Source organism: Phalacrocorax aristotelis, chromosome 22 (genome assembly GCF_949628215.1).
Source record: "Phalacrocorax aristotelis chromosome 22, bGulAri2.1, whole genome shotgun sequence".
In the NCBI taxonomy this organism is placed as follows: Eukaryota; Metazoa; Chordata; class Aves; order Suliformes; family Phalacrocoracidae; genus Phalacrocorax; species Phalacrocorax aristotelis.
Genome location: NC_134297.1, coordinates 721,265 through 971,590, shown reverse-complemented (window position 1 = coordinate 971,590; position 250,326 = coordinate 721,265). Strand labels below are relative to the sequence as shown.

At 55.9% G+C, this 250,326-nt stretch overlaps 1 protein-coding gene and 2 long non-coding RNA genes across 12 annotated transcripts; 1 reads left to right on the top strand and 2 right to left on the bottom strand.

The window, feature by feature from the left end:
* The first annotated feature begins 34,073 nt into the window (after positions 1-34,073).
* On the top strand, positions 34,074-195,496 carry LOC142067471 (uncharacterized). 10 transcript variants are annotated; one of them, XM_075116100.1, is made up of 7 exons: positions 105,347-105,493; positions 107,447-107,512; positions 108,328-108,439; positions 150,992-151,183; positions 187,444-187,568; positions 187,795-190,664; positions 194,163-195,495. In XM_075116100.1, the coding sequence occupies exons 1-6, from the start codon at positions 105,469-105,471 to the stop codon at positions 187,986-187,988; spliced, it is 714 nt and encodes a 237-aa protein (XP_074972201.1). In that variant the 5' UTR covers positions 105,347-105,468; the 3' UTR covers positions 187,989-190,664; positions 194,163-195,495. The 10 variants fall into 10 exon arrangements, 2 of the variants coding, with proteins under 2 accessions (XP_074972201.1, XP_074972202.1); XM_075116101.1 differs by lacking the exon at positions 150,992-151,183 and having other exon boundaries at positions 105,349-105,493; positions 194,163-195,218; XR_012664060.1 differs by lacking the exons at positions 105,347-105,493; positions 150,992-151,183 and adding an exon at positions 106,306-107,120 and having other exon boundaries at positions 187,444-190,664; positions 194,163-195,218.
* On the bottom strand, positions 104,128-106,177 carry LOC142067472 (uncharacterized). Its single transcript, XR_012664065.1, has 3 exons — positions 105,539-106,177; positions 105,093-105,229; positions 104,128-104,342 (listed from the first exon to the last, which is right to left on the bottom strand). It is a non-coding gene; the product is annotated as an uncharacterized LOC142067472 (long non-coding RNA).
* A 34,340-nt stretch (positions 195,497-229,836) lies between the features above and the next one.
* On the bottom strand, positions 229,837-234,507 carry LOC142067486 (uncharacterized). The gene is made up of 3 exons (XR_012664069.1): positions 234,154-234,507; positions 233,158-233,321; positions 229,837-233,036 (listed from the first exon to the last, which is right to left on the bottom strand). It is a non-coding gene; the product is annotated as an uncharacterized LOC142067486 (long non-coding RNA).
* Between the last annotated feature and the right edge of the window lie 15,819 nt (positions 234,508-250,326).

The window sequence follows — 250,326 nt, the reverse complement described above, 5'->3', positions numbered from 1 at the left end:
CGACAGCCGCCCGCGGCAGGGTGCGGAGGCCTTGGTGGGTGCTCCAGCCCCCCTCTCCCTGCAGTGAGGATGCTGGAAGCATTGAATGCCTGTGCAGGGTTGTCTGCACGGCCCGCCGCTTGTTGGTCCCCTGGGAGCTGCAGGAGAAAGAGACGTCCCTGCAAAATCTTTTTATCCCTTTAGAAATACGGGCTCTTTCTGCGCCCTCCCAGGTGCCCGAGCCAGCCACGCAGCGGGACGCGGCAGGTCACCGCCGTCCCGAGCACGGCCCAAGTGCCTTTGGGGTCGCAGCATCCAGCCCACGACAGCCCCACTGGCAAGAGCCTGGTCCGGCTCCGTGCCCGGAGGTAACGCCGGCTCCGTCCCCCCGGTGCGGTGGCAGAGGAGAAGGGCTGGCCCTCAGGGGCCGTGCTCACAAAGGAAAGGGCTTCCAACAGGAGAGATTTCTCTTTCGAGGCTTTTCTTTTTCTAAAAGCTCTTCTGAAGGGGGCAGTTTGGAGTACAGGAGAGTTTAGACAGATCTGATTCCCCTATCTCAGACAAACACACTCGCCTTTCCCTGACTGCAAATCAACAGGACATGTTCCAGGGAAAGATCATCTCGAAAGAAATGGATTTTCCCCCTACTGCTTTGCCATTTTTGCTTGTATTTCTGAAAGCCGGAGTGACGGGTTGTGAACTTTAAGGAGCGATTTCTATTCTTCTCTCTCATCTGACATGTGGGCAGAGAGATTGTGAGCCTGAATAACGAGACAGGACCGAAGCACCTTGGGGGAAGGATGCTGAGACCGAGGCGGCCTCCTCCCACCTCAAAAGCATCTTGTCCTCCGAGCCTGCGGTAGGAAACTTTGTTCAGGGTGAGGGGCGGCCGCTGGGAAGGGCTCGATGCCCTGCGCGGGGAGGCAGTGCAGCTGCAGAGTGGGTCTCGTCTGCTAATTGCAGAGAGCAATAAACACAAAGCTATCCCAGTAATATAATGGTGGTGTTTTAATTAATACCGAATGACTCTGGAGCTCGTATGGATTTCTACGTTAGATCCACATTAAGATGAGATAGTCTGATCACGAGTGACATTAAGGCAACAAATGCTTAAGGATTAGCGCGGGCGGGTGGCTCAGCGTCCCGCGTCAGCCCTCCCCATCGCCAGGGATGGGGATGTCCCCGTAAGTGTGTTGGAACGGCTCCCGCCGTGTCCTTCCCCGGCATGGGTGACTCCCGGGGAGGCTTCTGGCTCTTCCCCCCGTCGGCCATCCCAGCGCGGTTCATGGGCAGGGGGCTCCTCTGCCAAGGCCTGCCCGCTGGGCTGGCCGCCTCCACAAACACAAAGCCGGAGAGATGGAGACGAAGTTTCCGAGCTCCACCCAAACTTGGCATCCTCCACCTACGTAAAGCCCCCCCCCGCCCCAGCCCCACAGTCTTTTGAGTTTTGTATTAAACACTCATTATACCTTGGGTATGACAAATGATTGAAAAGTGTAATTTGAAAGCTAAGCTCCCCATCACACTCTTCCCTATTGTTTATTTGCCAGCTCCGAACGGGTTGGCTGCCAAGGACAGTAATCAGAAGGTAATAGCCTGATATCGGATGAATCCCCAGAGCTGCCAGCAAGCTGGAAAACTACAATGTTGGTGCCGCCTGCAGTATTCATGCGCTGAAAATAATTGTGTAAAACAGCGTAGCTGGGATCAAGCTTGGGCTGACATTTTGCTTTGTAAGGCTCGCGTTCGGCGCCGTCTGATGTGGTTATTAGTAACTTGCTCAGGGGCAAGGCAGCCAAAAGTGTCTCGGGGAGGGATGCTGCGGTTCATTTGCCCGTGTAGATGAGACAGCATCTTCCCAAAGCAAAGTGCGTATCTTTATTGCCGGCCCCTCCCTCCCCGCGTTGCCTCTCGCTTCCCCCTCTTGCTGCGATCCTTGCGAAGTGCTGATTTTATTGAGTGTGGCAAGTGGCAGTTCATTAAAAAGTGGGAGCAGATGGGGAAGGGATTGTAGAAGAAGATTAATGATGCGCACCGACAACTAAATCGGCCCAGGTTTTGGAGTAAACACAATCACGCCGGCTTCCTGGGAGCGGGTAATCCTCCCCTGTCAGCTCCGGTCTAGTTAGCCGGCCGCGCGGGGCCGGGGAGAGCTAACGAGAAGGGATGCCACGGCTGCTACCTTCGCTCCGGAGCCTGGCGGCAGGCGTGACGTGGCTGCTCTTGGCAGGGGAGCTCGGCTGCGGTGACGATGCCGGCTGGCAGCGGGTGCGCGAGGCCATCCTGGCCGCTGCCCTGCTCGGCGACCGGCCGCGCAGACGGAGCAGCCGTCTCGCAGGGGGCTTGCAGGCGCAGCCGCCTCCTCGCCAGGGCAGGATTTCTCCATCCCTTCCTGCCAGCTCGGCTCAGCCTCGCCCGCTGCTTCCAGCGGCAAGCTGAGCTTTGCACATCATCGCTGGCAGCGCCGGCGCCTGGCTCTGGGAGCCAGCTGGCAGTCACGCGGCTGATGGATGCCCGGGGCGAGATGGAGCCTGGCTGCCCCTCCACGGGCCGCCCGGGCACCGCCTGCCCGCCCGGCTCCCGCGGGGTGCGCAGCGGCGCCGGCCGGCGGCACGGGGGGCCGGGAGGCTCAGCGACACCGCTTGCGTGGGAAAACAGAGATGTCAGGCCTGACGTGGAGGAGCGGGGCTGCTCATTAAGCACGCTAAATTTCTGTCAGCAGCCGATTTTCCCCGCCGTGACAAAGTTCACCTTTCCCTACCTGCTTTGCTTGTCCCGGCCTTGCGTCTCCTTTCATTTTCTGACAGCGCTGACCTATCCGCCAGGCTTTGCTGCGCGCTAATAGAAAGGCCATACACCAGCGAGCATCTCTGCCGCTGGATTTAAATACAGGGTACATTTGTCTTTCAGCAGGACGGCTGGTTCCTGCCAGCCTCCCCTCAGGGGGACAAGCCTTTCATTATTGATGTGACTGTAATTTTGCTGCAATTTAAAGAAAAGTGCCCGACACCTTGTTTAAGCGCCAGCTGGGAGGGGAGCAGGATGGGGCTCGTCTGCACAGCGAGCTCGGAGGTGGCGGGGGAGCTCCTGGGGGATGCCGCCCCTCGGGGGGCTGCGGGGGCGGGAGCCGGGCGGGACGATGCGGACCCCGCAGATCCATCCGGGCTGCTGTCCCCACTGATGGGAGGCGATGGCTCAGCCGAGGCTGTCACCACTGCTGCCCCCGCCTCATCCACTGCCACGGCCACCCGGCACGGGGGGATGCTACCGGGGAGGGCCGCTGGCCAGCCGAGCCACTGCCGAGGGCATAAATAATTTAATAAAGGAGCATTTGAAGTTATATTGTCCTAAATAATATAATAAACCCTAATTTACTCACATTTATCTCCCGGAGTTTTTTCTGAAAGCAGTAATCTTGCATCTTCTACAGTGATGGATTAGCAGGAAGGAAACTCCGCTGGGGAATAAAAACCCACATCGTGTAGTTTTTGACATGTTATTATTCAGTTTTATCTCGGGTTGCTCATTCCTGGGCCATTACTCATGTTCACGGGGATTTTTCTCCCCCCTTATTTATTTATTTTTACCATGACCAGGAGCAAAGATGCTAACAAATCATCCCTCCTTTCCTTCCTCCATTTGGAGGGGTGGTGGGTGCAGGGCCAGTGCGGCGTGCCCATGGGGGTCTCCGCTGGCACCCCAGGCACTGGGGAGGATGCGACCCAGGCTGGCTACCGGGCACTGCTCACCCACGGCCAGCTCAGCGCCCTCCCCAGCAGCGCTTTGGCTGTGGCTGAGCCCCGCTCCTTGTCCGTGGGCAGGGAGGGATGCGGCTTAATTAGTCCGTGAGTTTCCAACAGGTCCGATCAATGGAACAGATTGCGACAGCGAGGGCTTGTTGTTTTCAAGGTGCTTAATAACATAAAATAAAAGGGGAGCCGCTGCCCGCGGTGAGCGGGGGGGCTTCAGCAGGGCAGGCTGCTGGGGGGGGAGATGGTAGGTGACAGTGATGATGAAGGCAGCATCGTGACGATCACGAAGCGTCGTGCTCAGCATCGTGAAGGCAGCAGCGGGCACGCTGGCACGGCGTGCCGGGAGCCGGGAGGGGCGGCGCGGCAGCGCTCCTCTCCTTTGCTGTGCAGGGCGGCTGCAAGCTTTAACGCTGAGGACGTGGGAGTCCGCCGTTGGTAGCTTTAATTATTGCTAAAACTCCGTCTTTATTGCTGATTAGCAGTTATGCATGGCGGTACTCGGGATGCCGTGCCCCGTAGTTTTCCCCTTGGAGGGAAGAATTTTTGGCTGCCTTGCTTAAAGTCACAAAGAGGTTATTAAATAACTGCAAATTACACGAGTAACGCCTGGGATGGTGGTTCTCTTATTTATTACCACTGCTTTGTTTACTCCCGAGCTTCAAAGAAACTGTGGAAATCCAGGCAGCAGCCAGGGCCCGGCGCTGGCCCGGCAGAGCTGCCGCGGCTCCGACTCGCCCCGAACCTCAGCGGCGGGTGTGGAGCGTGTCAGACCAGCCCTTGCCGGCAGCATCTCCCAGTTAAACCAGTCCCCGCCGGCGGTGGCCGGCAGCCCTCGGCTGCCCCCAGCTCCGCGCTCGCGCTCTCGGCCCCGCTAGCGCTCCTGCCCCATCTGGCAAAGCGCAGACAGGCAGAAAGCGCTTCCTCTGTGTACAAAATATAGAGCAGCTTTGTGTTTATTTATGTTTACTATAAAGTATGCCTGTTGCATGTATATCTATATACACACACACACTGCACGGGGGGCGGGCTGGGAAGTGCGCAGCTCTCGGTGGGGAGGGGCTGGCAGAGCACGAAACCCTGGAAGGCATCCAAAATCCACGAGTGACAGTAAAAACAAGCCCCGGGCTGGTGGTAGGAGGCAGGACCGCTTTCATTTCTCCTCCAGCGACGCCAGCCCAGCAGCCGCTGCAGCCCCACCGCTGCAGGCACCCACCCGGGGGCTCTGCTGGCTCCTCCTGCCTCCCCGCCGAAAGCCTCCGCTCCTTTGCATCGGCTTGGTGGGAAAACAAAGCACCCTGTAATGCTGAGTTAGCTGGGCTCAGAGCGGGGCTTTGCTTAGGTGAGGACGCGTTGAGGGGGCAGCCTGCCGAGCCCCGAGCCCGGCGCCTGCGCAGCCTGGGTCCGGCCGGAGCCGGCATGTGCTGGGGCGCCGGGTTTGCCGCGTCTGCGCTTGCCGCTGTGAACGCATCTAGCCAGGCAACCGGCTCCCTGTTTGACTATCCCTCTCCAAATTTGCTTAGCTGGAATCTGCAGTAAGCAAACGATTTTCTGTTTATACTTGGTGCTAATGAAGAGGCAGCGAACACTGCCCATTAATAACTTCGAAGACGGCGGTGTTTGCAGAGGGCCTGTGTACAGCGTGTTGCGCTTACCGGGCAGCGCCCGGCCAGCCGCTCATTCCCCATGGAGCACGGGCTCTTCGGTTGCACCGGCATCTGGTCTCCTCCAGCGGGAACTCGTCCGTGCCAGGCAGGCGAGGACGGGAGGCCACCACGCACACCGCGGCGTCTGTCCCAGGAGACTGGACAGCTCGGGGGAATCCCACTTGTCCCAGCACCGGGGAGGGCTTCCTCTGCGCCTGGTGGCACCCACCGCTGCCTCCTGCCCTGCCCTGCTGCTGTCAGAAACCTCCGGCCGGGCTGATTTCCCCAAAGACGGTGCTGCCCCCCAAGCCGGCAGCAGCTCCCGGCCGCCTGTCCTTGCAGGGAGCGCAAGGAAATCATGTTTATTTGCAAATAGGGATGTTATTGAGCCAAATGAGCGAGATTATTAGGGGCTCCTGGAATTGTCAGCGCAGGCTGTTTAATTAGAGCTCAGCCGTAACACTCATCATTACCCTGTCGCTCCGCTCTGATCTCGGGCTCCGTACCCCCAGGCTTCCCTGCCACAAGGAGCGTGGCAAAGCCGGCTCTCTCCCCAGCTCCCTCATCAAATACCTGCTCAAGACTCTCAAGGTTAGCGCGATGGGGGTCAGCCGCATTCAAACGTTGATTACAGAGTCGGCAGGAGCTGCTAAGATTTCTAATTAAGATTAAAGAATGCACACAGCTTATAAATGCTTCTTAGGAATGTATAATTTGATTAGCTTGTTTTCTCGCATCGCTTTCGCTCCCGAGTTGGCTCAGATGGCCCCTTGCTGAGGGCTCCCGGCCGCAGCCGCCCCCAGCCCCGCCACGAGCCCTGGGTATGCAGACCAGAGGGTCCTGGCGCCGCTGCCTCCCCCGCAGCATCCCTGGCAGAAGCGGCCCCGCAAAGCCTCCCGATGAAGGTTTTGCACAGCAGGCAGGACGGGCAGGGTCCCACGTGCCGCTTTGGAGAAGTGGGCAGCGCAACGAGCGCGCAGCTCCTGCCCGGCACTCGGAAGGGAGCTCGGACTCAATTCCTGCACCAGGAGGGCCACCAGTGGGTGCTAGTGTCCCCCACCGCTGCTGGGGGCCACGGTCCCAGCCCGTCCACCGGCACAAGGCAAGCCTGGAGGTGGGAAAGAGCTCTCCACCGTACGTACCTGAGCGGGGGGGACAGCTGTGCATCAATATTTATTCAAAACTCCCAGGAAACCTGGATGAAGTGTAATTATCTCAGCTCAATCAACCTGGATTAGCATAACATCAAGTCACCCATCAGATGGGGGGTTTGATTTCTGGGATCAAAGCCGCGCACTGTAGCCACTGATTAAGCGGGCGCAGGGGAGGCAGGAGAATAAAGCCGCGTCCTCGGCTGCTTTCGAATTCCCATTGTTGCCAACTTAACTTTTTCCTCCCAGACTTCCCAGGATCATGGTGGGGAGCGGCGCCCCCAACCCACTGGGCTGCACTGGATCGCTCCCCGCGCAGCATCTAACCCCCCGCTCCACTCCCCTTAATTAAGAACTAAATATAGATCTTAATTAAGGCACTGATGAATTTAATTTAGAGTGGCGTTACTGCCTTCACTTCCAGAGCTCGACGCCTTGTTTGTATAATGTATAATATAAGCTAAATGAGTGCTTACTTGTTACCACCATAAATAATTCCCTTGCAAATCCCTTCAGATACGTCTCAGACACTAATCCATCTCCTCCCACAGAATATTCATGGGCACCAAGCCTCTCTCTTCCTACCTCACAGATCTGAACGTAAAACAGCTTGCAGACTTCCCCCCTCGGAAAGCAGCGCTGGCGGGGAGGGAAAGGTGAGAGGCGGCAGCATGGCGGGGAGGATCTGTAGCTTGGGTTAAATGCCGAGGTTATCGTCTCAGCCCTGATGTCCCCTGTGGGGAGCAGAGGCTGAGGGTGCCTGGCAGCTCCGGGGTGCTTCTGGGGCACCATGTCCCAGCGGCGGGGCCGGGGCGAGCCCTCGTCCGGCCGCCTCAGCCTCGCGTGGCTGGGAGATGTGGCCTGAGAGCATCCAAGGTGACGAATGTCCTCCCTCCCAGTAAGGAAAAAGGAGGAGCAAAAAGCCATTTAAGAGAGCAAAGTGGGAAATGCTCGGCCGGCGTGCTCCGACCCACCGGAGCAGCTGGCCTCTCTCCCTGGGGCAGCGTTAAGCTGGCTGCAGACCCCTTCGCCCACCCACCCTCTTCTTCCTCATCCCTGTGTAGGTTCCCATGTGCAGCCGGGTCCCGCGAGCTCCCGCTGCTGCCCTGCAGCTCCTGCCCTTCCCAGCTGCCGCAGGTCCCTCCATCGCCCCGAGCAGGGGCCCCTTTTTAGAAAAAAGCCATTTTGTCGGAGCTGACAGAGCCAGGCCTCGCTGTTCCCGGCACTGCCGAGCTGGCAGCCGGTGCCGCGGCACTGAGACCCCGGCGGGCGACGGGTCCCGGGTGGGAGCCGGCCCTGCAGCCCCCAGCCGGGGGGACACAGCCCTCGGCACGGCGCCGGCGGAGGAGCGGGCCCGGGGGGTGCGGGTGCTCCGGGGAGTGCGGGAGCCAGAGCAGGGAGGGTCTGGCGGGGCGGTGGGGGCAGCACACAGATACCTGGATTAGAGCCGGTGGGAGGTTGGCTATCAGACGCAGAGGGAGGTCGGATAGTCAGGAATCGGCTCCTGCATTTGATTAAGTAATATCCAACAATCAGTTTCCTCTGCGGAGCAAGTAAAGGAGAACAGCGTTGGGAAAAACAATAAAAAAGCCTACATTTGCCCTGCGCTCAGCCACGAGCCACAGTTGCATCTTGCTTGCTCAGAGGATCTCTGTTAAAGCTCCACCACTTTTATTCGTTAAACTTATAGCAAAATAATCAATGGATTTTTTGATATAGCCTAAGCCGTGTGAACCTTTTCGAGGGATGCCGTGGCGAATGGATAGAACGGGCATTAAGGCCTAAAAAGAAACACGCGCAGAAGAATCCACGGCTACAATTCCTAGTGATCAGGGGCTGAAGGGGTGGCTCGGCGCCCTTCCGAGGGAAATGCCTCGTGCCCAGTCGCTGCCACAGAGAGGTACGGGGCCGCGGCGCCCTGCCGCGCTGCTTGTCGCTTGGCGGCTACAGCCCAAACCGCCATGGGGGAGTTAAAACTCTGCGTCTCCATCCAGCAACGAGTCCTTAAAGATGAAAGCAAGGAGATGCCGCTGCCTGTCCTGGGATGGTGCAGGTGGGAGCCACCGTCCCCTTGAGGCTCCCAGCCCCGAGCAGGCTCTGTCGGAGCCAGCAGACGGATACCTTTGCTTTCCCAGCTCCCATGCCCATCGTTTTCTCATGCCTCCAACACCATGGGTCACAACGCTTCACAACAAATTTAGCCGCCGCTCTGCCTTTTATTGGTATAAGGGCCTTAAAACCAGATCAGAGATTCCACTAATTTGCTCATTACTAAAAGGAAATTAGCCATTTGAGATCCTGCCTAATGAAATTAGCCTGGTGACAAACGCTTTGTTGCCATGTTGATGAGGCGGCCATGCTGCCGGCACCCGAATGCAGCCCCCTCCCCGGGGGGCGACCTCAGAAATGCGAGCGCGGCCCCTTGGGCGGCCGGACGAGGCAATGCTCGGGCCTGTGGCATGGACTCGCCGTCGCCGGGCTCTCTTGAGGGCTCCAGCAACGTGCCGGCAGCCAGGCAGAGCTGGAGGTGAGACAGAAGCCGGAGCCATGCCATCGCCCCGCTCATCACCGCGCCTGCACCCGCCAGGCTCTCAGCCTTGCCCTATTCGCCCTGGCAAGGGTGTGACCTGCAGCGGCGGCGATAAGAGGCATTTAACCCCATGCTCAGGGCACAGCGATGCCCTCCCCTGCCCTCAGCGGCACAGCCGAGATGCTCTGCCTGCCCCGGGCAGGAGCGTGGGTGCAGGCAGGTGCCGGGCAGGTGCAGCAGGCTCTGCTCTGCTCTGCTCCCGCCCGGCTCTGCCTGCTCTGTTTTCCTGCTCCCAACTGTCCCGGTGCAAATAATTTGCTCAGATAACAGATGACGTGTTTATCCCAAGGGATAGAAGCCTGAATATTAGGATGTCAAAACTGGCTGCATTTGCAATACGTTACTGTCAAATGGAAAATAAAAAGGGAGTTGCAGTTATTTAATTTGGTGCCAGTGCAGGAGAGTGTGAGCGGGGGGAGGCTGTGGCTGCTCGCTGGGCAGCGGCGGGGCTGGGGTCCAGACTCCTGGCCCCGGCAAAAGCTGTCTGGGGCTGGGGAGGGCACGGGGCCGGCAGGGATGCCGCATCGCGGTTCGGCTTCTCCTCCCCCCTCAAACTAGCGCTTGAAACCGTGAGAAGCAGCCTTGTCTGCGGGCAGGTCGCGTGGGGCACATGGCAGCTCATTCATCCGTGCCAGGAAAATTTGTACTTTAAAAAATTTGTTGGGAAAAAAAAGGGGTTTTTGAAGACAAACATCCTAGCTCCTTAGGGAAGGCTCTGAGTTTGTGGAATACCAATTAAAAATATAAAAGTGCTTTTTTTAAAAAAAAAAAAATCTATAAAACCAGTTTCTGAGATCAGGAGAGGGAGCTGAGGCGGGTGGTGGCACTTCACGTCCTTTGGCAATAACAAGTCGAGGGGAGGGAGGAGGAGGGCTGAAGCAATGTAGCGCGGGTACCACAGCAGTGCCTGCTGGAAATCAAAGGCACGCTATTTATACAGATGACTCGGCCCTATGGCCTGCAAGAGGCAGGCGTGTTTCTCCCAGACTGAAAAGCTGCTCCGCTCCCAGAAATAGGTACTTTGGGTGGGAGGGGAAAGAGCGACTTGCAATTACAGCCCAGCGCGGCGGTTACCAAACAAAACGTGGTGCACCCTCGCTGGAAGCACGACGGCTGGAGCACCGCAGCCCCGGCAGAGAGGGGCTCCTGCCTAAGGAACGAGGAGAAGGCACCAAGAAGGGCAGGATTCCTCCTTCCCCGCTGACGGAGATGGGGGCAGCCCCTGCGAGCAGCGCCCACCCAGCGTGGGGCACGCAGCACCTCCCGTCCCAGGCACGGGGCGGCGGGGACCGGGGGGGCAGCGGCAGTCATACCCGCCGAGGAGCCACGTCTGCCCCCTGTGCCGGCTCCTCGGCTCTGACGACGCCATCTTCGTACTTCTGCAGGCATTTTGTGGCGTAAAAAGCCATTTCTGCAAACGCTCGTTGGAGTTACACCTTACACGGCACCGGCGCTGCGGTGGGACTGGGGGTTTGGTGGTCAGGGAAGGGGGGTGATGGATCTTAGCAAGCGCACATAGGGTGTATAATCAATAAATCATTCCGTGGCCATGAATCTGCCTTCTAATTGTCTGATTTTCCCGCTGCAGGTGAAGCAAAGGGAGAGCTGCAGCACGTGAGCCCCCGGCCGAAGGAGCGTCCCCAGCCAGTGCCTTTCCCGCTGAGCGGCCGCGTACCCCGAGGGGTCGTTCCGATGGCCCTTCTTGCCCAGCAGAACCATCCTCCTGTGCCTGAGGGGGCTGCTGCTGCCCGACGGAGCCACGGGAGCTCCGGCACGGCTGGGCGCCGGGACAGCAGCCACCTCCTGCCCGCGTCTCGCCTCGGGAGGGCAGTTCCGCGTGTGCCTAATGGCACTGCGTGGGTTTTGCCCCCGCCGCGCACCCTCCGCCGCCACGGGCAAGCGCTGCCTGCCTCGGGTGACCTTCACGCCGGGTGGCAGTTGGGTGGGGGGCCGCTCATCTTCCCTTGGCTCGGGGCACCGTGAGTGAGAGCCTGCCGGTGGCAGCGACCGGAGCCTCCCTGCTGATGCTGAGATAATGCGCTGGGTAATAGTTTTCGACATATTTCATTGAAATATAACAAAATATTTGCATAGCATTATTAGATAAATGGGAGCTGACGGGAGGCAGAGCTCATTTGGAAATACGATGTGAAAATTCATTTAAAATGAAAGAATATGGAAGCTTAAGTTTATGGTAATAGATTGATCACAGAGAGTAGCTAATGACTCCCAACAAATATCTCTCAGCCACCGTATCCTTTTTCCCTGCTTGGCTGCTGCCCTGTGCACGCTCGTGCGTGTGCGGCTGCCATATGAAGGATGGGATGCCTCCCTGCCTGATGCTGTAGGTGTTAGCAAAGCCCCGATTTATGGGGGCGGACCAGAGCCGCGGCTGCCAGCTCCAACCCAGCCCGGGAACACCGGGAGCCTGCGGCACACGGGGACTGGGAGCAGTGGAGCAGGAGGAGGAGGAGGGAAAGGGCTGCGTGACTCTGGGATAAACGCTTGGGTTTAATTTCCATCTCCCGATGCTAAAGCAGATTGAAATGAAGCGACTGAAAAGCCGCAGATGAGAGGTGGGGAAATTAATAATGTCATAGTAATAATAGTAATGAGTGGCTGTGCATGTGCTAATTAGTTTGGAGCCCTCTCTCCAACTTCGGTGTGCCTGTGCGTGCCAGTTTAATCAGCTCGCCCACGAGCGGTGCGGCAGGGAGAAGCTCTCAGGTGAGAGTGAGCTCTGCTGCCCACCTGAGCTGGGTTCTGCTCATTAGCACCCAGGGCTGCTGCAGGGGTAATTGGGCAAATCAAGAGCCTTCAAATAGAGGTGGCCCCCACCCTCCCAGCTTGGGGCTGTAGGATCCAGGATGGGCTTGTGCTGCTGCTGGGAGTGGGAGGAGAAGCTCTCTGGCCATGGAAACCCCAGGCAAGTTGCGTCCCAGCACACGGGGGTTTTGTAGAAAAAAGAAATGTGTGTTTTGGCAGCAGGGAGAGCAGAGCTCTGAGTTCTCCCTGCTGTTCTCCTTGCTGCAAAGTGTCTCTGTGAGTTTCAAGTTGAGCAATACCCTGTGCTGTATCTGTGTGTTTAAACAGCCTTGGCTGCGAAGAGGCTGTGCTGGCTATTGCCTGCCTCGGTATGTCAGGGGCTGGAGCAGTGGGAAGCTGCGTGTGGGTCTCTGCTGCCCTGTGGGCATGTGCTGCTGTCCTGCCGCAGAGACTGTGTTGGTGTGCTGGTGGGTAGCGTGGTGCTGAGAAACTTCTTCAAACCCAGGCAAAGTTGGTGGATGGATGCTGCGAGAGGCTTCCAGGGAGGAAAGAGAAGGGCTGTGTTGTGTGGGACCAAGGACAATGCAGAAAAGCTCTCTCGGGCCACCTGTGGCACGGTTAAAGGCATGTACGGAATTTCTGGCTTTCAACACTTTAGCTGAGCTTCTCCTTTGAAGCTGTGGGTAGGTGTGGGAAGTGAAGCAGTGCGGGAGGGCAGATGGAGGGAAAAGCAGATGAAAGAGATGAAAAAATATGCTAAGGCAACAGGCAACTGCTCCCTCTTTGTGTCTTTCCAGTCATTTGCCTGTCATTTCTCGCAAGGCTTTGGAGAGCAAAAGCCTTGTCTTTGCGGTGCTGGGAGATGCTGGGTCACAGGCGGCTTTTGGGAAGACAGTGGCCAACCCGATGCTGAAATGGGTTGTTGTAGGGCTCGATTGCTAAAGGAAAAGCAGCTGGTTAGAGATGCAGTGCTGGGTCCCAGCTGGTTCTAGTTGGCTCCTGCTTGGCAACCTGGTGGGCCTTTGGAGGGTGAAGGGTGCCTGGCAGGATGGGGCGATCCTGGGGTTGCTGCAGGGCTTCAGCACCTTCCCCAGCTGTGTGCCGGGGCTTTGGGCACCCTGGGACAGGCTGGAGGAGGTCAAGGTAACTTGATTTATTTTGGTGTTGTTTAAAACAAAGGCAATCTATCTCTAAATTGCTTTGTCTATGGGCAGGCTTTTCTTAAAGCTGTCTTCAGAAACCGACTGCCTGTGGGCTTCTACAGGCAGTCGATGCTTTCATCTTGATATTTCCCTAACAGAAATGGTGCTCAAAGGGCTAAAGAAAGAAAACCGCTTCTCAAAAGGTAGAGGTTTTTCTGCGCAGATTTGCACATGAGGCTAGGAACCTTGCTGGCCTGCTGCGTGACGGCAGGCTCCATCCCTCGCTCGCCCTGGTGCCGGTGCCGTTCCCATTAGTATTCGGGGCTGGTTGGAGAAGCCACTTAGGCCTGGAGACAGCTTTGCGCAGACACAATTGAAATGATTTTATAAATGACCAGCCGGGTTTGAGTGACGTGCCCTTCGTAAGCTAAATAAAATTAAAGATAAACCTTCTAAAAAATACATGAGCTAAACATCCTGTCTGTGCTTCATTATGCAAATGCCTCTGCCCATGGCCATGGCAATTAGCTGCCTCCCTCAAGGTGCTCGGGATGGCAGGGCAGCTGTGCAGGCTGGGATGGAGGCGAGGAAACCAGCCTCTTCTCCTCCTCTTCCTCGCTGGGAACTAAAGATCGGCCAAGCCCAGGCTGCCGGGTGGACAGACTGTGCTGGGTGTGAGGACAGACGTGGGGACATGCAGCCGCAGTGCGTGCTAGAGCCATGTGCCTCCGGCGCTGCTGGGGTGGGAGGAGGTGCCTCCTCGCTGTCCCCGGGTCCTGTGGTGCAGCAGGGGAGGAAGCCTTGGTGTTTAAGCATAGTTTTGAAATGTTCTGGTGTAGATGTTCATCTTCAGTTACAAAAAGCACCATGGTGTGCTCTGGAGCACTGCCTGGCCAGGCTTCGGGTAGCGAGTGTCCACGGGAGGCAGCAGTTCACAGCAGGGAAGTGGGGGAACCTTCTTCCCTTTGCCTTTTACGAAGAAAAATCTCCTGGTGGCTTCAGGGACTCTGACTGCAGATCCTGCAAGGGCTTTCTTGGCTTTTCTTGGAGGCTGATGCTTGTGCTCGGGGCCAGCTCGGCTCCAGCCTGGCTGGCTGGGAGATCCTGAGCCTGTGCTGCCTCTCCGCTCGTGAGGCGACGGGCCGCCAGCGTTTCCGCTGCGCCTTCTTCTCTAATTGCCTCTGTCCTTGTTAACGTGTTCTCCCCTTCTTCCCTGAGTCACTCCTACTTGATGTACAAGATGTAAGTATACAAGTTATTAATCTTCCACCGAAGCGATCGCGTCAGTGCGCAATCCCTCCCTGACGGTGAGCTTGTGCTGCCGTTGGCCCCTTATCAGGTTAGCAATTTTGGATCTGCATTAAGTGTTCAGAAATCAATTTTCAGCTTATTTTGTGCTACAAAATTTGCCATGCCTGGATCTGTGATACTAATTGAACAAGAGCAATTGATGTTTTAGTAGTAATTAAAGATGGTAATTATTACCAAATCTCCCCGTGGCCCTGTGTGTTTGCTTTGGACTTGTCAAAACTGGAGGCAGGAGGAATCAATCTTAATAAAGTTGGTACTTCAAAGCATCTTCGTGGTAATGGTTTCCCACAAGGTTGGTGGTGGAGTGAGAGGGGAAGATGGGGAGAAATTATCAAGCTTTGTAGCGGGCAGGGACATTAATGGATGCTTCTTGATTTTAAAAAAAAAAAAGTAAACATTATCCAGAAGGAAAGCCTCTCATTGCTTTTGAGTCACAGAATTGCCGTAAGGGCATTTGGAACTCACGGGGATGGGATGGCTGTGGGAATGCCTGTCCCAGCCCTCGCTGCTGGCCTGTCCTCTGGCCAGCAGGACACATGCATTTGGCCCTGTCTTTTCACTTAATTTGTAGCGCTGCCTGACAGCCCTGCCAAGCCTCAGCAAGCCCTGCTGACGAAGAATTGCTGACCTATTTATCAGCACCTGCTTTACGGGCATTTTTGCCCACTGATGCCAGAGCCGAGTCCTGCATCAGGACACGCTGGAGGAGATTTAGAAGATGTCCCGTGAGGATGGGCAGCAGGAAGAAGTAGGGAGGAGAAGCCTCTGTGCAGAAGGCTCGTGGTGGCCCAGCTGCCTTTAGGGGTCTGTGCCCCGGGGCGGGTGAGCCCGTGGGTGCAGAGATGCTCCTGCTGCCAGCCCAAAGGGGACGGTGGCAGGGCAGGAGTCCCACGGCTGCGGCAGGGCTCCCAGCAGGCTCCTTCCCACGGTCTCCCGTTTCCGTCGCACTGCGAGGCAAATCCACTGCCTCTGCCAAAATGGCTCCTGGCTGGCATTTATACAAACGAAAGCAGGATCGGGCCTACTGAATCGCTGCCTCCCTGTCCCCATGGAAACAGATGCGGGATGCTGCCGAACGCTGCTCCTCGCAGCTCGAACTCCGGAAGCCGGTCCTCATTCCCGGTCCCCTGGCAGAAGAGCCCTTGAGCAGGAGGCGGGGGGGGCCAAACCTGATCTCCATTTTTGTCTTAGGAGAGCGAGACCCTTCTCTTCAGGGGAAAAATGGAAATGTAATCAGATGAGCTTGTATAGTGCAAATAGAAAATCAGTTTTAATAAAGCCAGAAGAAATGCAAAGCAGCCGCTTGTGATGGAAATTGTGTTAAATAGACTCCTCTTTAAGGAAAAGCTGCTCTGGGGATGTGTATCGGGGAGGTGCGCAGCCCCGGGCTCCCTCCTGCTCTTCGCCGAGGCCTCGGGCGGCGGCAGGAGCAGCTTTTGCAGGCGGGAAAGGCTTCACGGGATGGCATTTGTGCAGCAGAGTTCTCTGCGGTGAGGCAGGGCAGGGCCCGAGAGGCGCCAGACCCCTGCAGCTTCCCTGCACCCCCTCCCCAGAGACTCCCCACTCTGCAGCCCCTTAGGCAGGGGAGCGGCTCCTGCTGGCGCTGCGGAGCTTAATTATAGCTCAGAGGAGGCACTTTGGCTTTATTGCTTTCATTTATTACAAAAAGACCGGTGCCTGTTTTCTGAACCAGCTATCTGGTCAAATCGTGGCTGATAAGCAATGCTGGTCTGTCTTTTTAAGACAGACAAAATTTATCACTTTTTATTTATTTATTTTGTGAGGCTCTGGTGGTGGCATGTATTTTTCTTCAAGTGACGTTTTACAAAAGGTTTTATTTTCCCATTCCGCCCTAGAAAATAAAAAAAAAAGGAAGGCAGCTCTGTAATAAACACCACTGGAAGGTACAGGAGATAACTTTGTGCTCAGTTCCAGCGGTGCGTTCACCGCCAGGCTCCTCAAAGGCTGCTCGCGCTGCACCAGTTGTCAACCACTATTTGTTTATTTTTATTTTCAAAATTAGCTGTGAAGTTGCGCCAGGCTCTTTTGTGGTGCGGGATGGCGGGGAGCGTTTTGCATCCAGCGAGGGGACAGAGTTGGTCTGCGGGATGGCTCTGCCCGGCTTGACCTGCGGCCGTGCGGATGCTGCTCTGTGCTGGGGGGTGGCGAAGCCAGCCTGGAGGGGTGCGGGGGCTCCCCCACCGCTCGCTGTGGGCCACCCAGCAGCGCAGCCGCAGCAAGGCGGTGCCGGAGGAGGAGAGGTAAACTCCTAAGTGGACCAGACAGCGTGGGAGAGACTTGTGAGCCTGTGTGTAGCATTGCAAACGTCTTTAAATCTCTCCCCTTCCTAGCAGGCGAAGCTCCACTTATAGTAAAATCCTCGCAGCAAATGAAACAAAACAAGGAGGAATTTAATGCATGAAACCTTTATTGGAGCCCTGAGGAACAGGCTCCCTTAAAGTTTCCCTTAATAAGATTACAGGAATGATGTACCTTACATCTGTTGGGTTGTGTCAAATGGCTTTCGAGCCCGCTTGGAGGAGTCGGAAGCGCTGGAGAGGCTGGTGGCGGGTGAGCCGCGTGAGGATGCCCAGACCCTGACGTCTCGGCCCTCAGGGGGGCTGTGGCCCTGGGGTCTGGGTGCGTGGTGCTCTGGTGTTGTGGCTCTTGGATGGTGGCCTTGATTCTCCAAATCATGATCTGTGACAGACCCTTGAAAGGCTGTTTGCACGGTTCCTGCCAGACTGGACCCAGGTCTGCCAATCCTGCCCTAGGGATGCAGATCCTGGAGATGCCAGTCCCGCGCTCCTGCGACGCGGAGGTTGGAGCCATCGCTGGGCATCCTTGGGCTGCTCCTTGCTCGGGGTGGCGGCAGGGGGAACCCCAGCACAGCCACCCTGCGGGGAGAGGCTGCTGCAGGGGGCCACAGCCCCCAGTTACTGCTGGCAACCAAGAGATTAAGCTCCCCAGGCCTCCTTTTTTCCCCTCTGCTGCCTTTCCCCAATGGGCGGAAGATGTTCCAGGCATAATAAAGGGAAGCGTTTCCCCTTTTCTATCAATCCTTCACTCAAAGGCAAGAGCTGGGTGTTTGGAGGGGAGGGAGGAATTGAAAGGCACACAAAGCAAAGGCACAATCTATAATTGGCCAGCCGTAATTTCATAATTCATCTCCGTGAAACACAATGAAATTAAAAGAGTTTAGATTCCAAAGTGTAATGATCATCAGTTAAATTCTGCTGGGGCTGAGCCTCCCTCTCATTTGAATTTTATTTTATTATTATTATTTCTCTGTGATTGCGAGAGGATGAAAACAAAAGCTGCTGCTGGAGGTTGGGGTGGGGGGGTGGCTGGGAAGAATTAGAGATGGCAATTACTGCTCGGTGACAGAGAAAACTGAGGGAAAGGAGGTTTTTCCTCTGCCTCGCACCAGTCGCAGGCAGGGGAATCCATCATCCTGAGTCTAATCAGTTAATGCTGATAAACTGCCAGCAATAACAGACAATTGAGCTGGGGGTTTTGGGCTCGGAGTTCATTCATTTTGGAAGTGCCATAACTAACCCATTAAAAACAGAAAAGCACGAAAGCAAAGCCCTGGCCCCTGCCTGGGTGCCCTAATGAAGGCTGCTGTTGATTCTTTTAAGTGTGGATGATGATGTGTTTAGCGACTATTGATGCCGGAGGTTTAGCCCAGGCTGGAAAAGCAGCTGGATGCTTTGAAGAAAGGAGTTTGTGTTTATCCCTGGCAGCTTTTGCCCTGGGTGCCGGCTCCTGCGGTAATCCCGGGGGAGACAGGCTGGCGGCGGGGCCTCACAGGTTGTGGGCTGGGTCTGCCGGTGGGACTGGGTTTGCTGGCCTATGTGCTGGGTGCCTAGAGGAGCTGGCTCTTAGAATATGGTGCGTAACACTGCTGCTGTGACGGTTCCCTCTGGGGAATTGCCCCCCGTGGGTTGGATCGCTTATCGTCTCTGTTAAATTACTGATGCAAATGGAGTCAGGCTACGCTTGCTCTTCTTGCAAGCTGCCTCTTGAAAGGCAAAGCCTCGCTTAGGAGCGCAGCTACATTCGCATGTTTGCGCTTACCGCTTGCAATGGTTAAACGTACGCCAACAAACGCAAAGCCACAGTCGCTCCGGAGGGACGCGGGCTTGGTGAGATGCTGCTGGAGCCAGGCAGCAGCGGTGGCTTCCCACCTCGGACCGCTCTTCTGCCTCGCTTAACTTCTGGCATTGCCCGCAGAGTATGCGGTGAACGGTTTGACCCCCCACGATGACAAATCACAGGAACTGATCTCTGCAGGAAGCTCTGTGCAGAGGCTGGAGAACTGAGGGACATGTGGGCGCTGCCGGGGCTGACCCATTGCCACAGGACCTGGGCTCACTTCCAGCCACGCGGCCCCTCGGTCTGGCCTGGCTAGCTCGGCTTTGAGCGTGGCTTCCGTCAGCGTTCCATGCTATGTGGACAGAGGTGTCCAGATTTATTTACCTCTGGGACCTAGACAGCCAGCTTCCCTTACTTCAGAAGGAATAGCTTTTCCCACAAATTATACAGCCAGAGAGCAACTGCTCTTGTTGTCCGTCCCGTGTAACAGGGGCCGGAGCAGTTCCCTGCCCTGCTTTTCCTTTAGGGGAGATTTTTTTACCCAAACACCCCAGTGGGGTTACAGCTTTCTGGGTGCCAGCTCTCCTCCTTGCGAAGCTCCTCTGTGTTTAATTACCCTCGCTGTAAAGCCTGCACCGATGTCTGGTCTGCGTTTGCCTGGCTCTCACTTCCAGCCACTGTGTTTTTTTTTTTTTTCCCACCTTTGTTGTTAGAGTGAAGAGCACTCTCTTATCAATTTTTTTAGCTCTCTGTGTAGGTATTTAAAGACTTTGATCAAGTCACCTCATCACCTTCCCTTTGTTAATCTGGAGAGACTGAACTCCTTGAGACTTTCGCGATGAGGCAGGAATTGTGCCTCCGTGTCCCTCGGCTGCTTTGAAACTCCCAGCCAGAGAGTCAAAGGTTGGGCACCTTGAAAACGAGAGGGTATCTGGAGAACTTGCCCCGTTACGTCTCTGTGCTTCTCCCCCCGCTTTTGCAGCGGGCTTTGACATTGCAGAGGAATTGTGCTAGTGACTCTGCTGGAAAGTTTCTGTTCATGTTTTTTCCTTTTCTCCTGCAATGGGTATTAACTCCTTCTCAGCAGCTTATTTCCCAGGGAAATGCTGGCTCTCCTCCGAGCCCTCCCCTCAACTGCACATTCTGCCCCGTGCTGGCATCCCCACGCCTGGGAGCTGTGGGTTGTGTGTCCGGGTGAGATGGGGAATTGCTGCTTGCTTCTCCCGCTCCCTTGCCTCTGCAGGAGGAGAGCGTGCTGCCCTTGCAAGCATCGTGCTCTGCTGCTATCCTTTTCCTCTCCATGGTGGCAGAAACCCCGTTGTCTGTATTTGGGGGTGTGGGAAGAGCGGCATCTGTGAGTTATTTTGCTGGCGAGCTGAAAAATCGCAGTGCATTTGGCTTTGAATGCTTCTGTGGATCAGTCAAGGAGGACTAACTTTAATCTAGACCCAGCAGACCCTTCTGCACAACATATTTGGGAGGTTGCACGAGCTAGCTCCAGGAAAGCCTCCTGGGAGCCAACTAAAGCCTATCATCAAAGGTATTTAGTCTTTGCAGGAAACAGGATTGTACAAAGACTAAATGATCCAGAAAGGATGTTTCACCTCAGAGGGGTCTGTTTTCCAGCCTGGCTCTGAATTTCAAACTCCTCGCTGTGCTATGGGCCCAGCTTGGTCTCCGAAGGACCGAAGTGCAAGCGTTTGATGGCTTTCAGGACCGGGATTACCTGGGTGTGCAGCTCGGATATCCCCAGCACGGCTGGGCGTGAGGAGCAGCAGCGTGGCCGTGGTGGGCTGTGCCAGCTCTTTCCATTGCCAATTCCCCTCGCCCCCCCGGTCCCCTCACTTCTTGAAGCTACTGCAGGGACAAACCTCCTCAGGGTGGCTGGCTGATGCTCTGCCCCACAAGGGGCTGCCAGAGCTGCCCACCCTGGCAAGGGGTGAGCACCAATTCCCCTCACGGAGCCAGGCTCGCCCTCCTTCGCAGCCCCCCGGTTCCAGCGCGTGGGGAGGAAGGCTTCCTCCCCTCGAGCTTCTCTCCCCCCAGCTGCCCCACTGTAATGAGTTGTCAGGACCATGAGGATGGACGGGGCGCACCGGGTCCTGATGAGATGATACAGCAACGATTCCATTTCATCTCGAATTTGACATTAAACTTTAATAGTCTCAAGGACAAGAAGCCAAGAGATATCAGATGTAATGAGATAAAGCAAAGTTTCTCTGACAGCAAATTTGATCACAAATGGGCTCCAAGATTGCTTCTTTGATATAAATGAAACATAATTCATCTTCCAGTGCCTTGAATGGGCTTTGAGGCCATGTATAATAACAGTGTCGCCATTGCCTAGCTCTGACAAGTGCCTGCGTGGCACGAGGAGAAAGGGCCCCGGGACCCTGTTCGCTCCCCTCGGTGCCCTGGACAGGGCATCAAAGGAGGCAGCCTCCTGCCAGGAGCTGCTGAGCGGAGCCACAGGCAGCACTGCTCTGCTCCCATGGCATGGCCAGGGAGATGCTTGCAGCCCCAGAAAGTCAGGGGCTGCTTGTGCACGGCCGGGCTGTGCTCCTCGCACCCCGACGGGCTCCCTGCGGTCCTGTCCTGGAGGGTTTGCGCAGCAGGGAGCCGCTGGAGCCCCAGCGCTGCCCGCCAAGGGAGTCAGCAGTGGTGGTGCCTTCTGCAGGGGAAAGGGAGATGCGGGGGGGCCATGAGGGATCAGAGGGATGCTGGGGACAGAGCAGCACCAGCGAGAAAGTCTTGTTACCCGTTGTGGCGCTCAGGCTGCTGCGGCCGGACCGGGAGGCCACGAAGCTGTGGTGCTGCTGGGCTCTGCCGAAGGGTTTGCTGCTCGCGTGGCTGCGCCGCTCTCACCTTGCAGAGGTGGGGGTGCACACCCTCCTGTTTCGGGTGCTGCCCCCCTCTGTGGCCAGACTGTGCTTCTCTCTGGTCGATGGCTTTGCCCCCCTTCACAGGGAGGTCTGCATTTGCAGACAGACAAAGAGGCAAGCCACGTTTCTCTTCAGTAGTAGCAGTGACTACTGATTTTTGTGCTCTAGGGGTTTGTGCAGCTTTATTCCTGCCCATAAGAATTCAACAGGCAAAGGCTTGGCTCATGTGTGTTGCACGGCAGGGGTTCCAGCCACCTTCCCACCTGGAGGCTGCTGTACTTCACCCCTCCAAGCAGGAAGGCAAGTGCAGCCGCTTGTCTGGAGGACTGAAGCACAGGGCTGTTAGCGTGGCATAGAAAAGGGCGAGAGAAACGAAGCAAACGCTTCTGAACAGCCCGGAAACCACAGTAAGCTCACATAGAGGTTCACTGAGCAATTGTGAATAACAAAGCAATTCACTAAAATCTATCTGATTGCAGTTACTGAGCTAAGTGAAGGGCCAAGCGCATAGGGTAAATCATTTGTGACAAAGAGTTGGCCAGGCTCTGGTTGGGAAGATTAATTAGTCAGTGTTTGAAGAGATTGAAGAGAGGTGAAAGATTGCCCAATGCTATCACTCGGTCATTTGGAAAGTAGCACCGGTGAGGCAGGCATGCGCGCTACGCCCGGCTCTGCCGATTACCGCAGGCACGTGCTCCGGCGCCGCTGACCTTGCGGGGAGCTGGAGCCGGAAAACCCAACGGTGACGCCGAAACTCTGCGCTGCATTTGTTTGGACTGGGCTGTACCCCAGATTCGGCAGGGTCTGGGCACAGGATGGGTCTCGGTAGCTGTTGGGGGAGGGTTTGGGGGACAGGGTCTGGCTTGTAAATGCAATGGCAAAGCAGATGATGTGCTATGGGTTTGCTGCATGCTTTAAAGCCCCCTTTATTCGTAAGAATCACCATGTCCCTGGCTGTTAGAAGAGGGGTCTTCTATGGGCTGAGAATGTTTTGCTCAGCAGAGCTGATCGGCCTGTGTGCCCAGCACCCACCGCGTGAGCACTGGGCTCGCTCAGCTTCCCACAGCCCTGGAGGAAGACCTTGGGGCCGACAGTGCTACCACTGTAATTATAATGGATTCATTTTGCACTGTTTCCTGATCTTGTTATTATCTTTGTCATCAGGATTAATTTAGCTCTGTGTTTTTCCTTCCCCTTTCTTGTTACAAGTGCCTGGGAGAGGATGTGACAGCTCCCTAATGGCTGGCATGTTAGGTGAGATGTGGCAATGCTCCCCAGAGGCGTGACCTTCCCTGGTGCTCCTCGCCACGGCCTCGGTGGGGACAGCAAGTGATGGGGCCACGCTCCCGGCCCCTGATCCGGCTGCCCGCAAGCCCTGGCTTCATCCCTTCCCTTGCGGTGCTTGTGGCATTTCCCTATGACACCCTGCCAGGGCTGTGCTGGGTGGGTTTCGGGGGTCTGCAGGGCTCTCCCGGTGTTTTGCCTACAGATGTCTCTCTCGAGCAGCTCTGGGGTGCCTGGAGCTGGGCTGTACGCGGCAGAGGGGATGGCGGCTGCTGCTGGAGCCCTTCCCCCTGCGCACGCTCGCACATCTGGTAGCAAACACCATCAGTCCGCTGGAGCGGGGAAAGGCATCCTGCAAGGAGCCTAACACTTGCTACCTTTTCTTAATTGGCAAGACAGGCTTGATTTATTTGTTAATTAACAGACACGAGTGTGATTATGTGTTGTGTTGCAGGTATGCTTTAAAGTGGTTGTTCCCCTTTGGGTACCTGGGGGAAAGCAGAGGGGTGGGGGGCAGCTGGATGTCTGTGTGGGGACTGGTGGCATCAGGAACTGGACGGAGAGTGAGAAGTTTGGCTGTGAGCATCCCCTTGATGTTTCCTGAGGTCCGGGGTCCATCCTGAGCAGTGTGATGGAGGGAAAAGCTGCTCCTCCTCTTGCTACCCAGCCCCAGATGCAGGAAACCAGGAGGCAGGGATAGATGTGCCCCTTCCCAGGGCACTTTTATGAACATCAGTGGCCTTAGCTGAGCGATTCAGTCTTCTGTGTGCCTTGGAAAGGGGTCGGTTTGCCCATGGCCTTCCGCTTGGAGCAGGGGAGGGGTTAAAGTGGCAGAGAAACTGCAGCTGCCCACTTGAATCGTCTTGGGAAGCGGCTGCGAGGCCAGCTTGGGTGGGGGACTGCAGGCATTCACCTGCACAGGCACCGACCGAGCCTGCAGCGCTGGTAAGGAGGTCAGCAGCAGCATCGGGGCGCGGGGCAGGCAGGGAGCTCTGATTCGGACTGCGGAGAGGTGCAAGCAATGGCACTGCCTTGCGGGCTCGGCTTGCCCACCTGGGCAGAGCAGGGGCCCTGCCGGGCGCTGCGGTGCCCTGGGACCACTGCCTCGGCACTGCTGGGGCTGGCTCCTGCTCCCTCCAGCTCAGCGCCCGTCCTGTCCCCACACCAGCAAGCGTGGGGTGCAGGGGAGGATGAGGAGGGCTTTTTGTTGCAGTTGCAGATAGGTTAATTGTCTGTGGGGAAATGAACAGGAGGCTTTTGCATGATAAAGAAGCCTGAAAATCAAGGATGGCAGCTGCTTCATTTCCTGTTTTTTTAAAAATTTTTATTATCATTAAATTGCTTCCAGTGACCTGTAATATTTTTGTACAGTGGCAATTACAGCTCTTGGAGGATTAAACCGCATGCACACGCACAACCCGTTAACTTCATCTAAAGGGCAGAGCGGAACTCCGCATTGTGAAGGGAGCCGGCACCCCTCTCCCCTCGCCCCCTTTAGCCTAATGAGGCCCTGCACGCTGTAAAACCAGAGCGCGCGTTCGCCGGCTTTGATCGCCGGGAAGAGACGCTGGTGTGCAGGGAGGCAAAGCCGGGCTCCCTCGCAACGTTTGGGTGCTGCGCCGCTGCCGTCTCGGTTGCTGGCCCACCAGTTGTGCTTGCTGGAGAAGGAATTTAGGACACTTAGGTGATTTTTATTTTTTAAATGTTCAGTTCTATGTTTTCACTGACCAACATGCTGTTTGCTGCTCTGGGACACGTAGCCTAACAGTGCTCCACAAAACCAGCCCATCTTCTGGCTGTGATTCCCCAGAGCCCGCTGGAGCTGCCCCAGCAGAGCCGGGGTGAAGGGGAGGATGGGGCGAGCGTGTTCAGCGTGCTCCCCTCCTTGTTCCCCTTGTGGCCTTGGAGAACGTCGGTGTTTTCCAGTGATGCTGTGCAGGGAGAGATTTTTCTCATTCCCTTCTCCCCACTTGCTGTGCGTTGCATCGAGCTGAAGCACAAGGGGTTGAGTGCAGGCTGCTGATGGGGTCCTTCCTGCCTGAAACTCCTGGTGAATATGAAAAGTCGAATTGATTCCCTCTAATAAATGAAGCAGTTGGATGTCTCATTTGTAAGTTGACATCCACGCCAGCGCTTCAGCTGCTGCTTCTCACCCCTGGCTGGGAGATGCACTTATTAAGATGGCATTCGGCAAAGCTATTGCCATTTACTGGGAGCCAATCTATCTGCAATTCGCTTCAGGTCGGGAAGGCGCTGCTGGCGGGGGCAGAGCGGGCTGGGGGCGGGAGAGGGGTCTGGGGTGGCTTTGAATGTCTGCTTGCTGCCAATAGATCGCTGTCTTGTTCATTGTCAGTCGCCGAAGGAGATGGCTTGCGAACCTGGCAGGGACTCGGTGCGGTTCGCGCCGCCAGCGCGGCGCCGTCTGCGTGCGTTGGGGCCGGCTTGTGCTTGGCAAGGGGCGCCTGGCTGCGAGCATGGGGGGCTCGCGAGGATGGGGGGCTCGCGAGGCTGTGCACTGTCGTACGTGCCGCAGTGGCAATTTGTCGGGCGTTCCCTTGGTGTAAGTCTCCGACTGTTTCTTTGCTCCCTGCAAAGCCAATGATGGAGGTCATGAATTCTGCCCTTTGGAGGGGAGCAGGAGACTGGGCTGGGATAGTGCTCTGGTCCAGCACCCTTCTCCTGCCAGGGCCTCGTGATGGAAGTGGTTTTGCCGGCTTCCCCTCCCCTCCGCTTTCTGTTGTGGTTCCTCTGCAGGACTGCAAGCAATCATGATAAATCAAAAACCCTCCCTTGGTCTCGGTGAGGTGCTGTGAACTCGGGATAAGAGTTTATCCATCCTAAATAATAATGCACTGGAGCTGCCAGCTCCCCGCAGACTCGATTTGCATGATGCTAAAAATCAATGACCCGAGCAGCTCTTTGATGCACAGAGAAGAGAGTCCAAAGGACTCTGTGCTGGACTATCCAGGGACACGCGGGATGCTGGAAGCTATTAACAGTGAGGATGTTGTCACGGGCTAGCCATGCCCTGGATTTCACACCAATCTAACAAAGGGAGCTAGTTGCTGCGAGCGCAGAGCCTGGGCTGATTAAATCTTTGTTTAAGAGCTCCAGAGCTCCATTACCTACATCAGGAGGGAGTTAATTAAACAAGGAAGGTGGGAGGTGGCAGTCGATGTGGCTGAGGGCATCTCCACAGAGGCAGGGCTCCTGCACGGCGCCAGCCGCCGCTCGCACGTTGCTCCTCCGGACAGCGTGCCAGACGAGAGCGAGCCTTCAGCAAAGCCCGTCTGCTCACGTCGGTGCCGGCGCTTTCCACGGTGGGGGGGCAGCCGGAAAATTCCAGTGCCTTACTACCTCCTCTCCAGCCGCTGCTTTCCTTCCCCTCTCTCGGGGAATCTCCAGAAAACAGCATTTCTCGCAGGGCTTTGGGTGCTCCTCGCCCTGCCGCTGTCGAAGCCGTCCCGCTGCGAGCAGCGCTTGGCTGGGGCAGAGCCCTGTGGCTCCGGCCGCTCCCCCCTGCCCGCCCGCGCAGTTACTCCCGGGACGGCCCCGGCGCAATTGTGGCAGGAATCGGGTGCGGGGCTGATGTCCCCCTCGGGCACGCCCGTGCATTGGGCACGCGCTGGCGCAGGCGCCCGACGCGAGCGGGATTTTAACCAGCACCTTGTTCAGTCAGCGCGGTGGGGGAAGAGCGGGTGGGTAAATCAGTGGAGTTCCCCTCCAAAGCCAACGCAACAACCATCTCTCCAGGCCCCCTATTTGTTATTTGGATATCAGGCTGCCCGTAATCGGTTTCCACTTCCATTAGGCGCGTCCCTGTCAGGAGCTGGAGGCTCGGTGGCAGCCACCCCGCTGTTTCCATTTGGCTGTACGAGGCAATAGATTAGATTCCTGTTTGCTTCATGGAAGATCCCTAGTGATATCAATTAGATATGTCAGAGGGACCCAGGGGAATATTTCTTCCTTTATTTATTTATTGGAGTTGAAGACATCACAGGCTATCACAGTGAGACACATAATGTCTCTCCTTTCTTCACTCATACTCACTCTCTTTCTTTTTATGGCTTGTAATAAAGCACAGCAAAGGTTATTTCCAGGAGGAGAGAGGCTGCTGCTGGGCCGGCACCCAGTGCGCAGGATGGAGCATCCCCGCTTGCAGACCCGGGACGTGCTCGCCCTCTCGGAGCTGGAGCACAGATGAACTAGCACGTCACCCTTGCTCACCCCTGATGTTTCTGAGAGCCTTGTATGTCGTTGTCTGTGTGCAGCTGCCCTGCCCCGTGCTGGCTCCTGCCCCGGCTGCCTGCTGAGCACGTCCCGGCTGGCCCCGGCGTGGGGCAGAGCTGAAGGCACCACTCGGCAGCCGCATCGCCTCGGTCCAGCCCTGGCAGGTCCCGAGTGCTGCTGGCTCCTGCCGCAGGTGCCACCGAGAGGCACCAGAGCAAATCTAATGAGATATGCAAGAAAGTGGTGCAAATAATTTAAATCTGTCAGTGCTGGAGACAGAGGTGAGGATAATGAAAGAAGCCCCGATGATGCCTGACATCCTAGGTATCAGCCTGAGCAGGGGCCTCATTACAGTGCTGGGGGCCCCGGCCAGGCGCAGGGGAGGGGAAACGTCACCTAATGATCCTGGATTCCTCATGGCACGCCAGACATCCTGGCCAAACTCCTCTGCTTCTGGAGGGAGCCAGAGGATTAGCTAAATGAGGATTGGCATAAGAGGAGAAAGTTTAGCCGGCCTGAAACCTGCTGTTTGTCCTTGCCTGCCCCCAGGGATGGCAGCACAGAGCTGTGGCAGGCAGCGTGGGGACAAGGGCTGTGCGGAGCATCACTCCGTGCCCAGCTGGGATGGTGCACCCACCGGGGCTGTCCGCAGGGCAGCTGCCCATGTGCTAAGATCCCGTGAAATTCAGTAAAAGATGCGCTCCTCCCTGTTCTGATGAAGCTGCTAAATTTTGCTTCGCATTAGCTGTACGCTCCTCTGAGTGAAGACGGCCTCCGTCCGTCCTGCGGGCAGCCTGGTTGCTTTACAGGGCCTGTTAATCTGGTTCGTATAAAATACTGTTGGCTCCTGTCATCAACTGTCTCCTGTTCCCACCGAGGTCAAGTGCAGACCTCCCATCCATTTCAATGAGAAGGACAGGCCATAAACCACGCTTTATGAGCATTAGCTAATGAATCCCTCCCGTGAGGCATGCGCTGTGCAGCGGGGTGGCTGGGAACAGTTCCTTTCCATCCCTCCCGAGAGGATTTCCCTGCTGTTTTGGGGGGGTTCATTGCAAAGCAATGAGGTTTTGAGAAGGTGGACCAAGACGGTGTGCGGACCACTGCTTTAATTACCATCCACCTCTTGCTGGGGCCCCTCGCGTGGGAGCCTCGGGATGACCCTGTGTGTTGCCCACCAGGACGTGGTGCTCGTGCCCCTTGTCACCCCTTGTAGCCTGGCTCCAGGCCGGTGGGTAACTGACAGCGTAGCTACCTGGGGAGCAGAGAGCTGCCCGGCTCGGCTCGGAGGCGCCCGTTATTAATGCGCCGGCTCCCTCCCCCCCCCCACCCCAGTCGTGGGTTTACTCTGGCTCTGGGAGTGAGTCCCATTTGAATGTTAATGCCTCTAAGATGAAACCTGGCTGATTAAATTTTAGACTTGCAAATGGATTTGGTAAATAGATGTTAGGAAAGGCGGGACGGAGACTGCCTGCCTTGATAGCAGATACAGTAAATAGCAGCACTTTGTGATTAGGTGAGAGATTCACTCTCGGAAAATGGGAGTCTCGAGGGGCTGTTTTCTGGTGAGAAATCCTTTAAGTAAATAAATTTATGGCAGTTTTTCTTTTCCCAAACAGAAAAAAGTCCCTCGGCTGCTTCTCCCATGCAGCTGAATGGGGAATATAGAAATAAGCAGTCAGGCTGGACGGGAGCCCTGCTCGGGCACTGGGGCGAGGCAGCAGGCACTTGCATCCCGGCCCAGCAGCATCCCGGAGGGCAGCAGGATGCCGAGGCACACTGTTCACAACCTCTGCCGCTGCCTTTACGTGGCGTGCCAGCCAGAGGAGGCAGGTGCCGCGCGTGGTAGGACAGATCGCCGAAGGCCCATGCAGCCCCTGCGGGGTCTGAGCCAGGCAGGGCGGCAGCACCCTGCGATGCTGCTGCGTTAAGTGCAGGAATAACGGGCAGGTGGGGAGGGATGGAGCCTCCCTGCGCCTGGGGAAGCGACTGGGCATCGACCGCTCCTGTTGACGAGTGGGAAAGCAAAGGTGGGGAGCAGAGATGCAGCCTGGAAGAGACACCCTTCCCTCCTGCCCGGCCCTGGCAGCAGCCTCTGCCTCAGCTGCCGAGGACGGGTTACTCCTGCTTGGTGTGCAGGTCTAGTTTATTTTCCCTGTAAAAAAGAAAGCCTCTGTCTGAAATACCTTTAAAAATGCAGATAGCAGGGCAAACTGCATGGACCTCTGCATATAATATAGAGGAAGATTTTCATAACAGCATTGCATTCATTCTTATCTGGAGCGGTATGAAATATTGAGAAGAAAGAAGAAAAAAGTAAGGGTTGAAGCCGGAGCCTGGGTTTAGTGCATATTAAACCATTTGTCTTTTGCTCCCCTGCTGAGCTCGAGCCTATAGGGCTGCTCCAGCCCTAAAATCTGGGGAGAAACCCAGCGCAGGCAGCAGGCAATGCCCAAGGGGAAAGGGCCGCTGAGCTCCCTAGCAGCGGACAGATGTTTTCCTCTGAGGCAGAGTCTTCCCGACCTGGTGTGATTTCCAGAACGAATTGGGTTCCCCAACCGCGGCTGGGCGGGATGCTGCTCTCGGCAGTCCTTTGCTTGGCGTCTCCGCCCTGCAGCCTGTCTGGCTATCGGCTCTGGAGGGAGAGCACAGCCGTGTGCCCTGCCCCATCGCTCTGCCAAGCATCTCCCGGCCGGCCCGCCCCAGGGTGAGGGCTCGTGCACGGAGGGGTCTCCCACTTCGGCTGACGAGATCGGGTGCTGAGACTTCATGTCGCAGTGGCCTGCCCTTCTGCAGGAGGAGCTGGGGCTGGAGAACATCCCTCAAGAGTTATGCTTTCTATTTACCTATGTGAAATCTCCATTGCTTTTCTTGTTCTGTATATTGAAACATACATCATCTGTTCATTAAAGCATAATCTCCAAATTATACCGGCTCTGAGCAAATAAGGTTACGCTGGCTGCTCACATTAGCAGGGATCAATAGCACACGGTCCCTGCTGCAGCTACTGGGGAGGAGCTGGTGCTAAAGCCTCGTTTCTTCAAGGCAGGCCGCAGGAGGCAGCGGAGGGATGCCCCGCCTGTGGCGGGGGGCAGCACCGGGAGCGCCAGGTTTTCATTCAGGGGCACCCTGAGGTGGGGCTGGTTCGGCTGGTGCTGGGCACGTGTAGAGCACCTGCGCGCCACTTGCCGTGGGAGGGTGATTGTGCAGAGATGAACAGAGGTTCAGAATGCCTGGCAAAACTCCCTGGAGAAAGGAATAGAATCATGGGAAACAATCTTTCAGGTGGTTAAAAAAATTGTTTTTTAAATTGCCCCAGACAAACAAACCAGTCGAGGCTTCTCAGGCAAGAGTGTCCCATGGCTCAGGAGCAGAGTTCCACGAGACCACGGAGGCTTCCTTCCCCCTGGGAACCGGAGAGGAGCCCGTGCTGTAGTGGACGCATTAATGCGCGCCGTGTTTGCCAGCAGCGGAGCTCGGTGTTTTGTATAGCCTGGAGGCTTTCCAGGTGCTGGAGTGTGTTGCTGCCTGTCTTCTCCAATGTGTGACTCGGGGCTCGGTTGAGTCCTGGGAATCCTCCTGTTAACAGCAGTGGACACGGCTGGGCTCGCACCCAAGTACGTCCCTAAGCCTCCGTCAAAAGGTACGGGCTTCAGAAACGAATGGGAAGCAGAGGGACCTCCTTCAGGCCCTTACCTAGCAGGACGTTGATTTTAGGGGCTTTGGGGAAGTTTGGTTTACGTGTATTTAAAAAAAACAACACTGCGTTTCATTGCTGGTGCTGTTGGGCACTCAGTTGCACAGCCCAGCATCGCAGGCGCCTCTCTGGGGATGACTCCACGTCGTGTACTTGCTGTCCTCTATAAAACGCCTCGCACTTGTCGGACACGGGGCGCACGGTGCGTTCCTGGCTGCCGGCCCTCCTGGCCGAGGGGGGCAGAGGGGCTTGGCGCTGCGGGCAGCGTGCCGGCGGCAGCACAGCAGGCGTTGTCATTGCGAGACGTTACTGCAGTACCCCGACCACAATTCTCATGGGTGCAGTAGCAGGTTTTGATTTGACAGGATCGTTGGGAAAATATTTTAAATAATACATGAAGTTTCCGTGCAGTTCAAGGCTTGCGTGCTCGTTTAACAGCAGCTGCGATGTGTTATTGTCTGATAAACATGCTTGTTATATATTATGTATATCGCATCCTGATGCCTGATTCATAGGGAGGTTTCTCCGGTCATACAGCTGGGCTGTTTGCTGTGCATGTGGATGAGGTTGGGTTTGCATCCCCGATGTAAACGCTGCCTGTAAGCTCCGCTCAAAGCAGCCCTGTGATGTAGCGGAAAGCAGAGTCTAATCGCTACGTCTAATTACTGAGAAGGGGAAATCGATAGGGAAGATTTTTAAGTGTCTTAAAGTATCCTAAATTCCCTCCTTTTTCGTGGTGCTGCTTGCTAGCTTCAGTGGAGCTCTGCAGTGTGAGGGAGACCCGGCTTCGGGCGCCGGGGCTCAAGCCGGCGGCGTGGGCGAGGGGGCTGTGCAGGAGGGACGGATGGCTGTTTGGCTGCCTCCGAGGCGTGGCAGTGCTGATGGCAGGGGAGGGATGGAGCTGGCACCTGAAGGCACCTGGGCCTCTGCTTTGTGGTGACAAAGCTTTCAGCCCAGTGCCCTGGCTCCTTCGGCGGGGGGTCTGGAGGCTCTTGGCCGGAGAGGGCAGGGGCCTGGGGACCCCGCACGCACAGCGGAGCCTGCCAGTGCTTGCTAACCAGGGAGGTGCAGCACGGGTGTGCGGGAGCAGCTACAGGAGCCCTGGAAATAGTCCTTGTGCTGTGAAGGTGTTTCAAAGGCACTGAGAAACTTAGATTTCAGGCAGATGGAAGAAAGGAGCTAATTAAAAATAAACAAACATGTACGTTTGTCCATTCTTTAAAGGTTATATGTATTCTGCAAATTACACCTGCCAGCTTCAGGCAGGGGACTCGGGGGTTTTCCATGGAAAATAGCAGGGCTGGCTTGCTGTGCGGAGCGCAAGCTGTGCTCAGACCTGGCGCCCCGCTGCCGCAGGTGCGGGAGCGCCTGCACAGCAGCGTCCCGGGAGGATGGGCATTGGAGAGTCTCCCTGACCTTTAGAGGGGATCAGCTCGCAGCCTGGAGCATGAAATCTGCTCATCGCGGGGCGCTGGCTGGCTCCGCACCCAGCCGCATGGCTGGTTAGCGCTGCCTGAACCCCCACGCCGGGGACCAAAGGGCACCGATCCAGCAAGGAAGATGAAACTGTTTCATGTTTGTTTTCCTCTCAGGCTTTTCAGAACACGGGAGCAAACATTTCCTACATCCTGTGGTGAATATTCAGGGCTCAGATTTAATCTCCCTTTTGTTCACATGCTGATGAGGTCCTCGGCATTCCTTCCCAGCAACTGTTGTTTGAGCTTCCCCAACCCCTTCCTCGGCTGAGAAAAGCCTTGTGAAGGCTGAGTGGCCTTGGCTGCCTCCCTGCCCAACCACCAAATGCGTGGGACGGAGCGCAGGGGCTCAGCGCTGCCTGTCTGCTGATCCCCATCGCTTCAGACTTCATTGCCTTCCATGAGCAGCACGTTTCGGTGCTTTGGGGAAGCAAGCCAGCTCCATAATGAGACAACCACGGGCTCTTACCTTGCTAGGCAGCTAATTGAGGTGTGCTAGCTGCTCTCCTGTTAGGCAATCACCGCGAGTTTGTCTAAAGCAATTGCTGAGCACCCGCCGGATCAAAGGGCCTGGGCTCTTCAGCCTGCCAGTGCCCTCGCTGCTGACAGCGCCTTCCTCCCGCTTCCCTGAGTGACTGGTTGACAAAATAAATCTGTGGGAGAAGGAGGCATTTCTGATCTGCTGTCATCTTCCCCAAATGCTCCTGATGCATTTTCTTTCCTCATTACACGTGAGATGTCAAGTCCTCACCTGCGAGAGTGCAGCTCGACATCTCTCCTGCACACCAGCCTCCCCCGAAAGGCTTCAATCTCCCGCAGCAGCCGGCTGACAGGGTCCTCGCAGAGGCGGCTGCCTCGGGGGAGCTGCTGCCCACCTTCCCCGTGGCTCTGCCCCCCCACCTCGCACCCTTCGGGGCAGTTTCCATCCCGCGCCGTGCCCCCTGCCCTCTGCCCCATGGCAAGAGATGTTATTTACTGTAATGGGGAGGTCCCTGCAGCCAGAAACCAGGCTGTCAGCTTGCTCATCCTCCTCTGAGGCTGGGTTTTCCTGGGGTCTGCACTACTTTGGTTGCCCCTGCTGGTGATGAGCAGGTCTGAGCGTGTACTGGCATGTGTGGGTGCAGCCCCGTCCCTGTGAGCGCTTTCCCAGCTGCCAGGAGCTGCGGGGCTGTGAGCCCAGACCTCCTATGGGGAAGGAGCCGGGGCTCGGGGAAGGGCGGCTGAGCGGCTTCACCTCCAGCATGCCTTTGTGGAGAAGGAGCAATTAGCAGTCTGATAGCAAGATTAATAGCAGATGCTCATAATTAACTCACTATGCATGTAAGCAGCTATTGTCTCCATTTTGTTCTGTGTAGATTGATACTCAGGAGCGACTCATTATATAGACAGAACCTATTTTGCCTGCAGAGCGCAGCCACCAGAATGGAAATTGCAATTAGAGTTGGCTGTGCCCCTGCCAAAAGATGTGAGGGGCGAAGGCACTGGGGTGGGACAGGCACCCGCTGCCTGCTGCGAGCGCTGCTGGCCGGCACTGGCGCCGGTCCCCCCTCGCAGCCCTGAGCAGCGTCCCGGGCTGGGCGCTCCCCCCGCGCTCGGTGCAAGGTTTATTACTGCAGAGCTGCTGCCGGGCTGTCCCCAGCCTGCTTTTGTAAAGGAGAGTTGAAAAATGGCCGGAGAAACTGGAGGGTAGCCAAAAACTGCAGAGAGTTGCAAAGAGAAGCAGAACAAAGCGAGGTCAAACGCTGCAGCGCTCTCCAGCCTGAGCAGTGCTCTTTCGTGCCTACGGGCGCCATCCGGGCCAGCCTTCCCTTGCTGGTGTGACTGGTGCCTTTTGCTGGTGTGGTCTAGGCACCTCATCTGATTTGTGCCCCTCCTGAGGGGGGCTTTGGGTGTCCATTAAAGGATGCAGGGGCTGTGCCCGCCACCCTGGCAGATGCAAATACAGCCTCCCCACGCTTGGCACCGGTTTCGGAGGGAGGAGCCAGCGGGGTGCGTGGGGTACATCATCTGTCACTGCCCGGGGCGTGGGAGGGGTTCCTGCCGCCGCTGGGTGTCCCACGCGTCGATCCCACCAGGGCCCTTAAGCACACCTCTCGCGGTTCGAGGGAGACCGAGCGACGCAGCGTGACTGCCAGCGAGCACGCTGGCGCTCGTCTCGAGGCGCGCATCGATCCGAGGAAAGACATCGAGCGCTGTCAAGGGCTGGGGGGAACTGGCCTGTCGTGTCGGGGGGCGCCAGGGCTGTGAGCTTTCGGGCAGCAAAACGTGGTCCGTGTGAGTATGTGCCTGTGTTTTAGTGATGCTTGCTCGCGGCTACTGAGCTGCAGGGACTTGTTGGACCCGATTTCTTTGGACATCCTGGTAATTGGCTGTGTCAATTTGCTTTCCTGGAACAGCTTCTGTAAGGATGACCCTTCCTGGGGAGAGGTGCAAAGCTGCTGCTGCAGTCTCTTTTGGTTTCTTTGGGTTTTTTTTGTTTTCGTCTTTCTCCCTGCTCACCATCACCTCTTAAAAGGCCTTCACTCAAGATTGAGTCAGGAAAGGTTTATTTGTGGAACCTGATAAAGCGCTTCCACACTGCAGAGGCGAGCCGCTGAGCCTGCTGGCAGCACTGTCCCTCTGGCCTGGCCGTGCGGCGCTGGAGGGCGCCTGGGGTGGGGTGCGGGTCCTGCACGCGGGGATTCGGTGGCGGACCTAAGGGCACGTCGTTATAATGCAGCCCCTCAATGGGCTTTCAGAGAAATACTGGGCTTTTTTAGAGACCCATTGCTTGTATCTGAGAAACTGAGCATTGCTGGAGAGGTGCGATGGAGCCGGGGGGTTGGATCCGGACCGCCGGCTGGTGGGGAAAGCAGCGCTGCCCCGTGCGGCAGAGCAGTGCTTGTTACCCCAGCCGCAGGGCTGCGGGGTGCTGGGGGAGCCCCCGCACCACCAAACTGTCCCATGCTTTGGACTTCAGGTACGTGTGGCTTCGGAGGCCAGTGGGCTGCCCTCGCAACTCCCCTTCCCCCAGCCCGATTTCGGGATGGCGGGCTCTCCCAGACCCCATCCCGGCTTTCGTGAGCATCCTCGCGGAGAAAAGGCTGGACGCGGGGAGCTCCTCATCGAGCCTTTGCCAGCGCGGTCGGGTGAACAGAGGCTCTGCGAAGGGCTGGGCACCGGCAGCGCTGCCGCGGGGAGGGCAGGGAAGGGGAACCCCTGTTCCTGGCTGTGCTGCCCTGCTGCTGTCAAGTCGGGTGATTTTGTTGTGGCTCTCTTGGTACTTGCTGTGTTGTTAATGCTTCAGATGTAATATTAAATAAACTGGAAGGGAGCCTTTGTGGCGGAAAAGCTGAGAATGTGTCTCTGGAGATTCCTAGACTAGAAGCCAGCGGGAAAACCTCCTGAAATGCGGCAGTTTTGCAAGCCCTGTAATGCCATGCTGGGCCAATAGTTTCCCTTTTTTCCCCTCTTTGCTGAATTACTTTGCTCTCGCTTGTTGAGCAGCAGGATTAAAAAGAATCAGCCTGGAAAAGGAGTTCTAAAGAAAACACATGAATAATGACAGAAGTGCAGCGCGGGTACCTCCGTTACAGCCTCAGCTGGCGCGAGGGAGTGCGATGGGGCTGCGCTCCCACGAGGCTGCGAGGCTGTACCGAGACACCCAGTAAAACACCCAGTAAAGCACCCGTTAAATCTGATGACAGCACACTGGTAGCCAAATAAAGGTAAATGACCGCTCGTTATTGCCTGGCTGACGGGCACCAAATGGAGGCCCAAGCTCGCTCCGTGGGAGCGGTGCCCGCGGAGCCCCCGGTGCGGCTGCCTCTGGCCAGGGTTTGCCGTCACCGAGGGGCGCAGCTTGGCAGGGCTGCACCCCTCCTGCCAGGCGAACGCCGCCCGGCTGTGCGCCGTGGCTCAGCAAAGTATTTAAGTACATGTTTAAGTTTTATAAACCCATGTTTAATATATTTCCAATTAACCAAAGCACTTGAAAATGCGCTGGAATTTAAGCAAGCGGATAATTGCGTTCTGGGACTGGAGGCGCTGTCGGGTCCAGGTCCCTACCTAATGATGCTGGGTGGATGTGGGAGAGCGGCCGCCCTTCCCCGCGCCGTGAATCGTGTGGGCTTCATTAGCTGCCCACGCAACCTGAATGGAGAGGGCCGCTTCTGCCGCGGGAGCGTCCGCGGGGAGAGAGGTTTATCACCGCTCAGACGGCTGCGATGCGGCGTGAGGTGTGGATGTCGGTAGCCTTTCTGAGGGCAAGGAGCAGGCGCGTGGTTTTGCAGGCGTGGGGCAGCGGGCAAAGGTGGGTTTGGGGTTTAAAGGGTTCAGTTTGGGTACTTTTCTCCCTTTTCACTCTGGCCTTTGAAAGGGATGGGCCCTGCTGTTTGAAAAGCCCTGTCAGGCTGGGAGATGACTGTGAGGAAGGTGTGAAATGCAGAGCTGGCTGCTTTTGCAGGGAGAGGATGAAATCCTGCCCAGACTCTTCTTCCTCTCCTCTGGGAGCAAAGCGATTCCTGATTCTCCCTTCTGAGCGCTGCCTCCCGCTGAACCCGGCACAAAGCGGAGTCAAGCTGTGCCCGGGCGGGCTGGATGCAGATGCAAAGCGCTGCGACCTGTAAGCAGCAGGGGCAAGGTGTGGGGATGAGACAGGGGCAGCGGGATCCAGGGCAAAGCAAAAGCTGGAATTAAGCAGCGCCGCCTGCTAGCAAATTATCCCATTTGTGTAATCCCTGCACCCTGAGCTGGCTTCCTGTCTGATCTCCTCTGAAACTCCAGTGAGAATCAAACATTTTGGGCTAATATCATCTACATGCATAATTAGACAGCCACAGTTGCCATCTGGGCTCTGCGCTCATGCAGACCTGTGCCCAGGCAGGGGTGTTGCTGTCAGAGCCAGGGGAGGCTGTGTGGGGGGTGTCCCTGCATGTTGGTGGTGGGGAAACAGCTTCATCCCCTTCCTGCTGGAAGGGGCTCCCCTGCCAGGGACACAGCAGGCCCACTGCCGGGGCTAACAGAGCCCGTGGCTTCGGGTGGATGCAGCAGCGCTGCTGCCCCTCTCCTCCGCTTCGCCCCCGGGGAGAGGTTTCTGTCCCGGCCCTGGGCTGCAGCCCCGGCAGGGCGGTGGGCAGGCACTGGGCCCCCCTCGCTGTGTGGGGAGCGGGGGCAGATCCCCTGCCGCTCACTCCCATGAGCGATGGCTCCGGCGCAGGCTGGGGGTGCCAGGCTGGCAGGGAAGAAGCTGCTCCTCTGAGCATCCAGCTCTTCGCTCCTGCATCTTCCCCCTGGCTCGTGTTGCCTCCTAACAGACCGCAAAGGCGCAGGCATATGGTAATGCATATTTAACTGGTATTTACATTCAACATTGTCTCTCTGTAGCTCTGTTTTCCTTCCCAAATGCTCTAATTCCTCCAGGCTCCCGGCTGGTGCAGCTGGGGAGGCACGGGGGGACGGCGGGTGCCCTTGGCAAGGGCCGGGGGGGCTGTGCTGGGGTGCTGCTGCCCCCGTGCTCCTGCTCAGCACCCCCTTTGCGAGCACAAAGGGAATGCGTGGGGGAAAATTCCTCATCTGGGAACCAAAATGCAGAGACCTGCCTGCTCTGGGCAACTTCTCCTAGGCGGGGGGCTCCAACTGCTCTCTGAAGATAAAGGAAACCAGCTGCAAAGCCACTTTGCAGAGTTAAACACCAGGTGTTTTCTGGAAAGGTGCGTGAGGAGGCTGTGTGGGGCTCTGCGAGGGGCCGAGGCGGGATGCACCCGGGTCTGCCCCAGGCAGGCTTCCCGCTGGGCTCCTGCCCCATGGGGGAGCACCCTCCTGCTCCTCGAAAGCGCTCCCCTTCCTCTCCTGGCAGGGGCCCTCTGCTCGGCAGAGCAGGTCGCACGGGGAAGGGCCTCTGCCAGGGCTGGACGTGGCGCGGTGTCTCTTGCCCGCTCTTACCGGTGGCTGAGAAATGTGAAAACCAATTAACAACGGAGGGGAATTGTTAAGGCAAAAAAAAATAAATAGCTCCTGTTCCGATTGATTCTGCTCCTTAATCTCGGTGCTCGGGAGCTATCGTTATTCCAAACATACCGGCATAATAATTAAACGTAATTACTTGTAGGTTCTGGGCCGGTGACTATCTATACCTAATGCTCCTAATGAAATTTCTATTACGAAACACACCAGCTGTTTAATAAATAATAACAATACCTCACTGTCTAGTCATCGGAGGGGCCTGGGCGTGCTTAGGGCACCTGGTGGGGGGGAGCTGGGTGCGGGGGCTGCATGGATCAGCATGCGTGAGAGCATCCCCAGTCCCGTCCTCGTGCCGATCCGTGTCCTTTCGAGCCGGGGGTGTGTAAAAGCCTCTGAACATCCTCGCGGAGCCTGGCTCCTGAGCTCTTGCCAGCTCCGGGGGGGGACAGGGGTTCCCCTGCGGCCCCTGGCCTCCATCCTGTCCCTAAACGCAGCCTGGGGCGACCTGTGAAAGGTGCCTCAGGGTCTTCAATCACTCAGTATAAATGCTAAAAAGCAAATGATTATTTTAGTAATGAGGATGTCACTGGAGCTGTAGAGAGAAATCACCAGTTTAGCTCAGAACATTTTCCTTGAGAATTAATCCTAATTCAGGATCCAGTTATAAACATCAGGGGTTGATGTAATGGCCTGAAACGTTAGTCAAGGCAAATTCCATAACTGACGGCTGCTAATATGAAGCAGTTTAAAATGAGGACTCATTTTATTTTTCAATCCGACCTCCCCCTCCTCTGAGAAATCTGCTGGCTTCGGGGGGGAGAGCACTTCAAGAGAACAAAGACCCTCTGAAAACTTTTTTCCCCCCTTTCAATGATTATCTGAAAGGATCTTTTTCCCCTTAGTTGCTGTAATCATAAAAGCACAGGTGACAAACTGCCTCATACCAGGCATCATCAATTCTAAGTTGGCTTTTTTATAAATATATGTGTGTGTATATATAGAAAAGGCAGCAGCAACAGCATCCAGGCTCTGTGCCAGCAGATGATTCCTATCGGCTCACTGGGGAAAAAGCAAGCCCGCAAAGTTGAAGGGACGGCTTTAACGGCGGTCTCCCCGCGGCGCGGCGATGCCGGGTGCCGTGCGGTGTTCCCGGCTCAGCGGCTGGGCTGGCGGGGGGCTTCGAGCCTGGTAAGGGCATCGGGCTGGCCCGGCTCCAGGGCAGGCTCTTTCATGCGGGGACCGCTGTGATCCTCTTAGCGGTGTCAGGGCTGCCGGGTTTAAGGGACATGTTATTACCTCCTCGGCTGCCAGCAATGCTTTGCAAATGCACCACAGGCGAGTTTTTTCTGGGCTTGTAAATACTTTCATCTCTGTGTTGTGCTTTCTGTTACTGCGGGAAAGAAAGATAACTTTTAATGTTACGGCTCAAAGTTGCACCAGCATAATGTCACTGGGCAGCTGAGGGAAATCGCTCTGAGCTTTCACTGGCGATACGCTGATTTTCCCACCCGGTCCGGTTCACTCTGATGTAGCTAGCAGGCTGCAGCGCCGTTGTGCTTGGCGCTTGCGTGGCTCGGGGTGGGGGGTGGGGTTGCTGCCCCCCGGCCTACGATTGCAGGTACGCCAGGGCTGCAGAACCCTGTTTGCAACGTAGCGTGTGCCTGTTGTGGACGTGTAGGTCCGTAGCACTGGAGCAAAACACCAGTAACAGGCGTTTTGCCTGGGGAATGGGTGATGCATCCGCAGAGTGGGAAAAGGAGGGGGGCAGTGGGAAGGCACCCATCCAGCTGCATGGATGCCTTCCCTCCCCGCAGCTGCGAATAAGTGACTTCAGAAAGACCAAAGTAGGCTCGGAAGGTGGCTGCTTCTGCTGGAGCAGCCGTCCCGGGGAGACACCCCTTCTCCCTTCCCGCGGTTCGGGTGGGGTGCTGGGGTGCCACCCCGCTGGGCGAGTGGGAGGCATCCTCCTGGGACGGCGCAGCCCGCAGCGCGGGGGGCGGCGGGCTCTGGCCGGGTCTCTGGGGATGTCACCGCCATGGCTTTGGTTTCCAAGGTGACTATCTCCTTCCCCAGCCTTTGAACTGCAAGGTGATTTCTCGTCTCTGAACACCACGGCGGGTCTGCCAGGTTTCTCCGCGCCGTGCCGAGGTGGCTCTGCCGCCTGGGATGCATTTCTCAGTCTGATCAACAAAGTGTTTTGGTCAGATAAGGCTGACTCGGATTGCCACGCACTTAAATGAATAAATATCTGTCTTTCTGTAACAAACGTGCTCAGCAGCGTTGAGAAAGCTGCTGGGTTTTTTCTCTGCCTGGTGCTTTCCTCCTGCTCAGCCCCAGGTGGGCAGAGGTACGAGCTGCATCAAATAAAGCCCCTTTGCAAGTCGGGGGCTTGGGAAACTGCTAGGGGTGCTCTGGGCAGCGATGGATGATCAGAAAGGCAACGGCCTTCCCTGGATTATCGAGTTCAACACCCTGAAGCCTCCAAGGGGCAACAGGGTGCGGGGGACCCAGTGCAGGAGCAGGGAGTGCGGAGTCAGAGCTCTGCTCCCCCTTGCTGCGGTGCTCGCAGTCATCTTCCCTCAGGTTTTGATCTGCGATCTTTTGTGAATGATAGAAAGCAAAGGGAAAGGAAAAGAAAAATATTCCAAGGGGGTTGAAAGTTGCCCTTTGAAGATAACTTTATTGTTGCAGGCTTTATAGCCTGAGTGGCTGAGCCTACTCACAATTCGGTGCTGAGCAAATGCCCAAACTGCACGAGCTGTCACCGCTTTGATCCCCAAATGTAGGCATGCCACTCGGCCTGCGGAACCACCTGGGCTCGGCCCGCGGTGTGTTGTCCCCAGGGCTGCCTCCGCAGCCCTTGGGTATTTTGTGCTACCATTTCAGGTGCTGCTGCACCTCCTCCCGGCCGTGCAGCTGGGCGCCCTGGGGGGTGGGTGCTGCGGCGCTGCTCGGTCCCCCCAGCCACAGCACGGGCAACAGCAGCCTGTGCGGCATTTTCATGGTCTCTTCCATCTCGCTGCTTCATGTGGTTCTCTCTCGCCGGGTTGATAAATATGTATCGCTCCTAACTCGTCTGAATCTGCCTGGAGTGGGGGGGTGTTATCGCACCTAATTCAGCAGTCTCTGACCAAGGGGGTTGACTGTCTTTGTTCAGGGACAGTCCTTGAGTTCTTACGGTTTGCCTGCCTCTTGCGTCTGTCTAGATTTTTGTAACTCACTCGCTCCCGGGGTATGCAAATGCTCGCAGTGAGTATCTGCCTGCGTCGCCGCTCTCTGTCCTCTCTCGGGCCGGGGGACGTGACGCATCTCCCCAGAACGGTCCTGCGGGAGAAGCTCCGTCCGCCTCGCGGGACCCACGCGAGTCCTGCCCGGTGAGAAGGGGATGGGGGAACTCTCCTGCATGGCACCCTCTGCCTCTGCCACGAAACCCCCTTCCTAGAGGTTAATTCAGCCTTAATCTTGGGCTCAGCGAGTCAGGGGTCAGCGCTCCCCTGTGAGGCAGGACAAGATAATCTGCTTATCTTTCAGTCCATCGCACTGTTGCAGCCCTTTCTGCCGGCAGAGAAATAATGCGATGCTATTAGGGATTACGTCCCCCCACCCCCCAACCCTGACCTCCCATCAATCTCCCCAGCTTCGGTGCCCGAGTGATGTGCTGCAGGGGAAGTCATGCCAAATGCTAATAGCGCCAGATCATAAATCTCTCCTTCTGCACTTAAAAGCCTGTGATTTCTGTTCCCCCTCGGCCTGCAGCGTGTTATGTCATGGGGATGTTTGTCAACAGCGACGGTGCAGGCGGAGGCGAGGTGCAGCCTGGCCCGCGGATGGACCTACCCACGTCCCTTTCTAGCTGGAGCACCCTGTGGGTGGGTGAAACTGCTGCTCAGTGCTGCTCCTCCCTCTCTGCATTCGCTGGAAGGGGAAAAGGATGCCCGCCATGGCATGGGCGCCTTCCAAAGCACCCGTCTCCGGCCGGATCCTGCCTGCTGCCAGCAGGCACGGCTGCATTGCAGGGGCTTACGGAGCCTGCCCACGCCTGACTGGCATCAAACCGGAGGGATGCCCAAACCTGCTCCCCTCCAGTTTGCAGCCCTTCCCTGCGTGGAGCGAGGTTCAGCCCCCTCTGCGCTTACCTGGCAGCGCATGCCGCCCGAGCAGTCCCGGCGGAGCCCGGTGCGCAGCACCGCACGGCGCCAGAGCACGCTGCGCGCAGAGAGGAGCTTTTGGCTCAGGCTCTGCAGCGTCAAGAGCTTCAGCTAATCCAGCAAAGCATCCAAACACATTGCCTGAGGTGCCAGCCAGCACCGCGCTGCAGATCTGCAATTTAATCGTCGTGCTTCTGATATTTCCAGCCTCAGTAAAGCGCGGGCTGAAAGAACAGCTTTTTGTAAGGATGCTCAGAAAAACCCACTTTGCAGCTGTGTGGAGCCTGGGGCTGGGAAACGGCCAAAGGAAGGGGGGGCACTGTCTGGAGCAGCGGTGGGTGGCGGGGCAGGGTGCAGGCAGCGCTGCTGGAGCTGGGCACCAGGCAGCCAGGGCATGCTGCTGCTCCTGCAGCAGCAGGTGAAGCGTCCCACGCCGTGGGGAAGCCTGGGAGCGCAGCGGTGCTTGCTGCATGCATCAGTGTTTCTCCTTCTGCCTCTGACATCCCTTTGTAAGTAGGTCTCAAAGACGGCTTCCCCCCCTTGCCCTTCTTTAGGAAGGCTTATATGAAACTTTAATTACAGTAGCGCTGTTTAAAAAGAATCATTACACCTCCCGAACAAACAGCAGTCACAAGTGCTACACAGGCGCACTGTGAAATATCAGGGTGACAAAATACTCCCGGCGCTATCTGCAGTGTCGGCTCACCCAGTGCTGTGTAACACCTCAATTTGTAAGGAAGATCGTGTGCCGTGCCCTATAATAAACGTTTAAATGAGGTGATCAGATCTGTCAGATGTCGAGAAAGGGTCTGATTTATCCTCTGGTAACAAAATATCCCGGTGAACCTGCTAATAATCCTGCAGATGATAAGCCCCGGTGTCCGAGCGAGCATCGCCCTGCTCCAGCAGTGCAGGGTGCTGCGGGGATGGAGGAGTGGATGCCCCGGTGCCGGACTTCAATTCCTGTTTCAGGGCAAGAAGCAAACACTTTCAGGGACTGTTTTTTGGTGGGTTCTCAGAGGCAGATTCCCCCTCCCCTGGTTTTCCCCCTGTGGCGTCAGACCCTGGGGTCCAGGCTGGGACCTGCGGGCAGGGGAGGGACGTGGCTCTTCTCCCTGCAGAGCTGCCATTGCTTTGCAGAGGAGCGTATTACACGCGAGGCGATGGAGGGACGAGGCGGGGAGCGGCTGTCCCAAGGAGGCTGGGGAAGTCGGCGGCAGCAGCAGCCGTTCCTGCCTCTCCCGGAGGCTCTCGCGCGGTCGGTGCCCGGGCAGCGGCACGGCAAGCCCTGGCACAGCTGGCGCGGCTGGCAGCGGGCACGGCGGTGCGAGGCAGCAAGCGGCGTTCGAGGAGAATATGGCAAGTAATTGCTGAGCAGAGGAGAATAAATCTCCAGCATTAGGGTGGATGTACAGTGCTGTAAAGCAAAGAACCAATATAACAGTCTACATAACACCATTAGTCTGGGACCGAGGCATTTGATAAAGAACGAGAGATGGCATGAGCCAACAGGTCTCTACTTTATTTTTTTGCCTTGCGTTTAATACAGTGTTCTGGATGCCGCTTTCTATGCTCAATGTGTTTTATTGTTTTGCTCACCCTGAAAGAGGAACTGCTGGAGCTTTGATAAATGGATGGGAACGTTGGGCTGGCTGTCGCTGCGGTTTTCCTGTGCGGTGTGACCCAGCACAGCCAGGCCCTGTGTGGAAGGGATGTGGGATGGGGTCCCTGGGACCTTGAGGAGCAGGGTGGGGGGTGGCAGAGCAGGAAAGGGCACATCAATTATGGGACGAGCGGCAGGGATACCCCAGATAAAGGTGGGGGCATTAGCTCATCCCCAAAGGGAGCCCCAAAATGGAGCCAAGAGGTGGCCAGCCAGGTCTGGAGGCAGGCTGGCAGAGTTTTGAGCAGAAACCCGTGACTCAGGGGTTCATGAACTAAAATAAATACCTCTAGTTGCTGAAAAGGCAAGCAAAGAAAGCGTCTTTGAATGGGAATCGGCCTGTCTGTGTCCCCGTCCCTGCTGCAGCAGCTTGCTTGGGCTCTGAGAGAGGACTGGGTGTCTTTGGGGTTGGAGGGGACAGTAGATCTGCTGCCAAATGACCCCGCCAGTGTGCTATGCCCTGCAGAAAGGGAAGTGGTAAGGGATCGATATTTCATTGCTAAATTCTCTGGGGAGGCGTTGCAGTGCCCTGTGAGGCTGGATGTGGCTGCTGCGCTGGCTTTTCCCCACCTCACTGCCTGACAGCTGAGCATCGCTTTCCCTCCTGGCCTCTTCCTCCTCCGCCCTCCTCATCCCGAGCTCCGGCCACTGTGGCGTGGCACCCAGCAGGCGAGGTTTGCACAAGTGGCTAAACAAACCCCATAAGAACGAGCTGGGGCAGGAGCTACCAACCGAGGAAGCAGTTCTGGAAGACAAATGTAATCTGTGGATCTGAATAGCCATGAGTGAAATAGGAGGGAAGACAAAAGGAGCAAAAAGTCAGGGAATCCAAGCAGCGCCGGTTGCACTTCAAAGGGGAAGAGAGCTGGCTTATAGATTTACTGCCAGTTGTGGCTGTGCCGGCACAGAGCAGAGAGCCAGCATGGGAGAGAGCTGGGGGTACAGAGGAAAGGGAATTTTAAAAGCAGAATTTCAGATGCCTGTTTCCCCCGGGTGAAATTACACAGAGAAATATTCTGGCAAAATACGAAAGGGACCGAGATGAAAGCACAGCCCAGAATGTACATTGCAAAAGACATCTGTCCAAGAGGGACAGCGGAGCTTGCTCTGAGACGGGGACGTATGCCATCTGGGGGGCCAAAGCCCAGACTTCCAGTGCTGGTTTATTGGCTGGAGGTGCAGGGGGACAGGCTGGGTGTCGCCCAGGTGCAGGTACTACAGGAGAGCCAATAACTGCCCCTTAGATCCCCCGGCTTCTCTCGGTGCTCTGATGGAGACGTATCGATTAGAGCTGGGCAAACAGTGCAAAAATGACCTGGGGGATGCTCATGTCAATCCGCAGGTGCAGGAAGATTTGCCGGTGCTGGGAGCTAGAGCTGCCTAGGAAATGACACGACGGCTGTGAAATGAGCTCTCCGGGGAGCGGGTGCCTGGCACCCCGCGGCGAGGGGTGCAGGCGACGCTCCCGGCTGAGGATGGACAGGAGAGCAGGGCGGCGCTGCCTGTGCATTCTTCCCCCACGCCACAGGGCTGGGGACCACCGCTGGCTCCTCTGCAGCGTGACCTGCCGCGGGGTGCGTGCCCAGGCGAGCGAGGGCTTTGTGCGGGAAAGCCAGGCGCGGGTGGAGAGCGGAAACAAAGGCACTCCAGTGGCTTGGGAAAGGTTGCCTTTGCTTGCGGCTGAAAGCGCTGGGCAATAATAATCAAGATTTATCGCTCGGCAATCGCCATAGCAACATCAAAACGCAAGTGGGAGAGAGATGCTTTCCTGTGGAGCTGGGAGGGCAACCACCCACCTGGGGGGCTTCCTGCGCCTCCTCCCTGTGGTCGCTCAACCCAGACCAGGAGAAGGCAGAGGCTGAGCAGAGCCTGGCAGGAAGGAAAACTGGGTTTAAATGGCAAAGGAAGGAGCTCTTCCAGCCGCCATTGAGCCCTGTCTTGCTGCAGAAATACTGGAGATGAGGGTGACTCTGCATGCCCAGGTCTGCGAGGCTCGGTCCCGTCCCCATCGGTGCTGGTGGCTCAGCTCGGCTGCCCCTCGGCCCCTGTCCTGCTTCTTGGGGTGCCGCTGTCCCTCACCACACCCTTTCTGGATGATGGCTGGGTGCAAACAGTGTGTGGAAAGGAGAAAACGCTGGATTTCCTGCACTGGCTGAAGCCGCAGGTCGCTGGCGTTGGTGGCTCTGTGTGCTGCTCCCGAGGGGCACGGGCTCCTCCCGGACGCTGGCACCGGTACCTACCTCCCCACTGCTGCTGTGTAGTTCTGCAACAAGGAGCGCTCGCCTTGCTGGCACTAGCTCCAGCCACGTCTCTCCTACCAGAGCTGCTAAGCCTCGATAAATATGCTTTTAATAATCAAGCAGTGTTTGTTTAGCATAAACCAACTCCCCTACTAAATCGATGCTGAAGCAGAGAGCAGTGTGTGGTTCAGAGACATAACTCAGGGGCTGTCTGGCATGTCTCTGGGGGCTGGGGGGGACATCCATCTCTGCTCCTCACCGCTGTCCTCCCCTGGAGCCCCAGGGCAGGGCTGGCCGTGGTCCCAGCTGTCCCAGGGGATGTGCTGGGAGGTGAATTCATGCCACGATCCAGCGGGGAGGCAATGACCAGCCCCCCCCCAAAACCAGCAGGGACTGGGGGGATGCTGACCTGGGTGCAGATGGAAATCTCACGCCTCGTGCAGGGCACAGAGCATCAGCTGGGCCAGCGGAGCATCCCCTGGCAAATAGTCGGGGCTGTTCCTGTGTGCTTACCTTGCTGGGAAGTGTTTCGCTGCGCAGCCCCCGGCCCCAGTGGGGGTGAACTGGGGGGGTCTCGGCCTCCCACGGGGCTGCCAGGCAAGAGCATCTCTGCTCCGCAGAGCCTGATGGTTTCTGACAGTGCATTAATAGTGGCTATTAAGGCCCAAGTTTCCTCGCTTTTGTGTATTGATGTCATCACACTGGTTCCTGATCTATGCTGGCGTGGGGCAGAAAGCCAGCCCAACCCTTCACACATCTATATTCCGGTTTGGCCGGGGGGGATGCACTCAGATGCTCTTGCTGGATGGAGTATGTCTGCTGTGGTGGGAGGAATTACAGCCTCGTATTCTGTCAGCGTGTGCGGGAGAGTCGCGGAAGCCAGGCAGAGCTCTCCATCCATCTATCAAAGTGCTCGTGGTTCAAGGTAGAGAGCGAGCATGAAAAGAACAGGGAGGCGAGCAGTTGCCTGAGCTCTTGAAAGAAGTAAGGAGATGGGGAAGTGGGTAGAAAGACAGAGGGAGAATCATTCTTGTGATTTATGGGGCTGGAGGGTGAGGGATGAAAGGAGATGTCATCTGTGGGGCATGGCACACGCCTGGGGCACCGGCTGCTGTGGGGCTGCTGGCGCTGGGGCCCTGCTTTCCAGCGGAAAAGTTTAAAACCAATGTCCCTGCAGGCTGTGCCCGTTGAGAGGAATTGCAGCCTCACAAAGATGAAGGGGTTTGCTGCCGTCATGGTAGGCCAGGATGGCATTTCAAGGGTGCGTCTGCCAGGAGACCCTTGGGAGCTCGGTGGGCCTGGGCACCCTCTCCTGTCTCCGAAGGCGCTGGCTCTCAGCTGGCCGGGACGGGCCCTGAGCCCCGGCAGAGATCGCAGCGGCGAGCAGAGCCCCTCTGCAGGAGCTGTTTCCCTTGCCCCCTCTGGGGGCTTGTGGAGTGATGGGAATAGGGAGGTGCTTTTCATGAGCCAAAGGTGAAAAAGCAGCTCCTGCCTTTGAAGGGGCAGACAAGGCTTTATCTCTGGGAGGGGAGCCGTGGACTGCCAGCTTCTCTGCTTGCTGGTCCGGTGCCAGGTTGCAGGGGCTGAAGCAGCCTGTGGAGTTAGCAAAATCCTTTATTTTACATTTGATATCTTGTTCAGATCAATATGGATTCCTTGAGCAATTCGGGAGCTTGTAGTCTCCTGATTAGCTGTCCCTTTATCCAGTTAGATTTTTCTTATCTAGAGTAATTGTTGTCCCAGAGTACATCTATGGCTGCAACGTGACCTTACCGGCAAGGGTACGCTACCACGGTGCTGGGAGCTGCTCCCCGAGAAATACAGCTCCCCGCGTCTGCCCCCCTCCCTGCCAGCCCCTCCGCATTAACTCCCTATAAATTGTTTCTGAAAGCTTTTGTTGCCTTCCCAAGGTGAGACGGGGCAATCCAGGAGGCAAACATATAAATTTAATCCGCTCGAAGGTCCCAGCGGTGGCCATGGGGAGGAGGAGGAGGGAGGTTTACTGCAGCCGCTTGCGTATCTTGGTGGCCCGCGTGCTCCCTCCAGGATCTCTCTTGCCTGCCGTACTTTGGGAGTTTATATTAACCGGTGCGGCTCGTCAGCCTAGTCGCAGCCCCAGCATCTTCGGGGAGCTGGTGCGAGATGCTACAGCTTGAGATTAGTCAAATTGGAAATAAATTGGTGGTTAAATAAAAACCCTCTCCAGATGCAACAGTGATGAATGAGGGAGGCAAAGGGGATACGGGGAGGTTGCTCCTTTCCTGAGATGGCAGCAAACGCCCCGGCTTCCCCCTCGGCGGCGCTGCCTCGGGTGCTTGCTGCCCGCTCGGCACCGCCGTTTGCCAAAGCAGGAGCGCGGCGTCTCGGGTCGCCGGTGGCTGCGCTCTGCTGGGGCTTGGTCCCTCCCTGCTCCTGCCCTTCTGGCAGCACTGCTCGTTTCCCCTAATTAGTTCATGGAAACAAATACGGGGCTGACAATAAAGGAGAGATTTGCTGGGTCAGGCTCAACACCAGTCCCTCAAATGCTGCCTGACACTGGCACAGGCTGTACTTGGGAAACAAACGGGTCTATTAAATTCAATGCATGCGTGGACTGCTCTGGAGAGGCTGTCTCCATGGAGCACCTGCCTGCTCCTCCTCTTTGTCTTTACTGGAAAAATCAGAGCCACAGGTTTTTTTCTGTGGGATGCCCAGCTCCAACTTTACTGTCCTTCTGCAAATATTGGACATGCAGCTGGGCAGCTTTTCCCAGAATAAATTACAAGAAACCGGGGACAGGGACAAGGTGTGCTCCTGAAAACAGAGGGTGACTAAGGGTAGGAGACTGGGTGTTTTTCCTAACACCTGGCAAATTGGCTCCCCAGTGACACTGAGAAGGGCCAGTGCAGCTACGTGTTTGAGACTGGACTTGGCAAATAGCTTTGGGCGAGATGACGTGGAGGAAAAAATTATCAAACCGCCGAACGCGTCAGTGTTTCCAAAATAAGCCTTTTGTTTCTGATGCCGCCCCGGTGGGATCCTGCGGTCCCAGCGCCTGGGGAGCGAGGGAGGGATGGACAAGGATGCTCAGGGGGTGGGATGGCCTGGGACTGCCAGGCGGTCACAGGGAGACCGGCCGCGAGGTGGAGAGAGGCAGCGGTTTTGCCCTGGCTTGCCACGGCTGGGCCGTGCTGCCGAGCCCCTGCCGAGCCCGCGGGCGCATCTCTGCCGCGCTGCCCTGGCTCGGAGCTGCCGGGCTCCAGCTCCCGCATCCTTGGAAGCACCCAGAAAAGTCAGTCTCACTTGTAGTTTCGTACTCGCCTCTTGCTCCTCGTTGTGTGCAAACTTCCTGGAGGAGCTAAAGGCTATCGATTTTATTCCTGGGCTGCTCGAGGCCTTTTTCTGCTTGGCCAAGGGCGATGGCCCAGGGTGGGCTGTGCACAGCTCCCTGCCGCTGAGGGCTGCGGGGCCGGGCGGCCTTGGGTGTCCCGTGCAGGGAGTCTGAAACTTCTCCCTTGTTGCTCCAGCCACTCTGGCTCGTGGCAGAAAGAATGGAAAGGGCAGAAATGCATGTGCTTTTCTGTAGTACAATTTTCTGGGGAAAAAAAAAAGAGACAAATTCCGTCCTGTGCCTGCAATTATTTTATTATGCAGCACTAATGAAAAATACACTTGAACATCTAAAAAAGGCCTATGGTAAAGAGTTATTTAATGGAATAAATCACTTTAAATTAAGCAATTATTCCCTTGATTTTTTTCTTTAAAACACCAATTGGCTGAAGGTGCTTCAGTTGCACGTTGAATAACTGCTGTGTGGGTGTAGTGAGGGGCGCAGCTCCCCGAGCCAGCCGTGGTGCAGGCAGGGCAGCGGCCCTGCTGACAGCGGAGGTGCTGCTCCAAATCAGGGCTGGGTTTGCCAGGAGCCGCGTGTGCCTCTGAGGCTGAGGATGAGTGGAAAATGCCTCCTTCTCTCCTTCAGGTGATTTAAGTCTTGTGATTGTTAGGAGAGCTTCCATAGGGTATGGGGGTGACTGGGATTCCCCTTACTCAGGGGAACTGGGCAGGACAGACAGGCGAATGCCCAGCGAGCAAACAATGTGCTTTAGCATCTTTAGCAAAGGTGCCTAGATGAAAGGAGGGGGATGCTGTCGCTCTGCTGCCGTCCCCCGGAGAAAGGTGAAGCCATGAGAACGATGGCTCAAGCGACCAGGAGAGAAACACGTCAAACTGTTTCCTAAGTCATCCCCTAACTGAAGGGAGAGCAGGATTTGCACAGGGAAGGCTCTGGAGCTCGTTCAGCTGGTTTCCTAAGAGACAGCAAGGCGCTCTTGCCTCTGCCACGGCACTTGCAAGGGACTTGCTGACAGCAGCAGCTGGGCTGCAGGGTGCAGGGCACGGTGTCCGTCCCAGCTCTGCCCCCCCGTGCAGGGTGCGGGGCATGGTGTCCATCCCAGGCCCCCTCTGCACGGCCGTGGTCCTTGCTGACAGCTCGTGTGAGAGCCGGTGGAGCCTCTTTCCACAGCGAAGCAGGCAGCTGATGCAAGCGTGGAAGGAAGGGACAGAGGCGGTAAATAAATCAGCTAAATAAATAGCTGGGCTCTTTGAGGGGGAAATCAGGGCTGTAAATTAGGCAAAGATTACTTTGTGATTCTGGGAGCTGAGTTTCATAAATATTAACTGGCTGATGTGTCCTGGGGCAAGGGAGAGGCTCTGCAGAGGATGCTGATGGGCCAGGCACGGGATGTGTCCTGGAATTGGTGTTTCCACCCAAGCTTGGTATAACTCCCAGGGGGAGGCGGTCCCCATGTGAGAAGCCGTCCCTCTGCGGGGTCTCAGCCAGCCCCAGGAATAGCAAACAGCAAGTGCTGGGTCTCACCCGTACCACCTCCTCCTCCTCCCGTGCGGGTCCGAGTCCCAGCAGCCTGGCGGTGCTGGCCCTGCGGGGAGCGGGTGGGGGTGCTGAGCCTCGGGTTGGTGTCTGCACCAGATACGGTGCGAGGAAGGCGAGATAAAGAGCGCCTAATACGTATGTATTGGCTTTCTGGTCTGCTGAGTATTCCCAGTCCTTTCATGCTCTCTGCTCCGGGCTTTCCTCTCCTGTAACAGATCTGTTTTCACACAGGAAAACCAAACGTTTTTCTGCAGCTTTCCAGACGGCTGCTGCAGGGTCTCATTTTCCTCCTCCCCTCGCTCCTGCTCAGCACACCTGTGTGCCTTGGCCGGCCGAGCCGTGGGGCAGGCCCGGAGCTGAGTTTGCTTCCCATCGTCCCTGCCTACCCCAGGGCGCAGCGGCAAGACGGCTGCGCCACGCTCGTTTGCAGGACAGCTGATAGAGGCACTGGGATATATCGCCCTCGTCCCTCTCCTGCACCTCAGGCCGTGCCTATCACACGGTCTCCCTCGGGCGGTTATGCCCGGCCCCAGCCCTGCTGCAGGGCTGGGGGTTCCCGTGTCACGGGCGTCCCCTCCCCGTCCCAGCTCGCCCACTACCACAAACATCAGCAAGGCAGCTCCCAGCCCCGTCCCCTTGCCGATTCCACCCTTCTCTGGCTTATTTGTTAAATATCCTGTAATTATATAGAAATAAAAGGCTCCTACAGATTAGTGGGTAATTATACTTAATAGGAACAAAATGAATATTCCTGGTTAACCATTTGGGTTTGGGAGACAGATGGCACGCAACCCGTGTTTGCCTCCTAACATCGCAGCAGCGACAGCGCAGTAATTAACCGGTTGCTCTCTGGCTCGTAACCAAAGGCATTAATTGGTTAACCGTCCCTGCGCGCACGTGGGCGGCTTTGCGGGTGATTTCCAGCGCCGCCTCCTTGAGGCGGGCTGCCTGGATGCTTTCGGGGCGGCACTTCGGGTGCCCTGCGTGGCCCGGCCCTTCCCCGGGGCCGCGGCCGCCTCGCGCTGGCCGCTGGGAACGCGCGCGCCCGGTCGATGGAACGAGGCGGCTGCGATGGCAGTGTGGCAAGCAGCACCCGTAACTTCTCGTAATCTTCCGCAGACTTCCAATTGCTCCCATCTATCTCGATTGAAGATGAAAAGGTTCCTGTTATCCTGAGATCCTTCTGCCACCTTGGTCTCCCGCCCGAGGCAAGGACTGGCACAGAGTTGCCCCCCAGCCTTTGGGCCAGGGGTGGAAGCCTTCGGGGCTTCAGCAGCCTCTTCTTGGAGGCACCAGGCTTATCGCTGCTCTTGGAAGGGCCTTTGAATGCAGGCGCTATGACGTGTTCAAATACTATTAATAAACACAACAGCAGCCACAGGGAGAATTTGGTATTTACTGTAAATTCAGCATCTAAACAGAGACATCGTTTTGTCTTCTACAGTTTAACACCATCCATAATTTTGTGTTTTAACAGATTCCCCCCGGAGCCCCAAGATGCCTTTTTTTATTTGAGGCTATTCCCAATTACCTGCCGTGCCTCTCGAGCTGGCTCCTGGTTAAACATACTCAGGACCGACTTATCTGAGGCAGGGGAAGCTGCCGAGACACAGGCCTCATCGGCTCCCCCGGCCCCGTCCTCCCATTTCCTTAACGAGACCTTGCCCCCCCGTGCCGGCGGGGATCCCCCCCTGCACTGGGGCTCTCCTGCGTGTATATATAAACACGTATAATTCATCACAGCGGCTGTGGAGCCTCTCCTCTCCTTTGAGGGGCTTGGCAAAGCGGCACGCTCGCTGTCCCGTCTCCTCTGGACTCAGAGCTGCCGCAGTCCCCAGCGGCCACCAGCTGCGGGCAGGGAATGCGGCTCGGCTTGCTGCCGCCGGAGCCACGGCGAGGCGGGGTGCAGGCGGGCAGGGAGCGCCCGCTGTCCTGGAGGCTTGGCTGGCATCCCTCTCCCGTACATGGGCTTTTGCCTGTGCGCAGGAGCGGGGCAAATAATTGCATCACTTGCAATTACTTGCCCACTCCAGTCTGCGTGAAAAACGAATTTAGCCAGGAATCATGAAACCACGTTGGGTACCTGCCACCATTTAGTCCCCCCAGGGTGTGTGGCCCCGCGTTGCTCCTTAAAGGGTGAGTGTAAGCCTGGGAATAAGCCTTGCTCGGTCTAAAGGGCTGACCCCGTGGCCACGCTCCGTGAACGGTCTGCCCTGTGCCTCGCCTCCACTTTGCTGCCCTCATGCATGTTGCTGCTGGAAAACGTGCTTCCCGCAGCCTTGATGAGATAGGATGCAAAAGCAGGCGTGGTTGCTGGAAAGAAAACCGGTTAAAAGTGGGAGCTAGTGGATTGCGTGGCTGCTTGGCCGGGAGCGCGGCTGCCCCGCACCGGGACGGGGAGCGGGCGCGAGGAGCCTGCTGGGGGTTCCCCGGGGCGCCTGCACTAAGGGAGGCAGCTTCTGGTTTGATGCTCTTCTCCCGAAGAGTTTTGAAATTAGATGTTTTTGATGAAGGTAGGTTTTTTTTTCATTCACGAGGATTTTTTTCGTGTAAAAAATATGAATCTTGTCACAGTGAAGAGTGGGAAATACCAGAATAATGAAGTGCTTAAAATTAAAAGCTTGAGCTGATGTAGCCCAGCGGAGAACAGAGCTGAACTCTCTTGAGTTAGGACTGAGGCTTTGGTGCCAGCTCTGGTGGTGCCTTTCCCTACCATGGGTGGGAATATGAGGCTTATCCCACCGTGGGGTGGGACCTGCGAGCCCCCGCGGGCACCTCTTGTCGGGGCTGCTGCCTCCTCCGCTCGTGGCAGCCTGCTCTTGCCGCAGCCCTCCCTCCTGGGAGCGAGCGCCTAGTCCTTCCCGCTCGGTTTTGAACTGCCGGGGCTGAATTTATTGGGGTCTCTGCCATTGCCTGATTCCTGGGAAAATTAATTAGCGTCCCTGGAATGGAAAGCGACTATTGGCAGGCAAAAGGCACGTCCCAGGGGAGCTATTACAGCAGCAAACCAAGCGATCGCTCTCGGGCTGAACCTGTCCTTACTTGATTTTGGGTTGCCAGTGCATCCCCCCCTCGGAGGCCGGGATGCTCCGGGAGCCCCCTGCTCCCTCGCAGGGCTGCTGGGAGCCCCCTGTCCTTGCCAGGGCAGGAACCTGCCTCCCCCCTGCGATTAACGCGCCGTGACAAAGGCCGTGGCCCTTCCCTCGGCTCCCAGCATCGGAGCTCAGCACCCGGCCGACGAGTCCAACGCTCGCTTTAGTCTCTCGCTCCCTTTTCCCCCTTCCTTGCGCACGTCGGGGGACCCCGTGGGTCCTGCTGGGGTGGGCACCCCAGCCCCGCTCCCGGCCCCCCCGGCCCAGCAGCTCTTGGGCTGCCTATGGGCAAAGGGAGGCTTAGTAATGAATTTAGATTTAATTTGCAAGTGAAAAAGATCGTTTTCTTTTGTAGCTTACGCTGCAGCCCAAACGTCTAAGCTTCTAGGGTTTAAGTCTAATTAACTGCATTTCACAGCTTATTTAAAGAAAAGAATGGAGGCATTAAAATTGTAAAATCTAATTTTTAAGTAAATCTTTCAGCACAAAATTAATGTTGCAGTCTCCCAGCCGCCTTGGCAATATATCTCTTGTCTTCAAATTTCAAAATGAGCTTTTGCAAACATGAAATTATTCATTAGACTGTCTGCTAAAAGGATAAATAAGTGTCTCTTCACATCCAAGATCTCCCGGTTTTCCATTTAGCAAGAGATTGTCTTGTTCAGCCCGATGCCACCGGCCCGTCGGGTCCCTGAGGCAGGAGCTGAGGGGTGGGAGCGGATAGCCCTGCAGCCGGGCCGGCCGGCTGGGGTCCGCTGTGCTGTTAGGAGGAGTGAATCCCCCCAGCTTTTTGTCCCCTGACTTTTGCCTGGTCCGTTGAATCTCAGCATTGCTGTCGTGCTGCCCTGCCGGTGCCGCAGGAGCCCCTGGGTGGGCCCCCAGGACCACCCATCCCTGCCCGAGCTCCTAAAGCCATCGAAGGGGGCTGGTTCACACCCTCGTTAAAAACGAATAGATTTTGTGGAACCAAAAAATATTATTTTAACAACTCCATTTTCATATCGCTTTTAAAAACCCTGGTGATTTGTCTTTTTCTTGATTATAGTCACATAATTAATCGTAGGAGCGACACGTTTAATACTAATTACAGAATCACTTTTGTGCACGACGCCTCCAAACCTGGCGGTTTGACCTTGAGCGGGCTCTGGCAGCTCTGCCAGGCGGGTGGGAAGGTGGGTGCCGTGAAGCCGCGGGGGGGATAGGCAGAGGAGCCGTGAACTTGCTGTTGTTCTCTCAGGGCTTCACCCGGGGTCTCTGCCCAGGGATCCGGAGCGTCTCCCTCCCCACGCCTGCACACTTGCTGCAGATGGGGCCTTGTCGGGCAAAGTCAGCAGGGACACTGGCTCGGAGCCCCAGAGCTGGAGCTCCCCGAGGGCTGCGAGCATCCCGCGTGCTGGGAGGGGGTTTCTGCCCTGCTTCCCAGTGAAGAAAACGTAACCCTGAATATTTAGAGGTAGTTTAAGGGTAAAACATAAACGAGCCAGGGGTGTTTCCACTGGTGGGAAACAGGTTGTTCAACCCCAGCAAAGCGCTTTGTGGGGGACCTGGACATGCTTTGTGGGGGAGCTGGACGCCTTAGCGTGAGAAACCAAAGCGCAGAGCTGTGGGAGCAGCGAGCGGAGGCACTGCCTGACCCTCTCCTGCCCCAGCAGACACGTCCTGCCCATGGTTCCCTCCTCTGAGGCGCAGCAGCTCCAGCCTCACCCCAGCGGAGGCGGATCAAAGCCTTCCCTGGTGCTCTCTGCACTCCTGGGCGAGCGCAGCACCTCCTTGGGTTTGTTTGGGCCCCTCCCCAACTTCTGTTCGTGATCAGGGATTTATTTCCTGTACAAAAACCTGTAATTACTCTGTAAAGGTCTTGTTTCGTGCTTGCGGTGCCTCTTCCCAAGCTGGGTCAGATGCTAATCCTCACTGGAGCCCTGGAGGCTGGGGGATGTCTGGATTTGGTACTGGCGCCGGCTGATCTTCCCTCCCTGGCACAAAAAGAAAGGCGGTTGCCGGGAGGGTCGGGTCCGCCAGCCGCAGCCGCTGGGACGTGCTGATGCAAAAAAGCACCTTAACGGTGGGATGCTGAACGCAGAAGAGTAATTAATTTAGGGAACGTATAGAAAGATGATGCTTGCTTGTGGGTGCACCCCACAATCCCAGCCTGAGAATGGGATGTGAAGGAGCGAGGCGCGCTTTGGCACCGCCGGAGGCAGTGCTCAGCGGGCTGCGGGCAGGCTCTGCTGGCACCCTGGAAGCAGGCAACACCGGCCAGGGGATGCTCTGATGGGGATTTTAATAGGGAAACTTGCCTCTAAACCTTTTGAAAAGCCCATTTAGAGTGCCTGATTATCACCTGGCGATTGATTAATTGTATTTGTAAGAGCAGTGGCGAAGCGAGCGTCCCCCCACTGTGTGCTGACAGTCTCATCTCATGCCCTGTGCTGTGGGAACAGCCTGGAGCTGCCTCCCGGGCGCTGGGGCGTTCTGGGGAAATAACGACCCGCACAGGGGTCAGCCTGAATCAAAATCCCCGGAAAACGACTCAGTGGGACGTTTCGTTTAACGTCGCACAAATATCGCACAACTGACAAACGAAGAGCGGCGGAAGTCTCGTTTCAAGCCGGGGAGCCGCAGTAACGCGAGCGTCGTGCTCAGCCCGCAAAGCAGCAGCGCTGCTGAAACCAACGCGTTCCTGCTAATGTTGCCCTTTGGGGTGCTGCGCGCTTGCGAGAAGGATGGGTGCCAGCCGGCGCGGGGCCCACTGGGATCCAGAGGGACATTTCCCTCCGACAACATGGGGTCTGGGCTGACCCTAGGAAGCAGAAGCTGATTTTTTCTAAGCCGGGACAGCCCTATCTGATGTCTGCTGAGCAGCGGCACTCGCATCTGGCAGCGCTCGGGCCTCCAGGTGGGGCAAAATCCTGCCAGGATGGTGACAGGAGCAGTGCTTCAGATAACTCCTTGCAGTGCTGCTGTTTCTTGTTATTTTTAAAAAGTAATTCTGAATTACAATGCGTTTCTGCGGGCTCTGCTGTATTCCTGAGAATCACGCTCTGTGCTAAATCAGTCCACGGCAATCAATGCTTTTCTAATGAATTCTGAATTCCTAACGTCAGGACATTACAGTGCCTGTTTATTTTCTCTCTGCCCTTGTCTTATTCCTCGGCGTTATTCCTGTAAGCTGCATGAAATACATTAGATGTATATATATATTTTTTTTCCCTCTCTCCCCTCTGCAGACCTCATTGGAAAAGTTAATGGTGTGTTTCTGGAGTAATTAGAATGATTTAAATGGCCTCATAACAAAGTTCTTCTGCAGAAGCAGCCGCTTCTCACCCTCTGTGTCTGTCATATCTTGGCTAGAAGAAGCAGCGGAGGCAAAACATGATAGGAAATGGAGGGGAAGAGCCCCCCAGTGAGGAGATCTGGGCGCGGGTACGTTCGAATTAATTATTCATGGCCGGTACTTCGGCAGGATTTGCTTGTACATCCGGAAATTAATTAAAACAGGAGGACGGCTCTCACAAGGGCGTGCTGTGGTGACCCCTCCGTCCCTTCCTCCAGAGCCCTCGGCACGGCTCTCGGCAGGCCTGGGCACAGGCGGGGGAGGACGTGCTGTGCTCCCTCTCCCCAGAGTCGGCCGGGGGCTCTGCCGGCAGGAGGAGCCTCGCCAGCACCGGAATATTCAGGAACATTTGCAGGCTGGGATTTTTGGCCACACGCAGGTGCTGGCTCTGCAAACAGCTGCGCCTTTAGAAGGCTTTGCTGCTTCCAGCTGTTTGCTGCTCCCCTTCTCCTGCAGCTGCTGTGTCCCCCGGGAGCAATCCTGGACCTGCCCCAGCCAAAGCAAGCCCAGGCTGCCCAAATCGGTGCGAAGAGGAACCCGTCCCCAAGGACGCTCTGCAGCTCAACGTCTGTATTTTGGCCCCAAGCGATGGCCTCGCCACAGCAAGCGCTCCCGCCGTCCTGTGGTCCAGCATCCCTGCTGCCGACTAAGGAGCAGCCGTGGCCGCGTGTTTTGGGGAGTGATGCGGGCCCCAGCCCACTGGCAGTGGGGAGGGATGTGCCGCCCACGTTGCTGAGATGGGCTGGCGTCAGAGCTGGGCCCGGCCCCGAGAGCCGATGCCGGCTGCGGTGGCGAAGTGCCGCCCGCCTGGCCTTACCGTTGCCATCTGTCCCCAGGGGAAATGACTTCCCACTGTGGCTCAGTTCAGGGAGCCGCGTACTTCCACGGCCACGCCGCGGTCACGTCAGCCTTTCCCAGCTCAGCGCTGCTTTGAACACAGATATCCAGAGCGTGGCAGGGGCAAACCTGGGGGCTGCTGGCACCTGAAACGCGGCGGTGCTTGGTTTGGGGTGCTGGCTCGGTCCCTGCAGTGGGGGGGGACCGTGGCTGAGAGGGGTTGCCGTCCCAGGTCCCAGTCCTTCCCCTCGCGCCGCTGACCTGAGTGGAGGTGCCGGGATGGAGTCTGACTTCGGAGTCTCCTCGTGCTCTCAAAAGTGCCTTAGAAATTAAGAATCAATCCGATTATTCAAGCCCATAAACAACATCATAAAAATAACATCAATTTGCACAGAAAGGCGCTGCATTAATGTGCTGAAATAATGATGCACTTTTACAACATAAATTTACAATCAATCTCGCTTTTAACACCGTGAAACAACAGTTGGAGGAGGATCAATCCTTTGCCCGAATTAGATGGCTTGAGTCAGAGATGCTTCGGGGGGTTATTTTTGGAAGCTTTTAACAACAGCTCTGGCAGGGCTTTTGCTAACAGATTCGCCGGGTCCATGTGCGGCAGGCAGGTCCCAGAGCACCCAGCACTGGCGTTTTGGGCCGCCCAGGAGGTCGCGGCAAGGGCTGTCTCAGCTCCGCACTTTGCTCTGCCCTGGAGCGTCAGTGGGGGAGCAGCATGTGCTCTTGGAAGGGAAATAGGCTGGCATATGTAGCTGCAGAAAGCAGGCTGGGCTGCTGGCTGGCAACCTGGCCCGACGGCAGGTTGGCTCCTGGGGACTCTAGTCACTAACTGGGGTGTCGGAGGTGGGCGGTGCTTCCCTGGGGCCGGGCAGGAGCGTGCCCGGCTCTCCCGGTCCCTCAGACCTCCCCGACCCGGGAACTGTATGTCCCAGGAAAGGGCAGGTGCCTGGATAAAGCCAGATAACTGCAGCTCCCCACGCCAGCCTTGCCAAGAAACATCCCTTTTGTGCTCCCCGCTTCCCCCTGCCCTGGGAAACTCGCCGGGGGTCCTGGCGGCGACCACTGCAGCTTGCTGCCCAGAGCTGCAGCCCACCTGTTTAATTTCCCGGAGTACCTTTCCAGTAAAGGCTCAGACCTTGTTGACTCCAGCATCCCCAGGCCCTGCTGCCACTGCTTTCTAGCTCGCCAGCTTTCTATATTTATTATTTTTTCTTGTAAATGGGCACCAAAATGAAATCTATGCTTATGGAGAGATTGATTAGTTAACCAACTCAATTATAGCTTTAGCTGAGAGCTATATTAAGTAATGCAGCAAAATTATTGCTCTGCACAGATCCATTTTGTTAAACAGCTGTTTGCTGGCCCAAGGAGGAGAAGATGGAGGTTAAAAATGCTTTTACGGTTCTGGAGACACACACACATATGCACAAAAGCCACGAGGCAGCCGGGACTAAGACGGTCAAGGGGGACGATGTGAGCCTAGGCTCCTTGCCTGAGCTGGGCTCCCTTCCCGAGGGACCGCCGGGCTCCAGAAGGGAGGGGAAGCTGGCCCTGCAGCCAGGCTGCCCGCTGCACCCTCGCCAGCCATAAGCCTCTTGCAATGCCCTTTTCCCCCCGGTTTTCTCGGCGCCCACCCAGCTCTGCCACAGGCTCCCCTGCAGCCGGCGCAGAGCAAGGGAATGGCAGGCGGCACCCCCCACCAGCTCCGGATGGGACGGGGCAGCGGAGGGGGCAGCTCTTACGTTTTGTTCCTCGCCGCCATCGTTAGCGTTGGCTTTCCGTGGCAGAGGTTCCCTTCCTTCTCCGCGTCCTCCTTTGCCGCTTCCTCGTGCCCTCTTTTGGGGAGGCACAAGCGGGGGAGCGTTTGAGACACGCAGGGAAAATGACGGTAATAACGCCAAGAGCTGATGCGAGGGATGATCTCTGCGGCGTGCGGAGCCCTCCATGGGGTCTGCCCGCTGCCGGGGCCGTGGTGGGCAGCCGTGGTGGGCGGCACAGCCGGTGGCACAGCGGCTCCCCCGGCCCGGCGCTGTGCTGCGCACGGGATGCTCGCTGCTGGAGTTTATAGCAGGCTCCAGTCAGCACTTCATAAATATTGAGTTGTGAGCTATTTACATACTCTGTGTCCTGGGTCTATAAATAGCAAAGCTGGGCGATGCTCCCCGGCGTCGCGCTCGTGGATGAGTTGCAGCGGGCAGCAGCGGGAGACCCCGCGCAGGGCTCCGGCAGCCCGTCCGAGGCCGTTGGGCGTTCAAGCCCTGCTTTCCGCCCCCCGTCCCTCCGCCCGGCTACTGTTAAAATATTAACGGCTTCCAGGGAGCTCCGGCAGCTCCAGCAGGTTTCTCTGCATAATTAACTGAGCTCATCTTCTTATTCTAAGTGTCTTTTAGGAGTACAATTAGCTTCCACACAGCTTTTGTACTTTCTAAACCTTTTAATTTAGTCATACAAGGACAAGGGTGCTATTGCTGGGAACAGGTATGTACAAATGCGAAAGGATCTGGGTCAGGCTCGGTCATAATTAAAATTGTATGCCCTGTGTTTAAGACCTTTTCTGCATATTACGTCTGCCTGTATGCGCGACTGCAAATGCCATCGCAGGGAAGAGGGGAAAGGGCTGCTTGTTCAACTGCGCGGACCTTTCCATGCCGGGCTGGAGGCACCTCCGTGCTTCTGTACCGCAGGCGAGGCAGGAGCAGCCGCCTTCCAGAGACCCTGGGGCGGCCCACCGGTCGCTGACCAGAAACAGGGAAAAGCAGGTGGGTTTCCAGTGCCCTCCGAGAGGTTCATGGAAAAGCAACAGGTTTCTAGGGAGGGGACCGAGCAAAGGTCATCTGGTCCCCTGGACCAGCAGAAGCCATGCTGCACCCTTGCGAGCCCCCTGTTTCGCAGTGCATGTGGAGAAAAGCCGGCTGGATGGCAAAGCCCCTAAGTGTGGGTGCTTACCCGGGCTAGGGGCGAGTCGGAGTGTTTCCTGCACCCTCCGCCGCATCCTTACCGCCCCCCTCGTACACTGTAGACCCACATTTTCCCCTTTGAGCAGCTAACGTGCCTCTAAAGAGCTCCCTGGGCAATGATCCTCGTCCTCTGGAGGGACAGGCAGGGAAGACCAGGAGCCGTGCTGGTTTGGCTTGGAGGGAGGGGGGTGCAGGGAAGCGGGCTTGCTGGCCTGGCGGTAAGTGCAGGAGAAGGGATCCAGATGGCTGCTCTCTAGGATACCCCCCAAGCGACGACTTGGCTTCCTGAGTCCCTCCCCAAAGCTCTCGCAGCAGCGTCTTGCGCCGGCTTTGCTGCAGCAAAGCTTGCAAGCGAGCCAGCCTGCCTTAACCCCCCCCACGTCTGTCTGGGCTCTGCAGGGTGGCATGGGATGCCGTGGGAGAGGGGAGCGGGTGGGGCGCTGGCAGCTACCACCTCCCCGGGCAGGGTGCGTGCGTGTAAGCACACCTAAGGGGGGATGATCCCCTAGGGAAAGACGTGGAAGGGGCCAGCCCATCTGAAGAGGGGGTGCTGGCAATTTGCTATGGCACCTGTGCAGCCATTATGGGTGCGTTCCTTTGGCAGGTAACTCAATAAAAGGGAGCCACTTGTTACGGGTCTGCCCGGCCGGCGGAGCGGCCTCGTAAACGTGCCCGACGGATCATTATGATCCAGCAGGCTCAGGTGAAATAATGAGTTTTCATTGCCGCACAATAAACTTTATGTAAGTTATAAAAAAATGAAGCTCCGTGACGATGTAAGCCAGCACCTGGAAAAGCGCAGCAGGGGGGCGCGGGGTTCAGGGCTGCTCCGGGCACCCGGCAACTGAATAATTATGAGGACGGTGGTAATTGGCACTGAGCAGCGTTTTCAGCCCGGCTGGGGAGGCGCCGGTATGAGGTGGGAGGCCTCGGTGCGATCCGGCTTGACGTGCGGGTACCGGGAGCAGAGGAGATGGGCAGGCATGGAGGGGGATAGGCTGTGAATTAAATACCAGAACCACCACCCCATTACAGCTTCACACGAGGGTCACTTGTTTTATTGACTGTGGCACAAATCAATCCATTCCCAGCCTGACATTTCTGGTCCTTCCTCCCTCTCAAAGCTTTTCTTTTATGGCAGCTCAGCTCCCCAAAGGGTGGCGGTTTTTTTTCCTGCTGCCATTCAAAATCTCCAGAGGATTTATGTTTCCTCTGGCCAAGCTCTCTGCCGGCCGGCGCCGCCGCCTGGGGCCGCTGGCCTCTCCGAGCGGCTGGCACTGGGTGGCAGTGGCCCGCTGCCACCCCGGGGGTCCTTCGCACTCTGCGTGTACCTCTTGGGAAGAGCCTTGGATAATTTCACATTTTATTTGCATTTAGTAGGTGACAAAGCCAAATTATAAATGTCACCTGTCCCGCCTTTACTGCCAGCCATTTCTGGCATGCAGGGGAGTGCGGGTGGCGGTGCGGCGGGGCGATGGGAGGGCGCTGCTGGAGGACAGCATCCCAAGGAGCAGGACATGAGTGGTTGGGCATCGCGGTGATGCTGTGCCGGCCCGGGAGCGGAGCTGGCATCCTCTGCAAGGTGCCGGCTCCCTCTGCCAGCCTCCCCGCAGCACCTGTCTGCCTTCCCCTGCTTGGTGTCATCGCGAGCTCTCCAGGATGTTCTCCGTTTCTCTCTCCATCGCTGCGCGATACCCAGCGCAGATGTCGGTAAGAGCCCTTAGGCTCTGATACTAACGATACCAACGGCAACTAAGTTTGACGTACATCTTCAGTGTCTGGACATGAGGAAAGGCTGCTGCTTGCACTTCGACGTGGAAAACCACACGTGAAATTCTGCCTGGGCTTGGGAAAATCTGACTTCTCGTTCTCGCGGGACCCGGGGACGGTGGGAGGCTGCGGCGCGCTGCAGCACTAACCCGTGAGTGACCCACAGCATCCCCGGGGCGGGATGCTGCCTGAGGCGCTGCAGGGCTGGCAGTTTGCACCACGGGCAGGCAGGGACAGCCGATGCGTGGCAGCACGTCTCCAAGAGGGATAGCCCCTGCGGTACGGCGTTGCAAAGTTCGCTATTAAATATTTAATTCCGACTTAACAACTCAATACGGCTGGTGCAGTCTGAGGGTCTGGGGCTCGCTCCCAGCCTGCTCTGATTAACAAAGTACCTGTCCGGCAAAGATCTGCTGATCCAGTCACTCGAGGCTGTGTTACGCACCGCTCGATGCTGCCAGAGAGGCAGCATTACCTGGGAAGCATCGATTTCAGCATTAGCCGGCTTTTACATTCGAAAGCAAGACAATGCAAGGACCTTCAATTATCTTCAAAGCAACTGAAGGGAAGGAAATTGGTCTTAGATGTGGTAAATAGACTCCACGAACGCTACTGAAGCATGCAAAGATGTAGACAAGGGAATTACAGATTCTAGCGTAACCAGTTGGAGTTTACTCAAAAAGACGATTGAAACGTTCCAGATTTCATGGTAGGCTGTTTCGGCGTTAATCCAATTCAGGGGGTTGTTAATCTGGTCGGGATTATCGCTTTAAGAAGCAATCCCAACGTAGCATTTCCCAAGGGGCCTGTCCCTGCTCAGGAGTGCCTGGAAAAAGAGAGATTTCCACTCGAAATCGCTCTGCAAGTTATCGCCACTCAACTCTCCTTGGGCTGACCGGGTACTTTATGCCATGAGTCTGCACCGCTGCTCGCGGACACGTCCTGGCTGGGGACCCGAGCCTGCAGGTGTCCTCCTCGCCGGGTGGCTCCCGCAGTGTTCTCGCTTCAGTGTTAGGACTGAAAACTCAAAAAACCTCAGGGGACTTCTCTCAGCAGTGCTCCTGCTTCCTCAGGCCTACTGCAGATAGCGTCACCTGGGGCTGTGTTTTGTCTTTGGGATTTTTTGGTTTGGTTTTGGAGGATTTTTCTTTTTTTTCCTGATATCATATTAATTGCCTGCATATGTCACACCAGATTTTCCCAAGAGCATCCGAGCAGCAAGGGAATGTTTCTTAGGCTCCTGAATAATCTGCCTTTCCCTGCAGATGCTGCATACTCACAAAGTTTGTTCTTAAATTCTCCGGCGACTGGTGGCCCCTGGGGCTCCCTGGCGCTGGGTGAGCCTCTTCTCGTGGGGCAGCGCTCCCCGTCCCTGCGGGAAGCATCTCACCCACGGTGGGAGGGCCCCGTCCCCTCCCACAGGATGCTGCATCCCCGAGCTCCCCGGCCCCTCAGCGGCTGTCTTCCCACGTGGGGCACGGCGGGGATCCCCTGGCACCGCTCTCCGTCTGCTTGGCAAACGGGGAGGAGGCGAGGGCGCAAAAGTCTCTTGTCTGGGTGGGAAAGGTCTGACCCGGTGCTAGAGGTGGGACGGGAGCCCAGGAGCACCCGATCCTTGCGGTCCCAACATCCTCATCACGTAATCTCGCACCACCGAGCGCAGCCCGCAGCAGGTATTGGGACCCCAGCTGCGCCTGCATCACCTTCTCACAGCCAAATGTTGTGCAAAGAGCATGAGAGTAGCATTTTTGCACTCTCTGCCCCCTGATTTCATGTGTGGAGTGAGAGCGTGCCTGGCCCCCTGCGTGTCCCTTTTCCCCAGGCATTGCTCCTTACTGGGTTATTAATGCTGACGAGGACCGGGACCCTCCCTGCGAGCCAGCACCGCCCTCCCTCTGTGCAAGGGAGGAAACACCAGCAGGAAAATGACTCTGTTATTGTGCCAAGGCTTGAATAAGGAAATCCTGTTTAAAATGGGTTTCTTCAAGCCCTGGTGGTTTCCCCAGCCCCAAAGGTTGTATCGAGCAAATACACCAGATCTTTCCGACAAGGATTATTGACTAGGAGTCATACACCGTGTAAACAGGGGTGGCAGTTTTGATCTACGGCGCGTCCGTGTCAATACTCTAATTGATCCAAACGGAGGGAGTTTAAAGCCCAGAAGGAAATCAGGCTCGGCAGGAAGGAGCTGCGCTGCTGGGGAGGGAGCCAGCTCGGCAGCGGGTCCCTTTCCCGCCGGCTCAGGGGGACGCCCACCGGGGGCTCCGAGGGGCGCGGGAAGATCCGGGGACGTGCATGCTGCGGGCTGAGGCACCGCTTCGGAGCCTAGGAGGATTTATCGGCCTCTGCAGGGCAGGCTGGGCTGGGCTCACCCTCCCCATTGCTTAGCAACACCACAGGGCCAGCAGCAGCCTGAGGGAGAAGAGGAAAACCACAGCCAGCTAAATTCAGCTTTGACCATGCCCTGCCTAAGCAGCCTTCGGAAACCTCTCCCTCGCCACCCTCCCTGCCTGCCGCGGGGTCCCGCTGCGGGGAGACGGTGGAGCAGGGCTAGGGGATGCCGCAGCGCTCTGCGGAAGCCTCAGGCTGTGTTTATTCTTGCGTTTATGTTGCTCTTTATGGGACGGGTGGTTTATGCCGCAGCTCGGGCTCTGCCGTGGCGCGTGGGTACCTCTAGAAGCGGGTCGGGACCTCTGGACTTGTCTGCTCGGTTAGGTGCAAAGCGCTCGTGCTTAAAATGTCTCTCCCAGTTTGGGAGAGTCCCCGCTCAACTATGTACATGTAGTATACGAGGTTCGTGAGCCGGTGGGAATGGTCCCCCATGGAAACCCGGAGGCACTGGGCTCTGTCCCCGCACTGGACCCACGAGAGAGCCTCCGCCTGCCCGCGAGCAGCGCAGGGATGCGGTTTCAGGAGCCGAGCCCGGCCCATCAAGGAAACTTTCCTCGAGACCCGTCACCTCATTTGTTATTTTATAGGAGCAGAATGAATCTCCGGGTGCGTGAGTCAGCCGGTGACGTTGCGATAGGCACCATTGGGATAAATACAACCGCTTTGACAAGGGAAATTCAGCACTGTCGCTCTCAGAAGGAGATGGGAGAGAAAGAGCTGTCTCGGCACGTGGCGTGGCCAAAAGCCAGGGTGATTTGCGGTGGGAAGAGGGGAGGCAGACGGGTGCAGATTCACATTTCAGGCGGTATGAAATCACTCTTACATTTTGATTAAATACGGAGCTCCTCGGTAATGAAAAAGCCAAAACACAACCTGCAGACACTTGGTCACGACATGGGAGATCTGAAAACCTCGCTGAATATTTTAATCTCTTCCTTGTGCCGCTGTTGGAGTGCGAGGAAACAGAGGAGATCTCGAGCCGTCGGCACCCCCAGCCATGCCCATGGCACCCACGGGCAGTGGTGGGGATTGCACGGGGCTCCCGGTAGCTCCCTGCAGAATATTTTACTGTTTTACCCCCAGATAATCCTGCCTCACTCTAATTACCCTTCTGTAGCTGCATTTTCCATTGTCTGGTAATTAAATCAAGCAGCACAAGTGCAGAAACACCTAGCGAGCTCTGCTCTGGCGTTACACCAACGCCTCGGAGCTGCCAATCACTCTGTTCCCATGCACAGCCTCAAATACCGCTCATTGGGAACAGACTGCTTAATTTCTGATTTCTGATCTCTCGGGGCCGCCGGGAGCCTCCGCCCGGGGCTCTGGGAGGAGACGCCGACCCCGGGAATGGGGTGCCGGCTCTGCCCAGGCGTTGCCCCGGCATCTCTGGCATCAGTAGGAGCATCTGAGTGCGAAGCCAAGGGGCAGGACTGGGGGCTCGGAGCAGCGCTCCTCGCCTCAACCTGCAGCCCCCGTGACGGGTGGCTGGCTGGCAGCTCTGAGCAGGCTGGGCTATGCTCTGTTTGCCTGGGATATCCTCCAAACGGTGTCCAGTCAGAGGGAATTTTCAGCCTGAATGGTGATTTGGCTTCATCCTGGAGGTAGCAGAAGGTTTCCCGCAATGCCAGGGGACTCCAGCAGTTTGGGCAGCGACTGGATCGCGTGTCCTTTAGGATAGATGGTGTCCGCAAGGCGGCCGGCCGCGCTGGCGTGCGGGCGGGCACCGGAGCTGGCGAGGAGGATCAGGAGAGTGTCCGGGACATGTCCGGCACTGTCCTGGGGCAGGGATGCTGAGCAGGGAGCATCAGCTCGTGAGGCAGCAGCGTCGCGGGAGATGGGGCGCTCCTCTCTCCACGGGAGCTATTTGTCTTGGGAGAAACAGAGGAATATTTTGTATCTTTGACAAAGCAGCACTTTACGGGCGCTTGACACTTTATTAACTAATCTCTGGTACTTGAGTAATTTATTAGGTTTAAGCTGGTGCCATCAAGTCTCTCAGCAGTGTCCGTGTGCGCCGGGAAATAAATTAAAGACTGTCCAGAGATACTTGGCTCATCGCTGTGATTGCTGGGCTAGCGTGATGGAGGGCTAAGGTTCTCTCCTCCTGCAAATTGGAAATTAGGAATTAATAAGATGACAGGACAGAGAGCCCGCTAGCTGCCTCTGGCGGAGAGCTGCCGGCGCGGGCACGGCGGCTCCGGGAGCGGGCACGCTGCTTGCCGGGTGCCCTGGCGGGGGAGCCTCCGGGGGCTCCACGAAACCTAGCGCCGTGCCAACATTTCTGACGAGTCAGTGGGATAATGTGGGTAATTACAGGCCTGTCAGGCTGACGTCAATCCTGGACAATATAACGGAAGAGCTGATACAGGACCTCGTTAATAAAAAATTAAAGGAGCTAATATAATAAATGCCAATCAACAGGGGTGCATGCAAAATAGAGCTTGTCAAACTAGAAGTTGGTGTCTCTTTGGCTAGATTGCAAGTTTGCTTGGTAAAGGTGGTAATGTTGCTGTAGTGCTCTTCGGCTCTGGGGGGCGGCCGGGTTGGTGCTCCCAAGCTTTTGGATGAGGAAGCTAAAAAGCAGCAAGGGTGGCATGGCAGGCGCCGATGGGGTTAGAGGCAGGCTGAGCGATAGGTCTCACGGCCCGGGGTCCCCGCGGTCCCTCAGCTACCAGCACAGGCGCGACCCTGCGACGGGAGCGAGCATCTCCCTGGGTACCGCGTGTCACTGAGCCTGCCTCGGTGTAGGGCTCCCCGGCGCTTTTGGGGGGACCCGGTGGGCCTCCCAGGGCCGCCCGCCTGGGGCAGCTTGCAGCTCTTCGGACAGCAGCAAGACGGTGAGCTGCCCCATCGCCGGTTTCCATGGCAATGCAAAATTTCTCGCTTCGGGGAGGAGGCAGCAGCCCCGGCGCGGGAGCCTTTCTGCTTCTGCGTGCGGCGGGCTGGGGCTGGGGGGTGGTCTTCCCCCCCCGCGAGCCGCGGGTGACATGAATGCATGGGCAGGCTCGCAGGATAATTAAAACGCGTCCCATTTAGCGAACGGCAACAATTGCAACTTTAATTACTCAGCCTGTGCCTGGGTTTTTTTTACCCTCCCCAAATTGCCCAACTCACAAAAAGAAGTAGAAGGAGTTGGGAAGGAGACCGAGGGCAAAACCTGATTACGTTTATGAAGCTGATACAAAACCTCAGCACTGTAACAATAATTAAGTTAATTATAAAAGCAATTTGCTTCCGAAAATATGATTTGACAGCTTACGAGCTATTGTACTGATCTGACAGCCTCGGTGCAAGCCCCCAGCTGACCCCTCCGATGGTGCAAGCAGCCGCCACGGGTCTCGCAGCTCAGCACGCCACGGACCGTGCAGTCCTGCTGGGACTCGGTTCTGCGGCACCTTGAGCTACCTGCACAACCTCATCGCCCTGGATTTTCACGGCTCCGCTCGCGCGTGCGGGAGCCCTCCCCATCTGCAGCGCAGGCCACCGCATCCAGAAGGAAACACAAAGGAGAGAAACATTTGGGAGAGACACCTGGGGACTCACCCCCCGAGGGGCATCCCCTGGCTCCCCGCCGCAACCGGTGGCCTGTGGCTGCATTAGGCTCTGGTCTGCGGCGCTTAGAAGTTTGGCAGGTTGTGCCCGAAGCCTGAGCACCCCGAGTGCCACACCCCGCTCCCTCGTGCTCCTCTGACCCACTGGGACTGGGGACAAGGGACGCGGCGCTGATGGGGCCGATCAAAGCTCTCCATGTACGAGCTCCCACCTCTGGGCCTTTGCTATAGGGCGCTTGCCCAATTTGTCACACGTGGCACGATGCATTTTGGGCACAGAAGTGGGTCCCTTGCACCGCGACCCCCGCCAGCGGATGCGGTTTTGGCTGAGCGGAGCTGGTCTGATCTCCTTGTTCTCCCCGGCCAGCCCCTCTCCTCGGCCGGGAGCTCGCCGGGGCAGCCTGCCCCAGCTCCGAGCCTGAGCCCGGGAGCCCGTCTCCTGTGCACAGCGTTGCCGTGTGGGATGCTCCTCGCCCAGCCCTGGAAAGAGACATCGCAGAGCTGAGCGCAAATGCAAAAGGGGTAGCTCGAATACCTCGTTCACGTAAAATAACGTTTGAGATGGCTACGCGGTTATAGCCTGCGTAACGCCAGGCAGAGGATGGTTTCTGACTTTGTTGAAAGTAAAAAATAATCTGCTGAAAGATGAGAAAAGAGCTGGCTTAAAAGTGACAAGTTTTTGGCCCAAACTGCTGGATCTGGAATGCTGTTCAAAGGAAGCAGATTCCTTTCAACCAGAAACAGTTTGATTGAAAACCTTGTTTTCCGTAGGAGACAAAAAGTTTTGACAAAACATTTTTATAGTAACCTCCCTTCTGTCTCGCTACCAGCACTGGAAGTCGCCTCGTCTCCTGTCGCCGGAGCGCTTCCCTCAGCACCCCGCACCGGCCCTCGCGCCGCGTGCTGCTGACCATTTAATTTGGAGGTTGTTTTTTGCAGCGGGGCAGAGGGGTGAGGACGGGGCAGCACCGCCGGGACACTGCAGGCTGAGGCAGGAGCTGCCCCCAGCGCAGGGCCCTCCTCTCCCCGTGCCCCCCAGTCTGGCTTCCCTTGCATTGCGCAGGGAGGGGGGAGACGGGAGGCGAGGTCTGTGGTCCTTCCCTGCAGCTTTGTCCCCAGATTGCCTCCAACTGCTGTGCGGAGCGGCTGGGTCTGCGTTCTCGCAGCCTGCTGCATCGTGTTTTGCAGTTTTGACTTCTTTTGTTAATGATGGAGGCTGCTTCTGCCATGCAAAGTAGGTCAGAACTGAGCGGAGAGCTTTTCCGACACCCTGGGCTGGGAAGCGGGGAAGGGCCGCGCTCTCCTCTCCCGTCCCACTCCTTTCTCCAGAGGCACGCTGCTATCCAGCCACTGTAAACCGCTGGGTTTGAGCAGCAAATTTTAAGTTAAATTATAAATAATGCCCAGCTCTCCCAGGGCTCTGCCTGTTACGCCAGACTTGGAGCCGTTCCCCTAGCCTGTCTCTGTATTCAGGCCAATGCAGTCATTACGTCTACAGGGTGCCTGGCTGCACTGATCGGCCTGAAAAATGCATGAGCGTGCTCCCTCGCCGAGAGCGTCGGAAGCTCAGGCTTCGAGCATCCTGCCACAGCCCCGAGCAACGGCTGCGGAGCCGAGGCGGGGAGAGCAAGCCCGCCTGTTGCTTCCCTGTAGCCGGCCACAGTTTCCTACTGCAATTTCACCCAGAAAAATCCAATTGTCCCATGAAGCCCTGGCACTGCTGGGGGACCTCCAGCCCCCCGGCGTGCCGAGGACGGCAGCTTGCCAGCCCGGTGGGGCAGAGGGATGCTGCTGTGCCTGGGTGCCGGGGTGCGACGCCACTGCGGCACTGCCGTTCAGCGAACAGGCTGCCGCAGGACGGGGACCGTGAATCTCAGCAGCCGATCCGGGGCGCTCACCGCTTGACCACGGTGGGTGTCGAGCGGCAGGAGGGCAGGAGGCTGCTGCGAGAGGGACTGGGGGACAGGGCAGCTGTTGTGATGCGCTTACTGGAAACACAAGTAGAGCTCTACCGACGGGAAGAGATCGGGGCACGCTGCAGAGGGAGGGTTTTTAACGCAGTGGTAGCGAGGCTGCACCACCTCCCGTGTAGGTCTTGGGAAAGATGTGAGAGTTTTCCGGAGCTGTTTCCTAAGTTCAGGTGGAGAGGAAAGTGCTGGCTAAGCTGCTCCTCTGGCTCATCCTGTGCTTCACCCATCGGGTTTCCATGTAGGTGTAATGGATGGAGAGGGTAGGCTTGAAGGTCTCGGGGGCAGAGGAGACAGCATGTGAGCCATTAGTCAGGTACAAAAGCAAAGGAGTAACATTTCAATGCAGTAATTTTTAATAATTTATGATTTTCACTCAGTTCCCAGAGTGTTATTACCTCACTTAATATCATTTACAAATTACACATGATCCCATCAATTGTAGTAAAGTGAGGAAGTGTCTGGGAGATGCTCAGAAATCAAACGGTATAGAGCAAATGAGAATTTATGAACCTGAATGGGCTGCAGCGATGGTGGGGGCAGCGACGCGGTGCCTGGGATGCCGCTGGCCCCGGTGCTGCTGGCTCAGTCCCTGCACCCGCACACCCCCGGGCTGGCACGGCAACGTGGTGGGTGGGGAGGGTGGGGGAAGGGGTGAGCTGTGGTACGCACCCGTGCCTCTGCGCTCCATCAGACGGGGTGTGTTTGGGTCTGGGTTTCACGCACCTCAGCAAAGACAGAGGTGAGGAGGCAGGAGGGCAGCCGTGCTGCAGGGCTCCAGCGGCTCGCAGGGGAGAGGGCAGGGACAAGGGTTCTATGGGGCCACACAACCTTTGCTCTGCCGCCGTACCGCCTGCCCCGGGGGTGCTGACAGCTATTTACCCATCACCATAGGCCAGGCCATCTCGCCATCGCCTCAACCCCACCCTCCCTTGCTGTCTGTGTGTACGGCTCAGGCGGGGTTTGCCTAATTAGCCTGAAAGCAGGGCCTCCCCTCTTCCTCTCCCTCAGCCCCAGCCTAGTGAGCGTGCGATGATGGATGGTGGCACAGCAGAGAAGGCGCTTTGTTGAGCAGGTCCAGAGCTGTGTGTGTTCTCACCTCTGTCTCCCATCCCCGCCTCTCTCAGCCTGCCCCTCTGGGAAGGAGAAGCACAAGCAACATGTGAGCCGCTCTCCTTCTCCAGACAGCCTTCCCTGGGGGACGGGCCCTCGCCCTGAAAACCAGCAGCGCCGTGTTTGCTCAGTGATGCTGGCAAGCCCCGGCGCGGCTGCAGAGGTTGGCTGTGCCCCGGGAACCGGCCGGCTCCCGGCAGAGGTGGCACAGTGCTGGTGCCGTCCTCTGCAAGCCCACCCGAACCACGCTGCTGGGCAGGTGCTGGCAGCAAGCGGGCGAGGACGCAGCCCCTCTCTCCCTCTGTTTACACACGCAGGGCACAACCAGGCTGCAAAAATGGGTTGAGGCCAGGGCAGGGAGAGCTGGGGGCTCTCACGGGGGAGCCGCTGCGGCTGCTGCAGTTCCCCTGACCTGTTGCTTCGGCGCCGGCTGTGCTGCATCACTGATGGTTCCCGACGGGGCTGCGTCGCCCTGCAGCGAGCAAGAACCAACGCTGCTCGGCTGCAGATGCTTCCTCCTCTGCCCGGGCGAGGGCTGAGCTCCTCCCACCCGCACTGGTTGTTTTTTTATTGTTTTCTCCTGCGATTCCTGCAGGAAAGGCAGCAAGCAGAAAGCAAGCCCTTTTCCCGCTCTCCTCATTAGCGCTGCATCCCAGGCGAGCTCGCGAAAGCGCCATTTCCTTTGTGTCACCGGTGGCACAGAAATCTTCTCCATGGCAACATGGCCGGCTGCGGGCAGGATGCGGCCCGCCAGGATGCTCTGCCAGAGGGGGACCGGGCACCCCGCAGCAGGCAGCCCCGGCAAGGGGTGCTGGGAGCCCCTCGGGGTTCGGAGGGAGGGAAGGGGCTGCACAGCCAGCTCGCCGTGCCCTCCGCCGGGATGCGGATCGGGGCCGGGCGCCTCGCTTTGGTCTAAAGGAAGGGTTCAGGGTGCGCATCCAAGGTCCTGCAGCACAGGGGATGCGTGGGGATGGCTGACCCAGGGGCCCAGGCTCTCCTCTTCTCCCCCCCCAACCCCGGCCGTGTTGCAGGTGGAGGAAACCTCTTGTGGTTTCCTCCTGGAGACTGCTAGGGAAGGGGTGAAAACGATCCTCTGCGCGGCTTCCTCCAGCATTCCTTAATTACCCTTCTCACCAGGTTCAGAGACAAGCAAGCCTCTGCAAAGAAAACAGTCCTTTGTTATCTAATAACTCACAGGGAGCGGCGATTTGCATACAGCAAAAGGAAGGGGAAAGAAAGCTGAGGAAAATGCCTGCCTCTGAACATCAGAGAGGCATTTGATGGCAGTTGCCGGCCCTGGCCGGTCTCCCTGCCTGGAGTTCTCCCCAGTTATCTGGGACGAGTGGGACTCGCAGTTCTCTCTCCTTAAAGGCACTGCACTTGGCAGAGCCTTTCAACTAAATTGAATGTCTCTGTCCTGCAAAAATATGCTTACGTTCCGCCTTTCATGCCAGCGCACCTGGACGCGCTGATGATTGCGCTACTGAAGAGCAAAGCCAGATGAAAAAGCTTCTGAAATGTCAGTGGAAATGGAAGTGGTCAGGAGCCGGTATGCCTCTTCAAGTGGAGGTTTTCATCCCCGGCTGAGAGGGGGAGCTGAACTACCAGGACTTGTTGCCAAACGCGGGTTTTGTTTGGATTTGCAAAGCGCTCAATCTCTGCCGGGGACTTGGCCCAGGGCTGCCACCGGCCCCTGCGGTCGCTGGTCCCTAAAGCGTCGGGGTGTTACCGGGCTCCACGGACAGGGCCCGCCTGAGCTGCAAACGGATTATTTTTAAGCGAAAGACAGCAGCAGCTGCTTAAATGCATTGACTTGTTGAAAAACATATGGATTTGGGTCCCGATGCCACAGAGCGCTATCACTCAGGTGTCTCAGCCCATCTGCGTAAAGTAACTATTGATTTTGGTTGATATGCATTGATTCCAAGAAAACTGCCCTGCTTTGAAAATGAACTTCCAGTAGTTTCAAGGGAAAATGCAACGTGGGGTCTCTCTTGCAGGGCTCCCTTGTTTTGTTAAATGCGGCTCGTGCGTTTGAAATGCAGAAGCCAAGCCAAACAAATAGCTCGGAGGGAATTAAAATGCATCGATTCTCAGGGTGGGAATAATGGCCTCCGTTAAAAGCTTTTGGAGACGTTAACATACACTGCTTTGAATAAAGATCTCCCTCCGGCCCGCTCTGTGCCCGCTACCGTGGCAGTTGTGGGGATGGGGAGGCGGGGGGCTGCGCTGATGGGGTACCGACCTCGTGGCCGTGGTGGCTTCGCCCTTGTCCCTGCCCGGCCAGGACAGCCCTGCCGCTCGTGCTGCGCTCCCGGGCAGGGGATGCTCTCCGGGATGCTCTCTGCCGCCCCGTGGCACAGCAAGCTCCTTGGAAAGGGCTTTTGCTGGGAGCCCCTCCAGGGTTGGTGCGGGGCGCTCGGCCAGGCGCAGCTTCTCCCTGGGGTTGCATGGGGCTGCCGCGGGGCGGGAGGCGGCTGCCGTGGCCGGTGCCCATCCCGGTGCTGGTGCCAGGGCTGCCGCAAGCCTGCCCGCGCTCCCACGCCCTGCAGGATGCCGGGCTCTGCCGGCTGTCCTTCGCTAGCTGTCCGTCTGTCCCGCCTGAGGTATCTCCGCCCTTGCAGTCATTTTAATTGGCAGGGAACGGCAAGTAATTTGGCAACGGGTCCTGGCCAGCCTGACCGAGCAGACCCTCGCCGTTTAGACCAGCAGGCAGAGAGTCCATCTGGGACAGCGAGTCCTAGTCCCTCTAGCAAGTCCTTACTGTTAATTAAAGGTATTAATTGGCATGCAGCCTGCTTAGCTAAGGAGAGGGTGGCCTCTGTGGTGCCTGGCAGTAATTAGAGCTTCGCGGAGCTGTTCTCAAACCTGGGCACAGGTGGGGAGAGGGGAGCGGAGCATGACATTCGCGCAAGGGACTTCTGTCCCCGTCCCCGGGGAGGACGGATGCTGGTGCCGTGAGCCATGCAAAGAGGCAGGGACGTTGGAGCGCACTCGCGTGGGACTGGCTCCGGCCCTGCCGCCTCCACGATGCTGGCGGCGGCCCCGGCAGTCGTGCCCCAGCCCAGGCGACCGGCCATGGGATGGCACCGGCTGCCACAGCCCAAAGCTGCTTGGACGCTCCGCCCTAACTTCGTTAAAGTCTTTGCAGTTCAATTTCCGACCGTAGTCTGGGAGTGACATGAAAATTAGATCTAACAATGAGTGATTACAACTTTCAAGTTAAGTCTGGTTGGTTGACTAATCAATTTGGTTAAGTGAAAATCCATAGCAAATGAGTCAGCCGCAGTACAACATTTCTCCATCCAATTTAAATTAAAATCACCAACCATAATAATTTCACAATTACTCTGTGAGGATGCACCAGGGACTTGCCCCTTGAGAAGGAAAATGTCAAGGACTGCATGAGAGGCCCCAGGGGCAGGAGGGAGTGAGGAGCAGCCTCCGGCGTGACCGGCCGCTCCGCCCGGGCAGCAGGGAGCCCGGTGGGATGCTCAAGCAGGCAGGTCCATCTGAGGCTCATCATGAAGCACATCTGGGCTCTTTTCGGAGCCAAAGGCCTCCGAGGAGCTGCATGGACCCCGCGCCACTCGCCCCAGTGCCCGCCTCACCGCTGCCTCTCCCCTGCCCAGAGCCCCGCAGGGCGCATCCAGCCCGGTGAGGGCTCAGCCGGTGTTTGTAAAGCAGCCACAAAGGAGTGGGAGAGGGGAGTCCAGTCTCGTAGATCAATTTGTAATTTTTCTTTTTCTGCCGTGGCAGGAATGTGAGGGATGCGAACATTAAATCCCCGGGAAAGTCGCCTCTGCAGCAGTCTTTAGCGGTCTGAATTGTTAATGTGTGTACAGTTGTGCTACCCGCTGAACTGTACCAAAAGTAAAGAAGTAAAGTCACTGCGGTCTGCGTGGTGTTGGTTTGGGCTGGGGCTCTCCTCGGGACGGGGTCTCAGCCCACCTGCGGGCGGGCGGCGAAGCGGGGGGTGCCGGCACTTCCTCCTGTTTTTGGCTGGGCCTTCGGCTGCCTGCGTTGTGTACTGGAGATAATTAACGATCCATCCGCACCGCAAGCGGGGGGCAAGAGAGCTCCAGCAGATGAATAATTTAACATTTTTGCAGAACTTGGTACCTGTGCAGAGCAGACCGGTGCGCGCTTCCTTCCGAGCTGCCACAGCTCCGCCCATCTTCGGGGGGGCTCTCAGCGCTGCAGAGCTGCAGGCTGGGGGGCTTTCCAGGGATTTGCATGCCCAGCCGAGTACCAGTCTGGCTCTGCGAGGTGCGGGGACCACGGTTTCGCCAGAGATGCTGGTACACCCGCGCTCCGCCAGCCCCGGGTGGGAGCTGGCCCTGGCAGCCAGGGGCGGCTGCTCTCCTCCGCTCCCCTGCCCCAAACCCGCCCGATTTCAGCCCTGCTTGCTCGAAGGGGAAACCAAATCTCCCGCTGAACAGCCTGGCTGGGTGAGTGCCGGGGATGCTTGCAGGCAAGGTGGCACGGTCACCTCGCTTCCCCAGGGACTTGGGCCAAACTTTGTAAGGGCTGTCCTGATAAATAATAGAGCAGCTTCCTCTCCTGGCAGCTGTGAGAGAGCATCTTGCCTGATGCGGGGGAAGCCTTTGGATGCATTTTGATATAAAAGGGTTAGGCGCCAGTGAGTGAAAGCCAAGAGGCATTTATTTCACGCCGCAAATGCAAAGGTCCCTCGTGGGTGCTGGCTGAAGGGCAGCAATTGCTCATGAGTTTCGGAGCAGCCATCTCTTCAATTCTCCTTTCCTGGCCTGGGGAACAGGGGGTTTCATGCTGGGGCCGCATGAGGAATGCTCCCTGCCCGTTGCTAGAGGAATCGTAGCGTCTCCCCTTGGAAAGCTGAAGGGAGAAGAGACGATCAGACGCGGCTCACGTAACAGATGGATTTATGGATTATTTGGAGCCTCTTGTACTAATTTTGCAAATGCTGTATGTCTACAGGCTCTTAATAGTTGCATTCCCAGCTAAATGGATAAAGAATATGTCCCGCGAGGACTGGAGGCTTTGGGGAATAACTTATGCAAATCCTGCAGTCTGAAAGCAGGCGGTGAAGAGTTTTAGCAGCTTCCCTCTCGGGATGGTGCAGACCTGCTTGGTGTGGTCCAAAAGGACCAAAACCTGCAGCCGGCTTGCCCTGGGAGGGTGTGCCAAGGATTTGGGAGGTACCGAGGGATAAAGCGACGCGTTTGACAAAGGCTGCCGCTCCTCACCCATCCTTGTCACTAAGAGGGCTGGAGCCAGGGGAGCACCGTGCCCTGCAGCCCACCATGGCTGCCTCGGGATGAGGGGTGCTCATCCGAACACCGTCCGTCCCCGCGGTGGGACCGAAGGACGGAGAGCTGGTGGGCACGCGTGTTGCAGCGGCGGGAGGCGCTGCCAGGGGGGCTGTCTGTGCCACCTGCCGCTTCCCTCCTCCAGACGGGCGTCCTGCCCGCTCCCTGGCTCAAGATGTCTTTTGAATGTTAAGGCTCTGTTTTTATTGCCGCTTTAGCTCTAACTAAGAGGGAGAGCTCAGGCAGAGCCGCAGCCCAGTTGGAGAGCAGGAGCCGAGGTGTTGAAAGATGCATTATGAATGCAAGGTGTAGGGAAGAGAAATTATTAAACTCACAGATAGCAACAGAGCTTCCTTTGTGAGCGGTGGAGATGGGAAATTATGCTGAAGCAATGCATTGCAAATCACCCACTGAAAGGCAGAGAAGGCCCTTTTATCCTCCGGGCCCTGAAGTTTTTCCGGTATCTTTGTATGCAGAGGCATTCCTTCAGGGGAGAAAGAGAAGCCAGCAATTTTGTGCCTGATTGGCAGGCTGTCCAGTGCCAATAAAGATATTTGTTTTTTCAGAGAAGTGCTCGCAGACTGAAATCTTGCTCTTGCATTTTCCATTACAGAGGAAAATGAAACTTGGAAGGCGTTCTCCATTAGCGCTGCTTAGCCTCGGAGTAATAGCCGTGCTCCGGCGACCTGGAAGGAGGAGCGCCCGCTCCAGCCAAGCAGCCAGAGCAGACGCGCTGCGTGGCGTGGGTTCAAAATCGCCGGGGCTCTGCGGCGGGGCAGAGGCTTCTCCAGCAGCCTGAGCGATCGTTTGTGTTCCCTGTGCCGAGGGGCCTTCGGTGACCTGCTCAGCGAGTCTCGAGCCTCTCTCGCCTCTCCGGCAGCAGAGCCGGGGCCGGGATGCTCCGCAGCAGCCGGGTGGGTGCAGGTGCTGGAGGCTGAGCCCGGGTATGGCAAGATGGAGCGGGGCCAGCCGGCCGGGAGGCTCAGCGGCACGCCGGGGATGGTGGTGGGATGGTCCCACCGGTCCCCAGCACCGCATCCCGGCGGGCCCCGGGCAGCAGGCTGGGGTGGGCAGTGCGCTGCATGGATGCTAGCTGGGCAGAGGATGTCTGCCCCTTCTCCAAGGCTTTGCTGGCGTGACTTTGCTCTCAGGGGGTGCTTTTAGTTTCTGTAGGGTGTGCAGGGCTCTGCTGTCGCTCCCCATCCGGGTGAGCCATCGCTGGGGATGCGCATCCTTGTGCCGGGCTCTGCCGCATGCTGGGGATATTCGGGGCAACCCGAGGGGCTCCTCAGCCCCTCAGGTCCTCTCCGCAGGCACCGTGTGGGGTCTGGGCAGGGGCCGCCAGCCCCCTGGCTGCCCCCCACCCCTCCGCCGCTCTCGCCAGGCTCCGTGCCACCGGCCCCGCTCGCCACCGATCCAAGGCAGAGAGGAGGAACATCTGTTAACACAAATGCCTTTCTAATTTCTTCTTAACTCGCGCTCGGCATCTGCGTCGAACAAGCCCCCGCTCGGCTTGTACAGTGTTTAATTCTGGAACGGATTCAAAAAGCGCTTCGGAGCTGGGAGCGGGAGGGAAGCGCCTCTAAATCTTTAATAAGGCGCCGAGTCAGAACTTCTGCTGGGCTCCCTCCTCATCGCATGGGGGAGAATAACCAGAGACAGGATTCCTTAATAACAAACACCTTTTGCAGCAGCTCATTAAATCACTGCATTTCTGAAGCACAGCAGGACACTTGTGTGAATAAATAGTGCAATCTCCCAGTCTGAAGTACTTTCACATCTGAGTTATTTCCCCTGCATATGATCAGCTCCTTGCTTGGGTTTTTTCGCTCCCCCATCTCTGCCACAAATGATTTTCGCTGATGAGCACAATTAACAAATGAGAGACAAAGTTGAGAAAACACATCTCCCCTCCCGGTCCTTCCTTTAATGTTTGAGTTTAACAAATCACCCATGAAAATGGAGTGAGGAGAGATTTCTGCTGATGATCTAAAGGCGCAGCTTTTCTCTCCTTCCTGCTGCTTGTCTTTGTAGATGACAAAATGCCAAAAAAAACCCCAAACCCCAAAAAAAGAGAAAAGAGGGTGGCAAAAGGAAAGGAGGGTCGAAAGACGGACCCTCTTCGGGGTGTTTATCCGACCAGCGTGTTTGCTCCTTCCCTCTCCTGGCTCACGCTTGACGCCAGTGAGATGCTCTAAAGGTACCAACAAGCCGGGAGACGCGGTACAGAACTGGCCGCGGTGAACCAGATGCAGCGAAGGGCTGCCTCGCTCAGCCCCCAGCTCGGCCAGGGCCTGAGGGAGGGGGCGAACGCCCCAGCCCCAGGGGAAGCCTCCGGCCGCCCGTGTGGGGTGGATGGGAGCCGGCGGCGAGCCCCCCGCTCAGGCCCTCGCAGCACTAACAGCGGGGCGCAGCCAGCGCTGCCCTGTGGCGGGGCACGAGCGGGGCTGCGAGCAGAGAAGGGCTGCGAGCCGAGTTTAATAGTACAACCGAGTTACTTTCATAAACGCTGCAGCCTGACCTGCGTCAGTTGAGCGGCGTCGGAGTGGTTTCTAGAAAAGTTTCGCCGCGCCGGTGGCACAGCGTTGGGCTCGGGGTGTGAGCCGAGCCCCGTGCGTGCCTGGGGTGGGCTGGCGCTGGGCTGGGGAGCGCGGCCCACCGTGGGGGTCCCAGCGTGGGGTCCCGGCTGCTGCTTCCCAACCGCCTTCGGTTCTGCAGCGCTTCGCCGGTGTCTGCACGGGGACCCCGCCGCACGCTGGCGCTCCCTGCTTCGTACCCCTCCGTGCCACGTTTCGTATGAAGCATTTCCCAGCACTAAGGTAAATAAACAGGCCCTCCCTTACAGTTAATGTGTTAGGTAGCTTTATTGCCAACAGGAGAGAGACGACACAGAAGGATATTACATACGGTGTTGGTGGTAATTATTTTTATTACTTCATGTGAGTTTTATAGTGGTAGCAGGGAGGGCTTTGAGCTGCCGCTTCCCATTTCGGCGTAATTAATGTTCCCCTGCGCCACGGGCAGCTGAGCAGGGATACGCCAGGGTCAGGCGTTTTGGTTCTCGCTGGGCTGGTGCCAGGAAAGGCTCTCGGCAGCCTGGTCCTGCCGGCCGCTGCCTGCACCTCGAGCAGGGAGCCGGGCAGGGAGGGCACCGGCCCAAAGCCCCCGCCCCAGCCTCCGGGTGCAGCTACGGCGATGTGAAGTCCGCGGGGCTCATCCCTCGAAGGTGCCGTCGCCTCCAGACTTGTTTCCTCTCCCACCGCTTGGCCGAGGTCTCTGTTTGCAAAGCAAACCGCTTGTGTCAGCAAAGAACTCCTCTGTACTCCAGAGCAAATGAAGGTGTATAAACGTCTTTATGAAAGATGATGAATTCCCATAGTCTTCTCTAGTGAATTTTGCTTCTGTAAATCTCTCCCTCTCTCTTTGCATGTGCTAATTGGTCTTAGCATTAATTAATCTGATGTCATTATATGCCTTTCAATTTGTCGAGATATCATTTCTTTCTTGGGCAAAGAAAGGCTTTAGAGGATTGCCACAACTGGAATAATTCCCCCCCCTCCTTTAAAGTTACCGAGAGAAGTTGTTATCAATTAAGCTAATTTGCATACACATTAGGGTAAACGTTTTAGTTTAGCCAAATTTGCGAAAATTTACATAGCAAATTGACCTTCTGCATTTTCACTTAAACATATAAAGCGCAAGAGAGACTTGCACTGGCATTGCTAATGAAACGGAGTTTATTTTGCATGGTTCTCTTACTAAAAGAGGTCTAATTACACCAAGTAATTTTTTATTTCATCCGTAATTGCAAAACAAATAAGCTCTTTGGCAGTTTCTTCCCTTTCCCTTGGCCGGTGTCACACGGCCGGGGAGCATTAACAGGAAAGTCGTGTTCTCCTTATTAAGCCGCGTTTGACGTCTGCGCATCCTTCTGTCTGAGGCACTTTGGTTTCTTGCAGGTATCTTCTGCTCCAGCTGCCGAGGCTTCCTGGGCCAGCCAGGAAGGGCCGGCTCCCGGATCCGGCTGCCGACTTAGGAGGGGGAAAGGGGGAAGGTGGGCGAAGGCACGTCAGCGGGAAGGGAAGCGCCGCAGGGGCGACCGCCGGCGGGGCAGGGGCCGCTGAGACCCCCTCGCAGACCTCCTTCCCCCCGCCACCATACTTTTTCAGCCTTGAGTGTTTTTAATGGCAGCCTTCATGGTTTGATGGAGGATTTCACACTCACGCAAGGCATTACCTAGTTAATTTGGCCAGAATAGGGTGTAATTTTGCACGGTCAAAGTCGTTGCTACTTGAGCTAGAAGTTCCATTAAGGTGCTCTGCCCACCTGGCGATTTCAGAGCACGGAGAGAAAAGTAGCATTTTATTAATGGGTGTCCTCGGGAGCTTATTTTGAGCCGTTTGTTTGGTTTTGCAGTTCTCTATTCTCTCCTGCCATCCTGCTGCAAAGCAAGGCGTGCAGCAAAGCGAACCAACCGTGCGCGCATCGTCCCTATTGCCGCCATGTGAGCGGAGGCAGCTGTGACCAATTCCAGCGAAACACCTTGCGCCGGGGCTGCAAAGCCCAGCTAATCTCCCCACCGACCCGGAGCAGGTCCTCCCCCGTCACACGCCTGCGCTGCCAGAGCGCGGAAAGGGGGGATGGCGCTTTGGAGCCACTACAAACGCTTCGGAAAAGGCTCTGCCATGGTAGCGAGCAGCTGGTGCGGCTAATCCGTTTTCCAAGCTCATTTGCAAGATACATAATTAAGAGTTCAGTCGGGGGGGGAAGCAAAGCAAACCATTAGACTTGTTTATAACATGCTGGCTAGTGTAATACCCGCTCAGGCCCTCCTTTTCTGGCGGAAGGCGTTAAGGTGATCCTTCGGCAGCATCCCTGGGACTTCCCGATGACGCCTGCATGGCATGAATTTCCAGTAAATACTTGCGATTCTGTTTGCCATATAATTAAGCACGGTGAAGGGGTCCTCTGCAGATTTTGGGGGGCTTGTTAACCACTGATCGAACTCAGATGATGAACCCTTTTGTGCTCCCTCCTCTGATTTCCAGCGTCTCTCTTTAAAAACCGCTCTGTTCAAATGAAGCAAAACCAAGGCGCGCGTGTTCAGTCCCGCAGAGCTCAGCAGCGCTTTGCCGGCGTGCGTTGCCAGAAAACCTGCCCCAACCCTGCCCAGCGTGGTAACAGGAGTGGCAGGGCTTGAGGCGCCAAGCCGAGGGCTGCTGGTGCCTGTTGGGAACAGTTCATGAGGCCAAGCAAGGGAAGACGCTCGCGGGAGCCCGGCTCTGAGCAGCCTGTCCCTCCCAAGCTTTGCAGGTGGCTTTCAGGCGGCAGGACTGGCACGCCGAGCTGGCTTTCCCTGCCCTCGCGTCCCAGGGGCCGGCGGATGGCACAAGCCCCGCAGGGGCAAACATCCCTCTTGCCGGCGCGTGTGGGGAAGCAGTGGACGCCCCTCGCGTCCCCAGCACTGGGGCCGAGTCAGCAGAGCCGGAGGCACCCAGCGGCCAGGCCTCCGCGGGAGCACAGTCATCAAAATATTAGCAAAAACACAAAGCAAAGCGGGGCGGGAGAGGATGAGTAATCTGCTCCAGCCCCAGGCAGCTGCCTCCTCGTCGGAGGTGGCAGTGGCGAGCGTGCTGACAAGTTGCATGCGTTTTATATGCCCGTTAACTTGTTTGCTTAATAAAAAATGCAGAGTTACTGCAGTGCCCGAGCACGCCGCCACGCGTGGCCTCTCTCTCAGCGAACCGCTTCTTATAAAGCCACCAAAGAAATACTGGCCGGGGCTCAAATCAGCCCAGCTTTGGCCCGTGTCCAAAGCCATGCTTTTGGATGCTCTGGGGGCACGCAGGGCAGCGCCACGCATCACTGCTGCCGGCGACTGCAGGAGGAAAGAGCAAGCATGCGAGAAAACGCCTATTCCCGCTTTAAAAAAAATCTCTAATTTGTCTTGAAGACACATCTAGCACCAAAACAAACCCATTCGACACCTCTGATGAGGTCTGCCAGCCTCCCCCCCCGCAGGGTCGCACCTTGCTGAGGCTGGAGGGGAGAATCGATTCGGGGGGTGGAAAAACAGCAGTAGCCGAAGGCGCGCGTGCAGCTGTTGCAGAGGCGATGGAGGGGCATGGTCAGGGCTGGGTCCTGAGGCGCGTGCCAGCCGGTGGCTCGGGCGGGGGGATGGAGGCGTGCTCAGCCCCCTGTGCCGCAGGAGCATCTCCGTCCTGCTCCACACGCCTGCGGACTTGCCTAACGACAGCGTGAGGGAACGAGGTGGGCTCCTGCCTGTCTAACTGTCAGGGAGGATGAGTTCGCCGTGAGTCAGAGGCAGAGATGCGGAAAGCGTGCAGGAGAGAGGGAATAGGCTGTGCCGGGCTTGATCGGAGGGGCCAGGTGCTTTACATTTTTCCCAGCGCAACCCTGTGTCCCCCGGGGCGCCGGAGGCTAAGTGCAGCCTGGATGGCGGGGAGGGTGCTCAGCAGGCTGTCTTGCCTGCCAGGCACTGTCTTTCGCTGCCCTGCACCTCTTCCTCCCCGGCATCCTTCCGAGGCAAGCCCTTGCCTTGCAGGCGCCTTCCTGGGGCAGGTGAGGGGCGAAGGGCATTCCTCACCCAGCCCGGCCCTGCCTCGCAAGCTGTTCGCATCTTCCTCGCTATTGTTATTAATAATAATTGCAATACGACCCTTTTCGGCAGCAATGGGAGTCCTTCACCTACGCAAAGGAAGGATATTTTTTTCTTCTGGAGGGATCCAGGATTCCTCCACTGACTTGTGTAGTATTTTCTGTGCCTGGTTAAAGATCATTAGAGCCTTTGTTAGTGGAGCTGACTGACAAGGGGAGTAGATTAGTATTAGAACGCCCTGTCAAAAGTGGTGAAAAGGCTGGATTGATTTTATAGGAAGTTTAGTCAGAGTTGTGTGCAAAGCCCGTGGGGGGTTACACTGCAGTGAATCATCTCCTATATTAGCAAGTCCCTCTGGGAACAGTCAGCTTCACTGTTTATTACTGCCAAGGCTGCATATAATAGATATGGCATCTGCTTCCTCCCTCTCCCCCTCTCCTCTCTCCTAATTCACTACTTGAAATCGCAGCCGCACGGATGAGCACCCGAGCCGAGGGGAGGTGCCGGGGATGCTGGTACCCTCAGGGTCCCCCCCGCGGCCCCGGGCTCCCCTTCCAGGGCGCTGCCTTAGGGATGCGGCTGCGAGGGGCGGGCTGCCGTGCTGCCCTCTTCCCGCCGCCAAACCCCACCTCGGGGAGCCGAATGCCTTTTATTTGGGGATCGGCTAATATCTTATTCACCGTGGCAGCTTTCATCCTGGTAGCCAGGTAACGAAACGCATGCACGTAGGACAATATCACAGGAAGCTTTTGCAAACATTAATTAACGGACTCCCACAATGCTTACATTAAGAGAGTTTTTGGCAACCCTTAAACAGAGAAAAAGGCCGCGTTTGGGAGCCGTGCGAGCTAGATATCCCCGCGCCCCTGCAGGCCTAACTGCACGCAATTACTGCTGTTCCTAAATCCGCAGAGGGGGAACGGAGACATTGCAGGTTACACGCCAAGAAGCTGGAAGTCAGGGTGGGGGGCGAGGGCCCTGGCCTCGCAGCCAATTCTTCCTCCCAGCCATTGCTGTGCCAGCACCTGAGCGCAGAGACAAACCTGCTTTGGGGAAGGCTGGGGGTCTCCGCATCCTGGCAGCCCCTTCCCAGTGCCAGAGCTGGGGGGGGCTCCCGTCTCCCCCCGCTCTGCTCCACTCCCCTGCTCCACACACGTGTGGAGCTGCCGGCTGAGCGCAGGCTCTGCATGGCCACAGTCAGGCGTAAGCCTAAATGTTTCAGTGGAATATACGCTGGCTGGTGTAAGTTAAACCAGTGTGAACTAACTGGAGCTTCTTCCACTCCGGGGCCGTACCGCATTTACCCGAAAGAGGCTGAAAGGCGATTGCGCAGCGTAAAGGGACCGTGACACAAAAGCCCCTTCGTTACCGACCCTGGAGCGGGGTTGATTCAGGCTGCAAGCACAAAACAAGTGGTCTTTGCTAATTGCTGGTGTCGTAGGCTTTCTTCGCGACGCACGGCTCAGCACCATGGGTTATCACCGGGGGTAAGGTGGTTCTGCACCTGAACTGCGGCGTGCGGACACGGGGTGCAGAGAGCCCAACCGTTCCAGGTGCTGGGAACGGTGTCTGCGGATGTGTGAGATCACCCCTGCCAGCGTCCCACCGCCACGTGCCGCCTGCCCTGGGCAGCCACTGCCAGAGGTGGGCGAGGGAGGGGGAATGACAGCTCAACGTTGGGCGTCCCCGGCCTCGACATGCTTCCTGCCCCAGCTGCGGTGCCAGCGAGGGTTTCTGGCCAGCTGGGGAAGCTATTGCTGCAGATGAAAGGCAGGAATATATATATTCTGATATTGAACATCTTTGTCAGCAGACATCAATATTGTCTTAGCATAGCCGCTGCCTTCTGGCTGTTTGTTTTCTCCCTGGCTTTGCTGGGCTTCCCTCTCCCCCGCTGTGTCAGGGGCTGCTGGACTTTCCCTGCCTCTGCACATCACGCGTTTGCTGAGCAACACGCTGGCTTTGCACGGGGATACAAACCGGAGGCTCCTCCCGGAGCTTTCCACAGGGAATAAAGTGCATTAGTTAATTTTACAGTTAACAGTCTTTTGCAAAGACCTGCCTCTGTGCCAGGCAACTCGGAGTGGTTGGTACCCGTCAGCGGCTGTACCAGCCCTCGGCTCCCGCTGCATGCTTAGAAGGCTCCCGGGAAGGATCCCAGCGGAGACACAGCCCGAGGCGTGTGCCTGCCATCCAAAAATAAGCCGATAGTTCCCCGTTGGCGTGCACAGGCTTGCATGTGCACAACCTTTCTGTGTGGCGCTTAATAAGGCGTGCAATTTTCATCCTTCCTCTTCCACTGTCACTCACTTCCCTGCCTATCTGCACAACAGAAATTCCTTCCCGGGCCCCCATCCTCTCCTTTCCCTAATGCTCTTCACTTTCAAATGCTAATAATCCACAGCACTAAAAGGCTTAGAAGTGGTTCTAGATCGTTTGATCTTTGCCCTGTGATCTACTTTCATCTTCCAGCTTTCAAATGTAACTTCAGATTTACTTTAACCTGTTAACGCGCTTGGTATTCGCAGGCGTGCACTTTTGCATGCTTTGCATCAAATCCGCCCAAACTCTCATGAAGACGGGGAAAGTTAAGCCTCTGGAGGTTGACTTTTCAGGGCGGTTGGTCACCCACCGTGCCAAATACGCAGGGATTTTTAATCTCCTCATGCATCTGTGTTTCAAGAGGTGCTGCCTGGTCACCCCAAGGACGGGGGACGTGGTCTTGCCCGCTGGGGAGGGGGATGCTGGGGGAGCAGGGGCGGCCCCAGGCACAGCCGGGACCTCTCCCAGGGGATGCGGCAGACGGGGAGCCGTGCTCCTCCTTCCCCTTTTGTAATCGCACCTCCGGAGAGAAGGGCTTCGAAACCACCGCTTTGTTCTGGAGCTCCTCCAGACTGCCTCGTCCTTGTCGGAGCAGCGGTAGAGACACCAGAGCCCTCTCGAAGCTGTTAAACCTTCATCTGGCCGGCCAGCCAGCGCCTCCACCCTCGCCGAGAGAGGAAGCCAGAGCGCCAGGCAATTTTCAGACATTAGGGAACGCAATAAATCAGAAAGCAGCAGTTACCGAGTGCTTTGCTAATGGACGTTTCCTTCCAGAGCATCCCCTCTCGGGCTCCCCAGGGGCACGGAGACTGCTTTCGCAGGGGGAAGCCAAGGGGAGCCTTGCCAAGTCCTGATCTTTGCTGGAAAATGTGCTGAGGGAGGAGAATACAAGGTGAGAGGAGGGCACTGTCCCCGGCCGGAGCTGCAGAGGGTCCGGCTCCTTTTCCCGGTGGAATCGTGCCCCCTGGCAGAAGGCAACCCTTCTGCGAGCCGTAGGCTTGGCGCCGCAAGTCCCTCCTTCCGCGGGGTCCCCGCACGGTCTGCCCAAGTGTCTCCTGCCCCCGGGGCCGGCGGCCACCCGTGCCCGTCCCCCTGCGCCTCGCCTCTGCTGCGGGTGCCCAAACTGCGGCACTTCTCAAGGAGAAGCGAACTGCTTAATATTTAAACCGAAGCAGCCCAGGCAAAGCTGTTTTCCTTTTTTTATTTATTCTTTTAATTAAATGCCAATTAGAAAGGAAGAGAGGAAAAAAAAAAAAGGCGTTAAACACTTAAATACACACTCCACCCAGGTTGCTCAAAGTTGCTACGAGCTAATTAGCTACTTAAGTCATCATTTGAAATTCCATATCAAACAATTCATAATCTGCCGCAAAACCGGCGGCTAGCAAGGAGAAACCCTCAGCCTCCCTCGCAACGAGCGGGCAACCGCCCGCGTGCCCCCTGCCCGCGGGGCCACTGCCACCTCCGTGCCCGGGGACCCGAGCCCCCCAGGCTCATTCCTGAGCCTCCCCCATCACCCCGCAGCAGAGCGGCATGGGAAGAACGGTGCGTTCGTTAGAGGCAGCGGCTCAGCCTCCGCCGCCATCAATTCCGGCAGCGCCTGCGCTGTCCGCACATCCGACAGCCTCTTCCACTCCCTTCTGCAGGAATTATTAATTATTGACGCTGGCTCCTGTGTGGCACGCAGAGGAGCTCGCGGTGGCGGTGGAGGGGACGGGCGTGCTGCGGACCGGCCTTGTGGGGAGCTTTTCTCCTCCCTTTCTCCCGCTCTTCTTTTCATTAGCAAAATCAGCGTGCAGAGCAAGGAGGAGCGGGCCAGGCGGTGCACGCGCACGCGGCAGCACGTGGGGCCCAAGGGGGGATGCGTGCAGCTCCGGTGCAGGCCCCTTCGCACGCCCTGAAATCTGGTCCCCCTCTCAAGCCGCGGCTCCGCGAACCGGCCGGCTCGTGCTGATCTTGGCAAACGGCGACACCAGCTCGTAAGCTGCAGGCCTTAAGGACCGAACCGCCAGTAAGCCCAAATATATCCATTTACAGATGAGCCAGGGTGGTTTTCAAGGACGTCAGCTGCCGCCTGAGGATGACCTCCTGATTTTCTGCATTTTTTTTTTAATTTGCTGCTGGTGTTGGAAGCTGCTTTTCCGGCAGCGCCTCACCTTGGGAGCAGTGGGACGGGGCAGGGAAGCTGCTGAAGCTCACAGCCCAGCTCCTGCCTCTAAGCTAAGCTTAGGGGTTTTTTTGCTGTTAGAAAAAAAAGGGTGGAAACACATTCTTTTAATGCCGGTTTGCCCTTCCCCTGCTCGCCTGCCCACCCGCCTGCAGGAGGGGTGCCGGGGCAGAGCACAAAGCACCAGGAGCCGGCGCAGCGTGCAGAGCTATTTATTAGTATTTGCATGCGTGCTAATAAGAAAACATCATTTCAAACTTCAGCCCTCATCTGCCTGCTACAAAACAGCAAAACAAAGTCAGCGAGAGGCTGTGAAGGGAGAGCATGTTCTAAATGCGCCGGGGAGAATTCAAAGGCACTTTAAAGTGGGGATGTGGTCTGGGGAAGAGTCTGTTTTCAATGCAGATTTGTTTTTGTTTGAATTAGTTGATGCTTATTTTAAGCTCCTGTGGCACATTGTCATCTCTGGATTGCTTGTTTTCCTGTGCCAAAGTCAACCTTAATTTCTCCCCTCCTTTCAAGAGGGAGCTGTGATTTTCCCTCTGCTGCACAGAGCATCAGATGGGCAGGACAGACCCAGCTTCTCTAAGTAATGCTGACAAGATTACCTACTGATTGCCGGAGTAAAATGTTGCATTTCAACTAAAGCTGGGGCAGATGGCAGAGGAAAGCACTGGAAACTTGTCTCTAATTCCTAGTGAAGGCCAAACCTCGCGGGCACCGGAGGGATCGCTTTGGATAAGCTGGAAAACTGGCTGCGTTTCTAAAGCTCATCCCGTGACCCCATGCGTCCAGAGCCGTAAGGGCTGCAGCCTGGCCCGTGTCCCGGTGAACGCGGGGCTGCTCCGCTGGAAAAGCCCCTCTGCCGATGGGAGCCGGGCAGCTGCTGGCATCAGGAAGCCCCCGCCTTCACCCCTGGCCCCGTGAGGCTCACGGGGCATCCAAGAGGAGCCTCCGGCAGGCTTTTCTTCAGGAAAGAGTAGGTGCCTTGCTTCTGCACAGAAGGGGCCAGCCTCCGGGGACGTGCCGCCTAGCCTGGGGACGTTTTACCTTTCGGTGGTACCAGGAGACTCGGGATTTGGACCCCCGCGAAATGGCAGGAGGTGTTTGCAAGCCCCTGGGAGGCTCCTCGCCTTCCCAGAGCACAGTGAAGCCAGGACATCTCCCGGCTCCCCGGGGCGGGCACGGGGGCTCGCAGCCCCGCAGCCCCCAGCTTCACAGGAGAGGGAAAACAGGTCCAAGGAGGTGACGGCCAGAGTTTCCTGGTCAAACGGCGTCGGCCGTCACCCTGGCATGCCGTGGCCAGGGTGGTGGGTGCCGTGGCGAGACCGCCCACCCTCCGAGGACTGTGTCCTGGGTGTGGGGGCATCCGGGTGGGTGCCACCCTGCCCGAAAGTTGGTGGAGGTCGCGGTACTGCCTTCAGCTGGACCCAGGCAGGCCAAAATCAGGCCGGCTCCGCAGACACTGATGGAACCCAGTCCAAAGGGTCAAATATTAGCTAATTAGTTTCTTATTAGCGGCTAACGGCCAGACACTTCTCCGGCATCTGTCACCTTCGCTGGCAGACTGGGCGGATGCTGAGGGGGCTGGATCCGAAGGAGGGCTTTGAAGGAAGGGTCTGGCAGCCCCCGCGCGCTCTGCCCGCGGCCCCCTCTCTCCCTCTGACCCCGTTCATGATACCTCTCTGGTTGTGGTTTTGTACTTGGCACCGACGTCTTTGAAGATGGGCACTTCATAAATAATTTAAGGCAATAAATAAAGCTCTTGATCTTTCCTTGAGGTTGCCCCAAGACACGCTTCTCCTGTGTTTTGGTTGCTCGCCTGTGTCATACCTCAGCCTGCTCTGGTGCCCATCGAGCTTTCATCCTGCCGGATTTGCTCTTCATTAGTCACCGCCGAAGAGGTGCGAGGTTCGCCGGGGGAAGAGGGCAGGCTCCCAGCCCACGCGTGTCCCTCGGCGCTGCTCAGCCCTCCCGAGACTCCTCCTGGCCTTCGGCAAGATCGCTCCCGGTCCCTGGGGGCTGTCAGTCCCTGGGATTTCAGCTCAATCATTTCTGAAACGGGGAGCTGTAGCTAAACCGCCTTTGCGGTTTAACAGGATTTTTCACAGCCTACACAGCAGAGGCTAGAGCTGTTCATCACCTGCTGTTGTAATCTGCAGCGTTAAGCCTCCAGCTCTATACGGAAAGCTTAACTTCGCTTTGCTTATTTGCCTTCTCTATTCCCTCGCATCCGGCAGCCATCTTTCAGGGAGGAAAAGTTAATCTTCTTTTCCCCTGACTCCAGACAAAGGCATTTCAAATGAGATACAAATTGCTGGTGAAATTACTGGCTTTGAGCCTCAGCTGGGAAGGGCCCACTTGAAAGAGTCCCCACCAAAGGGAAGAAAGTCATATGCAGGAGACGCCCGGGCCTTGCGCGCCGTGTTTATTTGTCTTCTCTGGGGCATCGCTGCGGATTAAACAAGGAACAGTCGAAGAGCCAAGCGTAGGGCGTGACTCGTGCAGCCGGGCGAGGCTGATGGAGGTGCCCGGCCCGGGAAGGGGCAGCGGGTGCTGCTCGGAGCCGGGGCTGGGGGGACGCCTCAACCCCAGCGTGCTCTCCTGCCTCCATCTTGCACCTACAACATTCGAAATAGCTCGCCCGACCTTCCCCTCCCGGCAAGGCTCGGTGGGTGCGGCCGTGGCCGAGCATCCCTGGGGCGCAGGTTGGCCCGCCGTGTCCAGCGTCGGGCTGCGGAGCGCTCTCACTTCATCAGCTCTCATTATAATCACTGTCTCGGAAGATAAATGTACAACTTAACGCGGAGGTTTGCTCTCTGGTGAAACAGAGAAGTTATAGATGTTAGCTTTGTAGCTTCGTGAAAATGCTTTCTTATGGAACCTGAAATGGCCGAGATTAGATTGAATTAATATGTACGGGTTTTTTAATAAAGATTTCTAGCAGAAGCATTTCATAAAAATGCAAATCTCAGCTGAGATTTATAATTAGTAGAGATACGTGTGGAACCAACAAATTATCAGCACAGCCGAGCTCTCCACAGATAACTGCACGGGGCTGCACGCTGCATCCCGCCGCAACCCCTGAACCTCACGGGGAGCGCGGGGCGCTCCGGGAACCGCGTGGGAACCAGCCGGAGCCGCACAGGAGAGCGGGAGGCACGCGGGGACGTGGCAAAGATCCTGGAGCATCCTCTGCCACTCTCCCTCCCTCCCTCCCTCGGAGCGGGATGCAGGATGAAGACCTCCTGGCCTACTTGTCCTCAGCGGGGCAGCGACCCTAATGCCTCTGCGCGCTCCTGATCCTCCTGAGCTGCAGACGTTTCGCAGGCATGTGACCAGAACCCTGGTGTGCCAGGAGCTGTGGTGGTCCCGTTCCCTCTGGGACAATCACTTTGGAAGACATGAGCTGGCATGTGTTGATTTTTATGGCATTTCACAGTTTCCTGAGCCTCCCTAAGTCGTGGACCCTGGGCACCATGTCAGAGAGCTGCAAAAAAATCCCCAGTTGCAATTGCTCTAAAGTTTTTGGGGAGAAGGTGAAGGGGGAAAGGGCAGGGAGCCTTTGGAGGAGGGCTGCTCTTCTCAGGCAGTCCTCCACACGTCACGCTGCAAGGCTTCATTTCTCTTCCCTTCTCTCTCTGCCATTTCTTCTGGAGGCCAGGAGGAGACCCTGGTGGAATATTAACTCTGCGGTCGCCGAGCGATTATTTATTACAATCATTGCTTTCAGGTCCTTTGACTCCTCTCTGTTAATTAGACTGCAGGGTATAATAAACATGATGGAAAGCGCCCAGGCGTGGGAGGCTGGGGAAAGCGTGGAGGAGCAGCCACGCCGGGCACAGTGGCCACCACCGCCGCGTCCAGCCTCGGCTCTGAGCAGGAGGGCAGAGGGAGATGCTCCGAACCGAAACGCTCCTCCTGGGTCTGCCGGAGCAGAAGCCGCTGCCCCGCGTTACGCTGGCCCAGCACCCCGGCTTCGGTCCCCGGGGATGAAGGATGCCACGCGCAACCCGGGGGAATCGTGGGGATGAGCGGAAGCCGGGCCCGAGGCAGAGCTGTCTTGCCCCTGCCCTGCACTGAAGAAATATTAAGAAAGGAAGGAGAAATGAGCTCATTTAAATGGCATTTGAATCCCCCCCCGGGGACTCTTGCAGAAGCAGAATGTGAATAGTGCAGCTGAGCGCTGGGTCTAGAGCTGAGAGCAGCTCTGCTCCAACAGTTATTTAAAATTTAAACCCACAAATTAAACAGATTCTTTTTTATGATGATAGAGTCCATGTCCCGGGTCCCCGAACACCTCTCGCTCCATGCAGCGGCGCCTCGGGGACTGACGCAGCTGAAATACCGCTGCTCGCCAGCCTCTCACCGCGTTCCGGCAGCAGCGCTCTCGTTTCCAGCCAGCCCCGCCGGTCTCTGGGGGTCCACTGGTGGGGCGCCTTCTGCTCCCCCCAGGGTTTTCTCGGAGGCACGGAGAGGCGAAGCCGCCGGCCTCCCCTCGCCTTCCCGGCGCGCCGCTGTGGGGCAGGGGCGAGCTGGGGTCTCAGCCGACTTCTGCTTTTGAGTTTTGACTTCATTTTTTAAATTATTGCTCAAAGCACAACCGTAGCGAGAGGAGAAGGAGTCCTGACATTTGTGTCACAGAAGGAAACCTTTTTGTTTCTTTATTCTTTAAAGGCTGCCTTTTCTCCTGCTGCTACCTGTTGCTCTGAAGGGATTCGGTGAAAGGAAGCTTTGGATGACAATGCTGAAATTGGAAGCCCTGCAAGAACAGCAGGTCATGGGTGAGAAATGTAAGTGTCTTACAAAACAGGAAAAAATCTAGGCATCATTAAGAGAGGCGAGCTTGCCTCTCTGCCGTTTAACGCTGCAAAGCAGCCTGGGCAGAAGAGCGTTCCCTCCAGGCGGCCGGGCACGGCAGTCTCGCTGCTGCTCTGAAGCCGCGGTGGGGCAGGAGGACTTTTTTCCATTGACGCTTTTCCCCACAGAAGACAGGGGTTTAATTAAAATAAATGGGCTGACGAAATGTGTCTCTCTCCCTCAGAAGGTCACGGTTTTGCTGCAGAAAGGCAAACACCACCGAACGCGTCTGTAATCGACATTAATCCAGTTCCAGCAGCGCGCGGACAGTACTTTGGGGTTTTCAGGGTTGTCTTTGGCAAAAACGTGCCAGTCGTTTGTTCTGTCCTTGCTGTTTCAATGAATTCTTGGGATTGTTTAAAGAAACCTGACTCATTCCAAGACCCGAGCCGGTCCCGTGAGAGGGAAGGAGGCCGGCTGTGGCAGCGCGCTTTCTGCCAAGCCCAGCAGCCCCAGCATCCTCCTCTTCCTCCGCCGCTCACCAGTCCCCGGCGGCTCGGTGGCCCTGGCCAGGGTGGCCAGGGATGGACAGACTGATTGAGCTTTAACCACAAAAGCCAGGAGAGGAGCAAGACTCCAGGCTCCCTGTGGCAGCGCCTTTCCCCACAGAGGGGCAGGGAGCTGGGTGGGCACTGTGGGATACGAGGTTAAAAAACACTCGGCTCTCAGTCCGGGTCTCCCATGCAACGCAACGTAGGGCAAAAGGGAGAGAAAGAATGCGAAAGAAAAGCTATTTTATTTCAGTGCAAAACTCTCCACTTTAAATACCCTTTTTATTACAGTATCTGCATAGTAATACTAATAATAGATCTTGTTGGCAGTTCTAATGAGGCCAGAGAATATAAAGTTTCCAATAAAGTTAATTGTTGCCTTTAACACTCTCATACATTTATACATGGTAAATCTTTAAAGAGAAAAACACTCATTTCTTTTCCATTAAACATTCAGGACCGGTCCATCCTCCGATGGGCCAAAAGCACATGCTCTGCTGGGTCAGCGACTCCACCGAGAAAGTCAAGTTATTGGCAAAAAAACCTCTGCCAGAGCCTGAAGTGGGGAACTGGGGGTGGGAGGAGAGGGGATTTGTCTTTCCTCGGGGACTGGGTTGTCTGCTGCCTCGGATCTCTCCTGAAGTGGTTTTGCTTAGCCTGTGAACCCCTGCAGGGACTGATGAAGGAGGTCATCCTTTGTATTTGAAACTATCTATCAGGCAGTAGCTTAAAAAAACCCCCCACATTAAAAAGCTAAACGGGACCTTTCTCAGGCCGAAAAGAAGGACTTCAAGCTGACTTGAAATGGAGAGTTTCCTGGGCTGCTGGAAAAGCGCCTGCCTGCGCAGGCGGCGGGGCCCGCGGCCCGGCCCGCTCCCGCGCCCCCTCCCCGCAGGGTGCCGCTCCCCGCCGTGGCTCATGGGGGACGCTGCCATCGCCTGCGCCGGCGCTCCTAACAGGTGGTTGGATAATTAAGTGTGCTTTATGCGCACAACACTGTTTTGCTCAGTGTAATTGCAGATTCCATATAAATAATTCACATGGAATTATTATACTGAGGACATCACCCGCCTCCTCATAATTTGCTTAACTGAAATAGGCTCTTTCATCACTAGCGGTGATTTGCTTTAAGACCGTGTACACACCATCCCTTACAGCTGACTTCGGTGGAGATTACTGTAAATTTAATTAAGTTATGCAAATTGTTTGTCCACTCTGCGGTGGAAGGGTGTGAGGCCGCTGGACCGTGCAGCCAAGGGCAGGGAACGGGGGCACTGAGCCTGACGCCTCTGGAAGAGGTGCGGTATTATTAATAAGAAAGTAATAATAGCGACCGACTTATGAACTTGCGTGTCGCGCCTTGTCCCGAGGGAGGTTCCCGTGCTTCTCCCGGCACGCCCTGCTCCCGAGGCTGCGGTTACCATGGCATGGCGGCTGCTCGCCCCGATAAGGCAGACAAAGGGACGCTGCTCTTCGCTATTCAGGAGCTCGCCGAGATGAGCCTGGCAGCCGCGTAGAAAAGATCGCTCCAGCCCTTCCTCCCGCATTGTCTCCTCCTTTCGCCCCCTCTCCGTGCCGACTGATGATCAGCCGCAGCCGGATAAATGGCGCGGGAGAGCAACGTTCGCTGCCCGGCCGCGCCGCTGCAACTGGGCTCGGGGGTCTTACCGGTCTGGGGGTGGCACTGGGCAGCCCACAGGGCATCGCCGCCCGCCAGAGCTGTGGCCACCCTGGGGCCGGGCTCTCCTCGCTGCCTGCGGGCGGGTGCCCGGTGCCTCCGAAGCACCGGGCAGCTTCCGAGGGGCTTCATGGGGCTTTGGGTGCTCCAGGTGCTTGCCAGCAGCCAAGGACAGGGCTATATATTGGCAATGGCAACAAGTCCTGCCTTGGTGGGGGTGGAGAAGGTGACTGGGGGCCTTGGTTCATTGCCTCAGCCCAGATCTTTCCTCCCCATCCGGGAGGCCCCATCCGGGGCCCCGTCGCTGCCTTGTCCCTTCCCAGTGCGGCCCAGGGGACGGTGACCTGTCCCGTACTGCTCGGCGCGGCCCCGAGCTCGCCCCTTCCGTCCAGGGCGATGAAATCACTCTAGAAACGTTAATTAAGAATGAGGCTTCACAAAACCCCCAGGCAGCAGATCGTATGATTATCCCCATCTTACGCATCCAGAAGCTCCGGCATGGAGAGAATAAGCGACCTCTCCAAGGTCACCCAGCGTGTCAGTGACAGAGATGAATTCAGAGCCCAGGAGGGGGCTTTAAAAGAGATCTCCTTATCTTTATTTCTTATTGCATTTAAAAATAAAACACAGTTATTAAATATCATAATACCCATAATAGATTTTAAACTTGAACTGCATCCAGAGATGCTAAATGATAAATATAGCTATTATCAGAACAAGCACTCGGTGAAATTGATAGCTAGCATTTGTTTAATGAGTGCGTGTACACACACGCGTGGAGGCACGCATGTGCGGAGGGAGGGGGGGAGGCGTTTCGAAGGCTGATTTAGAAAGAGAAGTTCTTATGTGATAGCGTGCCGTCAACCCGTGGGGCTGAACGTCCCAGGAAAGCACCGAGCCGTGAATTCATTTTTAAGGACCGCTTGGCACCCGCACCAGTGGATCCCATGCCGCTACGGCTCCAGGACTGGGCACACTGGTATGAGAGCTGCCCCGGAGCAGGGCCAGGAGGGAATCCCACCTGCCTTAGGGATGCGCTCGATGAGCAGCTCTACGCGTTTGAAGGGGAGACTTAATGTACACGGAAGCATTCACAGTGCGGCACTGAGCCCGGGGTGCTGGGGGAGCACTGCTGGGGGAGCCCTTCCCACGCTTCTGGGGGCACAGGTTGAGCGAGCTCCGACCTCGGCAGAGATAGCGTTAAATCCTGTCACGCTAAAGGTCACGGCGAGACCCAGTAAATGCCCGTTTAACAATGGGGAGAAATATTTTTATCGGTAACCTTTTGAGAAGGTAGTTTAATTGCACGCTAACAGTCATTCACAGAGGGCCGCCAGAGCCGCGTGAAAGCAAAGGACGAGCGTTTGAAGGGTCATTAAAGTTGACCACTTGGCCGGCTGAGACACGGCGCGTCTCCCTGCGCGGCTGGTGCCTGCGCGGCCCCGGAGCCGCTGGCGCGGCCGAGGCGGAAGCCAAAGCTGTGCCGCCGCGTGCCGCCGGGCGGGCAGTGCCGTGAGCGCAGCTGTAGGGGCGGTGGTGGCAGGGAAAGGCGTTTCAGAGGCAGCTGCTGAGCTTCGGGATGAGGGAGCTCTTCTTGTCGGGGCAGCGTTGTCTCTTTTCTAAGCCTGGTGCTGTACACGGGAGCCGCTGCCACTTCTTTCTCTGGTGCTACTTCTGTTGTTTGTGGAAACGCTCAAGCCCTCGGCAAGGGAGAACATGTAGGCAACTAGTCCCCCATCCCTCAGCATCCGCGTCTCCTGCTGGGGGCACTGGGACCATGTCCAGGGCAGGGCTTTAGCCACCGAGGTTTGTAGCAAGGGGTTAAAGGTTTCCCTGTTCCCTGACCCAGGTGGGGAGAGGCTGCAGCTCTGCTAAATGGCCCAAGGACATGCAGGTGGTGTAGGTGAAAGTGACGGTGGTGATAATTGAGGGCTAGTTATCTGCTGCTGGCACGGGGTCACCAGGAAGCTTGGCTGGCACCGAAGGGGAGGCTGAGCGTGGCAGCTCATCCCTTGGGGGGCTGGCTGAGGAGGGCGGCTGCGCGGTTGGTGGCGCTCCAGGGAGCGGGTGAGTCTGTGAGGCTTCTTCCAGGCTCGCTCAGGAACGCGACCTGCCGGAGATGCCCTAGGCTGGGGAGGGGCTGGGGCCTGCTTTTGGGTGCAGGAATGAAGAAAAAGGTTATTTCTTTTGTTTCAGCCTGTTTCCTCTCAGCTTTGCTGGTTGGGCTGAGCTGGGCAAATTACCCAGCTCTGAATGCGCTTTGCAGGTGCTTCTGCTCAGGGGCTGCCCCCTTCTCCAACCTGTCATGATCCCTCTGACGCAGCCCTTAAGCAGGTTGTTTCCTCTCTCGGTATGCTCTTAACCACACCTTTTCCAACACTGCTTTGCCTTTATCTTTATCTTTCTAGACTCTAAATATCTGTTTGCGTCCCCTCTATGATGTCCTGTTTCAGTTGTTGAGCGCTTATGATGCAGAAATTAAAGTCTGGCTTAGTTTTAATAGCTGCAGGGAAAGGGAGGTGTGAGGTCTGCTGCAGCAGTTATCTCGGGGCTACCCGGGTGTGAGTTTTGGCTGGAGGCCACCGGGTGCCGCAGAGTGCCAGGAGCTGTGCGCCCGCTGCAAAACGAGCCCCTGTCTTCCCAAGAGCTGTTTGCTCTTGGATTATTTTGGCCCCTCTCTTGCAGACCCTTGAGCCTATATTTAAGGGCCTGAGCATCCTTGGGCCCTGTGAATTTGGGGAAGCTTAAGGTTTGGGTGAAGCTTTGGAGATGAACGCTCTGAGAAGCGCATCATCCGTGGTTTGGGCTGGACTTGGATGGACAGGGCGTGCTGGTGAAAACCTGCGCCACCGCCGCTCGGTGCCGCGGTAGCCAGCAGCTGCGAGATATTAATGGCACCGCTTCCTGCAGGCATTAGGAGGCTTCATTAATAAGTGTCGGGATGTTCTGCTGAAGGGGGTGGTGCAGTTGCGTTCAGCACCGTTACGGTTGTGTTAAATGGAACAGGAAATTAAACTGAGGGTGACGTCGGTCGCTGGAGGGAGCAGCCTCCCCCGGGAAGCAGCTGCTAGGGGGACAGGGCTGAGCGCTTCGGGGTTTCAGGTGGAGCATGTGGGGCTGGAAAGGACAACCCGGGAGCTTCGCTGCCCTAAGACACAGGGGCCTTCCACCTCGCTCCACGCGGGGGCGCGAAGCTGGTGGCGGGGGGAGCAGCTCTGTGCCCCCCGTCCTGCCGGTGCTGCAGCTTGGCCAGCAGGCTCTGCAGCTGACCCCCTGTCTGTCCTCGACCCTGTCCCTGCTTTATTTATCTATGTTTTAGCAGAAGCGTAATGTAAATAAAGCGCCGCCATAAAAACGTCAGGAAAAGTTCAAACCTATTCATTATCTATTTCGCTCAGATTAAAATTTCCATGAAGGCTGCTTGGTTTTGACTTGGGTTGCTTTCCTTTTAATGAGCTTGATATAGAAGGTAAAAGATGCTAATTCATCCTTACATCTCTATCATCTCCCAGCTTTTGCTATATAAAGCACCAAGGTCGCATTCTGGGGAAATGTCTTTTTACCAAAGGTGCCATAATAATAATGAAGAAGCAATTTGTTTCAGCAAACTGCCTACAGTAATGAAGCTTAATTATAACCGTGTTATTAATACTGCTGCTTAAGGTAATTCACTTCTGAGCGGGGCGCAGAACAGTAAACTATAATTTAAACAAGAATCGAGACCTAATTTAAATCATCGGATCTGCTGTGGAAAAAGGCAAACAGAACGACTGCGCTCGCCCGCGGTCGGGAGTTTTCCCTCTGTTCAGCTGGCAGCCCTGCTGCAAACCCTCTCGCTGCCTTCGCTGCTGCCCTGCTCCCTAGGAAGGCCTGCAGAGGCACCGAAAGCAAGCCGTTCCTGCTGCCCGGAGGGCGCGCTGCTGCGTGGGCACCTGCAGGCGTCTTACAGCTGTTATTGACCTCCCATGCACCTGTAAAATACAAGAACATCTATCTGCCCTAAAAAAAAAGGTGATTTTAGGATAGCTACCTGCAGCAAGCGTTCAGGGAAGTCCTATGTGCTCCCCAGAAACTCCTCCCCCACCCCCCACCCCCGGCATGGCCATCGGCCTCAAAAGCCCGGCCTCATCCCCCGGTGTTTCAGTATACATATGAAACGCCACCCTTAGAGTGACTTTTCACTTTTATTTTTTCTTCCACTCCATGATTTTAGGGCTCGTGCCCGGAGGTTTGGGATGCTTGTGGATTCCCAGTGCTTCCCATCTTGCTGCTTCCCTCCTCTGCCTGCCCGCAGCTGTGCCCCTCGACTCCAGATCTCTCTTCCACGCTGAGCATCTCCATCCAGGTCCCTCCTTCTGCGCTGGCCTGCTCCTCCCTGCCGGAGGCACGCAGGCTGTTGCATGAACTACTTCGCTCTCAGACGCTCTTTCCTTTCTCTTCCAGGCCTCCGCTTCCCCCTTCCTCCGTAACGAGCTGCCTTCCCTTCGCATAGCTGTAAGCCCTGACATCCTCCTTCCCCGAATCCCTCATTATTTCTGTTTCTTCCCCGTGCTCTCTCACCTCAAAGCCTCCTTTCCACTCCCACTCCCTCCAGCAGCATCTCTGCCTCTCTGCCTCAGCGCTCGTGTGGTTACACCAGCTCTGTGAAGCCAAATGACACGAGATGATATTTGTGCTTTGCCAGTAATAACGTTTCCTTGCAAACCCCACTTCAGTAGGAAAGGGAGTAAGGAGCCGCAGCATCCCCTCTCTCTCCCTTCCCACTCCTCTCCAGGGCTCGCTGTCAAAGCTGCGTTTCCAAATCCTAGCATGCAAAATTCATTCATCCACGTGGGGTTCAGGCAGCTCGGTTTGCTCGGCGATTATCCCCCAGCTCACCCTTGTCGCTGCCAGGTGTGGCTCTGCTCGAAATGGTGGCAGAGGGGAGGAGGAGGTGGTGTGCGGGAGAAGTAAATAGGTGGAGTGTTTCTTCTCAGGAAGGGGAAAAAAAAAGCCTCCATCACTGTTCCACTTGACTGCAACCTCCCGCAGGCTGTTTCATCTCATATTATCTAAGCTCCAAGGGGGTGTCCAATTTGAGGAACAATAACTATAAAGTCATTTACAGTCCCCTGCTGCGACACAGTACATGATAGCCTGTGTAAAGCAGCAAACAGCCTTGATGGCCCCTTCTGCAGAGCCCGGCTCGGGCAGCAGCACCGGTGGGGTAAGCCGGCTCCTCGGCGGCGCGGGGGCCAGACCCTCCGGCGAGGGGGCCCGCCAGGGAGCCGGCAGCTCATTTCACATCGAGAGCAGCGTGAGGGCAAGGCTTCAACCTCCCGCATCCCTGCTGCGCTTGCAGGAAGGTCATCGGGGCCGCTGTGCCGGCTCGCATGGAGCTGATGCGCAGTTACCACCTGCCAGCTGCAGACCTTCTCTGCACCAGCATTTTCCTTCCAATTTCCCGCTGTCGTGTTGCTGTCGGTGCAGCTCCATGGAGGTTACAACAGCTGTGATGAGCCCGTTCAAGCTGATCCTGCCTGTGGAGCTGGATCAAGAGCAGGAAATTGGAAAAAATATGAGAGCTTAGTGTCCTGCCTTCAGGACTGTGCCAGTGGGCTTCCCAGTCCCCGCTTGGGAGTGGTGCTGGGGGGACCCTGGGATGGGGTCGGGGGGTGCCTCGGCAGCCTCAGGACAGCAGCAGCGTGAGCTCTCTGGGTGCAGGGATGCAGCTCTGCTCCACTCCAGCTGCTCAACAGACCTTCTGTCTGGGTGCAAATATCCTCCCAGGGAAAGCTCTTCTTCGCCTCCTCTGCAGCACTGACTCATCTTGATGTTTTTCAGTCTTTATCTCCTTGTGTGTGAGGTTTGTTTTTTTTTAAATAACTTTTTGGGACCGTGCCAAAGCTAAACTAATGGAGGCTTCGAAGGAGGGGTTGTGTTACAACGGCTGCCATCGCAGCCAGCGCCGGCTGGCCTTTGCTTTGGAAACCTCAGCGGGGAGGCTGAGCAAACCCCAGTGTGATCGTGTCTCCCCTGGGAGTGAACTCCCAGTACTTGCCACTTGCTCGTTTTCGGAGGGGGGCTGTGTTAGGGACCCGCCACCACGCGTTCATGTCACGTGGACCTCAGCCGTGGCCACGGTATTCCCGGTGCTGGCACAGATCTGCTTCTGCTGGGCTGCCGTCGGCCCCGTGGGCGCCGGTGGCTTCTGCCAGGCTCACTCGTCCCGGCCGCCTGCTCCAGCAGCACACTTCATAGCTGCGCCTCTGAACTACAGGCTTAATCCGTGATAAGAGACTTGATCTCAGCGGGAGAGAGTCAACTGGCAAGCACTCTGAGTGATATAAAGCAGCCCAGCGGGACAGAATGCATTACCTAGCAATTATTTTAAGAAAACCAGGGAATATCTGGAAGTAAAGCCCAGGTACTGAGTTTCCCTGTGCATTTGTATCACCTTGTGAAATGCCTGGGAATTCCCAGGGCTTCCTCGCACTGCCATTTAAGCTGAAAAGCCAAGTCCAGCCCCTGGCTGGGAGACGGTGGAGGGTGAGGTGGAGAGGGCTGTAGGCTTCCCTCCCCCCGGCTCGCTGTACCGCTCGGCGCAGCAATGAGCCCCTCGCCAGGCGTGAGCCGCTCACCCCATTTGGGAAGGCGGCTGCAGAGCCCAAGCCGAAGCCCTTGGAGAGCACAGCCAGAATCCTGCTCCAGGCAGTGTTTGTCGTCCCTGGGCAGAGGCGTTTTATGCTGAAAGTGTGGGATGAGGTGTTGGGTTTCCCTTGCGCTAGTTTGCTGCTGGAAGAGGGCTCCCACGGCCAGGGGCAAGGGGGGCTCTAGAGCTTTCCGCTCCCTGAGATCGCTCCTCCGGCCAAGCGGCTGCAAGGCTGGGGCATCAGCGAGCCCCCTCCCTCTGCAGGGTGGACCGACATGAATATTGGGAGAACAAGTAATAATGGATACACCTGTTAAATGGGATTCGAACAAATCCTCCTGCAGAAATACTCTTGCTAGCTCTGTTTAAAGAATAAATTGAGTCAAAATGAGGGACTCCATGACAATTTATATGGATGTTCTACATGATTCAATACTGGGGGAGAAGAATGAACCTATTACAGTAATTAACTTATTGCACATCAAAGCAAATGTGCTAAAGAAGCTTTTCTGTGCAGCTGTTCTGTTCAGTCTAGGAGGAAAATGGAAAAATAGGGGGAATAAAGCGTGCCTTCCCTGCCATTACTACCCTCTAGTTTAAAGTGTCTCTCCAGGGGACTTTTATACCTGTGGACCAGCTGAGAAACCCTCTTTGGGTCCACTGAGACCTCCTCAGAGCCTCTTCCCGGCGCCCCTTGCCTCAGCCTCCACAAGGAGCCCCTGTGGCGGCACGGAGGGTGGTGGGCAGAGCGTCCCCCTCATCCAAAGCAGGTTCAGCTAGCCTGGGTCTAATTTAAAACAGAGTTTGAGAAGGGGAGAAAAAGTAGTCAGCAGGGACTTTGAGAAGCGCTGAAGTTTTGAAGTTTTAATTGGGTTTTATCTATTAGTTAATCAGGAAGTATTTTGGTGACAATTAGGTCAAAGCCTCTGGCATATCTGTGAAGCAGCCATCCATCATTAGCCCCACCTGGGCTTGCGAAGTGGTATTTATGAGTCTCCAACTGGTAAAAAAGCCCTTCTAAGAAATTAAGGTGAAAAGCACACTCTTGACCATGGGGGGAAGGCTGTCAGCTGTGATTGATGGCCGGGAGTGGGGAAGAACAGCTGTTTATTGGGTCCGGGAAGGTTTGAAAGCCTTTGTCTATCAGGAGCGGCTGGTCCCGGAACGGTCGATGCGAGGCTTTGTCCCAAAGGGCTGAATTAATGGTGCCGGGGCTGTGTGGATGCTCCGGGGCAAGGGCCCAAGGAGGACATGGTGCTCTATGGCCAGAGGACAGCAGGAGCATCTCCTGGCCACGTGGCCCGTGCCGCAGGCAGAGGGACCGATGCAGGTGCTGTGTCTCTGCCCCGCGCGGCGTCGCCCACCGCCTTTGGCAGGGAGCAGAAAGGAGGGCTGGAGGGCTGGACACGTTCGCGCCGGGCTGAAACATGGGCAGCAGCACGCCAGGCTCCCTCCCATGTGCCGAGGGGCTGGTTTCTTGGCCGTGCAGAGCTCGTCTCTCCACAGGCCGCTCTAACCTCGTTGCTGCAGTGAGAAAATAGTATTTTCCCGGAGTCGCTGTGCGTGTGTGCCTGTCTAAATGAGTATTTTTCTCGCAGCTCTGCCCAAACACATTTAAAGCCTTGAAACTCGGTTAGGCGCCCAATGTTGCTCTCCTTGAGAAGGGGGGTACGGCAAGGGAGGCAGCGTGGAGGGATCACTCCTGTCCCTTTGGAGCTGGGGCTGGGGCGAAGCCTGGCACGGATGGGACAGACGATCCCCGGTAGATCCGAGCGGGACAGAGCGATACCCTTAGCAAAAAGCCTGCTTAAACATCCCTCAGTTACGTTTTCCTTTGGAGCTGATGCTGGTCCATCCCAACTGAAATGATTTTTTTCAAAGCAGATCGAGCTAAGTAACATGTGTCTGAAAACCCGAGGCGTTATATTATTGGCTAAAAGTTGTATTTTTCAATTGTCAGAAGGATGTCAAAGCAGTGTATGTTTTAGAAAGGAGGTTAATTTATTGCAAGGAAACAAAAGACTTGGAAAGCAGCTACAAACCATCTCTTAAAGTGTGGGGACAGAACATATCAGTCAGTATTATCTGGATTTGGGGGATGTTTGCTCGCTCCCTTGTTTGCTTCCCTGTTTGCTGCCATTTGTCTGGATCTTGAATTTTTGGTTCAGTTTGAGATGAATCCTTCAAGTTCTTGGCAGATAAGAGAATTATTTCCTTCCCAGTTTGAGTCTTCAGATGAATCCCTCAACAGTGGAATCCGCTTGGACCAAAAACGTCCTGGGCTGCTGACCTGCAGGGCGTCTTTCAAGGTGCGTTTGCTCATTCAGGCTATGTCGGGGGCTGCGGATGGAGCAGGAGGTCAGGATTTTCCTCGGGGAGTTGGGCAGAAAGCCTGTTGAGTTGGTTTTGTTATTGGATACCCTCAGAAAGATGGAGAGGAGGCGAGGGAATAATCACACTGAAATGAGAGGTGAGGCGAGGCCGGCTTTGCTTTCGGGCGCCTTTGAGTGGAGCCTGCAGACCTCGGATGCGAGTGTCGGCAGCTTGGTTACACAAGGTCCTCCTCGCTAAAACAAACACGCTCGGCCATTTCCCTGCGAGTCTGCTAGAGGCCAGGCAGCCAGGAGCCCTTCTCTCTTAATTAGCTGCAGCAGAGGCTATTCAGCAGCAGAAGTATTGAGCTGCCAGGCACACGGGGTACATCCCTCCTCTCGGTTAAGCGGTAATTACTCCTAATTAGGAGCGGATAAATATTTAATATGCTTTGGACTACTGCAAGTGACCAGTGGAAACCCAGAAGTGCTGGAGAACATCTCCTCGCTGGCTGCAAGTCCCTGCCACGGCCACCCCGCAGGGTCCCTTCAAGGGACACGGGACCCGCTTTAGCTTTTGCTGCCGCCTTGCCCCCGTCCTCAGTGTCTCCCCCTGTTTTCAGCCCACCCGGAGCACAAGTCATCCCCCCACGGGGCCGCAGGATGCTTGAACTCCCCATCGCATCTCTCAGCGCGGCCCTGGGCAGGTAATTTTCCCCCTGCCCCTTTAGCACCTCTCTGTGCTGCCGAAATGAGGGCAGTCACGACTGCCCAGCTCACAGGCACGCTGGAAGGCCTCGCTGGCTTGTGCTGGTAGGTGTTGTGCACACCTGGAATTCCCGCTGCCGCAACTTCTGTGCCCCTGGGATTCCCGCTCCTCCTGCTCCTGCGCTGCCGGCCCTCTGCAGCGCGTCCTGGTAGGCAGGAGGGGACGCAGCCGCAGCTTTGCCTTTATTACGTGTCTGTTCTGTAATAAACAGCAGTGGATATTCATTATTATTTAAACACCCCGTGCTTCTGAAGCCTTATTTAGGCGGCGTTTTTGCACAGCATATGTTGGAATTTACAGTAAGTGCAGCCGCTCTACAGTCAACATTTGGTTTCTCTCACCCACAGACTGCAGTGCTAATTAGGGGAGGTTTTCCCTTGCTATCCCGGGGAGGTCAGGCACAGCAACTGGCATTTCGCAGAGATCCACGGAGAGCAATGGGAGAGCTCAGCTTGCAGGAAGGTAGGGGGAGAGCTCCCGGCGGGGCAGGGGAGCTCAGGAGCTCACCAAAGCGCGGTCCCCCGCCGCCGGGGCTGGCAGGGCTCTCCGGAAGGATGACACCTATGGTGGATTAATGGGGAAGGAGCGCAAGTCTTCATCATGGCTGGAGAGATGGTGGAGATCTTGCTGCCGGGCTGTTGTGCGCTGGGTGCAGGGCAGCTGCACCCGCTGCTGCCTTCACTTTCTCGGCCCTCGGCAGCATCCACGAGTCATGTAGGTGCCCCTCGGAGGGGAAATGTCGCACTTTGTGGCAAAGCTTCGTGACTATAATGATTAACAAAGGGCTGGGGTGGGTGTCCTTGATCTTACGCCCTCAGGCATTGGCCTGCAATGAGCCTCCAAAGCATTAACGGGCCTGGTCAGGGGGTGTAAACAAGGGCGCCTGAGCCTGTCCCGGTGTATTTGCGCAGCGCATGATGCAAAGCTTTCCAGGCACGGGCTTTGAGGTTGTAGAATCAAATTAAACTCCATCCTCCTCTGAGCTGCATCGTAGGCAGTCATGCCAGCTCGGTGGGATAAAGAGCGGTGCAACCCCCAGCCACGGCGGCTGCTCCAGCAACTTTGCCTTTGTACACATGCACAGGCGGCCGAACAAAAGCAGAACGGGTCCCTGCAGGCAGGGAACAGCAAGCAAAGCTGCTTTTGTGATTCTGCCCGCTGAGCAGAGGCAGCCCTGCTTCCTCGCTCGAGATATTATCTGCAAGCTGCTCTCTGTAACTTTATTTAGATCTCTCTGCATTAATTGCAAGGAGAAGGGCGCAAAAGTTCAGAACGGGAGAGATGGAGCTTTGATGTGGGAGGCTGTTGTCTCTGGATAAAGCTTTATATTATTATGTAAAACACGAAGGGCACTGGTTAGAAAACTGCTGATTAATTTAAGAACTCTGTCTTCTCCGGCTCTTCCCCTTCCTTTGTGTAAGGAGTGAGGGGGAGGCAGAAACACTTGAGAAACTAACCTCTTAGTCCCGGGCTCGCGGCAGAGGACAACAGTGGAAGGGAGAGGTGGCACCACCACCGCCTGGCCCGGCCCGAAGCTCCGCGTGGCTGGAGCGGGGGCTGGCACCCATCCGGCACCCCAGGGGCTGCTCCGCTGCCAGGGCCTCTTGCCCCAGCCCGGCCGGCGCTGCTGCTGAAGGCGTAATGAGAACGGTACACCCCTCACCCCCAAAAATCAATATGGAGACCTAGGGGGTCACCTAATTGGATACTGCTCGCCGAGAGGCTGTTACAATAAGAAACCCAACCACACCACTTCAGAATGTCTGCGAGATCGTAAATCATATTCCGAGCCCGGCTCAGCCTTCTCTCTGTCTCGATGCTTCATTGATCCCATGCCGTCGCTCCCCCCTGCATGAGAGAGCTGGCGGCGGCGGCGGACGCGGCTGCTGTCGAGCCGGGCTGTGCCGAGCCCGGCTGCCCTGCCTTGGCTGGACAGGCGGTGCTCCAGGCTCCCAGGGATGTCCTTTGGTGGTTTTTCTTAGCAAGTTAACCGTTTATCTTTTTAGCAAAGAAATTAATTCGGATTTGCTGCTTTATTTGTGTTGGTGCTGGCTTTGGAAACAACCCAAGGATGTCAGCTAAATAAAAGGTAATTAATTGGTGGTGCTTGGCTTTGCCCTGCGGTGCCCTGTCTGCATGGGCTGGGGTTGGAGCCTCTCCTCCCCACCCTGCCTCACGTCGTGCTGGGGCCCCTGCCACCCCCGGCAGCTTGCACCCCATATCTCGCTTTGGTTCTTCATCTCCAGACCCTGAGTCTCGCTTTTCGCGCTCAGCCTGCTTTCCAGGTTGGGCTCAAAAGCCCGATTCAACAGGAAACAATCTGTTCCCAATAAAATCCCATACGTACGTGCATGGCCGTGGCACGCATCCCTTGCAGGTATTTATCTGAAGCTGCCTCTTCTTGTCCTCCTCCAGGTGCTGGGATCTGTTCCTCTTATGCTGGGCTGGACCTTCCCACCAGAGGCCGTGCCAGGGGAGCAGGTAAGGGAGAAGTTCCCATAGTACCGCTCAGCCCCGTGCCCACCTCCCCACATCTCCCTGCTCTGGAGGAACCACAGTGGCTGGAGGAGCCCCCCTGCTTCAGAGATGCTGCTGCCGCCTCATGGGGCTAAGCTCTCCTGCCACCCCCAGCCAGGTCCCGCTTTCATAAATCTGAGCCTGAGTGATTTAGAAACTGCTTTGCCTTCCCTGCTTGCCTAGCAGCCTGCAAACCCCTCGCCACTAAATCACCTGCCTGAAGGGAACGTGTCCAGCTGCAGCACGGGGATGGGAGGGTGGGGAAAGGGAAAGGGGCTGGTGTGCAAACAGGCTCACAAGGTGAAGCCCATACAAAAAACCCTGGGCAAAGCCAACCTGGGCGTGAGCCTCGCCAGCTGCGCTCCCCTGAAAAGCACAACGCGGAGCTGAGGTGGCTGTCGTCTTCGGGATGCGTCTCTGGGACATCCTGCTCTGGCTGGAGCTCAGCTTGCAACCAGCAGCTAACCCTGCGCAAAATAGATCACAGAAGCGGCGTGAGTCAGAGGCGCTTCCAGGCTGTGTCCCTGCGAGCGCAGATAAGGCACCCGGCCCCGGCGGTGGGGGGCCCTGGCTGCCCGCACCGCTCCTAATGCACATTTACTGCCGCGGCCGTGGAAAAAACGCTCGGATCTTGCTCGAGAGCCTGCGTGCTCCCTCGGATGCACCCAGAAGGATTGCTCGGAGAGGAGCAGGAATAATCACCGCAGACCCAAGATAAAAAAAAAAGTAATAATCAAAGACTAATCCTAAAAACTCTCCTTTAATCTTTGTGCTTCCAGACCTAGTCTCCCTTTCATCTAGGACTTTGCTGTTCTCTAGTTATTCTGCAGTTACAGAAACCACAAGGCTGGAAGAGGGGAAGAAAAAAGAAAAGATTAAATTAATGAGCAGGTAAGCAGGTTTATTATTTCGTCTGATCCTTCCTTCCTTCCTGCTAATTTCTCTGAGCCAATTTGGGAGGTTGAGCCCAATGCTAACTTTGTGACACACTGTTGTATCCGTTTTCTTCCTTAAACCATTTATCTGAACAATATTAAGGCCCAATTTGCACAGCTGCTTTAAGGAAAAGCGCAGGGAGGGTGTATCAGCCAAGCCGCGGCCTCTGATGAGCGAAGCAAAGTGTTCCCCTGCCTGGAAATAATGAAACGGATACTTTGGGCTTCTGGTAATTATATATGTGCTGTGCCATAATTATGCAACATGATACTGCTTTTAATATTACAATAATATGAAGCGATAGCGTCAGCAGCTGCAGCACCCGTGCTGGTGAGAAGTGGAGTGCGTGCCCAGGAAAAGCAGCTCGCCTCCAGAGGCTTCACTTTGAGAAGAGGGAGGCAAAATGCCGGCATGGAAATTGGGTGAGCATCCTCCAGCCTGTTGCTGCAGGCTGTCCTGAGGCTCACTTAAAGGTTAGATATCTCCACGCACCGGGCACGTGAGCAACGTCTCCACGGGACTTTGAGATGTCCTGGGCAACATCTTGCATCCGAGCAAAGGCACAACAGAGTTTAAACTGGAAATGCGGAAGAATGTGGGAGAAGGAGCATCAAAGTGCCTGGGTGCTGAGCCCACCCTGTCTCTCTCTGTCTTCTTCAATATATTCTGCTTTCTGAAAAGGCTCTGACCCGTTGTAGCTGCTGGCATCCGCCCAGCACGGTGCATAGGATGCCCTGATGCTCCGGGCACGCAGGGCCACAGCCTGGGGTCTGGGCTGCCCGCGGGGGGAGAGGCCACGTCGATGCCGTTAGGAAGAGCGCGTTGCCACATCCTGGATCCCAAGTCTCATTAATCCAGCGAGTGAGTAGGCAGATGGGAGAGGCGATCGATCAAGCCCCAGTGAAAGCGTTTTCCGCCTGGGGCTGGGCCGCTGCCAGGCGGTGAACGCCGCAGGAGGAAAGGCCACCCCGGACGGGTACGTGTGCGGTGGGGGAAATGAGTTATCATAACTTACGGAGGTTATGTGGCCGTGGCAATTCTCAGTGACCCATTCAGAAACACACTCGGAGCGGAGGATGCTCAAGCAACTGGGTCTGTCCTGCTGGCTGATAGAGCTTTAGCTTGATAGTTATGAACTGGAAATAGGAAACAGTCTGGTGCAACGTGTGCCGTGTTGATGGCTCGTGGTCTTCAGCCTTCCTGCTCTAGAGCAGTGGTTTAAATTAATTCTCCTGGTGCCCTTTGTCGTGCTTGTGTTTCAAAACCCAGCCGCAGCCCGCAGAGAGGAGAGCGTGCACCGGACCAGGCTCAGCATCCCCGCCGATGCCCCTGCTGTCATCTGTATTTGTCTTGCCTCTTGCCTCCTCCCTCCCCTGCTTCCCAGTGCCAGCAGGGCGCTGCCTGTCCCTGCACAGCCACGGCGAGGACCTTGCCCGGGGCTTGCTCCTCTGGCTTGCCTAAACTTCCCTTTCTAATGATGCTTGTTCCGAAGCTGTTTTCCTGCTCTGTTTCTTTCCACCTGCCGCCTCCTTTCAATCCAATTAGTGCCTTTTTGGTAGTTCCCTGAACTTGAGCGATGGCGTTGGTGCGACTCCTGACTCTGAGGTCTGTCTCTCACACCCCTGTCTGACTGTCTGACGTGTTCCTTCCTTTCGTCTTCACTTGCCGGGGCTCGCTGGACTTCTCGGAAGGGTTGGTGCTGTCTCCAAAGTAAAAAGCTGTTCAATTACGAAACTTAGTTTTTAGGGCTCATTCTTTTAATGAGAGAGAAAGAGAGTTGGGCCTTTTTTTTGTGTGTGTGTAATTATTATTAATGGCCTTTTTTATAGCAGAGGTTTGTTACACTCGCAAAGAAGGGAACGCTGGCAGGCTCCTGCGCAGGGGGCGTGTGTGTAACTGGAAGTGACGGAGAATGATGCCGCTTAGGTTATTTCATTAGTGGCAGAACACATCTGAGGGAATAGGTGATGGGGATGCGGCCGGGCACGATTCCCACCTCCCAGCAACTCCTGCCATTCCGTACCCTGGCGCAGAGCGCTGCGGGGCCGGCGCCTGCGTGCAGGGGAAAGGAAGAATCTCAGCGCTGGGCAGGGGAGAAGCTGGTTTGTGCCTTGATCTCCTGCATGCACCATCAGTTCCTCCATTCTCTCCCAGCCTCCCCCCTTTCCCCGTACATTAAAGCATCTCCAGCTCACCACTGTACGTGACCCACTTTTGTATCCAGAGCATCCACTTCTGTTTGAAAGCTGCTAATGCGGCAGTAATCCCGGATGATCAAAGAGTCCCGCATCCACCCACAGGTATAACAAACAACCGAGAGCCCGGAGCGAGGCTGATGGAAGAGGTGCTCTGGGCAGAGAACGGTACAGCGCATCCCTTGCCAAAGCACCGAAGGCTCGCTGGAGCAGAAAGCAGAAAATGGGACACGTCCCCGGGAAGCCCAGGTCTTGGCCTCGCTCGGAAATTTGGGCTGAGCAGGATGACTGCATGTGGCAAACACGGGGAAACTCCTCTGTCCACTGAAAGAAAAAAAATTAAAAAGGTCAGTGGTGGGTCTTTGCAGAACGGGAGAAGTGGTCCCAGGGCTGCCTGGAAAGGAAGGATGTGGCCTTTGCTATCATGCTGCTTTCTCAGGGTGACCCCGGGGTTTTGTTCTGCTTGGAAGAAATCCATCTCCTGAGCCAAATCTGTAAACTGAATCTATGCTTCAAGAAATTAAACTCCTCCCGTGGCCCCGTGCTCAGAGGATTAAAAGCATTAACAGTGCAATGGCTTTTCAGCAGGCACGTCTGCGTAAGCTTTCTTCCCCCCTCTCCGTAGAATGGCGATGCGTCAATCCCCTCCCTGCAAACGCCTGATGTGGGGGATCCCCAGACTGCTGCTCTTCTCACCTGGCAACCCGGCCCAGGCTCTCTGCAAACGCAGGCGGGAACGCGGCAGCCGCTGTGCCCGCTTCTGCTGCGGGGGAGGGCGTTGCTGCAAACGATACCCAGAGAACGACTTTATTTGTGATCTTTTTAATGAAAGCTGAGACGCTTTAGAAGGATGGAGAAGCCTTTCGATGACCCCACCAAACTCTCTCATTACCCTTCAGGGATGGGCAAACGCTGATAAACACTTGACTAATGGACGAGGCTCTGCATCATAAACATTGCCTCCCCATTCGCGCTAATTGTCCTCCTTGTCACCGCTCCTTGCAGAATGACAAATGATTTGGTTTTAATGGAGCTCAGATTCCCCTGTCGCTCTTAAGTAATCCCTCTAAGCCAAGGATGAGTCATGTAGACAGGACGGGGCACGCGGGGGAGCAGCCTTCGAAAGAGATGTTCCCCCTCTGCCTGTGTCATCCGTATCAGCGAGTGCCCACCAGTTTGCCCCCCCAGGCATATTTTCTCAGCCAAAGTCGCTTTGTTTCTTGTAGCAGGAGCAGTATTTATCCTTCCCTGTGCCACAAGACCAAGCGAAGACTTGATAGAATTAAAAGGCAACTCATTTAAAACTAACGCAAGAGCAGCAGTTATGTTACCTGGGAAACTCTTGGCTGTAGGGTCGCTTTCCAGTAATAATTTGGTGAGGGCTAAAAATACGACCGGTGTTACTTTTGTAAGAGATCTATCAGACCAGAAGCTGGCCAGACTTACGGCCTTCAGGAGACGGATGCATGCCCAAGCGGTCCCAGGTTTGTTTGCATGGTGGATTTCTGCACGCTCGGCTCTTGAAACTAAATCTTAAGGAAAAAAGAGCACCAAATCCCCAAGTCGTCAGCTGCAGGAAAAGAAAAAAAGCCAAACCCAACCTGTTATACATGCTCAAAGACCATTCTTCCTGCATCTAGGAGGGAGTGCGACGGCAGGATAAAGTCCTCCATTATCTCAGGCATTCACACAACAGTTCAGAGGAGTTTACAGAAAACCTTCATTTACCAGAGGCCACGAAACACCTCGCCGTGCCTGTTACAAACTTCAGGTCTATAGGAAAAGAGAAGCACAACAGATGTGTGGCAGCGAGAGCGGGAGAAAGGAAAGCATTGACCTTAGGCCCTGGCAATAGCGAGGAATTTCTTCAGGTACAAAGAAAACAGACAGACCACTATGATTGCTGTTAATGGGATCTGAAAGAAAAATTTCTTCTCCAGCCCAAATCTGTCAATTTGAACATAAGCTAAGGAGCAGGACGCTGCAACCGGGCGGCTGGTGCCGCCCCGGCATCAGCGCGCCCCGGCTGGCGCCGCATCCTGCTGCGGCGCCTGAGGACGCAACCAGCGGAGCAGCCGGAGCCATCGAGCAGGAGCCCTTCTGCTGCTCATCTGCCGAGGCCGGCAAGGGAGCCGTGTCAACATACGCCTAGGCTGGGAAAAGCGCGCTGCCGTGCGTTGGGCCGGCGGGACAAGCGACTGTCACATCAGGGTCTGTCTTCTCCCTCGGAAAACGAAAAAGCACAGCGATTTACCTGGAAGGATTGTTAGGAAGGAAATCGAACAAACCCCAAACCAACCCCTCGTGAAAAATTATCTCGGCGCGTTAATGGTGTAACAAGACTGCCAGATCCAGCTGGGTGAAAAAAATCTTCCAGCTGAGATTCGCTAACAGCCTCCCAGAGCTAGGAAGTTATTAAAACTCTTGCCCCGGGGAAGGGCCCCCTCTCTGCGTTACCGGCTCCCGTCGCCCAGATGATTGTTCTGTGATTTTTCTGAGGCGTTTTCATTTCAATAAAGAAATAAGATTTGGAGAAAAAAATCCTTAACTTCGCTTCTCCTCTATGATTGTCTTATTTTCTATTTTTTTAGCTGCAGCTGCAATAAAACAGAGTAGTCATTTCCCGTGCTTAAGCAGCGCGCTTCCTTTTGGGGCGCCTTGCAGCCGCGCCCCTCCACGCACCGCCGACGTGCCGCGGGCCCCCGGGGCCGCCCGCACCTCCTGCGAGGCGTGGAGCGGCGTTTTCGGCAGAGCGAAGGGGAAGGGTCTCGGGTGGGCCCCTCGCTCAGCGGGACGCTGGCACCCACCCGCCCGCCTGTGCGGCGCGGCCGTCGGGGTTTAAGCCCGACACGCAGCTGCCGGGACTGCGTTTGCAGAAACCGCGTCTACCCCGCGCTCTTCTGCCGGCGTTGCTGCGCTGGCGGGGGTGGGAGGCAGAGCGGTGAAACCGGGCCAGCTAAACGGTCTGCGTAGCAGCACTTAAACCAGAAAAAGCTGTGATTAGCAGGAGCGTCCTGCTCATGTGAGGTAATTTTATTATGCTCTTTTAGCAGGCAGCGTTGAGAATGCGACCTTGTCCGTGCGAGGAGGACACAGCTGCGTCCCTGCAGAGCAGCTGGAAAAGGCGACTTGCAGGGGAAGGGGTCGGGCTTGTTCATGAGATACCTGCCGTCCAAAATATGCGGTATTTTAGACAAAAAAAAAAAAAAGACCTGAAAAGGTGGCGTTTGGCCACTCCAAGGACACGGGGATGCGTGAGAAGAAATCAGTTGAAATCAGTGGAAATGAGGTCCGCAGCCCAGCTGTTGGATCGCTACAGGAGCGATGCTGGAACCGGCCGACAAAGGAGGGCAAAAAACCCTCTGTGGCTGAGGGTCTCCTCGGGCTGATAAAGGCCCTTTGCCCAGGGGCTGTGTCAGTGCCGGGGCACGGGCTTGCGCTCCCCGAGATGCCGTCCAGCACCCTCACCCCCACCCCCCCGTCCCGCGGGCAGGCGTGGGAGCCGTCCTCCCCCGCAGGGCCGCCGTTCCCCCCACCCCCAGTTTGGATTCATTTCCCTCTGAAAGCCCATCACGTTATCGCCTTATCTCATTGCACAAGCCAAACACCACCAAAAGCCGGATCGTTAGCAAACAGACTGGGAGATGAGGGGGCGCCCCCGGGGTCCTGCCCCCTCATCCACCTCTGGTCAGGGCGGTTTCCAGTCACCTATCTATTTCTTTATCATGCTGCTGGAGTAATCAGTGTCCCAAGCTCTAACCTGCTAAATACCGCTTCAAGCCAGAGACAGAGGCTAATTAGGGAGCAGAGGCAGAGCCTGGCGCGGGGCTTCGCTCCGCGGCTGCCAGACCTCAGCAGGTACGCGGGGCTGGCTCTGCGTTTCCCAGGGACGGCGCCCGGTGGCCGCGCACCGCTCGCGCAGAGCGGGACCCCAGCTAAGCCCACCGGGCAGGCACGCCGGGCTTTGGGGGGTGGAGCGTGGGAACCGGCACACGGAGCACGGGGGGCTTGGCGCTGGGTTTCCTATCAAGGGTGGGGCCGTGGGAACGGGAGGCTGCGGAGCAGCTCCCTGCCCGCCCGGCGGGATCCGGCCGCGGAGAGCAGCCGCTGCAAGGGTCACGAGCTGCCCTCTCTGTCCTCCGGCTCCGGGCCGTGCGCAGGCGGTAACAGAGTCCACAGGCACGGTTTTCCCAAAAGCGCTGCCCTCCCTGGGACCCTGCAGACACACCTCTGGCAAGGGTCAGGCGGGGAGCCCCCCCTCCCGTCCCTCGTTCCCGTGGTGGCAGCTGCAGCTAATCCTGCTTCGATCACCCCTCCTAACCTATTGGGTTGTAACTCGCTTCCTGCTGAGCACCCATAACACACAGATTGGAGGTAACTTTACTCCAGAGAGGCAATTAGTGCAAATCTAGGCCTGGTAATTACAGCGTGATAAGATCCCGGCTGCTGATAGCTCTGGGCAGATAAGGCATCAGGCAGCAATCTCGTAGCGCAATGGCAGTCATTACTACGGCTTCACCTCCGTCCCGCAAAGCCTTTGGCAAGTTCGGCGGGGAAGGAGCTGCAGCTGCCCGTGCGGAGCATGGACGTGGCCCCCCGACAGCTTCCCTCTGCTCCAGCCTCGGCACAGAGATGGACATCTCCTCCTCGGCTTGCAAAGCCTGCGCTCGGTCCTCCTCCTGCTGGCGGGCGAACTTCGGCAGGCAGGTACTTTCTGCTGGGGTGTTGGTACAGGGCCTGGTGGGAAGCCGAGGCTGCTGGGGGGGCACGGGGGACTTCCGCAAGCCCGAGGGGGAGGGAGGCAACTCGGTGCTAGGAAGGCTGGAGGCACCTTGGCGTTGCGTTTATTTTAGCCGTGGGGTAAGGTGCGAGTGTTCCGGCTGATGTCTTTGGTTTACGCTTCTGGGGGGGTAAGAAGTGGAGGGTCCAGAGCCGATTTGCCTGAGACGGGGCAAAAAGAGGATTTCTGTACAGGAAAGCGCCTGGGCAGGACTACAGGCTATTTAAAGCCTCCCTGTAGTGCTGGAATAACTTAACTGCATTCAAGTGAAAACTGGGTTAGGCATGCGCTTTGGAGGTGCTCGCGTCGTTGGAGCTGATGCGCTTTGAAGAATGACAGTAGATTGCCCCATCTGTGAATCTCAGAGTAATTTGCAAACTGCCCCAAATTTCTCCTCTTATTCCAGCCCCCAGGAATAAAATGAGGTAATTATTCCGATGTTATGAAACCTGAGGCTCATGCATCTCGCTCACGGATGTGAGAGGGGGCTAGCGCTTTTCTAGTTTCTGTTGGTGTAAACCAGGATTAATTCAGAAGAAGTCAGCGTGGGCATTTTTGTGTTCAAAAAACAAAATACTCTCAAGGAATTTGTGTTCTGAGTTGGACTCCCCAGAAAGGAGCATGAACCCAATGAGTGCAGCAGAGCTAACTGGGGGCCTGCGTGCTACCTGGTCCCCCAGCCCCGCTGGCGCTCGGCTCCCTGGAGGAAGGAGCAGGCTGTCCCAGCGCTGCCAGGGTGGTCCTGATGCTCTGCGCCTTCCTACAGGATATAGGCGCGTCCCTTTCTTCCCCCTCCACAGTTCCGTGAAGCATGTGTTTGCTTTTTTTGCTTAAATAACTAGACACTGTTTGCCTTAGAGGTGTTGAAGAACCCGGCCAACTTTCCTCTGTGTTGCCGAGGAGCCAACAGTCCAGTGGCACGCGAGCTCCCGGCAACAAGCAGTGTTTGCAGAGAAAATCCAGAGGCGTTTCGGTGTGTTCAGAGCTGTTGCCTCAGTGAGAGAGAACGCTGACACCGCTCGTTCTGTCTCATGATAAAGCTCACGCGAGAGCGCTGCTGCAGCACGCCCTGGGGTAACTGGAGGAGGGACGTGCATGGCTGGGCGAGCCCGCGCTGAGGCGCGCACGAGGCCGCTTTTGGCATGAGACGAGCTGTCTCCGGCGTGAACCGCAACAGGTTGAGTGGGAGGGCCTGTCGGGAAGGATTGAGCTATTCCCATAGCGAGCACGCTGCACGGGCTTAACCGTTTCGCTTTACAAGGTGATGCAGGCCAGACCCAAGCCTCTGCGGAGCATCCCCTCCTTTGGCAAGCGCCGTCCTTGTGCTGCTGAGTCATCAAGCGGCCAAGTTAATTAGAAAGGAGAGGTTTTCAGCCGCTTGCCCTGCTCCTGTGGCTTTCCCTGGCTGGAACAAGGCCGGGGCTGCCATGTCCTCCTCCCTCTCAGCGATGAACCCGCCGAGCCAGGGGTTGCTCCCATTATCCGGGTGGCGATCCTGCTATTGTCAGCGCTCGGCAAACACGCAAACAGCAGCAGCAAGCGGGAGGGCAGCGCGCCGGAGGCATCGCCCTGGGGCTGTCAATTCAGCCTCTCTCGCAGGCGCTAACCACGCTTTCAAATTATAATAAAGCACAAAGGGAGCTCAGGCAGAAAGGTAACAAGCTGTGCTGCCGGGGAGCAGCCTCAGCTGAAAGCTTCAGTCTGCAGAGCGCCGAAAACATGGCAGGTTGCAAATTCGCCTTCTCTACTGCTTGTTCGCGGCGGCCATCTCCTCAGCCCCCCCGTCTGCTGGCCTCTCCACAAACTGCTCCCGGGCTCCTTCTCAGCAGATGACACTGGATTTTTTCCCTCTGGACCCAGTTGAAATCATTGTTTGCTGACAGCTCGGCCTCTCAGAGACAGCCGAGCATCGCGTAGGCATGTGCAAAAATAGATGTGCCTAACTCCTTGCGCCTCTTCCCGGGGTGGGGGGGGTGGGGGTACCCCGAGGGCTGCGGGCATCAATCGGGGATGAGGCTCGGCAGCTCTGGCCTTCGCCGCTTGCTCCTCTTCCCTGCCCGCCTTCGGCGCATAGGCCGCAGGCGGGAGGGGGGGCGTGGGCAGCAGCCTTCCCCACCTCCCCGCTTGCCGATGATATATCCTTCTTCCCGCGTATCTCTGTAATAAGGCGGGGATGCGGCGAGCGAGCGGCAGTGACCGATGCGAGGGGCCGATTGTCTGTATGGAGATGCTGAAAGGGGTCGCGACTCTCTAAGTGCTCGTCAGGATGAAGGATGACAGCCCCAGACAATGAGACACTTCCCTTCCCTCTTCTCCCGCTGCTAATGAGTGCTCGGGCGGCCAGGGCTGCTGGTGGTTTTAGTTTGTTTTCCCTCTGTTATTTCTCTCCCTATTTATTTGTTTAATTAATTTATTTATTCGCAGCTTCTCCCTCCTTTCCCCACCCCCCCTTCCATCCTTTCCCTGCCTCCCCTCTGGCTTCTGCAGCTATTTGTGTTGGATCCCAGGCAGTTAGCGCTCTGAAAATTTAATTAGGCACTTGGACGAAACCCGAAAGCGGAGCCTCTGCCGGAATTAGGTCTGCAAGAGTCCCCTGGCCCCCAGCCGCTCTCTCCTGGCGGTGGGCAGGGGGACACGGGAGCCCCCCGGGGCCCTGGTGGCATTGCCCCGGTCCTGGGGGGCATGCAGCCACCTCCGCCACCAACGGAAAACACGGTTTGCTCTCAGAAGAGGAACAGGGATGCAAATGGAAGTGCGTTTGTCAGAAAAAGCCTCTTCCCAAACAATCAGCAGGATTAGCCGGAGGGTAGGGGCTAGCGATTTCTGTGCTCAGTTGCAGCAAAACGCGATGGATCCGTTCTAGACTTCCAGCCACAGGGAGGAGAGGGGGGAAACGCTGGCCCGTGCCCCCAGCAGCACGTGCTGGCAGCTCCTCGGGCGGCCCACGGGGGGAACCTCCGGTGAGGCAGAGGAGGGTGCCTGGGCGCTGCTGTGTGGCCAGAGAGCTGGAGCGGCTCCAGGGCCTGTGACCGAAGCCAGTGAAGCAGGCTCCGAGGAGGAGGAGACCTCTCCAAACCTGGCTTGTTGCTCTTCCCGAAAGCTTTGCTCTCCTGCCTTTTTTCAGCGCCTTTCAGAACGAAAGAGATTTATCTGGCTTTGGCGGTCTTGTTCTGGGGACGTTGCCTTTAAGAAAGATCCCGTGGCCTCGGCGGTATCTTTCCCTGGCCTGCGGTGACACAGATGGGGCTTCTCGTGCGCTGTTGCTGGCGCCTTTCAGAGCCCTTCAGAGGCGGAAGGCTCCCTGACAGCGTTCCCAGCTGCTCCAGGGCACCGGCACGCCGCGCGCCGGCACACGTTTGCACCGCGCTCCTTCCCCGCTGCCGTACGGCACGTCGGGATGCTTTTCCTCCCCACTCTATTCAAGAAATAATTCTGGTCTTTCAAGTCCCGGCCTTTTTTAATCTATTTTTTTCCCCTCCTTATTACCGAACAGTAGGACTTGTCCTGCTTTCGTTCATTATGCGATCTTGTGTTGGAAGAGCTCGACGTCAGCAGGGAGCTGAGGGGAGGAGGAGACAGGTATGGGAGGGATGCAGCGGTGCAGTCGTGGGCAGAGCCGGGGCTCCGGGCACCCCGCCCCTGGGCCCCGTTAAAAGGTGGCCCCAGAGCAGTCAATAGCGAGGAGACCACGACAGCCCCCTCTTCATTTTCTGCTCGGGAAGGCTCAGGTACTGCCTTCCCCCGGCATTAGCACATAAAGGCTTCGACGTGTGAGCAGGCGCTAATGAATTACTCACTGAACTGACAGTTTGCGTTGGTTTTTTTTCTACTGTAAAACAAGTGAAAAATATGCCCGGTTCTCTCTTGCCCCTCTCCTCTTTTTTTTTTTTTTTTAATATTTTTTTTTTTTTTTTAAAAAAAGCATCAGTTGGACGCAGGGACTCCAGTGCGAATAAACTCAGATTTAAGTCCCCATCGGTCGGATCCTTAAACTTCCTAAGTACTTAAAGCGTACACATTTTAGCTTGAAAAATTACCAGGTTTGTCTAAAGGAAAATCTCTAACATAAAACAGGAAACTCATTTGAAGGGAGAAATTCTCCCATGAAGCGAACCTAGGCAGTCATAAAAAAGTTAAACCAGGCATAAAGGGAAATGTCAGATGCGCGGGAGAGCCAGATGTCTCTCTGTTTTTTTTCTTTTTTCTTTTTTTTATATATTTTTATAACCCAGATCGGATTATAGGAGAATATATGAATGTATCGAGGAGGGAGGGTATGCGGTGAGAGCAGGAGAATTTCGCTTCCAGCCTTTAACTTGATGTAATGTGGAGCATTCTACGAAGAAAAACATTTTTTCATTCCTAAATAAAGCACTTTAGAGTGACACATTTATTGCTGGCAAAGAATTACTCAAATAAGAGACATTGTCAGCTATTTATTTTAAAAGCTTTTTTTTTTTGAGGTTGGGGAAAAAAAAAAGATCAAAACCCCTTTCCATTCTTCTCAATATTCCCTTAAAAGCTTTAAAATCAAGTGGGTTTTCTGCGGCTGAGTTCCCTTTCTGGAGCTTGCAGGGCTCTGGGGAGCCTCGCGGGGAGCCTGGGGGACGCGGGGGGCGGCGGGGCTGGCGCAGGGGACGCAGCCCGGGGAGCACCCACGGGTCTCGCGGGGGATTTGCCGAAGGTTACCCACCCCGGCCGCGCTCTTGCCGTAGCGCTGAAGTTCAGAGGAACGTTTTCCAGGCTTCCCGCAGGATGTGGATGTCCGAGCCAGGTTGAGGCGCGTGGGTGCGGAGCTTCTGAACCCCCATGATAGCTCAAAAGCGGCCTGTTTCCACCCGAGTGGTGTTCCCGGCTGCCTGTTCCTCGATGCTACCGAGGCCGGCAGTGCCTCCGCGAGCAGCTTCCAGGAGAGCAAGAGAAATGGAGACCCTGAGGCTTTCCCGGGTGGGAACGTAGCAACCTGTAAATAACACGGCGTTCAAGTTGAGCAAAGCGCTGCATGCTGTGCCGTTCCCTGGGACTTTGTGATATTAAATGCACACTCGCTCGTGTATCTATTTATCCAAAGCAGTGTGAGTCCCCAGAGCCTGTTGCTAAAATGTGCCACGCTAATTTGTTTTCCGGAGGAATGGGAGTAAAGAAGGCGAAGAGAAGAAGGGGCGATGCTGCGCCAGGCAAAGCCCCTCCCGAGGCGCGCGGGCAGGGGTGGGGTGGGTGAGCTGGGGCCGTTTGGGTCCACGCTGACCGTGGAGAGCTCGCGTCTGGGATGAGAGGATTCGGACTTTGCAAGACGGAGGACCCGTCGGTGCCGTGTAGCTCGCGTGGGCATGGCCGCGCTGCCCAGGCAGGGCGAGGGCGCTCAGGTTGGCCAACGCAACCCAAAACATTTGGAAAGCCATGAGCGTTCCTCCAAGGTGGGGTGATGTGAAACACCTCATTACACTGCTCAGACACTGAGCCCTGTCTTTAACCGAGGCCTTTTAATGTCAATTCCTGCAGCTGAAACAGCAGAGCATTAGCGTACCTGTCAAGGCTTCCTGGTTAACCTCTCCTGCGAGCGTGGTTTAAACGCCTTTCTCAGCCTATGGCACGTCTCTCCTCAATCTCTTGTGGAAAAAAAAAAGAAAGAGAAGGGAAATAGGCCCTTCCACGCCAGGCTGCAGAGAGCCTCTCTGGGGTGCTTGCGGGAAGGTTTCACGACATGGCCGATCTGTTTAACCCCGCAGAAACGCATCCCTGTGGCACAGAGCCCGCGTGGCCGGTGCCGCTTTGCAGAGGGGGCTCGGGGCAGCCCCCCTTCGTGACACCTGTAATCCCGCGTGGGCTCGGGCATCAGCCTGGGAGAAGAGGCGTGGAGCAGGCGGAGATGTGGGAGGCCAAGGACGAGACCTGGATCCTTGGCTTCGCCCTTGGCCTGCCCTCCCCTCTCTGTCGAACACCAAATACCCTTAGTTTGTCTGCGCGGGGTTACGTTTGTCATTCCGTTAGCTTTCCACCGCAGCTACTTTCTTTCCCCCCTAGATCATCCCATTTCTCTCGCTTTCCTCCTTTTCCGTTCCTTTTGCTCTAAAACGGGATCGTGTGCCGTTTATGGGAAGGATGAGGAACAAAAGGTATTTACAACCCAAGCATCCAAAATTATGTGTCAAGCTCAAAAAAACAAGATGAAAAGAAAAATCTGGCTCCTCTTCCTTCGCATTCTGATTTCCAAATCTGCGGAGCTCGTTAGTTTCCCATGTTTGGGGCTTTTTCGGTGTCTGTAGAAACTAGCAGCCTACTTTAAAGAAGAGCTGCGGTCGGTTCACTCCAGTGGCTGGGGATTGACGAGAAACAGCAATGTAAAAGTCTGGGGTAACTGTTCAGCGTTAAACCCACCTTCTCTTTGCCGGATGAAGCTTTACATTCAGGCCCAAGGCTTTTTGCGCGGGTCCTTTAAAAAGACGATCAATTATTCTCTGGAAGAAAACGAATGGAGTTTTTAATGTGGATTACTTCTACTCGGAGCGAGTGGCTCGTCACTAATCGGGCAACGACCGCCTGCCAGGAGCACACCGGACAAAGCCCTTGCTCCCCGCAAAAGAGGCGCTCTCAGGAAACCTGCAGCTGCGATTCCCGACTTCCAGCTTCGTTTGCTGAGAAACCGAGTTGCTGCCGTTCCTGCCGGACTTGGGGCTCAGCGGCTCCTTCTCCAAAGCGTGACTTTTATCGGCTGAAGCCCAATTGCAGTTCGTGGCATGGGGCCGGCCCGGGCGCCTGGAGGCAGGGACCAAAGGGGGATGCTGGGCTCGGGACAACCTGCCAGCATCTGACCAAGGCTCAGACCAATTACTGCTGGCATGAGCCCAAGCCATCCATCTCGGCAAATTTCCCTCCAGGGGCTGCCCCATTAGTAGCAAATAACTAATTGTTGCTGTCGGCTTTAATAAAAAAACAGTAGTTGAAAGATATTTTCCCCCCTGTAACTTTCCAACGCTGTATAAATTACTGGAGTCAAAACTAACTTCTAAATTGAGAAATCCAGACGTTTGTCAGACTCCAAGAAATGCTTTAATTAGCGTTGGTTAATAAAGTGTTTAGGTAATTAGGAGAACATTTGTCCCGCCTGTGCATTTTTTTTCCTCTTGCTTCCGACAACTCAAAAAAATTAATTGGAGTCCAGGCTTCAAGAATTATTGGGCTTTATTTATTTTTTTTTTTTCCCACCCTTCCTTTGTTATAAAGTGTTGGGGAGACTATTAATGATTGCTAGTGGAAGTCGTCTCTACCGATGGAGTTCTGAAAGTTTTTCCTCCTCTGTCTGGCTGGTTTTTCTGACACGGGGAGCGGGAGCGCGCTGGGTCTCGGGGGACGGATCAAAAGCAGCCGCAGCAGCTGATTCCCCCCAGGGTGCCGGGAAGGATGCGCTCGGGGAGCGTCTCTTGTCTGCAGCGAACACGGCGGTGCCAGCGACGCATCTTTCTGGCGCTCCTCCTGCGTAAGCAGGCAGGAGCCTCACTTCGCTCCCAGCCCAGGAACCTGTCACTCCGCCAGAAGTCGGCATGTAAAGCCTCGCCGCCCCCCGCGCCCCCTCGCTGCCGCTGACAGCTGCCGCGATGGCGACGGTCCATGGCGTGCGCCGCAGCAGCCGTTTCACGCCCGCGTCTTGCGTTAGCTTCGAGCGGCTGCCCATGCCCGTCGCCTGGCTCCGAAGCGAACAACTCCCGCGCGCTGCTTCTCCACTGGGCAGATCTTTTCATTTTCACCTGTCCAGGCAACCGCGACCCTCACCAGCCAAATTGCCGCCTTCTCTAATGTAACCGCTCCTTAATTTTACCGCCGAGGGGAAGGTTTGCGTGCTGGAGAGGCGACAGGAGCGGAGAGGAAGGATTATTTTTAGACGTGTTTGATAAGAGGGCTTCGGCAAGGCAGCTGGTAGCAGACCTGTAGCACGTTGTCTGGGCAAGGCGATGGAGAAGGCAGGGCAGCGAGCGAGCACGGCATCGGGCGTGGAGGCAAGGCTCTTTGGTGCTTGTCGGGCCCAGGCTCCTCTCGAGGTTTCCACCGTGCACTTCTGCTGCGGGAAGCTCTTCTCTGCTCTTGAGACAGCTTCCTCTCAGCGACTGCCTCTCCCACAGCTATTTCAGCAGCCTGCTTAAACCGGCTCAGCTCATTGGGCTTTGCTTGATGGAGAACAGCAGTGCTTGGCAGATGCTTGTGCTTCAGATTTTAAAAATGTAAGGGCCAGCGAGTCTTGAACGTATCCTCATGGAAAGGTCTTCCCTTTTTGAGTTTAAAGAAACCACGTGGGTGTACTTTGCATCTTGCACACCATTTTTAGTGACGGCCAAAACCCAACGCTGCGGGTCCCGGGGCCACGTCCTAGCTGAATGCTTTGCATTAGTTACTGAGCCTCTGCTTTCCAATCAATATGTTAAGTGACTCTGCAATTAACTTGCTTGTCTGGGTTACAGAAGTGTGGGAACAACAAGAAACACAGGGTTTTCTGGTCTGGTTTGGGCTAATTGAAGAGAGGGGTCTGTTTGCATTGCGCAGGCAGCCCTAAACCCCCCTGGCTTTGCGGTCTTGGAGCCCTTAAGCTCCAAGGAACCATGTTCCTGGCGGCTCGTCCCCTCTGGGGAGAGACGGGCTCCAGGAGGCTGCGTGGCTCTGCACGGCCCGGCGGAGCTGCCGCCGCCAAGGGGGGTTGCGAAACTCTGCAAAGGGTCCTGGCAGGGAAGGGCAGGGCTCAACTTTCAGCCCCCATAGCAGCTGAGCAACACATAAAGACCCCCCGGGGAGTTAAACCCAGCACTTTGCTGTCCTTTAACCCATGGTGATATGTCACTGATCAGCACAATTGGTTCTAATAGCTCCCCAGGTAGATTCGGGAGAGCAACGAGTTGAACATAAAAATCCCTTTATTATTGCCATTTTGCTTTTATATACCCATCAAGCTTTCATATTTAATCTCCTACATCACAATAGCCGATCATTTTTAACATTTGACATTGATAAAGTGCCCGCTGCTATTATTCTGACATACTATAAAACATTACGCTCATTTGCAATAGAAAAGGCAAAGAATCAATACTCAGCCCCATTTTCCAGCGCGGCAGTAAATCACGGGGAGCCTAACAAATTGTTTTAAATATAAGCACCTTCAGAACCAATAAAGAACCCAACCGATCCCTGTCTGTCGTCGTAGCTGTCAGACTTCTTTTCTGTTAAATGGGCACGTGGGTGTTCACCCAAAAAAGGCCGGCCCACCACCTCGGTCCCCAGGAAGGGGCCTCGGGGGGGCACAGCTCGGGGTACTTGTTGCGGGAGGCGCCATAAGTTCCTTTGGGCAGCTGGACGTCAGGGAATGCCGCCTGATGTACCTCTGGTGAGGGTGAAGGTTAGTGAGCCCACAAGCTAAACAAGATTCAGGAGGGGAAGTGCTTCACCCAGCGGTACGAAGAAAATTGATGCTGCTGGTTGGCCCCCGCTCCAGAGCTGGGCTGCGAGGTCAGTCCTTTCCGTAGGCGTCACAGAAAGTGGTCCCAGGAATGTTTTTTCATGCATTTGTTGACGGAGAGCAGTGAACTTGCTGCAAGCGAGGGCGTCTGCGTTTTCCCCCGGCGTCGCTCCTGGGGACGGTGGTGCCGCAGCGCGTTCGCAGCTGCCAGCTGTCCCGGCAGCACCTGTCGCTCGCCATGGGCTGGGGTCCGCCGCGCCTCGGGGAGTCTCGGGGTGCGCCTGGGTGCTGGGTCCTGGCAGCAGAAGTGCCTCTGCTGGGCGAGGGCTGAATCCCCGCCGCAGAATAAGGTATCGCCTGACGTTTCTGAGTCCTTTCTCATCAGATCTCTGAGCTTATTAGTCCCTGGGTTTACCTGCACGTTTGCTTCTCCGTGAGTCGTGTGCGTCCCCGTGTAACCTCCGCCTATCCATCTTCTCCCCGTATACCTCCGCGTGGTGGGTGCTTAGTCACGGGGAGGTGAAATGAAAAAAAAAACCCTATAATTTTTACATCTGAGATGATGTAAACCTTGTGTGCATAGTTTAAAAATGTTTTCAGCTCGTCTGCTGTCAAATAGATCCTAAATAATACGGTTTACCTGGGTTGACTGATTTATAGGAACCTGGTTCCCAGACCCCAAGGATGACATTTTAAGCATATCTTCCTTTCATTTGTACGGGATTAAATGAACATGTTTTGACAAGATTGATCATACTGAGGTTCAGACGATTTCTCTTTGTGGCTTCAATCTATAGCTTGTAGAACCGGTAGAATATTATTGTGTCTCATTAAAATAACGCACGGCTGGCAGGCGCCGCTTGCACGCAGGAGAACAAACGTTCGGGGGGTTCCCTCTGCCGCGGCCGCCCCGCAGAGGCGACGGCAGCAGGGGCGGTGCAGCTCCTGCTTGTAGCTCACCTCCCGTAGCGTCCCGCGGAGAGTCGCTTGGTCCTTTACGAGGCGTTTATTAGACGCGTGCTCCTCGATGCCGCCCTCCGAAGGGGTAGCTCTGAGCTGAATCGTGCCGTCAGCGTCAGCCGGGAGCGGGAGGCAGGTTCCAGTTCCTCTGTTTCTCCGCCGGAAAGGTATTCCCTCTTTAGCTATTATGTTCCTGTTTTCCTCACCAGGAACTGAATCCCAAGAAGGGGCTGGGTCCACGGCCCGCACCGGTGCTGGCGGGGGTGCCCCAGGAGTCGGGTTGTGTCTTTCAGGCCCCCGCCCTGCAAAATGTTCCGCAGCTTTGGGTGCTGCGGCTTGGCGGCAGGGTCAGATTTGCCCCTGCAGGATGACGTGGGTTTTTTGGAGTTTATACCCTTTGTTTCAATTTCATTAACCTCGTACCACTGTCCTAGGCTGTCTTGCCCTCCATAGCCTGAGGAAAAAATAACGGAAAAGAACAGCTTTAAAATCAGGCATCTTTAAGCTCAGAAGCCTTGGAAGACCCCAAATGGCTTGTTCTTGCTCCAGAAGTACTCGAGCCTTGCAGTTCCTTTTGCAGCGGGAGCGGTAAATCATCGTCGTCCTTACGGAGACGGGGAATCGCCGCCCTGGCAGATGCAAGGGCTGCCCCGGGGCTGCAGCGAGAGGAGCGTGGCGGTGGGCTGGGGGTCTCCAGACCCCCGTGGAGTTAGTGGCATTTGTAACGTCTTGTTAAGGTGCTGCACGGAGGGGCCTTTTAAATGCTGGCGCTTGGTAGCCTCGGATGCTGTGCTGGACGCCTGGCCTCCAGCGCGGCTTTCAGCGTGAGTGTCGCTATGGTCGGCCTTTGAACTCTTCTCTGTGAAATTGCTGCCGGTGCCAGCAGGACTGTTGGGATCGGGGTAGGAGCGTGGAAAGAAAAGGCTGTGTTTCTTCCGCAGGCTGAATGCAGAGATACCAGAAGGGTGTGCAGGGCTGGGCTGGTCCTGGTTCATCCCATGCGGCTCCTGTTTTCCTCTCTTGTGAAGTCAGGGCTGTTCCTGACGTTGCCCTGAGGCTCGCGACCAAATGGAGGCGGGAGAGGACTTTTTCTCTCTCCTGTTGTCTGCTTGTAGACATGAGTTATCTCCCTCCTGGCTCGATCCAGCCGTAGGAAGCCGTTACCCTTGGACGGCAGGTGAAGGCAGCAATCTTCTAGGTATTCGCAGGCAATTTGCATTGCTGCATTATGCATGGGCAGAAAAAACAGAAATAAAGTACAAGGAACAGGAAATCATTGCGGTGGTTTTAATCTGAGAGGTGAGATCGAACTGCTGTTTGTAGGCTCCCTTTAATGCCCCCTCAATTGGTAATTAGTGTTATATTATCACATATCTTTAATAGAATATTGATGCTGTTGGCAGAGATATAATCCCAGTGTCAAGAGTAATTCCCCTCTTTCCAGTGCGTTGCACTTATTTCATACGGGCCCAGCAGAGCTGGTCGCGAGGCTCGGCTGATGCATCTCAAATCAATTAGAGGCAGCACTTCACCACGAACGACTTATGGTACGTCAGAGAAATGCATATTAATGATTTGCTTTGGGAGCGGGAGGTGCTGGCTTGGTCTGACTACTGCCTGCTGCTCGGTCAGGTTCAAGGAGCGCCTTGGGCATCCAAACCGCATCCTGGCTGTGCGGGCAGGCGCCTTCCTCGGAGGTACGGCAGAGCTGGGCAGAGCTCTCGGTCCATTCATCAAAGTGCCTTCGGTTTCCATTTGAAAGCAGGTGAAACAATAATAAATACCGAGCGAGAAAGGTTAATCTCTATCCACAGCATTGTAATAAATGGGAAGTTAAACAAAAATCGATGTGGACCTGTTAATTCCGGCCAGCACCCGAGCCCTCTGTGGAGCTGAGCGCAGCCCCGGTGGGATGCTGCGGCCAGCCGCTTCCCTTGGGGCATGGGCATCCTCCCTGGGCTGCCTCGTGGCGTGGGGGTGATTGCCACGGCCCTCCACAAGAGCCTTTTCCTCTGCCGGAGCCCAAGAGCTCTCATCTGGGGATGAGCATCAGGCCCTCGAATCGTTTAGCTGAGTTCATTTTACTTCTGGTACCTCAGGACTGTGAGAAGCATTGCTTGATGAATCACATCCCACCTCCTCCTGGCGTGCACGCACACAGGCATGGATCAGAAGGATAATGCAGTCCTCCAGCCATTGCCTCTCAAATGACAGCGAAGGGAAATCGGGATCGATACTTCCCCTGCTATCTCCATCTGCTAAAGACCGCAGCGTTTCTGGCTCTCCGCGCGTGCTGATCTCCCACCTTCCCCTTGGCTGCAAAAGCCAAGCACGCCAGAGCCCTCCTTCCCCTCGCTCTCATCAAGGATTTCTCAGCCATCTTTCAAGGGCACTCGCAGCCCAGGGGTGCTGGAGTGCAGACGGCATCCTTCAGCCTGTCTGATGGCAGCGATGCCCCGGGTCTGGCGCGCAGGGAAAGGCTTTCTGCCGCACTGTAACAGGGGGAACCTTTAAATCCCTGCTTCTCCCTGTGCTCCCCAAGCCCACAGGCGGGCAGCAAGATCCCTGGTGGGACTCCGGCCTTTCTCTCTCCCCCAGACGGCTCCTCCGTTGCCCTCTTGCCGGCGTGGCTCTCACAGCCCTGATGGATGTGTTTGCGGGAAGAGTGGCGCATCCCAGCGGAGTGATGCTGTGCATGTTCCCGGTACATCGTAATGGCAAATATCAATCATGCATGATAAACACAGTTTGAAAGCAAAGGACACTTCAGAAGAACGGGAGAGAGGAATTTCAGGGCTAATTCAGAGCTTGTGAGAGACCCGGTCCCTGCAGAGCAGGGGGATGCTGGAGAGCTGACCCCCTGGCAGCGGTTCCTGGAGGAACTGGGTTGCCCTGCAAGCTCAGTGCCCTTGTTTTCCCCCTGGGGATGGAAGAATTTGATTACTGTGGAAACCACTGTACCAAGACAGCTGTAACCAACATCCCACGCTCAAGACTGATGCAAGTATCCCCAAACCCCGCACGGATTGGTGTAATCGCTTCTGGGGAGCCTTTCGGGGCAGCGAGGGCTTCTTTTTCCACAGGACCTTAAAAGTCCTCCTCCGACTCCTGTACAGGGCCTCCCTTGTCCCCCCGCTTACCTCCACCAAGGGGAGCTGCAAACCCATCTCAGAAGGGAAGATGGTTCAAGCTTTGGGCTCAGGCTTGAGCTCCTGCTCTGGCAGGAGCTCCGCTCCTCCCGAGGACATCCCTGCGGCCACGGCTGCGTCGCCTCCGACGTGGCCCACGCTCCAGCCCAACCCTCCTTTCGGATCCAGCATCGTTCACTCCTTCGCCCACGGGCGCTGATTTAAAGACGACCCGCGGATGCCTCCTCCGACGCTGGCCTGCGTCAGGCCACCTCGAGCAACCTTGTGCCAGAGCAGGCGCGGTAAATCTGCTGGGGCTTTGCTGCTTCCATTTGCACGGCTCCCTGATTTATTTCTTCTTTCCCTTTCAGTGCCTTCAGCCTCAATTAAGTAAAATAGCTTACTATGTGCCTGCTCTACAGGCGTAGACCCATTGACATTTACGCTTGAGCATGGGTTTTTTTAAGCACCATACTGTACGGGAACCTTTAAATAGCCTTGTTTCCATTTTGTTGCATGTCAGTGCTGGTGACAAGGTACAAAACTCTCTGGGAGATGGAGCGAGGAGGCCACGTGTGCCCGAGCTGCAGAACCCGCTCCTCTTTCTATGGAAACCCGCTTCCGATAGCTCGTTTGTCTCTTGCACTTTCTGCAAAACCCTGAGGTATATCGCCCAAGCTCCATGGATGTCTGAACAAGAAAGCCTGTGAAAATGGATCATAGCTACTAACTCTGAGATTCAGCAGGCGGGACGCGCTCCTGTCGCTGCCCAGCGCACGTGGGGCACAAGTCTCTCCACCGCCGGAGAGGCGTGGCACGGCACAGCATCCCGTCCCCATCGACCTCCAGCAGGATTTAGGGCTTCTGGAAAATTTGATCCGCGGTCTTTAAGCAAATCCCGGAGCTGGGGTACGGCGGACGGGAGCCGTTGCCGGGCGGGTTCCGCTTCAAAGCGCTCGCAGCGAGTTTCAAAGCCTGGATGTATTTAACTTTTAGCAAAACACCAGCAATCAGAAATCTTTTCTTCGTAGACACAAAAGCGTCTGCGGTGAGGTCTCCCAGATAATGACGGTGATGCACATTAGCATATATTTTCTTGAGAACTGAACTGTCATAAGGCTAGCCTTGAAAGCTATTCCGAGTATTTACAGCTATTATGAGGCCCCCCGGGAGAGAATAATCTTAAAGTACTGCAGGCACGGCTTGGAAGAACTGTGAAAAACATTCAATTTAGGGACAATTTTGCCTCCATCTGTCTGTGTTTTGTAAGCGCTTGCTCCCGCCGCCAGTTATCTCCCCACCCGAAGCCCGGGTCTCCTCTGCCGCGGCAGCGGGGCGCAGCAGAAGCGGCTCTGGGGGCACAAGCAGAGCCGTCAGGGTGTGTGTAGGGAAAGGGCAGCAGCGGGCGGAAAGCTGCGGGAGAGACAGCGACGTCCTCGTGCAAACGCCTCTTTGGGAATCAGGAAGAGAGGGAGAGAGGCGCCGGAAGGCGAAGCAGCTGAATTGTCTCTCAACAGCGTGCTTTTCGTACTTTTCCAGGAGGCGTCGGTGGATTTCTGAGCCTACCGGCACACACGTGCCGCGTCCCGTTACCCCTCCTCAGGATTGCTGTAACCATGTCAACCAGAAGGGAAGACGAGGAAAGCAGGCAAAGAAAGGCAAAGGGAAAGGAAAACTCAGCCTGAAAGCCACTCTCTTTCGGATTATGCAAAACACATGAGTACCTGATGCAGCTTTCTAAATTACAGGGTTTTACAGCTTTCTGTTTATAGTGGGATGTCACAAGTTGTAACGATCCGCCATATCATTATGGGAGCAGATGCCAAACTCAGCTCTCTGCGTGTTTATAAAAAGGCTCTCGCTTGCTGTAGTGCTGCGGAGGGGTTTCAGAGCTCGTTGGCAAGTTCGGAGGACGGGCATAATGTTCGCCCAGGGGCGTGTGCATGTGCAAACACAGCTGCGGACGCGGCGGCATATGGCACCGCTCCCCCCTGCACGTGCGGGCGGGCCGGGCATGGGCACGGGCTGCCGCGAGCCCTGGTGCTCTGCCAGGCCGAAATACCTGCCCCATCCAGAGGCTGCGTTGCCTGGTCCTTTAATTACGGCTGCGCTGCCACCCTCGTTACTTGAGTGTCATTTTTCTATTACTTAAATACTTCTGCACAAAGCAGAAACCATCCATTCTGGCCGTACTCCCTGTAAGCGCATGAAAACGGCAGGTCAAGAGAGTCTGAGCAGGCAGCCTGGACCAGATATAACAGGCAGAAAATTCCTCCAGCTATCTGCTAGATAATTTTTCAACGCTATCAACAGCCATGGAAATGAATAGCGGTTTAAGCGGTCTGAAGGTGTACAAACGTCCCCGCCGAGTAGTTTGCCACACCTTAGCTCAAGCATAAACGGAGCTACGTGCAGCGGGCAGAAAACAAGCCTCGAGCCTGGCCTTGGCTTTGCTGTTGGCTCAGCCCCAGCCTTGGAAACCAGAAGGCAGCAATTTGAGTGGGACGGCCTGGGAACGCGGGGACAGCAGTGGCGCCGTCCCCGCGCTGCACTGCGGGTGCCGTTGGCTGTGCGTCCCTTGGAAATCCCCCCGCTGCTGCCTCGGGTGAGCCGACGAGGGAGCGTTGGCGGCTCTGGGGAGCTCTCGGCGTTACTCACGGCGTGGGTGCCAGCACCCAGCACCCCGTATCTCCCAGGCAAGCGATGGGAGGCGTATTAAAATAGCGACATCATTCCCTGCACGAAATAACCTGAAAGGAGCAACAGGCGGTGCCCCTCTTTGCGGGCATTTGCCAAAAAGAAAGCAGTGCGTGCCTGAATAGAAAAAGAAAAAAAAGAATTCTTGGAGCTCATCTTCGGGGCGCAGCAGCGTGAACCGCATGTTTTATTCAGCGAGGAGCAGCTGCACTACCTGGAGCAGAAATTCAGCTTGTTGAGGCCTAATCTAAGTAGATCACTGAAGCTTTGGAGAATCTAAACAGCCAGAGAGCAGATCTCTTCTTTGTTGCAAGCAAGATGCTTCTGCAGAGGGGGTCGACCTTCTGCCTTCATCTTGCCCAGCGTGACTGCAGAGCCTGCCCTCCGGTACGGATTTTCAGGACGCCGAGGTGCCGGCGGGGCAGCTGGCACCTATGTGCTCCGCAGTCCGAGCCCCCCGAATGCTTCGCTTTCACTGAGTTTGCGCAGGCTCCCTCTCCTCACCCGCAATCCCCCCCAGCACCCCGACCAGCGGGATCAGGGCGGCACCCTGAGGACGCGCTGCTCTCCCCAGCCTCCGGCTCAGCTGGAGAGCGGGGCCCGGGACTCTGCCGGCTCCTGGGCTGCTCTTCCACATCCTGGGCAAAAATGCAGTGTGCGTTCGAGTCTGCAGCCTGCCGCTGCTGCTTCAGGTCAGACAGATGAGGTCGTGACACGTTTTTCTTCTCCTTTCTTCTGCGTGCTAGGATTCGGAAGGTACAGTTAGTAATATTCCTCCTGCTCAGGGCAAAGAGCAAAACCCGCACAGGCAAAAGCCAGGCAAATGAAACCCCTCCCGTGCCTGGAGCGCAAGGCACTGGGTGATGTGCCGGGGCTGGGCTGGAGGGAGGCAGGCGAGACCCCCCAGCGCCGAGGCTGCCTGGGCACCTGGCTTCCCCTCGACACTCTTATTCAAGGTCCATGATGCCTTTTGTTTGCCTGAGTTGGAAGATTCCCTCTCCAGCCCTCGCGAGCACATCAGCAGAGGGATTCCCCTTCTTCTCCACCCAGCCGTGACCCCAAAAGCCTCTCCCTGTATTATCTCCCTCCGTACAGGCGAACAAATGCAGAGGCAGAGCCGAGCCACCCTCCCTGCTCTTCCTCCAACTCCCAAAGCGCCGACAGCTCCCTTCCCAGCCGCCGCTTCAGTATTTCACATTAAGCACGCACCAAGCCCAGAGTTCCTCTCAGCAATTTTGACCCAACTTGTTGTATTTTTAAGCCACACCTGTGTCAGCCCAGGCCCGGCGTGCGCTGCTCCCGAGCCGCATGTCCCAGCACAGATTGCAGTCCTCGTGCCGCGGTGGGTCCCGATTCTGGCCAGACCCTCCAGGGGTCCCCGTTAGAGCAGTTGGCGGGGATGGACCGGAGAGGATGGGGCGCGAAGCCGGCTCGTCCCGGCTGGGACGCCGCACCCAGCAGAGAGGGGCTGGCCGGTACTCGTGGCAAATGGCTCCCAGCATGAAAAATGATTTAGGAGAGATGGTTTAAAAGTCAGGATGATTAATGTAGGTGTCTCCTCCGGCATGCTGGAAGGGATAAATCAAGATGGAATGGGGAAGCAGTGCATTAATTCAGAGGGTGTTGGCATGGGGCTGGCGTGGAGGAAGGCAAGTCTCAGCCTGGGCGGTCCCCAATGCCTTCATAGCAGCTAGGTGAGGCTGCTGCTGGTGAGGATGAGGAGGGTACGTGGTTACCTCCGTGCTGCTCCGCCGCCGGGACCCCCACGCACGTGCGGAGGCTCCTCTCGCCAAGGGCACCCAGCGTTGCTCAGCCGGCTCCTCTCCCGTGGCGCCCCGGCACGGGCACGTGAGGCCAAATTATCTGCGCAGGAAGGATCCGTGGGGTGCCCTGGAGCCCCCTCCAGAAGCCAGGCAATAACCTGGGAAGGCGAAGGAAGTGAAAGGTCTGTGCGTCTGGGGAAAGGAGAGAAGCAGGGGGGAAAAGAGAGGTTTTATTACTGAAATTTGCCAGAGAGTCTTTAATAATGTCATTCATCTTTCTGTCAAATACATCACATTAGGGTACTGAAAAGGAACTTTGAGAAGATGAATTAAGACTTAAATACATTAAAATGACTTAAGGCATGTTTAAATACAACACAATTTATTTTTTGTGTAGGCTTGTTTCATGCTGAAGTCTCTCTGCCATTTCAGAGGCCAGTACAAAGCCTGTGAAGCATGTGTGCGGCTGTGCATAAGCAATGCCACTTCCAATAGAAACGAGACTTAAATCAGCCTTTTTCTTTGGACCAGAGATAAGCCGGATGCAATTAGCTGGCATGGAACCGTCGCCAGCGGTGAACGCGAAACGCCCAATTCCCCTGCAAAGCTCCCGCGTCCCGGCTGCCCCTCACGAGCCAGGGGAAGCTCGGAGAGGGAAAGGTTGTGCTCCGGTGCTGGCTGCTTTTAAATTCCGCTTGGCTGGTAACCTTCACCCGAGCGGTTCCACCTGCGGCTTCCTCAAAGGGACAGGCAGGAGCAAGGGCATATTTATCCCACCGTGTGAGAAACACCGCCCTCCTTTGCTGTATTCCAGAAGAGAAACACATCTCAATTTGTCAGCTCGGAGGCCGTGGTTCCGTGTGGCACCAGGCGCCGCACGGGGGGGGCAGCGGCTCGGGTGGTGCCGGCAGCCGGGGGCAGCTCCGTGCCCCTGCCCCTACCAAGCACAGCTGACCGCGCCACGGGTGAGCCCCGGGAAAGGGAGCCCCCTCCTCCTGAAACACCGCTTCTGTTCTGGCTCAGAAGGCGTACATTTGAGAAAAGGTGCGGTGGGGGCAGAAAATAAAAAGAAAATTGCCTGGAGCTGCTTCTTGTTCTGCAACGTTAGGGCTAAAAATAGCTTTTCTGCCTGTCGGTGCTGTGCGTGGAGCGGCGCCCGCTCCCCCCCGTTGCAGGAGGCAGAGCGGTCCCTGCTTCCAGTTATTTATTTATTTGCCTGTCTTGTGGCAAGGGCTTTGGTTGACTTTAGTCTGTTTTTGCCTCTCAACCCTAAGTGCTTCATCAGGGAGAAGCCGCAGGAAAATGCTGAGAGCGATTCAGCTTCTAGGAAATGAAAAAGGGGTGGGGGTGGGGTGGGGGGTGTGATACCGAAGCACAAAACTCACTGAATGCAGGATGCGTCGCGCTGTAAAAATTGAACTTTCCCTGCCATACAGCGCTCTTTGAAAACATTCAATTATCTCCCCGCGCCTATAGAAAATGTTGGAATTGCTTCCCAAAGTCTTTAAAAGCTCTCTGTACAAAAGGCACGGGGCCGCTCCGTGGCAGAGGAAATTAAAAACCCTCAGCAGCGACCTGTTTGCCTACCTCGGGCGAGATGGGTTCATCTGGAAACACCCACGCCTGTGCCGGCGGCTTCACCCCGGTCTTCCCCAGGCCCGGGTGTGCTCCCGGTCCTGGCTCTCCATGCGCACGGGTGGTTTGCCCATGGGAAAGGTGGCGTGCCTCTAGCTGGGCAAGGAGAGGGGCCAGAGGATGCCCATCCCCGATACCTGGAGTAGAGGGTGAATAAAATCGAGCGGCGGATGCTGCCAGTTCGCCAGCGCGGGAGAGCGTGGGACTGCTCGGGGACAGAGAGCGCAGGCAGGTACACGTGTCCTCACCCGGCACGTCGGCCGTTGCAGAATCAGCGGCCACCCGAGGTCATGAAGTTAACCGTAGCCAGATTTAAAGAGGAGCTGTCTAATTTTATGATCAATAATAACATTTGTAAGCGCGCAGAGGGGACAGAGGGCTAATCAGCTCTCGTGCGAGGGTGGCGGGCTAACGGCCACGGAGGTCAGGAAGGGCTTCCCCTGCGGGACGCGGCTGCCCAGGTGACTCTGCGAGCAGTCACGGTTTCACCTCCCTCTGAAGCAGGGGACACCGGCTGCTGCCGGGGCAAGGTGGGGGCCCAGGAGGACCCGCGCACTGCTCAGATCGCGTCTGTAATTACATTCAGTGCGCGGCTTCCGTGGTTCGAAGCCGCTGTGGGCGAGCTGGAGGGTGACGACTCCGACTGCCGGGCGAGGGGGTGCGTGGAGCCCTCCCGGCGCTCTCCCAGCCCAGCCTTCCCCACGCAAGCTGCCTGGTGGAGGGCAAGGGGCGGGGGTGACGGTCTCCCTGTGCTCAATCCCCACCTGAAAAGCATCTTCCCAGCTGGATTCCCCATCCCTAAGGCTCGGCCAACGTCGCGGAGCCAAATGGAGGGCAGGGAGATTTCATTGCCGCAGAAGCACGCAGCAGCGTTCTCGGTCTGGGTGACCTTCTCGCTGTCAGAAAACGTATCCTTTCTGAGAGTCCTCTGGCTGCAAACATCCCCCACCGCCGGCTTAAATGAGACAAGAGGCTTTTGCTGTACAGATAATGTCGTCAGGGCACACTGGCTTTCTAAGATCACAATTCTCGAACTATTAAGCTGCAGGTGCGGCAACTCTGGCTTTGTCTCCTTCCCCAGAGCCAGCTGTTACCGGGCACGCTCATTATTACACCGTGCAGAAATCCCTCGGAGTTATTCCAACATATCATACATGTCAAAGCGCAGAGAGACCCCGTTGCCATGCCGCATGCATATTTATGGAGCACCATCCCGGGGCGGGAGAGAGCTGGCGCCGGGCGAGGACTCGCAAAGAGCACCCTTCTGCACCGTCAGTCTGCCCCGCTTCCTCGCCGCCGTCTTATCTTTAGACGTCGCCTCCTGCCTGAAATGCAAGCTGATGAGTTAACAGATGTGACAAATAACTGGTATATAATTGGTGTAACTTGTCAGAGGCATTCTGGCGCGCTCCCGGTTGCGTGTGCTGCAGTCATGCTGCATTTTAGACTCCCCTGATCTCCGACTCCTGTCTCCGCAAAATCTACAAGAAGGATCTGAGCCCACATACGTGCACAAACGCGCGCAGGAAGAGAGCGAGAGCTCGCACTTGTCTTTCACTCCCTCATCAGGAGGAGCTATCCTCCCGCCAGCCCGAGCGCGTGGAGGTTGGGGACGACATGATCTCGCTTACCAACGCAGCATCGTTTAAAGGCGTCCTGCTGGGTGTAGATTTGATGCCCACTGTTCCCTGGAACGCGATCCAGCGTTTGGGGGAAAGCTAGCAGCTTGGAGGCTATCTGAAAGCAAATGATGTTACGGAGGGGGAGCAGCTCTGCGGCGTGGCCCAGAGGGTGAGAAGGCGATCCCACCTTCCCCAACGCATGCTGGTGCTTCCCAGGGGCACATCAGGTCCGGAGGGAGCTCTCCCCAGGGCTCCTCTCTCCTTGCTGCCCTGCCACGGCCCCTGGCCCCAAGCAACCCCTGGCCCCAAGCAACCCCTGGCCCCAGGGAATCCCTGGCCATGCAATCGTGCTTTCGCAGGCGGCCGAGCACGTGTCTCAGCACAGGCTGCTGCTGCGGAGCCTCCCCGGGCACCTCCGTCACCACCGGCGGCCCCTGCTCACCGCAGCGGCCTCTTCCCTTCTCTCTAGTCTCAGCCTCTCTTCTCTCCGTCTTTCTTTCCTCACCAGAAACCTGTTACCGCCTGTGATATATTTTTGGTCAGCCTCGGGTAGCTTTTCCCCCTTGCCTTTATTTTATGCCCCCTGCAAGATTTCATGAGCTTCAGGATATTTTCCTTCCTTTTCCTATGACGTGTTTTATGAGGTTTTAATTACTATTGTTCATTACTATCATGCTTTAATTGTCTGCTTGGATCCCTCCAAGCCATTGAGTGAGCGATTTGTAAATAACATTATTTTTATTATTGATCGTATTTATCAAGCTTTCTTACATTCTCCACATCTCCCCTCTGCCCCTTTCCTCTTTTGCAGGACTATATGTTAAGTTTCTTCAACTCTTCCCATAAGTCAGACCTGCTGAGCCCTCTTGGCTTTGTTTCCACTCGACTTTAACGCTCTTTTTTCCTGCTTTTAGTGCGGTGCTTTGAACTATAACCGTGCTGAAGGAGTTACCTCTGGGTGTAGCTTTGCAGCGACGAAGCAGCGCTGGTTGCCCTGCCGCAGCAGCAGCTGGCTGTCGTTATGGGTGAGCCCTGGGGGACGGCACCCAGCTGCTCCCCCCGGGTACCACCCATTGCCGGGGCCCAGCCGGAGGGTGATTGACGAGAGGGGAGGGGTGGGCTGGGTGATAAGGAAATGGTCCCTGCTCCACGGCTGGGGCTCTCTGGCAGTGGGGAAGGTGGCTGCGGGGACTGGTGAGGTGTGGGTCTCCCTTGGGCGCTCGCACAGGAGCAACGCTGGAGGTACGTGAAGGGGTGCAGGGCTGGGAAGCGAGAGGGGGTGGGTGGCCGTGCACGCCTGCCTGCATGCATTCATGCCTCCTCGCAGGGGGTCAGCTCCTGCCAAGAGGTGCTGGGCTACCTGGCAGCAACCTCTGGCTCCTTCAAAAAGGTTGCAGCCTTGCTGATACAGAAACAGCGTCTGGGTTTTGCCCCGGTTCTCTGCGGGTGACCCGCTCTCAGCCTCGCCTGAGCCCGGGTACCACACTGCAGAGCGCTGCAGGCTCCTTTGCTTTGCTTTGGGGCCTCGGACTGAAAAGGCAGCCGCCGCCTGGTGTGACGGGTGGGCGGGAGTGCGTATGTGTGGGCAAAGCCGTTGCTTTACCCCGGGAGCCGCAGTCGGTAGCGCCTGGGTGGCCGAGTTAATTTCTCCTGTACATTTGCTCTCAATGAATATCTCTGCTAATGAGTTTGCTGGCAGGAGCAACTGCATGGACAGCAGTTTTGAAGTCAATGCTTGCTAGAAATGAATTTTTAGCTCATAAAGACGAGGGTTGTTGACTGGAGCCCGGTGCCAGATGTGCCAGCGGCAGGAGGTGTGGCCGGGACCGAAATCCCCGCGTGGGGTCGCCCGCAAGGTGACTGGGACACACATGGGAGAAAATGCTAAAGCTTTGCTCCCGGACAGCTGGAGAAGGGAAACGGAGGGAGAAGGGAGACAGAGGCAGAATGCACGTTATTGTTTGCTAGACACTCTTTGCCAGGCTCTGCTTTGTTCTTTTATCGGAGAACTAACCTCCGATGAGTGCCACGCTCCCTCGGCTCTCTCGATCTGCTGGGCAGCACCTTCCTTCCCCCCAAGCCCAGGTCTGGCAGCTCTAACGAGGGGGAAGCAAATCCGGCGCGAGCAAAGAAGCGTGCGTCGCACCTCTCTCTGCAAAGGGATACTTAGAGCCGGATTGAATGGGTTTTGGGAAAACGTCTTTGGGATTGGAGCTACAGATGGCTTTTTGAACAAAACGAAAATGTTCGTTTTGAGAACCCAACCTGTTTCATTAAACATGTTTGGGCTTTGTTTGTTTATGTCAGAAGCGATAGGTTTGCCGGGGTCTGAAAATTGAAAACTTTTCAGATTTCTTCTATCTTGCACTTTCAATGAAGGAGCAAAAGCGTTTCAAAGGTGGTATGGAAGAATAAGAACAATTAAAAATTTATTTCTTGGGAGAAAAAGGAATGATTAGAACTATCAGAGAAAAGTTCACGTGTCTCTTTTCAGGCAAACTTCTCTCAGCTTTAAAGGTAGGAGACCGCATCTGGTATGAATAGAATTGCACAGGGTCCTTTTGTGTCGTTTGAAGCCGGAGAGGGGAGTTCGCCTAGGGATGCAGAAAAGCTTTGCTGACACCTGACATTTGAGGCAATCTGCCCTTTTCCAAAGGCAAATGCCTTAGAAGTATTTTCATGAGCAGTAGCAGTAATCAGGCTGAAATCCCAGCTCCCCCGAAATCAATGGGCTCTTGCAGGCGGCGGTGCTCTCCTCAGCTCTGCCAGGGATGACTTAGCAGTGCCAGCTGGGGCAGGGCCGTCGGAGGAAGGGACCATGCCGATGCCCAGAGCTGCTCGTCCTCTGCTCTGTGTCACGAAGCCTCCCAAATCTGTAGGCAGAAAGTGTGAAGGGAGCAGCGAGGAGAGGGACCGGGGAGAAGATGGAACATACTGAAGGGAAATGGGTAAAATAATTAAAATAAATCTGTGCGCTGCAGAGGACTAGAAAGCAAGCGTGGGCATGAGGAGTTGGATAAAGCAAGCAAGGCCAAGTCCAGGCCTGAAAGAGCAAAGGAAAGCAGTCCTTATCAAAAATCAAGGAAAGGTGGAGCGGGAGGCAGCCTTGGAGCTGGATGCTGTTGAGGAGGTAGGGGCAGAGCCCCCGCAGGGGGAAGGATGCTGCGTGTGGGCAAAGAGCCCCAGGGAAGGGCACAACATCACCCTTCAAACAACCTGCCGCCTGGGCATCCACCCCAGGTTTCATGCTGCTTATTTTACACCCATTGAAAATAAATGCAGTTTCTGGCTGTCTTCAGTACCTAGGAAACAGTTAAAGCTGCGTGCCTGTCATGTAATTCGGCAAAAGCTTTAAGGACAGACAGTGACCTTCCAGGGCTGGGACAAGTCGGAGCGAACCTCGGGCGCTGCAGCCCACGCTGCCCGAGGGCATCTCTTCTGCCGGTGTTGCCTGCGAGCGTTCAGCCTTCTCCTGCTGGCCGTGCCGAGGGTCGGGAGCGCGGTGCCGGCTCCTGGCTGGCCTGCGGGGGACTGTCTCTGCCCGCCTAGGCTCAGCCTGGAGCGGCAGCCGCTTTCCGATGCGCCTGGCTCTGTGCACGCGTGCAGAGCCGTGGGAAGGGCGCTCCCAGCACCCTGTGGCTCGTGCACCACCCGGCCCCATGCTGGCGCGACGCCTCCTCTCCGGGCTCTGCTGTTTTGGCTTCTCTGCTAACAAAAGCATAACCAGTGCTGGCCATCCCTTGCAGCTCTACAAAAGGGACACCTTGGTCCCCCTCGGGTTTTCCCAGAGGGTCTTTCTTCTACTGGGCGAGTCCGCTGGCTTTCATCCCGTTTCCAAGGGACGACACTCTGCAGAGCGTAAGGTCGCGCTCAGCTCCCGTTCATTCGAGAGGGGTGAAGAGGAGCTGTCTGGTGGCTCTGCGCTTTGCTGTTATCCCAGCCCAGGCTGGAGCCCGGGGCGGCGCGGCTGGCACCACCCGTGCAAAGCCCGCAGCTCCCAGCGTGTCCCTGGACCCGGCACCGGGAGCACAGTGCGACAGGGGAGCGGCGGCGGGCGCTGTGCGGCGTGCCTGCAGCCTGCCTTCATCCTGCTCCCGAACGAAACCCGCCTTTAAAGCGAGACTAAACTAAAGGGCCCTTTGCAAAGCGGAAGCAGCTGGCCCAACTAATTAAATGTTAAAAATTCCAGCAAGAGGAGCGTACCAGAAAACAAACAGGCGCGACAGCCAGGATGGAAGGAGTTGGAAGGGATCCGTGCGGTTCCCTGTCTCTCCCCGTATGCGTCTGTACAGACGCTGGCACCTGTGCAGCCATGTGTTCGCGGGCTTGAGGGCGCGTGCTTCCACGGTGATCCGCGCAGGTCTGCGGCCGCGGGGCTCTGCGCCCCCACGGCACGCCGTGCCTTCCGTGGGCACGCTCACCCGTGCGTCGGGGTGCGGGCGGCCGCGGGGTGCCTCCCCGAGCCTGCTGCCGGGTGCGTGCCCGCGCGGGGCGCCCGCCGCAGGCGCCTCTGCCTTGCCCGCCTGCGCCGGGAGGCGTCTCCATCGGTCTTTATTTAATGGCTTGGGGGAAGGGGGTAAATATTTGTCGGCAGTGGTTTTGCAAATCGCCGCTTTGTGGAGAGGAAATAAGAGCCATCCATTTGCGCTAGCGCTATTAAAGATTTTCTATAAAGTGCCTACATTTCCAGTACAGCTGAATGGATTTCACTGCAGAAAACTGCTAGGACAGAGAGGCACAGAGGAGGAAAATATCATATCCAATGATTCACAAACACATAAAAATACCCTTCCCGGCTTGTCTATTCTTCCACCGCACAGCAAACACCTTGTGACTCATTCTCGAATGTATGGACGCATTTGAAAATGAAAGTTGGATTTGAACATTATTCATTAAGACCTGGGATTTGTTCACTTCTCCATTTAGCTCCCAAAAGCCAGCATGCCAAGTCAGGCCGAAACACATTTTAAGGCTGGCTTGGTCACAAGACTGCTCTAACAGCCACGGTATTTTTCTACATTAACATTTCTGTGTGCAGCTTAAAAAAAAAACAAACCAAAAACCCCCCAAAACTTAATTCCTTGCTCCTTGCATTGAATTAATCAGATATCTGAAGGTAGGCGGAGGAAAAAAAATCAACATTTCTCTTGGCAGGCACATTTAACTTGAAGGGCCGTAGCTCTTCCTGCAGACGACGAGATCACCGTGTTTAGAAGCCAAAGGAAGGGGATGGAGGGCATCCATGGAGTGACAGCCGTCTGAACGCCCTGCCGCTGGCAGAGGCAAAAATCAAGGTGTTAGTGCAGAGCCCGGAGGATGATTTACAGTCGCACACTGATGCAGCATTCCTCTTGCAACCCGTTAACTCCCACCTTGGAAGAACTGTTAATGAAAAGTTGCCTCAGCCGTTGCCGCTCCGCTCGCACTTAAAGACGCTGCAGAATGCTGCTGGACGTGGGGGTCGGAGCTAAGGCTGGGAACGGCCCCCGGGCTCCGCCGCCGTCCCTGTCGCCGAGAGATGCTGACCCACCGCTGCCGTGCACCGCGGAGCCCCGTGTCCGACGGCACGGGAGCACGAGCGCACCGGGGGGGAGGGTGGCACGGGGAATGGCTGAGAGGACACGAGTCACGCAGCAGAAGCGGCCCAAAGCAGACGCAGTTTAGTTCACAGCTTCAACATCTAGATTTCAGGCAAGCTTGTAACTGGCACGGCAGTTACGTGTGAGGCTGCGACACCCTCTCCTTCCTCTGCCAACGAGGAGGAACAGCACAGCTGTGCTTACTGCTGCTCCTAGGTATATTTAGTCCCATTTAACGATGGCGTGGGGCACTTTGATACAAACATATGGATGATGCACCCGCGTTTCGATGATTACTCGCTGCCCGGTTGTGGCACCTACCCTTCAGACGCCTAATTCTGTGTCAGGGTTTGGGAACAGCCGTCCTAGGCGTGCGGGTAAGGTTTCTATTAACAATGCTCTGCCCGTAGGAGATGCCCTGTGAGGTTAAATTTCTCCCAGGCTATCAGCAAAAGAAATACCACGGGAGTGAGGCGCCTAATCGAAAGCAAGCAAGCGGCAGCATTGCAATGCTCGGGGCGTCGAACGTTCGCTGCCAGCGGCTGAACGAGCTATAGGCCAAGGCGGCAGCTCCCCTGCATAATTTCATAGGACCAATACCTTTGTGAGAAGCACAAGCTGCTTGTGGGCAAAGAATCAAAATTCATAGAATACATTATACGCGCTAAATTATTTCCCCAGCTTTGTTGATTATCTGCAGTTAAAAAGTTGGAGAGAGCTGAGCTCCGCCACACGTAAACACCAGACGGATGCTCGTAGTCAGGAGGCGCTTGGGTTTGGCAGAGAGAAGAGGAGAAGTTCCAGCCCCGGAGCGGAGCGGAGCGGGCTGCATACGGACCCCTCTGCCCTCCGGCAGCCCCCGAGGTCAGGACGGGTGGCAGCCCCGTCACGCAGGCGAACACGAAGCTGTAGCGACCAGCTTGGCACGGTTTACCACGGCGTTACTCAGCTAGCTGCAGTCCGATGGTGACGCTCCTGTGTGCGAGAGGGATTTGCTGTTTGCTAGCTGAACGAAACGAGGCTTATGATATTATCTGTATGTTACAGAGCATTTAATGGCATAAATACGGTTCAGCAGAAGCATCGGAGCAAGCCCTCGGGTTGCTGTGCACTGCTTTTCCAGCCCTAATCCCTAGAAATAGTGCCAGTCCTGCAATGGAGGTTGCAGGAGGGGTGCAGAGACCCGCGGGAGCGAGGCGGGGACTTTGGAGACACTGAGGTTTGATTTATTCGTTTCCGATTCAGCGCTGAGGGCAAGGTCGGTCAGGCAAATATTGGGGGAAAACGGCGTTCTGTAGTTCAAACCTGCTGATATATAAACGCTGTGAAGATGGTCCTGAATATCCAGGCGATTCCCCAAGCTCCGAGTGAGACTCCTGACGTGGCTTTAGTCCCATCGGGAGCGTGTCCTGGCTTTGCAGACCGAGCCTGGGGCGCCCCGTGCGCAGAGATGCAGGGCCCCGCTCCTCCTGCGTCTGGCCGAGCTCTGACTCCCTCTGCGAAGAGGAGGAAGCACGCGGTGGGTCAGCGTATCGAAGGCCTTTGATCGAACCGGTGATGAATCGCAACTTGATGACTTCCTCTACATCAATGGAGCTGAACTGGCTTGGGGAAACTGTTTGATTTAAGAAGAATAGGCCTAATTTTGGAAGTGCTTCACACCCATCAATCTAAGTGAAATTCATTTATCTGAGGCACAGCTGATACGTCTCCCATTTACATAGTATTAAGTGCCTCACAAGCCTTGATATATTGAAGCTCACAGCAGGGGAAAAGGGGAGCGTTGCTATCCCCATTTCGCAGGCGGAGAAGAGAATTTGCAGCGTAGTCAAACGAGTCACCGGAGCCAAACCGGCGCTGTGCCCCGAGCCCAGAGACAGCATCCACCCCCCAGAGACACGCTGCAGCTCCGAGGCCCCGAGCAAGCGCAGGCGAAGCAGCTGCGTGTACGTTCGGGCGTGGTGTAGAGGGGGGAGTGGGCGGAAGGAGCTTAAGAGCATTTTCCATCTCTGGTCTAACACGGTTATATGAAGTGTTTGCAACAGTGTCTCAAAGGCAGGGTTGGAAGGCAGACTGGGAATCGCAGCGGTATCTGATGGAAGAGATATTTAGAGGGAAGAGACATATGGCATCTTAAATAAAAAGAACCTACTCAGTGGTTAATCTCCACTTGAAAAACATCCAGGACAGGCTCGTCCATCTATCGTTGTGCTCCCCGCCATGCAGCCTGCTGTCCAAAGACGCAGACGCCGCAGTTAACGCCGCGGCTCTTCCCTGCCGCCGCCTGGCTGGGCCAGCCCCTTCCAAACCGCGTGCCAGTTCGAGTCCTCCCCGAGACGCAGCCTGGCAGCGCGCTTCTTATGGGTGGGCAGAGCACCCTCTGCCCCCAAATCCCCACTGCCCCGCTCCCAGGGCGGCTCTCCAGCCCGCTGCCGAGACACGGCAGCAGGCGGAGGATGCTGGCCTCTCCGCCCCAGCCCGGCGATGCCGGCCGTGCCACGGACGGCGTTACTCTTGGGAGGGAGCCGGGCGAGTGATGATCTGGCGCTCGCTGCAAAGTGCTGCCGTCTCATCAGCTAATGTCCCCCTGTTGCTGGCTGCTCGCTCTATGCACCAGTTGATGGTCCAGCTCGAGGCTCGCGATGCTGCTGCGCATCAGCGGCAAGGTGGGGGTTTGTCTCCGTGCTCCCCCAGCCGAGGAGGAGGCTACTGGCGGAAGCCCGGCTGCAGGTCTGGTGTGAAAAGAGAAAGCGAGGTCACTCGAAGGCAGAAACTCCTGGGAGCCCTTGGGCTGGAGGGTTCAGGGAGCAGGGCTGGGGTTTTCAGGGGAGCCGAAGCTCGTTCCCCACCTCTCGCCGGGTCCCCTCAGCAGCAGCCTCAATTTGTCAGCCTCCTTCACGGCTCTGTCCTCAGCTGCCTGAAAACTGAAGCGGGCAGGAAAAGCAAGTGCCTCCTTCCCGCAACCCTCTGTGGGCACTTAGCACAGTGATAAAATACTCGGGCGATCGCACGATGTTTATTTAATGCCAAAACTATCCCAGCCACTTTATAAACAAGCATGAGTAATGGGGCAGTGGCGGGGGGGGGGGGGGGAAGGGGCAGAAGTTTCTCTCTCTTCCTCTCAGATCTTCTGAGTAGGCACTTCTGCCGTGATTTATCCTTGTTGCAACCTTATCGGCTGACCGGGGATGTAAATCAAGCTACCCAACATTTTACCCGGAATTCCAGTTATTTATACATAGATTGAAAGGGTATAATTACGGCTGCTAAATACGGCCCGGCAGAGAGGAGAGGCACAGGTGTCCGTCTTCTCGGAGGTTAGGGATGGAAAAGTCCACGCTGGCTCCCTGCCCGTTCTCTGCGGATTAGAGGCTCGCTTGTGCTTTTGCTGCTCCGCTGACGTGGAGGACGGGGGAGCAGAAGCCCTGGGCTGACATGCGGAGCAGGGATATATTTAGACTTTGGCAACTAGTCCGTCAGCCTTTTGGAAAGGACCTGACAGTGGCTCCTTCTCTTTTTTTCCATCTCGAATGTCCAACCTGTTCTGGGAAGGGGTCTGGAGAGGAGAAATCGATGAATCCTACGTGTGATTCTTTTCATCTCTCCTCCGGGAGCCGGTGTTTCTCGCGAGGGGACGTCGTGCCATGCGCTCGCTGTTGCTGGGTGTTCATTAGCAGGCAGGGGTTTTGTGGGCAGCATCCGTACGCACCACGTCCCCCCTCGCCACCGTTACCGGTGCCCAGACCGAGCAGCTGAGCGGGGTCACTGGGGGCCGGGGGTCTGTACCACGCAGTGCCGAACAGCGGGCGCTGGTAGCAGTTCATGGCTTCAGAGGGTGTGCTGAAAGGCTGCTCCTGCGATGGCTGTTTATTTGCAGAGCCTGCTGGCCCTTGAGCTCTCTGTGCAGAGCCCACGTGGGGACGGGTAGAGGGGCTTGGGGAAGCTGCCGCTGCCCACAGGCACCCCCTGCCCCCCTGCGGTCTGCCGTGGAGAGCCCCTGAGGGCTCTGCCCGGGCCACCGCGGGGTCCTTGGCACGGTGTCACAGGCGACGGTGCTGCTGGTGTTGCTCTTCCCCAGCTGGGTCTCCCGGTGGGAGCCCAGGGAGGCGGCTGCCCCTCTGGGCGCAGGCAGGATCTGTCCCAGCTCACCTCGCCCGAACGTAGCATCCCATCTCGATTTCCCTGTGGATTTCTTTTGTGGTTGGAAGAGGGGAGCAGACACGGGCACGAGTGTGCTTTACCTCCCAGAGCAGGACCTGAGGTATCGGGGAAGCAGCAGCAGCCGTGGCTGGTCCATCAGAGCGCTCTTGAAAATCCGCATGACATCACCTTCATTAGCTGATTTGCTCCGGCTGTTGGGGAAAAGCTCCTGACAAGTGATTTAGCGTCCTGGTGAAAGCGCGACGCGGTGGGAGACGTCCCTGGCCGCTGGTGCCTGGCTGCCAAGCAAACTTTCCCTGCTCCTCTTCTGGGTGCTAAATTAGTCTCTCTCCACAGAACAGCAATCTGTTGTTAATTAAAGGATACCCAAGGAGGTGACAACACCAGCCTGGGTGAAAAGTAAAACGTGCGAACGCTGTTCCCTTGTCATTTGTTTCATCCTGTCGGCTCATCCCCACCTTCCTCCCCCCCCCCCCCCCCCAATTTAAGCTTCCCGGCAGGGGCTTGCGGTGGGGAGGCAGCGGAAAGGCGGCGTGCGGGCGGCCCACGCCGCTCCCGTCCGCGTGCCGGTGGGACGGCACATTAAAATAAAACTGTTACATGCTCGAAGGGATTTCAGCTATGGCTGGGATGGCGGGAAAGAGATTAACGGCGCTGCTTCCCCCCTGGCACCAGCTTGACTGGCAGCTTGGGTAAAGAAGAGCCCACTCTAAACGCTCCCAGGGGTCCCGGGAGGAACTCATTACGTCTAGACTGGCAGTAGCCGGCAGTTCTGCTTTGTGAGCTGTGAAACTAATGTTTATCCACCACTCAGTTAGATTCAGCGCCATTTAAGGAGTCCAGGGTATTAAGCAGGAGGAACGACACGTACGTTACCCGGCGTGCCACTGAAGCAGGCCTTGGTGAAGAGGATGGGAGAGGGACCCCATCCCCACAAGCCGGCACAGGGAGTGATGGAGGGGCCCGCAGGGTCTCCCATCCCAGCCACGCTTCAGCGAGGCTTATTCCTGGCACAAGCCCGCTGCCAAATTGGCCTTCAGCTCAAGGCAGCCGCTGCCTGTTTCATCTGCAAGTTGCCGTGTACTATAACAGCATCTCCCTCACCCCTTGTAATCCTGGGTTTTTCCACCTTTCCCGGTCATCTCCCCCTCTCGTTCCCTCCCTCCGGCAGCCGCAGAGCCAGCAGCAGCCCCACGCCCTACCAAAGGCTGGGGAGCATCACGGCAGCACCCGTGGTACCCGAGCATCCCGCGGGCGGGCGAGCTCCCGCGGCCCAGCGGACTGGCTGAAGCCGTGTCGCCACGGGATGTCCCTGGCACAGCTTCACCGGGAGGCGGAGTGCGGCGCGGGGGCACCATGTGTTTCTCCAAGACGCCCTTCAGAGGCCCGAGGTGAAAGACATCTAAAATTCATAAATGTCAAGGAGGAAAGGAAGTAAGGACAATTAAATATAGACATCCAAACGCTTCCTTTAAAGCTACAAAAGCAGTGTGATATACACAGCCTAAAAGCCTCCTTAGAATTGAGCGTGGCAAAGCATTTAAGGGCAGCTTGGCGGCTGGGGACGCTGCGGTTTTGCGTGGGTGGGTAGGTAGCAGCTGTGCACCCACGCACCCGTCCTCGCCCCTCTCCCGCAGGCCCTGCGGTGCTCCTTATCCCAGCAGCACTGCAGGGGTGGGGAAGGGCTTCTCTGGCTGATCTGAGCATCGCTGTCCCGAGGGTCTCGCAGGGCTGCTCTTCCAGAGACGACTCCACAGGCAGACCCCGCCGACCGCCAGCGTAATCAATGAATGTTGCCGACGGGTTTTCTTTGCAGACTGGGGCCGAAAGCGGGTTTCAGGAATTGCTCACAGCAGCCTGCCTGGGCAGCCGGGGGAGGGATGGGAAGAGGTGGCCAGAGAGCCAAGCTGTGTGCCTGGAGAGATGATGTGAACTTCTTTCCAAACGCTTTAAAAAAGAGAAAAAAATATCACCACCACCCCACCACTGGCTTCTTCCCTGACCATCCTCTGCTGGTAAATACAGAGGGATGTGCCCGGCGTTGCTGGCTCGGGAGCGTAGGAGAGGTCTGCTGTGTCCCACCCATCCTGCCTGAGTGCAGGGGCTGCCTGGAGCTCCCCCTCCAAACCGTTCCCGCTAGAAACCAGTGCTTCATCAGCCCTGCAGGTTTGCATGGGAAGATGGAAGTGAAACCCCCCTGACGTTCCTGGGTTGGAAATGTGTTTTCTTGCTGTTCCATGTGAAACATGGCTGTTTACTTCTCCATTCCGCTTCAAGGGGAACAAAAAACAGGTCCTGAAATGTCTGGGGTTCCTATGAAAAGGAGATGCTGATTTTTCAAAAGGGGATCGCGCGGCAGAAATAGCCAAAACCTGAAAATAAGTCTGGGTCTGTCAGAGTCTTCGGTACCTGTTTTAATTATCACTCTGGTGGGATTTTTCTCAGAGATGATATTTCCACAGTGATAACTGTTATCACTTTATTTTAGAGCCTCGGCTATTTGCAAGCTGGGGACGAGCAGGTTCGGTGTCAAGCAGAGTTTCCAGGCCCCATTCAAAGGAGAAAGCGCTGGCTTTCATCTGCCCCACTTAGGAGGGGGACGACGCTGTCCCCAGCACCAGCACGCCCGTCCCGGTCCTGGCTCCCCGCGACCGTACGGGCGTCCCCGGCGAAGGCTGAACGCCGAGGGCGCGCCGACATCAGCCGGGCGACGGGCGCACTTCGTGGCTGAATGCCGTGCTTGGGAGCGGCCGGGCGCTGCAGCGCTGGCTGCGTCGCGGCGCTCGCGGGATCCGGCCCTCGGAAGGTATATGCCAGCAGAGCGGGGGAAATGGGATGCCAGGGACAGCTTGCTGCGAAGCACAGCCCGCGTCTCTCTAGTCCCATAATTTTTGTTGGGAAGTTTTATCTTTTTAATTTGTTGCGTATCATGCATCGTCTGATTAATTATTGCTTCTCTGCGGGGAGGACTAGAGTTTATAGAGCAATATAGCATTAGTGTTAGCTTTATACACCCTCAAAGCCCAGAGGAAGCTCCGCAGAGTACTTATGCGATGTTCTGTCGATAATAATGACTCAGCATTTGGCCGGTTCACGGGTATATCAGAAGCGCTTTATTAAAACGTACACAGTATACGCACTGAACATAAATACAGCCAGGAGATGCGAGCGTGCCGCATACGTATCAGCCGGCGCCTGGGCTGGGGCGGCCGTGCCGGCGGAGCTCTGGGCTGGAGCTGCTGGCAGGCAGAGCCCTGCCTCTGCCTCACCTCTCCCTGCCTGCTCCGCGAATCCCCGGCAGCGCAGGAGTTTAATTGCCATGGCGGCCGGGGATGCATTGAGCTGCTCGGCATGTCCTTCAGCTCCGCGAATGCAGAAATAGCCACAATAAAATTCCCTTTACAGCCCCATCTCTCCGTCAGCTGAGCGAGAGCCCTCTCCCTGAAGAAGCCTTCCCATCCAGCAAACGATATTAAGGAGGTTGTATAACTGATTGGGGAAGGTACTGCAGCAGGACTAACAGCAATGAAATGCAGTTGAACATTTCCAGCGCTGAGTAAACCATATGTCTTCATAATTTGATTGTGCCCCGGTCCCCCAGGTACTCCCAGCTCTATTGAACACCGATGGAGTTATTTAGAATCATAAATAATATTATCAAAGAGGGTCTGCTGGGTAAACAGAGTCGGTGTATAAATTCTCGGCGTGCGATATTGATTGTTCTGAGCTGCCGAATGAATTATTCTGTTTAAGGGCCCGTGGAAATAACGCTCAGCGTTTTCAAGGCAAGGGCCCTTTGAAGAATTTTCCACCGGCGCTGCTGGGCTGTGTCGTCCCGGCCACCGCAGGCAGCGAGGGCGGGCTGCGGGTGGGGACGAAGGATGGCACCTTCTCACGGGCAATTTGCAAGACTTTTCCCAAATATTTGCTCCTACTCGCTTCGTCTGTTCCTCCTCGTCTCCCGTTTTCCCTGTGGAGGAGGGACCCAGTGCAAGATTCGGGGCGGCTCGTAGAGGTGCACCGGGAGCCTCGCCGCCGGCCTGACCCCGTGCCGGCCACCCGGGGCTTCCCACCACCTTCCAACCTCCTTCCTGCCGCCTCCCTACCTGGAACACCTTTCCCCATGCACGGCTGACCTGGATGCTTCCCCCGCCTGCTGGTTTTTTTGGCTTTTTGGGCTCGTGTCTCTTTAAATAGGGTCTTTCCCCTGGAGACACAATAGCTGCCTTAAGTGCTGTCCCAGAGCGAGGAGAAATGAGCCATCCTTTTTAAGAGACCTTGCTTTTTTCCCTCCTCACCTGCATAATACGTTCTGCTAAATTGATAGTTTTTCAATCCCTTTGATGTACGGGACTCAAAACACTTCCCCGCTAATCTTACGCAGCAGTGCCTGAAACGGTGAAGGCTCTGGCTGAGGATATGGCAGGGAACCAGACAAAAATTATTGGCATTTTGGGGGCTGGGGCAGCATTAAGAGACAGCTCATTTTAAAATAAATTACGCTATTAAACCACTTTTGTTCTTCTCCCCCTGCTTTTTGGGCTGCAGGCTCACCAGAGGAGGGGCAAAGCTGGAGTACCCCGGCAGAGCGGCTGTGCTGGGCGCAGAGGAGCGCCCCGGGTGCTTGCGGGCAGGAGGAAGAGGAGGGCAGCTTTGTCTGGGAAGAAGCCCACCAGCTACACCAAACACTTGCGCGGGGATCGACCCGTTCAAGCCGGTCGTGCACACCTCCCTCGCAAGGTGCTTCCCGTTTAATAACCAAGAATTTGCGCACTCCAAACCTTGCTTCCACCCCACCTTTGGCACGGAACTGTCGGACATTATTAAAGCTGAAAGCAAAGAAGAATACCATAATTCTGCCTGCCAGGAATGCAAAGATGTGGGGCTTTTGCCGCAGGAAGGGGGCTGACAAAAAAGGCCCCGCGTCTGGAAGGCATGTTAGAGCTTTACAAAGAGGCTTCGCACAGAGCGTAGCTTGCGGTTATTGAAAGGCTAAACCGCTAGAATAGCATTTTCCTGCCACCGGCCCTGCCCGAGCTGGAGCCCGGATGGGCGCCGTGTTGCGTGCTGTGCTGTGGGGAATGGTGGCGGCTGCCGCCTTCCCTTCCAAAGGGGGATGCGAACTGAGACTGTCGTCAGAGCCCCTTCCCCGGGAACGTGGCTGCAGCTGCTCTTCCAAGGGCAGAACTTTGGCTCCCGGCAATTAATTCCGCTTTTGCCGTTACACCTTACATTTTAGTGCATTGTCGTTCCTCCTTTCCACCCTTGAGCTGTGATTGCTCCTCCCCTTCGTAAAGGAAGCCCCGTTATTTTCCCTCACAAATAGAGCTGCGTCAATTTTCGTAGCCCCTTTGCCAGCCCGTTAAGCATTACTGAATTCACTGTTTCTCACCGATATGACAGTACGCCTGTCTCGGCTCGCTTTCCTTTTCTTCCTAAAGCTCAGGAAGACACTTGCTCATAACCCTGGGTTTAGCATCCAAGAAACCCAAATGTTAGCTTAAACTTAAGCAAAATTTTGAACGTTGCCCCGTCTTTGCTGATGGTCAGGATTAGCCAGAGCCCCGGCTTAGCATCCTGTTCTTTGGATGCGATTGATTTAGTTCATTAAAGTCGCAGGGGCTTTGCCAGGCTCCGGCTCGGGATGGAGGGAGATGCCCAGGACCGCGCTGGATGCCGGGAGCTCGTCCTCCCGGGACCCCGCCTGGATGAGCACGCTTGTTTGCTCCTGGTTTGCAAGGATGGGAAGGAGTTAAACCAAGCCACCCCAGGACCTTAATGTCCAGCATAATTCAGGCCATTTAATTAGTGTCCCACGCTTGGCATGTTCGATAGTTTTTCTCCCCCCAGGGAGAAGTGCTCACATATATTGCCTGTTATCTTGCAAGTACTCAGAGCAGAATGCTTTTTCAGTAACCTCATCAAAGGATAAGCCAGGATTCAGATAAGCTTTTCAAGGAGGAAGCCAGGGTTATAATTTTCAGAGACTTCTGAATGTCACCTCCAATTTTCGGCTCCGCCATTGGAGCGGCCGTTTTTGGAAGCCACCCAGCCTCAGATATTGAAATGGGTGACCTGTGGACTCGGGCCTCCTCAGTTCCTGGTCACCGTCAGTCTGGCAGATCCCGGAGTTGAAAGTGTTTGAGGTTTCTGACTTTCTAATAACGCGGTTTCTCAGAAGTGCAAATTACAGAGGAATTGGTGCTAAACTCCCCATTAACTATAGAGCCCAAGAAATCCTCAGTGTCCCAAATTACCTGTCACTTTCTCTGTAACACAGCATAATTCTGTCGCTTTAAAAAAACAAAAAAAAAGCCCGTAATTTGAAATTTCAGTGAAATTCCCAATTGACTGCGCAGCTCGCTCTGCAAGCGTGCCGTGTCCCCCCCCTTAGCTGCAGCATGCGTTTGGCAGGCCGGCGCCGACAGTTTCTCCCCTGGGCATTGCAACGTCCACCCCCAGCCCCGGCGTGGGACCCCACCGGTGATGCTCCCCCCTTCGGTCTCTTTAGGGCGCCGGGAGCCCTTCTGCAGCGCTCAGCTTCCAGAGAACGTGGGGATAAGGGTGTCTTCAAGAATGCCCAAGGCTGTACGTACAATCTGAGGTAGCTCCTGGGATGCCCGAGAGCGTGGGTACAAGCTTGAGGCTAAACATGCCGGAGGGAGAAGGTGGCAGGAAAACTCCAGCTCAGGCTGACCTCAGGGTTAAGCCGGTTGCTGTGTCTGTAATAAACCCCTGACTCATGGGAGAAATTAGCTTATTAGGAAGGATTTGAATATGGGAAGGGGGGTGGTTTTCCAGAGTAGGAGGTGGAGGGCAGATATAGGTGACGGCATCGACAAACGTGTGAGGATTTAGACTCTGAACCAGTTTCAAGAGGGGGACGTTTTGTTGTGGATTAGAAATGGCTTTTGGCCGTGTTTCTAAGACCACGTTTTTAGCTTTCATTCACAACCACAAGGTGTTCACAAAAAATTACCTAGACCACATCAAAGGGACTTTTAAATAAATAGGAAGGGGGAAAATCCCAGGAAAAAACAATGACCAAACTGTCATCGCCTTTCAACAGAGGCCTGCCGGGAGGGACGCAGCACGTTGCCAGAGCTGGCGTTAACACCTCCTGTTTCTGCCTAAACCTTTGGGGTTTGCCGCAAGCCTCTGGGCAGGCTGGTGAAACACCCGGCCACCCCTGAGCCGGGGGGCTGGTGGTCCCGTGCCGCGGTGTGGCCGCCCCGGGGGACCAGCCTCGGCCCCGGCAGCTCTTTGCGCTCGCCTGCAGCCGCAGTCCTCTCTCCCTCTTTGTTTTTCCGATGCAATTCCCATAACTTTGAAACGGCTGGTTTGGATTTATCCCAGCAGGGGAAGAAAATTGAGTCCCTGGAGTCCATTTGCAAACACACTCCGGCTTCAGTTCTCCTCCCTGTAAATGGCAGCACTGTTAAACTGCTTTCTCTGAGACATTTCCAGCCCCGTCTAAGTGTATAAATCTGGTTCAGCCACACTTAAAAACTCACTCCTCCCGCAGTTAGCGGCGGCACTCCCAGGCCTAATTGCTCTCTCCAGCTTTAACTTGCCATCGATTTCCTATTTTCCATCCCCTTCCCCTGCTTTCTGAAGCGGTCTCCCTGCTGTGGCCAGGAGCACAGGTGTCCTCAGTTACCCCCATCAGCGTGGCCCCAGCTGCTCCTGCTTCTGTATAAGTGCCTGGTGCAGAGCAGCAGCTCCCTTCGGCTCAGACGGGGATGGGGTCACTTTGGTGCTTCATCTCTCGGGACGGCAACGGAGACGGCTGGGGTGAGTTGCTCGCAGTCTCGTGTCTTGCTGTATTGGCCGCGGTGGTCTAGAGAGGGGTGTCTAAGGCAGGACCCCTCCGCAACTGGGGATGTAACCCAGTTTGCAAGCCTTGGGTGCTAAAAGATGCCTAGCCGGCGACCGGCCATGGTGGTGGGCTGTTGTCCTCTGTGCTGGCTCCTGGGAGGACCCGGTGCTGGTGTTTCGGTGTGTCTGCTCTGGTGGCACCTTAGAACGGACTAACCGAAAGGCAAAGGCTTGAGTCGGCTGGGTTTTACCCTTGGAGGTGCTGGTGCCGGAGCTCGGCGAGGAGGGATGCTGGCAGGAGCCAAGGGTTTTTACCCTAATGTGCTGTTTAGCCCCTGAGGATGCATTTCTGGTTACACAAAACCGTAAGCTAAAATCTCTGCGAAAAACTAAAACCAGCTCAGGTGACGCACGTGGCTCGTGGCTGGCGAAGGGCTGGCTGCGGCAGCGTGTCCTCCCTCCCCTCCTCTTCCTCGCCCCGGCGCCCGAGGAAAGGCTTGGGCTGCAGGCAGCCGGGATGCTCCGCGCTCCCCTTCCCGGGCAGGGAGGCTGGGAAGCTGCACAGGCCTAAAACAGCAGCTCTGGGGTGGAGGACTCGACAACAGCTCTGTGCGTTTTCTTCCCCTCTGTTTTTTTTTCCTTTTTCCCTCCTGGCTGAATCAATAATTAAGCATATTCTAAGTAGCGCAGTTTTGCTTGAAATTTTCCATTTGGCTTGTGCATTAGTTGGGAATGAAATATTTAGAAGACAGAATACAGTAATAAAGCCAAGACACATTTTCTGCTGGTATATTTTATTTATTTTGTTTAATAATGAGGTTCTGTGTCTGTCTCTGCCCCCCGTCTGTATCAGTGGCTCTCTCCTTTTCCCCTTCCCTTTGGAGGCAGGAGATAATATCCCCCTTTTAAAAAAATAATAAAGTCAGGCTTGTCTAACAAATCAGGTCTTATGCTCTGATGTTGTAAGCGTTCAAAGGAGTTTCCCAGAAGGCTTAGGGAGAGGACTAACCCGTCATCTCTGCACCGATGCTCCTGCTAACCACTGATTTGTCTGCAAGGGCAAGGCAAAAGGGATTCCTTCACTTAGAGTTATTTGTTCCCTGGCGTGAAACCTGTTATAATTCCCCGGGAAGAGAACGGATCCTTTCCATGCAGGAGCACAACCTGCCTGGCGCCGTCTCCTCCTCTATGTCTCTGCATTTCCACTTGCAAAATATATTCTGACTCGTCTGGGGCCTTTTTCTTACCTCTGCCTGTGGTGTCGAGATGTTTGCAAGAATTTACGCCCCGGGGAGTTTCGTGACTACGTTACTGATGCTGACGGTGAAGCGGGGAGAAAGGGCTGAATGCTGAGTAGTTGGCCCGGGGAAGGCTGCCGGACCCCAGGCGGCTCCCAGCCCCTGACGTGCCGCCGCGTTTCCAGTCCCCTCAGCTGATGCAGGTGGGAAACGGCTGCGCTGTCCTAAGAAACCCTTTGCGGCTTCAACCCTTTTTTTCCCCCCGTTCTGCTTCTGGGATGTGAAAGCAAATGTAAATCCCTCAAATAGAAATTACTCCAAGGAAATTCATATCATGTAGAGTGAAGTGCTTCATCCCAACAGCTTCAAAATATTTCACTGAGGTTTTGATCTCTTCTTCAAAACCTGTTTACAGTTAAAAAAAATTTATGTATGTATTTGAAATGGAGTATTTCTCACGAGCAGCCTAAGTGTGTGGAAACTCTTCTTGTCTGAAAAGCAAATTAAATGTTCCAGCAAAGGAAAGAAAAGCGGAGCTTCCCTGGCTCCGGGCAGGACCGGGGGGAGGCAACCGGCCCCACTGGAGGTCTGGGCAAGCTTTCTTCTACGTGACTGTTGCCGGGTCTGTGCCCTTCCCTTGTCTGGCAGAGGCTTTGTCGGGCCCCGGCAGGGTTTGCGGTGGCGGCTGAGCCAGGTCGCGGCTCCGGGGCTGCTCCTGCCCTCGGGGCTGTTGGTGTTTGCCAGGCTTGGACTGTGCGTGTCTCCTCCGCGAGAAGGGTCCCTGGTCCCACGTGGGTTTATGCGGGTGTCAAAAGGTGTTTTCTGCCGGTAATACCGATCCCCAAAGTTTCTAGTCTTTGCTGCTGCTTTGCAAAGGTGTGATTAAATACATTAAAATAAAAAGCAAATTAAAAAACCCCTCCAGCCTTCTGTTTCAGGTGTGAAGCCGCTTAAGATAACTAATTATTTGCACAGCTTGGCTCTGTAAGCTCTTCTGCACTTCAGATAAACATTTTGTATACGTTTGAACTCGGAAATTGGGAAGAAAGCCGAGCTGTGTTGATCTGTTCGGGATCTCGCCGTGTTTGAGAAGTCAATCCGTTCATCTTCAGCAAATTAGGGGTGTCGAAAACGGATATTTTTCTAATATTTGCTCAGGCTAGCGTCTTGTGCTCGTGCTCCCGGGAGGAATGGCTTGTGCAGGAATTTAATCACTGGCTCTTACGACTTTCTCGACCCGGGCGCTGTGGAGCATGTGGAACAGAGCGGGTGTTAAAAGAAATTCATGGGGCCCGATTCTCACGTGACCCTGTGGGGATGCCGCTCCAAGCGAGGGGCCATGCCGCAGACCACTGTCTGTCTGTCCTCCCGCTGTGTGTCTTTCTGTGGCCCCTGGCAGCCTTACCTTATGATTTCCTCTGCCGGTCCCAATCTCGACCCTATTTTGGGCAGCCCAGAGTGAGTGTGTGTTTCCCTTCCCATACCGGTGCTGCCAAAGCTGTCCTGCGGACAAACCCGCTGTTTTTAACTCTCCACAGCAGCGGGAGGATGGGAGCAGGGCTCTCCCTTCATGGGTCTCACTGGCAGGCAGGAGGAACCCTTTCCAGTCGGTTCGTTGTAGTTAATTCTTGATAACAGTTCTCCCATTGTTAATATTGTAGTTAAACTCCTGCTTTCTCACCCAGCGAGAGCTAATTATAATAATTAACAGAGAACTCATGAACTTGTCAAACTGGTAATTACAAACCGCAGGGACTTCTAGCATTAAGAGATGCTGTTCAGGAGGGGCGGGAGAGGGGGTGCGAAGCCTGTCTTGATTAGATCTGTGCCCATGATGAGCCTCGCCTCTGTCCAGGCGCCTTCCCTCCCGGCCCCTGGATCGCGCGGCTCCAGCTCCCGCAAAGCCCACCTTCGCCGTGCCCGGCTGAGCGGTCAGTTGGCACCGTGGTCCCCAAAACAAACGAGACAAGGGCAAACGCTTGCCCGTGAATCCGCGGGCGGCCCCGGGACCGCCAGGCAGGGCTGCTGCCAGCACGCACGCTGCAGGTGCTGGCTGGGCTTTGGCTCCGGGCGGTGCGTGAGGATGCTCGGCTCAGGCTTTTCTCCCCTTGCCTTTCCCTCTCTCCTCCAGCCATCTCCTTCCACAAAGGGGAGCTCCGCGGCCCGTGGTGCACCTTTTGCAGTAAAGGCCGCAGCTCTGCTGCCCAGGCCAAGCGCGGCACTTGCCCGCAAGGAGAATACGCGGGCTCAGAGCCTGGCCCTGCAGCCCCTTGGCGTGCGGGGCCACGGGGGAACGGCCGAGTGCTTTCTGCAGGGCTGGGACCCAGGCGGGCGCTGCAGAGCGAGGGGGGAGAGGGGCGCCTCCGCACTGGCCTCCTGCAAGGGCCTGGGCAACCCGGCTCTGAGCAAAGGGCGAAGCCAAAAGCGGAGGGCGCCTGTCTCTGCTTGCAGCTACAAAACTGTCTTGTCTTTTCCCTTCCACGTGCTTCAAACCCCTCAGTCCACTTCCCCGCGGTGCCCCGAGGTTCTCCCCAGGGCTCCTGGATGTGTTCTTTCAAAACGGGAGCCATTGCCTCAGAGGAGCTGTTTATGTAGTTGCTAGAATAAATGATACGTTTCACCCCACGTGCGATATATTGTAGCTCCATGTGCACATTCACATGTGCGCAATTCTTGATGGAACAAGGAATTACAGTGTTATTTTCCCCAGGGAAGGGGTTGACTCGGCCACGTTGGACACCTTCAAGAGTCGCTTGGACAGGGTGCTGGGCCATCGTGTCTAGGCTAGGCTCTTCCCAGAAAGGTTGGGCTAGATGGCCCCTGAGGTCCCTTCCAACCTGGCATTCTGTGATTCTGTGATTCTGTGATTCTGTGATTCTGTGATTCTGTGATTCTGTGATTCTGTGATTCTGTGATTCTGTGATTCTGTGATTCTGTGATTCTGTGATTCTGTGATTCTGTGATTCTGTGATTCTGTGATTCTGTGATTCTGTGATTCATGGTTTTGACTTTATTAAAAGCAAAAAGCTTGAGATATTCAGGCTAAATGGAGTTCTGGAGTTCTCATTTGCTCTAGGAGGTTGCCCCAGCAGGGCTTGCAGTTTGGGCTGTGGTGGGTGAGAACGCAGGAGCCAATTTCGGGTTCACCCGTGGACCTCTGCCATGCAGCCTTCCAGCAAGCAGCCCTTTCATGTGCGGCAGGAGAGAAAGCAGGCGCGGGAGGCAGCCCTCATCCTGCAGCGTACGATGTTGCTGGTTTTCGGACCGAACAAGGTCAGTGAGAAACGCGGCGTTTCTCGTGACCATTTATTTTGCGGCCAGGCAGGTTTGTGCTGGCTCCCTTTGCGGGGAAATGCTCGCGAGTGGTTGCAGCAGCTGCGGTGGCAGGGTCTCCCGCTCCGTCCGTGCCCATTACTCGCTCAGTGGAAAGCTGTGATAGCTTTTAAGGAAGGTTTTTGTTCCCCTGGAAGCTGCACTTGCTAGGAGAGCAGCCCTTTCCCATGCCAGGGCCTGGTGCAGCGGCATGCCTCCCCGGGGAAGCCCCGCGCTGGTCAGCAGCATCGCTCCCTCCTCGCTCCGCTTCGCGCACCGCCCGGCAAGTTTTGCTCGGATATCCTCCAAGTTTCCTCTTGCGCCTATTGTCAGCCTTCTCTCCTGGACAGTAAACAACAAATGGTCCTTTTCACCCAGGAGATAAGATTGTTCATGTTCCAAAGTCACCGGCACTTGTGATGCCGGGTCTGGAGCAGTTTGAATAATGAGCCTTCGGGAGAACTGGTGTTTCTCTTAACAAAGTCCTTTTCTTAACAAAGACCCGAGGCTCCCAAGGCAGCGGCGTCTTTGCCAGGCGCCGAATGCGACAGGGGCTGCTTCTGAAGGGCACAAGTTACAGAGAGGATTTTCTTTTCTTCCTTTTTTTTTTCTCCTCCACTTTTCCAATTGTATTTTTGTCAGGCGCCGTTGCCGAACAATCGGTCCTTTATAGAAAAATTCCCACCAGGAGCGACGCGAACGCTGCCGCGCAGATCCCCCTCCTCCTTTACAACCGCTATCTTTCAGCGCCTCGCGTCCACATTTCAATCTAAAAAGCGAACCAGAAGTTCCCTGTGTCCTTAAAGCCTTGCTTTTGTGGCACTCGCGTCATGTTTCTCACCCTCCCTCGCCTCTCTCCTCTTTTACATCGCCCAGCCGCATGGCTCCTGCATCCCGCTTCCCTCCCTGCCCCGGCGGGGTCCCTGCCTGCTGCCCCCTTCCTCCCAGGTCTGGGCACCTGCGCTCCCGCACCCCCTCGTAACATCCTGCTCCATAGCACCCAGGCAGGAAAGGGACAGTTTTCCAGCAGAGACATGTCTCAGTGAGGAGAAAACCCATCTGTAGCCGTGGCAGAGCCCCCGGCAGCGGAGATGGTGGCTGTCATCAGCCACTCCAGCGTCCTCCACTGTGTCGAGAGCCAATTGACACACCACAAGCTCGGGAGTTGTGTTGTGTGGGGGAAAGCACTTCAGTGCTCGCTCAAGACCATCCATTTCAGGGCTCTGTTTGAGCACCTGCTTGGCATTCAGCCTGTGCAAGGTCCCATCTCAGCTGGACGCACTGTGCATCGTCTCCCACCTCCTCCTCCATCCCCAGCAGCTAAACAGACCTGGCTCAAAAGCCTGCTGGAAAAATCCTACCAGAGCAACACGGCCTTCTGCATTGGCGACTTCTGACCCGGAACCTGCCGTTGCCCTGAAAATGAAGATGCACGAAAATATGCAAAGTGAAAATAAAGGAAGGCTTTCTCTCAGCAGTGAGGCAGTGAAAATGAAATTCATTCTCCCCGCTTCCTGGTGCGGCCACAGAAAAGGCAGAAACGCTTCATTTCCCAGCCACTGGACTTGCAAAGCTGGATCTGAAAACTCGAGCCAGGTTTCTCTTCCTTATGTGCCTTCCAGAACCTGTCAGCCACCAACCTGCCCAGTTTCTTGCGCGATGCAGCCTGGTCTGACGCGGGGTCCCCTCGAGCGCCCGACAGGGATGCGGGCGATGCCCAGCACCATCGCGCCCAGCGCCGAGTCGGGGACAAGCGGGATGAAGAACTAACCTGGTCGCTCCATCGTCAGGTCGTCCTGGATGCCACGAGGTCTGCTGCCGGAGAAGGTGCCGTGTGAGGGGCTCGGCGGGATGCATGCCCAGCTGTGCCCTGTGTGCCGGCCCGGGGGCAGCGGGTCCCGCTTGGAGGCCGTGGAGAGGAGGGGTGCAAGGGGCCTGTGCTGCCCTTGCCAGCCTGGTGCACGGAGGCATTGGAACGGCACGTTTGGGCATTTAAAATACATTAAAGAAGCCCTCCCTTTGAAGTGGGAAACTATCTCTATTTAATCAGAGAGAAACAACTTTTCAAAAGACTTTTTTTCCCCTCCTCTTTACCTTCAGCTGTCTGGCTTCTCCTGTGGATAGTACCATGAATAAAACATGCATATCCCAATTAAATCTTGATTTAATTTCTCTTCTTTGCAAAGCTGATGAACTCAAGTGCTTTCATAAAGACATGAACATTAGCATTCTTTTGTGATGTGCAAGCCAGTCAGAGGAACAAGGGACTAAAATAATCACCCGCCTCTCTCTTGGCCTTGCCAAGCTCTGCGCCGGCTTGGAGAATAAACCCTCGGCTGGGATCATCCCCCGGAGCAGCGCCTGTGTCCGGCCGAGCCAGGCTGTGCCGCGGACATCCAGCTGCTTTTTCAATGAAAACAAGTCACCCAAACCACGTGCAAAAGCCGCGAGGGCACGGCGAGAGCGGCTCCCGCGCCGCCCACCTCCGTCCCCTCCCCGAGCGCTCGGTGCCATCCGCCAGCGGTGGCACGTGGGTGTCCCGCGGAGCTAATTCTTGGCGAAGGAGCTTTACTGCGCCTGTAAAGGAGAGATGATCGGCAGTATCAAAGCAGAAGCAACCCAACCGCAAGTGTACGCGCTGCTGCTCTGTTACAGCAGGCCAGTATCTTCCGATCCGTAATTTTATGGAGAAAAAAAAACATGCTCAGCTGGAGCAAAAAAGGTTTATCGTAAATTCTCCGGCATGTGCAGCCTCTAAAGTAAATAATGCCATTTACACTAATGTAGTCCTGCCCGTCATTTCAGGCTCTAGGGGCTAATCAATGCTCTCTAATGTTAGCGGATTGAAAATAATACTTTAAATTACCTGTCTTTGCTGCGGCATTCATGTTTTTCCCTTCTGTCTTGGGGCCCATCATATGAAAAAAACCACCCTTGTTTGTTTTTCCATGCTGGAAGCGTTTCCATTGTATCCAGTGACCTTATATTGCAGCCAAATACGAAATGTTTCTTGCAGGAAAAAATTGGTAAATGATGGTTGGACAAAGTTTAATTTCTGCACAAAAAACACACACAGAAGTCCTTCTCAAAAAAGGTGGGCTCCTTCATTAGGGAACAAAACCCTAAAAACCAGCACACTTCAGACTTTCTTCGCTGGAGACCTTTTTTCTTTCTACAAACCTCCTCAGAACAAATTTCCACCAGAAAATTGTTTTTGCCCTTCATTTTTTAATAGGGATTTTTAAAATTCATTTCCTGCGTAGCTCTATATGGAGCTGCTGAAATGTCACCATGGTGATTGTCCTCGTGACATTTCCATTCAGGAAAACAAATACATCCACCTGCCTGGGGCGAGGGAGGTGGGGAAGGGTGGCAGGGCTGGGCTCGCCAGCTGCCCGTGCCTCAGTTTCCCCACCTTGGATGCTGGTGCGGAGGGCCCCGTCGGGGTCATGCTCCTAACGAAATGAGGTAGTTCGGTGCAAGCCAAGATAAAGAAATGCTGAACAGGAAAGCGTCCAACGCATCGTGGCAGGAGGTTGCGGATCCGGCACGGCGGGGACCGAAGTGGCCTTTGCCAGGGCGAGGCGTGCTCTCCGGCCTGGAGACGGCTCGGCCCCGGTGGGACGTGGCTCCCAGCCTGGCTTATCGCTGCCCGGCCGCCGCTTTCCGGCGGTGGGGGAAGCTGGTGGCGGGGGCAGGGGCCCTGCTGCGGGGTTCGGGGACCCCTGGGCAGGGAAAGGCGGAGCCGCTGCTGTAGCGGGTGCCGCAGCCCGCCTTGTTCATCAGCTTACGGAGCCACCTCGCAACCTCCCCTCCGTGCCGTGAATGGCATGGGGTGTAGGTGTATTTTCCCCACGCCTTTCCCTGTGCCTCCCCTCCTCTCGCAGCTGCTCGCGCCGAGCTGATTTACCCACCCTGCTGATCAATGAGTACTCCATAACCTCATTTATTTTGTAAAATTAGTGATTGATTTACGCCCAAAAAAGTTTTGCTCCGAGTTTCTTCTGATTTACGGACATGCTGTTGTGTGCGTGCAGCCCTGTAAATATTCAATTTATGGGCTGCACCAGACCCCGCGAGCGCCGGCCTTGGCGGCATGAGCACGTTTTCCCCCGCAGCCGGGCGTCCTCGGCGGCGCTGTCACTTGTTGGGAGGGGGAAAGTCTCCTTCGCATCCCGACTTCTCGTCTGCGCTACAGAGAACGGTGGCCTGTCCCGTCCTCCTCCCCTGCGGAGCGCCGCAGCAGGGGCAGGCTGCAGCATCACGGCTTCCTCCGCTGGAAAGCAAGGAGGTGCAGGAGGAGCCCCCCCCAGTTAATTGCCAAGCAAAGGTGTGTGTGCAGGGGGAGAAAGCAGGGAATAAAGCGCTTTTACCTGCTCAGCTGGATAATGAAAAGCTGCCTGAAGCACCGCTAACCTTTTTTCATCATGGCATCGTTCATTATGAAGGCAGAAAGAATTAGCTATGCTGCATTATCAGATAGAGAAAAATATTAATAGCAGAAATGGGAAAGAGAAAGGAGGAATTTTGGGTAAGTTAATTAAACTACACATCCTCGATGACTTATTAAGTAGCTGGACAGCCTTCCTGGGCTTAGCTGGCCCCCGAGAGTGCGAGATACCGTCTTTGAGGAAAAAACTTGTCTGCTTGAGCAACTTTTCCATCCGTGGACCAGCACGTGTGTGGTCTTCCCAGCTCTCAAGGTGTGGTGAGAGCTTCTAAGAGCAGCACTAATTTTTTATCCCGACGTGTTACCTTTAGCGCGAGGCAAGCGCAGGCAGTCAGAGCCGGAGCGCGTCTCCGCCGGGTGAGGCTCTGGTTGCTGAGGGCTCTGCTCACAACACACCTCGCCAGTAGCAACGCTTGATAACTCCGTCCCGTCAACCACCACCGACAGACCCTGCAGCTCCTCCCCGCGCTCTGCAGCCGCACGATTTCGCATCCAGCGCTGCCGAATACAAACGGGGATGTTTCCCCCAGCAACAGCTGAGCAATGAAGCCCTCAGGAATCATGTCGTGCAGGTCTCGGCTCTCAAGCTAACCTTTGGATATGTGTGTAAGCAGTGGTAACACGCTTTGCAGCCTGCATGGGGTTAATTAAGAGAGACTTCCTTGTGCTAAGTTACAGGGCAAAGCTCAATTACATTGGGAACCGAAATGGATAATTCCATTAAAATGAGTTTATTCGCTGTGCTGCGTCACGCTGAGGAATATTTTCAATGGAAGTTTGTATTTTACCAGCTTTGCTTCCCTGTCCGTATCGTCCCCGAGCACCTGCGGGAAGCGGAGGAGCCACCAGCACCCGCGGCAGAGCCGGGTCTGCCATCCTCCCCTCACCCGGGCCGTACACGCCATGCAACGCAGCTCTCGTTCCACCTTCGCGCCGTGTTGTTGGGTCGCCGTGAGGTTTCTACCCCGCAGCCCAGGCTGTAGAGCGCCAGGGAGCTTTTCCTTCTCCCTCCGGTGCTGCGGTTACACCCGTGCAAGTGCCGGAGCCGCTTCCCAATCCCCCGGCCGCGGTGACGCAGTGGCTCGGCGGGGAAGGGGGACGGGCGCTGACCGCGCCGCTCGCCCAGCAGGCGAAAACATCCGAGCAGCGGTAATTAATAGGCGACCACAGAGTTAAGCAAATGCAGGCTGACAGCAGCCCCGGCTCGCTTCTAACCCGCGCCTTCGCTAGCGTTAGTTCTACAGCTAGGCCTCCTGTCTGTTGACATGTTGTTTCTCCTCATTAATAAATAACTGCCCAGAACAATTAGCCTGCAAAAACCAGCCTTATCATTTTCACTTCTTCCTTTGTTTCTTTGGCCTGCAAAAGGTGCAGGAGAAGCTAACAGCTTGGGCTCGCCGTTCACCCGGCGCAGACGCCTCGGATCCGCGGCGCAGGCTGCTGCGGGCACGGGCTTTGCACGCGCGTGTGAGCTCCGGGGCGGGAAGGGCTGAGGGACTCGAGCCCTGGGACGTGCCCGGCGCCTTGCTCCGGCCAGCCCGGGTCCTGCGGGGGAGCGGTAAGAGCATCTCACCATCGCCTTGCTGGCCCGGCGGCTGGAGCGAGGCGTTAGCTCAGCTGCGCTAGACCGCCGTGCTGTGATGCTGTGACCTGGGGAGCAGGAAAAGCATTGCCGTGTCCTGCTCGTGCCCATCCTTATCCGATACCTGAAGCCGGCTGCTGGGGCGTGGGTGGTCTGGCCAGCACATCTGTTCATCCGAGAAGCATCAGGCTGCACAGGAGGGAATAAAAAACAAGCCTTGAACACTTAAGAAACGAGTTGTTTCATTCTTTCCAAAGGTCAGTTGCTTTAAACTCGGTTCAAGCCACGAGGGCGCCTTTCAGTTTCATTTTTTCTGCTTAATTCTCGCCAGTTCGTTAAAGTCTGACCTTCCATGTTCTTGGCAACTGCTTACGATGGCCAGTGAGAGACGAGCCCTTCTGCTTTTGAGGCTGTTAAACTGCCAGGGATATTTTAAGTTCTATTCTTAATATTTCTGAGAGCGACTCGTCGGTCACCATTGGAAAGCTTAGCACGGGGCAGAGAGTAGGGAAAGCAGAAGATAATACGAAGGAACAGAAGAATGAAGCCACTGAATGCCGTTTCTTGTGAGCTGAGGAAAGGTCAGGCGATATTCTGGACCGTTATCTCCTTGCCGTCGCTGATAAAGCACAGGAGAGCTCATAGCCACCAGCGGCAGCCTTCAAACAAAGAGATATTTAATTAGAGCTGATGAAAAGAAAAGGAAGGATAAGTGCTTTGGAGATAAACTCCTACAACCTAGCCAGGCTTTAAGATATGTGAAAGTTGAGATCTACTCTTCCTGTAGCCGCTCGGCGGGCCGCGTGGGCATCAGCCGAGTCCTGTGTGCCTGGCCGTGACCCGGAGACACCCCAAGACGGGGCTGTGAGGTTTGGGGGGGACTCAGGAGAAAGCCCCGTGCTTCCTGGGTGCTGTGCGTGTGCAGCAGCCTGGGTGTCCAAAGCAAAATGGGTGGGAAAAGTGCTTTCCTGCGTGGTCTGGGAGCTACTCTAGCCCTTGCTTTGGAGCTGGTGGGGGCTCACCGGGGAGCCGGCTGGGCTGGCCGAGAGCTGGAGGCTGGGCCGTGCCCAACGCAGCCCTGCCGGTGCTCAGCGGCGCCCGCAGCAGCGCCGAAGCCTGGCCGAGCACCGGTGGCGCGAAGCCGTCCTTCGCAAAGGCGGCGGGATTTAACCGAGCAGGCTGGCTTCGGCTGCCGCGGGGATTTAGACGTCGCATTTCATTTGTTTGTCTAATTAACGCAGAGGTGAATCTGGCTCCTCCCTCCCCAACTGTCCGGTGCCGCTTTGTGCAAGGTGTTGATTGTACCGCCGCAGCGCGCAGCGGAGACTTGCGGAGAACCGGCTCCCCTAAGAGTTGCTGTTTAATAAAAACACGAGCATGATTCATTATCTCCCGTGCTAAGGAAGCAGCCTCTCTCTCCAGGTAAAAAGCACCCTCTGAATCTGCGCTTTCAATTTGCATATGTAATGGTCATATCATTAACAGCTCATTAGGAATGGAGCAGTGTGGCAAAACAAAAATTCAGAGGAGCTGGAGGGGAACCCGGTCCCCTGCCTAGCAAGGAAACGCAAGCGTGCTCCCAACGGCGGGTTAGGAAAAGCGAGAGCCGTGTCTGGGAGGCAGGAAAATGTAAAGGGAAGAACCACGGGTCATTTAGACCTTACAAAATACATAACGTTTGCGGAGGGATTTGCAGAACGAAGGTTAATATTGTCCTGTTGTGGCCTTCGCAGCCCTAAACTGCTGGCGACCAGGAGCTGTGTGCTGCCATCAGGGTGAAACCCGTGGCGAGGAGATAATTGAATTGTAGCCGAGAACGGAGGGAACGGGACGAAGCCGGTGCACAGATGCTGCCCGGCGATGGCCGGGCCGGGGAGCCCCTGCCAGCCAAAGCCCTGGCAGGGTCTGGCAGCGGGCTTGCTTGCCAGCCACAGAGTGGGGCTGGGTACAGCCGGCCAGCGGCTGAGTCGTCGCCTCGCCGGGCACCGCCGGTCCTCCGCTTCCCCAGGCGCCATGTGAATTACCCAGGCGATGGAAAGAATGGGAGAAAATAAGTTGAATATGAGGCATCCCTGGTGAGATGGGGCTTTTGTTAGGAGAGAAAGCCCTGGAGCCCTCAGATGAAGGGGAGAAAAAGAATAAAACAGGTATAAAAAAAATTGGATAAAATATAAATTAAAAAAGAATAGAGCTGGTTTCAATCAATACCCCTTGAATTATTGACCACTTTTCCCATTACAGTCTCATTCCCCAGCAATCTTGCAGGGAGGTTGCGCGGAGCTCGGCCGGAGGAGGGTGGTGGCTGCTGTCGGGAGCTGTAAGTCCTTCCAGCCCCGAGGGACAGGCCCCGCGTGCGAGGCTTTGGGTTTTTCCAGGAGCGATCCGGTGTCACGGCGATTAACGCGACATCGCTACATGGAAGCCGTGCTAACTCTTATCAAAAGAGGAACCTGGCGTGCCGCGTGAGCTGTGACCGCAGGCAGGAGGACTTGCCTGAGCAGGGACGTTCGCTTGCCCTCCCGTCCACCCGGGTTCAGCGGCGCTGTGTCTCGCCCAGCGCGCTATGGCGGCAGAGGTTTCCTCATTGCAAAGGGTGCTGCGGGGAAGGGAACTGCGTGCAGTCGGATAAAAAGGAAGGAAAAGAAACCAACCCCAAACCTCTCCTTTAAATGGCTGATAGCTATGAAGTGACAGCTTCTGTAAGAGGCTATTTTTTACCTAAGGTGTGGGCGCCCAGGGGATTTGATGCTCCCCTACGCGAGGGGCTCTTCAGATGCAGGCAGAGCTCCTGGCATTGATCGGGAAATACGTCCTCCTGCCCACAGAAACTGCTGAGGCAAAGAAAAATATCTGTTTGGAAAGAAAACTTTGTTTAAAAAAACTTAGGGGTTTTGGTGGGTTTTTTTGTTGGTTCCCCCCCTCCTCGCCCCCAAACCTGATAACCACCTACTTTGGCTTAAAAAAAAAAACCGTACACGCACACACACACTGCTGGTAGTGCATGAGTAGCTGTTTTTGTGGAGAATTTCCCTCCGTTTCACGGAGGCCAGGAAACAGGCATCTCGTGTTTAACGTGCTGGGTCGTGACTGCCGTAGGGGGGACGGAAACAGGCGAGATGGCGGCGAAAGCTCCCGGCCTGTGCTTGGAAAAGAAAATAGCAGGTTTGGGAGTCTCTGGTTTTGGGCGTCTGAGCGGGAATGCTTCAGAGGTGGGAATTTGCAGGCAGAGTTGATCCAACTGCTCTTCCTCCTGCAAGGCCGGGGGAGGCTCCAGCAGCACGTGGCTTTCTCTAGGGCATCGTGTCTGAGTAGAAAGGGAAGGTCTGCTGATTTTTATTATTAAGATTTACAGCTAGGAGTTATTTTCCTCGGCAATACTGTCCGCTGCCTCTATGAGCAGCAATTACAAAGCGCCGGGTACCCTGGAAAGCAACAGGCTGGAGATGAAATTCTCAGCGCGGTTGGTCGGTGGGTGATAAAGGCGGCGTTCGTTAGGGGGAAACGCGGGGCGCCGTCCCTCCTCGGGAACCCTTCGCCCCGCTCCCTGCAGCCCTGAGGGTGCTCGTTTCCTTCAAAAGGCAAGGGCAGGGACGCCGGAAAATAAGGACAGGCCGCAGCAGCTCCTGCGGACGGAGATGCTGTTGTTCCAGTGCAGCGTTCAGGGCGAGGGCTGCGACTGCGTTTAGAGCGGGCACCCCAAAAGCAGCTGCTGGGACTTCCACGGTGGCCTCCCAGAGTGCGTTGTTAAGGTAATTCTTTACCGTGAACTCCAGGGGCTGAAGGGCTGCTTGTTTCACGCACCGCGTGGAGATTTCTCTCTGTAAGCAATAATTCCTTCCCTTCGCCGAACCACGGGCAGAGAGGGAGAAATATTCAGCGAACTTGGAGGCGACGTTTTTGTTATGTCTCTTACAAATGAAAAACCGAATTAGACTTTGAGAAATAAAAGATCTCAGGAGGCCCGTAATTCTTAAAGCTTGTATTTAAGAACAACCCTGTCAGAGTGCCGCCGCTGTCATCGCGCCTTTGCTCCAGCCTCCACGCAACTCAATATTTATACATGAGAAAGTAAATGTTCAGAAGATAAAAAGTAAATCAGGTTCAAGTCCCGCTGCGGGAGCTGGGATTTAGCAGAGGGGGAGGAGAGCTCCGGAGCCTCGCTGCTGGGGAAGTGCCTGTGCTGTGCCCCAGCACCCAGAAAGGTCTTCTGGTTGCTTGTTTACACTGGGGCTGAAGCTAACGGGCCATATTCCTTCCAGCTGGTCGCGTGTGCTGGAGACAAGTGAGCGGTGGGTCTCGCCTACCCGCTTTTCCCCACGCTCAGTCTGAGCCACGCTGCTCAAAGGGCCCCGGGAGCCTCTTTGGGGATAACCAGAGAGCTCGAGCCTGGCTTGCAGAGCGCTTGGGGGTCCCCTGGGAAGACGGGCGCCTCGTGAACGCAAAGCCGGGCGCCTGGTTACGTGTCCGGGCTGCGGCTCCCCATCGCAGGAGCCACTGGTTCGGTTCACCCTGTTCTGCGCTCATAGAGTGATCCCCCAGGATCCGTGTGCCGGTAGCTCTCCTGGGGCGCTTTATGTACACGTCGATGATTATAAGAATAACAAGAAGAGAAAATCAGGGCAAGTTCTGACAGCTTTCAGTAACGGTCTGAACGGAAGGCAGGAGCTGGCTCCTCGCTGTCCTGAGACGATAGTGGCATCCCCTCGGAGCCGGGGGCCGCTCTCTCGCTTTTCCTGGCACCGTTTTAAGACCCCATTTTCTTTCCAGAAAACATCGTCACCCAAGAGGACGCCTGGCTGAGGAACCTGTATGGAGGCTTTGATTTATTTCTGTTCATTGTCACTGCTGCTCTTCTCTCCTTTAATTGTTGTGTTATTTTAGGAGCAAAGTGCAGTTGGGGGATTTATTATTTATCGCTGGGTTGCCTATAGGGCAATTCTCCCAAGCTGTTAAGCATAAACCCAATTCTTTGTTGAGGAGGTATGTTGCAAACATAATATAAAGCTGATACGCCGTCAGAATTGCATTGCTCCCCAGCTCTCGCCCCGTCAAATCAGAGACATTCCGTCCCTCTGCTCTTGCTAGGGATGGGCGAGGTGCACCCATCGCTTCTGCAGCATGCCCTGGCAGTCCCCTGGGGACTGATGCTCCTGCATCGGTTCCAGGGTCTTGCACGTGGGGGTCCGGGACTTGTCCGGTCTCCCCTCTCCTCCCAGCATCGCTTTGCTCGCTCGTGGGGACCGAGGAGTGTCACCTCCTCGGCGTTTGGAAACCCGCTTCCCCAGCCAGCGAAGCCCTGAGCGTTGCCACCGCCGCGGAGCAACGTTTGGGAGAGCTGGCAGCAGCGAAGAGGTGCCCGGCCAGTGCTTTTGTTTCTGCTTTCCGCTTTCCTGCGTGCGTGTTTCTTCCCAGGGCGGGAATGTTTGAACACCTCCGAAGGCAGGGGGATAACACCGGCCAGGAAAGCCATACACCGTTGACTGGGCTGCAAAAAAACAGGACTATTAATGCTAAGCTCCAGCCCGTGGAACACAGAAAATGGTATTAAAGGATTTGCTTTTCATGACCATAATTCAGAGTTAATGTACATTTGATGTTTAATGTATGAACCACGGGTGATTTCAAACTGGCATGGCCTTTTCTAAATAGTGTTTTAATCTTAGGGGGTCTTTTCAGTTTTTTAAGGTTCAGCTACTCAGCCTGTCAGACAAGAGGAGAAAAAAAGCACGGCAAAGCTAGGTATGAGAATCCAATGTGGGCAGAGGCTTTTGTTCCGTCTTTTATTGAGGTTTTACCTCTAATCTCTGCCTTTTTGATGCAATTTAAGATTAAGGAAATGAAAGGCAAGGCTGCCTGCGAACGGTTATACAAACAGGACAGCCGAGGGGCGCTTAAAGGCGGTTTTGTAAGAGGCTTTGGGCAGCTTTCCCCAGAAGGGAGAAGCCAGAGGCTCGGCAGCGGCCGGCCCAGGGTCCCGGGGGGAGCGGGAACTGGGCACCTCCCTCTCGCCAAGCCTCCACCCACAGCAGCCCCGTCCTCACCCAGTGGGAAGCAATTCCTGGGCAGGGCGGGCGTCGGGATGCTGGGTCTCTCTTCACCCCGGAGAGGGGCTGCTTCTGAGCCGGAGCCGAGTGCCCCGTTGGCTTCCGCGGGTACTGTGCACGCGCTTTATCGCGATAAAAATCGACATTTTGGGCTCTGGGGGAACCCGATAGGCTCTCTGAGCACAGCTACGGCCGGCTCGTGCTCCGGCAGGGTCCCAGCAGCTCCACTGACGTGTGCTGGAATAAATCCACCTCCCTCTCATCTGCGCCGCCTCCAGTGGAAATTTGTGCTCGGTGCCCTTTCTGGAATGCCCCCGTCCCCAGGCGAAACGTCCATCGCCACGTGCCGTCGGGCAGTAACCGTATTTGTATGCACGGAGGGTGGATTCCTTGTAACGTGCAGAAAACAAGGGGGGGGCGGAAACAAGTTCCTGCCAGGAAAAACATCTCAAATAATCAAGCCCCTTCACATGGTACTGGTGATAAATTGGCACTACTTATCCTGACGAGCTGAAAGGTCATGAGCAGACCTTCCGAAATAATTATTAAATAACTTTGCCATTTGTTCAGGATCAGTTGCAACCTCATTACTGGGGCCGGGAGATGATATCTCTGCATCCTGGGCACAGATCCAAAGAGGTCATTAGTAACAATCGTCCCAAATTTTGCAAGGGGATGGAAGATTTATCTTCAATTAACACACGTAACTTTCCAGGCTTTTGTCTTTCTGCTAAAAAAACTGTGAGGGCTTGGGAGATCTATCTTCTCTCTTTATATAGTAGGTATTTCAGTAGCCTTGAAGGGGGCGAAGGGCAGAGTCAGAAAGAAATATTCTGTCATTGTAAAGCTTTAAGCTCAGCAAAGAATCAAGAGCCATAAATTAAAAGCCTCTTTAGTCCGCAGGACTTTTTGCCTTGCCTACCGCGCGCTGCATCTACCGTAGCTGCTCGTTTACATCCAGATGGAGCCTTTGGGCTTCGCAGGCAGCGCTCTGGGGCGAGTGCCGTGTCCCGCGTCCTCTGCTCCCAGCTGCCCTTCCAGCAGCGCCCGCCGAGCTGGCGTTTCCTCCTCCCCCCCTGCAGCGCCAGCACCGCTGCGCCCCGGCTCCGCTGCCAGGGCGCGCGGGGCCGTGCACCATCGGCGGTATCAGCCGGACACGGGGCGCGGCTGTGAACCTCGAGTGGGTTTGTCCATCAAACATGGCCAATGGGAGAGCGTCCAATGAGGACCGCTTGCTTCCAGTTAAACCCGGATTCCTACAGCCCAGCGCGAGCTCATTCATGTTTCCAGTCAAATTCAATGCTATCCGAGGCTTCGGCAGGGGAAAAAAAACAACGTTTCCATGAAGCCGCCCCCCGCAGCCGGTCAACACCCCTCATTAGTCAGGCAACTATGAGTAAAAGCCAGTGAGTCCATCCTCACTTCTTGCCTGTAGCTGGTCAAAACTAGGTGGAGACTGAGCTCCGTCCCTGCGAGACATCTTGGAACCAAATTTGCTCTTTTCCAGCCATTCCCCCTGGCAGATTCCTCCCCTGCTTTACTGGGCTCACAAAACGCAGTGCACGGGCAAGTGGAAGCCCTTTGCAAACCGCACCAGAGCGACCCTTTTAAAGAAGCCCGTCAGTGACAAAGACACAGAGAGGGTAAGTTCAGGCTGCGGTTGAAGGAGGCGTTGGGTCTGAAGGGATGCGCATCAGTAACCTGGCGTGCATGCTCTCTGCCTGACTTTCAGCCCAATTCCCAGACTTTTCCAAGCCTTTCTGCGTCTCCTCAGCCGTCTGGGTGTCGCCAGTGTCCCCCCTCGGAGCCCTGGCAGCGAGGCTGCCCCAGCACCACAGCCCAGCACGGTATCGCCGGTAATGGGATCAGCCGGCAAGAGTCATTAGGTGAAGAGTTTGCCCTGCACTTTTATTGTGCAGAAAATTTAATTGGCTGCTGATTCAAAGCAGAGAAATCCTTTCTCTTTAGTTTAATCTGGCAGCCGCTTTTGTCCTCCCAGGATTCCAGTATTGGCCACTCGTTCCTCGAGGACAATCAAAATGGTCTTAGAAGAATTTCCAATACCTTACATGCCTGATTCACTTTATTAGAGAGTATACGTCACGCTGCAGCTAACAGACGGCAGCGCTCCCATCCCGGGATTTGGCTCCCGGCGGAGCGGAGAGCAGTTCCATGGCTCGCCCTTACCGTCATCCGAGCGGGTTGGAAGCAGATTGAAACCGCGTCGCCGGCCGGCCGCTCCGCGTTTGGGCCGCCGCGGGTCTGCACGCCCCTCTGCCTGGTGCTGTCCGTGCACGGACCCAGCACGTGCCTTTGGGCTGAGAAACGCACCCGCTCTGGCGCTCGGCGGAGCAGGGGAAGGAGAAACCATCGAGCCCCGCGCTCTCCTGCTTCTCAGGGCTCAGATCTGACCCGGCTGAAGTAACCGAAAGCATCTGTTGTTTAATGTCCGTACGATGCCCTGTACAAAATCTAGTGGTGCCCCGCGTCTATTTCTAATACGTAATTGCTGTCGAGTCGCTGCGTCTCCGCAATTATAGAAAAACCAAGGCAGGCTCTGGAACCGTCAGTCTAGCACCAAGTTTTTAACCCGTTCCCAGCTTGTGGCCGGTGTCCCGAGCCAGCGTGTCTCCCGCCGCTGCGCGCTGTCTGCATTCAAACCGATATTGCAAAAGCTGCGCTTGGGGGGGCATCCTGCGAGGTTATCTAATCTGCCCCCCGGCTCCAGGGCTCCATCATCCCAGCTCAGCTGCTCCCAGAGCTGCTCGTCCAGTCTGTCCCCGGGAAAGGGCGTCCCCACGCCCTCCCCAGGCCACTGGTCCCAGGACTTAACCAGCCGTGCCATTGCAGTGTTCACCGGGCGCTCGCTTTTCTCGAAGCCTTGCCCCGCCGGGGCGTTAGAATTGCGTTCCTGATGTCGAACGTGAATGCTCCTCAATGCAGTTTGTGTTTATCTTGTTGTCCTCATAGCAAATGTGAAAACCTGTGTATTTTCTTCCTTTTCAGAGCTTTCCTTTAAACGCTTGAAGCCTGTTTTCATGCCTCCTCTCATCTTCCTTCCCTGGAAAAAGCAACCCAAAATTTTGCCCACTTTTACCATATATCAGTGTTTTGAGCCCTCTGCCTGCTCCGGGTGCTCGCCCTGGACCGTCCCAGGAGATTCCCATCCTCGGGAGCAGCGGGATGGGCAGGGGCCCGAGCAGCACTGGGAAGCTTTGGCGTATTCCCGAGCAAAATGCCCTGCGTTCCTGCTGACCCCGCTCTTTTTTTTTTTTTTTCCCTAAATGACAAAAAAGCGTGAGTGTCCTCTCCCTCGTGGTCGTGTCACCGGCACACGGCAGCGGTTGACGGTGCCTCCCCCATGGTGCCGCTCCGCTCGCCAGCTCCAGGGGACGAAAGCTCTCCAGCTCGTTGCCCATACAGAGAAAAGCTGACGTTTGGCTTTCTGGAGCTTTTCCCCCGGAGCAGCTCAGCGTGCGGGGAAAGAGGCAGTGGGGAGCGTGGGGGAAAGAGAGGGAGGCTCGGGGAAGCGGCAGGAGAAACACACCACCGGAGCTTTCATTTAAATAAAGAGCAAAGTAACATTGTGCTCCATTGATTACACATTTTTTCTGACTGTTGTGACATTTGCAGGAAGGCTAATTTATTCAAGCATGGAAATCTTTAAAAACTTAATTAAGTTATTTCTGCTATTTCCATGCCTTATTGTTTCGATTTCACATTTAACTTTCGTTTCTGGTTAATGTCTTTTTAAAAAAAAAAAAAAAAAAAAGGAACTCGAAGGAGAAAAATAATGGAAAGGCAAAGGGAGATCCAGCGGAAGCCCTGGTTTGTACCTCTGTGAGTGCTGTTTTGGGGGCCCGTCCTGCAGGAGCTGGTCCCTGGTTTTGCTCGTGTGGGCGTGTGGTCATGGCGTAGAGCTGGGTTCAGCGGGTGCCCCTGCCCCTGCTCATCGCGGGCGGATTTTGGCCTCTGCCGGGGCGGCAGCGCTGTCTGCAAGTGGACGGAGAGAGGGAGAGAAGCGGTGGCGGCGGGGAACGCTGAGCAGCGGCTCCCATCTCCAGGCTCCCCAGAGCATCCCAGACAGCGATGGTTTTGCCCTCCCCTTGGCCAGCGGGGGATGGAGGGGGAACCAGCGGGTTGCCTGGATCTGTTTTGCTGCTCTCCCCACAACTGGCGCCTCCCTGCCATCGCCTGGAGACAGGCAGCAAGAAGAGGGGAGCAGCGCTCGCCCCTCAGCTCCGAGCAGCCGCCTGCCCCGTTTCCCAACAGCGAAGCCTCGTCTCTCCCGCCACGGACCTGCCATGGGTATGGCTCACAACGGCCACGGTGTTTCGTTTCCCACGGAGCGGGAGCAGGAGCTGCCATCTGCTCCTCCTGGCTCGCCCCGCGCAGGACGCGGTCCCCCGTCGCGGGTCCGTGCTGTCCTCGCCTGTCCGCCACCCCCGTCCCAACACGGGGCAAGGGTGGGTGCTCCTGGGCCCCAAGCAGGCAAACTGATGGTAGGAAAATACCCCTGGGCCAGCTGGGCCGGGCACCGCCGCTGCCTTCGCAGGGGCTCGGCCGCCCTGCGAGCCGGTGTTTTGCTGAACAGGATGCTCTGAAGGGCGCAAGACGCTGCCAGCAGAGCTAAATGCTGCGTTAATAAAGTTTCTGTCAGTAAATTCACTAATTAAGGCTCACAGATGGAGCTGGAAGGAATGCTTGTGGTGAAATGCAAGAAGTGTGAAAATTGCCCGCTTTTGGAGGCATGCAGCAAGGCTGGGAAGAAATGGGAGGGGGGAACCCTTCAGGAGTTTCAAAAGGCATTACCTGCATCTCAGGAAAGCAAGGTGAGACCAAAGGTGGGGCTTGGGGGCTGTGAGTGAGGCTGGCCTCGGTGAGCTGGGGCCTGGCGTGGTTTTATAGCCAAGCTGCCCAGGAGCAGAGGTTTGAGCCAAGTCCAGGTTTCTCAAGTCCCAGGTTGGTACCCTACTCACCAGAGCTTGCCCCTGACAACAAAGACACATGCAAGGAGGAACCGCTACCGCTTTTACAAGCCCCAGAGCTATAAAGAGCTCCAGCTGTAAAAGACAAAGTGCCATAAACCCTCCCGTGGCAGCAGCCGGGGCTGGGGGAAGAGTAATCCCCTTCCTGTCCAGCAATTGCCGAGTGCTAGGCTAATTTCCCTGGGGCTTGCTGACCAGGCATTCTGTGTTCTTGCTGTATTTTTGTGTATTATTTTTAAGTCGTTAGCCTCTGCCTCCTTTCCGACTCGAGAACTTTTACAGGAGAAATTTATGGCGTGCCTCCTCCAAAGCAGGCGGCAGCTCACGGCGGTGGCGGGCGCCCTGCCCTGATGGGTTTTGCTCTCGGCTGGGCTTTCCCCCTCCTGTGCTGGAAGGCGCCGGGCGGGGGGGAAATGCTCATCCCGTGGCGCTGGAGGTGGCCGAGGGCTCCGGGCTCGCTCGCCTGGCGCCAGCCCCTTCCCAGACACGGAGGCACGTAGGTAGGCAATGGGAGCAGCAGCTGCGCGTCACGGTGCCGCAGGAATCGTTGCGTGCTGCTCCTGGCCGGGGAGGGCAAAGGCAGAGCGGGGGAGCCGCGGGTGCCGGGGAGCCGCACCGCGCTCGGCGGGGAGTACGTCTGCTTTCTTCTCTGCTGCAGCATTTCTGCGTCTCGTCCCTCTGTAGCTAAGGCAACATTTGTATTTGTCAGCCTATGGCGATCCTTTGCATATGGAATAGATTTGCTTTGGGTGTTTGCCATTAACATTTTCATTTCTGTTTAGTGTCAGGAGTTTTCGATTACTGGCCTTGCAGAGCAGCGAGCTGCTGTTTTCATGCTCTCTTTGTTTTCATTTCCACATACCATCTGAGTAAATTACAGGATGGGAGCCCTGGCCCGGGGAGGGCAGGGAGAAATCCAGTTCCCGCGCTATGCCTGGGTCTGGCTGTTCTCAGGCGGCCGTTGGCTTCCGTGGCCTGGGTTCATCCAAGACCATACTGTGTGTCAGTGAACAAGCAGGGACTGAACAGACCCGTCGTCCCCTTCGTCACGTCTCCCCTGTGCTCCCCTCCTCTGGGGCACGTGCAGCAAGGGGATGAGAACAGGGAGAAGCTTGGTGCGGGTTTGTTCCCCCAGCCTGGCAGGAGATGAGCACCACCAGGGCCAGCCTCCGAGGCAAGGTCCTCCTCCTCCCCCTTATCCCTGCTGCGCTTTCCTCTTCCTCCTCTGACTTTACGTCTCTGCTTTATAACTTAACTCCTCCAAGTCAAGTAGAGATAAAACTGCTTTAGCCAGCAAAGAACAAAGGGCCAAGTAAATGCACGTCCTGACTGAAACTGCAAGCTCCATATTTCTGAAGTGCCACTTTCCTAAAATATAATTAAGTTATAATGTTTAGACGCGAGCAGTTGAAAGAGCAATAAACGGCTGCCGGGCCAGGTAAACACCGGCGCAGCAGCAAAGTGTTTAGCAAAGCTGAAAGCCCTTTACTGAGACCGTATGATGTGCTCTGAAACATTATTGCATTACCCGGGCTGTCGCCAGAGAGCGAGCGGCAAAACACCGGGGACTGTGGGGGGGCGGTGGCCGTCCCCATGCCAGCCCCTACGGCCACAGGTGGGTGACGGACTGACGGACGGGCTCCCAGCTGAACCGTGGACGAGAGCTGTAGGAAGAGATGCTTAAACTCAGAAGGTGTAAGGTTATCCTGGTCATCGTGTGAGTAATGGACTCCCCCGCGGCCAAGGAGCAGCCTCTGTGCCTGCCAGGGCAAGGTTGACGATGATTTTAAGGATGCTCATGGCACAAGAGAACTTGCCAAAATCTGTGCTGAGGCTTCCAGAAAAGCCTCCGAGGTGGAGCAAAAGCTGCTTTCCACTCCCGGGGAGCACGTCTCCGAGGGCATCCTGGGGATGCTCTCGCTGCCCCAGCTTTCCTGCCCTTGGCAAAGCCAGCTGGGCTGCCCGGGCAGAGCGACACGGGGCGCAGCGTCCCCCGCCCTGCCCCGGAGCTGCCCCGGGGCCGAGGGGTCCCCGAGGCACGGGCTGGAGCCGCAGTTTATCCCTGCTCTTGTCTCTGCGCATCAGCGCGGCTGTTAGTGGTGAACCAACGAGTGACGGGAAGCCAGTCCGTATCCAGCCGAATATATTGCACTACGCCATCGATTTCAAACGCAGTAAAATTTGACTCCTTTCATATAGGGCTAAATATTTTGTAAGTAATGCAACATCTCTTTTTAAATCAGCGTGACAAACGTTTTACAGCCTACGTAACGCAGGCATGAGGAAATATACTGTCTTTTCTCGTAGCTGAATTTCAGGAGGCACCGGGCAAACTCCAGCTCAGCAAAGAGAAATGAGGCAAATAAATCCAGCGCAATTTAATAACCGCCCACACACCACCTTGAACACGCATACAGCCTCGTAGGCACCACCGCTGGGCAGTCCACCCACCTACCGACATGCCCAGCCGAACGCCCCTCGTGCCAAACCTCTCGCTGCGTTTTACGCCTGTAAATGGTTCCTTTCCTACCGACGGTATTAGCCGTGCCCCACCGCGGCCCCCGCAGCGCATCCCTGCGTCCCAACGACCTGCTGCAAGGTGCGGCCCCCAGCCCAGGGCAGGCGGAGAGGGGGTAAGGAAAGGAGACCTCCTCGTGAGCCCGCCAGCTATCTGGAATAAATGGGGAAATCCAGGCAAAGGCGTGAAAATCATCCTCTGATGCAAAGGAGACGTTGCGAGATAGCAAGGCTGTAGAGTTTTGCAGCTGTACCAAATGCTGTTAACCTCTGATTTAAAGTCTGGGCTTCCTTTGATTTAAAATGATTTTAAAGGTTCCTGCAATCCAGCAATCTAATTATCCAAAAGATTTCTGTTAGATTTTCTTTCTCCCCCTTTGTTTCTAAAGAGGGCTTTCTAAGAATGCCACTAGGTTAGAGTCATTATGGTGTATAACGCAAACAGGGCTATTTATTGCATTTTTATGAGGGTAATGCTGCACCATCTAATAAATTTTACAGAAAGGATTCGATACAGAAAATGCTGAGATTCAGCCACAGCAGGGTCAGCCAACGTGAGCTCTAATTTCAGATGAAAGTAGTTCAGAGGGCAAAATGTGTATTTTTCACTCTCTTACTCTGGAAAGGCTAGGGAAGGACGGGAGCTGAGGAAAAGCAAAGGCATGCAAAGACAGATGAGAGAGCAGATACAAACGAACTGCCTCAAGCAGAACGAGAAGGTCCCACGCTGCCAGTGCAAAAGCTACATCCTAATAGCTACTGAAAACATCGCCTTTCTCTGCCACACCAGTTTGCTTTCCTTTGTGAGGTCCGAAAGGGCTGGCTTCTCCCTGGCCGTGGGACAGGAGCATTTTGCCAAGAAGAAATGTGTGCTCGGTGGGAGAGAGGTGCAAAAACCCCCGATGCTTTGCTAGAAAGTCTCCTGACTCGGAGGCCGTTGCCCAAGCGTGGTCTGGGAGCCCCTGCCAGCCCCGCCGTAACACGTGCCCAGCCCGGCGAGCCTTGCTCTCCCGAGAGCACCGGCTGCTGCCCTCCTGCGCCACGAAAAGCAGTTTGCTCTGGGTTTTGCAGCTGTCTTTCTCTTAATCGGTTCATTACCACAAGTCGGGGAATAAGTGAGAACAGGTTATTGATCAGAAATTTATAAGGTGAAATTGCGCTGCTGGTGCCCGTTCATTTCTCGATGGCAGAGACAGATCTCTGCCTCCCCTCCCCTGCAAACCCCCGGCCAGTGCAATCTGCGAGAGCTCTCTTCCCACGCCGCTGGCACATCCTTGCCCTCAGGAAGGTGCAGAGATGCTGCCATTCCGCACGTGCCGGGGCCCGTAGCGGTGATAGAGCCCGAAGCCTCCAGGCCTGTTTCCGTCATCGATTTGGAAAAAGGCCACTTGGAGCCCGTCCACGGCTCCCTCCCAGCTGTTGGGAGGGCACGATGCCCGTGCACAAATTGGGCAGGCTCCTGCGCCCCCGCCCAGGCGCCGCGGGGGTAAAGGGGAGGCTGCACGACGCTGCCAGGCTCCTGCTTCGGCTTGGGCTGCTGGGCTGCAGCCTGCCGGCGCCGCAGCCGCGCCGTGTCCCCTCGGCGCCCCGGCTGGCGCTGGCACGGCTGCGGAGAGCAACGGGGAGGCGGCGGTCCGGGGAGGCGGCTGTGGAGGGCGCTGGGGCACCCACCCAGATGCACACGACCGCTGGAAGCGTGGGGCTGCGTGGCCCCTTCTGCGCAGGAGCGGGCACGGATCTTGCCTGCCTGCGTAGCGGCCCGAGTGGGCTGCTGCCGCTGCTGCGGGAGCGAATGGACGTGTCGCAGCTCATCCCACCTTCCGCGCTTCTCTCGTTCTCCCGCGCCCAACTCATAGGTCAACATTCCCCGCAAATGACCGGTTTCATGGGCTGTTTCCGCTGCTGTCAATACAAGGAACGGAGAACTGTCATTGCCGGCCCTCCCCATGAAAGAAAGAATTCAATTATTTATCTCTGCCTCTTAGAAAACTAATTGCATTGCTAATTGTTTTCTGCCCAGGAGGAACGTTACATTTTTTTCAGGCGAACAGCTTCAGGCAGTTTAAGGGTTTATGAAGAGTGTTTCATCAAATGTGATTCAGGAATGAACTCACTGAGATGACATTTCCTTTCCAATTTTCTGTTTATATTATCGAAGTGGGGATTGCTGGAAGCCCAGGGCCGTAGCTGCTAACCTGATTCACTCCCCACGCAGGGACCGGACTCAACGCGCAGATGATTTTCACCAAATTGGCCTGTGTTTATGTGTAATAGTAACAATAATGCGTTTTATCTCTCTCCTGTTGAACTCGAGACGCGTTTTCCCGGTAAGGTCAGCAGAAAGGCGATCAAGCTGCTACTTAAATTTCTCATTGGAGGACCTCGGGGTGCTTTTCTTCCGCCACTTCAGACTCTCAGAAGGGTCGGGAGCGGACCGAGGATCCCTGTGCGCCCCTTACGCGAAGACGAGCTGGAGGAAGGGAAGGGTGGGGGGCTGCTCCCCCGGGGCCGCGGGGCCGTCGGCCCAGCCCGTGGGAGGAGAATTCTGAGCTGCAAGTGGGATGGGAGGTGGCCAGCTTTGCAGGGAGACGGCTTTTGGGGTAAGCCTGCGGAGAGATGGCAGCAGGGGATGTTTTAACCAGAGACACCTCCAAGGCTTCCTGCAAGTTGAAAGGAAAGTTAAATTTGAGGGCTTTGTTCTTCATGTCTTTTTAACTGTTGTGCTCACGCTGCCGGACGGAGAACCAAGGAGCTGGATGCTGACAGCCTCATCAGCGCAGAAAATACAGCTGCAAGAGTGTTTGTTAGCAGTGCAGTGCCTTTAAAAAAGGGGTTACCATCCGCCGCGGTGCAGCTGAGAGCCGGGGTTCTCGGGGTCCTGCGGCGAGGCTGCAGCTCCGGCTGCGGGGAGGGCTTGGGCTCGCACGCCGCATTGCACGAGCACACGAAGGAGCACGGGGACGCTTGCCCGGGGAGGCAGGGGCACCCCGATGAGGCAGGGGTGCAGGGGATACTCCAGGGCACAGCCTGCACAAAAAAACATCAGGATTTAAATGGTTCCTTTTGCAGCAGGCAGAGGCTCTCCCGTCACATCTTCTGGCTTTTCAGAACCACGATAAACCTTCCCACTTAAAATACACCCCGAAGAACGACAGCATCAATCATTTATTAACAGGAATTAGTTTACAAGCTTTCTAGTCCCTTCCGTGCTTGGAGTGCCTGCTGCCTGCTGGAGAAGAGACGCATCCATGGAGCCTCGGCGCTGCTTGTCCACGTGCTCTGTCTCCAGCCCATCCTGCGCCGACCCTCCCTCCCTCCCGACGCTGTGCCCGAGCTCCCCGGGGGCTCTCAGACGCTCTGAGCTCCCAGGACCAAACCACCCCTTTCCCCAGCCTGGAAAGAAAAGGAGGTTTGCAGTTCTGGTCTCATTTCCACAGCATTAGGAGTAAAGCGGGAGTTTGCTTTGGAGCAATTCCCTTTCCTGATTCTGCACAACGAAATGCAGCGACGAGGGAAACATAATCCTTCATTATGCTGCAATACAGCCAGCAATTTACATGCTGCTCCTTTTTTTTTAATGGTGCCGGTGCACCTGAAGATTGCAATGAGCTGTAAAAACAAACGAACACGTACTTATGCCCAAGTCCTCCTTCTCCGAGACACGGCAGACCCTGCGGTCCCCTGCAGCCCCGGCTGCAGAGAAGCAGAAGCCCCTGCGGGGGGGTACAAGGAGAAGCCGGGACAGCGGAGCTGGCTGAGGCTGTTGCGATTTAGTCGAAGATGCGATCACAGACCGTTTCAGCTCGGTCCTTTACCCTGCCTCTCCTCTACCCGCTCCTTTCCATCGGATGATCTGGTCCTGGCGTGTCCGTGCCTGGAGTCCGCGAGGAACCACTCCTTACCCACAACGGGAGCACGGTCACTGGTTCGACTGCAGCAGCGTGATCCTGCATCTTACAGTAAATCAATGAAACTTCCGTGCGTTGACAAGCCCTTGCCACTTAAACGGACAAGAAACAGGTAGGGATGGGTACCGCGGGTTCCTCCAGACCGTGAGGCATAAATCTCAGGAGAACAGCAGCGGAAAGATGAAACACTGCTGGAAACACAAGATAGGATTTAGGATTTATCTCGAGATTTTTGTTCCAACAGCAAGGGAAAAACAATAGCAGCATTTTTTCTGCCGAGGGGTAGCAATTAGTACAGCAACAGGGAAAGGGGATTTAATGGTGAGCATGGCAAAGGCCTCGCTACACGTGCCTTGACGCTGAACAGCTCTTCTGAAGACGATCGTTTGTAAAATCATCTTTGATGCCGCCATCATCGCCTTGGTGACTACTTCAGGTTTCCTTAAATGAGAGGCGGACCAGGCGCCCCCCGCCCCCAGGAAGCAGCGTGCCGCCGGTGTGCTGCTCTTCTGTGGCCAGCACGGTGCCGCTTCAGCGTGCCACGCTGTGGCGAAGTTTGTAGGCATTCTGGTGATGCTAGGAAAACGGTTAGAGGGTATCAGATGCTAAGATAACAAGCCTGGTGTAATTAGCCTTGATGGATAGGTAAGGAGGTGGAGAAGTATAAATGGGAACTAATAGATTAAACAGCCAGATTAGCTACTACTATTTAACCAGCGACTCCTGACCCAGCCCTCCAGCCGCAAGCGATCTGTCTCAGCTAGCTCTGCCATCAAGCAGCAAGGCAGAGCCAGCCGGCCCCTCGTGTCCTACGTTGCTTATGCCTTTGGAAGAACAAAGGCTAAAGCCATCGCGTCCCTTTCCTTCGCGTTCAGAGGGGAGCCGGGCTGTGCTGCTGTGAGTAGAAATGTCATTTCTGAGATGTAATTTGGCTGGAGCATGCTGCAGGACAGCAGCAGCTGCAGAGGCGAATCCAAATAATGCTCAGCACTGTAATTGCATATGTAAAGAAGGAAAAAAAAAGGAAGAGAAAGTGGTCTCCTCTCCTCTGCTGGGTATTACAGATGTAGCTGTCATCCTCTTTTCCTCGCAGAGCGGCTGTAGGCGTTCAGTCCTGGTGCTCCGCTGGGTGTTGTAGAGAGATTGGAATATAATTTCCGATGCGCAGAGGTCAAGCCATGAGGCTGTACAGGCACGGCGTGGCTCTGAGAGGGACTTACCGAGCTCAGAGCCTGATCCCAAGTCCCTCTGCGAGGATGGCCGACCCGGAGCGGGTGAGCTGCGCGCGCCGCCGGAGGCAATGCGGGGCCGGGACAGGACCCCCGCGACCCCCCACCGCTGGCGGCTCCTGCTGCTTTCTCAGCTATCAGCGGTTTGGCACCGTCCCGCTCGCTTCCCTAACACGTTTGGGATCCGGTGCCTGGGAGACGCTGGAACCAGGCCCTCCCCCCCGGGAAGCGCAGCGATGGAGGGATGTGTGGATCCGTCCTCCTGCTTGCCACCCTCCGGGAATAACCTGCGCCCTCTCCATGGGCTGCTCTACCGACTACCTCGCCTGTGAATAACTGGTGCTCGCTTTACGCTAAAATTCTGCATTAAATCCCTTCAAGTGCTTTGCAGAAGAAATATAATATTGTTTTACTGTGTCCTAAATTAGTTGGTATTCCTTATACAGATGTTAATCAATATAGGAAAGAGACACCATTAAGGAAGACAGAGTTTTTCCTTTCAGACGAACTCTTTGCTGTGCTACATCTCAGATTGTGAAAATCGAAATCAATTTATCAATCTAATTTTCTGTTCGCAATTTATGCTTTTATTTTTCAGTTCGCTCTAATCAGGCAGCAGAGCTAAAGGGAGCGGTATTTTTCCGCACGTGGTCAACGCCCTCTCCCCGCTTTGCCGTGAGTCCACGCTACGCTGTTCGTGCTCGTGGCGGGGTAGGCGCTCTGCTAGGTGGGATACAGAACTGGTGTTCCCTCGTGCTGCGGGCTCGTCAGAGTTCCTGTGCTATCTTTTTTTGTGATGTTGAGTTAACCCGCCCTGGTGGTTCCATCCAGCCTCCCTGAATTATTCATCCCTTTCAAAAAAAGCCTTTCGCTCCCTCTCCTAAATAATTTTGCAGCAAATAGGGAGCGACTGCAGAGGCGGCTGTGTCTCAGCAGCAGAGGAAGAGCTCCACAGATGATCTTAGCCGTCGCAGGGGGTACTTGGCGGCTCGGCGAACTCCCGCTTGCAGCCAGAGAGCCTGCCGAGGGCTGGGCTGCCGTCGAGCAGCGTAAGGCTTCCCTGCTACGGACGGAGTATTTCCTTCCGAGGGTATTAGCCGGGTAATCCCAATGGCACCTGGCCTTTCCACACGGTTCCAGCTCTCCGTTTCTTCAGGTAGTAAGTGTTTTCCATTTCTAACAAGCTGTGAATCTGATGCAAGCATGACCTAGCAGCAGAAGAAACAAACTGTGCAGTACACAGGATATTGCTCCTATAGGGTATCTTCAAGTTTGCCTCGTAATGATCCAGCAGCTGTGAATCTATACAAACTAGCGCTGTTCCAAAGGGCTGTAATTATTAATCTGCTAACGCAGACACAATACACTCAGCCTTCCTCTCATCCTCTCTGAGGAATGGAAAATAATGCTGTAGTGGCAATTACCTTAATGCAATTATCTCAAATGTGAAATTTCATAACGGTGCTTTGTGTCCTGCTTTTCAGAGGACGGAGGGGAAAGCGGGGGCTCTCCCACAGCTCTTGTGCCCCTGGGCCAAGGCTCGGGCCCCGCGCCGGGTCTGGCGGGAGCTCGTGTCCCTACTCAGCTGGGTTGTTTAAAGCCCCGCCAGAGGCAGCAGCCGGGCACTGCCGCGTCCCACGGCGCGGCTGTCGCCAGAGCAAGCCCGTGCCTGCCCGGGGCGTTGCCGCGGCCGCCCGACATGCGGGAACATCCTCGTACGTCTGTCCGATCACCGCTCTCGCTTCTTCCAGCCAGCGCTTCGGTCCCTCAGGGATGGGGAGCGCCACGGGTGTTAGCGGAGCGGTGTCCTGAATCGGGATTCCTGACGACAGGCGGCATCGGGCGAGCAGCGAAGGCAGCCCTCGCCCCAAACCCCGACTAGAGGCAGCTTAGATTAATTTGTCTTGTTTAGACACAGCTCCCCGTAGCCCTTACCAAGGATAAAGGAAATACAGGAGGCGACACTTGTGGCAATCCCTGGTTAATGGTGAGCGTTAAGAGCGTGATTCCTCCGGCTTGCAGAACCCATAGCAACCCGTCATTAAGGACACTCAGCAGGAGGATCTAAGCTGAGGAAAGTTCCCCGCAACGCTTGTGCACACACACGCCAGTCAGACGAGAAAGTACTCCGCGATTTGTTCAAGGCAGGCTTGAAACCTGTTTCAGCGTTCTCATCGCCGAGGAAAGAAGAAACTAATTGCAAAGGATTTTTAAAAGAAAGATTGAAACTAGCCCAAAAGAGTGCACGGATTTTCCTTCCTCTCCTCTGATAAATATTTAATTATCAAATGTAATGCAGGGATCGGGTTTTGTTCCCGGTTGTTTTGATAGGCTTTTGTTTGTTTTTACACATATATATTTATTTATATTCTGTACTTCCATTGCGACTGACGTCCTTGTGCGGCATCTTTGAGCTGATATCTCTTATAATTAGACAGAATTGTCTTTTCATACCGCTAATCTGCACTGACTAATTGCTCGATGAATATGTAGCTCCTTGCGGAGGCAGGCGGGAAGCAGGGAAGCAGCCCTCGCCGCCTGCCCGGTTCGGAGCTGGCTCCCTGCGAGAGCGAAGGCAGGGAGCGGGGATGCAGACCAAGGCGGTACCCGGCATGCCGGTGGGTGCTGAGCCTGCGGCATCCCTGAAGAGCCGGTTTGCTGCTCTGGCCTCCCGACTCAGCTACCTGGGAGTCGTCCTTGCCTCAGTACAGCCGAAGCGGCAGCGTCCTGAAGGAGCGGTAGGAAAGCGGATTTCCCCTGGACTCCAGAAAGCGAAGGGAAAAGCCCCTTATGGAGATGCCGAGGCGTCCAGATGCTGCTCTGCACCGACAGCCTGCCGGACTTTGTGATACAGTTCCTGCCTCCTGGAGCAGCAGCCTGAAAACAAACCAGCGCTCCACGGCGCCGGCCACCTCCCTCGCCTCGTTTCTCCGACGGCCGCTTTTCCCGGTTTGTTTTCTTTTTTTCCCCTTGCTTTCTGGTATAACCCTGCACCTTTCTTAACATTTGATTTTTTAAAACCTCAACCCAATAATGTAATCGCCTGAAAATGTTTATTTACTTAAGGGACTCTTTACTGAAAACTCCAGGCTCTGGACTGCTAATGTCATACCTTTACGTAATTGTGTAATTAGAAACCAAACGACAACTGTTTATTTAGGCTCCATTTTTCACGCGTGCCTTCAGTTCGCCCCGTTCCAAGGGCAGTGCGTCGGGCTCATTTCTGCTGCGCCGTGCTCTGGAGCACATGGCCCCGTGCAATGTCACCCTCTCTCCAGCACGGCGACCTTGCGAACGCCCGCGCTTCATTTCTCCCCGGCCTGTACTCAAGGCCGATGAATAATTGCTCATGCAAGATCTCATTAAAATCACTGAGAATTTGCACAAATGAAGCACCCCAGGATCTGGCAGAATAATCCTGCTCTCTCATACAGAGTCAACTTCGGAGCCGCATCCTCGGCCGACATGCGTCGCCACCGATACGCGCCGCTGGCTCGCCGTGACCAACCCCTGCTACAGCCCACGTCCCTGCAGCCCTCCCGTCTCTCGCTTCGTGCGGCGGGATTTCCCCCGGCAGGATTGGTAACGGCGTGGCCTCGTAAATAACGTTCCCCAGTGGGATGCTCTGTCGGTGCCTGGCTATTAACGGTTGAGCATTTTTTTTTTTTTTTCACAATGTTCTACTGCCTTATTTATGATTACTGGGACTCGCTGTCTTTCTAAGGAGTAGCCGAGTGGTTATCACTGGCTGGACTGGTGGGGTTTTTAATATGTTTATTTTAATTGAAGCGGTTGTTGCTGTTAAAGGTCTCTACGTGTCCCTAAAGCCAGCCGGGCACATCTGTTTTTCACTCTCTGGCCGTGGGTGAAGTTTATTCCTGCAAAGGTGACTCTCTCCTCCTGTGTGTCTGCAGCGTCCCAGGTGTCCCCCGCTTTGACATGCAGAATATTCCCAGACAGCGCCGGCTTCGGGGCAGCCCAGGAGCGATAAAGCTTCAGCCTCTGCTACAGTCTCAGCTTTGCTTCTCACTACATAAAGGTCTCTGTATCTGGCATTTGATGGCCTCAGCCTCGTAAGTAGCCATAAAAATGTAAGGGCAACTACACCTTAAGGTATTGTTTCCCCATCATCGCTCCCTGATACACACGAGCGCGTTGCCGCGTGTTACCAGCCGCTCCTGGCTGGGGAGAAACGACGAGAATCAGTTACGAGCAGCATCACAGGAGGGAGATTTAAAGGCCACCTCCTCTTTGCTCTTCATTAGAAGCCTCTTTGGTAAGCAACCCCGCTTGCACCACTCGGCGTAGCCGAGCTGAAGTTCCAGCAGTCGGGAAGCCTCCGGAGACGTGTGACGGTGCTGCCCGGGCGCCGCTCCGACGCCAGGCGGGGAAGGGAGGCGGGTCCCCAGGTACGGACAAAAGACGCCAGGTCCCCGAGGAGCCGTTGGGAGAGCCTTAAAGCTGGTGGGTATGTTTGATGTCAGCTTTCATCGTTTCATGGATCCCACTGAACCTACATCCATCAGTTAGAGGCTTTCAAAGTGCAGGGGAATAAAGCTCCTCATCTATAACGGCCCCAAAAATGCCTTTTTGCAGCTTTATTGCCTGCCACACGTGGGGAAAGGAGCAGATGCAGTCTAAGAACCAGAAACCACTTCAATAATTCTATTAGTAACCAACAAAAGGAAGGGCGAGGGGAGCTTTGTTTTCTCCAAGGGAGAGAGAGCAACCCGGGGCTGCTGGAGCTCTCCGGAGGAGCGCTGGCATGGATCTCAAGCTGGCTTGGATCTCGACGCCACTGCTGGGAGCCTTGCGCGCTGCCGATGGGAGCCTGGTGAGTAGGAAGAGGTTTGTACCCACCAGGAAAACCGGCCCCACGCGTCTCTCTGGCGGAAATCTCCGGAGCTTGCGCATTGACCCCAGGAGGGATGCGTTAAACCTGCAGGTACGATGCCGCAACTGGCATGGCGCGAACTCCACTGCCGGCCTTCACAAGCACAGGAAAATCTGCCCGGGCAGCGGGCGTAGGCTGGAGGCAGCACGGCAGGTCTCTGCCGGACCTGCCTGCTCTGTCAGAACAAGCTGGCATCAAAGCCAGCCCCAGAGCTCGGCCTCGTCCCGCTGGCTCATGCGCTTCGTTGCTCCCGGCGGCACGAGGCTACAGATGGGTCCCTTTCCATCCCTCCGACCCGATGGGGCTGCGTCTCGCTGCAATTCCCCAACCCCATGAAAAGAGTCAGGTAGCGCAAGCCTCGGAAGCCGGGCTCGGTGCGCAGGCTGCCGGGGGTGCGGACCCCGCGCTGGCCCCCCCCGGGGTGCCAGCCCCTGGCTCCGGCAGCGGCCGCGCCAGCAGATGGGCTCCCGGCGTCCAGATGTTGTCACCGGGAAGCCCTGTCAGGGGTTGCTGGCCGGGGTCTCGTTCTCGCCTGTCAGACTTGACATCTTCAGCGTATAATTAAATGCCAGGACGCGAGCGGCAGAGCAGGTGCATGCTAATGAGGAGATCAATTTTAATTATGATTTTAATTAAACACCCAATCCAGTAGGAAATATGACAAGCAGGCTAGAAACGCAAAATTTATAATGGGGAAGAAGAACGGCGTGAGAGAGGGAAGAAGGAAGCGAGGCGCGTGCACGAGCAGAGCGATGGGGAAACGGCTTCGTGAGGGCCAAGCAGCTAACGGGCAGGGGCGAGGGGCGTCCTGCTCGGGCCCCAGCAGCGCGCGGGCTTTCTGCTGGGGCAGGCGCCGCGTCCCCAGAAGCCTTGCTGGCAGCGGGAGGTCGTAGCTCGTTCCCCAGTCAATGGGGCGTGGGTGAAACCGCTCCGGGCCTTCACTTGCCTCTGCAAGGCGTCGCAGCTGCCCTCCCCTGCTCCCCGCAAGCCACCTACACGCCGATTTATTACTGGGGGGGGCGTAAGTACAAAACACAGTTAGGTGGAAGGAAGGACGCTTTGGTGGTTACGAGACAGGGCTGAAACGGGGGCGTCTCGGTCGGGTCCCTAGCTCCAAGAGCCGGCCCCCGCGTCGCCGTGCCCACGCAGTGCCGAAGGAGGGCTGGGGCCCCTCTCGGCTCCGCCGCCTCGCTGGCCCAGCTGCGTGGGCTGCACGCTCTTCAGGCTGGCTGATGGCTGGCGGCGAATCACTCCTCTCAGCGGGATGCTCTCAGCACAATCAGAAGACAAAAAAAGAAGCTGAAAATTTCAAGAGTTTCCATAATTTGATGAGGAAAGCTCAAAACCCCCCCACATTTAACATTCTGTTGTTGTTTTTGCCAGCGCCTGGGTTTTGTAGGGCCTATACAAACCCCGTGGTTGGGCGGCTTGGCGGCAGCGCTGCGAGGAGAGAGCTCGGGCATTGCCTTCGCTGCTGCCCGGCCCCGGCGGCGGCCGGATGCCTCGCGCTGGAAGCCGAAGGCAATGCGACCGCTCCGCTTCTTAAAAACAGATGTGTCAATTTAGACTCGGTGGCAAAACACAGGAGGAGGGGGAAATCAGCTCGATGGGAGCCAGCTGAGAAAGGAGCAAAACAGGGCGAGGAGAGGCTATCTGCCAGGGACTCGCATGCTCTTGTAAACCACAGGGTGTGCAACTGCAGCGTAGGAATCGGCTATAAAAGGAATTACCACTAAATGGAGATCTCTGGCAAGAGGCTTTAGAGAGGCCTGTGTTACGGGGGGCGGGCTGTGGTTTTGGATCACAGATCAGAGGGAACCTTTGGGATCTCTCAGTGTACAGCCCGGTACATTTGGCTGCTGTGGATTAACTCCTGTGTGAACTCAGCCGTGCTTCAAAAGAGCAAATCCCTCCCTGAATTACAGTCTCCCCAGAACAGGAAACCCTCCATCTCTCCTGCCGTGGCTACATTCCACCTCGTTACTCATCCAAATCTGCCTCCTGAACTTGTTACCTTCGCGGCATTATGGGAAGCCTTTAACGGAGAGATCGGTGAACCACTGAAATCAGATTTTTCTCTTCCCGGCACAGGTGGATCCAGGGCAGCTCGTGCCACAGCGGCCGCTTGAGCTCCCGAGCGGCGGGGGCAGCCCGAGGCAGCCCGTCCCCTCCCTGCACGACGGAGGGACGAGGAGCGGGGATGCTCTGCTGGTCCGAGGCCCCGGGAGAGCAACGGGAGCGGTGAGTGCAGGCTGCCTCGCCAGAGCCGAGTGCTCACGAGCATGTATTTAACACCAGTCCAGACGCTGTGAGTGGGGTTTTTCAGCTCGTCAGTTATCTGAAGTCGGCCCTGGGGCCCCTCCCTCCTGCTAGTCTCCCCCCGCCTCTGCAGAGATAACGATTTGGCTGTTTTTCACTATTGCATATCATAAACTGACTTCAGCAACCCTTTTCCCTAACTAATGAGGCCATTAGCGACAGGGCGTGGGCGGACAGGCAGCTAACCCGAGATCAATCAAACGAGGGGATCTGTCTGCGCGGAGAGACGGAGAGGAGGCGCGGGCGCCCGCAGAAACGCGGCGCGTCCCGCACCGACCGCCTCCGTAACCCACTCGTAGCGGGGGGCCAGCCCCCGGAGCAGCACCCCCGTCCCCCGGAGGGATGCTGCAGGCAGCAGGGCAGAGCCCTGGAGCGACGGCAGCGTGACCCGGCGTGAGCAGAAGCCGTGGGTAAATAGGGAATTGGAGGCAGGCATCTGGGGATGTGCCGCTTGCCAGTGCGGTTCCGCCATCGGTCGCACCCTCCCGTGCGGTTTGGCTCCCAGCCTCCACGCTTTGATTTAGGGCGAGTTGTTGGGGGCTGTGGTTGCGACAAGCCCAGCTCCCCGCTTTCCCCAAAAGAAGGAGGCTCAAAGGAGAAAGGCCGGTGTCCTTCCCGCAGCCCCTCCGCTCCCCCACCGGGCCAGGCTTTTATTTGCTGGCTTGAAGTTTGCTCTGTGGATTTGTCCCTCCCGTTTAATTAGCTGCTTCGAGAGCTCAGGCAGAAACCGAAGAGCCCTGGCCTGTGTTTTTTATATAGCATGAGATGCTCCCTGCGTTCTTACCCTTCACCCTTTGGAAACGTCAGAGCAGTGGGGAACCTGCACCGCTTTGTTGCCTCCGCTGTTTTAATAACTTTACGGCTTGCCATCCTCCGGTGGCCTCTTCTGCCCACCTCCCTCTCGGAAGAGGAGAGCGCACAGGGAGATAACAGCCCATCTGATGTAGAGGAGGCAGCGAACAACAGCACCGCATATATCTTTAACCCTGGGCATCGGCAGGGTCATTTCATTTAGGCAGTGCGGTATTTTCTGCTGCCTGAGCAGCAGAGTCCCGCGCGCCTTCACACGGCGGCCCAGTAAATCATTCTGGCCAGATAAAACTGCAAAGGATGGTTAGTTACTTATCTGGGGCTCAATTTAAAAGCCGGCGGTTGGGGCGGGGGGGCTGGCGAGCGCAGGGGCACCTCGGCTCACCTCCGGGAGCGGGTAGTTGTTAGAGCTGAGCCACCTCGGGCTGCAGGAAGCAATTTGTCTCCCAGAGGCTGACAGGGGCTCCTTTCTTCTCCACTTATTCCTTGCTCAGAAATAAAAGGGGCATCCGCTCACATGAAAAGCAGGGAAGGCTCCAGGTTTCCCTTGTAAGGTCTCTCCCAAGCTGGCACGGATGGGCAATTTGTACAAATGACACTTCCCCGGGAGGGAAGAAAGGAGAAGAAGAGGAAGAAAGAGCCACCCCGGCTTCCAATTTGTGCCTCATCAGTCTGCCCCAGATCCTCTTCTCCCCCACTTTCAACCTCATTTGCGATGCTCTGGCTCCGGTCCCCGTCTCTCCCATGGCCAGCCAGCCCTTCTTGCCTGGCAAGCGCCGTAATCGCTGGGGACGATGGTTTATTCTGCACGGCGCTGAGGCTGTGCTCCTGCCGCTCGTCCCGCGAGCAGCCGCTCCCCGGCCAGCCCCAGCGTCAGCACTTGGCCGGACAGGGACGCGCAGGCCGATGCATCCAAATTACCTCTTGAAGTGCATTAGTTAAACCTTCGCGGCCTCCTTGGTGGGTGTTTTTATTCAGTATTAGAGTGGTTCTAATTCGATTTATCTTAATTCACTTACAATTTGCTTATAATTAAACTACAGTGAACCAAGGGATCTGATTTACCCAGCGCGCTGAAATCTGATGAGGATTGTGAATCAGCCATCTCAGTTCACTGCACAGTGTATTAATATAAATTGAAATCAATGGTGTTTTACATTAATGCTTTCTTGAATGTCCATATATGTGCACGTCTGGGAGAGAGCACAGAAGGCCTTTGTCTTTGGGGAGAAACACCTTCTCCTGGACTTTGCGCCCATCCACGGCACCCAGGACCAGCTCCTGGCCTTGCCGTCCTTTCTCCCCATTCCCCCGCATCTTCCCAGCCAACACGCAATCCCAAATTATCCTAAATTGCGGCAAGAGCTCCCAGTCGTCTCTCACGCTGCTGGTGAAGGGTCAGGATGGTGAAACTTGAACCCAACCGGGAAGGTATCGCACGTGGAGGCTTTCCAGGGAGACTTGCGGGTGAAGGAGCTTCCCCTTCCTACCCCACGACTTTGTTCTGAGCCAGGCACTGGGAAACAACCTCTAAATCCAGAGTTACCGAGTTACAGGTGTGATTTGCATTTAGATGCCCTCTCGCACTCAACATGCCAAAGCCAAGCACCCCCTTCCAGCGAGCGCAATTGGTCTAATAAGTGGCAGCAATTGCCAGGCAGGGAGGGAGCAAGGAAAGACCCCTTTCTGAAACGGAGTAGTATCTTTTCCCTGCAAATGACCCGGGATCCCTTCATTTGCAGGCTGGGGAGGTGAGTGCAGCATCCCATCCCCACCCCAGCTCACCCTGCCTCGTGCTCCTGCCAGCCCACCCGGGATGCAAACATCGGCTTTGATTTGTAAAGCGACCCGTGTAATTGGACAAAAAGGGGATTTATTCCCCCAAAGTCTCTCCTAATGGCCCTAGCACCTGGCAAAGGGCGGTCGTTATCACGAGATAATGGACCATGTCAACATTAAGCACTTCAAGGCACCTAATTATCTCCTCATCAGGGCTGTTTTGTCAGAGGTTATTGCCCTGAGGAATCAATTAGATTATAGATACATCATTAATATTTTATAGAGAAATCATTCCCATGAAAGTGGTCAATACCCTCGCAAGCTCCCTTTCCACCCACCCCCAGGGAAAGCCTGTGGGCTCCCCCTCGCCGCCCGGCGCCCACCCCGCCGCCGCAGAGGTGCCCCCTCCAAAGGATGCTCATCCTGACACCCAAGCACGGCGAGGCCCTCGTCCCGCTCCCGAGCACGCACTCCCCGCCTGCCCGCGGAGGCAATGAGCAGCACGGCTGAGGCCGATGCGTCTCCCCGGCATCAACGCGCTCCGTCCCAGCACCACGCTCCTGCGGGTCCCTGGCCCGAGCCCCAGGAAGGACGCGAGCGTTGGAGCCACCCTCGCCAGCCCAAACCCTCTCGGCTCCCTGTACGTGTGTTCCAAAGGTATCTTCGTGCTCCGAGTTGTATTTAACTCGAGCCATAACAGTTTGGCACTTAGAAGCTTGGCTGTTTTATTAATTAAGGCATTCGGATACTTGCAAGTAGAGCTCCTTGGAAAATGGAACTGCAGAAAATTGCAGAGAAAGAGATCTATTTTAATTACTATTTATTTTCCAGAAAAAAAGTGTTCCCTGCCACCTGGCCATTACCCCCTTCATCCAGGACATCAGATCTCGCGGGCTGGACGTCGGTGGAGGCGAAGACCGCCGCTCATTGCCTGTGGGCAGATCACCTGCCCTAACGGCGCTGTGGCTTGGTAAAGGCTTCTGAAGTGCTACCTCAGTGGACACGTAACAATAATTATAATGACTGGCCAGGGTGCCAAACGCCATTAACATCCACGGAGTTCAGCTCCTGAGCAACAGCCATTAAAATTAATGCCTTTGGGAGGCTTTTTCCCAACATTTCTTCGGTGGGATCATGCTGTTGCCGTTCTCCCTGGTGGATTTTTGTGCTGGTGAAAACACAATGAAAAGAGTGAACTTAATAGAGGAAAAACATACACAAAAAGCTAGTAATGCTACAAAACCTTGTGCTACTCCTGCATCTTCTGAGATTTCCGTGTGTAAATAAAGAATCCGGCTTTGCTCCCTCTGACAGACTTGCTGGAAGCGCTCCCGATAAAGCTCCTTAGGAAACACTGCTGTTGTCTAAGGACGCGAGTTCTTCGAGCCGCACTCATGGGTCCTTGGGACGTCACAGGCAGAGCCTTTCGTGGGGCTTGGAGGTGCAAGAAATCCTCCTACTCCACCCCATGTCTCCCCTCCTGGCAGCCTATGCACAAGGCAAGTGTTTCACGTTAATGCAGATTGACATATGGTAGGGTTTTTTTAAAAAAAAGTAGTTCTGCTCGTTCCCCAGGCAGTTTTGATGTGAATATTAATATTAACGTAATTTCATGATGATTAGAGAACACAATTAGGGGCTATTAATAATGACACAAATAATGACATTTAAGGCCTCATTTTCATGTGAGTAATACTCTGTCTGGTGGTATTTAAACAGCTCTGTCTAGCACAATTACTGCGGTGCCAAGGTGCAAGCGCATAATCGCAGTATCAATCACGCGGCTCCTTGCTGGCGCCTGCCCCCCTGCAGAAGGGACGGGCGGTTCGGGGTCTCCTGTCACCTGCAAGGGAGCTGGAAGGGAAGGGGGCTGCGGCGAGCGGGGATGCCGGTGCGATGAGTCTGGAGAAGCTCTGAGGGTGCCACGAAGTCGGCGAGCCGGTGCGGCTGGCCGCTGCCTGACGGCGGAGCGGGGATCGCCATCTCGGCACGCCAGTAAGGGTTATCGTCAACCTCTGCCCCCGAGAGCGCAGCCAAAACACGAGCCACCCGGCAGCTGGTGGCAGGTCGCAACCGGAGTAGCGGTGGGAAATTGTGGGGCAGTGCGGAGGGTTGGTGGAGCCACGGGGATGCTCAGGGGAGGGGCTGGGCGGCTGTTCTCCTGCTCGAGGAGCTGACTCCTCTTTGCAAGGCACCAGCCAGCCCCTCACCTCCCCGCGCCTTGGTTTCCTCAGCCGTGGGGATGCAGGAGGGAAAAGCTGCCGTAATGTTAGCAGAGCACTGTCCCAGTGACTGGCTGGTCTTCTCCAGGCTCTCCAGAGGCCGTCTCCCACGCCCCACGGTAAAAGCAGCCTAATGGGGTTGTTCCAGCTTAACTCCCCTGAATTTGGGCATTGAAAACGCCCCATTTCTTTTACAATACGTGCACTGCCAAGCTCAGCCCTTGAAAGCGGCCGTGCTGTGCTAATGTGACTTAATGGAAACCTCTGAATCAATTTTTTGCTCCCCGATGAAAATCCCCCTGGTTTATGCAGCAAAAGCTGTAATACTGAAAATGGCTTCAGATTTTCATGAAAAAAGAAGGGGAAAGTGAAGACAAACGCGTTGTAGTTCCGCAAAAAGGGGGTCAATTGAACCTTTGCCGGGTAAGTGTCGGTCCGTTGGCGTTGCCCGCAGGGCAGTGCAGGGCTGCCGGCTGTCCTCAGGCCTCTGCGGGGACGCGGCCTGGCCCTCGGCAGCGGGGTGGGGATCTCTAACTGGGGATCCCAGTTACAAACCACCATTTTTCTGAGCCCCCAAAAACGCAGCGAGCCGCCTCGTGCCACGGCAAGGCGGATGGCAAGGCAGGGGTGGGGTCTGCTCTCCCAGCCCAGGACATGTGCAGCACCCAGCCTGCAAACCATGACCCCAGCCACCCTGGGGATCCCCCCACGGCACACAGAGCATCCCTCCTAGATGCTGTGATTCATTTCACGCAGAGGAGGTGGGCGACCGCCCATCCCAAGCCCTCCTTGCTCAAACCGCCCGCCAAGGTGCTCTGGAGGCCTCGCAGGAACAGCCAGAAGAAAGCCTCGGGATCCTGAGGATCCTTCCAGTGAGCAAAGAGTCCCGCACCACTGATGAGCTAAGGCTGTGTTTTACCTGGCTCCTGCCTTTTCCGTCCTCGCTACCGGTATGCGTGAGCGGGAATCCCCCAGGCGGCAGCGGATGCAGAAAGGCGCTCCATTTGTTAGCCATCGTGTACACCTATAATTCACACATGCAACACACCGCAATAAACAAAGCATTTTCATTAAATTCTCAAGACAAACAGCTTCGGGCCGTTCTGCATTTCAATGCACATGCAAACACCTCGGTAAAATTCTGCTCATTCAGACTCCGCCTTTCATTTCCCCGCGAGCATTTTCATACCGCCGGGCGCTCCGTGTTGCACGCACAGTCTGGCGCCAGCAGGGGTTGGCACGCGGGAGCTCCCGCATGCCCCTGGGAAGGAGGGGCTCTTACCTGCCGGCGGCCTCACTTGCAGGCAGAAACGGGTAGGCTTACAACGGCCCCCAAGAACGGGAAGGGCGTTGCAGGCAGGGCTTTCGGAGCTCTTGCAGTTTGCAAGCATTTCCAGAGACTAAATACCATGGCTTTGTCTGCTCCAAAGGTTCTCGACGGAGCTGGGGTGGGGTTCGGGGCGCCTGACACTTCCCAAGAGAGCCGCCCGGAGCTGGCGCTGGCAAAGCAGGCAGAAGAGCATCCCGGAGGAAGGCGGCCCCGACAGTTCCCGAGCCCACCTCTGCAAACCCTGCCGCCCCCTGAGCAAATCCCCCCAGGGCCGCCTGCTCCCCCCAGCAACGCGGGGCTGCTGCCGCCGGGGGGGGCAAGGCCCCGCCACGGTCAGAGAAAGCCACCAAACGAGTTATTAGACCTTGATCGAACAATGCAGAAGGCTACAGAGGTAATACTAAACTTTAACGAGCCGGCCTTGTTGGCTGCCCGGAAGAACCGTGTTACAGTAAAAGCGTGGCTCCTGAAAGATGCCTGAATTCCAGATATTACCCACCAACCCTCCTCACTCTTTGGTCCCCAGAAGAAGCGACGTGTGATCATTATGGCTGGTTAAACAAGGGTTTGGGTTTCTCTTCTCCTGCGGGCCAGATAGCAATTCCTCCCCCCCCCCCCCCCCCCCCCCCCCCCAATTTATTTATTCCAGAATTTTGTCTCATTCTTCAGAGCGCAGAAGCAGAAAGGCCTCGCGGTCGGTCCAGCACAAAGGCAGAGCCTTTGAACAGCACCGGGATCGTTACATTGATTAAGCAGCTCTCTGCCTGCGATCCGCAGTGGTCTTTGCTCCGGGTGCCCCTTACTCCTGCGAAGGGGCTCAGCCCCGGCTTCCCCCTGCGCTCGGCTCCCCCCTCCCTCATGCCCAGAAACCCTTAACGCCGTCCTAGCACTAAACCTACCTTTATCGAGCAGGTCCACACGGGTTCTCCTGAAAGCACGCCGGCAGCTCCCACAGCTACGCCGCCTTCCGCTCCCTACCTCGCAGCGTGCGGGATGCGCAGACGCCAGCCCGCCTTAGCCCACCGTTGGTGGAGAAAGGGAAAAAACAGCGATGCGGGCTGTGGCACGCACCATGGCCAAACCCCTGGCTGGGCCTGGAGGCTACTGGGGAGGCGCTCCCTCGCCGGGGCATTTTGTCCCCCCTCCCCGGTGCATCTGCCTCCGTGCTGCCCGAAAGAGGGCTGGGGATCCCGCAGGCTGGCTGCCGAGCCCAGCGCCCTCCCGCCGCAAGAAGCGGCACGCAGGTTCTGGACGGGCAGAAAGGAATAACCAAAGTAAGGCTGGTGTTTTCAGCTGAGAAGATGCTCCACCTCCCAGTTTAGGATGCGGGCAGCATAGCATCCAGAACTGCACAGCTGCACGGAGCAATTCAAAAATTGTCTTGTTGGACTACAATGTGCCAATTTTTCAAATTTACAGCCATTTTCAGTATTACAGCTTGTGGCACCGAAGCCAGGAGGCTTTTCTTCAGGGAGCGAGAATTGATGCAGAGGTTACCATTACTGCACGCTGCCGCAGCACGGCCTCTCCCCCAGCTGCTCTTGGGTGGGAGGTTGTTAATAAAGGGGAAGAGCAGGCTTTAGCCACCAGATTTCGTCGGACCTCGGGGCGGAGGGGCGATACCCGGCTACTGCGGGAAACAGGGGTGTGACAGGCCAGCTCAGAGCGCCCCGTCTGGACCGGGGTGGGGGGGCTGGCAGTGGTTCCTGCAGCCGTTTTAATATGCCTGGTTGAACTCCAGGCTTGTGAAAGTAAATTAGCCCTTGGGCTGGAGCCAGGGCCGTGGTACTCGTGTGCTCTGCTTGCAGCCTTCAGAAACACGGTTAATTGAGGGACTGATTGCAGCGACCCTGTGGGGCACTAGGCATGGGGGGTGGCAGTGAGGTGGGGTCCTGGGACGTGCTAGTTGCTCCAAGGGGGTTCGGCTGGGGTGGGGGGGAGCTGGGTACAGCTACGCATGCAGCAGCTCCCCTTGAGCCTCAGGCATGGGTTTACTTGTACGATAGGAAAATGCTGTTCACTCCTGAGGCAGGCTTTCCCAAAAATCCCCTAGGAAAGAATTTCCGGGCAGTACCTGGCCCAGCGCTGAGCTGCTGTCATTACCAGCAACACCCACCATAGCTAATAACCGTGTCTGGCAGAAAGAAACATGGTGGCAGTGCCGGGTGTGAAACCTTCTGCTGGGGTGGGTTTTTTTTCCCATTCCCCTCCCCAGTCCGTCCCATCCCCCACTCCACGAGTCTGCTGCAGCATCACTTTGCCTTTATTATTAATTTTTTAGCAAGAATTTATTTTTATTTGCACACTTCATTATTATTCCTCAAAAAAAATGAGCTCTGCTCCTGCCAGGCAGTGGCTTTCTGCTGTGCTGGGGTAGGGGGGTGTTGCAGGGGCTCTGCTGGGAGCAGGTGGGGCAGACTGGGCAGGGGGAGCAAACCACCTGGGCAGGGTGGGCTGATGGCAATGGCTGGCAGCTGCGGGGCTGCCACAGGGGCTATATAAGGGGGTGGTGGTGGGAGTAGTGCCCTCTTTCCAAGCCCAGGTGCCAGGATGGCTGCATGGAGCCACGGTGAGTGCGGGGCCAGGCGGCAGTAGCGTCTGCCCAGGCTGGGGGGGGAAGCTGGTACCACTAAGTGCTGACAGGACGTCGCTGTCAACACAGCGTTCCGCCTTGATGAACCGTCATCTATGAAGATATTTAATGAATTAGTTAATTAATGAGTGGAGTTTGATTGATGGATCATATGGAGTTCTCAGCAGGGTGAGCCTGACCCTGGGATATTGCTGCTGTTGCTTAAATGCATCCCCTTGCTGGTCCGAAGCACTCTGTGTTCTGGCAATTTGCATGCATTAAATGTAGCTCCTTAATAGGCTGTAATGTTAGCGAAAAGCCAAAAGCATAGCAGCTGTAACTTAAAAGACAGCCCTATTACAGCAAGCCTTATAATTAGGGTAAGAGGGAGACTTGCGCTGCCATATGTTAAACTCTTCTGAGGTTAATAGCTCCGTAAGATTTTGCAATTTAAAAAAATTAGTCTTGAGGAACGATGACAAGGCTCGTCAATGAGGCTGTTCAAGCGGGGGGCCGGGGATGCTTTGCCCTGCCGCAGCCTCGCCGTGCGACTTGCCAAGCTCAGGAGACGGAGATGCTCGCAGGCATCCTGTGCCCTGGGTCACCGCTGTCCTGCTCTCCTCTTCCCCAGCTGCCTCCTAGAAATCTTTATTGCTGTCCTCCGCTCCCCTCGCCTGCCCTCCGTGCTGCCCCGGCTGCATCCCGGAGGTGCTCGTGGCTCGGCTGTACCGGCAGCGGATAACATGTGTGGGCAGCCCTCCTCTATCTGCTCTGCTCTTTTGAAGCCAGCCTGTTTAAATTACAAGCTGATGCCTCTAAGTCCCTAGCCCGGTGCTCGGCTGATGGGCTGGGGCAGGGAAAAATAACCCTTGTGCGGTACCTGTTCGTTAAAGCCCTTTTCCCCGTGTAATCGCTGTGAAGGGTCCTCTGCCTCGTGTGACTCGGAGCCCTTGACGCACAAGGGCTCTGTGAGGACCGGTGAGTGCTTAGGGCAGCTCAATGCTCCTGGCGGTGGCGGTTTGGAGCCCGAGCAGGGGCCCGGTGGTCTGTGCCCTCTGCCTCGCCCTAGCAGGGCGGCTGCTCCCCTGAGCCTTGTCTCGGCCGGGGGCTCAGACCCAGCGCTTGGGTTTTCCCTTTGTAGCTGCTACTGCTGCTTCTCTTCCTTCCCCCTGTCATGTGGGCAAATTACTCTCCCTTCCTACCCGCAATTTCCTCATCCATAAAACTGAGACTAAAACCGTACTTGTGAAGGGTGTCACAGGGCCTCCTGAATCTACAAGGGCTTTGAAGTCCTCTTGTTAAAAGTACCGTGGAAGTGCAAGTCATTTATTATTACCGTTACGTGAGATGGGCGGCTGCCGGGCAGCAGCTGGGCTCCTACAGAGGCCCCTGTTACGCCTGCGATGGGCTGGATGCCGGGACCCTCTTGGGACCCTCGGTGTTTGTGTACTTCATGCCGCAGCCCATCGTGGCCGCCCAGGTAGGGAATTCTTTGGGCGCTGGCTTGTTTTCTCCTGTTGCCCAACGATGGGTAAATAGTCTTTATAAGTAGTCGGGAGGTAAAAGATAGGATCAGTCGGTCTGGGGAAGGTTATGCGTGCAACTAGTCTCAGGGACACGGCGAGGCTGTCCTGCGCTGCTGCCCGCGGCTCTGCTCAGCCGTGTGCGGGTGCAACGGGCGCGAGGTGGGGGCGGACGCTGCTGCTGGGATCGACTCAGCCAGGCTTGCTAAATGTTGGTGTTCGCAGCTACAACAGTGGAAGGTTTTAAGGTCATCCTGAATTCATTTTAATTGTTTCCTTCCCGCCCCGCCCCCCCTCCAAGTTATTAAAGTGTTTAATTGCTTTCTTATTTAAATGCATCCAGATTTCTTGATATGCTAGTCCTTTTGGCACACTTGTTCTCTTTGGAGAAGCGGGAGGAATTGAAAGAGAGAGTTATCTTGAAACTCCAGGTTACTGGGGGCAGACACAAGACTGTTAAATCCTTTCCATCAGAGTTGGAGCATCGTGAAGTTCGGGACTGTTTTGATACTGAACTGGGTTTCAGCCTTGCAAGTTCATGCTTTGTTCTTCCACCTGTTGGAGAAAGAGGTCTCGGCTCGAGCTGCTTCAGTTACTGTTGCTCCTGGGCTGGCTCTCGTGTGTCTTCTGAGGAGTCCGGGTGCAACAGCTGTGGATTTGTGCTCGGGAGATGTAGTTTCAGGGATGCAGACCCCAAAGCGTCCCACGTGTCGGGCAGGGGTTGCTTCAATTTTGTACGGTACTGGGCATGACAGAGCCCCGGTCTGTTGTGTTGTGGCACCTGTGAACCCTCGAGTAGCAGCTCCCAGGCCTAGGACTTGGCAGCCTACCCCTCTGGAACAGGCTGCAAGCTGCCTTTTTCCTTTTCCCATCGCATGCTCCAATGTCAAAGGCAAAATCACCATCTTCAGATCAATAGCAAAGCCACTAAAGAGCATCATCAATTTCTGCGTGTGATGCTGCTGTGTTCATCACTGCATTGGCAACTGTTTTATAACAAGTTCATTTCTTCCTGTAGAGGGAAATACTTCACTGTCCTGTCCTCTCCTCTGCAGGCTGACCACGAGAGGGTTGATCCCTTAGAAGGGAAAAGAGGGTTAGAGAGGTTTTTGGAGCAGAGTAGCTCCATGGCTGCAGATTTGCGATGCAAAGGAGGAGCTGCCAGCCTGCAGCTTGCTCACGCCTCAAAACAGAGCTGCGCTCGGGGCACGAGCAGTGCCAAAGCACGCGTAACTTGCTCAGACTCCTTTTGCTCAAGGGGACTTAGGCATTTGCAAGCATATTGTAAAGCACGACCCCTGCACAGGAGCATGAAAAGCCCCTCGCTGCCCTCTTTCACGTCCCTATCGGGGGTCTGCCTAGGCTGCTGTGCTTACAGGGAGCAGGCTGGATGCGCAGGCCCCAGGTGCGGCTGCAGCCTGTGGCTCCCTTTAGTAGCGCTTGGCTACTGCTCCCTGCTCCGTGTTTGTAGTTTGCTGATGCAAAGCGCGTGTTCGGTGCCCAGACGGCAACCGGTGCTCTACGATACGCCCAGGGTATGACTGGTTTTAGTGCCTTGGTGCTGGGGCACCTTTTAGCACTGGTTTGAGAGCTGCGGCTGGTCGCCTGTAACTGCAAGCCTTCTCTGTCTTCCTTTAATCGTGTATATGGAGCGGGCGGGTGAGGCTGTTTTGCTCCTGCGCTCGCTCCCCTTGTCCCCTCTTGCTGGGAACAAAGCTGACCCAGCAGCTCGTTTGGGTTTCCATCTGCTTCCTCCGCATTGGACAAGAATGGTATCTTAGTTGTCTGAGAAGAGACTACTTTTTAATCATTTCTGGTCTGCCTGGGGTTTGGGCCTCGTTGCCAGCTAGCAGGAAAAATCAATAATGTTTAAATTATTCAATTAAAAGCGCTGGCTGCCAGTTCCTCTTCCTGCGACGCAGCCGGCTCCTGCTGGAGGGAACGTCTGCTGCCTGCGTGTCCCTGGGCGCTGCCGGGGGGGCTTGGGGGAGCCGTACCCCCTCCCACGAGGGGACTGGCAGGGGGCCCTGCCGAGAGCCGTCTGCTGAAGCAGCATCTACCCGCGAGCGCTGTCTTGTCCTGCGGGAGGTTTGCTTCGGGCTCCAAGAGGGTTTTGGCAGCTGGGCTCCTGGCAAACTTCTGCAGCAAGATGCCTGTACGCAAGGATGCTTCGGTCATGCCTCATCTTCCTCTGATGAAGAGGTTTTGGAGGGTTTTGAGTGTGATCTGACCCTCCAAAAAGGCTGGTCAAAGACAGCGGGGTCGGGGTACGGGGTACCCGCCCGCCGCTGGTGTGGCACACATCAGCTGCGTCCCCACTGCTGCTGTTCGGGCTCCGCTTTGACAGCTGGTCACGGGGAGGGGATATAGATCTTCACCTGATCCTGCCCTGACGGATGGGAAAACTCGCTTCGGGAGCCTGGGACTTGCGGCCGGCCCAGCGAGGGGCTGACGGGTGTGTGATGAGTGAGGACCGGGAGCGTAACGCGAGGAAACAAAAGGGAAATCCATCTTCTGGCACTGGCTAAATAACGATGGTGGGGTTTGGACAGCAAAGACATATCCTTTGGATAGCGTGACAGAAAACCTTATGGATGCTGTCAAACATGCCCTTAGCTCCTCTGAGCACATCGTCGATCTAGTTTCCTCCGCGAGGCGAGACAAATAACCTCTGCGGCTAGTGCGAGTCCGGCATCCACCGGCCGCCTCCTGCCGCAACGGCAGGCGCTGAAGCAAACGGGGTTTGCAAAGCACCTGTTGGGGATTGGGAATAGGCCAGGAGGGACAAGCCCCGAGCAGCTGCTGAGCTCTCGTTGCAGAGGTGGGTGCTGTCGTCCCAGCTGCCCCATCGCCCTGTGACCTGCCACGGGCCCCTTAATCCCCTCCGCGCTCCTGCCTAAAAATAGGGACTCGGCTGAGCTCTCCGAGAGGGACAGATGTGCAGGGGCCGCGCTGCCAGCGACGGTGGCCCTTCCTTCTGTGAGCAACGGGCAGGGAGGGGCGGCAAGCCGCGCGGCGTTCTTCCCAGCTTTTGACTACTCTTGCTCACGATTTTTCCTTCACCCTCCCAACTGGCAGTGGCCTCGCATCGCTGATGAGGTGTAAATACCGGTCTGGCCTCAAATTTCATCCATATTTCCTCAGATACGCTATTCTGAGCAGCGGTTCAGCTCAGCAAGCAAGCTGGGGGGGTCGTGTGAATAATGCTTTTCACTGTTTTACTCCTCGTTGCGCTGGAAGGTTTCCAAGCCCTTTGCAAATATTAATGAAGGCGGCAGGTGAGGATTAGTGTTCCTGTTTAACAGAGAGACATAAAGCAAAAGCTGTGCAGAAGCGAATCCAAGGCTGTGCAGCGCGTGAGTGCCAGGATTAGGGCTCTGCAGCGCTGCTTCCCGGACCCCTGCCCGGGCAGCAGGGTCCTGCCCCGGGGTTTCGGGAAGCGTGCTGCCCGGCAGCTGTCCCGTAAGCAGCGGTCGGAGCTGCTGCTCCTCCGTGCGCTCGGGCGTCCTGGGGGACAGCAGCGCCCGAGCAATTAGCTCGCAGGCAAGCCGAGCGTCCTAGATATCTCCTGCCTCTCGGCGCGAAGCAGCCGAACTGAGAATCCTAAATACAGAACGGCCTGTCGTGTTGCGCTCCCCGAGGTTTTATTTCACTTTTTAAATTATTTAATTGATGAGCCCTTTCTTTTTATACATCCGCGTTGAGCCGGTTTCCACAGTAACAACCAAACGTGGAACCCAAAGCTCGGAGTCTTACCTGAGTAAATAATGCCAAAACCAATCTTTGAATATTTAATTAAATTCACTGTCATGTCCCTCTTTATTTCCTGTGCATCTTCTGCAAGGAGGTTTCATGGAGACACGGACTTTAAAGCAAGGGGTGGGGGCCACCCGTCAGGGCCGATGCCCTTGGTGGCCTTGGCTCTGCTGTCAGCATCGTTCCGGGGCAGAAGAGCTTCGCGCCTCGTACAGCGGGCGCCAGTGAGCGCATCCCGCCGCAGTGCCTTTGCGCAGCACCACGAGGCTGTTGGCTCGGGCTCGGTCTGCGACTCGCAGTAACCCCTGGCTCCTTCCGCAGTCTTGATTTTCTAGCAACGTCTTAAAGGTTCGTTAGCTTCCCTGGATTTTGGGGGTGGTATTTCCAGCTTCAGGATCGCTATCAATCCTAAACTTGTCCTCTGATGTACCATCACTCCTGGCACAGCGTCATCCGCAAATCTAACAATTTTTTCTGTTCCATCATTTTGGTCATGAGTGAAAATACTGAGGAGCACTAGCCCTCGGACCCAGCAAATACCTCCTCAGGTATGAGAGCAGCTGTTAATAAGTACTCCTTGCCTACAGTAATTTATCCCACGACATACGCATGTGTTTGACCGACGGGGTTTTGCACCTAGACCTTCATTCCAAAAGCCCTTCCTCCCCCATACCCCTCAAAGCAGGGGTCAGCACCGCGAGGCTGCCCGACAGGAGCTCCGTAGCTTGCCGAAGGGGGTGGCTCCCATGGAGGAACTCCTCCGTGGACTGTCGGTCATTTGGGGTCGTCTGACCTAGGTGGGCTTCCCGCTGCTAGTCCTGTGCTGTTAACGTGACTCTCCAGGGAGGTACCTCGAGGTTGTGTGGAACGAGCCGGAGCGTCGCCGTCACAGGCATTAGCTGCAGTGGTTACAGCCAAAGGGAATTCCTCCCCACTGGGGAAAAGGGGGGCGGCCAGACCTGCGCCCTTGCAGAGGGAGGCGTAAGAAATTGCGTGGTGTGTGCTGCCCTTCCCACGCACGGGTCAGTGCGTGCTCTTGCCGATACGATGTCAGGGCAAAGCAGCGCTTTGATTTGGTTGCTTGGAGCTAGATTTTCAAAGGTGCTGGTAGGCATGTAAATACCTCGTAAAAATCTGGCCCCGAAGTCTGCAAAGTGAAGGCAATTAATCCCAGCGTCTGGCCTTGTGGGCGTGACTCACAGCCGGCTGAAAAAGCCTGATTTGTTCTGCCCCTGCCCCAAAACAGAGGGAATCGCGGGGATTTATTTTTAGAGGACCCCAGGCCAGCTTTTCCTGGACAGAACTTTGAGCAGGAGCAAAGGTCTGGGGGTGGGGGCGAATATCAGCCAGCACTCCGCCCTCGTTTCCAAGTCGGGTGACCGGGGAGCGCGTTTCAGGAGTACCGAGTCGGAAAGGCAGGACCGTCCGGCGGCAGGGTTTCAGTGTCTTCTTCAATTTTGCCTGGCGCTGCTGCACAGAGCCAGAGGTTTAGCATTGACAGTGTTGTCAACTCGCAGCAGTTATCTTGGTTAACCTCTAGGCAGATCAATTATCCCTTCTGACAAGGAATATAATATTAATACCCAGTTGTGTTGGTTTACTTACAATAGCTCTTTGGTACTTTTCCATGGTATCACAACACATCTTAATCAGATGGTGAGTGGGCTTAATTAGCCGAAGTATAGGTTTTATTTTTGATTTGTATGACTACTTAATCTAATGGAAACACATTATCTGCTCCGAGGTCTGCAGTTTTCCATTTGTAATTATTGCTGCTCTTAATTGAGAGTGCATCAGGGGTTGTGGCTGCAATATGGGAGTTGAAATATGTCGCCTTTCTTGAGCACGGCTCCTAATATGTTGCTGCGAAAGTGTCTGTGCCCCTGTGTGCTTCAGCAGATGGGCTCCCGGCTTTGAGATGCTGGATACCCGGCCTCTGTCAGGGGAAGGAGGAAATTCTCTGGAGCTGTGCAGTGTTCAGCGTCTGTGGTGCGGGAGCGACGCGTTGTGAAGTTTATCGTGCCATTTCGTGGTGGAGTTCAGAGAATTAAAATGCCTGGATGTAGGAGCTGGAAGCTGTTCAGGTAATGGAAGCAAAACAGCTTATAAATTTCCAAAACGAGGCCTGGCATTTATGACTAAAACCTCACATTTCAGGACATGCAGATGGTTAGGGAGGAACAGCTTGGAGGGATGGGCTAATATAAAATTATTAATCGTAGCGATTTTTGCGCCCTTTCTCAAACAAGGGCTTCGGGCGCCTGTTGCGACAGGCGCAGTTTGATGTGGCCGGTGTGAAGGGTTGGGAGCTCTGGGGGGCACGGTGTTAGCATCACCGTGTTGCTGAGCCACACTAGCTTATTCCATACGCTTTTCGTGGACGGAGCCTGCAAGGTGATGAGTTTAGACTCTCGTATCTTCCTTGGAGACAAGAAACGGGGCTGCATTGGCCGCTGGGGCCAGCTTGCCCGTGCGGCCAGCTCCTACAGAGCAACCGAGGTGCGGTAACACGGTGTGCTGCTTGAGAGACACTGTGTATGTTTTTAGACGCGTTTCACAAGTGCCAGCATCTTCGTGAGGCTTTTGGGTGTTGCCTTTTCCAGCTTCTGCCAGCAGAGGGAATATACATGAATGTGCCAAATGCTCTTTTCTCCTCTATTTGCTTCCATTAAGAGGACCCTGCTTAGCTGGAGAGCAGGCAGCGGGGCGGGCAGATGCTCAGCACCCTGATGTTACCTCCTGGCCCGTGCATCCCGTGCTCCCCGTGCTCGGGACCCTAGCGAGGGCCTTCCCATGCACACAGTGGGGGAGGCAGTTTGTTTTACAACATATTTGCATGGATTCCCTTGTGCCTGACCTGCTTCAGTGGCAGGGAGAAGCTGAAGCCTCTTCCCCAGCCTCTCACAGGGTGACTGATCAGATAATGTTCTCTAAGCAAATGCACAAATAACATGAATTGGGGTTGGCACGGAGCAGTGAGGTGTAAAAAAAGCAATTTGAGGTGTTCGAAGAAAATGCCAGAGCCTCTAAGATGTGATTGCTTGTCGGGAAGCCGTGCCCACAGCGCAGAACTGCTGCTGGCGAGGCACCGGCCCCGGTGAGAGCAGGAGGGTGAGCTTGTGGAGAAGGCCCTAGAGCCGGCTTGGGAAGCAGCGTACGGATTCCCACGGTGAGCCCAAGCTCCTACTTTAGTCTCCTCTGGCAGCTTGTTGCTCAATAGTGTAAACAGCCGCGGGCACCCGTGTGCAGCCCCCACCGTGATGGAGAGCTGCTCCGGGCAGGGAGGTGGCACGGGCAGGGCTCCAGGGAAGCTGTCGGCTGAGCCAGGGCGAGAGCTGGGCTTCCTCCTCCTCCTCCTCAGCAGAGGGTGAATGAAAAGCACAGGCAGAGTTAGGCAGAGCTGGCATCACCCTTTATTTCCCCGTTACAAGCGCTGCCGAGCGCGGATTCTGCTGCGCGTGGCTTTCAGCCTGGGACGCCTGCTCTGGCCGGTTCTGCCTTCGCCCCCGCTCCAGCCGAGCCCCCGCTGCGGCGGGTGCTGCCGTGCCTTCCTTTCTGCGCGAGCCTGTCTGGAGAGAGGCAGACGATATCCGAGATGGCAGCCTTGCATTTCTGCTCCATTTCCCTCCAGCCTCTGCCTCCTCCCTCTCCTCCTGTAACATTCATTAGCCGCAGAGAGAGGCAAGGCTGAAGCACTGAACAGAGGCTGTGTGCAACCTCTGAGTAACCTCGCTTCCAAAGCCCGTGCCTTTGCACCCCCGCCATCGCCCCTCCGTGGAGTAATAAGTCCTCACCTCTGTGCCCCGGCTGCTCCGTGTAATACCAGTGTTCCTTGTTAGCGCTGCAGAATCAACATCTGTCTCCTTTATGGTGTCTGTTTACGTTGGGAAACTTCTAGGGGAAGCTCTTTATTGTTAAAAATAAAAGCAGGGTTATAAGAGACCTGGGAATTCCATATTATTTACAAGTCGTACATCTTTCACATGCAGGAGATGAGCTGCCCGCAGCCGTCGGGCGTTACAGCCGCCTGAAAGGCCATTAACGTAGCGGGCCGTGCTACGAGGGGACCAGCCGGGTGCGGAGCCCCGGGGTGTTTCGCTGGTGTAGGCTCCCTGCTCCTCTGGCTCCGATGCACGCCCAGGAGCTCGGGTGTGTTACCGGGTTAGACTTGCTCTCCAGGTCGCTTCTGCAAAGCCAGCGTTTGCAGCTTGCGAAACCGGTACAGGTCTACGCGAAGGAACTGTTCCTCCCCAGACCTTTTCATGCCTGCTTTGCTACCGAGCTCGTGTCCCAACTCCTGCCTCTCCTCTCCTCCTGCTCTTCCCTGCCTGGCAGAAGAAAGGGCTCCTCAACACGAGGGGACCCGGAGGAGTTTGGAGTTCGACATCTGCTATGGAGAAAGGGGGGGGGAGCGGGATGGCTGGCGGCGTGAGGCTGTGACAAGCGAGGCGAAGGGCGCGGGGAAGGCATGAAGCGTTGCGACCCCCGTGAAGGGTCTCGCTCCAGGAGGGCAGGGGGAGAACCTGTTCCAAACGCTCCTGCTCTTTTCAACTGGTTTGACTGGTTAGTGCAGCTGGATCCGCTGTGACGGTTTGGCAGGTGGGCTTTTGATGTGATGCACCTTGTTCTTTGTGCAAAACCAAAGGTGCCGGTGAGGTTTCAGGTGAGCAGCTGGAAAGCTGCCGTCTTCTCCATCCCCTCCTGAACACTCCTGGTGCTTTCCTCACGTGCCTTCGCTGCTGCTTGAACACAACACCAGGACAGGAGCTAAAATACTCTTGCAGATAAGGATGCAAGGGAGTTATCTGGAAGGCTGCACATGCTGTATGTGAGGGGGAAGGTCACTGAAAAGAGAGAGGTGGTGGAGATGGAGATTAGGTGATTTGGAGATGGCTTGAGGGATTTAGTGGAGAGGCAGAGCTCCCATGGAGCATGAATGGGCAGCAGCACCTCTGATGGATTATGGGGAGCCTTGTTCAGAGGCTTTCCGTGCTGCTGCAGACACCAGCAGGGAAAAGATGGGGAAATCTTGCATTGAGAGGAGGCTGCGGAGCTCCAGCTAGTGACATCCCTTGCTGTTTCCCTCCCACCCCGAAGCACGCCGCCACGCAGGCAGACTCGAAGCAGCTGCCTCGCGGCGTGTCGGCAGGTGAATCCCTGGGGCAGAAGCGTGGCCACGGGGGGCAGGTGAGGGATAAAAGGCCTCCTCCGCCTCTAAGAGCTCACAGGGAGCAACGCATGGGGATGGTCTTCTGCGGCAGGGTCTTTGCAGGGAAACCTCCGCCTGTCCTTCAGAGGCCCGGTCCTCCGTGCCTCGCTGCGTTCGTCTCCAAACAGCTCGCTCGTGCGAGCTTGTTCCTGGCTCCCTGAGGAAAGCGCTGCCTCTAACCTCCTCTTGCTGCGTCTGCGTCTGGGATTTGCTGCTTTGTCTCCTATTTCAAACCCGCTTCTTTCAGTGAAAGCACAGTTATGGTCTTGCCCCGATGGGCAACGTATTGCTTCCGTTGTGCCGGGGCTTTTCTGCGCGCCTTCACCACTACAGAAAACGCGTGGCAGGCCGATACTGCCGTGCCATTGCTGTCAGGGGTGCGAACCCCAGGTGGGCGGCAGAGATCGTACCGCTTCAGCTGGATGTAAGCAGTGAGATCCCTCCATCGCAACCGGGCAAACGATATCAGGCTCTGTCCTCTAATGGTAAGGACAAAGAACAGGGATTTACGTTCCAGACTTAAGCTTTCTCAAATCTCCAAGTATATTCCCCAAACGCTTTTCTTGGCTGTGTTTCCAGAGTGGCTTTTTCTCCCAGTCGCCTTTGTTTTCCACCGGTGTTGCGCTTTGTAATGTCAGTACTTGCTGCAAATTGGCAGCCATGTTTCTCTCTCAAAGTGAGAGCTTCCTCTGGGATGCTCTGCCTTCCCCTCGGCTGGCAGGGGCAGCCTGGGGACCCGATTCGGCCCCTTCCCTGTGCAGCAAGGCTCTCGCCTGCTGCAGGCGTCATTTCGCGCCGCCTCTGACGCGCGGGAGGTGCCTGTATCCTGGAGAGCGTGTTAACATTTAAATCAGTGCAATGGTCTGGGAATAGCATCGAGTTAAAAGGACCTCTCCTGAAAAGAGCACAGCAGGGACTTGGCTGAAGAGTTCTCTTAGCCCTTTAAGCATACACGGCTGCACGGATTTTCATCAGCAGCCAGCTTCATGCTAGTCCATTAGGGCTTGATTTAGCAGCTTGTGGGGTGGGGAGGGGAGGGGGAAGAAAGGGCCTCTCACCCTTTCACTTGGTGGATCTCGCAGGGGGTCTGAGACCTGCTGGGTCCCTTCTCTGTCCCCCTCCTGGAAATGTGCCTGGGCCGCGTTCCCGGGGTCCTTCCCGCGCAGGAGAATCGCGTGAGCAGTTTCCAGTGGGATTTGTGCGGCTTCTGTAGTCAGGGTTACAGCTCTGGTGGTGAAACTTGAGGCCGAGCTAATAAAGGTATCATCACCTGCCCCACGCACGAGGCTGCATCCTGCTCTCAAGAGTCCAAGGTGCTTGTCGGCACGAAAGACGAGGTTCAAAAGGCACCTCAGAAGCATTCAGCATGTGTTTCAATGAGCCAGGGTGCTCCCGGTAGCTGTGCGAGCACGCAGGCCCCCCCGGGAGCCCTGCTGAGCTTTTGTCCTCATTTCCTGTGCCAATAACTTCAACTTAATTACGGCGCTGGAAAAGTATTCCTTTTTGTCAGCTTGGACTCTCCTCCTGCCTGATTTTATCGAAAGCCCCGGTTCTCCTGTCTTACGAGATGAAGAAGGCCCAGTCTACCTCTTATGGATCACCTGTTGTCTCTTTATCTCTTACCAATTGCCGTCCCAAAGCCAGAGTCTCGCTTCTGAAAGCCTGTCCCTATTTCAGAGCTGCCCGGGACGTTCACTGCTCTCCTCGGAACACCCCTACCTCTTTGGCCTCCGTTCCGCGCTGGGGGAGCAGGCGGCCGCGGTACCGCGGCGGGGTGCGGGATGCCGCAGCCCTCCCTGCAGCGGTGCCCTCCCAGCCCGAGGACTCTCCCCACCCTTCGCCGCCGAGCAAGAGCTTGCAGTGAGCTGTCTGTAACGTTGGCAGCCCCTTTGCTGAGCTGACAGGATTAATTTAAAATCCCATATGGTGGAAGAGTTGGCTTTTCCCTCCCAGATTGCTCCCCGCATGGATAGCAATCCACATTTGGCGTCTCGTTGCCACCTCACCTGAGTTTCTGCTGATCTTTGAAGCTCCTCCATCTCCCCTGGACCCGGGGACCAGCGGCAGCTGTCCTGCCCACATGGCGTTGCCATTCTCACCGCTTTCTGGGGTAATAAAGCACATCAAAGCCTGTAATCAGACACGCTGAGAGCATATGGGTTTTTGAGATCTTCCATGTAGTGGTCTGAGTGACTTAGAGCGCTTGAAGGAAGGGGGAAGCTTCCATCTTTGACCGTAGACCTGACAGCAGTGGTTAAAGAAAAATAAATAATCCCGTTGCTGGGGAAAATGTGCAGGGAAACGCTCTGTTCTGAACGGGGAGGCAGCCACGGTCCCAAGGCACCGAGAGCTGGATGTCCTGGGGTGGCAGAACCGGGGCAGCAGCACGTGAACCGCGCTGGCTTAGAGCGGGGGAGCCGAGACCCGGATTCTGCTCGCGAGTTTGGCTTGATTTAATGTAACTTTGGGCAAGCGAATTAATCTTTCTGTGTGTGTTGCCTTTGCAGCTCCCAGCGCCGAGGTTTTGTTGTTTCACGTTTATAAAGTCTTTTGAAATGTGGCTGTTGGCGCGCCGGCCCAACAAGAGAAGCAATTGTGAACAATAAAAGAATATTTCCAAAATACAGCGTAGTAAAAGCAGCTGAGAAGGTCTGCTCTCATTAATTTAAAAAATGATATTTTTCCTTCTTTCGGTAAAAACTGTCTGCATGATAAACTGACATCTTTAACAATTGTTTAAGCTGCACGGGTTTAAATATATACTTCCTGCATAGGCTGCTGATGAGTCACTAGTCAAAATTATTTATCAGAAGCGATCGTTCTGTGCTAGACGGCATAAGGCTGAGCTCTTTCTTTTCGTGCCAGAGCTACGCGGTTACTGTGAACAATTACCAGGGCTCTCAAGTTCTGCCCGTGATTAAATGGTTTTGAGTTGATTCTAACATCTTTGGGAAGCTGGAGGAGTGCTAGAGAAGGGCATATACGGCTGCAAGAACGCAATATTTTCCATAGTCCAAAGGAATAAGCAAAGCTTAAGGCATTCTCAGGAAATGCCTTTAGAAATGCATTTTGGGAATCTCGGGTGCTCAGAGCTGCGCTGTCAATTTTTTGGATGCTTACAGTCCTCTTTCTTTTGATTGCAAACACACAAACTCTCCTCGGCTAATGTAAGCGTAACCCGCCGCGCAAAGAAAAACAAACAGGCTGCACCGAGGGCTGCCAATGTGCACGGTGAGAGGGCGGGTTCGACGAGTGAAGGAAGCCACGCACGCACCCGACAAGTTTGTGTCAGCACGGGACGGTGTGTAGCGGGCATAAACATCTCGGGGAAGGCGGCTCACAAGCACCGACCAAAAGCAAGCGCTGGAGCCTTACTGCGTTGACTTAACCACTTGAAACCACCGGAGCCGTTGGCGTTTGCGATTTGACCTCACCAGGGCCCATGTTTGTAACTGCAGTGGCTCTGGGAGGATGTTGGCTTCAACGAAACCAAAATAGCGTCGAGTAAGGTGGAGACTCTGTTGATGACTCTGTGTGGGAAGGGGCTTGAACGCGCCGTAGGCTAACCGGGGTGACATGGGTGAATAATAACGAGGACGCTCGCTCCCTAAATTGTTATGAACGTCGTTTGGCCGAGCCCGAAGAGAAGCCCCAGCGCTCTCGGGAGGCCCAGACAAGCGCGACGGGTTTCAGAGGGCAGCTGAACCTGCCGGTCCCTGGCAAAGCCCGGTCCCTTTGAAGCCCTGCCCATCTCCTGTCTCCGGTATCTGGTGGCAGCGAGCTCCGTAGCAAAATCCGTGCCCTTGCCTGCCGGAGGACGGGGCCTCTTTCTTCTGGCGTTCGCAGGGCTGGTCTCCTGCACAAAACGCCTTTATTTTCTTTTAATCAAATTGTCACCAGGAGACACATCTGTTCCTGCTTGCCTTGCCGCTTTCATCAGGGGTGAGGATGGAGCTGTCCTTTTGAGCATGCCAATGCTTATGCAAAACACTTCAGCCAGGCAGGGCTACTCGGATATCAAAGGCAGAGACTGAAGAGGTGGCCTGCTGGAATTTGCATATAAAATTGCAAGCTGAAATCCAAACACCAGAAAGATGTGAAGATCAGTGTGAAGGGTGAGCATGAAAAGCGCTGGCAGGCCTGGGAAAGGGGGGAGCGAGGGCAGGTAGGGGGAGAGGAGCGGCGAGATATGAAAGAGGAGGAAAATGAACACACAGAATATTTTAACTAACAGAAAAGTTTCTTGTACTGCAGACAGATGATGAAAGAGAGACAGTGAGGAATTATTAGGGCAGAAGATAAGGAAACAGCAGAGATAGGAAATAATTATTTTGTATCTGTCTTTATAAATGAAAATGAAGGGCATTAACTTAAATAGGATTTAGATTTTCAGGGACAGAGGGGGATGAATTAGGAAGCGTTCGGATAACAGCAGAAATCATTATTAAAGGTCGGGGGCTCTTGAAACCGACGCTGCCGCTCGGCCCGCGCAGGGGCTGCCGAGGGGCATCCGGGGGCTGCCCGGCCACGATGGGACCCCTCGGGGTGCTGCCAGCCCAGGGGCAGCGCCTCGCTCACGGTTGTGGGGGTGCTGCGTGCCCGTGGAGCTGACGGGCCGCCCGCGTTGCCGGGGGAGGGGGATTAATGGTGCTGGCACTTGGAGGAAAGCTGTGGATCCCATCTCCCCTTCGCGGCACCTGCCGCCTGCTCCCCCCGTTTTCCTAAGCTGTGCTGACAGGTGACCGAGCAGCCTGCCCGGTTAAGCCGAATTTCTCTGAGAAGAATACACGAGGGGTCCGTCTGCAATCTCAAAGCCCTCGCCTGTGGCACACGGTTCCCCAGCAAAGACGCTGGTGTTCGGGATGACGATGCTTAGGAACATTTTCTCATATTGCTGCGGAGGGAAAAACAACCCCAGGCCCGGTAAGAACTTCCCAGAGGTGTGGGCTTACCCCCCCCCTTTCACACATAGCGCGAAACTGAGCAAGTCAAGCGTTTTTATTAAGTTCTTAAGCCAAACAGCCCTCGGCCCTACTACGCTTTCTTGCACTTAGAAGAGCGCTTGCAAGAGTCTTCTCATTTGCACTCAGTTTAATTTCAGATGATGCTTTCATAAACCAGCTTCCCCACTTTGCATGCATGGCTTCATACCTGCGGTTATTCACAAGCGGAAAACCTCATGTATGGAAGCAAAAATGTTTGTTTGCCTGGGTTAATAGAACAAATGGGTAGGTTTGAATATGCCAATAATTGCAGATGGAGAGGTTAGGCTGAATAATTCATTTGAAACTGCAGGTCAAGATTTTCCAAACAGACCAGAAACATCAAGTTTAACGTCCGAAATAGAGCTATTTGAGCAAAGCCTGACCTTCGGAGCCTGCACGCTAACTGCTTTCTGAAAATGCCGTTGGAAGCACTTCGGTTTGGGCATTGAACCTCATGAGCCACTTACGAAAATCCCTGCCGCTCCTCCGGCACTGGCTCTCCAGCCTGATACGAACTTTTAACTTTTACCCCGATAAACAACATGTAATAGGCTTTACATAAACCAAATAACAGCAATTTCTCTTAACCTCAGGCTCTTAATAACTCTTCTCTCATGTATCGCTCTGATACACTGAGCCTCACCGGGAATGGATTGGGTTTGGATGCCCCTGTCGCCCGCACAGGATCGGAAGGCTCCTTTCAGCTGCTCTAGAGGAGTTTTTGTGTGGTCTTGCCGGGGGGGGGTCTGCGTGCTTTGTGTCCCCCAGGGAAGCTGGGGGCTGGATTTCATGTGGGCGTTGGGGGTGCCGTTGGGCTGGCTTGAAGCTCTTCTGCCGACAGCATCAGATAACCAACCTGATACCTCGGCCTGCCGTGGCTGGAGGGCTGGGGGATGCGCAGCGATGCAGCTTGCTGCCTGCTCGAGCCCCCGCGCCCCGAGGTAATTACCCCGAGCCTCTGGCCACGCAGAGAGCAAAGGGACGGCGCTCTCATCCTCCCGCTGAAGTCCTGCATGGGCAGGGCTGGGGAGTCCCGTATGCCTGTTGCCTGAAAGAGGAGCGGGATCAACCTCTTGAGTGGGCGAGCTGCTTATTTATAACTCTCCCACTGAGCGCGAGTTTGTTTAATTTTCTGGAGCAGCGCTGGCGAACGTGGCTGTATAAATTTGCTAACAATCACGTCTGTGCCTATATATAAACCCGGAGACGCTGCAGTCCACGGTGCATTCCAATTAACAGGATGATGCGTGATATATGGCATGCCACAGGTAATCTGGGACCTTACGTGCTGCTGGTCCCGCCAGTCCCGAAGCTCCCTGGGAGCAACCGGTAGGTCTCCCTCCTTTATGCAGCTTCAGGAAGGTTTCAATCCCACCCAGTCTTGTCCTCTGCTGTTGCGTTTTAGCGCTACCTGATGCGTTTCGACCCACGCATCTCGGGGCCCCCTTGGTCTCTTACTCCCGGCTTTTGCGTCCGGTTGGCGCTCGCGCCCTCCGAGCAGCTGCAGTAGGTCCGCGTGGGGCGGCGGCGGCGGTTTGTGCAGACCCTTGGCGAGGACGGTGCCGCATGCGACCGAGAAGAGGCTGGTAGGCGGCGGAGGGGAGGGGTGCAGGGGGGCGGCGGGTGGCACTGCAGCGTGGAAGGCAGCCGTCTCAGCGCATCGGCAAGCGAACTGCTCGCGGTCTTTTACGTAGGCATCGTTGGAAAGAGTTTTGTGAAGGGATGTCCGTTATACTGTTAATTGCTAATTGATAAAATCTGACACGGAGTAAAGGCCAACATCCGCACGAGGGAAGCGAAGCTCGTCCTGCAAATTACCCAAACAGAGCTCGACTTTCCTCCTTGGCTGTTCTGTCGGCAAGAATAGGTCTATTCACCTGTTAAAGTGGAAAACCTTGTTTGAAATGAGATTTACGGCACAGTTGTGGGAAATAATCAGGAGGCGAGGCTGTCTCTCCAAACGGCTAACTGCGAGCAGAGAGGCAGGGTGGCCGGGGACGCCACTGCTCTTTGTCTGGGGAGGGTGGGGTGTCGGGGCGGGCTGCAGGGGGTGGGTGCAGCGGCTCCCGGTGGATCGATACCCACCGAGCTCCAGGCAAGGGGAGCGCTGAGGTGTGGCCGTACCAGGAGCAGCAGAAACACCCGCACCGGTGAAGTACCTGCTCTTGCAAGATTAGTGTAACGAGGCCTCGTAAAAACCAAATTAGAAATACGCGCTTGGCCGAAGGGACGCTTCCTCCAGGACCGGGTGATACGTCCGCTTGGGCTTTGTAGAGGAGCTGGTTTGGAATGTAACCCAAGCCTCAGAGGTGGCGTTTGGGAGCCTGGAAGAGCAGGCTTGCCTATCTGGTCTAAGGACAATTTATAGCCTGAATAAGCTTACTGGGCACTTGCAGAGCCTCTGTTCGGAGCGGCTGTGCTCGCTTGCTCTTTGGCATGCAGCAGCCATAGCAAGTTATGCGCCGTCTTAATGGAACAAAGTAAATTCCATCAGCTCCAGAGGCTGTGGACTGGACCTGGGGAGGGGCTGCTCCAACCCCCCGATAAACCGAGTCGCAATATCGCTGTTTCATGTCATGCAAAACAAAAGGTGCAATTTCAAATACCATCCTTCAGGTGCGTTGAGCAGCATTTGGTTGTCAAAACTGGGTTTCTTTAAGCCAGTGGACCAGAATAAACTGGTAATGAAGAGTCATTTGACAGCAGGCAAGCTGGAAACACGTCTATGAAAACAATACGCGAGTTTCCAGTTTACCGTGCGTTTAGCTGACTTTTCTTTCACGTGCAGCTACTTACCACAGAAGGTAATTCAGCATAACTGTATTTTAGGGAACGAGGCTGCCTAAATAAGCTGCGCACGTATAAGGCGTGGAAAAGGACGCTCCGGCGGCAGTGCACGCGTGCATCTAAGGAAATGCCTGCGCTCGGTGGACTGCAGCCCTGCCAGCCTTGTCGAGCTATTTCTGTGCATAACTAATGCCTCGGCCTATTTTGTGTCAGTGGCAGAGCTTGAAGACAAAGGCGTTTTCTTCAACACCCAGCTACGCTTGCCTTACGACTGCTACAGAAGTGGCTTGTGTTACCTTGGCCGGAGATCTGGCACGGCATCTGCCACACCGAGCCAGTGTTCTCGTGCAGAAATGGCGTTTCCTAGCTAGCTAACGCAGGGGAGGAACGCCCCATGCCTTGGTTTTTACATCGTTCCCCTGCAGCCTGGAAGAGATGGCTGACAAGACCTATTACTTTTCCAGTTATCCAAACTGTCCGCATCTTAACAGCTTCCTACTTCAGTCGAGACAGTCTGAAAAGTTTAATATCATTTCAAATCAGAGCACCAATAAAACTTGACATTATTAATATGATGTCAAGGGGTTTTCCAACTGCTTAGGGAAAAACAACGTGTCCCATTAAACAAAGCTCCCTGTGTTGTGAAATATTAAGTGACTTTTCAACGAGTGCCAGCTGGAGCTATTAGCTTTCCTTTGGTGCAGTTGATGTGGAGAGGAGGTCTGGTCGGGAACCTTTTATGAAGACATTAGCTGAATCTGCGCAGTCGGAAAGGCTTTTGCTTTCCGAGGGATCGCGCTCTATCTGGGCTGCATATGCGACGATGAATTATTAAAGGCGGTAAATACATTTGGCGGGATGCGCTTCCCCCCCTTCCCTTAATGCACTTGTTACACCAGGGAGTCTGGGTCGTCCACTGGGAATTCGATCTGAGATTTTAATAAACTGAACCTGCTTCTTAATCTTCTCCCGCGTCTTCCGCCGGGGGCTGGAAAACAAGGGAGTGTCGCAGGCTTGATCTGCCGTGGTCTGACTCACGGCGGGACTGCGGTCGCTTGTTCCGGGTGTTGCTGCCGGGCATTGCCTAATCACAGTCCTGCACCTTGACCTACAAAGCCCGGCTTGGCGCTGGATGCTAATTCTTCAGAAAGGACTTCCCCCGGGGCACTCGCTGCTGCCTTCCTGGCCGGCTCGTTTCTCTCGTTGGCGCTGGGGCAGCTTTCAGCAGGCGGGAGGCCTGATGTCTCTGCAGTCCTTCCTCTACCTCCCCATTACTGTAAAAGCAAATTGCTTCATCTCTTTGTCCAAACTAAACATGTTCTGCACGAAAAAAATCAAACCGTACTTTTTTTAGAAAGCCTTTGGTAACGCAGCCGGGACTGAGCAGGTGTTTAGCGTGTTCAGGCTTTGTGCGGCACGCTGAAGCCTCATCTCTGCTCGATGTTTGTAATGGGCGTGTGTTGGTGCATGTTCTTAAACACACCTCTGCATTCTGGTCTTGGCTCTGCCTCCGTCCCTGCTTTCCCCACCGGTACAATAAGTATGGCTTTGATGTCTCACAGGGGAAGTGTAAGTATTTAATTTAACTTTTATGAAGTTCTTTGACAATGTAAAGAGCACTGCCTATAAAGCAGAGTTTCAGGGAAGTCGAGGCAGTGATGTCCCTCTTTTATCTCTGAGACAGTTCCCACATCTGAGCACAAAGCTCTCCAGCCCCCGGGGCTTCCAGCCAGCCACGCTCTTGCCTTAAGGCTGTAACTATTTTTGACATTTTTAGCCACTAAAACCGTAAACCCCCCTCTTCACATTCTAATGCACCGGACCGCTTCATTGTCTGAGCAGCTAATTCCTTCCGCCTGGCACCGCAGCAACGTTCGGGGCTGGAGAAGAGCTGGCTCTCGGCTCCCTTCCCGGGGGTACCGGCATCCCGCGCGCAGAGCGGGGTCTGTCCCGGAGCATCCCCGCGCCGCTGCTCTCGGGGCTGCTCCCCGCGGATGCAAGCGCCTCTGCCTGGCCGTGGCAGCTCTTTGCCCCCACCAGCTTTCGGGGACCCCCCAGGCAGGGCCGTGGGGCTCCACGAGCCGGGTGCTGCTTCGGCTACCGAGCGAGGCGGGCGCCTCGATGGAAAGCAGGCGGTTGTTATGTAGCCTTCAAGGAGGAGGAAGCCTTTTTCCTGCTGCACAACCTTCCTTCACCTCCCTTCTTTTAATGTCTTAATCAAGTGGCTGATAAGAGAAGTGATCCATGAAAAGGATGGGTATCTTGACAAGGCACAGAAGCTTGTGGCAGCACTTTCCCCACAGATCAGCATCCTCCACGACAGGGAGAGACAAAAAAGGCAGATTTTTGTACCCTTAAGCTTCCACCGCTGCAGTTCAAAAGACCAATCTTTACAGAAAATAAATTTAAAGGAGAATTTTTGATGTATATGACGGTCTCTTGTGGTCGACGGGAGTGCTGCTGGCAGTATATGGAGTTATGCAAAGCCAGAGTTGGGATTACTTAAAAGTGTGTGTAGTTCTTTGATTAACCAGTGTGTATTTTATTTTTTATATGGCGCAATCAGAGCCCTACACTGGTAATATCTTGCTATTATTGTTCGATAGGCGAAGCTCCCCTTTTTCCTGCAGCGCACAGCTGCTTTTTAGGGCACTTTTTAAAGAACTCGCTCTCTGCATATTAAATTCCCAGTTTTAAAGGAGGGCTTGCGCGCTCGGGTGCAATTTTGGCGTGATGTCGTGCCCTGGCGGAGGGCGCCTCGTGTGTGTGAAGCGTGGAAAGGGACGGGCCCGTCTTGTGAGGACCGTAACACTCGCTGGGGTGGGGGCTCGCAGCATCCCCCTCCCTTGCACCGAGGGTACGTTTAGAGCTGTCGCAGCAGGAGCGATGCTGATAGTTTTTGGTGCTGCTCGTAGCACGGTTGGCTGCCGGTTTTACAAGAAAGGCAGGTGAAGCGCCAAGGGGGGGCCGACTCGCCCGGGATGATGCATCGGGTCACCAGCGCAGCCAGGAACAGATGCGAGGCCTCTGTTCTCCGAAATGACTGCATTTGCTTTGTACCCCCTCTCATCAGCTGCCTTGTTCAGCTGTTTCCTGGGTCCGGGCTAAAGGCATGCGAGACGTTTGCAAAACACGGAGATAATAATAGTAAACTCTGAGAAGGCAGAAGTGAGCAATCTGAGACTGGGGCTGCTGGAAGGGGAAGCTCGGCAGCTGTAACAAAACAAAGCCTGCTCAGCACGGAGGGGCGGGCTGGGATTGAAGGATCGCTGCTGCCTTCTGCTTTCTCCCGCGCCTTGGCCAGGGAGCCTTCGGAGACGTGCCCTGCTCGGGGCCAGGGGAGGGGGGAGGCACGTAGCAGAGGCGAGGCTGGCTGTGCATCGTGCACGTGCAATTAGAAGTTTGTCCCTGCCCAAAAGTCCTTATAACCTTTGCAGGGAATGCGAAACTTGAAGCAGGGCTACAATTCCAGCTGAAATCTGAGTCAAGCTGGTCTCTTCTGCTTTTGTCCTGTGATTTTGGTTTTTTTCCTTTTTTTTTTTTTTTTTTTTTTTTTTTTCCGCTTGCAATGCCAGTTGCTGAATGGGGCCTGAGCCAGGGTAGCGTTAATCCGTACGATCCCGTACAACCTCTGTATTCTGTGCGATGTGCTGAGGCTCCGTGCTCCCCTCTGCGGCTGTATTGCCTTTGCGGCGCTGATGGCCCTAATGGCTTGTTCTTGCCAGTTGGCTGAGCAGACAGGACGCCTGGGGTACGCGCGTAGCCAGAGATGAGCTACAGCAAGGTGTCTTATTTCCCCTACAGACTTACCTCCGCCTTCCTTCAGAAAGGGGAGGAAAAAAAACATATGAAGATCATTTAGCCAGTTCCTGGGGACGGGAGAGCGCTCGGCGTCACCTTGCTTTCACCGAAGGAGAGGGCACCTTCTGTTTCCCCGCGCTGAATTTACGCAGGGGCCGCGATGGTGTTAATAAGCTGCGTGTGACGGCCTCTGTTCACCGCCCTGGGAGCTGCCCTGGAAAAGACGAGTGCTGCCGGGGGGGAGAGCCTGCCCGTGGACGCTCCGAGAAGGAAAAGGCGGCTGTGGGGTGTGGGAGCTGGCCAGGGGCGGTTGGGTCGGTGGTGTAGGATCAGACCTGGAGGGGAAAGGGATGCTCAGCCCTTTGATTATTTGCCTCCTTTTATAAAGCTTCCCCTTTAAATAGAAGCGAAGGGAGGGAGTAAATTTCACATCCAAAGATGGGTGTCCGCTCCTGAATAGGATTGATTTAGGGTCAGCGCTTCAACCGCGTGCTGCATTTGGGTTTCAAAAGTTCCCAGCCATTACTGCAGTCGGATTTTTCTAAAGGGCCCAGCGTGATGACATTTACAGCCAGATTTTTCAAAAACAGCGTAGTACTTCAGATGCTGAACTCCTGAAAATCTAGTCATTTAATTTGTTAAATGAGAGCGAAGGTCTCTTCAGATAATCTCCCCGTCATTGTAAGAGTTGAGCTCTTCTGCAGGAAAAGCAGCCTATTCCTAACTGAAGCTCCTTTCAGGTTCAAAACGCATTAGCCCGGAGTCACTTTAAAGTACGTTTTAAAGGCAAAAAGCAACCCAAAGAGTGCCAAAGGCGACCTAGCGTCAATTAGCCGGAATTTGCATGGCTTGTCACTCAAATTCAGAGGCACTTTGTCTGCGACGACGATGTCTGCGCTCATCGGAGGCGTCCCGCTGAAGTAAAGCGTGGCGTTCTCCACGTGCGCGGCTCTGCTGGAGCGGGGAAGGCCGCGGCGGGAGTGAGCGATGGGTCTCCGAAGGCAAATAAAAATCCTTCTGTGACAATTCACTCCAAAGATTTCAGGCACATCTTTTCCTTAAGAGACTCCAGTGGGCTGAGCACCATCTGGGGATGCACAACTCTGAATTCATTACTCCCGCCAGCCGCAAACCGCCAGTGATGAGGGCAAGGCATTTAATCTGCCCGTCCCGCTCTGCGGCGTGGGGTCGGCAGCTCCCGGAGCCGTTTGCAGCCTGTCCCTGGCAACTGCAGGGTGCTGAAATTCCTGCCCTGGCTCCGTGCTCCGGATCAGGTCCCAGCCCCACGCCCTAACGGGCCGGCAGGGGTTCGTTCTGCCAGCGGGCAGCTTTCCCTCCGATGCCTGGCCCCTCTCACCTCCGTTTGCTCCGAAAGCAAGAGCAGCCGCACGGGAACCGGGGCCTGAGCGAGGTGCCGCCGCCTCGAGGGGCGCGCAGTGATCTTGGAAGGTGCTTCTCTGAGCACGGGCGTAGGTGTAGAGCGTGCGTAAATACCGGCTGACGAGCTAAACCTCTTATTGACCTTTAACTACTTGGTAACAGATTCTCTCCCATAATGAATATCTCCCGCAATTAATAGTCAATTGGCGCTTAATTAATGAAGCAATAACGGTGGGACAGAACATTGTCGCGGGATAATGGTCTCCCGCAGCCATTACACTGTAGCTGTCCCACTAAATCAAAATTAAGTGCGGTATTATGCCTGTTTGGAGCGGGGAAAGCGGAGCCCTCTCGCCCTGGCTGCCTTCCTGCTGCTGGCCCCGGCCCACCGCTGCCGCAGGGTGCTGCGAGCGCTCGGGCGGGCGAGGCGGGGAGCCGGCTCTGGTGGGAAACAGGCAGGCAATTGCGGCAAAGGTTAAGAGTACAGAACAAATGGAAGCTTTAAATAATCTTCCCTGAAGGTCCTGAGTAGCCGCTTGCTACGGCTGCAGCTGCATGGAGGGGCGGAGGCCGGGAGCCGTTGCTGTTAGCTACGTGCGGAGCAAAAGCTCAGCTCGCGCTAAGCCGAGTTTAATAGCGTGGACGGCAAGGTTCCTGTCTCTCCCCCCGTTGCCTCCTTCCTCGTGCTGCCCTTCTGCTCCAGCTGGCCAGAAGGACGCTTGTTTCTCTGGCAAGTGGGGCTTTCGAGGGTGATGTAAGAGGCTTTTCCTCCAGGGTCGGGGCTTTCTGGGAAGCGAGCGCGAGCTGGCTGTGCTGCAAAACGTCCCTTTGCTTGCTGCTGTGCCCCGTCCTTTCCTGAAGTGCAGGCTGTTGCGTTAGAGGTGACTCAAAGCATGCCAACACCAGCTTCCTTTTCGGTTTGCCTTTGGTTTTTTTTTTAAGTCCCATTTTTCTGTCTTGTCAGGTCTATTTAAGCATTTAATGAAGTGAGATAGTACCAATAAATTTAACACAGCACAATAACTCTGATGTGGGCCACAGCCTAATAAACTTCCCTCCTTGGGGCGGAGGGCGATCCAGCCGGTGCTAGATTGCACCCGGCGCAATCGCTTCGCTCAGGTTCTCCCGAGGTTGATCGAGGACTTTGAAGGTGCCGCCACAAATCCGAGGGCGTTCACTGGGACAGGCTGGAGCGGGTTCCCTGGGGGCAAAGCTGGTTGTGGTTAGTTGGCAGCGGGGGCACAGAGGATGGCACTCGTTTCTCCCATTTCCAGCCCCGCTTTGCCCCGTGCCCGTCGTGTTGCTGCGCGGGGGGCTCCGAGGATGCATCAGCTGAAACACCTGGTGCTACAGCAAATGGAGCTGGCTTTCGGCTTGAGCTGAGATCTCCCCGGGGACGCACGGTGCCCTCTTCACTCGGGAACAGTGACTTATGCGCAGGCAGGCTCAGAATTTAGGCTGGCGCTTTGGAGCAGCCTTAGATCCTGGATTGCACCAAAGCTCGGTGGCTCATGGGTGCCCTTCCCTCCACGCTGGCACCCTGCGCCAGAAGGCGATGCGGGTGCACAGCTGTGTCCTTCCGTTCGCTGTGACCGATGCCCAGAGCGGGTGGTTTTGGTAGCCGAGCCCTGGGGTGGAGCGGAGGATCCCTGAGCTAGCTAGCTCGGGCACCACGGTCCTGATGGCTCCGCTACATCCAGCCTCGGATGAAATACTAGGAGACTTTTGCGCTGTCGCAGGGTGTAGCGAGATCTGTAGCTCGGCTGTTTTGAATGTCTCCTGAATGAGTAACTTGACAGATTTCTTTTTTTCTTCCTCTCCCTCGCTACTTGCAAATCTGTTTGCAAGCAGCTTGCTTTCTCGGAGGAGGACTTGGAACCATCAGCTGGCTCCTGCATCCCGTTTACTGGAGCATCCCTTCCTCTGAATGGCTTTGGCAATGCTTTTTCCCTTGATCTGAATGGGGGTTTTGGGTAGAGAGAACAGGGAGAGCTGAATTTAAAGCCATTTCATGCAGGAGCATCTGCAAGTTTGGGGCTTATTCTGGCACATTGGAACACGCATCTGTGGCTGAAGCAAAGTTATGTCGGAGCTGGAAATAATTGCCTCTGACTTTGTATCTGTCTCAGGATTTTAATTGCATCTGTAGTCCAATGTTGCCCATCCGACACGAGCCAGAGCTGAAGTATTAGCTAAATTATCCATCCTTACGTGGGTCCTGTGCGTTACAGCAGCACGCAGCAGGAAATTACAGGGAGTCTGTGATTCTCCTGCTTTTTTCCTAAGGCTACACGAGACGTAAACTACGAGTCGCCCAGCGCTGACACCCTCTGCGCCGGGGGAGAGGTAAGAACGGCGTCCACGCCGGCTGTCGGCGGTGTCTGGGTGCGCCGGTGGGCTCTGTTTACGTGGATCCCATGCAAATTCACTTTGTGCTCTCCTCTATTTATAGCTTTCTAATGCCAGCCTGTACTAAAACCTATCGTACTCTGTGAGTGGCCAGACACAAATCTAATTACCCCGAAAGGGGAGGGAGCCGAGAGAAGAAAGCACATAGAAATTTCATCATCCAGCCTTGTGGAAACGTGTGTGATTCCGAGCCCCAGAGCCCTTGCTTTGCAGAGTGTGGCTCACCTTCAGAAGCACGGCTTCCTTAAGCACACTTTTGTTGAGCTGCCTTTTCTCCCTGCTCTGTGCGCCGTGCTGAGGGACATACTGCGAGTAGTTTATTACAGCTTTCTGTTTAGTTCTGCCGCGGTGCAGTAGAAATAATGCAATCATGCCTCAGCTCCATCTGGTCTCGGAGGCTGAGAAGCAGAACAACCTTTTGCTTTGTTTGTGTTCTCACCGCCGGCGCTGGGGAATGCTGCCGGGATCGCTGGCTCTGCCGCCCCCGCCCGCCCCGCCCTTGGCCCCCCGCTCCGCCCGCTCCCCAAAGCGCCGAGCCGCGGTGGCGGGGTCCCCGTGCTCGGGCTGGCGTGGCTGGAGAGGAAACACTGCGCTTGGAAAACAGCCATCGTTTAGCTAAATATTTGTGTTTGTGTGTGTGCGCTCCATATTGCAGAGAGCCGGCGCGATGCCGTAGCTCCTCGAGCGCGGCGGGTCAGAGCATCCCACCCGAGGGTGCCTGCCAGGCTCAAAGCACACGAGAGCCTTCTCCCCTGCTGGGGAAAAACAACCTCGTGCTGCCCGCTGGCTGTAACCGCTGCGGCTTTTGATGCCGCTCTTACCCTGCAATCTCACCAGGGGCCGTGGGGAACCGGGGGTCGTCGCCTGGGTTTGGGAGCTGTGGGTGCGATGGGACCTTGGAAAGAAGCAGCTGAGGGTCGCCGCGCCGGGATCCAGCGCGAGGGCAGGCCACGGAAATCATGCACGGGGTGCTGGGTGCGAGCTCTGCCCGGAGCATCCCGGTGTGCCTCCGAGGCCTGGGTTTATCACCAGAGCAAACTGCTCCAGACGAGTCCAGGGATAATGCACTGCTCCAACCCGGGAACGTGCATTTCAGCTAAATTTAGCCGTTCTTTGAACAAAGGGTTGAAAGGTGCGAGTCCTGTCAGGCACGAAGCGGTTCGGTACACAAAAGTGCCTGAACTGCCGGGTTTTCTTGGCAGTGGAGGTCATGAACTCTGCTAAATTCTTCCAGCCTCCAGTTCTGGAGCTCCATGAAAGAAACCTGGGGGAGAAGGAAAACATTCCCGGTGCCCCCGTGCCCCTGCAGAGCTGCGGCAGCAAATGTTTCCAATTACAACGCGGAGTTTGCATGCGCTGGGTTATTTCACCCAGTGCCAGAGGGTCTGAATTTCCTCAATACCGTGGATAGAGTCTGTCAGCCAACATCTACATTCGCGTAAAAACATAAAATCCAGCTTTGTTTTTCATCATAAAAATAAACTGTCTCCTGTGGAAGAGACGAGCAGAGGGAACGCAAGCAGCGGGGCAGGGATGCTCAGGACACCGACGCCTCTGCAGGGAGCCGGGGGCACCAGGCACGGCACCGTGCAGCCGGGGATGGGTGCGGGGAGCCGTTCTGTGCATATAAAACAGCTTGTTGGACACGCTGCCTTTGAGAGGAAAAAAAAGGGGACAGAACGGCTGTAACGGTTTCTCAAACCTACCCAACCCCAGCTCTGCGCACCCCGTTGTCCTCGAGAGAACAAAGCAGTAAATGGCGTGCGGTAGGTGTCCGTCACATCGTTTAAATACACCGCTGTTGGGCACAGGCGGTGTTTAGAGGCACCCTAAGGAAAGGCATGGCGGACCGGCTTGAAATATCAGGAAGGCTTTTGCACAAAGATGGAAAGCAGCGTGAAAGAGTGGCTGCTGCCCATGGGGCGGCGCAGACGGACAGGACCAGCCAACCCGGCTGCGGCAGCGTTATCACCCACCTGAAAAATAAGAGGGCTTTGCCTGGGACGTGCCAGAGGCAGGAGAGTCTGCCCAAGGGGTTGAGCAGAGCAGCCCAGCCCTTGAGATGCTGCTCGCCTAAACTCTCTGCAACCCGCGGCTGTAACTAGGCTGCACGCTGGGCATTTATAACCCTTCCTGACTGCTCTGACCATGTTAAGTGTCAGTTAAGTGCAGAGCCATCGGTGGGTGCCGCAGAAATAGGCGCCGGAGAGGCCAAGCCCCCCAGACCAAGCGGTGCGGTGCAGCGGGCGCACCGTGCGTGCGGGTCTGAGCCGGGTGAGCCGAGAGCCCCGGCCGCCCGGCGAGGGGAGAGGACGCCCTGCAGCCGCCCGGCCTCGGGCTGCGCTCGCTGCTCTCGCGAGCCGAAGCAGGGCCGGACCCAATATGTGCTTGAACATGAGACCCTCAAGGGGAGGCTGGGGGAATGATGTAGCTTGCGGAGTAGGAAGAGTTTTGCCAGTTATTAAGGGGTGTTTTGTGCGATGCGTGGGCGCGGGACCGATTTGTGAGCAGAGCAGCAGAGTTCAGGGTGTAAATACTGAAGTTTCTGAAATGCGCGGCCTCTTGACACCCGACAGGAGTCTGGTGCTTGGAAAACATTGCGGCGTTGGCATCGCAGCAGTTTTTTACCCTCCTGAAGGGACTTGTGTTTGATTTCTATTGTGCTTTCCACCAAAGCCGGGAGCAGGAGGGTCTCGAGGAGAGCTTGCCTCTCATCGGAGAGAGGAAAAACTGCTGGTGGGTAGAGAAAGGGGGTTAGATGATCCTCCATGAGGCGGAGAAGCTTTGGGAGGGTGTCAGACGGCCAACTCCATTTTCCTGGCTTCGCTACTCCGCAGAGCGGGAGGGTGGGCTGTCGAGAGCTGGCTCAATATGAGAAGTGAGTTGCTGGCAACTTCAGGAGCCGAACTAAAGCCCCACAGAACCTGCGGGATGCTCATGTGCCTCCGCTAACTGCTTCCCGTTAGGCAAACTGGCAAAACGCGCGCGGTGGGTGCTCAGTATTTCACCGGGAAGTGGGACGGTGGCGACGGGTGATGGCAAACCGACCGCTACGTGGCCAGGAAGGCGGGCAAGCGCTCGTGCTTGTGGGCAGGTCAGCGGCCCTCGCTCTGGTGGGGCGGCCGGCCCTCGGGGCTCGCGGGAGCCGTGTTCAGGGCTCGCGGGAGCACAGCGGGATCGGGGGGCTCCGCGTGTGAAATGCCCTGCGCACACACGAGTGTTTAAAGCCTGTGAGAGTAAGCAGCAGCAGAAGACATCCTTGGCTGCCTGACAGCCCAAATGTGGTAGAAAAGCCATCTGCTTCTGGCTTTAACTCTCCACGCAGCGTCCCGCTCTCTCCACGTCTTGATTTATTTGGGATTTTTAGACCAGACTTGGGCAACTCTTCCCATCGGCCCCGTGGCGGCGGCGAGCGCTCCTCTCCAGCCTTCCATTGCCGAAGCGGATGGAGCAGCGTCTCGGCTCCCTCGCCTTCCCTCATGCTGCCAAGTAAATCCCGCAACTTTCTTGGGTGACGCCATAAATTTGCAATGGCGTTCTACAAAAGCTCCCCGCCAAACCAGAGCCGTCTAGCATCTGTAACAAGCTTATCAAAGGGTTTCTTTGCAGGGAGATCTGAGCCCTCCAGGTTTTGATTCATAGCAGGTGAAGGCAGAATGTGCTGAAGCCTGATTGAAATGTGCGAGGTCAACAAAATAGAGCAGAGAGTGCACAATAATTGGGGAAGAAGCAGCAGCCTCGCTTTCTGCATGTGTTCCTGTGATCCCTCAACTTTAATCTCCCATTTCCAAAGGGAAGCCTGTCTTGCATACTTTATTATAGTGTTCATTTGCACAGGAGGCCTCTTTTCACAGAAAAGGGAGAAAACCCAAAACTGAAACCATCGCCGACTTTATTCTCCTCCTTTCTTGCACAGCCGGAAAGGGAAACATCTCAAAGGGCTGTGGGGAGAGGACGGGCACCCGGCTTTCATTTTAAGGTGTCTCACCACTCGCAGAATGCGAGCCTTTTTTCCTTAGCAAAGCGCTGGTATTTGCTGCAGGTCTGAAGATGAGGAAGGGGGTTCCGTGCTCTTCGGGAAGCGAAAGGCCTCCTGAAGGACAAGGCATCGGGGCTGAAATAGCTGGGCTCCTTGGGGCGAAACACGTTTGCTAGTACAGATTGTCGCCTTGCCTTGGGACAATTTACTGTTTTGGGGATCTCTGGCCTTTCTCAGAGACTCGGGGAAGTGGTAGGAAGAGTTTTATTTTAAGCACGCGTTTTCCCCAAAGGCTGTGGTGCCTTGTTGGAAATACTCCACTACCTAACATCTGTGCAAATTAAAACCCTCCTTTGCTTTTGAGAGTGTGTTTGGGGGGTTTCCTTTTTCTTCTGCATTCTGTCTCTGAAAGGGGAATAGATTAAAAAAAGAAAGCAGGGAAGGGGAAAGAAATCTGTCCCCTCTTCCCTCCTTCCCATCTGTCGTTGAATCGCCAGCTGTTTGTCCTTAAGCTTGGATTACAACCTCTCCATCAGCCCGTTCCACGCCACACCCTGTGCGGTGGGGCCTTGGCATCTCGCACGCCGCATTATGCACGCGTCGCCGGTGGAAAGAGCCACGGCGGTGGAAATCTGGGGGAGATCTCGAGCCCGTCGCTGTCTCTCCAGCAGGAACGTGAATTTCTTCTCTCTGTGCTCCTGCTCGAGATGTCTCTGCTGGAAATGCCCGTGTGAGGGGGCACGGGTCTGCGCCTCTCGCCCCAGGATGCAGGTGTTTGGGCTCGCAGCAAGAGCGATCAGCCACCAGCCCTTGCGCACGTGTAGCGAATACGGGCTGTTGTGGCAGCACGTTATTTACCCTGAAGCAAAGTGAAGTTTCGTGCCCGCGGCCGGGAGGTGATGCTGGCCGAGAGCCTGAGAGCCGGTGTGGCAGAGCGGGAGCTGGCGCGGTGTCCCCTCGCCTGCCCTCCGGGGCTGGGCTGCGGGAGCTGGAGGGGCTTTGGAGGGGAGCTGTGGCAAGCAAAGGAGCTAACGGTGCTCGGCGGAGTGAGGAGCCAAGAGTGACACTGGGTTTTCAGGACAGGCTCCAGCTCTGCCTCCACCTAGAAGAGCTGTAGGAGAAGTCAGCGTAAAACCCAGGGCTTGCTTAACAAGCTCTTTAGTGCTCCTGAATATGCTGAGTTCTCCCAGGGAAGCCATGGGTGCCAAGTCATTCTTACTGACAGACTTAATACCATAGGATGGGGAGCTGTCGGTCCGCTCACCTGCTTCCCATCTTCCTCTGGGAAAGACTCAGCGGCCCCGTGGCCAGCCCTGCGCTGGTGGGGCGGCTGCCTCAGCACGCATCCCTTTGCTCCCCATCTCCCTTTCCGCTGGCTGCTTGCTGCTGAAGCCCTCCCAGACCTGCCCCGAGCGCGGGCGTGCAGCCGCTCCGTCCCTGGCATCCCCGCGCGCGCCCCGCTTTGCAGTTCAGGCCCCTGGCCGGCGACAGCAGCAGCAGCGAGGAGGATTCAGCTGCGCCACGGTTGCCTGAAGACGTAGCTACTGGAGCCTAATTATCACCAAATCGGATCACTGCCTCACTGCAGCCACCAGCCTGATTAGCAAACATCCCCCGCCAGATGAGAGCTCGCCCGTAACCCGCACGGAGAGCCTCTGTGCTCCGCAACAAAGGAGGTGGAGGTTTAAAGAGGCAACGTGTCCCTGTGCATGCGGAGAAGCACCAAGCAGCGCCGGCTACATCGTTATTAATGATACCGCTATCAAATGTAAACTATTCTTAGACACCTGTGTCAATCGGGGAGGACAAGAAAAAGGCAGAAATCCAGGCCTGCCAAACACAGCATCCAAAATATTTTTATAGATTAGTCCGACTTCTTTCTTCAGAGCAGGGGAGGTTCAAAGGAAAGCAGGGCATGGTAAGCGGCCTGGTACAGAGAGCTGGGAATTGATTGATTTAGCTCCCAGTTCCTACTCGTACAAAAAAAGTCCAGGGGGGGGAGTTGGGGCTCGGGTTTTTGGGAGGCAGCTCACGGCAGAGGTGTGGGGGGTTCTTGGCGGTGCAGGTGAAGCAGCTGCTGGAGCGGGGGTGCTGCTGTGTCCCGTCTGGGAGGCGCCTGACCTGAGGCGTGCTCGCGGCGCGCGCCGTGACCGCAGCGTCGCCCGCCGCCCCGCGCTTTGGGCCAGGTCTGTGAAGGGTGGCTCTAAAATACGGGCTTTTCACCTCGGATTTCCCAGGAGACCCAGCAATGCACGAGTAAGGAGCTGTCTGGAGTCAGGAAGGCCATACGCTCGTTGGTTAATGCATCATCAGCAAATCCGAGCTTCATTAGATGAGGGCTAATCATTTACAAGCTATACGTTAGATGTGTGCCTTGAAGTCCATTACCTCATGCCCTGAGTATGTGCATGGGTCTCCCGGCTCGAGGGTGGTGTCGGTGGCTCAGTCTTTGTCCCCCTTTACAGAGGAGGCGGGCGATGCAGTGCACATCGAAGGGTTGCACGGGCTCGCTAACTCTCGTCTGGTAACCATCAGTGTCAGCCTCTGGAAAGAAAAATCATACTGCAGTGCAACCACAAGTCTAGCGAGCCTGGAGACGCTTGAGCTCTTAAAGCTTCTGGCTTTGGCTTCGGCATATATGAAAAGGGTGTAAATGAGTAGGAGCCCCGGCCTTTGATTTGCAGCCGGGCTTTCAGATCTGACCCAGGAGAAGCCTAAAGCCTTAAACTCAACTTAAAATAACTTAAAACGGATGCTTGCCTGCCAGACTCGCGCCTTGAAGGTGCAAAACTTGCAGCCGGTGCCCTGCAGGAGGGTCTCGCCTGCGGGGGCTCAGCAGAGGCTCAGCCCCCCCTCGCCTCGCAGTGTTCCCCTCCTTCCTTCCCCGCTCCTCGCCTGTGCCTCTGAGCCCAGTCCCCAGGTTCCGCCTCTACATTTCCCCTCTGAAGTGGCTATTGATTTTCCTGACTAATGCACCGGGCTATGTTGGGCACCACACACCAAACAAAACAAAGAGAACTCAATCAGCCACTTAAACAAAAAAAAAAAAAAAATCAAACCAACCCCACCGGCTTCCCATTATAGGCTGGGCATATCACGCAGTTGTAACTTGAAAGGGTTCCCATTGACCCGCAGCACTCAGTTAAAATGAAGGGAGCAGTGCAAATACAGGCTGGGGATGCACGCTCAGGAGAGCTCTTCCCCTACGTGAAAAAGACCATTTGGCCTTTTTTTCTTTCTTGTTACCTGCAAACGAGAATGAGATGCTGTTCTCCTCCGCTCTGTGTAGCGTTATGCCAAGCGTACCAACTCGCAGCTCCCTTTTCCCTTAGCTAATGAGTAATCATGAGGAGGTTTGTGGCCTTGTTTATTATATTTGGCCCAGAAAATGCTTTTTTTCCCCCCTCTCCTCCTCTCCCTGCCTCCTTCAGTAAAATGCTTCCTGAGATTTATTTGTAAGCCTGTAAATGCAGAGTAAATAGCTTTAATTTAATTTACCAGGCTACTGTAAGAAACTGTATCTGAAAGCAGGGATTCCATCAGCCTCTGCTGAGCAGAGGAGCCCTTGTGGATGCCGCATGGTCGGAACTTTCCCATTTTCTTTCTCCCCCTTTTTTCCCCCTTCCTAAGGGAGAAACTGTTTCCCCGCCTTGTGCCGCCGCCTTCCAGAGGCTCTGGGAGCTTTGCTTGCGGGATGCTCTGAGCGCGGGTCAGGCGCTTGGTGCCGAACGTGCCAAACGGCCGCTTCACGCCTGAGAAAAGGAAGGTGGTGATCTGGTCCTTAACGAGGCCCTGCCGCTGCTGGCCCGGCTTGCCCCGCGGCGGCAGGGCCAGGACATCGGCCTGCCTTTTGCCAGAAGAGGCTATTTCCACCTTTTCTCACGACACCTGGAGGCTTCCTGGCTTGTGGAAAATCCTTGGCAGGCAGGGCTCGATGCCTGACTATTTCTGTAAACAGCCTCTCTGCAGAGGTGTGACTGAGGTGCAGGGTTTTATGAATGGGGAGTATCGGTGGCATATGGGAAGCAGCGCTGAGCCTAAAATGGTCGTGAGAAAAAAGGGAGAGGATGCGACCTGGTGTTCGGTGACGCTGGAGCGAGCGTGGTTCCCGCGTTGCTCCGAGTCTGGATGGGTGCCCCGGGTGCCTGCGCAGCCTGGCTGTAAGGATGGCTCTGTCAGAGCAAAGCTAACAACTGCTGCCACGTAACAGGACCGCCCCCCAGATCTGCCTAAAGCTTCTTGTAAAGGGACAAGGACAGCACCAAAAGCCGGGTTAGCAGCATCCCTTCCCAGCCCTCCAGTCTGCGGCGGGTGCTTTGCTCGCTTCCTCAGCCCTTCGCAGGTAAACCTGAAACAGCAGCCACATGCATCCTCCTCTGCTCCTCTCCAGGAACACCACGGGGCATCGCACGTCCCTGTTTAACCCACGTTCCCAGGACCCACGTGTGCGAGAGCCGGTCACGGCGCTTCCCGTACCCGGGAGCAGCAGTAGCGCAGTCCCAGCTGCTTTTAGAAAGACAGCACCAGTGATGAAATGAGACGGCTGTGCCGCTTCCTCTCCTGATTTCCAGCGCTGTCCTGCCCGCCTCCCCTCCCTCCCAGCCCTGCGGCCGTGGGGAGAAGCTGCTCGCCCCCACGGAGCCCGATAACACTAGGAGCCCAGAGCAGAAGGGAGGGAATGCAGGCAGGGCTGGTGGCCGTGGCACGTTAGCCGAGATAAATCCTAGAGAAACAGGGCACTGACGCAGGGGGCTTGCTGTGCCCTGCTTCGCCCCCGTAGCAGGGGCTGGCACTCGCCTCGTTGAGCCAGCACCGCTCAGGCTCCCCGGCTCACGGGCAGGACCGGAGTGCCGCTCCAGGCTTGCTCACCTGCCGGCGACGAGCCCGGAGCTGAGGGGGTGGCTGTGCCGCGTGCCTGCGTACGCCTGGTTCAGCGCTGCCAGATAGGAGATTGGCCAACCGAGATTTCTTATTTTGCATCCGTTTACGAGGAGGTTACCCCCCCACCCCTCTTATTTGGTTAGCTGCCTTGCTTGCGTCTGACAGCTTATCTAGGAGGGGCGGGTGCCCAGTGGTAGGGTTTGCAAACAGACAACTTTCACCCGACGCCACAGCGCGCGAGAGGTTGCGGAAATCCGAGGCGATGCTCGCCAACGTGACGGTGACAATAGCGGTTTCGTCTGCGGTGGTTTTCCCAGTGTAAAGACTTGTAGCTCTCCCAGCCCTTGCCGTGCGTCAGCGGGAGCAGGATCACCGTGGCCTCACTGCTTGCGACCGGCCGCTGCTCTCGGGGGGTTTGCGGAGTGCAGGCACCCCTCCCCTACCCCTCCCCTCCCCGGTGAGCTGCGCTGGGACGCGTCAGCCTTGTTTCCACATCTGCGGGAGGCTTTTTGCCCCTGTGCGTGCAAGCAATTAGCACAAGGGTGAATCCGCGTCACATTCGGGGTGGGAGGGAGAAGGGAAGGGACGACGGTTGTCTCAGCTTTTGCTGCTTAGCATAGATCTAAGAGTTGCAGCAAGCGCTTTTCTCTTCTGTGGTCGTAGCAACTTCTAAATTAATTTTGCTTACTTTTAATCTGAAGTGTTTGCAGCTCCCCCATGAGCTGTCCTCTCCAGCGCCAATCTCGATTACCTTGTTATGATCGGAGAGTGTGTGGTGGCAGGGGGAAGAGGAGGAGTAAATCCTACCACCACTGAGAATGTGCTGCGGGTTGGGATTTATGATGGGAGCGCGGAGGCTGATCTTGCTGGGCCCTGCAGGGGCCGGGGGCTGAACGGGGCCGCTATTCAATACAGCTTGTCCCTGGGATGTCTTGTCCATCCGACAAGACATCTGCCCGCTTGTGACCACTTACCTGGGGGGAAATCGAGTTACTCTGCAACTTCAATCTTCCTTAGTCAAGCCCCGGGACACGGAGCTCTCGGGGGACGGAGGAAGCCCGTCTCCATGTCCTCCCGCCCCCAAGCTGCAGCACACGCACGCCTTGGGGCAGCTGCTGAACATCCACGGAGAAAAACCACCGGTCTCCCCGAGGGCAGAAACTGACGACACGCTGCTCCTGCTGGGGTGCAAGCGGGCTACCGTTTTTCCTAATTAGTCATGATGTCTTGCCCATCACAGGAATAAATAGCAAGCTTTCCCTAAGGATGTGAGATGAGAAGCGCTATTTATCGTTGCTCTCAGAGGAAGCTGACAACATGACAGGTGAAATATCAGGAATAATTAGGAAAAATAAGGGCTTATGTACTTTATTGCACCACCAGCAGGGTTGCATTGCCAGCGACTCGTGCGTCCTCACGCATGCCCCCGTCCCAACACGAGCTGCAAATGCCGTACTCCCGTGCGCCGCACCTCGGGCCCGGGGCCGCTGCTGACCGTCCCAGCGAGCGGCACCCGGCGCGGCTCGCTGCTCCCCCTCTTAGCGCCGCAGGTGAACCGGAGGCACCGCTCGGTGCCGGTGGCGGGTTCAATCCGCCGTAGGGGGTCCTGGCTCTGAGATACGAGCGCGTTGGGTAAAAGATGTGTGTTTAGGAATTACTGTTTTCCAGTGAGTGGCCTTTTTGTCCAGGAGAGGGGATGGAAACACACCAGTAACCTGTGTACGAGCAAAGGACTTGAGGAGTTGAGGCATTATATAAATTGCTGACTTTGGGAGAGTGGCCGGGCAGCAGATGCCCCCCGAGATGCCTGATGGGGCTACAGCCGGGCTTACCGCCCGCCTTCTGCCCGGTGGTGCGAGCCCTTGGCTGCCCTAGAGAGCGCATCCCCTGGCTCTGACCCAGAGCTTGTTGTGCCGTCCCCGCTGGAGTTGATGATGGATGACGCACCGGGGTAGGGGAGCGGCGCTGGTGACCCCGTTTTCCATTACAGCGTTAGCCTTGGCCCTGGGGCGCTCCTGGGTCCGCTCGGGCTAATGCCGGGCTCCGGAGCCTCGTTGGAATGAAGTTAAAGCTGCAGCCCGCCTGTGCTGGGGAGATGTGTTTGCTTATGAGGCAGGACAGCTGGGGAGCTCAGGAACTGTATCTACTCAAACAATGTGAAAATCTGATTACAGCAAGTGTCACTGGGCATCACTTAACTCTTCCTCTGCAGCCCCGGCCTCGCCTGACAGGCGTAATAGATCTCCTGGATACATCTTGTGCTGAAATAAAACGCCTAGTCAAAAGTGCTTAAAATCCCTCAAGTTGCGAGTTTGCTAATCACGCCTCTCGTTCGCTTGGCTCCGCGCGTTTTTTGGGGCTGGCCGGCCTACGTGAAGCCTCGTGAAGGCGGTGCAGCGGCAATTCAGACGCGGTCAGTAAAATGCATCTTTTTTCTGGGTGCCTGGGAGAAAAGCAGCCGTACGTCGCGGTCCTTGTCTCGTCCCCTTTGACCATGTGCTCGTTGGCGCTTTTTCGGAGGCTCGTGAAAGGGACCCTTTGTCCGGGGGACGAGGCAGCCAGCGGCAAACAGCTCCTGAACTGGGAAGCGCTGCTCTTGGGGCACTTATATTTAGCTTGCTTGCAGCACGGTCCCTTCAATTTATACTCGCTCTTTTGTTCCCTTTAACTCCCAGTGCCGAGGGTCTAAAAGGGAAGGATACCAGCAAGGAATAGGCAGCTTCTTCTCGCAGAGGTGAAGGTATTTTTAACACAATGCCCGAGAAAAAGGCATTTGTTTCCTCAACCCTTCGGTCAAAACCAGTGCTGTGAGGGTTCTCTGGAGGAAAGCGAAACCCAGGCGCTTCTGTTGCGTGCAGCAACGGCGGGAGCAAAATCGTGTACAAAAGCTGAAGAGGTGCGTTGAAAAACAAAGGTAGAGGTTCATCCTTGCTCAGTGGCCCGCAGTGACTCGCTCTGGGAGGCGAGGAGCTGCGAGGGAGGCGGGCAAGCCACATGCATTAATCTAAAATATGCAGGGTGGCCAGGATCCCAGCCCAGCAAAAGGAGAGGATGAGGGCTGAGTCGCAATGAGAGCCAGGTTCCGGCTAAAATTAAGACAGCGTTTTGTTCTTTTAAATATTTATAGAGCGCTGTAGGGCCTTGTGCTACAGCCTGTGTTTCCTGAGGCTTTGGAGTAGGAAAAAATGTCCAGAGCTGGCTTTACATCATCTGCGAGATGCTGCTTCAGAGCTTGACCTTGAGGATTTCTCACCTCCCTGCTTCCGATCCCCGGACGGATCGGTCTCGCCCCTGTGGCGCGTCCCCTGCCGGCGCCGAGGGGTGCCGGGGTCGCGGTGGCCTCCGCTCAGCCCGGAGGCTTCCAGCGAGGGGCAGGGTTTGCAAGGCTCACCGTGTGCTTACGCCGGGCAAAGGGCAGCGGCGAGGGTCCGGGAACGGCGCTCCCGGCGGAGCGTACCCAGCCCCCGGGCCGCCGGCTTTGCCTCACCGCTCCCAGAGACGTCCTGCGTGAGCAGCTCCCGGAGCACCTCTGGGGGAAGCATCACCCACCAGCTCTCCCGCGCCGGCGCTGTACCCGCTCAGCCGGTGCTCTTGCACTCTTTGCTTGCCCATCCTGCCAAGCAAAAGCCTTTTCTCCCCCTCCACTATCTTTAAAAATGTTTGCTTTCTTTATCAGTAGCCGGCTGGTATCAAGCCTGACAAGTCTTGGGTTTAACTGCACCATTCCTCAATTCTCCAAGCAAATAAGCCCAGATAAAACTCAGCCCTTTGAAGCCAATTGTAATTTAATACAGCTTAAACTGTAAACATCGAACACTTGCAAAGGAAATATGATCAAAGCCATTGATTTTTTTTTTTTGTAGTGACGCTGTGTCTTTTCGAATAATTCCCAATAATGAGAAAATCTGAGAAAATTGAAACCTGTTTGCAGGTGTTTATAAGCCTAAATGGTCAAATAAATAATTAGCAAGGTCCTCATTTCAGCTCTGTATACAAAAAAAAGGCAAGATGATCCTTACTTTTGAGTAAAAATGTTAGACTGAGCATCTTTTTTGAGTCAAATGGGGAAAAAATGTATCACTCTGGGCAGAGTGGAAGACAGATTTCTTCCACTGGAAGAGCAGGACGCTCACTGTGGAGAACAAACAGCTTTTTCCAGACTCCATCGATAGAGGACTAGATGGTTTCCATTGCACGGCTTACATTTCTTTTCTGGAGCGAGGATTAGTTTTAGAGCCCTAAGGAGCTGGCCTGGCGGAGCGTTTGGAGCCCAGGGGAGGACTGAGGTGCTGCCGACAGTAGTCACGCGTCCAGCCTGTGTCCGAAGCTGTGAGAAGTTGTTTCTGCTGGCGAGGGCCTGAGCTCAGCAGGGCTGGTGGTTTCCTGATGTCCCGCTGCTAAACCCTGCCCCGAGACCCTCCGTGCCGTGCGGGGAGGGGGGCTGCCCAAGCCCGCATGTGCCTTCCCGCGCCCCGCGCCCTTATGCAGCGGCGGCTCTCTGACCCAAAAGTCAGCCCAACGCTGGCGCTAAACAGCGCTCTCTGAAATCTTTCTCCCCCTTGAAAGCCTCCTAGGAAGTGAGGATTTGGCCGTTTCTGCAAAGGAACCTGTTAGTCCCTGAATTTAATATGGGCTGTCTGCGATGCCGTAACAGAGGATACTTTTGAAGCTTTGTCGGCGTTGTGCTGAGTCCATCTTTACGTTTTGGAAAGGCAAAGTACACCAGTGAAGGGGTTTAATGGAATAGATGCAATTTTTTACGGCTTCCCTGGGAGCGGACGGCGCGGAGGTGTCCTTGCTCGTGCCGAGCTAAGCGTGGAGCGTCTTGCTCCGTTCCTTCTCTTCGCTGCTCGTGCTGGTAGCACTGGACATGGCCTGTGTCTGCCGGCTTTGGTCCCGCCAGCCAGCTCTGCAAACACAGCGTCCAGCCCCACAGAGCCCACCTCACCCCTGCCCCGCCCGCTGAAACACGCCTCGCGCCCGCTCTGCTGCTGCCAGGGGAAATCGGTTCCCGCGTGCTCCGTGACGGTCTGTTTGTCTGCCTTCGCGCACGACCAAATCTTTGGGTTTTTTAAGGAAAAAGCCACCCCCCGGGGTCCTGCCTGGGCTGTTAGAGGGCACGCGGACCCCGGCGCCCCTCCTTCCCTCCTGCCTGCTCTCCGTCTGCCGCCACCGTGCCTTGTGCCGCGTTACCGGCTCTTCCAGCACAGCAGCTCCTGCTCCGCGGCTCAGAGTGCTGATCCTACCCCTTAGGTTTCGCTGGAAGGAAATGGTCCCTGGCTTAATTTCTGCTACGTCTGGGAGCATGGCTTCTGCTCTGAACCTGGAAACTGGGGGCATAGGGTATCGGATGCCACTGGGCTTGTGGAATTCATGGTACGATGCTCTGTGACGTTGCGGTCGTGGCAGACGCAGGAATTTAGTGGTGCATGTGAGAATTATATACTGGAGGGCAAGAAAGCGAGGCTTCTTCTTTCCCCAGTGCACAAAAGACTCTGATTTTTGTTTCCCCAGTACACAAAATGCCTGATTACGGGCCCTGCAAAGGCTCCTCGTCTTCCAAAGCCGTGTCTCTCCCGACGGGCAGAGACACCCCGCTCTCAAAATTCAGGTTTGTCCAGAGCCTCCCATGCAGACGCGCTGGCTTTCAGATGTCAGCATTGCAGTTGGGTCTCGTGGCTGCTGTTCAAAGTGCAAAAATAGGGTGGCCAAGAAATCAGGATGCAGCAGATAATGCTGCCAGTCACATCAGGGCGAAGCAGCCGCTCGGGGCAGGAAGCCACCGATTATTGTTAATGCCAGGACCAGGCTCAAAGTGGATGTCCTCAAAACACAGCCGCGCTCTTCCCCGGCCCTTCAGACAGAAATGAAAAAGGCTTTCATGTTCTGCAGGGGTGGAGAGCACAATTTGTGATGACCTGGCTCCGGCTGGTATTCGAAAGGTCACTTTGAGTACGACGCTATCTGAGCCCATTGATTTTTTTTTTTTTAAAAAAAAAAAAAAAAGCCCCAGCGCAGTACGGAGGGGGAAAGCGGGGGAGAGGAGGCGAAAATAGCTCTGGCAACAGTCATTGTTCAAAACCAACAAAGAGGCGCTGAAAGGCTCCCCGCTCGCCGCTGTCAATAGCCACGGCAAGGGCGCTGGCTGGCCCTGCGGCGACTGCTCTGCGCCGGGAGGGGAGCCCCGCTCAGCTCCCGCCAGGGGCGCGGGGACGATGGAGGGCAGCTCCCTCCCCACCGGGAGGGCTGGGTGGCCGGACCCCCTCGGGGACCCGTGGCTCCCTGACGGGCCGGGGTGACGCCGCCGTTTAAATCAAAGCGGAGACGCGCGTTGAGGGATGAGCGCTGGCCTGCACCCATCGAATCTGTGCGTCCCGATAGCGGGGTGCCACGAGCCTGGCGGCAGCGGACCGCTGTCCTGACGGCGATCGAGGGACCCAGTTGAGCTCCTACACGCCAAAGTGTCGTCTGAGGGGCCTCACCCCCCAGCCACGGCTGGAGCATTACCTTAAAAGCATCCGAGGCCAGGAAAGAAATGATTTGCCCTAAAGAGCTCAGCCAACTGTCAGCTGGTTTGTGAGCATTAGTGAATAATAAGGAGCAAGAGCAGCATTAGCCCTGCATCCGTGCAGTCATCTGTCATGTAACGCGGAAAGTATTGGCACCTTGTCATGTTTCAAACACTGCTGATCAATGATTTTTTTAAAAAAACAAAATGAAACAAAAAACCCCTCGCCTTTGTTGCATCAAACAAATGGCTCCTTACCAGGTTACAGTCTTTGCACCGCAAAGAAATGGGACGAGCTGGGGGCAAGGGGGTGGATCGTCCCGAGAAGGGAAGGTTTCGGAGACGGAGACCCGGATGCCATGTGTTGTATTGCCTTCGTGTCTGCGGGGGGCTGGACCAATGGATCCCCAGCTGCCTGCGAAATGGGGACGAGAGCACCTCGGAGGCGCTCCGGGGGCGGTAAATCCCTGTGACGGTCGCAGGCTGCTCTGCTGGTGCCATCTCGGGAGCCGCTTGGCTGCGGTAGGTGGGAGAAGCCTGGCAGCGGCCCTCTCCTCCATTCGCCCCTCCCGTAGTTAATCACAGTATGCAGCGGCAGACATCTCGGTGGCTGAGAGGAGAAAGGGAAGATCCAAGCTTGTGACTAGCTTGGCCAGGACAGGGAAGCCGCCTTTCGCCCTGCCCAGCGGGACGGTGGAGGCAGCGTCCCCCGACCTGGGTAGCGGGAGGGCGAATAATCAACGAGCAGGGGTGGCTTCTCGAGACGCCTCCCGCTGACAGGCATTTTGGAGAGCGGCGTTTCCTTATTGACTCGGTAGGGAGAGAACCTAAGGGTCTCTGCTGCTACAGCAAGCGACGGGAGCCCCTTTGCTCCGGGTGCAGGCCCAGGCGGGCCCCGGTCGGTGGGATCTGCCCGGGGAGGCAGAGCTCTGCGCTGGCAGAAGGGCGCTCAGCAAATCACCTAATGGATTTATTCTTCCAATTTCCCTGAGCTCTTCCAAGCTTCGGATGTAAGCAAGGCGAGCGAGTTAAGGCGCAGATTATAAAAGTGATGGATCTACAGAGAAAGGAGAGGTCTGAAGGGCTGAAATTTACTGCAAAGCCTGGCCCAGAAATGACCCTCTTCCTCCTCCTCAGGATTTTTTGGGTCTTGTGCAGAAAAATGCAGCTGGTCAGCTTGACAAGCGGCAACTGTAGCTTTGTCATTAATGTGCAAAGCTGAAACAATGATGTATGGCTGGCGATAGATCATGTTGGGTTTCCGGAGAGCAGGGAAGACGAAGGCATGAGACTAATTCATGATGCATGAACGCATTGATCTTCCTGGCTCTGAAAATACAATGTAATGAACCCCCGCTAACACATCATTTTTATGCCACCGCACCTCACTAATATCTAATGATTTCACCTTGCTCTGAGATAAAATATAATTGTATGGGAGTTCCAGCTTTGTTCTCTAATACTCGAGTAGCGTTAACGAATTATGTTTTGCTCTGTAGCTGTCGGCAAGTTGAGACAAGCCTGCAAAAGCCCCGCAATTATTAGGCTAAGATGCGCGTTTAAATCACTCGGTGTGTATTTATATCTGCCGGGGACACGGCGTCTCGGCGCCTAGAGCTGGCGCACGGGCGCTGCTGGGAGCTGATGCGGGCGCGGGCGGGCGCCGCCGGGGTGCTGAGGAGTGGGCGTCCGCCCGCACTCGGGGATTTCTGGATCCCTGGCGCTCGGGGGACGGCGGTAGCTTCGCCACGGAGAACCATGCTGTGGTTCGCAGCGTCCCGGGCGGCGGCTTGAAAGCGCAGCAATCCTTTGTGGTTTCCAAAGCCTACAATCCTTTTGAAGATCGACCCGCCCCGGTTTGCCCTCCCAAAGCCCCAGCGGGCCGTGCTTCTTCCCCAGCCAGGCAAAGCATTTTGCTCCAGAAAACAAGTTTGGGGTCCTTTTGTTAATGCTCTCCCGAGTTCTTTGTGCCTCGCCCCGACGAAGGTGCGCGTCGGGATTTTCCCTGCTAGTTATTTGTCCGTAAGCAAACGCTGTCTCCCTCGCAGGCGTGCTCGAATGCCCACGGCTTGTAGATGTTTCTGATGAAAAGCAAGAAGGGTGCTTCTTGGGGAAGGTTGGGGGGGCGGGAAGGAGAGGACAGGTGAGGACTGCGAGTCTTGAGCGAGTTGCGCGGCTCTGGTTTGCAGGGGCTGGCAAAAGCGGCGCGCGCCTCCGGATCAGCGATACCCCGGCGGCGGCGTGGGGCTGGCCGCGTCTCCCTCTGACCCGCGGTGCCTGTCTTGGCGTCTTGTCTGCAGCCACCTGTCCCTCCTCGTCTGAACCCCTGCTCGCTACACGGCGTCTGCTGCGGCTGGGGTCCCGGCCCCTTGCTGCGGCTTTTAAGTGCTATCGCAGCGCGAGAAATGAGCAGGAGCCGGCAAATGTGAGTTGAAGGTGAAGATGTTTGTGGATTCTTCAAAGGCAAGCCCTACTGTTACAAAAGAAGTCAATGAAAATCTAACCACTCCTGACAGTGAAGGCTGAAGTAATGTTGTACCTAATTTGAAATTCCCTCTAGGCTAAGTAAGACTTTTCCTTTCATGTGCGATGTTCGGATCCCTTCTGGGAGCCCTTTCCTCTGTACCATGCTTGGCTACGTGCGGTGTTGACAGATGATTAAGACATGAAGTCTGTTAAATCAGAGGAACTGCCAAAGTTTAGCATTGTGTGCTCAGGTGTTTACCCACTGCGCGCTCATCGTTTCAGCCTGACTTTGAGGTCTGGGACTTGCTGCCTCTTGCAGCTCGAGGTGTCCCTAGCAAAGGAGGTGCTGAAGGGAACAACAAACCAGGGTTGTAGGAGCAAGATGCCAGAGGGGAAGACAGACCTTTGCTGGCAGCACTACGTCTATAGTGGATGGTCTTACCGGTGTCCTTACAGGGTTCGCTTTGCGGAGACGAGGAGCAGAAGCTTCTGCGAGACTCTGCACGCCGTCCCCGCCAAGGAAACCCCGTGAGGTGCCTTCGGGAAACGATGATCCCTGCTCTGGCAAACGGCGCCTCTGGATGTGACCAAAACCACGGTTAAACTGCGTCACTGTGATGGGCTGCCTCTCTGGAGCCTGGTCACCAGGGTCCACGCTGGGCTTTTGGGGTTCAGGTGGGGTAGATGATGCCCACGAAGCATCTTGCTGGGGGAAGTTGTGGCTTGAGGTGGGACCAAGCGGGCTTGCTTTTCCCAGCAGCTTGTGTAAAAGGAACAAAAAACCCCAAATAATTTGCCGTGGTGTCTGTCTGGAGCGGGTTGGGCTGGGCGCTGGGCTGGAGCTTCCCCGGCGCCTCCCAGCAGACCCTAAAGCCGGGACTTGCCACCGGGTGGGCCCAGCCTGTGGGCCGGGGCGGCGGGGCGAACCTAGACAGGGCTCTACGGGGATGGAGAGCGGCGGCATGGCAGGCGAGGGCCGCGGCGGCAGGGCTCCGCTAGCGCCGGAGCCGCCCCCGTGGCAGGGCTGCGGTTTCCCCTGGCGCCTATTTTGATGGCTTACTTCCCCCCCGTCCCCGTGATCTCCGTGTCTTGACTTTTGCCGGCACTTTTCTCCTGTAAGAATATTAAGCAGATTTAAAAAACACTTAAATGCTAATGCGAAACCTGAAAAGAGGATGTCAAATGCAAGAGGTGCTCCGGAGGCATGATGTCTCTGTTAGAAGGGTTTGACCCCAGTAATCAAATTTGCTTTACATTTAAAATGACACTTCATTCTCTTATTATAAGGCTCTGTGTCATTGGCTCATAAAGATTACAATTTCTTGTCTTCCAATTGCAATAAATCCAATTCAAGCACCCTCTTGATTTGAAATTTGTCACAACAACATGCAGAGGGCACAGTTCCTGAGTTTTATGGCGCGGGTGCATTAGAGACTCATCTGCAGGAAAGATGATGCAAGACTATAAAGTGATTTGTCCCCTTCCTTTCTCAATTGGATCTGTGTTTAAAAAAAAAAAAAAATTAAAAAAAAAATTCCTAAATTATAGCTTATTCCTCATTATCCAGGAGTAAAAAGGTTAGACTGGCAGGGGAGCCAGCCTGGCTAGATTTTTCGTGCTTTATCCTTACGCTAGGGAATAATCTGGTTTCTTTAAAGCCATCTGAAAATGTTTCATCTTGTTTCAGTGGACTTGGGAGCTTAACCTTTCTGGTGGTACTTATCGGAGACGATAGAAAACCGATCGGTGTTTTGTGCATACATCTTCTCGGGCACTAAATAATCCAGTCGTGGCGGCTGCCGGCTGCCGGGAGGCGAGCCCCGTGGCCGGGCGAGGGTGGCCGAGCGGACGGGCGGAAAGAAGCCGGTCCGTTAAAAGGGGGGTTGCGTTTGCGTCGCGGTCGCGCCGAGGCGCTGGCGGCTCTGCTGGGTGCCGCCCTACGCGGGGAGCGATTTGCGCTCCACGCCTGCGGCGCGTGTTCTCCGCGCCAGCGGTGCGCTCGGCTTCCCCCGGGGTGCCTCGCTGGCGCTTCGGTGAAGCATCCCTCGGCCGGCGGCGGCACGGAAACGCCTTTTTTTTGGGCAGTCTCATAAATGCGTGCGAGAGACTTTGCTCGGAGAGAACTTTTGTACTTTCAGCGTCTGCTGCTCCTTGGGGTTTTTGTTTTTTTTTTTTGACAAAGGTTTTAGCCGAGCAAAAAATCCCATCTGTATGGCTTTTTTATTGAAAGATAAAAAGCCGGAGTTCGTAGGAGTTAGCATTAAGTCACAGTCCGCAGCAATCTGAGGTATTCGCTGGCTGGGGACTCTCTCTGTTTATTTCAAATACCCCTTTATCATTTTGTTGAAAGAGCGGTGTTCTCTGTAAAGCTCTGCCAATTGAAAAAAGAATCAGATAATGAAGACTGATGCTGCACCGATGACAGCCCTTCAGATCCTCAATAGGATTTCTCCAAAATCAAAAGACTTTTTTGTCTTATTGTCACACTTGTGGCTTAAAAATAATTAAATTTAATCTTTTGGCTCTCAAAACGAAAAATGAAAATTTAAAAACAGGCCCCCCACACACGCAGGAAAAAGACAAAGCAAGTGCAAATATGCAGCGGGCGTCGGAGAAGATTTTGTAAATTATAAATGAAAATACCTCGTTTACAGCGGGCGCCCAGCATCTGCGCTTTCCAAGGCCTGCGTTATTGCTCTCGGCAAGCGTGACTGGTCTTTGTCCCTGCCTGCAGTGGTTGGCCCAAGGGAATTGAAGTCAACGTGCTACACGCTCGTATAAATGTTGCGTTCGTTTGTTAATTTGCCACCGGTATATTTTTTTAATGATTTTGAAATGCACCGTACAAACGGTGCGCTTGCCGTGCGTATCTGCCGTGCCGACCCAAACTGCCCAGGCGCGCCCGTGGGCCGCGCCGGCGCCTACGGGACGCGCGCGCTGCCAGCCCAGCCTGCGCCTGCCCCCGTGCCGAACGGGAGCGGCAGCCCCTCGCCCCTTCTCCACGCTCGGGAACCAGGAGTTCAAAGCACCCCCTGCCCAAAATCCTCCAGGATTTGGCAACGAAGCGTGCTGTGCTCGGCACGGTGCTAGTGCTCTCTTGAGGGATCTTGAGGTGGGATGCCCGTGTCTCGGTGGGTGCCCGCGCCTCGGCTTTCCCGACTTGCGCGGTGGTAGCAGGCGCCTTACCTTCTCCAGGGTAGATGGAGGGGAGGTGCTGCGTGCTGGCCTGCTGGAAAAATGTGCAGTTTCGTGGCAGAACAAGCCACGAGTTCTGCTGCGCTCTGCTTACGGCTTGCCGCTGGCCAGCCGGCCACGGGAGCGCGCTCAGTGGGCGCCAAGCGCACCTCGAGCAGGTGGCTCGCCACCTCACGCGTCCCCGTCCTTCCTTGGCGGGCGGCGGTGGCGAGCAGTAGTTCCACGCGGTGCTTCGGCGCCCGTTTCACACCTTTTAAAATTTCAGACAAATTTGTTGTTCATCAGGCTGGAAGGTAGATAAATAAAATCTATTGGGAGCTATTTGTACTGCAACTAAAGCCTGAGAGATATAGAGGGAGAGCGTAGCAAAAGGCAACTTTGTCACAGTGCACGAACGACTGGAAAGGAGGCTTTGCATTTTCACCCGATCTGTAGCAGAGACGGCGCCGGGTCCTGAAGGCTGGGGCCAGGTAAGCGGCGCTGCTCGGAGGCTCCGCCGGGGAGCCCCGCGGGCTGAGGGGAACGCGACCCAGCCGCCGAGCGCCGAAACGTCTTTCCGGCAAGCTGCTACATCCGAAATGCTATAACTTGATTATTCCCCCTCTGGATTCCCTTTGACAAACTCCTCCGTTTTCAGAGAGTTACACAGGATTTGGCCCCATGCTGGCTTTAGCGCGAATGGTGCGGCTAAAATCGCATGCGGCGCTCTGAAAATTTCAGAGCCAGTGCTTTTCCCGAGATCGACAACTGTTTTATTTCTCTTGACAGAATATGTAGAAGGAACAGACGCTGCCGTTCGTGGAGGAATCTTTTTGGTCTCGGTCTCTATAGCACCTTTAATCTGAGGCTCAAAGAGCCGTGTGAGGATGGCAAGTCCCACAGCACCTGCAAAAGTTAAACACGTCCTGCGTTATCATCCTTTTCTAGAGCGGAAAACTTGGGCTCCTTTTGGTCCTCCTTAGGTTCGCGTAGGGCATGAACGGCCAGGCTAGAGGGCTTGGCAGAAAGCTGTCGTTACTAGCGAGTCTTCTTGCTCCCCTTCGCCCGTCTTCGTGAAGCACTAAGGAAAGGTCGCTGCTCGCTGGTGCTGCAAACCACCTGGAAACGGCTTCTCCCGCACCTTCTGCTGCGGCGGGTACAATTAACGCCAGCTACCTAAAATGAGCCGCAGGCCAGGGGACGCCGCGCCCTCTAACGCCGCTCCCGGTGGCGGTGGCGGCAGGACTAGCGCGATTCGCACCGGCATCGGTCGCGTCTCTCGGCCCGGTGCGTTGGCAGCGGCCGCTGCTCGCCCGTGCGCCTACGGCTTCTCCGTGCCGCCAGATGCCGTTCGGGGCGCGCCAAAGGGCGCTGCCTGAGGGCCGCGGCACACGAAGGCAGAGTACAGGTGGCCCTTACGTTCTTCCCCTGCCCGTCTCTTTATCAGCGCGTCTAAAACCGCAGGCTTGGCTCTGTCTTTGGCAGCGTACCACAGATTGGCGTTCTCGGCTTTGAGTTCATTTCTGCTCCTGACTTAAAAGCTGAATTAACAAACAGTCGATTATTGGTTTTAAAATACAAAAACACCATCTGGCCTTTGAGCTGTGCTAAACTGCGGCTGGGGGGAGTGGGAATGACGCATCTGAAGGATCTCCGCAAGTGGCACAGGCCGCTGGGAGTGATTCCTGCTGCTCGTAACCCCTGTCAAAGCAGATGAGGAGCCTTGATTGCTCACGTGGGTGCCTCGAAACGTGCAGCTCTCGGTCCTCGGGTGGGCTCCGTTACAGGGCGCTGGGGCATTTCGGCCCAACACCGGCGGCACGGGCACCAGAGCACGGTCCCACGAGGGCTACTCTCTCCTCCCCGATGCCACGTGCCGGAGACGCGTCCGGAGCTATGAGGAAAGCTGAGGGCCGTGGCCTGCCATGGCACGGAGCAGTTCTCCAGCATCCTGCATCTCCCGACGCCTTCCCTCGGGAGCCGGGCCACAGGCAGCCTCACAGATGAGCTGCCGCTTGTCAGTGGGACGCGTCACCTGGGGAGCAGCCTTGTCGTGTAATGCCCGCGATTCTATCAGCTGTACTTGCGGGTCGGTGAGCCTCACCGGCGCCCCTGCCCCCCCATCCCCTCGCTCCCACCGCCCCTCCCGCCTTAGCTGCTGTTCCTGGCTGCCTGCGACTTGATTTAATACAGCTTTCAATCACTGCCAACGGGGCTCACGCTTCCATGTCGTAACTGCTAAACACGCTGTGACAAATAATCTTGAGGCTAAGCTTCCAGGACAGAGGAAATCGTTTTCCTCTTGAAATTAAAGTTGATGCATAATGGAAGGCAATAAGACGCTTCCAGCAGGAACGCGGCCAGTTTCAGTACATCTCGAGTCCCTTTTTGTCTGCCGAACGAGACGCAGGAGGTCAGGGAAGTCATTTCCTAGAGTTCAGGATTGGCAATTTGCGTTCTGTAATCCCCTGGTCATTTAGCGGCAGATAATTTGTCACGGTTTGTTTTAGCTGTTGTGATATTGATATTTATTATGCAAATTGTATTTCCTACTACTTATTGTTCCGCACCCTATGAATACTTAAATTATAAACCATTTGAGTTAATACGGGTTGTCTTTCAATTTGATGTTTGCTCCATGGTGGGCCGTAATGTACGATACTGTGCAAAAGGGTCTAAACCGTGTAATTAAAAGCAGACGAACGGGGTAGCCGGGTGCTTAACGGCACCGAGGCAAACGGAGCCTCTCTGCGGAGCCGCTCAGGCCCGGGCTGCCGTTCACCGGCGCTCCAGTCCTTCCGGAGAGAAGGGAATTTGGCATCGCAGGCGACGACAAACTGCTTTCTGATGAACCTGGGGATCATTCCGGCTGGTTACGTGATTGCCGTGGCCCACGGCTCCGCGCGCGCGGCACTCGTTGCGCAGGAAGGGCAGTCGTTTCAGTGCAGAAGGGCTCGCCGTCCCGGGAGCAGCGGCGCGGAGGGTGGGACGGGGGGGCTGGGGTATGGGAAGGGGTGGGAATGCTCCGAACCGAGTTCGGATGAGCAGCGTTCTCTGCTTTCTCAGGAGGCGGAGGGTGAAACCCACCCGCTCTCGCAATCCGGTGAGCGAAAGCTCTTCCCAGCCCTACGATGTGACTCAACGCTTGCCCTGAGCGGTTCTAACTTTAGGCTTGACAGAAGGCAGGAGGATAAAGTTAAACCGACAACTCACCTGCCTCGGGTTAACGTGGAATAACCTAATTAATAACCTTAGAAATGATTGACATCCTCTGCCTTTCCCGCCTGTGCAGGCCTACCGTATTTTGGGGGTCGTGGGTCGGGGGGGACTCTCTCCCCCTCTGGGCTGGGATAAACCTCCCGGGGGCCGAGCTGGCCCTCCCAGTCCCGGTGTAAGGCCCAGCCGGGTCCGCTTGTCCCTGTACTCAATCTCAGCCCTGGCACGGATGAAAACCTGCAGAACAGGCTGATTTTTGCCCGGCGGCGGTTAATGACCCCCCGCCGCGGCGGGGGGGGCGGTTGGGGGGCGCTGGGCTCCGGCCGCCCCCGGGGCCGGGGGAGGGTTAACGCGGATGCTGAGGGGGGATGCTGGGGGAGGGGGGAACCCGGCAGGAGGGTGCGGAGGAGGGGGACCGGACCGCACCGCGGGAGGGGGATGTTGGGGTGGGGAGGGCGGGACACGGACACAGACCCCGGGAGCAGGATGCCGGAGGGGGGGCGGAGAGGGGAGACCCGGGAGGGAGGGTGCTGGGGCGGGGGGAAGCTGGCAGGAGGATGCTGAGGAGAGGGAACGGACCCGGGAGGAGGATGCGGAGCCGGGGGGTGGGTGGGTGGGGGACGACAAGGACGACAGACTCCGGGAGGAGGATGCGGGGGCGGGGGGGACGCGGACCCCGGGAGGAGGATGCTAAGGGCGGGCGGGGGCGCGCGACCGCAGGAGGAGGATGCTCGGGAACGACACGACCCCGGGAGGGAGGGAGGAAGGAAGGGGGAGGATGGTGGGGTGGGGGCGGC

Excerpts from the sequence above, each read along its gene's own strand:
- LOC142067471 (XM_075116100.1), top strand. The coding sequence starts at position 105,469 with ATGGGAGAGCTCAGCTTGCAGGAAG. Across the intron at positions 108,440-150,991 it reads AAGATTAAATTAATGAGCAG|GCTCACCAGAGGAGGGGCAA; the intron begins GTAAGCAGGTTT and ends TTTGGGCTGCAG. Across the intron at positions 187,569-187,794 it reads TTGCTTCTCACTACATAAAG|AAGCCTCTTTGGTAAGCAAC; the intron begins GTCTCTGTATCT and ends GCTCTTCATTAG.